This window comes from Tachypleus tridentatus, chromosome 7 (assembly GCF_004210375.1).
Source record: "Tachypleus tridentatus isolate NWPU-2018 chromosome 7, ASM421037v1, whole genome shotgun sequence".
NCBI classification, from domain to species: domain Eukaryota; kingdom Metazoa; phylum Arthropoda; class Merostomata; order Xiphosura; family Limulidae; genus Tachypleus; species Tachypleus tridentatus.
This window is the reverse complement of record NC_134831.1, coordinates 10,228,258-10,516,615: the sequence shown is the minus strand read 5'-3', so window position 1 is coordinate 10,516,615 and position 288,358 is coordinate 10,228,258. Positions and strand designations below refer to the sequence as shown.

At 32.9% G+C, this 288,358-nt stretch overlaps 11 protein-coding genes and 4 long non-coding RNA genes across 30 annotated transcripts in view; 8 read left to right on the top strand and 7 right to left on the bottom strand.

Moving 5' to 3' along the window:
* The window catches only part of LOC143257912 (cilia- and flagella-associated protein 52), a 20,315-nt gene extending 9,934 nt beyond the window's left edge, over positions 1–10,381 (top strand). Inside the window, exons 4-9 of the mRNA XM_076516952.1 lie at positions 5,174–5,286; positions 5,526–5,674; positions 7,289–7,467; positions 8,511–8,629; positions 9,367–9,604; positions 10,148–10,381. Coding sequence (XP_076373067.1) covers positions 5,174–5,286; positions 5,526–5,674; positions 7,289–7,467; positions 8,511–8,629; positions 9,367–9,604; positions 10,148–10,297 — 948 coding nt within the window. The 3' untranslated portion in view covers positions 10,298–10,381. The remainder of the gene's footprint in view (positions 1–5,173; positions 5,287–5,525; positions 5,675–7,288; positions 7,468–8,510; positions 8,630–9,366; positions 9,605–10,147) is intronic.
* On the bottom strand, positions 10,314–22,449 carry LOC143257913 (putative endonuclease 4). 4 transcript variants are annotated; one of them, XM_076516954.1, is made up of 7 exons: positions 22,299–22,449; positions 19,603–20,117; positions 18,168–18,464; positions 12,598–12,693; positions 11,620–11,751; positions 11,119–11,223; positions 10,314–10,683 (listed from the first exon to the last, which is right to left on the bottom strand). In XM_076516954.1, exons 2-7 carry the CDS (start codon positions 20,108–20,110, stop codon positions 10,502–10,504), a joined length of 1,320 nt encoding a protein of 439 aa, XP_076373069.1. In that variant the 5' UTR covers positions 20,111–20,117; positions 22,299–22,449; the 3' UTR covers positions 10,314–10,501. The 4 variants fall into 4 exon arrangements, with proteins under 4 accessions (XP_076373069.1, XP_076373068.1, XP_076373070.1 ...); XM_076516953.1 differs by having other exon boundaries at positions 22,042–22,444; XM_076516956.1 differs by having other exon boundaries at positions 10,439–10,683; positions 11,103–11,223; positions 22,042–22,445.
* Positions 22,450–25,642: 3,193 nt separating this feature from the next.
* Phf5a (PHD finger protein 5a) lies at positions 25,643–36,658 on the bottom strand. The gene is made up of 4 exons (XM_076516951.1): positions 36,489–36,658; positions 33,446–33,469; positions 28,329–28,495; positions 25,643–25,849 (listed from the first exon to the last, which is right to left on the bottom strand). Exons 1-4 carry the CDS (start codon positions 36,538–36,540, stop codon positions 25,760–25,762), a joined length of 333 nt encoding a protein of 110 aa, XP_076373066.1. The 5' UTR covers positions 36,541–36,658; the 3' UTR covers positions 25,643–25,759.
* Positions 36,659–63,876: 27,218 nt separating this feature from the next.
* On the top strand, positions 63,877–139,234 carry LOC143257907 (aquaporin AQPAe.a-like). 2 transcript variants are annotated; one of them, XM_076516945.1, is made up of 2 exons: positions 63,877–64,534; positions 66,354–66,642. In XM_076516945.1, exons 1-2 carry the CDS (start codon positions 63,965–63,967, stop codon positions 66,567–66,569), a joined length of 786 nt encoding a protein of 261 aa, XP_076373060.1. In that variant the 5' UTR covers positions 63,877–63,964; the 3' UTR covers positions 66,570–66,642. The 2 variants fall into 2 exon arrangements, with proteins under 2 accessions (XP_076373060.1, XP_076373061.1); XM_076516946.1 differs by lacking the exon at positions 66,354–66,642 and adding an exon at positions 138,997–139,234 and having other exon boundaries at positions 63,881–64,534.
* Positions 67,474–114,504, top strand: LOC143257908 (uncharacterized). Of its 2 annotated transcripts, none has more exons than XM_076516947.1 (4): positions 67,474–67,769; positions 68,743–68,880; positions 70,402–70,751; positions 72,300–72,438. In XM_076516947.1, coding segments are annotated over exons 1-4 (606 nt in total). In that variant the 5' UTR covers positions 67,474–67,767; the 3' UTR covers positions 72,416–72,438. The 2 variants fall into 2 exon arrangements, with proteins under 2 accessions (XP_076373062.1, XP_076373063.1); XM_076516948.1 differs by lacking the exon at positions 72,300–72,438 and adding an exon at positions 114,412–114,504 and having other exon boundaries at positions 67,629–67,769.
* On the top strand, positions 74,408–77,800 carry LOC143255088 (uncharacterized). Its single transcript, XM_076510196.1, has 4 exons — positions 74,408–74,553; positions 75,325–75,461; positions 76,331–76,563; positions 76,702–77,800. The coding sequence occupies exons 3-4, from the start codon at positions 76,335–76,337 to the stop codon at positions 77,109–77,111; spliced, it is 639 nt and encodes a 212-aa protein (XP_076366311.1). The 5' UTR covers positions 74,408–74,553; positions 75,325–75,461; positions 76,331–76,334; the 3' UTR covers positions 77,112–77,800.
* Positions 108,459–129,832, top strand: LOC143257909 (uncharacterized). Its single transcript, XM_076516949.1, has 6 exons — positions 108,459–114,490; positions 120,643–120,707; positions 123,142–123,214; positions 126,565–126,643; positions 127,886–128,044; positions 129,547–129,832. Exons 2-6 carry the CDS (start codon positions 120,702–120,704, stop codon positions 129,581–129,583), a joined length of 354 nt encoding a protein of 117 aa, XP_076373064.1. The 5' UTR covers positions 108,459–114,490; positions 120,643–120,701; the 3' UTR covers positions 129,584–129,832.
* LOC143257910 (uncharacterized) lies at positions 116,621–118,832 on the bottom strand. The gene is made up of 2 exons (XR_013032015.1): positions 118,533–118,832; positions 116,621–117,651 (listed from the first exon to the last, which is right to left on the bottom strand). It is a non-coding gene; the product is annotated as an uncharacterized LOC143257910 (long non-coding RNA).
* Positions 139,235–142,239: 3,005 nt separating the features above from the next.
* LOC143257906 (uncharacterized) lies at positions 142,240–157,718 on the bottom strand. Its single transcript, XR_013032014.1, has 2 exons — positions 157,595–157,718; positions 142,240–143,763 (listed from the first exon to the last, which is right to left on the bottom strand). It is a non-coding gene; the product is annotated as an uncharacterized LOC143257906 (long non-coding RNA).
* On the top strand, positions 149,500–152,839 carry LOC143257905 (uncharacterized). The gene is made up of 2 exons (XR_013032013.1): positions 149,500–151,449; positions 151,659–152,839. It is a non-coding gene; the product is annotated as an uncharacterized LOC143257905 (long non-coding RNA).
* A 7,298-nt stretch (positions 157,719–165,016) lies between the features above and the next one.
* Positions 165,017–213,932, top strand: LOC143257902 (myosin heavy chain, muscle-like). Of its 9 annotated transcripts, XM_076516936.1 has the most exons (44): positions 165,272–165,391; positions 167,060–167,109; positions 168,364–168,650; positions 169,305–169,445; positions 169,892–170,048; positions 173,649–173,676; positions 174,195–174,303; positions 175,173–175,265; positions 175,575–175,638; positions 177,664–177,762; positions 180,838–180,941; positions 181,359–181,616; positions 181,943–182,092; positions 183,366–183,536; positions 183,944–184,123; positions 184,741–184,897; positions 186,034–186,080; positions 186,564–186,651; positions 188,157–188,274; positions 188,897–189,020; positions 190,930–191,066; positions 191,314–191,395; positions 191,879–192,133; positions 193,027–193,155; positions 193,328–193,450; positions 193,557–193,643; positions 193,747–193,892; positions 195,673–195,763; positions 198,844–198,900; positions 200,357–200,443; positions 200,672–200,838; positions 201,250–201,328; positions 201,867–202,112; positions 202,643–202,839; positions 205,304–205,436; positions 206,235–206,451; positions 206,606–206,846; positions 207,019–207,340; positions 208,265–208,396; positions 208,644–208,883; positions 209,085–209,285; positions 210,481–210,636; positions 211,542–211,605; positions 213,667–213,932. In XM_076516936.1, the coding sequence occupies exons 3-43, from the start codon at positions 168,456–168,458 to the stop codon at positions 211,593–211,595; spliced, it is 5,862 nt and encodes a 1,953-aa protein (XP_076373051.1). In that variant the 5' UTR covers positions 165,272–165,391; positions 167,060–167,109; positions 168,364–168,455; the 3' UTR covers positions 211,596–211,605; positions 213,667–213,932. The 9 variants fall into 9 exon arrangements, with proteins under 9 accessions (XP_076373056.1, XP_076373052.1, XP_076373054.1 ...); XM_076516941.1 differs by lacking the exons at positions 165,272–165,391; positions 167,060–167,109; positions 186,564–186,651 and adding exons at positions 165,017–165,201; positions 187,681–187,768; XM_076516937.1 differs by lacking the exons at positions 165,272–165,391; positions 167,060–167,109 and adding an exon at positions 165,017–165,201.
* LOC143257904 (uncharacterized) lies at positions 210,198–210,524 on the bottom strand. The gene is made up of 3 exons (XR_013032012.1): positions 210,407–210,524; positions 210,328–210,360; positions 210,198–210,260 (listed from the first exon to the last, which is right to left on the bottom strand). It is a non-coding gene; the product is annotated as an uncharacterized LOC143257904 (long non-coding RNA).
* Positions 213,933–216,505: 2,573 nt separating the features above from the next.
* Positions 216,506–227,440, bottom strand: LOC143257903 (uncharacterized). The gene is made up of 4 exons (XM_076516943.1): positions 227,301–227,440; positions 222,353–222,436; positions 219,312–219,382; positions 216,506–217,685 (listed from the first exon to the last, which is right to left on the bottom strand). Exons 2-4 carry the CDS (start codon positions 222,396–222,398, stop codon positions 216,636–216,638), a joined length of 1,167 nt encoding a protein of 388 aa, XP_076373058.1. The 5' UTR covers positions 222,399–222,436; positions 227,301–227,440; the 3' UTR covers positions 216,506–216,635.
* A 7,830-nt stretch (positions 227,441–235,270) lies between these two features.
* Positions 235,271–243,028, top strand: LOC143255087 (uncharacterized). 2 transcript variants are annotated; one of them, XM_076510195.1, is made up of 6 exons: positions 235,271–235,448; positions 236,091–236,235; positions 237,054–237,221; positions 238,577–238,746; positions 241,015–242,413; positions 242,868–243,028. In XM_076510195.1, exons 3-5 carry the CDS (start codon positions 237,087–237,089, stop codon positions 241,124–241,126), a joined length of 417 nt encoding a protein of 138 aa, XP_076366310.1. In that variant the 5' UTR covers positions 235,271–235,448; positions 236,091–236,235; positions 237,054–237,086; the 3' UTR covers positions 241,127–242,413; positions 242,868–243,028. The 2 variants fall into 2 exon arrangements, with proteins under 2 accessions (XP_076366310.1, XP_076366309.1); XM_076510194.1 differs by lacking the exon at positions 236,091–236,235 and having other exon boundaries at positions 235,278–235,448.
* LOC143255086 (excitatory amino acid transporter-like) lies at positions 242,721–283,109 on the bottom strand. 2 transcript variants are annotated; one of them, XM_076510191.1, is made up of 10 exons: positions 282,955–283,109; positions 280,439–280,637; positions 276,805–277,012; positions 274,910–274,952; positions 272,584–272,716; positions 253,140–253,266; positions 249,353–249,586; positions 247,956–248,150; positions 243,673–243,813; positions 242,721–243,028 (listed from the first exon to the last, which is right to left on the bottom strand). In XM_076510191.1, the coding sequence occupies exons 1-10, from the start codon at positions 282,982–282,984 to the stop codon at positions 242,872–242,874; spliced, it is 1,467 nt and encodes a 488-aa protein (XP_076366306.1). In that variant the 5' UTR covers positions 282,985–283,109; the 3' UTR covers positions 242,721–242,871. The 2 variants fall into 2 exon arrangements, with proteins under 2 accessions (XP_076366306.1, XP_076366307.1); XM_076510192.1 differs by having other exon boundaries at positions 280,439–280,631; positions 282,955–283,094.
* Between the last annotated feature and the right edge of the window lie 5,249 nt (positions 283,110–288,358).

The following is a 288,358-nucleotide window of genomic DNA, read 5'->3' as shown; positions in this document are numbered from 1 at the left end:
CATGGTTTAGAGTGATATATTTGATGTCATCATGTCTTTGAATTACTTGGTTTTGACTGATATGTTTGCTGTCATCTTTTAATTACATAGTTTTGTTGGCATGTTTGTTGTCATCATGTCTTAATTATATGATTTGGATTGACATGTTTGCTGTCATCTTTTAATTACATGGTTTCAATTGATATGTTTGATGTCATCATGTCTGTTAATTGTACGGTTTTGATTAATATATTTGCTGTCATCTTGTCTTTCACTTACATGGTTTTGATTGATATATTTGCTGTCATCTTGTCTTTCACTTACATGGTTTTGATTGATATATTTGCTGTCATCTTGTCTGTTAATTACATGGTTTCACTGATATGTTTGATGTCATCATGTCTTTTAATTACATGGTTTTGATTTACTGTCATCTTTTAATTACATGGTTTCAATTGATATGTTTTATGTCATCATATCTGTTAATCACATGGTTTTAACTGATATGTTTGATGTGAACATGCATTTTAATTACGTGGTTTTGATTTACTGTCATCTTCAATTACATGGTTTGGATTTATATGTTTGACATCATCATGTTTTCTCATTACTTGGTTTTGACTGATATGTTTGATGTTATGTCTTTTACTTGTGATTGATATATTTGATGGCAACATGCATTTTAATTGCATGGTTTCAATTAACTATCATCTTTTTTAATTATGTTGTTTAGATTGATACATTTGATGTCATCATGCCTTTTCGTTACTTAGTTTTGACAGATATGTTTGCTGTCATCTTTTAATTACATATTTTTGATTGGTATGTTTGTTGTCATCATGTATTTTAATTACATGGTTTGGATTGATAACTTTGATATCATCACGTCTTTGATTTACATGGTGTTGATTTACTGTTGTCTTTTAATTACATTGTTTTGACTGATATGTTTGATGTCATCACGTCTTTTAATTACATGGTTTTGATTCATACATTTGATGTCAACATGCATTTTAATTGCATGGTTTTAATTTACTTTCATCTTCAACTACATGGTTTGGATTGATATGTTTGATGTCATCTTTTAATTACATCGTTTAGATTGGTAAGTGTGATGTCATGGTATCTTTTAAGTACTTGATTTTGACTTATATGTTTGATGTCAGTAATTTTCTTTGTCTAGTATGTTTGATGTCGTCATGTCTTTTCATTACGTGGTTTTGGATTTACATGTTTGATGTCATTGTGTCTTTCCATTACATGGTTTTGGATTGATACATTTGTTGTCATCATGTCTTTTACTTACGTGGTTTTGACTGACATGTATACTGTAATCATGCTTTTTAATTACATGGTACTGATTGATTCATTTGATGTCAATATGCATTTTAATTGCATGGATTTTATTTACTGTTATTTTTTAGTAACATGGTTTGTATTGATATATATTTGATGTCATCATGTCTTTTAATTACATGGTTTTGGATTGATATGTTTGATGTCATCGTGTCTTTTAATTACGTGGTTTTGACTGACATGTTTGATGTCATTTTTTTAATTACTTGGTTTGGATTTATATATTTGCTGTCATCTTGTCTGTTAATTACATGGTTTTGACTGATGTTTGTTGTCATCATGTCTGTTAATTACATGGTTTTGACTGATGTTTGTTGTCATCATGTCTGTTAATTACATGGTTTCACTGATATGATTGATGTCATCATGTCTTTTACTTACATGGTTTTGAGTGATATGCTTACTGTCATCATGTCTTTTAATTACGTGGTTTTGATTTACTGTCATCTTTTAATTACATGGTTTCAATTGATATGTTTTATGTCATCATATCTGTTAATCACATGGTTTTAACTGATATGTTTGATGTGAACATGCATTTTAATTACGTGGTTTTGATTTACTGTCATCTTCAATTACATGGTTTGGATTTATATGTTTGATGTCCACATGTTTTCTCATTACTTGGTTTTGACTGATATGTTTGATGTGAACATGTATTTTAATTACGTGGTTTTCATTTACTATCATCTTCAATTACATGGTTTGGATTTATACATTTGATGTCATCATGCTTTCTCATTACTTGATTTTGATATGTTTGATGTTATCATGTCTTTTACTTGTGATTGATATATTTGATGGCAACATGCATTTTAATTGCATGGTTTCGATTTACTGTCATCTTTTAATTACATGGTTTGGATTAATAATTTTGATGTTATCATGCTTTTTCATTACTTGGTTTTGACTCGTATGTTTGCTGTCATCTTTTAATTACATAGTTTTGATTGGTATGTTTGTTGTCATCATGTCTTTTAATCACATGGTTTAGAGTGATATATTTGATGTCATCATGTCTTTGAATTACTTGGTTTTGACTGATATGTTTGCTGTCATCTTTTAATTACATGGTTTCAATTGATATGTTTGATGTCATCTTGTCTTTCACTTACATGGTTTTGATTGATATATTTGCTGTCATCTTGTCTTTCACTTACATGGTTTTGATTGATATATTTGCTGTCATCTTGTCTGTTAATTACATGGATTCACTGATATGTTTGATGTCATCATGTCTTTTACTTACATGGTTTTGAGTGATATGTTTTATGCCATCATATCTGTTAATCACATGGTTTTAACTGATATGTTTGATGTGAACATGCATTTTAATTACGTGGTTTTGATTTACTATCATCTTCAATTCATGGTTTGGATTTATACGTTTGACGTCATCACGTTTTCTCATTACTTGGTTTTGACTGATATTTTTGATGTTATCATGTCTTTTACTTGTGATTGATATATTTGATGGCAACATGCATTTTAATTGCATGGTTTCGATTTACTATAATCTTTTTAATAACGTTGTTTAGATTGATACATTTGATGTCATCATGCCTTTTCGTTACTTGGTTTTGACAGATATGTTTGCTGTCATCTTTTAATTACATATTTTTGATTGGTGTGTTTGTTGTCATCATGTATTTTAATTACATGGTTTGAATTGATAACTTTGATATCATCATGTCTTTGATTTACATGGTGTTGATTTACTGTTGTCTTTTAATTACATGGTTTTGATTGATACATTTGATGTCAACATGCATTTTAATTGCATGGTTTTAATTTACTTTCATCTTCAATTACATGGTTTGGATTGATATGTTTGATGTCATCATGTTTTCTCATTACTTGGTTTTGACTGATATGTTTGATGTCATCATGTCTGTTACTTGGAATTGATACATTTGATGGCAACATGCATTTCAATTGCTTGGTTTTGATTTACTGTCATCTTTTAATTACATGGTTTGGATTAATACTTTTGATGTCATCATGCCTTTTTATTACTTGGTTTTTACTGATATGTTTGCTGTCATCTTTTAATTACATCGTTTAGATTGATAAGTGTGATGTCATGGTATCTTTCAAGTACTTGATTTTGACTTAGATGTTTGATGTCATTAATTTTCTTTGTCTAGTGTGTTTGATGTTGACGTGTGCTTTTTCTTACATGGTTTTGACTGACATGTTTGATGTTGTCATGTCTGTTAATTACATGATTTTGATTAATATGTTTGATGTCATCATGTCTTTTCATTACGTGGTTTTGGATTTACATATTTGATGTCGTGTCTTTTCATTACATGGTTTTGGATTGATACATTTGTTGTCATCATGTCTTTTACTTACATGGGTTTGACTGACATGTATACTGTAATCATGCTTTTTAATTACATGGTACTGATTGATTCATTTGATGTCAATATGCATTTTAATTGCATGGATTTTATTTACTGTTATTTTTAGTAACATGGTTTGTATTGATATATATTTGATGTCATCATGTCTTTTAATTACATGGTTTTGGATTGATATGTTTGATGTCATAGTGTCTTTTAATTACGTGGTTTTGACTGACATGTTTGATGTCATTTTTTTAATTACTTGGTTTTGAGTAATATATTTACTGTCATCATGCCTTTTAATTACATGGTTTTGATTGATATATTTGACATCAACATGCATTTTAATTGCATGGTTTTGATTGATACGTTTGATGTTATTATGTCATTTCATTATCTGTTTTTGACTGATATATTTGCTGTCGTCTAATCTTTCAATTACATGGTTTTGACTAATGGTTTGATGTCACCATTTTTTAAATTACTTGGTTTGTATTGATATGTTTGCTGTCATGATGTATTTTAATTACATAGTGTTGGTTGATATGTTTGATGTTATCATATCTTTTCATTATATAATTTTGACTCATATATTTACTGTCATCATGCCTTTTAATCATCAAGAAAGAGGTTTTACCTGAAAGTCTGGATTACTTGTTCTAATCATACTGCTAGCTTACCAAATAAGTCATGAATGAGTTATACAACCATTATAGAAGTATGTTTCCTGAAATGTTATTTTGATGAGTAAAATATACACCACCAGAAAAGGCCTGAGCATGTTTTATTTGATTCTTCATATTTATTAATTAGAGGTGGTAATCCCCAACATACTGTAATTTGTAGAGTCATTGGTAAAGAGGAAAATTACTTAGAATTGGTATTATTACTATTTAGGGCTACTGATCCTGAATGGAAAGTCAATCATACATTAATTTGAATTAAAAAGTTTGTAACAATAGATTGACTATGTATGGCAATAAAAATTGTTCTGTGCTAGAGATATTAATACACAGTTCTTTTCCATCTCCTCAACAATTTATGAAAAATTCTTGTGTGTAAAACATAAGTGGTACATCCAACTATTGCTGTTTTGATGGTCTTCTAACCATCTCAGTAACGTATTGATAACATCACAAACATATAACTATATTAACACATTTTATTATAAAAATTATAAAATAACAGGTTTTGAATAATAAGAATATGTGAAGACTTTATGTACTTACATTGTATTTATATTTTATGTACTTACATTGTATTTATATTTTGTGCACGTACATTCTACTTATATTTTATGTACTTACATTGTATTTATATTTTGTGTACTTACATTCTATTTATATTTTAAGTATTCACATTGTATTTATATTTTGTGCACTTACATTGTATTTATATTTTGTGCACTTACATTCTATTTATATTTTGTGTACTTACATTCTATTTATATTTTAAGTACTTACATTGTATTTGTATTTCCTTAACAGCTTTTTATTGGAACAAACACATGTCAAATATATCGCATAAATCTCATGGAATTTTCATGTCATCTTCTTTATACCTGTCACAGTTTTCCTGTTCTGGATGTTACCTTTCCTTAGTAAGTCCAAAATTAGTGAATTTATTTATTCACTTTAAATAAACAAATTGTTAAAATAAAAACTTGTTTTACTCAAAGGAACCTGGTAAAACATACACTTTCAGCATGTAAAGTTTCATTAATTTAATATCTACCAAACATTTTGATTTTATATGTTTTTATCATTTTACAAGTTTACTGGTATTAAACTTATCTGTTTATAAACAGCAAGTGGCTTTTAGAGTTTTGATTTGTTTCAGTGATTGTTCCCAACTATTTGCCACATGTTCCAAAGAACACATTCGAATATGGAATATTTCATCAGGCCAGGAACTGCTTCCAGTCACTGTCCCAAACATGACATGTCACTCTATAGAATTCATGCGTGATGGAAAGAGCATCATTAGTGGTGAGCTGAAAGTATATATAATACAGAAATGTAGCTCTAAATGGACAAGTCTAAAACTTAAAGACTGAAAATGGTATAAGAAAGTAAGATGTATGTACCTAATATAAACCACTTAATTTAACATGTTTCAAGTTATTTTTAATGACCTTGTTCATGTATATAAGAGATTTATATTAAATTAAAAAAAACTGTGTTAGATATACTGAAAATTTGTGTGTCTAGCCTTGGTTTCATGAGCTCATTCCTCAATACAACAGAACAATATACTACATTCATTACTTCTAGGTATCAAGCAGGCAGTTTAACTAAAAATATTCTCAACCCTAACATTACAAAGCCACCTCTAACTTGTTGGCATTATACAGTACTATGGAAAATGTTTCAGGACAAAGTCAAAAACTATATTTCAGGCTACTTTTAAAGAACAGTGGAAGGTACATTACAGGTGAAACATCAAAGTTTGATAAATCTTCATATTTAGTACAACAGAAACTTAGTGTAAGTGCTTGGGTTCAGAAAACAGTTGATACTTTGTTTGTCCACATTTTGCTTGAAAAGTGAAGACACTCTTTCAGTCATTGTTGCAACATAATTAATCAAGGTATCCATTGGTATTTTACTCCAAACATTTCTAATACACTTTCATAAAGTTTCTTTGAAAGTAACTTTTAATTTGTCAAGTTTCTCATCTATCAAATCTTAGATCTACTGAATTGGGTTAAGATGGAGGGCTACTGCATAATTTGAAAGACTCCAGCAGCTTCTTTCTTATCAAAGTAAGGCTGGATAAATGTTTGGTCATCACCTTCTAGTTAGTAGAATTCTTTACCAATAATACACAACCCACTGGGTGTACCACCATAGATCAGTATCTGATGATAGTTGTGCTGGTCCATTATTCCATTTATTTTGTAAGTACCTCCTCTTGCTTCAGGAGAAAACAGTCTCATATGTGAAAGCATTGTTGAGATAAACAAGGTGTTTACATCTGAAAGATGCTTATATAGAAAACGATTACAAAATCTATGTTAGGTAAAAGTTGGAAACATCTGCATATTTTATGAAACAACAGAATCTTAGATACATTATTCTGTAAGATTTTTTTATAGCAATGTTGAAAGTTAGTTTCTGATAAAATGAACTAGTAAGTTATCAGTGAAATCTCCTGGTGCACAGATACACTGATTAATTTTTGTAGTAAACTTTACAATAAAAAACATGAAACTTATCTTGTAACACGTGGTTTTATCAATATCCAAGACAAGATCTTGAAAACAACATTAACTAAAACAAAGATAAGTAAACTTGGATTAAACCGTTAATGTGCAGTTATAGATCACTAGTATACATTATTTATGTTTCAAGATCGATTTGAATAAAATAATAATAAATATCTTTTAAATAAGCTGAGAATATTCTCTTCTATTTATGTTAGTTCAATATCAGTTGACAAGTTCATCATCTTCAGGAGACTATTGTCAGTTTAAAAATAATTTTATTTATAGGCTGTTTTGAATAAGTCAATTTGATTAAGTTTTTTTTTGACTTACTAACTAGTGAAAACCTTGGAACTACAACTTTCATTAGAGTTCTTTGACTTCTTCAAACTTTTAGCTTGGGATGACGGAAAAATTCGGGCATTTACACCACGTACAGGACAAACAATCTTCACGATTAATGATGCTCACAACAGAGGTGTTACTGCAATTACTACAACCACAGACTGTAAACGGATCATCAGTGGTGGTGGCGAAGGAGAAGTTCGAGTATGGGATATTACAGCTTCCAAACAGGTACTGTTGCTTGTGGTTGTATAATTAAGGCCGTTTGTTGTATAAAGAGTACCTTCTATGATCCATATAACTTCAATCAGTATACTGTTTTCAATCACTTATAGAATAGTTTTATAATACAGACATTATACTTTTCAAAATTAAATGTTATATGGTTTTTATCTAAAGGCTTACAAGTTTCTTACCACATTATATACCAGATTTACTAGACACTCGATACATTCATATATATTACCATGTGTACAGAATGTGGAAAGATAAGTCAGTAAACTGAAATAATTTTGTCAACTGTTTCTACATACCACATACACAGAAAGATAAGTCAGTAAACTAATATTATTCTGTCGACTGTTGCTACATAGAACATATGAATACTAGACATAGAGTAAGGTAAGTCAGTAAACTGATATTGTTCTGTCGACTGTTGCTACATACATCACATGAATACCACACGTAGAGTAAGATAAGTCAGTAAACTAATATCATCCTGTTGACTGTTTCTACATACATATGAATACCAGATGTAGAGAAAGATAAGTCAATAAATTTGGTACTGTCAAGGGACATAAGGGACCAGTTTTTTGCATTAAAGTGTGTAGCAAAGATAAAGAATGTATGAGTGCAATCACACATGGCACCTGCATTATTTGGGATTTAAAGTGAGTGTATATTTTTGTTTTGATAACTGTGCCTCATACAATATATGAATGAATACCACATGAACAGAAAGATAAAGACATCACATTGATATCAGTGTCCACTGTTGTTGTCTACAATAAATGAATAACACATGTACAGAAACATAACACAGTAAACTGATATCATTCTGTCCACTGCTGTTGTATACAATAGATGAATAACACATATATAGAAACACAAGACATTAAACTGATATTGTTCTGTCCACTCGTTGTATAAAATAGATGAATAACACATGTAAAGAAACATAACATAGTAAACTGATATTGTTCTGTTCACTGTTGTTATGTGACAAATACGATTGCTTAATGTACAAAACAAATAATTATTTTGTTTTCATACAGGTTTTACGTGAAACTATGAAGGAACATAAGGGACCAGTTTCTTGCATTAAAGTGCGTAGCAATGATAAAGAGTGTATTAGTGCAAGCACAGATGGCACGTGCATCATTTGGGATTTACAGTGAGTGTATATTTTTGTTTTAATAACTGTATCTAATACTGAAAGTTTTATTTGTTAGTTTTTGATAGATGGCTAGTTGTACTAACCATTCATAATTCTTTGGCTAGTTTTTAATGAGAAATAGTGTGATTGACCATCACATTATAGTGCCCTCACAACTGAGAAGATGAGTATGTTTGGAAATTGGTTTTGATCACATGACCAGCAGATTATGCGTCAAGTGCCCCATCAACCATGTTTAGGCCCTTCACTTAATTTTAGTAGAAGAAAACAAAAATTCAAAATCGTTCCTCAAACATGAAAACATTTCAGGTAATCTTCGAAAATGGCTTTGAAGATTTAAGAAAATAAATACATTATTGAACAATTAAATGTAGAATAATTAATTGGGTTTTTATAGTAGGGTAAATAATAAAATTCACAGTATGTTAAGAGTAATGAGTCATTCACAATAGTATGAAACAGGTTCTGTGTGCTCTTTTGAGTCATTCACAATAGTATGAAACAGGTTCTGTGTGCTCTTTCCATGTCATTTTTATTACATAACTATGTGCACAAGCCCATCTGATGTTAAGTGTTTCAGTTATAGATACAAGTTTGTGTAACCCATTGCTAGTATAAGTCTGATTTTTTTATATTTATAGAAACTTAAACTCCAGTTGTGGAATGATTCTAAGTCTGTAAAAAATGTTAGCATTAGACATTAACTTCCAAACTAAAACCTGTATGTCCACTAGGAGGTTTATCAGAAGCCAGGTTATATTTGCCAATACTCTCTTCAAGTGTGTGTGTTATGGACCCGAAGAATGTCAGCTTATAACAAGTGGCACGGATCGTAAGATTGGATACTGGGAGGTGTATGATGGATCGCTGATAAGGGAACTTGAAGGATCCAAATCTGGATCAGTGAATGCCATGGATATATCGCATGATGGACAAGTGTTTGTGACAGGTGGTAATGACAAGATAGTCAAGGTTAGTATTAACCTGCAAAGTGGTGTTAAGATACAATTAAATATAATGAGTGACTAAGAAAACAAATAGTAGTAAATTTTAAAAAAATAAATAAATTTTATCTTTTGATGTGAAGCAAGATACTTGACTACTTTAACCTAAACCCAGTGTATGTACAGCTGCAGGTTACAAGTTTAATTATAGTTGTATCCTGTTTAAGCTGTGTTATCTACTCGCCCCAACCTTCTGTATCAACTAAAGTTGTTATAAATAACAGTACTCAATTAACCTACAACTGTTGTATGTTAATGCTGCTAAACAGTGTAAATGAATAACCACAGGTAATGTGACTGACAACCTTGTTATGTATTACATTGACACAATGTCATCCATAATGTGAGTGAAGGTAAAGACAAACCTCTAGTGATCTTTTAAACATGTCTCTACCATCTGAATAACACATTCACCACCTTCTTACTAAAAAAGACTGGTGAAGTTAAACCATATTAAAATAACCAAAGCACTGATGTAAAATAGTCTTAAGTTCAATGTTATTTTTTTAAGGTGTGGAAATATCAAGAAGGAGAAGTGACACATGTTGGTATTGGCCACAGTGGAGACATTAATAAGTTGAAAATATCTCCCACAGACCAGTATATTGTTACAGTAAGCAATGATGGTGCTATTCTTATTTGGAGTTTTCCAAAGCTTTGAAGACATCTACAAAACATTACCAAACCTATTTTACTTTTAATGTGTATTCTTTCAAACAATAATAAAGTAAACTTTCCAGTATCGCTTCCTTGAATACTTATTATAACACAATTTCACTTGTAAACAGAAAATTTGAATTGTTTTAAAAGCACAACAGAAAGGTATCTTTATTTTGGTCATAAGCCTACACTGAATACTGTTTCTCTAGTTATTACACAGCTCATACAGTGTTTGAATCTCCTTTTCATCACTCACATTTGCTGGTGTTTCAAGGATCATGGGTATATTGTTAAGTCGTGGATCATTCATGATGTGTCGAAATCCTTCTATGCCAATGTTTCCTTTCCCAATATTTTCATGTCGATCCAAGTGACATCCTAATTTTCCTATTAAACAATAAAAATTATGGAAAGAGATATGATTAGAATACGTATATGTGACAGTAATATATGTTTAAATGATGTGTGTTCTTGAAGAAGGTACATTAACAGTTCCACTCTCAGAAAGCGAATCCCTCTTTAAAGTATATATTTTAACAGTAAAGGTCACATGACTGGCTTTTAAAAAACATTACTTGATATTTCAGTCTGCTACATTAAATTTGAATGTATGTAGATCTCAGCATACTGTTATAACAACCATCTGTAGTAATGATACACAAACAAATTAAATTTGAAATACCACATTTTAATGTCTTGGCAATTACTTTTTAAAATATGGAAAATAATTTCCACGTCAAAATTTCAGAGATGTAATGAAACTTATGAAAAGAGCTATTGTCGTAAGTGTACTATTCATAACGTACTTAGTTCTTCCATTACCTGCTGAATCGTTAAGATGAATGGCTTTTAAATACTTTAAACCAATAACATTCTCAAATTCAGTCATCATCTTCTGAAATCCCTTGGGTTGGGACAGATCAAAGCCTGGTAAAAACAATGAGTTAAGATACAAATCAGTTTTATTAGACCATGCTTCAAAGTGTAAAGAAAATCTTAAACCTGACATCAAACTCACTGTGTGTGCTGCAAGACACATGGTTAATTACTAAACTCATAGTTTATGGGATCACTTTAGATAAAAATCATGTGACAAACATTTTTGACTTATCCAATGAATCAAATGTGTCAATATCCAGTTAATGTTGAAGATATATATAAAAAGGTAATTATAGAAGTACTTTCACATGATAGTTACAACTAGCCAAGTCTTTTTAATATTTCATACACACTACTGGAAATAATAAAACTGTGCTTTTAGAAATAACATATATAAAAAGCACTTCAAGAACCACACAGGAACTATCTGATACAAACACCTACCTGCAGCAAAAGCATGACAGGTATCAAGACAAATTCCAACTCTGGACTTATCTTTCACTTTCTCGATTATTTTCCTCAACTCCTCGAACTTGCCTCCTACCGTATTTCCCTGACAACTCATGTTCTCTAAAACTACATTTTACAAACACCAGGTTGAAGGATTACACATAGTAGGTGATACACTTACATTAAGCCTATTTTATTATTTATGACTGTTTATATTACAGTAACTTATCAAAGGCCACAGTTTTAAATTCTCACTCCAGAAAACATCAAAACAAAACATTTTATACTCTATTACGTTACTAAATGCTTTACATATATTTATGAACTATTAAGTCACTAAAGTTTAAAAAGAGAATTAATATGTCTATTTTAACATACTATACTTTTATCTCTGAGCTTTTGGCCCAATGGATGCTTCTGTTGGAAGATTGAAAATTGGGAAATAAAATTATTTTAATGAAAAGTCTTTATATGATTGTATATAATAATTAATATAAGCACATTAATAATTAGTAGCAGAACTATATGACAACACAAACTGTAGAGTAGATATAACATTTTGTGCTTATATCTGGTAATTGATACAGAGTATAAAACTATTATTATACAATAAAGACTTCAGAAATCTAGTCATAAAATTAGTATATAATTTACATGGAAATTTGTGTTTATGTTGTGAATGGTAATGTGATTAAGTTACTATCATTTATGGTGAGTAATGACCAGTTGAAGACACACAGATATAAATAAGATTACTTATGTAGTCCTAAAACAATCTACTATATTCCTCCATATAAGGTCTTAACCTGATGTAAGAGTAGACAGTGCTTTTTATTTCTTGATATTTAGTTTCAGAAAAGTTTAATGTGTTATATCAAATACAGAAACAGATTACATAAGAAATATTTCAAGCAAAAAGAGTGTATAAGAAAAAAATGTGAAACATTCCTTGGGGGTTTAAAATCTACTTACCTGTAATAACTGAACTGGTTTTACTGTGTGCAAGATTTATACTTTCAGCGATCTTTTCCAGACACGACTCCACACTTATTTCTCCACATGTTGAGCCTGGGTAATAAAAAAGTACTATTTCTTGTTACATGTTTCCTACTGTAATAGTGAAACACCAAGACATCATTTCATGTTATATATCTTGCTAGTGTAATAGCAAAACACCAAGAAATCACTTCATGTTACATTTCTGTTACTGTAATGGTGATGTGTAATGTATAGGGTATAACAGATGCTCCATCTGGTGTGTAGTAAGATGATGCTTCAAACATCAACTATTTATATCAGAACATAATTTACATAAAACCACATGAATGATAACTTCTGTTAGTTTCACAAAAACTAAATTACTTACATTATTTAATAAAATAAAACCAATGTTCTAGTGTTATAAAGTCCTTTATATTTATTAGCAATATGTTACATATATACAGGGTGTTCGGAAAGTCACTGTGCACTTACATGTATATATTTACTAACAAACATGTTTCAATATAGAATACAGGAGGTAAATATGAATGACAACTATAAACAATGTTGAAAGTGATCCCCGTTGGCATCAATACAGGCCTGGATCCTTCTTATTTTGTTTCTAAACACCGCTATCAGTTGCTGGCTTGAAATAGACTGAATAGACATATGATTACAAAACTGCACAGTGACTTTCTGAACACCCTGAATGTATTACTAACAACACTTCTACTACTAATACTTTAACTCTATGTATGTCTAACAACAATATTTCTAGTATTAATACTTTATGTACATGTATGTCTAACAACATTATTAGTATTAATATGTTATGTACATGTATTTCTAACAATATTTCTAGTATTAATACTTTATGTATATGTATTTCTAACAATATTTCTAGTATTAATGCTAAGTACATGTATGTCTAACAACAATATTTCTAGTATTAATATGTTATGTACATGTATTTCTAACAATATTTCTAGCATTAATACTTTATGTATATGTATTTCTAACAATATTTCTAATATTAATGTTAAGTACATGTATGTCTAACAACAATATTTCAAGTATTAATATGTTATGTACATGTATTTCTAACAATATTTCTGGTATTAATATGTTCTGTACATGAATGTCTAACAACAATATTTCTAGTATTGATATGCTATGTACATGTATGTCTAACAATATTTCTGGTATTAACACTTTATTTTATATACATGTATTTCTAACAACAGTATTTTAGTATTAATACATTACGTACATGTATGTCTAACAACATTTCTAGTATTAATATGTTATGTACACGTATGTCTTACAACATTTCTTGTATTAATATGTTATGTACATGTATGTCTAACAACATTTCTAGTATTAATATGTTATGTACACGTATGTCTTACAACATTTCTTGTATTAATATGTTATGTACATGTATGTCTAACAACATTCTTAGTATCTGGGCTTCCACTAGAAAAAAATAACTCTCTTAGCCACTGTGGGTAAACAAAGTAATTTTCTCTTATCCACAATTTTAGGTTGCCAAAAACTGTGTGGTGCATGACTTTTAATATGCATCAATTCCATCCAGTAAAAAATAGTTGTAATTATGTGAAAATCTACAAGACATTAAGTTTTGTACTATTTTTTTTATTCCCCAGCAATCTTCCCCACCAAAAAAAACAAAATAAACCTGATAAAGAGAAAAATAGAGATACATTTCTCAAAATACCACAGAAACAAAAAAATGACTTAAATCTAGAATATGGTAGCATGATTAGTAAGTAGATAAATCCAATGGCAGCTCTTCAGCCAAATCATTCTCAACAGAAGATGTGGTAGACGTTGACACCTGAGGTTCCGAAACATTTCTTCAACAGGGAATGGTACCCACGTCTGTCTTTGTGAGTGACCCAGTATCTGAATGCAGAGTCGAAGTTAAAATGATCTAAAGGTATGGACTCTATGGATAAGTTCAGTAACATTTCTGTCTTGGCCACAGACAGACTGCTCCTGGCATCTGGTTTGATGCTGTTGTACCTGCTAATTTCCCACTCACAGTCAACAGATGTAACTGGAATCATTAATCCAATTGCTGCAAGCTGAGACAGATTTGGAAAAGTTTGACAGGTCTGGTGGATGTATTCCTTGTAAAAGCTCTTCATGTTTCTGGTTTTGTGAGCATCCTGTTCCATTATGTTCCTTAGTAGCAGCCATTCAGTCAGTGCCTCATCCTCATTGACCAAAGGAGAGAAGTGCTGGATGAGTTTCTTCAGATCATCTTCATCAGATACTGCTCTGATGTGACATGGGCTAAATATTGAAAAAAATGACATGATGTTTGTGTCTGGGAATGCTACTTGTAGTCTTGTGACCACCTCTTCAACAAATGACTCAGCAGCTGATCTATACTTTTCACTTTGTTTATCAATATCTTTGATGTCATGGCCTCTATAAGAAGTGTAACCACTGGCATCAGGTGCTTGTGGAAGTTCCTTGAGTGTGGTCTGTGTGTAAGGACCAGGGATGTGTGCCAGCCACTGAATTGACAAAATTGATCCATCTTTTTTATGATCAGGCTAAAGCCTGATCATAAGATAAATCAGCTCTCTGTAGAGACCTTGACAAAAGTCCAAAAATGCCAACAGCGTCAGCCACAAAATGTGTCATCATGACAAAGCTGTAACATGACATTTGCTGGACTAGACCATGTAGCAAGGTTCAGCTTGGAGTACCACGTTCCATTGCTACAACCTGCAGGCAGCTTATCACAGATGCAATACAGTTGACTAGTGCTTGGACAGAATCATTAAAAGAGAGCCATTGTGTGAAGAACACTTGCTTGATTTTGTTGCTTTTCTCTCCATGCAATGCTTTGCTCTCTTCTAGAACCCGACACAACTTGGGAGAATATTTCAGGCTTTTTGCAAACTGGTTCAAAACTGAAATGTACTTCACAAGGTATGGCACCTGATTTGCTGCCTTTTCAGCTACCAACTATAATCTGTGTGCCAAACAATGACTTGTTATTATCCAGGGGCATTCCTCCTTACATTTTGTAGCAACACCTGTTTTTATTCCCACCATGACAGTTGCACCATCAGTTGCAAGTCCAACTAAGTCAACACCAAACAGTCCTTGATCTGCCATGACTGAGCGCATTGTGTTGTAGATAGAATTAGCCCCAGTGTTAGTCAGCTCACGCACAGCAAGGAATCGACTTGTAACCTCACCTAATGATGAAAGATACCTGATATAAGTTATCAGTATAGAGGTGTTTCCTGCATCAGTTGCTTTATCTGCTTCAAGGGCAAAAAATGGGAAAAGCGATGCCCGAAAGTTTGCCTACATTTCATCCTGAACTACATGATTTAGGGCACTGTACATATCACCCAGAGACTGGCTGTGGGTGTATATGAAGCTCTCTGCTCCACTTTGTGATTGAGTCTGTAGTTTCTTTAGAGAGGTCACTCCCTGTTACAAAATATATAAGATCTTGTGTTTTGAAATTAAAGTAATAAACAAAGATATTTGGAAGAGTTGGCTAGCTACTTAAACTTGATAGATATTTTCAAAATGTTTCACTTTTAGAAAATTGTCAAATTGCCTTTTGTTTTATGAAAATACTGTAGAAAACAAAGTATTTTATTGGTACTAGAATGAAGAATATTCTTACATTGAATACTTGTAGTGAAAGGAGGGAATGAAACTTCACAGTTGGGATGGCTTCCTTTGCTTGTACAAGTAATGTGGTCATCTGTGCCTGAATGCCACCTTTACACCCCACATACACATTCACAGCAGCAGTTGACATCTCCTTCTTCAAAACTTGTGATGCTACTGCACTGCAATGATCTTCTGACCGTGCATGCTTCACAAAGTCATCTTTTTTAGGCTTAGTAGCAGTTTTCCCAGTGGAAGCATAAATATTTATTTTCTTGTTGTCCCTGCATAATTTGCAATGAAATGTATTTTATTGGGAAACATGTTCTAGCCAAGGAAACTGTGAAAACCAAGTTTCTTTAAAACTCTGTGAAAATAGCGGGTATATTTTGTTTTCACATCGACAGTCTGATCACTGCTGCAAGATTCAGTTTCTTCAGAGCTGTCTTTTCTTTTGGAAGTGGATTTCCCACCATCAATTGATGTTGTTGTTTCTACCTGTATTTCCCTTCTTTTGAAAAAAACTTGATATATCTAACTGTTAAGATGTCTTTTTATCTGATCCAGGAGTTGTCATGATTTCAATTCAAACACATGCCAAACGAAACTTGGGATTTCCACTTTGATACAGACCATATGTTGGTTTGACAAAAGTCAGGTTTTCTCTGATTACTGTTTGTGTACCATGGGCAGAATCAAACATGTAGAAATGAAAATAAAAGAAATCATTAGCAGAGCTGAGTAATAATTTTTTTTAAATTTAATTTGTTAGTTGTCATATCCCTGAAATCATAAAAATACATAAATAAAGAAAATATAGATTACAGTCAGTGGTAGTTTTTAAAGATGTTTCTTGTTTCTTCAACTCAAGGAGTTGTCATGATTTCAATTCAAACACATGCCAAACAAAACTTGGGATTTCCACTTTGATACAGACCATATGTTGGTTTGACGAAAGTCAGGTTTTCTCTGATTACTGTTTGTATACCATGGGCAGAATCAAACATGTAGCATAAGAAATGAAAATAAAAGAAATCATTAGCAGAGCTGAGTAATAATTTTTTAAAAATTTAATTTGTTAGTTGTCATATCCCTGAAATCATAAAAATACATATATAAAGATAATATAGACTACAGTCAGTGGTAGTTTTTTAAAGACGTTTCTTGTTTCTTCAACTTGCTAGGGGCACCTCTACTTATTTTGTAAATAAATTAGTGGTGTTTGTCAGTTATGTTTTTTTAAATCAATTAACAGTTTAAATGACTCACTGTTAACCTGACTTGTTTACACCACCAGTAGTTACTTTAGCTGGTTGTGAAAGATGTTTCTACTAAGGAGGTTTACTGTATCTAGTTACATAAATGTCTCAAATACCACCATGTTTGTGTAATTCATACTTGAACCTTCCTTTATGTTTCTTTGTTACAATTCACTGTGGAACATGTTTCTAATATATTATTTAGATAAAGATCAAAATCTGTACTGATCAGTGAAAAATATGGTTTCTTTCTTGACAAAAGATATAAAAAAGGCACCTGTGCTAGTTAGTCCAAGTGTCTCTATTCTATTATTATAAACTTACACAAGCCAAGAATATTTATTTATGGCTTCTCTCTTTAAAAATAGTTTTGATTTTTACAGTTTACACTTTAAAATACATTAATTTACACCTATAATCTATTGCTTCATAGAAGTAATGCCATATCTATCATTCAAAAACTTGTATATATTTAATAATAATCACAAACAAGTAGCTTAAAAATCCAACAATCAACCTTCCTTTTCTACAACACTGGTTACACACATTTATCTTTATAATGAGTCTGTGGCCAATTTGAATTACTCTTGAATTTATATTAGGTGGAAGATGACACAAGTGAATCAGTCTTACCTGGGTGGAAGTTGAACATTGGTATTCCAAGCATCTCGCATCGTTTTAATTCATCAATCAGGGCTTCTCTGCTCTTCCTGAGTGTTTCTTCATTCGGAGCTCCACAGTTCAATAGGTATGAGCCATGTGGGAGAATCAAATGACAAGGGTAATCATGCTCTTGACATGCTTCTCGAAACTTTTCTGCTGTTTCTTTGCTAAGCGGTTTACATACCCACTGGCGCTGAGAACGAAGAAATAAGCCGAATGCTCTAGCACCTATAGCCTTTGCATTATAGACTGCATTTTCCAAACCACCTACAATATCAGGACAAATAAAACAAAAACAACTTTAATGTTGATGACAGGAAGACACAAACAGAGACAAATGGAAGACACAGACAGAGATGGCAGGCAGACATGGACAGTGACAACGGGAAAAAACAGACACTGACAGATGAATACAATGGGGAAACACAAATCTAGATGAGGAGAAGAAACAGACAACGAAAAATTCTACAAATGTCAGTTAATACCAAAATTAAAAACCATTTATTAACAAATCCTAGTCACACATTTTGGAAATACCAGAATTATGTTCAACCTTTAAGAATCCTCATTAGAGACAGTAATACCTAACACTATAAGTCTTTGTTTAAAATCTAAGTGTCAATAATTATTGAGACTCAGTTACTGGGACATATCAATTTAAAAATGGTTGTGTTGAGTAATCACCTCGATTTTAATGGTTAACACAGCTTTTAGGGATAGAAATAATGAAATAAAATTACATTAACTTAAGGGAAAGCTTCCAGGAAGGTTACCTTCTTTCATGTAAAGATGTAATTCCTCATCATTTTTTTTTAAATTTAATCCATGCAATATGTTTACTTTCACTGGTCATAAGTAAATGAATAGAGACGGATCATGCATTCCCAATTGCAAAAGCCAACTAAAAAAATGAATTTCCTGAACCAATGTTAAATTTCTTGGGAATATAGAAATATTTCAATCACTGGTTCTGTTTAAAACCTTAGTGTCATTCATTATCTAGGCTTAGTTCTTGACATATGTCTGTTTATCAATAGTTGGGATAAATATCTGTGTTAAGTAGCTAAGACAGCTTTGTTTAAAATCGTACAGCCAATAATTATCCAGGCTTAGCTCTTCATATCTGCCAGTTTAATAATGCTTATTTCAGTATAAGTACTACACAGCTTATGTCTTACAATGTACCAAGTGATAACAAATAGTCATAGTTAACCATTATATCTAATTAAACTTTCAACATGTGTTCACTCGTATACGCTACTGTATCACACAGTAAAATATACTTCTGACTATGAAACTTCACAACATTCTACATATTTTTAACAAGTTTTACATATATATGTATCACAATTACTTCAAATGGTCTTGTGGTATTAACTATCCTAACTGCTTTCAAGATACTTACCAGAAATGGACACATGAGCACCAACAAACTTTTGGTTAGTTAAATTTAGGCTTTTTTCTCTCTGTTGTTTACTGTTGGATTTCTTAGCTTGGGCACCAGGTTTTTTCATCATCTTTCTTTCTTTGTTAACTGTATAGTTTTCACTTTTTACAATATTTCTATTATGTTGGTTTTCTTGATTTTTAGTGGTTAAAAATTCACCATTTGGTTCTTTTTTCATTGTACTCTTCCTGGGATTAAACTCTTGCTTAATAGACTTAACTTTAAGTTGTTCTAAAGGAATGGTCATTTTTCTCTTTCTGAGGCCATATTTCTGTGTAGACAAACAAGTTCTTTCATCACTTAATTCTGTGGGAAATTCTTGTTTGACAGTCATAATTTTCTTACTGTCACAGTTTTCCACATGACCTTCAGATGAAGATAACACTTCAAGATTTAACTTTTTGTCAATGACATCATTTTCCATTTTCTTCTTTTGAAGTTCTTTATCAATACTGTTTTTAGGCATTTTTAGTCTGAAAATAGAAGAAACAAATCACACTAAAAACCATCAATATCCCCTTTTCTTTCACATCCTTGAAGACTGTACCTTTATGATTAATTAATAACAATAATTTATTAAACCTATTCATTCCTTATTTGGTCAAAATGTAACTCTTATAAGGGTCCCAATCCTTTCCTAGAATATTTTGTTAATGTTGTAAGAACTTACCAAGCTTCATTTACATTACTGGAAGCAACGTTTTCTCTCTATCTAGTGACATCTTGTTATTTCTAAAGGTTTACTTTCCTAAGCTTTGGGATGAAAATTCCTTACTTCTTGCATTGCTTGTTAAGAAAACATTGGAAGGTTTAAAGAATGATATGACTCCTGGAATAGGCAATATTTCCTAGTAGTTTTGAAGGAGGTTAAAGACAGGATACGTAAGTCATTTGCTATTATTTTGTTACAAGTCTTTTAATAGCTGGTAGGTTTTAGAAGAATGAAGGATGGCTAATGTAACATCTCTTTCCAACTAAGATGGCACAGATAGCCTAGTTGCTTTGTGCCATAAAATGCCAAACCAACCAACCACCCAATTGAGGCAATAAAAATGTTTCAGTGACCAACAGCCTTCAATCAGCAGAGAAAAGTCTGACAAAAGATAACTGGTAAGGTCAGTTATTGTTATAAGATATTCAACATAGTTTAAATAAAGAAAAATCTTGTTTTCCTGATCATTTGATATTTTTTTAGAAAATGTTATTGTTTATGTGTGTGATGGTAAGGGTGTAGATTTAGTGTATCTGGATTTTAAGAAAGCATTTGGTAAGGTTATACATAAAAGGTTTATAAAGAAACTTGTCTCTATAGTTGTGGAGATAAAAGAATGGTCAATAAATTACTTAAATGTATTGATGGTGTTGATTTTCAAAGGATTTAGGTTATCTGGTGGATTGGAGAATAAATAGATGATGGCATTTAATGATAAAAGCAAAAGTCTGTGGATTACAATAATGTGAATTATATCAATGAGTTCCAGAAAATTATAATTTCTGTTCAATGAGAAGTTGCAGTTGTGAATATACAAGACTCCCATAAACAACATACTAAATTATTGTACACCAAACAACAAATAAAAACATCTATAGTAAAATTAATGTTGAGTTTGCACAGTTTATTTCAAGACAAACATCTTCCTACTCATTCTAAATCAGCTATAATAATATAATCAACATGATCCCTGAATATTTCTCAGCCATTTTGTGGAGACAAATGATTGATGTTAGCACTAGAAAAAGGGTTTCTACTAGTGGGCATTTGATTAATAAGAGTAGGTGACATGCCAAAGGATAGCTTCATGCTCTACTTTGGGTTTTTGTACTTTTTATGTACAGAAGTATTTTAGAGAAAACATTAAAATTATTAATAAATACTTTTTAGTCATTATATGTGAAAAACAATGCCATATAATGAACTGAGTGGTACGTATAATTCTTAAAAAATGTGTATATATATATCTGCCCAATTTCAACTAACATCATACCAAAACTATGATGAATTCAAAATGTACCCATACAACAGATTGCCTTGACAACTGTTTGCTTTATGTCATAAACACGTACAAATCTATCGATTGTGAAACTGAATACAAAATATCTTCTTTACTTTAACAGGTAAATATGTAAATTCACACTTTATATTTAATGTCTGGTTGTTGAAAGTTTTTAATTTCATTTATTAATATAATAATTTAATATAAACTGGATTTTAATTTCAAGTTATATTATAAGAACTAACTCTTATTTTGTTTATCACGTTTCAGGCAATGTCTCAGGTTACCGGGTAAAGACATTCATGTGGTGCAAAAGGTTGATTTACAAGTGCAATTTATAAATTTTCTCATTAATTAGTAAACACATAATTCAAACTGCTTTGCAAATCTACTCATGTCTTACCCTTGAATCCAATGGTGTGTGATTTATTTATTATTTTCACTGCTCAAAATTCAACGAAACCTCTAATTATAAATTTTGAATTAACAGCGTTATCCACGAAACATATCTAAATGTGACTAACTGAAACTTTAGACTTAACTAAGTAAAACTTGCACATTTACAGCTTTAACCTAACCGCTGACAACTTTTCTGAAAAACTGATAAACCCGTATTTTGTTCCAATAATGAAAACATCCAACAAGTATTTTTCTACTCACATTCACAACATCAAATCTTCTTCACCTTAAACTATATCTACAAATTCAAGTTAAATGGAAACTCGCGCTGAAGGTACAAATATTATCGCCACCTCTTGATATTTTATAATATTTTAGGAAATCGGATTCCGTTTGTTTTTCAAATGATTTTGTTAATTAATATACTTTTTTTTTCTATAAGTACCTAAAATGTACTCCACCTATAATTCCATTAAAGTGATGAAAGCAGTAACTAATAAATAAGTTCAGAACAGTATTTTCTTGTACAATACAAAAGAATATAGCAACTATTGATTTAAAAAATTGTCTCTCTGCTGCCAAAAAATGTGTTTTCTTAGAGCAAAGCCACATCGGGCTATCTGCTGAGCCCACCCAGGGGAATCGAACCCCTTATTTTAGCATATAAATCCGTAGACATACTGCTGTACTAACGGCAAAAAAGTATTGGTGTAATATTTGTAAAAAAGTGGCAAATGTTTGGCTTTTGCAAGTTGATTACAAATTCAGAAATTTTAAAAATAAGTTTGATTTCAGTGTTATACAGTTGCTAAAGTGAACACCTAGAACAATAGAAAGGGCTAGAAAGTTAACTTATTAGGTGATTCTTCTAAGAAATCTTTTAAAAATCAGGTTTTATTACTTATATACTGTATAATAAAAAACAAAAAATAAATAGATAATTGACGACTATCAGCGTCTTACGATCTTGACCGACTCCGCAGACGTGGTAAGATATCGCGCCAAATTTGTTCTAATAGTGACTACTTATCCGAAATACGAACTTTGTCTCGCAAAGACCAGTTTCCTTTATACTCATGCAATCCGTAAAAATAACAAAAACTTTATCATTTCAGATTTCTTTAGTTGTCTTTGCCCTTTTTTTTTCCGTGGCTCAGCTACAAGTCTGAAGGCTTGTAAAATTAAAAATCGGGTGTCGATAGTTGGTGTGGGCACAAAACAGATAGTCCATTGTGCAGATTTGTCTTTAACAGTGGTCAAAAGCGTATACTTTTTAAGTTTAAAAAAAGCACTAAAATCGATAATCTAACATTTTCTATTAATTGTATTTATTCAAAATAGCTAGCAGTTTTACGAATTGTATTTAGCTGCTTATAACATAAATTTTCAAGACATACATTTTTACAGTGTATAAATAAATGTTCGGTGAAATAAACTTTAAATTAGGAAGAATGATAAAACATCACATGTTTTAACGTTTGCTCTTATTAACATTATTCAGGTAATCAAATATCTGCTTTAAAGTTCAAAAAATATCTTCAACCTAAGCATATCGGAAAAGACGAATAGCTATTGTTGAGACTTACTTCAAAATAAAGATTTTGATCGGGGTACTCGACAACCATCATTCTGGTAGTCAAGTCTTCGTAGTTCAAATACTATTTCCAACTTTAAGCATATCGATGAAGAGTTGTTATTAAAACATAGCTCCAAGTGCAAACCGCAGTCAGCCATTCGAAAGCTTCATTTGGGACCAAACCTTAACGATATCTTTTCGTCTTTCCCATTTTTATATGTTGCTATTCACGTTACAAATATTGAATAAACTCTGTGGTTTCATCATATATATATATATAATAAAATTAAAGAATTACATTTAAATGAAGTTAAATAAGTAAACAAAACCATGAAAAAGGACTGTGCTAGAAACAGCAAATCCAAACCTCTGATTAATTATATTACAACCATAATTTAAAAAAATATATATGGTTATAAGTTATTCTTTGGAATTGGGCCTGCTGGTTTGGACGTTCGACTTGCAACCTGCGGGTCGTATGTTCTAATCTCGTCACTGAATATTTTAGCCCTTTCACATGTTGAACGTTATAGTTACAGTCAATCACACTTTTAACTCGAAAAAGATTATGTTAATTGTAAAATAAGTATTTGTTTGTTACTGAATTTCGCGCAAAGCTAAACGAGGGTTATCTGCACTAGCCGTTCCTAATTTAGCAGTGTAAGACTAGAGGGAAGGCAGCTAGTCATCACTACCCACCGTCAACTCTTTTACCAACGAATAGTAAGATTGACCGTAACATTATAACGCTCCCACGGTGGAAAGGGCGAGCATGTTTGGTGCGACGGGAAGTTGATAGTAGTTAAATGTGTTTAACGTGTTCACAACATTTTACTATACGGTTTTCCATCAATATAATAATTGTATTAATGATTGTCTTTGAATATACGTCTACCTTATTATATGATGTGAAACAAAGAAGACAGTTGTAAAATGAATTTTGTTGTCATAGTAAATTTCAGTATCACATTTTATTGTTGATGTAATTACTATTGTTCTGGTGTTTACTTTGCGATCATTTCTGTTCATAACCTTTGAGATATTTAAGAATATGATTAGCACTGTTGACTTTTCCATTTGTATATTGTTAGTTGTTGTTGTTTTGAATTAAGCACAAAGCTACACAATGGGCTATCTGAGCATACCGCTGAGCTACTGGGGGCGATATAGTTAGTAAACAAACAACTGCTATGGTACGTTGTTACTGTACTGTTTAAATTTAGAGTTTATTAGTGTAGAGACAAACGCTATGATACATTCTTACTGTACTGTTTAAATTTGTATAGTGTTAGTGTACAAAGAATTGTTATACTATGTTGTTACTGTATTGTTTAAATTTGTATATTGTTAGAGAAAACTGCTATATTACGTTGTTACTGTACTGTTTACTTTTATCACCTAAGAACTACGTCACACTAAAGGTATAACTATTCTATTGAATGTACGTGTTTAAAACTATAGAAGAGTCACTAACTGAGAAAATGCTCTAATCGAAGTAAAATTTGGTTTCGATTACTTACACACAGTCCCTAAATAGAAGATGACTTTTACAACACAAATCATCAGATTCACAATCCAGCATGCTAATCACTGAGCCGCACCCGGTCGAAGTTACATTCCAAAAATAAATATCTGATTATGAGTTGTTTTTTAACGTTTAAACATTAAAGATATTTCTAAAAATTATGAAGTAATTTCGTCCTAAACTTTAGGTAAACAAGGTGTTAATCTTAGGTTAAGTAGGTTTAAAATGTACAATACTGGTTGTTTACAGTAGGTAAGTGAACTGTTAATCTATGGTTAAGTAAGCTCAAAATGTATTAATTTCATTGTAACTTATTACAATTGGATGTTTCTTCCAAATGGTTACTTGCCATGGCCTGGATGCATGTCAAAGTTCTGAACTTCAGAAACTCTGGTTAATTTACAAGCACACCCTAACAGATTAATTAATGTGTATGTTCATCCTTATGAGATCATTATGTTCAAGAATGAGACAAATCAGTACTCCAGTACTGACAAAAAACACTTTCATATACTTATTCTGTTTATTTAAAACACACTTGAAAACTCATTAAAATCAAAGAGATATACACAAGTTTTATAATGTCCACCTGTTGCATCCCCAGGTAGCGTTACATCATCGCTATCTCTTTTTAAAGCCATATTTTTTCCTTTCATAGAACAAGTCTGTTTTCGAGCTTCCAAGGTTCACAATTTTTGGACATCCATCACGCTAGAACAGAAGAATATTTAAATGGTGAGAATATTACCAGAGAAAGGAAGTGTGTTAATTCAATATGTAATATTATAGCAGAGATGCCAACTATTTCAAATGACTAAGCATAATGATTGTAGACAGAGCCCTTTATCATTTGTGGCTACTAGGCATGACCAATGTCTCTAAGCTGTTTATTATTATATTATTATTATTATAACTATTATTATTTATTACTGCTAAAGATTGCTCATTTATGACTGTGTTTTGTGTATTTAGTAAATAAATTTTAAAAAATTCTTTTGAAATTCTTTTTCATATTCTGAATTCTTACTCATAAGTGTCGTTATATGCATCGTTTTTGTCTTCGTCTCAGCCTTTTGTTGGTGAGGTGCCAATTTTGTATGTCTGGAGCAATCGTTTATCCCGCCATGTGCCACAGAAAAATCGATGTGACAAACTGTACAAAACGCATGACTGTCACTGACTTTTGATGCAATAACTGGATATTTTACACTATACTCCTTCCTAAATTTTTGATTCACAGTTTTAGTCCTTTTAAATTTGCCAGAAACAAGACAATCTGGTGAACGAGGCCTCTTTTTTCCATCTTGTGAACGATCGCATTGGTGTTTTATGCCGCTTAGAAAACGAGAAATACCCATCTACGCGAGCGCTGATTGGCTGGCAAGCACTGATGACGTAACTATGGATTCCCCACGTACTCAGTATGGAGAAGCACCGCACGCAAATTGTTGGTAGACGTTGGAGATACAAATATTTTTTATTATTTCAAGCACAAACATGATTATCGCAAGTAGCCATTTGGACTATGTCTTTTATTTATTATCAAAATTTATTTGTATCTCACTAGAAATTTTCTTTTCACTCCTTTCAAGCCCTGGGGGAACAATTTATCACTTTATTGTATAGGCCTATATAATATATAATAATTTGGGAGTTACAACAAGTCGTAATATTTGTCTGTATGAGCGTATAGTCGTAATGTATATACCAAAATCGTAATGGTTGGCATCTCTGTTATTGGTGCTTGATTGTTAGTACAATCCACAAGTATATTCAACTGTCTGATTCTGAAAGTATAATATTTATTAAACTAAAAATAAAAGTGTACAAAGTAAGCAATAGTTATTTACAATCCTGCCAACAGAATATCTCTAACAGTACCAGGTTATGTGTAGTTTCTAAAAACTATGTGGGTAAGTATTAAAACAAAATGCAACAGCCAAAACCTAGAAAAACAGTAATGATATAAAACAAATTGACAAACAGTAATCTAAACTTAATTGTTATAGAATTTCACTGTGTATATTATTCTATCATAGAAATACCAGGATCACTTCTAACCTTTATAGAAACTTTATAAACACTTCTATAACAATACACAAGGAAATGTTGCTCACATAACTGTGAAACTGCTTTCAATGAAAAGTTAAAACACATACAGTCAAAACTCTTATCTGGCAATTTCCCATCTCAAAAACTCTTTTAATCAAAAATCTGAATATCTTCAAATATAAATCCTCTTTGTAAGAATTTCCATTTATTATAATTCCAACCTGACTGTCTCAAAAGTTCAGAAATTTAGTTAACTACAGCTGTTACTTTGTGGCTCCATGTTCTATCCCACATGCATGTTTCAGTTCTGAGCCAACTGTCCTGTAATTCAGTTTGTGCTAGCTTTATTTGGAAACATTTTATACATGGCTTCTAATTTAGCAAGAAATCATGTTTTATAGAATTGGTTACAATATTTATTGTTTAACACTTATTTTTTTATAGGTGAGGTACATATACAGTGCTTTAGAACAGTAAAAGGTTTTTCATGTAAGGTATCATTAGGGAAATGCTTCCATAACTGGAATTTTCTCCTATCCAGTACTGCTGAGGTATGGTAAATACAAGATAATAAAACTTCTACAGTATCATTTCAGTAGCTGGTCTATGTTAGAAAAGAGAAACAAACTGAGATTTAATGTTGTGTGACCTTTAAAATACAGTCAGTCTCTTTCCTGTCTTGTCAGTTTTCATAAATTAACAACATTCATATTGATCTAGTTTTACTGAAGTGAACGCAAATTAGGAAAATGTCTTGAAGAAACATACTAGTGAATTAAACTTTTGGAGATTTAAATAACGATATCTAAGATAATGTTGGAAGTGCAACATCAGATAAGTAACAGCTGTACATTGTTTACAGTATTTGATTTTTTGATACAGTGACATTATTAAATTTCAAGCTAAAGTCAAGACCTTTACCAGTACTACAATATTACACACTATGATAAAGTTAATTTTATATTCAACAGATTTATAGCTTTCCTTAATTTCAGTGATTTAAAAAAAAATGACTTGTATGGTTTTGTGAAAGTCTTGATTTTTACACCAACAGGACTATCACATGATAAGAATCATACACGTATCTCTCATAAAAACATTTTTCAAATAAGAAAGACAATATATGGTAAACACTCACATCTTTCTCTTGGATGGTGCATTCCTTGCAATAGTAAGCATCAGAGACTCCAGGACCACCACAGATTACACATCTACCTTGGTAAGACCCGTAGTTACACTCGTCACATATACGAACCAAGGTGCAGGGTCTCACATACGAGTCACAGATGACACACTTCCCATCACCTAGTGGTAACAAATTAAATATAAATGTAAAACCTTGAATTACTAAATTAAACATATTTAGTTATAAATCATACAATACAACAGAGTTTACCGAAATCCATTCCATGAGATGTCACAGATTCTAATTATCAAAGAAAACAACATCACCAGTAATTTACAGAAAAAAATAACAATCCTTCAATTCTGGAACCAGTTTTATTCCATTTCAAGGATATGGTTAGAGAAATAAGCACTTGTTAAACACATCATAAACATAACCTTTAATCTCTACTAACACTTACATTGTTACATAATTACGAGAAGACAAAAATATTCCAAAAATCAGTAACAAGACAAAACTATATACAATTTCAACCCAATGGTATATCACTTCTCGTGAAAGCAGAAAACTTATGTCTACAGATTTTAATATCACTTGAAAAAAGCTGTATATAATGTCTGCTGAAAAGAACATCATGAAACTAAAAAAAGAACTAACACCTCAAAAAACACCACACACAAAACTACTAAACACCCAAGTGACATCTCTGATGGGATCCCAGACAATGTTCTGTTCTCTACAAACTAACACACAGTAGAAGATATAGATCATTAATGAGATAATCAGATTCACTTATCAATCACCCAACTGACTCAAAGAAATTTCAACAGCTACAGAATAAAAGATCTCCTTCTTATGGTACCAGATAAACATTATAGCTTACACAGAAATCATAAAGATAACATCTCATCAGCAGAGAAAGCAGACATAAAAAACCTCCAAACAAACAATCTAATCATAAAAGAACCTGACAAAGGGAAAGATTTTGTAGTCTTAACCAAAAACAGTTACCAAAGTAAAATATAAAAACATCTTCAAGACACTTCCATTAAACAAAATTCCAACATAGTCAATCAAAGAAGAAACTAAAATTACTTAAACATCTAAAACAAGAAAGTGTTTTGTTGAAAAATTACAAACAGAATTAAAACAGTCTGAACTATGTGGAGTACCTAAAGACCATAAATAAAACTGTTCTACAGCTTGAACTATGTGGAGTACCTAAAGACTATAAATAAAACTGTTCCACAGCCTGAACTATTTGGAGTCCCTAAGGACTATAAATAAAACTGTTCCACAGCTTGAACTATTTGGAGTCCATAAGGACTATAAATAAAACTGTTCCACAGCTTGAACTATTTGGAGTCCATAAAGACTATAAATAAAACTGTTCCACAGCTTGAACTATTTGGAGTCCCTAAGGACTATAAATAAAACTGTTCCACAGCTTGAACTATTTGGAGTCCCTAAGGACTATAAATAAAACTGTTCCACAGCCTGAACTATTTGGAGTCCCTAAGGACTATAAATAAAACTGTTCCACAGCTTGAACTATTTGGAGTCCCTAAGGACTATAAATAAAACTTTTCCACAGCCTGAACTATGTGGAGTCCCTAAAGACTATAAATAAAACTGTTCCACAGCCTGAACTATGTAGAGTCCCTAAAGACTATAAATAAAACTGTTCCACAGCCTGAAATATGAAGAGTCCCTTAAAGACTATAAATAAAACTATTCCACAGCCTGAAATATGAAGAGTCCCTTAAAGACTATAAATAAAACTGTTCCACAGCCTGAACTATGTGGAGTCCCTAAAGACTATAAATAAAACTGTTCCACAGCCTGAACTATTTGGAGTCCCTAAGGACTATAAATAAAACTGTTCCACAGCTTGAACTATTTGGAGTCCCTAAGGACTATAAATAAAACTGTTCCACAGCTTGAACTATGTGGAGTCCCTAAAGACTACAAATAAAACTGTTCCACAGCCTGAACTATTTGGAGTCCCCAAGGACTATAAATAAAACTGTTCCACAGCTTGAACTATTTGGAGTCCCTAAGGACTATAAATAAAACTGTTCCACAGCTTGAACTATGTGGAGTCCCTAAAGACTACAAATAAAACTGTTCCACAGCCTGAACTATTTGGAGTCCCTAAGGACTATAAATAAAACTGTTCCACAGCTTGAACTATTTGGAGTCCCTAAAAACTATAAATAAAACTTTTCCACAGCCTGAACTATGTGGAGTCCCTAAAGACTATAAATAAAACTGTTCCACAGCCTGAACTATGTGGAGTCCCTAAAGACTATAAATAAAACTGTTCCACAGCCTGAACTATGTGGAGTCCCTAAAGACTATAAATGAAACTGTTCCACAGCCTGAAATATGAGGAGTCCCTAAAGACTATAAATAAAACTTTTCCACAGCCTGAAATATGAAGAGTCCCTAAAGACTATAAATAAAACTGTTCCACAGCTTGAACTATTTGGAGTCCCTAAGGACTATAAATAAAACTGTTCCCCAGCTTGAACTATTTAGAGTCCCTAAGGACTATAAATAAAACTGTTCCACAGCTTGAACTATTTAGAGTCCCTAAGGACTATAAATAAAACTGTTCCACAGCTTGAACTATTTAGAGTCCCTAAGGACTATAAATAAAACTGTTCCACAGCTTGAACTATTTAGAGTCCCTAAGGACTATAAATAAAACTGTTCCACAGCTTGAACTATTTAGAGTCCCTAAGGACTATAAATAAAACTGTTCCACAGCTTGAACTATTTAGAGTCCCTAAGGACTATAAATAAAACTGTTCCACAGCTTGAACTATTTGGAGTCCCTAAAGACTATAAATAAAACTGTTCCATAGCTTGAACTATTTGAAGTCCTTAAAGGCCATAAATAAAATTTACCTTTAAGGCCTATAATGTCAGTATACAACTCTGTAACAAAAACCATAAACTGGTTACTAGGCCAACTGTTTAAACCTTGTCTGAAGTATGTTCCATCACACTTAACCAATACTAAAGACCTGTTAGGAAAGACAGTCTTCTATACAAATAATATTTATCAACTCTATTGTATTTTCCTTAGTCATAATCCCTTCTACCCATCCTTACCCACATTAGAATGCATAGACAGTATCATTAACTTCACTTATTCAACACACTGTTCCAGTAAATATCACATTAAACACCATCCACATACTGCTAAATTTTGTCCTAAATAAGTTATTTTATATTTGGTAACACTTTGTACAGAAAAGAGAAAGGAGTTGCAATGGATAATAGAGCAGCAATCACTTTTGTAAGAATAGTTATACAGACACTAGAAACCAAAGCCCTGGACAATATAAACAAAAAACAGGTTTAATATCAGAAGAGTGGTACAGACACACTGATGACATTTGGAATCATGGAAAAGAAACATTACAGCAGTCTTAGTATTTCCTTAACAACTTTTATTCATCAATATAGTTTACATCCAAACTATCCACTGTAGAAGGATATGAATGTTCTTAGATGTAGTCCTAAAAATTAAAGATGGACAAATATAGAGCCCCACACATAACAAAGAATGTAAGAAAATGATATTACTCCATTACAAATCACACCACCCAGAGAAAGTCAAAAGGGGAATCAGAACAGGAGAATTAAAGGAAAGAAACAGTTTCACACAAACAGCACAAAATGATTTGTAAACACCACTATTATTACATCAACAATGCTTTTAAATCACAAAAAAAATTACAAAAGCAAGACTCAAAAACAAGAAAAAAACACCCACAACAAACATTCCTTTTAATAAACAACATAACCAAGATTCATAAAGCCATTAAAACAGTTCAACTGACAATCAACACAAAAACAAAACAGATAAAATAATGAGAGAAATATTATTTTACATTCTGAAAAATGTGTCAAAAAAACATTAAAACATAGCAGGGTAAATGTGTCATGAGGAAAACACGGCCAATCAATTCATGTGTAAAATATGTGGAGACGCATACACAGGAGAAACCAAAAGACATGCATATCTCAGAACACATCAGTATATTAAATACACGTAGCCAATACAAAAACTGCTCCAATATCCGATACAGACACAGTACCTTAAACACAGGAAACCCATTTAAAGTTTATATCTTACAAACAACCAAATATTTTAAAGAGAGAAAATATATGGAAAGTGCTCTCATTGAAGAGAAAAAAGCTGAAATGAACAGAGGTAACAGATGGTACATGTAACTAAACCATCATTGAAAACCAACACTATTACTTTCAGCTTAACATTTCTGGAATATCACAGTCTTATTGTTTGTTTTTAAGTGTCTTTTCCACTTATTGTTTCTTAGCAGCTTCTATTTTCCATCTATGTAACTAATCATAAAACATGCCATTCATTTTATTTTATATCTCATAATATAGTTATACATTATTAGAGCTGCTCAGTTAGCATTATAAGATTAGAACCATATTGAAAGAATTTATATATTGTTAGACTTGTGACAGATTTGAGAAACGGGATATTACAAGCAGTTTCATAATTTAACTATTATTCTAATATCCCACAGCTGTGTATTTTAACCCCATGAAAGCCATAAAGGTGAAACACTGGTAAAAATAATTTTCTTTTTACATAGATGTCTGGAGTACAAAGGTAAATGTTTCTAAGTTATTTTACCAAAATGTGCAAATTCCTTCAGTATTCACAATAAATGTTGAAAGACAAAAGAATGTATATACACTAATTATGTTTCATATGCAATCATAAGTTTGGTTTTAAAGATAAAGTCTTGCTTTCCACGTGAAATACATGTACAAATTATTAGCCTATAACTTTTAACCAAATAATGACCCTCACTGTTTTCATTATTCAATTTCCAGTTTCCACCAAGTAAAAGTTAACATTAAAAGTATTTCTGTTAAAATGATACATGAAAACAGTGTAATGAAACTATAAAATATAATTTATGATCAAAATGTACTGGCACAATAAACATCAGATAATTAAACTAAATTATTACTTAAATTATAATCAGTAATTATTGATTACAAAATAACTAATTGAGTTTATTTCACTTGTATACAAGTATAAGAACAAACTTTACACACACACACATACTTACATTTCTCACAAAGACGTCCAATGGCTGAAAAACAAAACAAAAAACTTATAGTAAATAAATGAATTTCACAGAGTAAAACCTTACATAAAAAATCATTTCAATGAAAAAAACTGTGCATTAAGCGATTACATTCCTGTAAACCATTGTAATGAAACAGACACCAATCTCACTGTAATGTAAAGATGGACAACAATCTCACCGTAAAGGTGGACATCAATCTTTAATAAAAGTTTTAAATTTGTGAAACAATGAGTTGGAGACAAAACATAAATGTTCACAACTGTGTTTTACTTGTATTTTAGTTGTGAAATATCTAACAAATAAATATGCTCAAAGCAATGTTAACTGAAATATACATACATTTCTAATATTGTTTTATATACACATCAATGAGGAACTTCATATAAACAGAGTTGTAAACTTCTGCGAAATAACTAATTGTTTAAAGGTCATAATGTGGGTTAGTAAATATTGAATGAAAGAATTGGAGCTTTTCAATGAATATAAAGTTACACAAAGAACTGCTACACTAAATTAATATTACAGTAAAACTATCAAAGGTTTGTCATTAATTATAAAGCATACAACCTGAACACAAATGTAGAACACGTTTTTTTTCCCAGCTAAATACAACAAGCATGAAAACTTTTTACAAAATCCAAAATAAATTTTACAAGGTACTCCACCTTTAAATTTCAAATCACAAACATTCATTCAAGTTTTTAATTGTAATAAGTAGTTGATGTTCTATATATGATAAGAAAACTTATGTTTTTTCTTATATAAAAATTTTTTTTTCACATGTAGCACTTTCCAGAATACTAAAATCTTGGGAAGTAGAAAGTCCCAGTCTGGTAAACCATGTCCAACAACAGCAGACTGATTATAAGAAGCATCTTATGCATGCTTTTTAACCCTCCAACTCAAACAATGAACTGTAGAGCCCATGTAGCTATGGCTACAATTTGGATGTGTAAATTTAAATTCACAGCTGAGTAAGGACATGCTGACTAAATGTAAAACAACTGCTTAAATCAAACACAACATTAAAATAACTGCAGGTTGAATTTGAGGATAAATCTGGAAACTTAAAATAAAATAAATATTTTTATTTAATTCTGAAGCACATTACATTAAAACACAATAAGCTGTAGTACACAGTACACATGTTAATAGTTTTATATATGACTAGCTGTAGTATATGGTACACATGTTAATAGTTTTATCAACCAAATGAAAAGAGAAACTAGTTTTCTAGGAACTTCTTAATATTAACCACAATTTCAAGAAAGAGAAATAATGAAATCAAATTATACTCATTTGATGGAATGCTATAAACAAGATTATATTTCCTCATTAATTGTTTTTCATTTAATTTATGGAACATGTTCACTTTCAGTGGTTTTTAACTAAAGCAATATGGATGGACAATACATTTCTGAATGGCAAAGCTAACTAAAAATATAAATTTCCTTGGAAATGCAGGAATGCAATATCTTAACCCTATTTCATTAAGCCCAGAAAGAAAAAACTTTTAGAAGCTTGAGGTAAAGACATAAATTTAACTTGAATTATTTTGGAACAAACAGAAGTGAAAAAAATTAAACAGTATATGTTAACTTATAGCAACATTTACTTTCAAACAATTTCAATAACTTGGCTATTTTAACATCCAATAATAGTAAAGTATATGGCATTTATTTTTCAACATTAAATTTACTACTAACATGTTGATTATTTAAACAGTTTGGAAAATATATAGTAGATTTAGTTTTAGAAATTACAAACATGTCATCAACGTCTCTTCTTTGACATGAAGGTTTCAACTGTTCAGGAGGTCGTCAAACCAATTTTTCTCATGGCAAACCTGCATTGGGATACCTGCTGTGTTAACCAAGAGGAATCAAACCTCTGATATTAGCATTGTAAATTTGAAGACTTACTACTACCCAGAAATTAAAAATAGATTAGCTAAACATGATGCAACCCTCAATTGATGCCAAAGAGACTCCATCTATTTCTCTATAATGAAAATCATTTACAAAAACAAACTGGATTATTTTTGTACCAAGTTTAAATAATCTAATAAAAACTGGTTACATTACATCTGAAATAACATCTGTAGTTTAAAAGTTTAAATTACTACTCAATTATTTCATGTAAAGGTTCTTTTGGATATGACTTAACATTCACATCAGGAATATGAATTGGTTCTTCAAACACTTAACTTATAAAAATCTTTATAAAACTTAAAACTATTTGTTACAAATGTCTCTTAAAAACAAAAATTTATAAGGCTGCTATTTTATGAATAAAAGTACTTGAACATGATACAGTTGATCTTACAGGAAATTTTGTGTAGTTTACATAATTATAGAATATTACATGATGCAAAACAACTGTTCTAACTTCATTACAAACAAGTTCAGATATCGATTTTTGCTATTTTTGATTTTTCAGATATTAGTTTGTACTAAATATTGGAACTGAAGTACCACCCTACAACTTTAAGAAAGATAAATCATTTATTTTCCGAGTAAACTATAACCTTTTTTATTCAAAACAACCACATAATTACCTTTATTACTAAATTATGGAACATCTTATAGTTAAAAATCAGATACTTTCTGCAACTTCTTAAGGTCAAAAGTATGTTAATCTGGAAGTGAAAGTGTCCATCTGATACTTCAGTAACTATATTATCACAGTTAACAATATTGTTTTGTATTTGATATTGAATGAATTTTACTTTATGAACAGCTTCAAAATTCTGGAAATTTTTACATAATCAAACTTCCAAATAAAATCAATTTTAAAAATCTGAAAAAAAGAGTAATATCATAATGTTCAAAATAATATTGTCAGCTTGCTGTTTGGTTTCACACTCCTACTTTAGATAAAATGAAATAATAAGCAATAATAATATATATATAAATTAATATTAACGTTACTGTTGTGCCTAATCGAGTCCCGAAACATTAAGGTACTTCTTAAAATTATAATGAAAACTAAATTATAAATCAAAATTATAATTATGACATACCAACACCAGCTTGTTTCCTACAAAATATCAGATCTGGATGATGTTTTGCCATGTTTCCTAAAGAGTGTTTATTGCAGTTTAATACTGTTCTTTCAAATTTGTCTTAAATTGAAAATACGCTAGAAAACAATAATTCCATAAGCACTGCCACCTTCTGAGCAAAACTTTGCGTCATTGTTGTATCTTCCGGTCTGATACATCAAAGCACATTCCATGATTCTGTTACATTTATTTTTCATTAAAATGCATTTAAAAACAACAAATAAAGTTATACAGTTATATTGCTTAAAAATTACATTGGCCTACGAATTTAAACTTCATTAAACTTGTTTTCGTATAAATAATGGATATTTCCATGACTTAGCTTCGCAGAATTCTGAAATAATATTCAATTTTGGAAAAAAAAACAAACTCTTACTGAGATTAAAGTATTATTTCATTTACCACAATGAACATTTTTTGTCATTATGTTTAACAAAAATACAAACAAAGTGAAGCAAAAGGAAGAACATTGATATCAAATGAATAAGCATCTTAATTCATCCTGATTTTGTGTGTGTGTGAAACTTGCATGTTTTAGTTTTAAAATTATGTGAAATGGTCTTTATTTTATGTATTGCGTCTGGACCATCTTCTTTCAATGACCAGCAGTAATAAGTCATCATGATGATATTCCATCTTTCCTAATGTTTTAATGAAACTTTTCCCCTTGTTCAGGATTTTCAGGTAAATAGTTAATATGTGAATGTAATAAATGAACTCTCAAGCTCATATTACAACCCAACTCATTGAAAATAAATTCTTAGCTCGAATCCTGGATCCTCAAATCTCTAAAGTATCCTTTGAAAGGCCCATATCACTAGCTTACCTTATGTGAAAGGTTGTGGTTTACCATATATTTCAGGTTGAAAACAATATCTGTCATCATTTATAGTTCGAATCCCCGTTGCACCAAACATGCTCGTCCTTTCAGCAGTGGAGGAGGGCGTTATAATGTTTCGGTCAATCCCACTATTCGTTGGTAAAAGAGTAGTCCAAGAATTAGCGGTGGGTGGTGATTACTAGCTGCCTTTCCTCTAGTCTTACACTGCAAAATTAGGGACGGCTAGCGCAGATAGCCCTCGCGTAGCTTTGCGCGAAATTAAAAAAACAACAACAAACAAATATTTGAAAACATAAATAAAAAAACAAACTTGATTAAAAACACTATATTCTTCAATTTGTTTAGCAACAAGTCTGAAGGCTCATTAAAAAAATGATTCTACATCCACAGTGGGAAAACACTAATAGTCCACTGTATATATTTGTACTTGGAAACAAAGAAAGATACCATAAAAACTTTCATTAGTTTAAGAGTTATTGTTGACAATAGAAGTAACGTGATCAGTAAACGGAAGCACATAGCATGACCATCTTATTTAGAGTTCAGGGGTAACAATTTAATGTTTTAAGCTATATATTTCATGTTAGTTGTTTGTTAGACAGAACTGCTAATCAATCTGTTGACCAAATAACCCATTGAATGATACAATACACTACGACAATAGAAATCTATGCAACTTTAGTTTTGCAGATCAGAGATTAATTAAACTAGTCACACAAGACAGCATTATGTTCATTCCGAATTACTGCTCACTTTGTTTAAACACACATCTTGTTATTTATGAAATAAGACTTGCCTCTGATTTGTAATAAATGTTAATGCGATTCAAAATATGGCTAAACCCATTCACAGTTAGGAAAATAAACTAAAATCAACACTTCACATTTTTTAAGGACGATGATTTGAAGCACCATACCTGTCCTATGTAAATTCATTTATCAAAAACTTCTAAAATTCGTCCTCTAAAATGTCTTTTAAACACATCAAAAACTTATTTTTATCTCCACGTCCATCACTTTCCACATTCGAGTTACAAAAACAACAAAAAAACCGTGACTTTCTTCTCACCTGACTTTCAACACAACTTCATAAAAAAAATGTAAGGACTAGTCAAGAATGTATATGTTATCTGAAAACTAAAAACTAGTCTTAATCAATGAAAGATTTCCCTTACTTTCCTGGAACTAAACTACCCTGTGTTTATTTTTTTAAACTATCAAATTTGTGTGAGCGAAATTAGGTGTTCTTTCGAATATGACACATCATATCCTATGTTTTTATTTGTAATTTCTTCCTTGCCACTAACATAATTTTATTTGTACTACCCACGGAATTTACTATAATTCATTGGAAAATATTAAAGAAAGGTTTTTTCGCTCAACTATAAAGAATAATGTTTCCTGTTTCCTGCATAGTGAAAATATCTTAGGTGGGTTCTAAGGAAAGGACTGGTTACTGCTGCCACTTGTTGGTAAATATTTGACACATTTTTATTATCTGACGTCTAAAATTTTTCGTAATGTATTTTGAACTTTAAATTTATTTAGTTTTGTGGCAAATATAATAAACTTCTTGTTCATAGTTATAGTATTAATAACTTTTATTGTTATCAAGACCTTTTAGAAATTATCAAGTCTACACCTTAATTTTTTAACTATTATGCCACATTATTAGTTTTACCTCCTGATGGTTGATGGTTTCATTTTTCACTTCAAGCTATATAATAGTTCTCTACAGAATACTAAGCCGACGTCACTAGTTCTAATACATTGTTTCCAGTTGTGTTAATCAAATTGTTATATTTATCAGTGTTGTAAGGAACTAGTGAAAATATTGATTAATTCAAAATATAACAAAACCAGCTTTTACAGAAAGCAAGTTGTGACTTTAATGACAACAACGTTTCGACACATATTACCGAGTCGTCATGAGTAAAAGTGGTACTTAATATGATTTCATTCTTACTTCAAAACTTTAAGCAACTTCACACTTTTATTATCATTAAAAAAAATGGATGAAATAAGGCGTGTTAAAATTTATTACAATTTTTAAAACATTTTCGACCTAAAAATTCGTATTCTATCGTAATGGGCCTGGCATGGCCAAGAGATTAGGGGTACTCGACACCAATCTGAGAGTTGCGTGTTCGAATCCCTTTGCAGAACATATTTGTCCTTTCACCCGTGAGGGCCTTACAATGGGCTAGTCAGTTCCGTTGTGCGTTGATAAAAAAGTTGCTCAATAGTTAGCGGTAGAAGGTATTGATTAGTTGTTTTTCCTGTCGTTTATTAGAAACGGCTGGTGCAAGTAGCTCTCGCGTAGCTTTTCATGAATTACAAAAAACAAACCTATAATAGGAATATCATAACCGAATTAAGGAAATCATACAATTTTCTAACAATCTTATGAACATGATTAAAAAAAGCTTAGAAATTTCTTCATTGTTTACAAATTTAAAACTTTGGAGATTTAGACTTTATAATCGTGGTTAATTAACTAAGTATAGATTTCTATATAATTAGTAAATATATATCAATAATAAACATGAGTTTTATGTGTTCTAAAAAATCTACATTTACTGCGCCCACTGAGAGTTATACTACGTCCCTAGATAACAACTAAGAGTCCAACCGTAAATGAGGGACTTTTAAAACTTGTATTGAGTTGCAAAAGTAATATTAAACGGCAATTTTTTCGTAGTTATCATAGCTTTTGCTTGTTTCTTCGTTTTACATTAAGCACAAAGCTGCACAATAGACTAACTAGACTTTGCCTACCACGAGTATCGAAACTCGATTTTTACTTTTATAAGCACTCAGACTTTCCACTGAGTCACCAGGAGAGGGCAGGTGGCGCATTTTAGAGTTCAACCAATACCAATTCATACCAAGCTACATCACATACAAAAACAAATCACACAACATACTAACTTGTAATGGTATATCATGGCATGTCAGTACAGAAAATCCACAATAATTTATATAACATATAAAACAACTCGTAGAACGTACTAATGTATTAGGGTGTATCGTGATATGTTAATACAGAATATCCACAACAATTTATATCAGATGTAAAAACAAATTATAGAACATATTAACGTATAATGGTATATCATGATATGTTAGTACAGAAGATCGACACCAAGTTATATCATATCTGAAAACAAATTACAGAACATACTAACTGATCATGGTATATTATCATATGTTAGTACAAAATATTCACACCAATTTATATAACGTATAAAAGAAGATGTAGAACATACTCACTCATAATGGTATATCATGATATTTTAGTACAGAAGATCCACACCAATTTCTATCACATTTAAAAACAAATAATAAAACATACTAACATATAATGGAATATCATAATATATCAGTACAGAAGATCCACAATAATTTATATAACATGTAAAAACAAATCATAGAAAATACTAACTCATAATGGTATATCATGATGTATTAGTACAGAAGATTATCATGTACTTATATAACAAATAAAAAGAAATCATAGAACGTAATAATTCATAATGGTATATCATAATATATCAGTACAGAAGATTGACACCAATTTATATCACATATTAAAAGAAATCATACAACATACTAACTTATAAAGTTATAATGGTATATTGTGATATGTCAGTACAGAAGGTCGATACCAAGTTATTTCACATATAAAAACAAGATATAAAACACACAAACTCATAACGGTATATAATGAAATGTTAGTACAAAACATTCACACTAACTTATATCCCGTATCACAGGATGTACTAACATACAATGGTATATCGTGATATGGTAGTACAGAATATCGCCACTAATTTATACCAGATGTCAAAACAAATCACAGAATGTACTAACACATAATGGTATATTATGATATGTTAATACCGAAGAGTCACATCAATTTCTATCACATATAAAAAATGATAGAACATACTAACCCATAATGTTATATGATAATATGTTAGTATAGAAGATCCACACCAATTTGTATCACATACGAAAATAAATTATAGAACATAGTAATTCACAATGTTATATTATGAAATGTTAGTACAGCAGATCTACACCAATTTACATTACATATCAGAACAAACCATAGAACATACTAACGTATATTGGTATATCATGATTTGTTAGTACAGAAGATCAACACCAAGTTTTATCACATATAAAAACAAATCATTGAACGTAATAATTCATAATGGTATATCATAATGTATGAGTGCAGAAGATTCACACCAATTTATATAATATATAAGGAGAAATCATAGAACATATTAAATCATGATAGTATATTATAATTTATCAGTACAGAAGATTCGTTATGATATGTGTGAACAGAAGATCGATACCAAGTCATATCACATATGAAAACAAATCATAGAATGTACTAACTCGTAATAGTATATTATGATATATTAGTACAGAAGATCCACGCCAATTTACGTCAGATATCAAAACAAATCATAGAACGTACTAACATACAATGGTATATCGTAATATGCAAGTACAAAAGAGCCCCACCAGTTAATATTAGATGTCAAAACAAATCATAAAACATATTAACGTATAATGGTATATCATGATTTGTTAGTACAGAAGACTGATACCAAGTTATATCACATATAAAAGAAATCATAGAACATCCTAACTTATAATGATATATTGTGATATGTCAGCACAGAAGATCGATACAAAGTTATATCCCATATAAAAACAGGATATAGAACATGCTAACTCATAGTGGTATATTATGAAATGTTAGTACAAAAGATTCACACTAGTTATATCAGATATAAAAACAAATCATAGAACGTACTGACATACAATGGTATATCGTGATATGTTAGTACAGAAGATCCCCCAATTTATATCAGATGTCAAAACAAATCATAGTACATACTAACTCATAATGGTATATCATGATATGTCAGAACAGAAGATCGACACTAAGTCATATCGCATGTGAAAACAAATCATAGAATGTATTAACTCGTAATGGTATATCAGTACTGAAAATTTACACCAATTTATATCACATATAAACACAAGATATATAACATCCTAACTCATAACTTTGTATCATGAAATGTAAGAACAAAATATTCACAACAATTTATATAAGTTATAAAAAGAAATCATAGAACAGACTAACGTATAATTGTGTATCGTGATATGTTAATACAGAACATTCACACCAATTTATATGACATATAAGCTCAAATCATAGAAGATACTTACTCATAATGGTATATCACGATATGTTAGTACAGACGATCGACACCAAGTCATATCACATATGAAAACAGATCATAGAATATACTAACTCGTAATGGTATATCATGATATGCAACAAATATTTACACCAATTTATATCATATATAAAAACAAGATATAGAACATACTAACTCATAATAGTGTATCATCACAAGTTAGTATAAAAGATTCACACCAATTTATATAAGATATAAAAACAAATAATAGAACATACTTACGTATAATGGTGTATCGTGAAATGTTAATACAGAATATCCACACCAATATATATCATATATAAATGCAAATCATAGAACATACTAACTCAAAATGGTATATCCTGATATGTTAGTACAGATGATCCACACCAAGTTATATCACATATAAATACAAATCATATAAAATATATACCTATAATGGTATATCTTATGTTAGTACGGAAGATCCATACTAATCTATATCGGAAATATAAATAAATCATAGAAGATACTCACTCATAATGGTATATCATGATATATTAATACTAAGACCCACACTAGGTTATATTAATGCTCTACACAAAGTTTAGAACACAGAGACATGTAGACTGTAAACATTAAGCACGTCGTTAAATTCTTGTCTAGATATTGTTACGATATCTTTTGTTTATAAACAGTTAGAGGGTAACGGAGTTAAAACCTCATCATTCTATCACAGAGAATGAATATTGTGTGTAACAAGAAACAAGATAACATCAACTTTGATAACAACTGACGTTCGAGCTAGAAATAGATTAACGAACGACTGTTCTTTTCACACAGATTTAGTTTAAGAACTAAAGCAGTCCACTTTAACGACTGTATGAAGAACATTACCTTAAAAAGTGGACTGTTACTCAGTGGAATGAACTTCAACTGGCTTCTTGCACACTGACATATTTTAACTGTATTCTTACACACTGACATATTTTAATTGTATTATTACATACCCACATGGCCCGATGGTTGAAGCACTGGACTCGTAATCTCAGGGTCGTGGATTCGAATACTCGTCACACCAAACATGCTCGCCCTTTCAGCCGTGGTGGCGTTATAATGTGACGGTCAAGCCCACTATTTGTTGGTAAAAGAGTAGCTCAAGAGTTGACAGTGGGTGGTAACGACTAGCTGCTTCCCTCTAGTCTTATACTGCTAAATTAGGAACAGCTAGCGCAGATAGCTTTCGAGTAGCTTTGCGCGAAATTAAAAACAAACATACTGACATATATTTACTGTATTATTGCACACTGACATATTTTAATTGTATTATTACATAATGACATATTTTAACTGGATTATTACACACTGACATATTTTAACTGTATTTTTACAGCTTAAGGAACCGAATTAAGATCAGACAGTCAGGTTAAAGGGCTAACTTATCAAACTAAAAAGAGACAGTTAGATTTAAGTATGTGCTAACGTATCAAATTTAAATAGACAGATAGTATAGTTTAACGTATCAAACTAAAAACATACAGTTAGATTTAAGTACGTGCTAATGTATCGAATTAAAAATAGATAATTAATTAAATAGAGGTAAGTATTTTAAAATCTGTATTTTGTTAAGCTTCCAAAATTACTAAGAGTTCGTTACTTTTCATTAACTCTGTCAATTGTGAGGAATTTTATACAAGGAGGAAGAAATTTAATAAACTACACTAAAGCTGATTGTTTCATTGCAGAATAATATTATAGATATTACAGTATCATATAAAGATAAAAATTAAAGAATATTTAATACTTCGCTGATAGTATTTTTTGTGGGATATTTATTGATGTGTACTTATAAATAATAAATCTAATTATTTACAGATAAAAATGGTATTTATCCGAACAGAATAGTAATAATAAAAGTCAAAACCATCCCCTACTGAAACAATAAGTTATGAACTAGTGCTGAATCCCCGTCACACCAAAAATGCACGCCCTTTCAGCCGTGGGGAAGTTATAATGTTACGATCAATCCCACTATTCGCTGGTAAAAGAGTAGCCCAAGAGTTGGCGCTGGGAGGTGATGGCTAGTTACCTTCCCTCTATTCTTACACAGCTAAATTAGGGACGACTAGCGCAGATAGGCCTCGAGTAGCTTTGCGCGAAATTCAAAAACCAAAACGAAAAACTCTCGTTTTAGTGGCAGTCCATTACAGGTTAACACCCGAGGTAACAGATGTGAAGTGGGTGGAGTTTTTGTTCAGGGTATAAGGGTATTTTACAGTAACTTAGATACAATTTCAAAGCATGAAAGTCACTGAATCACGCTGCAATGAAATACAATAAATAAATTGAGTTTCAAAATTTGAGGTTATGAGTAAAAATGTTTGTTATTTAGTACGAAGAATAACTTGCCTTTACTTATAAAAAAATGAATCATTTAATTTTAAGTAAAATGCAATAAAATTGTTCAATAATTTATGTTGTTAATTAAGCCTTTTCATACTAGTAGTGGGGACTGTTGTGTAACTCTATGCTTAAGAGTAACTGCCCATCTAAATCATTGTATTGTATTATATTATATTGGAAGTTTAGTTCGTAAAACATTGTATTATTAAAATGATAATAAAAACTGCTTTCCTGGTCAAGTGACCAAATAATTAATCTCCATTAATTACGACAAGCAACTAGTTCTGGAGTCAATCATTTCATGATAACCTTTTTCTTCGGTCTCACATCTTAACAGGCCTTCCAAGATCACATGTAAGTAGAAAATAGAAACAAGGATTTTTATGAGCCATATCAGAGGAGGAGGAGGTTCTTAAAAAATATATAGATGAATGGGGTTGAAAATAAGCGTTGATTTCGAGGCTGTTTGTTAATTCCAAATCTTTGTTTAAGAGTTTACAAACGACACCAAGAGTTAGGCCTAATTTCGTTCAATTGGTTTTTATTTCAATGTATAATACTCTGCGTGTGTGTTTTCTTATAGCAGAGCCACATAGGGCTATCTGCTGAGCCCACCGAGGGGAACCGAACCGCTGCTTTTATCGTTGTAGATCCGGAGACATACCGCTGTAATAGAGGAGGGCATATAATACCATACATTGACTCGCAAATAGGGCGGGCATCAGTAGTTATAAATATAACGAAAAATGCTAAAATAAAAATTGTGTATAAGTCATTTTATGGCACATATTTCATACCAGAGAAAATCTTTATTCTGTTTTTTAAATTTTAGTACAGAACTTGATGAATCTGTTCGAGGTTGTGTATTAATTCAAGATTTGGTCAAACAGCCGTTCATTTTTCCACGGGATAGTTGTAGTACATCCTACATTACTTTGTCTACAACTGTCACACGAAACACATACCAGCGATAAGGTTTTCTGATTGGTCAGATAAATCACGAGCTCGCTTTTGACATTTTCGTCTCTACTGCTGAAGGAGTGAAAAATAGAACTCATACTGCGTGCCTTTTCTGCTAATGTTGCAAAATACGGTTTGTAATACATCTTATTTTCTCATTTTGAACACAGTTTCTCCTCCTTTTTCAGCCATTTTGTCTCGTATAGCAATTATTACCACCGATTATCTACCAAGTACCCATACTTCCTTGCTAATGCTTTCGTGTTTCTTGAAAGTAAATGAGCTATTTTTGTATAACTTCACACTCTATCTTCTCTCTTTTATCCCCATGCAACAGATCAGTGTTTTTTCATGTGCTCGATCCGTGAGCCTCTCGTGTAGCTAAGATAAGGTAACTTGAGCTTAATTTACCAGCTGTGTTTAAACCGCGAGACTAAAAGGCAAGTTACAATTTTTAATAAAACAAAGAAAACTACGTTTCAGTGAATGTAACAGTTCAACAGTTCAAAGTTTTTTTATATTAATAAAATAACAAAGAGCACATGTTTTAGGAATATCTAAATATTATTCGCAAATAACACTATATAACAAAATTTCTACTTTTTCTTGTTCCTGCTTCTTTCCAATTGCTTCTGCCTAAAGTAAATGGAAAAGACCTATTTTTCTCTTCAAACTTTGCTTTCGTGACCTGGGTAATGAAATTTTCATATTTATCCATTTTCCAGAATATTTCTGGTAGATTAAGAGCTGAGTAGCTGATAGAGAATTTTCTCTAACTTACAAAAATTTTCAAGAACTTTCTAGAGTGTTATAGAACTTACGAGAATTTTCAAAAACCTCTTAGAATTTTCAAGAACTTTCTAGAATGTTATAGAACTTACAAGAACTTTTAAGAACCTTTTAGAATTTTCTGGAACTTTTCATAGTAATATATATACAGGGGCTCACCACTCACTACTTCAGTTTAGTTCTGGCTGCCTAAGTGAAAACATAGACCTATCTGATATTATCAAAGATGGCATCAAGAAGCTGCAAGCATTCTCCAGACATGTTCTGCTATGTATGTGGCAAATTTATCAAGACAAAAGCGAAAAAGTACTCTGTGACAGCATCTGTTAAAATGTGTGAAGCCTACAAGGCATATTTCGGCATGCATGTCGGGGATCAAGACAAACCCTGGGTACCTCATTTTACCTGCAAGGACTGTAAAACAAACTCAAGAAGGTAAGACAGACAATTTTTGTTTGCTTGAATAGTTTGCTTTTATATTATACATATTTTAGATCTTTTAAAATTTAAATATATTTTAATTTTTAAATTTCCAACAGTATAGAAAAATATCACATATAAACTATTTTGCATGAACCTCTTACACATTAACTGTGGATGAAATAAATTTATTCTTCATAGTAATTTTATTTTGCTATTTTGCAGGATGGCACAAAAGAGAGCCATGAAGTTCGCTGACAACTCAAGCAATTGCTATTTCTGCATGGTGAACCCTTCCAAACGTTGGACTGGCAAGAATGCATCTGTTATCATGTATCTGGACCTTCCATAATCCATTGCCCCAGTGCCACACTGCCATGAGCTCCCTGTACCCACTCTGCCAGAGAGAAAGCAGCCATCCTCAGAAGAGAGCAGCAAATCTGAAGAGGAGGTAGACGTTAAAGATCTAGATTGCAATTTCAGAGGTGCAGCTGATGAGAGAACTACCCCAACCAAAGAGGCCTCAATAACTTGATGAGAGATCTTGGTCTAACAAAGTCGAATGCCGAGCTCTTGATATTTGGGCTCAAGGTGTTGGATTTGTCAGATGAAAGTGTGCAAGTCACAAGTCAAAGGAAGCGTCACCGTTTTTTTTCAAGCTTCTTCACTCGTCAAGATGGGCTCTGCTTCTGCCACAATGTATCTGGTCTGTGCAATGCATTTGGAATTGCCGAACAAGTGGCGCTTCTTCATTGATAGCCCATCCAGAAGCCTCAAAGCTGTGCTGCTCCATAACGGGAATAAGTATCCGTCTCGTCCCCTGCCTCACTTGATGAACCTCAAAGAGGAATACAACAGCGTCAAGACCTTGCTAGAAGCCTTGAAGTATGATGAGTATGGCTGGGAGGCTATTGGAGACTTCAAAATGGTGGCATTCCTGATGGGTCTCCAAGGAGGTTTTACCAAGTTTCTCTGTTATCTTTGCCTCTGAAACAGCAGGGACACTGCAGTGCACTACAAGAGGAAGCACTTGCCACAACGGACTGGGTTCTCTGTGGGAAGGCACAATGTCAAGTGTGAGCCACTAGTGAGCTCCAGAAGGTGTTGTCTTACCATTGCACATAAAAATTGAGTCTTATGAAATAGTTTGTCACAGCTCTTGATAAGGAGTCTGCAGTCTTCAAGTACCTTCGAGACTTCTTCCCTAAGCTGTCTGAGGCAAAGGTCAAAGCTGGTGTCTTTGTTGAACCACAAATAAAGAAGATCCTGAAGTGCACAGAATTCCTCAAGAAGCTCAGTAGGAAGGAAAAAAAAAGCTTGGGGCAGCTTTGTCGCAGTGGTTCGGGGCTTCTTGGGCAATCACAAGGCCGAAAATGATGTGGAACTGGTTGAGGCTCTGGTGAAGAACTATGGCCAAATGGGCTGCAGGATGTCCCTGAAAATCCATATCCTTGACGCTCATCTTGATATATTCAAGGAGAACATGGGAGCATACTCTGTCATTTTTTCTGTCATTATGTGTTATTATTTATTTATGTTATTATTATTTGAAATTATTTTATTTTTTGAACCAATATTTAGTTTTATTTATTTATAAATTAATTTTGGCATTATTTATATATGTTATTATTTAGTGTTATTTATTTATGTTATTATTTATTATTATTTATTTATGTTATTATTATTTGGTATTTTTTGTTTATAGTTTTATTATTTGGTATTACTTATTTATACTATTATTATTTTGTATTACTTATTTATGTTATTATTATTTGGTATTACTTATTTATACTATTATTATTTTGTATTACTTATTTATGTTATTATTATTTGGTATTTTTTGTTTATAGTTTTATTATTTGGTATTATTTATTTATGGTTTTATTATTTGGTATTACTTATTTATATTATTAATATTTGGTATTATTATTTATGTTATTAATATTTGGTATTAGTATTTTATGTTACTATTATTTGGTGTTATTTATTTATGTTATTATTATTTGGTATTTTTTGTTTATAGTTTTATTATTTGGTATTATTTATTTATGGTTTTATTATTTGGTATTACTTATTTATATTATTAATATTTGGTATTATTATTTATGTTATTAATATTTGGTATTAGTATTTTATGTTACTATTATTTGGTGTTATTTATTTATGTTATTATTATTTGGTATTATTTATTCATGTTACTATTATTTGGTATTATTTATTTATGTTACTATTATTTGGTATTATTTATTCATGTTACTATTATTTGGTATTACTTATTTATGTTATTATTATTTGATATTACTTATTTATGTTACTATTATTTGATATTACTTATTTATAGTACTATTATTTGATATTACTTATTCATGTTACTGTTATTTGGTAATATTTATATATGTTATTAACATTTGGTATTACTTATTTATAGTACTATTATTACAAACATGCTCGCCCTCCCAGCTGTGGGGGCGTTATAATGTGACGCTCAATCCCACTTTTCGTTGGTAAAAGAGTAGCCCAAGAGTTGGCGGTGGGTGGTGATGACTAGCTGCCTTCCCTCTAGTCTTACACTGCTAAATTAGGGACGGCTAGCACAGATAACCCTCGAGTAGCTTTGTGCGAAATTCCAAAAACTAAACCAAAGTCAACCTACTATTATTTGGTAATATTTATTTATGTTATTAACATTTGGAACTATTTATTTCTGTTATTAATATTTGATATTATTTATTTATGTTATTAATATTTGGTATTATTTATATTACTGTTATTTAGTTTTGCTTATTTATGTAACTATTATTTGGCATTACTTATTTATGTTATTAATATTTGGTATTATTTATTTATGTTACAAACATTTGAGATTAATCTGAGGGTCGCGGGTTCGCATCCCCGTCGCGCCAAACATGCTCGCCCTTTCAGCCGTGGGGGCGTTATAATGTGACGGTCAATCTCACTATTTGTTGGTAAAAGAGTAGCCCAAGAGTTGGCGGTGATGACTAGCTGCTTTCCCTCTAGTCTTACACTGCTAAATTAGGGACGGCTAGCACAGATAGCCCTCGAGTAGCTTTGTGCGAAATTCAAAAACAAACAAAATATTTGGTATTATTTATTTATAGTATTATTTGGTGTTGCTTATTTATATTATTAATATTTGGTATTATTTATTTATAGTATTATTATTTAGTAGTGCTTGTTTATGTTATTCATATTTGGTATTATTTATTTATAGTATTATTATTTAGTAGTGCTTGTTTATGTTATTCATATTTGGTATTATTTATTTATGTTATTAATTTTTGATATTATTTATTTATAGTATTATTATTTGGTATTATTTATTAATAGTATTATTATTTGTATTACTTATTTATACTATTATTATTTTGTATTATTTCTTTATAGTATTACTTTTATTATTTATTTATGTTACTATTATTTGGTTTTATTTATTTATTCTATTAATATTTGGTTTTATTTATTTATGCTATTATTATTTGGGATTACTTATTTATGTTACTATTATTTGGTGTTCCTTATTTATGTTACAGGGTTCAAAATTTTCTATTTAAAGCCGGACATGTCCGTTAAAAAATCAAGTTTGACGGGCACTTTCCCATCTATCCCCGGACATTGTGACCGGTGGTCATATTCCTAACATATCGGACACAAATACATCGTCCCCTCAAAAATAAGCGAGGCCAAAGCTGTGTATGCACAGCCCAAAATTTTGCTTAAAGGTATATTCTATAATGAGTGGAAAATAATTTGCAAAATTTAAAATTTAACTTAAGACAAAAAAAGCGGATTTTAAAAAACGGTCGTGAACGCTCACAAAATGAGCTTTTTAGGTCGCCTTATTCGTGCCGTCCCTGATAGTCACGTGACTGCCAAACATTTACGACGATCTGACCATGGCGTCTGATAGTAAAAAAAAAAAAAACGGGAAAGTCTCACGATCTATTTCAGTTTGGCTTCACGAGCAAGACTAATGAATCAGAATACAATACAATGGAACCCCGAGTAAAAAAACCCAAGCTTGTTGACCCAAGCCCAAGTGTTAAAGCAAAATCTGTTACTGCTAGTACTGGCGCTACGCCTACTTGTCGTTTCCAGGATGAATGGAATAGAGGCCGACCATGGCTGGAGTATAATAACGCTACAGGGCTGATGTTTTGCTCAGTTTGTCAAGAATATGACGAAAGTAGTGGAAGGCAGAAGAATACCTCCATAACAGGATCTTCCAACCTGAGAGCAAGTGTTGTTAAGGAGCATGAAAACAGTCGCGCCCACAGTCTAAGTTGTCAAGCTAATACAGCAAAAGAAACACCTGATTTATCTTCCATGATGAAAGAATTGAGTAAACTTAACCAGACTGAGAAAGATCGTTTGCTTGTGCTGTTCAGGACTGCCCTTTATATGGCTTTGAATGCTAAACCATTCAGCGATTTTCAAGAGTTTCTATTGCTGCAGGAGCACAACTTTGGTATGAATTTAACAGAACATTATGCCAATGACAAACAAGCAGTTATCTTTACGAAGTATATTGCAGAAACAATTAGAATTAATGTCAGATCACGTCTGCACACTTCATTATTCCTTGGCATTATGACTGACGGCTCAACAGACACTGCCAACATTGAGCAGGAGATAGTCTATGTAAGATACTTGGACAGTGACTGTTACCCAGTAACCCACTTCCTGTGTCTGAAGTCAGTTGAGAAGGCTGATTCTGAACACTTGTTACAGGCACTTAGTTCAGGTAAAGGTTTCTTAATTACCTGGGATGAGAATTTTCTGGATTTATCCTGAATTTCTAATTAAGAAAAATTAAAATGGACAATATTTCATGTACATTTGTGTTTTAATTCAGGTTTACATAGTCATTCCATTATTAATATACATCAGTGAAAACTCAAGCATTTTTCAATTGATGTAAACCAAGAAGAACCATGCATTTACCACTGACATATTGGAGCTTAACCTAACACAACTAGCGAAAAAATAATGGAGCAATTGAATTTTCCAAAGTCCAAATTTACATTTTGTTTTGTTTTGTTTACAGAAAGTAACTAATATTGGGTACTAATTTTTAGTACTGGCAGCATTGTCCACATATAGCAACTTTCCAGACTGGCTTGAATCAATTGTATGCCTAACAGCTGATGGGGCAGCTGTCAATTTTGCACAAATAAAGAACTTGGTAACAGATTGAAGGTGGAAAAACCTTATTTGACAGGGATCCACTGTGTTAATCACAGATTGGAACTTGCAATTAAGAAGACCATCAAGGACATCCCTTACCTTGATAGTATCCAAACCTTTCTAGAAAACCTATGGAAGTTTTATGACAATATGTCACAGAACTGGGCTGACCTCAAAGAAGCTGGTAAAGCCAACAACATTGTTGTTAGAAAGCCAACAAAAGGGGCAGGAACTGGTGGGTGGCCTACAAAGAGCACACTCTAGAGTCAGTTTCTCATAACTGGCCAGCTTTAGCAGAGCATTTGTATCAAGTAAAGCTGCATGACAAAGGGGAACATGAACAGACAGCTGCAGGATTATACAGTACTTTGACAAGCCTTAAATTCATCCTATACATGGGCATACTTTTGGCAGTTCTGTCTGTTTTGACATCTCTTAGTCTCAAAATGCAAGACAATTCTGCTGCTGTGAACATTGTTTCTGACAAACTCGCTGTTTGCAAAGAGAAGCTGGGCAATCTGAATCATGTTGAGAGATCCCAGAAAATTGTTAAAGAGCTCACAACATGTGAACAAACTGGCAAGTGGTTACTTAGAGGAAAGGTGATTGTTATTAGTGGTCAAACAAGGGCCAGAGGCTCAAAAAGTGCCACAAAAAGAGACAGTTGCTCAATCCGTGGCTGAAGAAACTGCCATCTTCATAGGTAAAATTGTCACATATCTGAATGAGAGATTTGAAGAATTTGATAAGGATTTTATTGGTGTCTTTCAAATTTTTGAATCAAGCAACTGGTCTAAAAGCAAGGAAGCATTGTCATCTTATGGCCATAATGAACTCCAGACACTATTGGACCACTTTGGTGCTCTGCTAGAAGCTAAGGGTTTCAACATTGCAGCTGATATTTGCCAAGCTGACTTACACGAGACACTGCTCAAAGCCACAAGATTTGCCAAATCAGATGAGTCCCTGTCTAGTAGTGCAAGTTGATTGTGGGCTCACATGTCAAGTCAAATTATTGTTGAGTACAGTAAACCTTTCCCTGGATCAATATTGTTGGCCTTGGTATGCCTCATGCAGGTGATTTCTGTGTCATCTGCTGAACCAGAACGTGGATTTTCCCAGATGGAAGTTATTAAGGATGACTGGCAGTCCAAACTAATAAATGATTCTCTTAATGACTTGATGACAATAAAATTAGCTAAGAATAAGACCTGTGATCTTGCAAGCACAAAATTACTGTGCAAGTCTGTAGAATCCTGGTGGAAGGACAGTAAAAAACCAGACGATTTGTGAGTCCACATGGAACTCACACGTAGAGACAATAGAGATACTGAGTCTACATCAGCTGATGTCTTAGTGCTGGTTGACTAAATCTACCAGTTTGATTGATGTGTCATTTTTAATGGATACAAGGCTTGTTGCCACTTGCTTTGAAATAATGTTTCAGTGCCATAAATAAAATGATTCTGTTTCATATAATAATTGTCTCTATTTGATTTCTCGTTTTTGGTAATGTTCGGTGAAAATTTTGAGGTGTCCTGCTAAAATTTCAAATGTCCGTTAAGTTTCACTGTCCAGCAGGGCATGTGTCCTGCTGAAAATTTAGAATATTTCTACCCCTGTGAATGCATGTGTGCTACATCATTGTGACTTCTGCATTGTTAGCCAAGCACAACTGGAAGGTCAATATAATAATAATATATATATATATATATAAATGTTAAGAAATTTACACTAAAATCAAACAATCCCACAATTAATAAATACCAAGTAGCATTTCTATATATCTTAGAACGTTATTTCCCCAGACATTCCTAAATGTATGTGAATATTTCACACAACATATTCCGTAGACCCTGATTCTTGTTCAATTATTTGTTTTTAGTTAAGACAAGAGTAAATAATCTGTGAATTCATGCTGATTCATTTCCACATTCATGAATAACAACTATCAATTCTAAAATATAAATACACTTAGATTGTTGAATGTTGATTTAAATACTGAAACCTTTACCATTAAAACTCAAGAATGAATGCACCTGTTCTAAAAACAAATCTTCTTTACTATAAAAGGTAAAACTTGTAATAAAACAATACTTAATCAGAAAGTAAACTCAAAATGAAACAATTAAATAAAAAGTTAGTAATGGAATACATAAGATATTAGATCATCATAGTACTAATATTTTGATGCTACCATTCTTTACTGTCAATATATGGATTTCCTGAAATGACAGGTATAATATATTTTCTAATACATCTTTTATAATGTAATTGTTTTTGAAATTCATGGAAAGCTACACAATGTCTATATGTACTAGACATCTCTAATTTAGCAGTGTAAAATTAGATTGAATGCAGCTAGTCATCACCACACACTGCCAACTCGTGAGCTACTCTTTTATCAACGATATAGTGGGATTGACTGTCACATTATAATGCTCCCACAGCTAAAATGGCGAGCATATTTGGTGTGACAGGAATTCGAACCTGCAACTCTCAGATTATGAACTGAATGCCCTAACCACCAGGCCATTGTATTGTACATACTGCTGCATCTTTGCTGCCCTAACCACCAGGCCATTGTATTGTACATACTGCTGCATCTTTGCTCAGTACAGCACAAAGATGAAAAATAGGCCATTGTATTGTACATACTGCTGCATCTTTGCTGCCCTAACCACCAGGCCATTGTATTGTACATACTGCTGCATCTTTGCTGCCCTAACCACCAGGCCATTGTATTGTACATACTGCTGCATCTTTGCTCAGTACAGCACAAAGATGAAAAATAGGCCATTGTATTGTACATACTGCTGCATCTTTGCTGCCCTAACCACCAGGCCATTGTATTGTACATACTGCTGCATCTTTGCTCAGTACAGCACAAAGATGAAAAATAAGCTGTCAGTGCAATATTTACTGGAACTCAGTTTTTATCATAAGCAGCTTTCAGTGGCAATTTACCTATTAAATAGAGTTTCTTCATCATACACATCTATAGTTGGAATACTTTCAAGACAGTTGTTTCTCTCTAAAGATGGGACTGCACCTCTACAAAACCAGATACACCTCTCACAAACAATAGCTGCATTATAAACTTTGTGCATCCTTAGAGGACTTCCTGTTACCTATCTAAATAAAATATGAAACAAAAATCACACTAAATTTTATGTATTGTAAATCATTTAGATTTTGCTGCATCCAAAAAGTGCTTAATCTGATCAGAAAGTGAAGCAACTTTTAATACTTTTATTAAAACTAAAACAGTTATCTACTTATAAACTCATTATGTTAATTTTAGGTGGCAAACAAATTGTTTGAAAATATTACTTTGAGCCAGTTGGATATTATAATGAACCAAAGTATTTCATTAAATATTAAAGTTTCACACATTTAAATGCTCTGATCTGTTTTCGTTACTCTGTTTAATTTGTTATTTATTACAAAACTTTACATATCAGATGTGAAAGTATTGTTTTTATGAAACAATTGTGAAATGTTTTGAGTAATGGATATTTCAAATGTTCTTATTGCTTCAATATTTGGTTGTAGCAAAGAACATCATCCAGCTCTGGTGATTTCTTTTTCTGCTTTTTATTGAAGTGAATCCATCCAGAACCCAAATGTATCCTGCATGAGAAACTGATGCCATTTGCATTCTTTTATTTGGCATTGGTTTTTCTCCATTTCCTATTCATCTGTCTCAGGAGAGAATGTCTCAACAGAGACTATAAAAATTTTGGAAAATATGTGACGGAATAAAGCTAAGAAATTATAAACACACTTTTGTTTATTAAAATAGGTTCTTGAGAGATCTTATAAAGTTGAACTTTCTTCAGTACTCTATTATCGATATGAATACTAAAGTTTAGGTTACTTAATATTAGACTCTCGAAACCCTGAAATGGCCACACATGTATATGCATGCACACACATATTCTACACAAAGGTAAGTTTACAATGTTACGTAAATATAAACACATTATGAAGCACAATCCCTGTCACTTATTCTATACCACTCATTAATAAGAAGTCTACTTGTAAAAGTTGTTTTTGTAACAATCATTTCTCCATGAACTTTGTATATTTGCATCCTATCACCTAAGAAGGTAAATGTTCACTATAACTAAATCACTTTTGTAAACAAATATCAAAAATGTAACATTGTAAACAACAAAAGGAAGATGAACAATATTAAAGATTAAAAAAATAATAATTAATAAATTGAAAAATAAAAATGTTGTGAAGGTTATTTTGATAATGATAATGTCTTCCACTACTGAACACCATTTCATTAAAACACTTCACACACACACACACACATTTTTAAATCACCCCATTCATTGACATAAGTCAAATATGTGTCAGTTAAGTGTTTATTCTTTATACATGTAGTGGTGTAATCATATCATTGACAGTCCATGAAACAATGGTTACAAGCATGAAAATTTATAAAAAAAGACATGATAAAAGGAGTTCACCCCAAAAACTGTTTCTTTGATGTTGCTCAAAGATATTTGTCATTAGTCTATAAACAATAACAACTAAAATGAAATATATCTACTACTTAGTGAAATGTTAGCTACTATCTCCTTGTTATTTAGAGGAGGGGAAATGACTGAGCATTTTTGAAATATGCAGGAATGACCAGGCTGTGTTATTATCAAATGATTTCTTCAGTAGTACTCAGGATTCAGTTGTATTCAATAGCACCATGAGAATAAAATAAACTAACTTTAAAACTTCTTATTTTAGGGAGAAAATGGGTTTCAGTGTAGCTTAAAGATCAAACAATTAACACCTGGAAGTGTGTGATTAAATATGGTAATATGCATCTTGCCTTTTCTTCGTACTGAAGATAAATTAAAATTGGATGAGGGATTTGGAACTGTTTTTTTTTTTTTTTTGAAAGTAGAAGATTCTGGGAGTGAAGTACGTTCTCATAGTTGGGGGGTTGGTCCTAGGAGTTATTGAGAAGGAAAAAAATGTTTCTAAGCATGCCCACCTTAGTCTTGACTAGTACCTAGACAAAAGACATACACACCGTGTATGTTAAATAATAGAGTTAATAATACTAAAATACATTACTTACAAATCATTTGACAGTATAGTTGAATCTTCACAGGTGTTTTTTTTACATCTGTACCTTATGTTAAAGTTGCTCTGGAAAGCAATACTTATTATCATAGTTTTGTTATTAGGTACATCAGAAATAGACCATCATATGACAATGACAGTTGTGTGTTATAGTATGTCATCTTAACAAGAAAGATAAAAATACTTATAATCAGCTATTTTTTCTGAAGGAAAAATCAAACGGATACATTCACACATGTATCATATATACACAAACATAAATATAATATATAGTTTACTACAAATTAATATCATTGCCAACATTTGGCTTATAAAATGATGTAAAAGATGACATTACACTTAATTTTTGTTTTTAATTTTGATGTCTTATATCTTAATAACAGAAAACATAGAATATGCAAATATATTTCATAAACTTTTTTTTATTATACTTATTTCTCCTGGAATTGTTTAATAAAATAAAATTTTGCTTTCATATTAAAACCAACTTATAATCAAATTCATTTGTTAAGCTACAACCATAAGTTGGCACATACACCTGCATAGTGGGTATTTACAATTTTTCTTGAATATTTTATTCATTTAAGAAGATATTTATTTAAAAATAAGTATTCTAACAGAAAAAAAATGCTAAACTTTCTTCTTGTACAAATATCTTTTAAATCAAAGAAAATAAGCACTGAAACTTGAATGTAGTTTAAAATTTAAATTTGTGTTTAAAGCAATAACTGACCTTTCTATTAACTTAGAACAACCCTAAACTGTTTATTAGTTTCAAATAGTACCATATTAAAGCTATAAGAGGACATATAAATAATTAATATTGAAAATAAAGCGGCAACACAAATCTTAAAAATTATGTAATAAGATATTAATATTCTAATTTTTGAGAGCCATAATATCATTTTAAATCAATATGTTAAGTTTCCCATATCTTCCCACCCAAAAAACAACTCTGCACCTAAAGCACAGGCAGGTGTGTATACCTCCTTCAGTAATGTTAGTCTATAACTGACTTTGAGTGTACTACCTGTTACATTATATTGCACTAGACATAAACCAAAGTAATTATACTGTGTGTTTGAAAACTGTTTTTATATCTTTAAACATCTAATTTACATTTGTTATTAAGCACAAAGTTTAATACACAATGAACATTTTGTAATCTGATCACAAGTATTCAAACAAGATTTTTCAACATGAAAAGCCCTCAGATTTACTGCTTAGACAATAGAGTGAATTTAATACAAAAATATACATGATAATTTATAATTAGTCAAACTAAGTATACATGACCCATATTTAGCAGGACTGAGAATTATTGATAATCAATAATTACTATGATCATACATCCTTAATTATTTATATTTAGTATTACTGAGTAGGTATAAGGATTATTGCTTCTTTTACTATCTTTAACCTATTAATATGCACAAACTGTTTTATCTTTCCCATAGATCTCCTGGATCTCAAATTTAAGAGAACTATTTTGTTTTATGACTCCAAATAGCCCTTTCCATGATCTTGCCACCTTTTTAGTGTTTCTCTTCTTAATTAATTAATATATTCAAATTATTTTTATCTATGTTTTTTACACCTGCTGCTTATGACGTTACAAAATTGCGTATAATTACAGAGCAATTTACTAGTGGATACATTGCTGTTGACAGAAGTCCCTGCATATTGAGTTTTTTTACAGGACTGAACAAGGTGGCTATGTTTTCGATACATGTAAATTATTTAATCCACTGTAATCACAAGTTCAACTAACTTCTTCAACTAACACTTAAACTCATGTTACTTCACCAGTTACTAAACTATATAACCACACAATTATAAGAGATAGCTAGGTGTAGTGATTACAAAATATTATTAAGTTAACCATCATAGTCAAATGTCTTTCTTATACAGTTGTTACTCTTAAATTTTTTTAAAATATTATTATACATAGGAGAATCAGATCATTCGTTTGTCAGCTTACGTCCCTGAAAATAAGTTACACAGTTAAAAGTTACGAGGTTTATTGTCTCAAGAATATAAACAGAATGCTTCGTAGATCGTCGGATAACCGTCAAACGGTAGTGTCAGTAAAAACGTACGACATACGTATTGTTTTTGTTTTGTTTAATTTCGCGCATAACTACACGAGAGCTATCTGCGCTAGTCGTCCCTAGTTTAGCAATGTAAGACTAGAGGGAAGGCAGCTGGTCATCACCACTAAACGCCAGCTCTTGGGCTACTCTTTTACCTATGAATAGGGGGATTGACCGTTACATTATAACGCCCCCACGGCTAAAAGGGCGAGCATGTCTGGTGTGACGAGGATTCGAACTCGCGATCCTCGGATTACGAGTCGAGTGCCTTATCCACCTGGCCGCACTGGGCCTGCGTATTGTTATTAGTATAAGAAGTACAGTACATTGCGCATTTATTTGTATATCTCTGTGATATCAATTTTTACAGATGATAATTTAGATACACGACTTATGAGATTGCTATGCTCTATGCGGTATAACAGTCTCTTTCAGGTAAGACTTGCAACAGATTATTGTACGATTAAAATAAAGTACTGTTTTTTTTTTAAAACAACGTATTATTAGTAACAAACATGTTATAAAAATCGTAAAATAGTTATTGATAAGTCTTAACTGTGATAGACATTTTACACAGCCGTAAATCTGAATAACAATTCTATTAAATTAGCGCACGTCTTAACTAATAAAAGGCTACCGCAGAGTCAAGGTTTTGTTATGTTGTGACCTGTCTTATACTTATATATATATATCATACTTTTCATAATTAAATTAAAGTTGTCGAAAAACTAAACTAATTATACATCTCATTTATCCGACTTTACTGAAACAAGCTGTACGTTAATACACTGGCATATCATTGCATGTGTCAGTAGTGAATTCTCAAGCGCACAGAAAGAATCCTTCTATGTTTGAGCTGTTTGACTTGTAATCCGCTGGTCACAGGATCGAAACCCGCCAACAAACCCGATAACATTGTCATTACAACCAATCCCACTATTAACTGGTAAAGAGTAGACTAAAATTTGGCGGTAGCGATATTGACTCGCTGTCTGTCTTCTTATCTGTCACTTCAAAATTAGGGACGGCTAGCGCAGATAGCCTTCGAGTGGCTTTGCTAGAAATTCAGCAAACAAACGATGCAACTTCTTCCGGAAGCAAAGAACAAATTACAACAGAACATTTAAGACAGCAATAGGCTATGAAACAATACTTCAGTCCAATCTGGAACAATGTTCTAGATCGTCAGAATTAGCACAAACAACAGTGTAGAGAGTAATTCCAAGATAGTTAGAACATCGTTCTTAAAAACTGAGATTGGCCTCAATATCTGATACGCACAATAATAATAATTTAATTATAGAAAAAGGTGGGCTTTGTCACTATTTATTGCAATACAAATATTTAATACAATTTGTCCTGTTAGTTACAGTTATGAATGAGTCCGTTCTTTGGCCTTTACTCATTGTAACGTAAATGTTGAAAATAGTATATCCTGATAATGGTTTAATTATTTTTCAAATTTTAAAGAACCTGATATAAAAAAGTTTCATATGTCTTGGCTTGCAGTGATAAACAATGGTCAAGTAACCTCTGATGACACATCCAAAAATAAAACGCTCCCTAGTAGTCAGTGGTAAGTCTACAGTCTCACGACGCTAAAATTCGGCTTTCGATACATGTGGTGAGCAGAACTCTGATAGCCTTAACGACAACCAAATATCTATATAACTAATACTCGTGATTAGCTAAAACAAAATTATCAGAAAAAAAAAAAACACGTTAAGATATATTTTACTGTCGATCTATTAATACTATATATTTTGTCGTCAGTATAGTTTAATTATTTATAATACTGCAATGGAGGACTTAGCATGGCCTGATGGTTAAGGCACTCGACTCGCAATCTATTGTGTTTTCGGTGAGTGGTGTTGACTAACTGACTGCCTTTCCTTTAGCCCATCTCAGCAGATAGCCCGATGTCGCTTTGCCATAACAAAACACACACTCTAGTCTTGAAAATTAGTGACACCTAATGCAGAAAGTCTTCTAGTAGCCTTGCGTGAATTTCAGCAAACAAACACTGTAAAGGTATAAATTGTTTCATAACTGTTCTTGTCCTTGATTTTGAGCTGAGGGTAGGTAACTAGTCACTCGTATCCACTGCCAATTCTGACTGAATAGTGGGGATTCGAACCTCACACTTGTAGTCCTATGGCACCAGCTTGCGGATAGTGTTTTGGTAAAAACGAGTCGCAAACCATAAACCTCAGCTTTACAGTCGAGCCATTATAGCCATGAGGCCCACTAGCGTAAATGGAAACTATTATGGTATTACCATAATTCATCTAATAATAAATAACAATACCAAATATTAGTATTTTGATTGAATTATAAACATTTTACAGTTTCAAATTTTATAATTTTCAAGTATATGTTAAGTAAAATTGTAAATGACAAAAATCAAATACTGAGACGAAGAAAAGCAGAGCATAAGTAAAAACAGTTATTGATTATTTAAATAATAATAATTTTCTAGAAACACGCCAGGGCACCACCACTAACCTCGTGGTTTTCCTTTACTAGTGTCAATATTCAGAAAATTTTGGCACAAAAAGACACTAACATTATATTGAATTTGCGCAATTTTTATTATAACAAACTGTTTTTCATTATTTATTGTTATCATTCTAAACGATATTTTTTATCAAAATTTTGCCAAACAAAACATTACGACAAAACATGCATAGGTGAATTAATGAGAACAATAATATATACTGTTAAAATAAAAAATAACATAATAACATAATATTCTTAATCTAATTATGGTATGGTTTGACATAAATAAATGTGATGGAGAATTACACATCACCATCTTAACCCAGTTCATACAGTAACAGTTGTTGGTAGGAAAGTCAGTAGGCTCATAACGTTACAAATCGGGTTTCGATGCCTACAGTGAACATCGTGTAGTTTATTGCTTTACAACAAACATTATTTTTCATATATATTTTTAAAGAAACAGCGTTTCAACCAATAATATGTCCGTCACACACCAGCTGATGTGCAGAACCCTGATACTGGGTGAAAAGCCTCGTCGGCACTGGACAGAGCAGATATAGAGTGGTTGACGTGTTATTATACTTTCTTATTTACTTTCACTCAAAATCTTTAATTGATAATAATAAAATCATAATCAAAATAATAAAATAAAATAAAATAAAAACAACTTAAACTCTGAGAGCTAATAATAATAATTATGTGTTTGTCTCTTTAGTTTGATTTTTTCAGCAAAAAGCTGAAGAATGGATTACCTGCGTTAATTCTGACTATCTCGTAGATTGAAGCCTAAATTTTACGTTATAAGTTTGCCATTGAGCCACAAGGCGAAGGTTACTAATATTGGCCCCGCATAGCCAGGTGGTTAAGGCACTCGACTCGTAACCCGAGAGTCGCGGGTTCAAATTCCGGTCGCATCAAACATGCTCGCCTTCTTAACCGTGGGGGCGTTACAATGTACGGCCAATCCCATTTTTCATTGGTAAAAGAGTAGCCCAATAGTTGGTGGTAGGTGGTGATGGCTAGTTGATTTCTCTCTAGTCTTACGCCGTTAAATTAGGGACGGCTAGCGCAGAAAGCCCTCGTGTAGATTTGCGCGAAATTCAAAACAAACAAAAAATATAATAAAAGTAAATAATAGATTGCGAATTACGCCTATGCATTATTAGAAACTGATAAAATTCCCAAAATAACATCCAAGAAAGCTTTGAAGCTCATATGTATGTTTGTTTTTGAATTTCGCACAAAACTACACGAGGGCTATCTGTGCTAGCCATCCCTAATTTAGCAATGTAAGACTAGAGGGAAGGCAGCTAGTCATCACCACCCACCGCCAACTCTTGGGCTACTCTTTTACCAACGACAGTGGGATTGACCGTCACATTATAATGCCCCCACAGCTGAAAGGGCGAGCATGTTTGGCGCGACGGGGATGCGAACCCGCGACCTTCAGATTAGGAGTCGCACGCCTTAACACGCTTGGCCATGCCAGGCCCATCATATGTATAAAACATATTAAAATGTTATGTGAATCCCCATGATATGTAACGTGAATAAATTTTATCATTCTGTGATCTTCAGGTATCTTATAATTTTATTAAGAACATGTTTTGATATTACTAAGTTTTGTGCGCACGCACACACAAGGATACTCGCTTACGTATAATTTGTAAACCTCTAGACTGTCCTCAGAAAGAGTCAAATGTTGAATATCTTACGATGGAAAATATTGGTTATTCAAGTGGATCACGTGATAACGAAGCGATAAAGGTCGAACTTCTTTTTTTTTCTTCTTTTACAATATCAACAACCTATTTAAACGTTACGAGTTATTGTCATTCAACCATTCTGCACTATCAGTTTCTGTTACATCAGCCTCGTTGATTCTTACATTATGGCAGCTGGAACAAATATTCGACAGATACTAGGACTTGAGGATCTGGGGAAAAAGAAGGTATTGTCCGCTGCTCTACTAGCAGAATTTCTGGGAACAGCTATATTAGTACTTATTGGCTGTGGTTCCTGTATCACCGGCTGGGACCTAGACTATTCCCCCACTATTGTCCAGATCGCCCTAGCCTTCGGTGTGACTGTGGGAACAGTAGTACAATTTATCCGGCACGTCAGCGGAGGACACATTAACCCTGCTGTCACCATAGGATTTCTGGTCGCCAAGAAGATTTCCCTACTTCGAGCAATACTTTATGTGATAGTCCAGTGTTTGGGGGCAATAGTACGCGCTGGTTTGCTAAAGGGGCTCACACCTTCTAACTTACAAGGAAACTTAGGGGCTACAGTTGTGAACCAACACTTGAGCCCTGTCCAAGGCTTCGTCGTTGAGCTGTGCATCACTTTTGTCTTGGTGTTCACAGTATTTGCCTGTTGCGATGAAAACAGAGGTGACATTAAAGGATCTGCCCCTCTCGCAATCGGTTTGTCTGTAGCAACCTGTCACATGTTTGCAGTAAGTTTAACGATGTTATATTTTTTGTACTTACTCTTACTAATTATTCACATTATTCTGAGAAAAGGGTTTCTCTTTAACAGTATCTCAAGAATGTTTGTGATCAGTTTTAGATCGTCAAGACAGCGTTTGTCCGATTTTCATTTTTATGGGTAGGTCCTACAGAGGCTAAGTTTTTTTTGTTATGCAGATTTTTTAAAAAATTCGAAAATAAAAACATTATCCAAATAAGGCATTTTATGTGCATTTATGTTCTAAATGTAAATATTTGCCGTAATTTTATTTTTTGTCATTTATATCTCGCTAATTATATATTTGTTACAGTAAATAAACACAAGATGGCAGCAGCTGCAAACAATGGTATTACTTTTACCTTCTTAAAATTACGTTAATTTAAAATTTCTAATACTTTCGTACAGCAGACATTTATTTTGTAAATGATTTAGAATTTTAAGTTGTTCAGCCAAGACACGAAAACTCACTGGGATTTAAAAGAAAATTAATCCAAAAAGTTTATTTCTTTCTTAAATTTTGAGCACAGCTACTCAAGGGCTATCTACGCTAGCCGTCCATGATTTAGCAGTGTAAGACTAGAAGGAGAGCAACTAGTCATCACCCGCCCGCCATCTCTTGAGCTACTCTTTTACCAATGAATAGTGGGATTAACTGTCACGTGTTTTAGAATGACGGGGATTCGAACCCGCGATCCTCATATTCCGAGTCGAGCATCCAGATACTGTACCTCATATTATGGAGTGTTTTCTAATCCCCTTAACCTAAAACAAGAACAATAATAAAAACTTCAATTAAACTATTTGTTTCTTACAAAATAGTGCGGGTATTTCTATTCTTTATCAGCTTCTTCAGAAGTTCAAGTGCCCTTCTAGAAACATGTTTACGCACACACTGACCAGGTTAAGAATTAATTTAGATCAAACTTTTAAGTGGAGACATTTCTCTCTTCATTGAAGAACCTGTGTTCGAGAGAATATAGAGATAACTTATCAGTTTCATTCTTCTGGAAATCGTAATGTAAGAGTAGCAGTATCTTAAAATAATTACAATAATTAGGTTTAAACGTAAATCTTGGAAACAAAAAAGTAAATATAAGAGATCTAATAAAATAATAAAGTGGGCTAAATAAGACAGAAAAGTAAATCGCGAATGAACTTTATTACCTGGGTGTTAGAACAAAAATACGAACAGTAAGATTGACCATTACATTATAACCACCACCACCACCTATACGTCTCTTCTTAATTGAGTAGATGAAAGACAACGCAGAGCGTGCTTAACAACACATGACGATTTGAACTTTGGACAGTCCGTTCTGTTGTCATGTCTGACTCTCAGTTTACAAATTTTTGGTTATTTTAATCTGATGACCCAATTATGCACATTTTTGCTACTCATACACGTTGAAAATGAAACTGTGTTGATATAAAATAACATACAGGCTGTACCTATGTGGCCAAGAATTTAACGATAAGCAGTGGATTCAGGTTTAAACGTTTAAGGCCTTCTCCGTAATGCCAGCTGTAGTTCATTATAAAAGTGATGGCCACTGTTATTTTTGTTCACAGAACTGTATAAAAACCTCGTGGCAGTGGTTACTACTTGTAGGCTACCTTCTCTCTGTGGTCAGCAGTTAAAAATTAAGGATAGTTATACCTATGCATAATATAGTCTATATATATATGCATACATAAATACACGGGTTTTACATACATACATACATATATATAGTAAATAAATCTATAGTAAATATATAGTATAAATGCATGTGGTATTACTTGAGGGCATTCTTGTGTTGCTCCAGAAACAGGGTGATAAGTTGCTGTTGAAGTTCCACAACAACAATCTGTCAGGCCGAGAAGAAACCAAAGTCAACCACAGCCCAATACTTCGTGTACAAAACCTGTTTACAAGAAACGTGGCCACAGGCAAGTTATATTTGCAGAGTGTGTTTCTTTTTATAAAATATGCAGATCATTTAGAGACAAAAATTACAAATGTAGATAACTTGTGCTCTTAGATTTGTATGAAGGGAAATAAATATTAAGAAATAAAATATATTGAGAAGATATTATAAAGAAATTAATTGTAATGAAACTGTATCAATAAGCTTCAATGCTCCAACTTTTTTTATCATGTAGTTAATATATTAAAAAAAAATACTGTCCATCTTTATCTTCTGAAAAAAGTTTTCTAGTCTTCTTGAAACTGTGAGAAGAATTTTGTTAAACTCCAGTTATTGTTAGATGTACAAACAAAAACAGTCAAGTATTTGTTGGAAAAAATATGCTTTGAAAATAATGGGCTGGCCAGCCAACATTTTTTTCTTTATTGTTACAAGTTTTTCTTGCATTTGACTGCTAATCTTAGTGAAAGATTTCTTAATTGACCATTTGAAAACTGTTGAAAATGTAATGTGTAAGGTATAGTGATTAAAAGTAATGTTTGTAGGGAGTGGAGAATTGAGAAAGGCCCATTATTTATCACTGGACTTGGAATGCTGAATTATTACCATTAGTTGAATATGTGGCAGGAAAAAATAAATTTAAAGAAAAACAGTAATTATATAGCCAAATATATTATAAGGAGTTTTAAAGGTTTAATTGTAGAGTTTATATTTCTGATAGTTTTGGAGATCACAAGATCCAATTGAAATGTAACTTTTTGTTCTCTTCATGTGTTTCATGTATATGTTAAGCATTCTCGTGTTTTTCCAAAATTGTAACATTCAACCTACGTTCCTATCTAATAATTGGTACTTGACCTTATGTAAAGTTATTAATAGTGTGTTTTTGTAAGGATTTAAAACAAAAGGAATTTTACTCTCTCAAATAATATTACTGTAAATCTACAGGTTGTATTTCATTTAGTATTTTATATTAATAAATATAGGATACTGTACTCTTGTATATTATCTCCTGTAAAACAATTTCATTGAAGTAGCATTTTGTATTACTGTATAATTCCTGTTTATAGCTATTATAACATACTAAAATTATTTTTGTATTTAGAAGTATATACCAAAGTATCTTTAATTCTGCTTGTATTAATAAAGGTATTTCAAGAAATGGTACTTGTAAATTGCATGGTAATATTTGATATATGAACTAGTTATAATAACTTGTCAAATTTTGATAGCAAAGGATTTTTTTCTTGTTTCTACATCTGAACAACATGCCATCTATGAGTTTGTGGCCACATCAGCTTCAGAAAGAAAAATGTAAGAACTGATCTTTATTTTTTGGCATGTGCAGTGTAAATAAAGAATATATTTAAACATAAGTTCTTTTTGTTATAACATGTTTTTACTTGATGTCTGTTATAGACTTATTGTTAACCAACAAATATGTAGCTGATAGATGATTTCCCTTTGAAAGGAAACTATTAAAAAAATTTTAAAGTTCTGATAAATGGTTGATATACAGAATAATGTTGTCTACTATAAGTGTGGTTATCTTCACCTTTACAAACAAAAAAACAAAGCACATAGTTGTTAATGTAAATTCGTATAGTTTCACTGGCCACTATTCAGTATTTAAGGTTATTTTATGTATATTATGACTTTTGAAATGTTATATTAAAATTAAACATTTTTCATTTAGTTTGAAGTAATTTTTGTATCTTGAATACCAGGTAATATAACTAAAGAATGTACAGTCCGATTTCTAAAGGTTTTAGTGATTATTTAGATGTACCATAAAAAAAAAATTATTTTGTGAACTTTAATCAAGTGTTAACATTCATCATACATGTACAGTTTCTACATTGTCTAAATATAAAATTGTCCCTTGGTTCTGTAACTGTGGCTGTCAAATATGAAAAATGTTGATGCATCAATTATCAGTTCCTTTTACAATCCTAAACACTTTGATCAAATCCCCCCTCTAATATTTTTGTTTTTCAATAAAAACAACTTTAAGGATCTTAATCTCTCCTCATATAACAACCCCTCCATCCCATTTTGGTGACCCTCCTCTAAACTCTTTCCTACAGTTGAATGTCTATCCTAAGGTAATGACCCCAAGATTGAACATAATACTTCAAATTATGGCATAACCATGAACTTGTACAATGAAATGTGTATTTTGCTTGTTATATCAGGTTGTGTTAATAAAATACTGTAGAATTTACTTACATAAAGCTTTATGTGGTCCTTCTTTTACTTCACTGTTAATAAAATTTATTTGTAATAGGTGGTTAAAGTATATCACAGAAGCCTCCGAAGCTCACAATCCAAGACATGGCCAATCAGCCAAAGCCCAGGATTCCTCCACATTGTTGTCTAAAAGAACAGAAGATATTTCAGAAGATTCTCTGACAAAAAACAAAGTGTAAGCTTTAAAATTAGCAGTTTGATATTATTTTTAGAACCATATGAACACCAAACTTTAAACTTTCATTATAACAGTTATTAAAGAAAACTTCTCTTTTTTTTATAAAGAGAAAGAGTAGTTGAGGTTTAAGGTAAAATTATTTACTAAATATTAATCAAACTGATTTATTTAGATTTAAATTTTAAGGATACTTTATTGATTGATTCTTCTTTTAGCAGAAAAACATAATCACTGCCGTACTGTGATTAAAATAGTTAATGGAAATGAGTCTTGTTTTTGAAGATTAAATATATAATGCTTTTTAAGTAGCATGAAAACCTTTAAGAAATGAAATATTCCTGTGTACAATGCATATTTCACTTAACCCTATTGCAATGGGTATCCTTTACTGTACATGACAAAAGATTTTAGTGTCTTATATTTAAAGTTTTACGAAGCTTATTTTATTTGTGTTATACCAATTAGTATAACATTTATCAAATAAAGTATTGTATAACGTTTTCTGAATCAATAATCATCAATTTTACTTAATATGCTGTTTATTCCTGTGAGAAAGTTAAAAACCAGCTTGTATGATTTTGTACCAACTCTTGTCACATAGTTAGAAAACCTGAAAAATTATAAGGGGAAATTGGCTACTTTTTGCATGTTGTTAGTCTATTTTCTTTGGTGCATTATTGAATTAAATAAAAATTATTTAGTGCATTACTACCATTGGTGTGGTGTGTGTTAAAGGGAGTGTTTAGTTTCATTGACAGTTGACAGCAAGAGAAAAGATGATTTGCTAAGTGCTTTATATCTTGTTTTCCATGGTTATTCTTTATTTATTATTATAAAAGTAAAGTATAGAATTAAGGATCTCTCTCTTTACATTAAGTTTAGATCAGGTAAAATAAATAATAATAATTTTATAAGCTACACATGCAAACAGCTTGTAGTAACTCATTGATAATGCAATTCAGTAGTTTAATGTGAACTGCACATTTCCAGAGTGATATGCAACTTATAATGGTGCAGGTAGTAGTTGGAGGCTTATTTCAATTTGGCAGGGGGGTTAAGAGGTCAGTCATATTGACTAACTTTATATGTAGTTAGGGTAGAGAAAATAACAGATAAAATGTAAAGTTTTACTAAAAATAAACATTTGAAATGTATTTAGGAGGTTTTAGAGATTAAACAAGTGAAACTTGATATTTTTGACATGAAAAACTATTTTAATTTAAACATGAAAATCACTTTGCACATGGACTGTTCAAAATAAATACCCTATATATTGATGGATTATATATTGAAATCATTATTTTAATTTATTGAAAGTACTTCATTCAAAATTATTTTTTGTACATTAAAGACACATTAACTGAAAGATTGCCAACGATATACACACTGTTTTGAAAATTAGAAGTATTAAATCTATAATGATATTAAATGATTACAAAGAGATCACATGGTTGGTTAAATTGCCCGAGCCAGTGTTGAGAGAATTAATAAGAAATTAACTCTCTGTCATAAACCTAGGATGCCTGTATCATTAGAATCTTCACATTCTGAAGTAAGCAATGGTGTGAAATCCACAGACACAGGAGAAACATGTGATAGCAGCTCACATAGTGTTCCTAACACTGAAATATATAGTCCCAAACTCCCACCAACAGAAAATCATCCACAGAAGGGTACTTCATCAGTCACACCACAGAAAGAAGCTCCTTCACCTTGTAGCTCAGTTGAAGATAGCCAAGAACAACAGAATCTTGAAAGAGTAAAATTTTTTCATGTTCCAGTCAAACCCCAGCTGATAGAACCATCGGAGATTAAAGTCAGCGAAAGTGTGGTTCTTCAAGTTGCAGAACCTGTACTTACTCCTATAGGTACAATTACCTTGTAGATCATTTATTTCATAAATCATTTTACTGTGTGCGTGATGTTTCCCCAGTTCATTTATATTTAAAAACAACAAAATCATGTACAAACAATGAACATACAGTTTTTTTTTGTTTTTTTTTAGGCAGATGTATTTCTAGACGACATTTTCAATTGATAAGACACTGTAGGCAAAGTAAAGACGTGTAGTTGGGCAATCTTTACTGTTTTTTGTTTTTTCAGAGTAAATCCAGTTGATTTTTCATAATGAAAACTATGTGTGTGTTTATCTTATTTAGAATTCGGGTACTGTTTACATGTTTAAACATTAACATTGTGTATTTTTATTACTAATAGATCTCACTGATTAACTTCATAATTGGCATTAAAAATAATTTGTTTTCGTCGTATTTTAAAATAGTTTATTTTGAGCATTATAAATTATTTAAATATTAATAAATGAATTGGAAAAATTTCCAAATGAAATTGATTTTACCCAGACTTGACTAGAATGATGTATGTACTAGTAGGTGGTTTTTAAAAGCTATGGAAGTAGTCTTAAAATATGCAGTATAAAGGAAGGGGTTATTGTTAATGTACAAACCTTATGTACTTTGTTATTCATCTTACTGGCAGCACTAGTATAAGAAAGACAATCTTGCCACTAAGTTTTGTAAATTCGTTTTTGTTTTCTCTATCGTTTGCGTGGAAAGATTCAACTTGGATTTCAGCCTAATATTAACATAAAGAATATAGTATAGATTTAAAAACTGGTTTATGAAGGCGAAGGGAAAGGCAGTACTGCCATGTACGAAGAGCAGTTTGGAATGAGAGAAAATTCTGTTATAAAATCAGCTCACATAAAAAAAAATGTATACCAACTGGCTAGTGTCTTTGAAAGTAAATGTTACATTGACTAAGGTAAATTTTTCTACTAAAATTGGAAGCTCTATTAGCTTTAACAGAATAGTGATAAAATTGGAGGTACAGGTTATTTTATTTCTTGTAGGATTTATTAACTTAACCATGGTCATGTTTTTAGGATATTGAAGAAAAACAACAAAAAACAAACTTGCATCACAAAAACTTGTACCAAAAAGTTTTAAAGTCCTCTTTTTGAAATTTAAATTTTTCCTATATAAGTGTACTTTTGAATACTAACTTTTCACCATATTATTTGTCCAATACTTGAGTGTATTACTTGTATCTTGTACAATAATGTTGTACTGCTAGAGTAAACTAATTTATAAAAAAAAAAAAATATTCGTGCATAAGTTTCATGTCCATCTTGCTGTACTATCAGTAGTGGTCAGGATTGTCTTGTTATTAGTTCATAAAGTTGGTCTGATCTTGTAATAATATATTCTTATATGTTTTGCAAAATTGATAAGAGGATTAGAACTAATTCGGTAGCAATTAGCACTTTTAAAAATTTTTACAAAATGTTTAAAACATTTTCAAGATACCAGCATATACCTCTAACAGCTTAGTAAAAATCGTGAACATAATTTGAACTAAATTAATTTCAACAGTTTAACTAATCTTGTTTAATTTAGAAATGTTACGTCGAAAAGATCAACAAATTGCAGAAGCTTTGACAGAAAAGCAAGAACTCATTTCCCAGATTTTTCAGATTCCAAGGAAAGAATTTCAGTATGTTGCTGAGGTATGATAGAATTCTATAATTTTTTTTCTTTTATAAATATAAAAACTTTTTTTTTGGATGTGTTATGCAAATGTTAAATAACATGGTTGTTTTAGATTCCAAGAAGTTATACTAACCAATGAATCAGCACACTTGTCTAAATCAGTATTAATTACTTTAATGTTACTGTGAAAGTTTAATGTATTTTATGTACCTGTGATATTCACAATTGTAAATGTCATTTTCTAAAATTTATTTAATCTGTTACTAATATGAGATTTACAATGTTTTACTGAGAATGAAACATTAAACTGAATTATTTTATTAAAGTTTGATTTTATAATGTTAATACTGATTTGCTGGGGTTTATGCTACATTAATCTGGATTTAATAGTTTTATGGAGAATATGTGCAATATTTGGTGGTAATTTATTTTGAATATGCTCTTTTGATGTATTTTGAAATCTTTAACATTTGTCTTTGTCTCTATGTAAGTGTATAAACAAAAAACAACAGTGTTTTAGAATAAGTCCATAACAAATCCTTACTCGTAAAAAAAATAAATTGAAACAATTAAAACTCTTATCCTTTGCTACCAAATTACAAAAGTAGCATACTGTAATGGGATTCTTGCTTATATGATGCTGGAAAAGCTTTATTACGTGATGTATAACCCATAACTTTGTGAAATGTTTTATCCTCTGTGCATGTAGATTTGCAATAGTGGTCATGATTGTTCTCATTTTGCCTTTGTTTCCCATCATGGGAAACCTTATTTTTCTCCATTCTAAGGGTGCAGATATGATGTCAGGAATAACTCACATGCAGATCTAATGTACTGGCGCCATCTATATAAATATAATAACACTGTCTGTTGTATGACTACGCAAATACTTCACAGGGTGTGGATGGATTTTCACCAAAACTGGTATGGAGGTTCATTAGGTCCATGGAGGGGGAATGCACAAAAATTTTCGGTTTTGTAGTTTGAGGTTTTATGAGTGTTTTTGTAGGTTTTTTAAACACTATTTCTCCTCTGTTGATGGATTTTCACCAAATTTGGCATGAAGGTTTGTTGGGTCCTTGAGGAGTTGCATGTAAACTTGGTTTCACTTTTTGTGTTTTGCTGTGTGTATGGGCATTTTGGTTTTTTTTTTTAAATTATATATAAAGGAAACAACTTTTCATTTCTTAAGATAACCTTTTCATCAATTGTGAATTTAAATAACTTTTGTCCAATGTGCGGGTACCTCAACTAGTAATTTTAATTTTACTTTTCTCTTTAAAAATTATAGCTCCATCATTGTTATGTAGTGCTGATTTTCTTACTTGTATACTGTTTACGCTATTTAGTGTTAGGCTATTCTTGTTATGCCTGTGTGTTTGTTTCAAAGGAAAAAGAATCATGGAGCTTTAAAGAATGCAGAAAAATGAAAGTTTAAATGATTTTTTTTTTATGTATGTGCGAACTTCACAACATAAATGTTACAAAATAACAGTCATAAGGTAAAAGTATTTTTGTATTAGAATTATTAAATTAAAGTTAGAACTATTATTTTTACATAAATTTGATATGCAAGTATGCACTTGACAACTAAGAGATGTGTACATGTCTTGGTAGCATCAAAGACTTGTGTAAATATTTTATCCAAGTGATATATTTGTTTTCATTTTTACATGCACGCACATGTGTATGTGTGTATAATATATATAATCTTTTTTTTTTCTTTTTAATGTGTATTCCAGATGGCAAGTGAACTTGATGGTCAAAAAGATTTGAAAGAACTAGTTCTAGCATCCATTTACCAAGATAACTTTATTTTAAGCATCTGAAAAATATTAACTTCTGTAATGACTTGTTAGATACTAATTTTGGTACTAACTTCAAACATACCATGATTTTTGGAAGTATTTGTTTTTGAGGTAGTTTTGATAAGAAAATTATTCTGTACTTTTGTTTCTGTTGTCATTTACAGTAGCACTGGAGTCTTTAACGCTGATGTAATAATATCTCGTATAAATTTCAGTGTTAAAACTGTGATAAGTAATTTGTTGTTACAGGTGTAATGCATGTAACTATATTTCAGCTAATCAACTTACTTCAGCATTAAATGAAGGCCTAAGAGTGTCTGAAGATGACATGTTTAATGCCTGCAGTGGAGAAGGTGAGTACTAGCTTTGAAAAACAACTTGATAGAAGTTTGTAATGAAATAGAATCTCTTGTTAATGTCAGAATATTTCAGCATTAATAGTTAAGCAAAGAAATTTTGTAAAGATATGACTATATAGTATTTTCTTTAGTTTAAGAAATACAAGTCTTTAATTGTGAAACAGTTTTTCACATATTCTTTTCCTGTCAAAAACAGCTATTTTCATTTGAGTCGCATGTTTTCTGATTGATCGCTATTCGATAAATGTAGCATGAGATTCTCCGTAATGAAATAAAGCAGCAAATGGACTAGATTACTAGTATGGTTGAGCAAAAACAACAAAGGCCACTCTTATAATAAAATAACATTTGTTGAGTCTTTGAGATTATCATTTTCCCATATATTTGAAAATGTATGTTTGGGTGTTTTTGTTATTGAATTACAAAATGCTGGTATAAAACTGTTTTTGTTTCCAAAATAAAGTTGATTTATAACTTTGTATTTGTTTTCATTATTACAGTTCTCTTTACACAAAAACAGGCTGGCTTAAACAATTTGTACTGTTACATTGTGAACGTAATTAAAAAGGAGAAAACAAATTGTATAATCCAACTTAAATGTTGTATTTACCTGTTTGCACAATCTGATAGTCCATTCAGATGAAGATCACTTATAAGGCTTAACATGGTTCTCAAATCTTATTGGTAAGGAAATATTAAATGTTCTCTTAATATTGTAGCTTGTTTGTTACTTATTTCATGATTTAATAATTCTGCTGCTTACAGTTGTGGGGGAAGAAAGCAATAACACTCATGCAGAAACTTCAGTTGTTGCAAGGAAGACAGGCCTGTTACTTAGTTTACCTTTTCCAAAATTAATGAATATATCGAGCACTATAAATAGACATTTGACTCAACTCTTGGTAAGTTGTATATTTTATAGAATTTATCTAATCATAAAATCATCCAATTTAACAATGGTAGTAAAAGCATAGAAAGATGGGTATTGTTTGTAGAGACGTTTTTTTAAAACATTCTTGTATGTTTAAGAAGTTGTGGATGTATTTAACCTATAACCAGATATCTGTTTTATGACTAACTACAATGTTTTATACCTGATTAAAACAATCTTCAAATAATATTTGAAGAGAGATTTTATTTTATTTAATGTGTTACTTTTTCAACAAACAAGGGAAATGGAAATAATTCGTTATAACAATTGCTGCTATTTCAAAAGATGAATTCATCATTTTCCAAAAAGAATCTGAATTTGTTCTATTGAATTATATTTATTATTTGACTAAGTATCAATTAATAAATGAATGTTTTAACTTAAAAACCAACAGATATAATTAAATTCTCTTTAGTTTCCTTTGAAAAAATAAGCACTGTAAAAATAAATAAAAAAGACAATTTATTAATTTCTTTTGTATATAGTTGTATAGCCAGTAAAAAAAAAACAAAAAAAACTGTCACAAAATAGATTTTAAGGACCCAAAGTATTGATCAGGTTTGTCCAGAAGTAAAATTGAAACCACAAGCTGGTCAAAAATTGTTTAAGTTAATTGAGAAAGTGAACACAATAATATAAAGAACAAGAAAAGTCTTAAACAGTTACAGTTTCAGAAAAAAACATTATAATTTTCTGCTTTTTGTTTCTTTTTTTGAATTTGTGTACTTGTACTTGTATATTGTAAGTCATATTTTACTTTCTAATTTTCTGATAAATCTATCTTTGTTTAACTAATATACTGAAGTTCATTTAACTCTTATTTCTCTTCCTATCATATAGTTGTATGTCTCAGAGAGGGAAGAAGAAAGACTGCGGATGCATGACGAACGAACTTCATACTTCAAGAAAGCAGCTTCATTTTCTTCATGAAAGTCATCGCCTTTGTCACAGATTGCACCCTTCTCCTAGCAACTTGAAAGACATTCAATCTCGACCAAATAGCTACATCTCTGTAGCTTCATCAGTATCGGAAGGACCAATAGACTTCGTAGATGAAAGTGAAGAAACAACAGGTTTTGTAATAACATTCACATTTCATAGAATGATACTTACACAGCATGTCAGCCACTGTTTCTTATTGTATATTGATTCTTCTTTATATTATAAATCAGAATGAGACAAGGGTTTCAAAGTATAATTTTACTTCATAGCCACAGTAACAGATGAAAACCTCAAGGAGTCTGGAGATGAGGAAAATGAGTCAGAAGAAGAACATCAGGACTGTGATCTTGAAGGTGAAGACATTGGTGATATCGGGCAAGTTGAAGATGAGGGATACAAAGACACTGAACACCTTTTGTATGAAAAGAAAGGAAAACAAGAATATCTTGGGACTGAAGGAAAAGCCAAACTGGAATTTTCTGTTGAAAATTATACAGAAAAAGATGTAGAACATGTTGAACCCTTTGAAGAAATTGTGCATCCTGAGGAGAAACTAGCAGAAATCTCTGAGAAAGGATTCTTAAAATTGAATAAAGATAAAATACAGCCCAGAGAAGAATTGAGCAAAGATTGTGATAAACAAGCTTTGTATAGTAAAGAATGTAATAATGGAATCTGAGTCAGAGATTGGTAGTAAAGCAGTAACTGAGGAAGATTTGAGCAGTGTAAAAGAAATGGAACCATACAACTTGGAGGAAGAAGAAGATAACAAAGAACAAAGATTGTGTGAAGAAGATGAAGAAACCAAATCTGAGACTGAAGAACGCTTGCAAATATTAAATAGCAAAAAATTTTTAATACAGGAAAAAAATACAAATGTTTTTATACTTTATAAATAATCATTATAAATATTTTTGTCCAAAATATTCAAGGGCCATGTACATAACTTGTAAGAAATTGTGATGAAAAATTTTCTCTTTGAAGTGATTCTTAAATGATTATTTTTCGTTGTTTATTGTAATATTTGAAAAGTAGTGGGGGGGTATAAATTATTAGTTATTATTGGACTGTGTTATTAAACATGTTTTTGAAGGTGGAAAAAAATCTTTCATTATAGACAAGATTACCTGTTTAGCTAAGTTGAAGAAATCTTATGAAAGTGAGATCTATTTGCTCTGAAGTTTTACATTGGTATCTATAAGTGGTTGAGATTACGATGGTATAAATTCAAGCTGGGATCATAACTTGAATTGTAAATATATATTAATACAAAAATTTTTTGAAAACGAAATCATTATGCACTTAATTTAAAATGTTTCAATAAATGTAAAATTCATTTTGTTAATAACTTGGTTTGGTTTTTGTTTCCTTTTTTAAACCCGAAGCTTAGTTTAGTGAATGGGATGCTAGGAATAGTACAGCGGTATGTCTCCGGATTTATAACGCTAAAATCAGGGGTTCGATTCCCCTCGGTGGGCTGCGCAGATAGCCCTTTGTGGCTTTGCTGTAAGAAAAACACACACACACACACACACCTACACATACTGATTAATAAATAAATATGTCTTGGATCATAGCAAAGGAGCCTGAAAGCAATGTTCGAAAAAATATTTGAGTTTCGACAAAAAGGATGCATTTAGCACATTAGAACTCTTAACTCCTCTCAGTGGACACGAGGATTTTTATCTCTACAGCCACCATTCCACTTCATTTTAATAAGCGCAAGAACAGACTGCTGCCAAGGGGAGCGCTTTTTGACAGTTGTCATTTCTGTAAGAATTGTCAAAGGGAATAATTCAATTAAATTCAAATAAAAATATTTAATAATGTACAAGATGTTACGTGTGTATGTAATATTAAGATGAAAAAACAGAGAAATATAAACTGAACAATATCAAATATATATACACACAATCACGTTCCTCTCTATGCGTTTTTTCTTTCACGTTTGTTTTTCGAAATATATCTTTTAGTCAGTCGACAGTGGAATTCTTCAGCACACACACAAAAAAAAAGTTCTTAATTTCCTTTGTCTCAGGTTAGTCATTCAACAAGTGAAGACTGAACTATCGATGCTTACATCACTATGACATTTTAAAAATAGTAATAGTAAGTCTTTAGGATATACAGAGTTTGTCAATAAAATTATCTAAGTTGTCTTCTTGACAGCCAAACTTCCCAGGTAAAATTACAAATTTATATTTTCCACAAACACCTAAAAACAACATCTTAAACGATTTTTTCAAAGAATTTTCTCACAAAACAGAAAACTAAAAAACAACCTTACAAAAAGAGACATTAATTCCATTAAAAACCTAAAACAAGACAAAAACATAAAAATTGTAAAAGCAGATAAAGGTAACGCTATAGTCATAATGAACACGAATGAATACACCCAAAAAATGAAGAACATCCTATCAGACACGAACAAATTTAAACCAATACACACGAATCCAACAGACACACGAGACGCAACTGAACAAATTACTACTACAAATGAAAAAAGCCAACACAATTTCACAAACACTTTATTCCTTCCTACGTAAAACCGACTCACGCACACCGCAAATATACGGCATCCCCAAACCTCATAAACCAGATTGTCCTTTACGACCAATAATGTCCACATATGAATCGTTTAATTACAATCTTGGTAAATACATAGCGTGGGCATTCTCCAAATATGTAACATCAGCCAGCTCATTCATCAAAGACTTAATTTCAAGTCTAATCTGAATCAACTTAATCATAAAGCCTTAATGGCCAGTTTCGATGTTATATCCCTCTTTACAGAAGTTCCAACCACTGAAGCCTGCAAGATAGCCTTAGAACTCTATATCCGAGACCCTAACCCAACTATAGAAATTCCCAGTAACCAGTTAGCAACCCTCATAGAATTCACCACGATAAAGACAAACTTCATGTTCAACAACCAAAACTATATACAAACAAATGGCCTGAGCATGGGCAATCCAGTATTACCAGTCCTAGCCAATATTTTTATGACACAGGTTGAAACACAAGCAATTAACACAGCATTACATCCACCACTATACTGGTACAGATATGTAGATGACACGGTTGCGGGATTCAAATCTACAGAACACATACTTAATTTTTTCAATCACATTAACTCTATACATCCCAACATTAACTTCACATGTGAACAGGAAGAAAGCAATCAAATATCATTTCTTCACCTCAAAATTACAAGAACTGACACACGATTCAAAACAGAAATCCACTGAAAAATCACCCATACTGGACTATACATTCCTTGGGACTCAGCACATGAAACAAAACAAAAACTCAACATACTAAGAAACCAAATAAACACAGCCATAAAACTATGCTCACCAGATAAAATTAACGACGAATTAGTTTGTTTGTTTGGAAATTTCGCACAAAGCTACTCGAGGGCTATCTGTGCTAGCCGTCCCTAATTTAGTAGTGTAAGACTAGAGGGAAGGCAGCTAGTCATCACCACCCACCGCCAACTCTTGGGCTACTTTTTTTACCAACGAAAAGTGGGATTGACCGTCACATTATACGCCCCACGGCTGGGAGGGCGAGCATGTTTAGCGCGACGCGGGCGCGAACCCGCGACCCTCGGATTACGAGTCGCACGCCTTACGCGCTAGGCCATGCCTGGCCACGACGAATTAGACAAAATAAAACAATACTTCATCAACATCAATAAGTTTCCTCTAGAAACCGTAGAAAACATAATACGCACACACCTAGACATAAAGCAAAATCAACTAACAAAAGTAAATATATCTCACGAATCAAAAAATCACGAAACCATATACTGCTGTATACCATATATTCCTGACATCAGCTTCCTCTTTCTTTGTGAACCTGACGATGACCGAAGAAGGTCGAAACGTTGTTCGCTCCTCTATGTAAAATATTTTCTCAACCCAAACGAGCCGTTTTTGCATATAAATAAAACATCCTACTCGATAAATTTATGATGACGCTGTAACGAGAACAAGCAATCCACGCGTACAAGGGAACGCAAAGAAACTTGGCTTAGCTCGCGTGAACGCCAACAGTTCGAGAAGAAATCGACGCCTGATCCACAAAAACATTAGGCGTGGCACTTGCAAACTTTCCTTAGCTGAGAATCGGAAGACATTAGACAACCTTGATCAGTTAGTTAAGATTCAGCAGTAAAGACAGTATCAGCCGAGTAGCAAAAACATAAATCACATACAGTTCTTTAATAAAATTTGAAAACTCAGTTCCAAAATACAAATCAATAAATTATTTTACCTCCAATTGATTTTACTTCCACAAGTCCCAGCCAATTCTACGAAGAATACTGAAGTACAATCACGAGCAAAATAAGTATATGTTTATTCGCCAGCAATGCCAAGCTTGGGGCACGTGCATACTACAGCAGGTGTGTTGTTTTGAATTAAGCACAATGGGCTATCTGTGCTCTGCTCACCACAGGTATTGAAACAAGGTTTTTAGCGTTGTAAGTCATACCGCTGATCCACTGGGGGGCAGATCAGATTTTATTACTCATCAGGATCTTTATCACCTACCCCCAAACTGAAATTATTTTAGAACAAATGGATCAATCGAAAGGATCTGATCTCTTTATCCAAAACTATTATTATATCTCAAATCGATGAAGAAGTGATGGAGCTCCGAACTAAAAGAATTATACTTGAAGAAAAACCAAAAAACTCAGAACTCTTCCAAGAATTGATATATCCCGGCTAAAAAAAAAAACCTGTATATTGCATAACGTATATAAATAACCTTTACCCTATATGTAAACAAGAGTTTATTACAACAAAAAATAATTGTTAACATGTGTATTGGTGAGGTGTTTGTAAGTGTGATACAAAAGATCGATTACAGAAACATTTATAAAATGTAAATTATGATTTATATTATTTTCTGAATTACTTCATAAGAGTCCCGGCATGTCCAGGTGGATAGGGCGCTCGAATCGTAACCTGAGGTTCGAGGGTTGAAATCCCCGTCACATCAAACATGTTCTACTAGTCTTACACAGCTAAGTTAGGAACAACTAGCGAAAATTCATCATACAAACAAACAAACAATTCAGAAATCCCTTAGAAGAAAGTTATCACTTTCTCAGAAAGAAACGATTAGATTGAGATATAAAAATTTTTCTTAACTTCAGTATTTCAATAACAAAATTTTTAAGCACAATAAAATTATATATAACAAAGTGATTCCCAATGTCTCAACGATAAGTTTGAAGACTTATAATGCTAAAAATCAGGTTCTGAACCTTTCACTCTTCAGCCGAACACGATAACATCTGGGTGGCGTCAGCCCGCTTCTTTAAGTGAGAGGAGTTTTATGTGTTGATAAAACTTCCCACTCTATCCTGGCAAACTTCCTAGACTTTGTTGTTTAGTTTGATGTAATTACTAGGATCGAACTTCCAATACTCAAACGAACATTTCCATGACTGCTAATGAGAGAAGGAATCGTGTCTGTTCACTCAATGCTTATGATATCAATATAAATTCTAAAGAATTTTATACATCAAATAAAGTACTATTTATCTTGAATTATCTACCGTGTGGTTCGTTGCTTCACATTTACAGGACCACTATAATGCATATTTAGTACTTGTTTATTGTAAAGTAAATCCACGCGACATTTGGGGCCTGCTTTTTTTTTGGTGGGGGGCAATCCCTGTGTTCCCTAGAGACTTAGGCGGAAACTCCAAATGTTTGCAAGTCTCGGGACCGAAACGATTCGTTTGGTACAATTTAGAATTTCGTGCGATCAGCTACTTGACACAAAGTCTCTGAATCTAATTACATTTGTATTTTTGAAAAGTGGGTAGTTTGATACCTTGTGATTTTGTAAAATTTGTACTCTCAATGTTAAAGATAAAGTTTCTGAATTTAGATAAAATCGTTAAAATTGATCAAACGTTTTGTCAATGAGAAGTTGGGTTGAAAATTCCTACTATTCTTGTTGTTCAGCCCAAATTTATATTGTTTTATATATTCAGCCGTACTATTTTAGGTATTCAACCATACTTACAACGTGACTTACGTTATGCATGTGGTATATCTTAGCTTTATTACATTTCATAGACTGAAATAACTTCTAGCCTTCCTGAATATCAAAAAGTGTTAAATAAAATAGGTCAAACGTTACAGTTGTTTTATAATGAGGTGTAGTGTTTTTTTTTCTGGAAATTTTAATGTTTGTATGTTTTATATTTGAGAAGTTTGTAAAGTTTGGATTTCTTCCAAATGAAAGGAAGCGAAAGTTCCTTGACCCGTATCTGTTTCCACTGTTTGGGAATTTTACAACTGTTTAAATCTATAACTCTGTGCTAAACACCATTCAATTACCTTTAACATAAAGTATCGATCTCACCTTGATGTACACCCTTGTTGATTGAATTTGCTACGTGTGTATCACGTTAGACGTAACAAAAGGAAAAGTGGTGAATGATGTAGTCCTATTACGTAACTTCGTAAAGCGAAAATTCAAACGGCTAAGTTTAGTGCCAACAGTTAAAATAACTTCAACAAAAAGATAGCTGTCTTGGTTTGTCAGTTAAGTATTACATTTTTAAATGATATTTAAAAAGTTAAAGGGAGAGAAAAGGCAAATAAAAATTACTTAGAATACAAAAATGTTGAGCAGCAAAACATTCTTTCGATTTATTATCTGATATATATTAACTCCAGCTGTGTTTTGCTGACGCTTTGTTCATCTGGGCCGTTAGCAACAAAACTATAACCTGTTATTGTCCTCTTAAGTGTGTATATAATTATTCGAACGTTCATGAAGGTTAGCTTGAAATCTACTTTTTTAGATTGTTCTACATTTTTATTTATGCATATCCTGAGCTAGAAGCACCAAAATATTTCGAAGTCCTGTAATTTAAGATTTTTTCGAAACGTTATTTACCGTAATACAACAACATTTCCAGTTACAAGAACAATATTTATATCTGTATGAAGAAATCGATATTTTAATAACAAAGATTTAGGGCTCATCAAATCACAGAATATTTAATCAAGAAAAAGGAAGATTAGAACATGAACATATTCTTGAAAAGTTGAAAACAAAATTCAGAAGCACACTGAAAAAAAGACGGTGTTTTAATGCAATTCAAAGCTGAGCAAATAGTTTGTTTGTTTGTTTTTAATTTCGCACAAAGCTACTCGAGGGCTATCTGTGCTAGCCGTCCCTAATTTAGCAATGTAAGACTAGAGGTAAGGCAGCTAGTCATCATCACCACCCACCGCCAACTCTTGGGCTACTCTTTTACCAACGAATAGTGGGATTGACCGTCACATTATAACGCCCCCAAGGCTGAAAGGGAGCAAATAGAAGAAATATACAAAGGGAAATTACCACCATCGATAATAACGCATTTGATAAATCAGTTGTTGTTGTTTTGAATTAAGCACAAAGTTACACAATGGGCTATCTGTGCTCTGCCCACCACAGGTATCGAAATCCGGATTATAGCGGTGTGAGTCTGCAGTATTACCTCTGTGCCACTCGGGGCAGGCATGATAGGAATTCTGATTGAAGACGTTACTACTTAACATTGGATGAGGTTGCAAAGGTTTTTAGAAAAAAATGTGGAAAACCACTTTTTGAAAGAAATATCAGAGTATATGCACCTAATGTATAACATTCGTTAATAAATTTGAACATTTTGAGCTCAGATTTGGATCCAGTGACTTATACGTTATTTTATCCCTATAGAGAATCAGAATGAAAGCCGAATATGGAGATTGAAAGTTATAAAAATGCAAAACGTTCAAATATTTCAATGTTAGAGTACAAAGTTGTTCAAACAACAATTCGTAAAGATGAACGTAACCCAATTTTAATTGGAGGAAAGCTATTTTAGTAACGGGGGTGTTATTTCACATTCTCATGTTGAAGCAAACACAACTAATTAAAATAAAGCAATCGTAATTACATGTTGAGAAATATAAAGGTCTGATGTATTGTTTACATGATGTCGCGCATACTGCTTGAGTAAGAATGGTTATTTACTGTCATCCTCTTAACATTCACGAAGCAATAGCTATTGTTTGTAGGTGTGCAAGACTTTACCTGTTTGTAACGATGACATGCGATCCAAACCGGTCTGTTTGGTTGGTTGTTTTGTTTTTAATTTCGCGCAAATCTACTCGAGGGCTATCTGCGCTAACCGTCCCTAATTTAGTAGTGTAAAACTAAAGGGAAAGCAGCTAATTATCACCACCCACCGCCAACTCTTTGGGCTACTCTTTTACCAACGAATAGTGGGATTGACCGTAACATTATATCGTCACACATTATATTCAGCCTCCACAGCTGAAAGTGCAAGCATGTTTGGTGTGACGAGGATTCAAACCCATGAAAATCGAATTACGAGTCGAGTGCCTTAACCACCTATTCATGCCGGTCCCAAAATCGGTCTGAAATGCAGAAAGACATATTTCCCGGACGTTAGCATTTGATAGACTTGACTTAGTTGCAAAAGTGTTCAAAATTACGCTTGTTGCATTACTGGAGAAAATTTGAAATAGAATATTTAGGGGTAATCAGTACCTTATGTACATGCTATAAAGGTACATGCATATGTTTTAATTATACTGAGATAAAACGTTAAAATACAAGGTTTTAGAAATGACAGATAAAATAGTGTGCTAAGAAACTCCAGATCCAGAAATTGACGCATGTTTGTTTGAAATAGTGAGGAGATGTATTATGATACATGGATGTGTGGCTAATGGAAAATCTACAAATAAGTTTTCGAAAGAATTTATAAATAAGATAATGGCAATTGTAGATAGGTATCGGTTGTATAAGATAAGAGACGATAGAACTGTTCAAATTAGAAATTATGATTTTTAGAACAGGTTTGTTTAATGAACATTTTAGTTTCAAGTATAATGCGCATATATACGTCGAAGTATGAACATATATGATATCAGTGAAGTACATTTTCAGATACGTGTAAAATACCACAACTACATAAATGTGATTAGACAGAATCAAAATGAGCCAAACCAAGCAATAGTTCATGATAAAGCTGCGACTTATTTGGATATAAGATACATTAGCGCACCTGAAGCAATACGGAGACTTTTAGAACATAAAATGCACTATCAGTTTCATACAATTATTTGACTTTTTGTTCATTTACCATTTGCAAGTAGAAAAATTGAATTAACGGCATAGCTTGTGTTGAATCAAACCGATGAAAAAAAAACAACATCCCAATGCTCTGCATAACGATGAATAAATTACAAGCAGAAACTTTTGATCATGTAATTATTTATAACTGAAGCAGTGTTTGCTCACGGACTGCTGTAAGCTACATCGACGTAAAAAATAAAACTAGAGAATAATTTGAACGTATTTCTTATTGAGGATAAGAAACAAGGGAATTTATCAAAAAATGAATAAGAGCTCATGAGAAATATTACATAACACGAAGTATTCAAATTGTTAGTGAAAATCTAAGTCAGTAAAAATTAAGCAGTAGTTTATAATGAATCTGCAATTTATATAGATGAATGTATTTTCACTTACGTGACTAAATAAAAATTAATTATTTTAATTTTTAGTTTAATTATACCAAACTTTTCATTTTAATGTTGGAGACAAAACATCAAGAAAATACGCAAAAGTAAACGAAAGTTATTATTCTTACAATCTGATTAGTCATCTAATCGAAGAAGAAAATGGCAAAACTTATCATAAATATTAGTGAAAATAATAACATTTTAATAAAGTTAAATAGTAAAATAAGTAAAATCATAAGAAAGGGCTACGGTAAAAACAGCAAATCCAAACCTCTGACTAATTGTATAATTTGGTATTTTAACTCAAAAAGAAGTCGAAACAAAAACAAATTAAACAAAAACGCTGTATTTATGTATATTAGATAATTTTTTAACAAACTTATTCAGCGTGATAGGGATAAATTGGCTTGGTGAAACTAATAGAAGATGAAATAAGGATGAACACAAAATACTTTATTTTGAGTTGGAATAATTAAATATATATTAATCTTTAGCAGGAGTTACAATGCCAACAATAGAAAGAAGTATTAGCAAGTATACAAGTACTCAACGTACATAAAAGCTCTTAATTAATGATGTTTTATCTCGAAAAAAAACCTTTGTTTTAAATGAAATATTTGTTTGATTTCACACTTCCAAACATAGTTGTTAAAATTAAAATGACATCATTGGAAATACCTTTAGACATCTAATTACATTTTTGAATAATGAAAATGTTGAGTTTTAAAATCATGCATTTCTGTTTTGTGAAAATTACCATCTTTTGTTACAACATGAATAGAAAAAAAAAAGATTTCTAAAAACCTTTGAAAATATAATATATTCGGAAGAAATAACTAAAATGCTGAAAAAATTTTGTTTTCAATTTTGTAACGATTTTTTAACATCAGAAATGGCATGTAACCAGTCTTAATACAGTTATAATGTGGACAATAAAGTGAAAAGTGCAAAAAATATTAATAATAAATAAGAGTTTTGTACAATGTTCATAAATGTATGTGAAATTAAAAAACACTAACGTGATACGATTGTTTTTCTGCTGATTAAACTCTAATATATTACCGTGTGTCAGTTTTACGCACGTGTGTGTAATGTTATTGCGAATTACGTCCAATTTAAATTGCACCATTCCCCTTGATATTGTGAGAGTGCACTTGAAACTTGTTTTTATTGTTGCTGAAGGAGAGCTATGGTGAACAAAAATCTCTGAAGGAAGGGAAGGGGCTGGGTTTTTTATACAAACCTCCAACCTAACACGTTCTGACGGGTCGAGGCAATGCTAATATATTAAATAAGAACTGAAATCCACTCTTAATCTTGCTACGTAGTGCATATATACTACAATTTGCTTATATTTTTATACAGGTTCTGATATCTATCTTTCAGGTAGAAATTTACTCGTTTAAAATTGAAGCTGGCCCGGCATGGCCAGGTGGTTAGTGCTCTCGACTCGTAATCTGAGGGTTACGGGTTTGAACCCCGTCACACCAAACATTCTCGCCCCTTTTAGCCGAGAGAGCATTCTAATGTCATAATCAATCTTACTTTTCGTTGGTAAAAGAGTAGCCCAAAAGTTGACGGTGAGTGGTTATGAGTAGCTGCCTTCTCTCTTGTCTTACACTGCTAAATTATAACGGCTAGTGCAGATAGCCCTCGTGTAGCTTTGCGCGAAACTCAAAACAAACCTGTATATATATATATATATATACATTTAAATCAGTGTTAGACTCGAGGTTAGATTCTGTTTCCTCACTCTGTTTTTAAGGAGTGTCAATAGCTTATGTTTTGCGAAACGAGCGTTCTTTTTTATATTCCTATTAGCACTTAGTTTTTAATAAATAGTATTTGAGGAAGTTTGTAATTTTGCTATTTTATTTCGCTTTGACTAAGCCAGTATATTCTACTCAATATTTTCTGTAAGCTTCTAACTCTGATATAAATATAGTTGATGCTATAATTAAATATTTAAATAAATATTTATTGCCATATATTCTACGTCTGGAAAGATATGTTGTTATTTTTATTTATTCGTCGCTTGAGCGTTGTGATATTCACGGCGTTTCGATTAGTCTTTACTTATTAAAATACTGTGTAATAAAGTGCATAGTAATTTGTATCTACTTGTGAACAAGTAATTTCTAATCAGTAATTGGATAAGGTGATGCATACTTTCATGTGTTTCCTATTCCTTTAGTTAATATGTACTTTAATTTAAGATTCCTGTTCATATTAAGCAAGAATATTTTTAGAAAGTTGATCAAAGAAGCTAGATGATAAGTGCCTTTGCCCTGGATAATCACGGAACGAGATCAGTTAAATAAGTGTCACGTGTTCGTAGGAAAGATTGCTGAACTAGATCAGTTAAATAAGTGTCAACACTTTAAACACTGTAGAAACATCGGCATTGACCTGTTCAATTAGCAAGTTAGGTGATGTCCAAGGGATACAACATGCCTCGTTTTGAAGTTAAAGTGACCATCATTCCCGAGGATAGCTCGTGCAAAAGAAAAGAATGATTTTCTCTTTATAAGTTTATAATGCTCTTTTTTTTTCCTCACTAGATAACTGTAAACACAGGACTTTATCTCAGATTATACATCTTTAGAGTAAACGTACCACTTGTGTTCTTTAACTTCGCTTTGGGTTAAATTAAATATCATTTCACTCTATTTAACGTGTGTCTAGTTCATTATATGCCTCAGTGGCCCGTCATATCCAGGTGGTTAGGGCGCTCGACTCTGAGTGTCGGAGGTTCAAATCCCCATCACACCAAACATGCTTGCCCTTTCAACCGTTGGTAACCTAGAACTACACCTAGCTGTATACCTGTGTAATACTTTCCAAAATTACACGTAGATATTTATATATATGATACTATACCCAGAAACACAACCTATATACATATTACTACCTAGAAACGCACTTAGATGTACATATCAATAGTATCATAAAACATTACCAATTGACACATGTTTGTATATTAAAAATATTGCTTTCTGATATTGATGAAGGTGAGTTCTTCTGACCTATCACTTCTATTTAAAGTGTAAGTGTGGGATGAATAACAGTAACTACTGTTAGCACACCAGATGATATCATAATCTAACAAAATATTTTATGAAAAATGACCTGGAGTTATGAATAATTGTCACTCGTGATCAGATAAATAAACTGAGGAGAGCAGGTGTTTTTCAGTTTCACTTTTGATTGGAAATGAAAATTAAACCTGAATTCCAACGTATTTTCATTGTTTCACCCTCTTCTTGTTTGTATCTACATTTATAAACATCAAATACAATTCCAGTAATTCGAGTGACCATTCGAAAAATCTCGAGTTACCAGGTTTCCATTTTGTGATTCGACCGGTTTTTGACGCCGCCTGGCTTCTTAGAATAAACTCTATACAAGTACGCACACACACATACTGTAATAGAATCAAATATTTAATAGTTTTCAGCGAACGACTATTCATCAGTTTCTTAATGCTCCAACTATTCATCCAAGTTAACTGTGTATTAGTATAACCACATTTTTTCGTGAGTTTTCACCACGTGTTATGCATTCCCAATTGCGTAGTGTAACATCAGTAAAGCATGAATTTCTCCAAGGAGCGGTGACTGCATAACTCTGGAAATTTGCATAGTTTTCTTATGGTAATGCCATTGACAGATGCTTGAAATTCCCTAAAGACACACATTATAACACAAGATTAATCGCTTAAAGTCCTCAGTTTTGGATGACATTGTCCTCACTTGTCATTGCACGTTCATATTAGCAGTTTTTTAGCCTTTTTTAAATCTACGTTTAAAGCAAAATGTTTTGTTAGTTTGTATCGCATTAAAAGTGAATTTGTAATGATGAAAAGCCTGTGCAAACATCGCTTCAAAAACAATGATTTAAGATAACTTGTATTTATATTAAAAGATGCTTTTAAATTAATGATTTAAATTGACGAACTTCTTTCCGTGATATTTACTGTGAACGTGTATAGCTACCAATAATAAATTTAACCACCAGCACTGATTGAATACTGAAGTTTTAATACGTGTTTCCTTTCTCTTTCTATATATATATTTATACCGATTTTTTCTCAGAGTGTAGAAACTTTATCTCAGTTGATTTCATCTCATTTTTGACCCTTCAAAAGCCGTACTTCTTAGAAATACCAAAGCAAAAACAAACCTCAAATAGTAATTCAACGCTTTGTAGATTGCCATCTTTAATTTACCAAAAAAAAAATCAGTATTTCAAAGTTTTGGCAATGATTAATGTAAGAAACAGTTACATTCAAGGCTTAACAGAATATATGTAAATCTCGCCCTATCCTTGTATGCAGACATGTTGCCTTTCTCATGCTCCAAGCACATTTCCTGCTTCTTTGTTACTAAACTATAGAATTCGAATTTTCACAAACCACTTAACATCTCGAATTTCAAACAAATAATGAAAAAGTGTGCTCATTGCTGGTACTCTGACATATGTGTATAATTATATTTTTAATTTATTTATATTATTGATCAGTCATTAATAACATCAAAATTAAGAGTGAATAATAACTCTGCGTAAAATAGATGTTAAGAGCAAACTGAAATGCAGCTTTACCAATGGTTGATGGAGATAACACTTGGCAGAGGGACAACCAGAACGACTGTAACTGTACACATGTGTCTTCACAAAATATAAGTTTAGACAGTGAAAGTTCACTCTGAACAAGTTTCTCCCTATACACGATTTTGATAACTAGCAGAACGAAATGTATACTTGTATCAATGACGAAACCGGTGTTACCTCTTTAATTAGAACACTACCTTGTGGCACGTGGCTTCATAGAATGAGACATCTTTTCATCACATGTAGTCCATTGTATACCTTTGAATCTGCTACAGATAGATTCTATTTTCGTCAGAATATAGACAGCTCTTTCTCGATATCCTTCTGTTTTATATGTCCTCTTTATTTTTCATTTATCTCATATTTGTATCTTTATGTACTTCATAATGGGAATTTATCCAATAAATGGTCACACAACCTGATTTATTATATTAGAAGCTCCATTAATTAAATTTCAGAATGAGAGCTTATTGTTATACTGTCCACTACCTGTGTGATCTACATATGGATTAACTGTAGTCTTTAATTCAATGTAGAGAAACGACCAAAAGTATTGGATGAATGTATTTAACACAGAGAGTTCCGGTAGTAATTACTGTGGTTCATTTCATTGTTGACGATATTACTGTATGTTGTTAGAGACGAGGTGACCAACAAGCGATATGGTGTATTAAATTAAAAACGAAACGGTGAAGTAATCTTCCTAAATAATTCTAGGACTGATTTACTAATGTTCTTCAGTATACATGGCATTTCTGATTTATTGTTTGTTCTTTACCTCTGTAAGTATTAATTCATCATCGAGCAATATTTCAAAAATTATAAACACTAGTGTATAAAAATCCTTACAAATCAACGGTTTATAATCTAATTTCTTTAATTTTGATTTGAGGGAAGATTTCAGTAAATTTCACAGTTTGTGATAGACTACCAATTTGATTATTTTTAAGTTTATTTTTAAATAAAATATTTCTCAATATCTTTGTTTGTTTGTTTTTGGAATTTCGCACAAAGCTACTCGAGGGCTATCTGTGCTAGCCGTCCCTAATTTAGCAGTGTAAGACTAGAGGGAAGGCAGCTAGTCATCACCACCCACCGCCAACTCTTGGGCTACTTTTTTACCAACGAAAAGTGGGATTGACCGTCACATTATACGCCCCCACGGCTGGGAGGGCGAGCATGTTTAGCGCGACGCGGGCGCGAACCCGCGACCCTCGGATTACGAGTCGCACGCCTTACGCGCTTGGCCATGCCAGGCCGTTATCTCAAACACACAAAACCAACAACAAAAATCAACAAAGACGAAAAACGTGTGCAGTATTTCCAACTTATTTATACTAAAGGCAAATTTAAAGTATCGACTTTAAATTGCTTTTCTTTTGCTCGGTGTTAATATAAAAAACACATTTTTCTTTATTCTAAACCTTTTAATTTGGTTTATGCAGAACAAAAAAAAAAGACGATTTAATTACAAAAGGTGCCTTTGTTTGAAAGAGTTTTTCATCTAATATCAGGATTATCTACTTCTTTTCTGGGAAAAGAAGTTGGACAATGATATAACAGGATCTTGACAGTATATCTTACAAACTATTAGTATCTGAAGGCAGAGGTGAAGAAATTTCTTGATTTTTTTTTAAGTGTGTTGGCAGAAACAACACAACCGATAAGGCCATATTGTAGTTAAGCTTCCTGTATTTCTTTCGAAGAGATACGGATGAATAACTTTCTGTTTCTTCATCCTTGTTTTTGAAATTGGTTTTCCAGTTCATTAGCTCGAGAGTAAGAAAGTACAGTGAACTACGGTTTATTGAATGCAACACTCATAAAGCCAGAAAGTTGACACGTCAATATTTTATTAGTAAGCTCTGTCGATGCTTACGATAATTAAAAATATGACAGTAAATATAAGACTTATTGATTATTTTCGAGTTTTAGTAAACGATACTGGAAAAGAAAAAGTATTCGCGAGTGTCTTAAACCGATAACTAAACAATTACTGAAAGCTGAGTGTACAGAAATATTGGCGCTAACATCATTAGTTTATCATTAGGAATACTGAAACTTAATCACAAAAACTACAGAAAACAGCATAATCTACTTACGAAACTTTGAGCTACTCTGATGACAAAAGAACAAAGAACCGAACGCCTCTAGTTTTCCTTTGCAAATGTGTGTTCTTGAGAAAGGTGGCCAACACTAATGTCAAAGCTCGATTTGTTTGTATGTAGTTGTAGTGTTACTACAAATTATAAAGTAGTTTTTTGTTTATTTTTAATAAAAATGGTGTTGTTCACTGAGAAGACCGAACTGAGGAAAGAGTGCAGAGTAAACTTTGTCAAATTTTTGGGGATAAAAGTGTTTTAAACTGGCTGAGTAAAAGAGTTTTGCTGTGTAGAGATATATTCGCTTCAGCTGTTTCAGTTAGTTCAAAACTCCAAGAAAACTAGTCTAGCATGCAATTGTTGGTTTAACTACAGGGCACAATCATATTTCTGTCAGGTTATTTTAACGGTGCCCAAAAGAGGACGTTAGAGCTTTTAACGTGTATTCAAATCAAATACTTTTTCAATGCGTACTCATTCTCCTTGCGGTAATATACTGAAGGGTAAACAAACATACGAGTTGTCAATAATCTAGTATTTTTCTAATTATGACAAACTAAATTAAAATACTATAGTCAAACATGGACTCTTGTTTATATCGTTTATGATCTGTATAGCGTAAATTGACACGCCAGTTTTATTTATATATATTTCAGTATCAAGTGTATATTGATATACGTGGTGACACTAAATTGGTTGATTATAACAGTTGAACTACAGCTGTGAAAATACAATCAGTAAGAGAAACAAACTCATGACTATTAACCAAGCTCTTGGCCCGACATGGCCAAGCGTGTTAAGGCGTGCGACTCGTAATCTGAGGGTCGCGGGTTCGCATCCTCGTCGCTCCAAACATGTTCGCCCTTTCAGCCGTGGGGGCGTTATAATGTGACGATCAATCCCACTATTTGTTGGTAAAAGAGTAGCCCAAGAGTTGGCGGTGGGTGGTGATGACTAGTTGCCTACCCTCTAGTCTTACACTGCTAAATTAGGGACGGCTAGCACAGATAGCCCTCGAGAAGCTTTGTGCGAAATTCCAAAACCACGTTCTTCCAATCATAAGTAGGGCAATCCCACTATTCGTTGGTAAAAGAGTAGCCCAAGAGTTGGCGGTGGGTGGTGATGACTAGCTGCCTTCCCTCTAGTCTTACACTGCTAAATTAGGGACGGCTAGCACAGATAGCCCTCGAGTAGCTTTGTGCGAAATTCCAACAAACATAAGTAGGGATACTTACACCTTGTTATTAAGAAAACACCGGTATGTTATTCCATATTCGTGATGGTCAGAGCACAGATAGCCCATTGTATAGTTTTGTGCTTATTGTCAAATTAACAAACATATTAAAAATTTAAGCTCAAGCTTCTATCCGTAGTTATAAAAAACATTCACTCATATCTACCAAGAAATTGATATCCATACAAAAAAGACCAAAAACTATTTTTTCTTAAGTTATGAAATGATAACGGCTGTTAAACCAATAAAACGAAATAAATTCTGAAAATAAGCTTAACCCAGGCCTTACTACTAATGGATCCCAACGCGATCAGCTTTCTCAATACACTTTTAAAAGTATTTATACATTAAAAGGGTGTGTAAACTTATAACTTTATTGGTAATAGGATCCCTAATATAATCGTTCTTGGAAGGGTGGCCATCTGGGAATACCAGATAATAATAGCCATATCAATTACTTCCGAGGGGCACATTGGTATGCCTGAGGATTTACGACGCTAGAAACCGGGTTTCGATACCCGTGGTGGACAAATCACAGATATTCCATTGTACAGCCTTGTTCTGAATTTCAGAAAACAACATCAACCCCAAAACTACACGAATCAAACAAAAAATTAAACAAAATTTCCATACATGTGTATTTTACATGTAAACTTCTATAATTATTTTACTCATTTTCGTCAGTTTTTTACACTGAATTTTGTAACTGACACAAAATAAAATAGATTAATTTAAATTATGCTAACAGATAAAATGAGTAATTATGTTTTTAAAAACTTGTGTTTCGTTAGAAAACTAGCTACATTTTGTAAGGTTTACCTGGTATCAATCATGAATAATGTATGGAAAACGTTACGCGTTGCACCGTCAATACCGATAATATAACGTCAAATCACAAAATAAAAGCAAGTCAAACAGAATTGTTAAAAAGAGAAAAATTATAATAAATGTCTTTTTAACTAATTAATGTCATGTTTTTGTTTCTTAATCTTTGAATTTTCTTCTTTTTATATTATTTTCTATGTCAATAATTTTAAGATCCGTAAAACAAGAAAGTGACTATTTTTAGCATTAGGCCTAACACACAGAGCAAATTAGGCAGACACTTTAAACGTTTATTTCTTAACCTTGTAAACAAACGTAGAGGCCCAGCATGGCAAGGTGGTTAAGGCACTCGACTCCTAATCTGAGGGTTCCGAGTTCGAGTCTTCGTCACACCAAACATGTTCAGCCTTGAGGGCGTTATAATTTGGCGGTCAATCCCACTATTCATTTGTAAAAGAATTTGTAGAATCTGTTAAATTTTTATTAACAAATTAGTACAATTAATGTGTTTAATAATTAACATCATTCTTCATTGTGATGCTTCAATTTTATTTTTAGAGATCCTTTGAATAGGTATTGTATACCTCCTGTAGTTAACTCACTTTCACTTCTGATTGATGGTCTGATTTCAGACTTGTTGTGAACTATTTAAACTAGGAATTAATATATATTTTACACGAATGTAAATGTTACTATTTTGAAGCTTGGATTTCACTGTTAATATTGTAGATAAAGTGAGTTGAATCTAGTTTTCTAACTTTATATTTAAACTTCCCAAATTTCTAATTTATTTCGAAGTTCGATTTACCACTTCTTGGTAAGATTTGTTTCCCATTTATGTAGTTCTGCTTGAAAATTTTCATTTAATATCTAAACTACTGTACACTGTTTACACCTGGCCTCAATTTTTATTTTATTTTTTAAATTTTATATCTTGTTGAAAGTCTGACAGTTTCAGATTGAGTATACCATCAGTGGATATTAGTGTGAAATCCTTTAAATTTATCACCGACAGCTAAACTGCACTGTTTATTTCCTTCACTAAGAGCTGTTTTCTTCTTGAATGACATGCCTAACATGACTTTGATTTACCACATAACTCTTCCTTCATCTTTTCACAAATTTTATTAACTTTTCATAATAACCAGGAGCAATTAAATGAATGCTTTTAAAACATAAGGAGTAATATTTCTTCCACAGTCTTGTGCCAATGTTTATTAAATGGTCTAACTTTGTAAAAATAAAATAAAAAAAAATTCTCGAGTATGTTTAAAGTATATGTGAAACTTGTTTCAATTAGGATAATCTACAAATGTTTTTAGCACAAGAATGTTCCAGAGATGAGTTCAGATGTGGAGATGGATTTTGTATACCTGATGCATTAAAATGTGACAGAAAGTATGATTGTGCTGATGGAGCAGATGAAGTTGGCTGTCATAAGTAATTTTAGATATTTGAAACACAATTTAATTTCAGACTGGTTTTCTATAGATACTTTATTTTAATACCATATGTGTAAAGCTTAAAGTATGATAGCAAGATATTTTGATCAATGAAACAGAGGTGTATTACTAATTTCAAAAAATACATAATGAATTTGAGTGTGTATGTAAGTATAGATTATTCTAATAGTATCAGTCATACCTATTTGTGAAAGCTAAAATTCTAGGGCGATTTTTGAATTATAGAAAGAGAATATAAAATTGTGTAAAGTATTAGTCCTAATGGTGAATTTTAGATATGCAGTATATTCTATTACAATTTTTATGCATAGATTTATTAAAATCAGTAAGAACTTCAACATTTGAAAATGCACAATAATTTAAGTAAAAAAGTAAAATATGTTTAAAAATTACATGTTTTAGTATTAAAAAAAACAACCAAAAAAACACCATCTCCATAATGCCATAGAATACATGGTAATCTCGTTTTTATACAATCAGGTGTGTGTGTGTGTAATTTGCATTCGTCAGTGATCTTGACAGAATAATTTTCAAAGATTCTTGTTGCACCCTGATCTAAATCTCTCTTCAAAGTGTTCTTATATTTAACAATTTCTTGATTTTTTTATGTTTAGTTCATTTTATAATTCAACTTCTTTTGAATCTTATCCCATTCAGTTTTATACAATATATTTATCACATATTCTGCTAAAGCCAATAGTTTTCAATTTATGTGCTATTTTTGTGTTCATTTACTTGCTTTCAAATTTGTGCTTGTCTGACATAACTCAAGCCATAATTGTAAGGGATTTTATGTATTCCAGATTTATCTTTTAATTCAATTTTATCTTTAACAAACATCAATGATATGCACATGATATCACATGTATACCTACAAGAAAAAAAATATTCTCAGTATTAAGTTTGCAGAATTTTGTTCAATCAAGACCGCATTTTCATTTATGGATAATTACTCTGTTAATAGCAATAATGACAGTGTAAACCTAGAATGTTGTGGGAACAAAGTAGGCTATGCAAAATGAAAAAGAACAATAATGAATTTACACTAAACTTGAGTCTATGCCACAGAAAACTGTATTAATGAATTACAACAAATACTATTTAGTAACTCACAGTACAAAAGTGAAATATAATATAAGAAACAGTATAATTTATTATTATATAAATACAGTTAATTCTTAAAATATCAAGGAAAAAAGAAGCAAAATTGCAAAAACTAAATAAAAATACTACCTACATTTAAAATTAGCTATGAATATACACTAGTTTTTATTGAATACTTTTGAAACATGAAGTTAGTAGAAAAGGGATATGGTAAGATTAACTGAAATTAGGGTAATATGGAAAAAAAATTAATTTGATTAAATATCTCCAAAAAATAATTAGAAAATATGAACATTGCACTAACTGAAAAAGTAGCTAAACTATTGAAGAATCCGAAAATAACAAGCCTGTTCAAGTAAAAGTTTTTGAAGAATATGGGAAAAAATGGCTCGTTTGGGTTGTGAAAATTTTTTACATAGAGGAGCCAACAACGTTACGACCTTCTTCGCTCATTGTCACGTTCACAAAGAAAGGAAGAGGAAACTGACAATATGTTTGAAGGGGTTTTTGTAACTGAGTGTTGGAAAGTGGAGGGCGTGCTTAGATGTTTGAATATATAATTTTGTATTTACTTTATTATTATTATTTATATTATTTTTAATATAAGTATAAAGGTGTTCCTTTGTATTTGTTTATTTTGGGCTTGAGTTGTATAAGTAAGTCTTCTTTAATTTTGCGTTTATTTATGTTTGTTTCTTTATTTAGTATTTGAATGTTTTCTATGGTTATGTTGTGTTTATTTGACTTGCAGTGCTCAAAAACATGTGAAGGTGACTTTTTATGTTCTTTAAATCTGATTTCCATATTTCTACTTGTTTTTCAACATAGAAGTTGTGGCAGTTATCACATTGCATTTTATAAATAATTTTGGTGTTGTGTTTGTCAGTGTAGGTTTTACAGAGTATAGACCTCAGTTTTGTGCCTGGTTTTTGAATAAATTTGGTATTAACTGGAATGTTATATTTTGTTACTAGTTTTTGCCAAATGTTAGTTATTTTTCTGCTGATGTCGGGAATATATGGTATACAGCAGTATATGGTTTTTGTGATTTTTTGATTCGTGAGATATGTTTACTTTTGTTGGTTGATTTTGCTTTGTCTAGGTGTGTGCATATAATGTTTTCTACGGTTTGTGGAGGAAACTTATTGATGTTGATGAAATATTGTTTTATTTTGTCTAATTCATCGTTAATTTTATCTGATGAGCATAGTTTTATAATTGTGTTTATTTGGTTTCTTAGTATGTTGCGTTTTTCTTTCATTTCATGTGCTGAGTCCCAAGGAATGTATAGTCCAGTATGGGTGATTTTTCAGTGGATTTCTGTTTTAAATTATGTGTTGGTTCTTGTAATTTTGAGGTTAAGAAATGATATTTGATTGCTTTCTTCCTGTTGACATGGGAAGTTGATGTTGGGATGTATAGCGTTAATGTGATTGAAAAATATTGTGTGTTCTATAGATGTGAATCCCGCAATCGTGTCGTCTACATATCTGTACCAGTATAGTGGTGGATGTAATGCTGTGCTAATTGTTTGTGTTTCAACTTGTATCACAAAAATATTGGCTAGAACTGGTAATACTGGGTTGCCCATGCTTAGGCCATTTGTTTGTATATAGTTTTGGTTGTTGAACATGAAGTTTGTCTTTATCGTGGTGAATTCTATGAGGGTTGCTAACTGGTTACTGGGAATTTCTATAGTTGGGTTAGGGTCTCGGATATAGAGTTCTAAGGCTATCTTGCAGGCTTCAGTGGTTGGAACTTCTGTAAAGAGGGATATAACATCGAAACTGGCCATTAAGGCTTTATGATTAAGTTGATTTAGATTAGACTTGAAATTAAAAGTCTTTGATGAATGAGCTGGCTGATGTTACATATTTGGAGAATGCCCATGCTATGTATTTACCAAGATTGTAATTAAACGATTCATATGTGGACATTATTGGTCGTAATGGACAATCTGGTTTATGAGGTTTGGGGATGCCGTATATTTGCGGTGTGCGTGAGTCGGTTTTACGTAGGTAGGAATAAAGTGTTTGTGAAATTGTGTTGGCTTTTTTCATTTGTAGTAGTAATTTGTTCAGTTGCGTCTCGTGTGTATTGGTTTAAATTTGTTCGTGTCTGATAGGATGTTCTTCATTTTTTGGGTGTATTCATTCGTGTTCATTATGACTATAGCGTTACCTTTATCTGCTTTTAGAAGTTTTATGTTTGTCTTGTTTTAGGTTTTTAGTGGGATTAATGTCTCTTTGTGAGATTGTTTTTTAGTTTTCTGTTTTGTGAAATTATGTCGATGGTTTTGTGAGAAAAAACGAGCCATTTTAACATATATAGTCTTCTCTACCAGAGGGTTTTCTCGACATCACAAAGTTTTTGAGTTGGATTTGAACATTTCTATATATAATTCCATATCAATGAAAAATCTAATTGTGTTAGTTAAAATAAGTTTGAAATAACTTAGATAATGACTATATTATAAAAGATATTTCAATAAATGTAGCTACATTACTTATTTCTGATACTAAAAAGAGAAACCTTGTATAATCATCAGGTGACTGAACTTTATGTAACAAAAAAAAACATTTTAATTTTTAAACTAGATAATGAAACACACGTTGTTATATCATATGAAATCAATGATAAGGATAATATTGAAAATCTTAAATAATGATTTACTCGTACATATAAAATCTATGTTTAGGGACATCAAGGGATCTATTGATCCATCTTGGCTGTCAAATTCTCTAAACAAAAAACGTAGCATAGTAAAGTAAAGACAGTTTTAGAACTTTTGCTATACATTGACAATGAAAGAACAAAAATTTTGAACCATTTTACTTGATCTTTATTCCTCTGAAAAACTGGAACTCCATTCTGCTTAATTATTAACAGGATTAGCAACATTTTTTTATTTCTAAGTTTACTATTAATTGTTACAAAATAATTAAAATTAAATTTTCACAATTGTACAGTTAAGAATTCATCAGAATTTTAAGTATTAAGATTGAAAATGTCAAGATATGAGAAAATATTTATTTGATTTGATGTAGTGTTGTTATTTACAAATACACAAGTAGAACAAGTATTATGTTATGAAAATAGGTTACTAGCCAGAAAATATCATGTTTAGACGAAATGATGTTATAAAATTAACAGTTTATGAACACAATAAAGCCTTATTTATGGCCCCACTTTTATCACCTCTGTAAGCAGGAAAATTCATGTTTGAGGTCAAAACTTGGACAATAAAAACTTTGGTGAAAAAATGGTAAGATATCTGTGTAACACTTCTTGGTGTGGCAATGTGCCAGTGACATGTTAACTTGCTTCAAAGAACAGGCTAATTATAGCAACCTCATTATACAATTTCTTTTAGAGGTGAGAGAAAGGGGGCTGTTTGAATTTTTTAGATGTTTCAATAAAACAAAAGAATGGCATTTTGCCTACTTTGGAATACAGGAAGTTGTTTTCTGTTACAATTTTGCTGCACACAGGACTGTTACCCAATATCACAAAAATGACTTTCATCATTTGTTTACAGGGCTGTAAAGATCCTTTCATATAACTTATATTTGAACTGAATTATGTAAATATATAGCTATCAATAGAAGTTAGGAACTGTGTGGATAAGATTTATTTTAAAAAAAACAAAATGTAATAAATTACAAATTTCTGAGAACACCAGACTGTAGATAATGAATAAGGTTAATAAATAAATAAAGAATATATTTAACAAAAGTACGTAAGGTGTTATAAAAAAACACAACTTGTCTATTAGTACTTATTTCTCAATTAAAACTAATGGGCATAGCCTAGCGCGTTAAGGCGTCCGCTTCGTAATCTGAGGGTCGCGGGTTCGCGCCCGAATCGCGCCAAACATGCTCGCCCTCCCAGCCATGGGGGCGTTATAATGTGACGATCAATCCCACTTTTCATTGGTAAAGAGTAGCCCAAGAGTTGGCAGTGGGTGGTGATGACTAGCTTACACTGCTAAATTAGGGACGGCTAGCACAGATAGCCCTCGAGTAGCTTTGTGCGAAATTCCAAAACAAACAAAAAAATAAAACTAATGAATAACATTAATGGTAGTAAAGATAAAATTGTATTAATGGATAAATGTGGGGTATGTAAAATCTGTTGTAGTCGTGGCTTGAATTATAACAGGTAAACATGCAGAAATTTGAAGAACTGAATTAATGAACACAAAAGTAGCATATGAAAATTAAAAACTAGCGATATCATCTTACCAGAATTTGACAAACTCTTCATGTAACATTGAATATGGTCAAGTTTAAATATTTAAAGAAGTTAAGCTACAAAAAGGAATTAAACACAAGAGAATCCATATAAATCAAACAAAATAATATTGTTTAGATTTAGGCCATGATTCTACAGAAGTGAATTTTTAGAATTTCTTCTTTGGTAGAACTGTTCAAATGAAATTACACATGTCACTGGGTGAAAATGAAACTCCCCGTGTTTCTCCTGGTGATAGTGGAATTTTTTTTTAAAGTCAACACATGTATAGTTTTTGTGTATGTTACATTTAACTTTATACAGTAAATCTGAGTGTATTTTTAAATGTTGAAGTACTAACTTTTATGATTCAGACCTATTTATTATATATTACTGTGTTGGTCACTTCAAGTGTCATAAATACTGGGTGAATCATTAATTTTTTTTGTACTTAATGTCAATGTTAATTAAAGATATGTGACACAAAAGATGACAAAAATAATTCACAATATTTCAAACAAAAACGTTAGGATTATTTGTGGTGTTAAAACTACATTTCATTTTTTGTAAGTGATAAATAGCTTACTAAAGTTGTGACTTAACATTCATTTAAGAAAAGTATATTAAATCTTCTACTAGTTATGTTAATTATGTTAAACTTCCACTGTTTTAGATTTTTATTTAGTTTTGAAATGTTATTTACCTAACCTTTGTTACAATAATTTGGAAGAATAACTACTTTACTCTTTGTTAGCGCAAGAATGTTCGGTAGACGAGTTCCGTTGTGGAGATGGATCATGTGTAGCTAGTTCGTTAAGGTGCGACAGAAAATATGACTGTCGTGATGGTTCTGATGAAGTTGGTTGTTGTAAGTAGTTTCATTTGCTTCAAATAAAAGTTGATAGTCTCTGAAATATTTTCTTCACAAAATTATTAGTTTCAGTTTGCTTCATTATCTAGTTCTGTGTAGTCTCAAAAGAATATTAGAATGATACCTATTTTTGATCCACGAAACAAGACAAGAACCTAAAGTTGATGCACATATGAATTAATGCAACTTCAGGTACTTAATGTTGTATTGATTGATGGTTGGTTGAAACCTTTAATTTCTTTTTAATAAGTAATAAAACAGATGCTGCTTTGGAAGAATTATAAAGAAATGCAATATATACAATTGTAAATAACGATTTTACCAAACAATGATGATAAACCTGTCATGAAAGTTTATTCAGTCTATTTGTTTCTTTTTAAAAAATAGTTGATGCAAAATTTTTCTGTACGTCTTGAATGTAGTAGGATAAAACAAACTAAATTCCGATTCTCAACCAAACCCCCTTCTCCCCAGAAAAAAAATTGTTTAAAAGATAATGGCAGCTTGTTGATATACAATGTGCATATCTATTTTAAGTAACTGACAACAAAAAAAAAACATTTGATCCTTAATTTTTCTTACAGCTGTATCATTGAGACAGAACCCATACATTTTTGGTTTTCTGGGGTCGATTGTATTTATTAAACCCACTATAAAAATGGAAGATCATTCTCTACAAAAAACATGAATATTTGTGTTTAAAAAGTAACTAGTTTTGTTTTTTTCTTCAGTGCAAGAATGTTCCAGAAATGAGTTCTGTTGTGGAGATGTTATTATGTATAGCAAGTGGATTAAAATGTGATAGGAAGTATGATTGTGCTGATGGATCTGATGAAGTTGACTGCCATAAGTACCCTTACTTTTTTGAAGCAGATGGAGTATGATTTTGTGTTTATACATAAAAAACAAACAAAAACACAACAGCAACAAAACATGCATATTTAGCTTGATGTTAGTGTATTTACTGGTGAATCACAAACAGATAAGTAGGTGAGTTTTAATAAGAGAATATCTTTAAATAGAAGTGGTGTGTAACAAACGAGTATTGTTATTTGTAGTAATTTCATGAATTCTCATTCCTAAACATTAGCAAGGGCTATAAAAATTATAAATAAAGTACCAAAATGGCACATGCCCAGAAGAACATACACTATGTTGAGTGTATATGAGACACCATTCTTAATTTGGCATAATTTATTTTCATTACTTTCAACTTTCTCATCCACAGAAGTTTAATCACTTGTTTATGTGTTAAATTATTTTGTTGCTGTTCTTGTAGATCATTTTCTTATTTTATCTATAACAGTAAGGTATGGCCAGGTGGATTAAGGAGTTCAACTCGTAATCTGAGGGTCGCAGGTTCAAATCCCAGTCGTACCAAACATGCTTGCCCTTTCAGCCATGGGGGTATCATAAGTGACGGTCAATCCCACTCTTCATTGGTAAAAGAGTAGTCATCACCACCCACTGCCAACTCTTGGGCTAACTGCCTTCCCTCTAATCTTACACTACTAAATTAGGGACGGCTAGCACAGATAGCCCTCGCGTAGCTTTGCGCAAAATTCAAATAACTTGTATTATCAAACATTTCTGCTATTTCTGACTAGCTGTTTAACCTCCTCTTGTTTAGCTTTTTTTTTTGAGAGTATATTAATCTTCTTCCTGTCCTGTTTATAGACTTGTGGTCTGATCCATTACAAGCTTGAAGTTAAATATTTTGCATTTTTCATAAGTTCTAAGCTCTTAACCTTCAATCTGAATGTTAATATACTTTTAATGTATTCTAATTCTGTCTCTGTTTGGAAGTTATTTTTATATTGAAGTGAAATAATAGTTTTTCCTTGTTTTATCACTGCACCATTCTTTATACAATTTGTATATCCTCTTGAGGTGGATTCCTGTTTGTGGTGAGGGAACCTCTCAGGGAATGTTCTGTACTTTTAGTTTACCTCTTCTGTAACCTGAACATCCAACCATGTGTTTACTGTTTGTGGCAACACTTGAAGGGGAAATAGAAATCCTGGTAGTCGAGAGAGTTTAACTTTTATGTGCCACTTTAACCTTGAATTCTTATAGATGGGCAGCCTTGGTATGGCCCACCTAGGGTCAGTTGGCTGGTCCACTTGTAGTAGAGTCAACTAAGTATCAGTGTTGGATGTTGTAAATGGATGTTGTGGTCATTGTGTCTGTTGGTGTTTGGGTATAGTATTCACAGAACCATGATATTGCTGCAATGCCCTTATTCGGCATTGCTGTGTGTCCCTTCATAGGGCTGAATGGTGTGTGAGGAGTGTGCACTGAAACATTCTTACTTTATTATGGATTTTCCCATTCATGAAGAAAAAAAAATGAAATTTGAGAAAAAAAGATAATTGATAAACAGCCACAATTGGATGATTGTGTTCAACATTCACCATTCCAGTTGTTTTTTGTTCTGAGATTTCTCATTTTGCATTAATTATGTGAGAAATCAGTAGGGTAGATGTCTCCCTTTTTTTATTCAGAAGGCTCTCAAAAGTCAGTAAGAAAGTTGTGCTCTTGAGACATTTTGGTGGAAACCTTTTCACCATGACATTCTAAACATCTGAATTTGAAGAGAATTGGAGATATATCCATTTAGGTTGCTGCCAATACTATTGTGAATTCCTCAAGAGGAGTTATTGTTAAGAGGGACTAGAAGAACATTCCCGAGTTGGAGATCCTTGCTGGCTTTTCCAGCTAAGGCATCTCTGCAGTGTGCCAAATCTCCTCTCACAAAGATGGAATTATGCTGTCTATTTATATTTTTATTTTGATGTTTACATCACCACATCCACCTGCCACAGTCAAGGCAGGTATTTGAACTGTAATATACAGCCATATATTCCCAACCCTTTCAAATGTTTTAAGTGTCATAGGTCACATGAAGACATCATGTCATGTTCATTTACATGTGCTCATTCATTGTGGTGGCAAAGACTACAATTCCTACAAGTTCAAACTGGAACCAAACTGTTAACTGTAGTTTTTCACACCACTCTTACACTAGTTCATGCCTAAAGTTGGTGGAAGGAAAGACATGCAACATTTGAAGACTGTGAACAATATCTCCAATTCAGAGGCTCAGATCATGTGGTGATTCACTCTATTCCACTGCTAGAGTGGGAGTGCAGACAGATCTCTCTGCCTCCAATAGAGTAGTTTGCCAAGTGTGTGAAGTCTTTTGCCCTCCATTGTCAATAGTTAAGTCTTCATCTACTCCCATCTCTATCCTTGCCACTCTTTCATGTGGCTCCAGGTTTGGGTATTTTCTTAGGCCTATCTTCTCCAGCTCCAGAATATATGTTCATGCACTCAGTTCCTGATAGAGACCTGCCTACTTGTCTCAGGGCAGGATCCATGGAGGTTGGTAGACGTCCTTCCAAAAAAGAAAAATGACATGGTTGAAAACAGAAGGGCTCTGCCCATTAACAGTGTGAGTTCCCAGACATGCTGCTGTTCCACTTAGGGGTATAATATAAAAGGTTTCGCCATTGCGACTTTTTCAGAGTTAGTGCATAAAACTATACATCGTTAATTTTATCAGTGAGCATCGTTTTGCGGCTGTGTTGATTTGGTTTCTTAATATGTTGAGTTTTTGTTTTGTTTCATGTGCTGAGTCCCAGAGAATGTATAATCCAGTGTGGGTGATTTTTCTGTGAATTTCTGTTTCGAATTGTGTATCAGTTCCAGTGATCTTAAGATAAGAAATGCTATTTGGTTGGTTTTTCCTGTTGGGAATTCTCTGAAGAGGGAGATTACATCAAAACTGGCCATTAAGGAACTAATCTCATTTGAACCCTTGAGCGGTTACGCAAAAACAACGAAGCACTGCTACACAGTATAAGGCAAGTAGCTGTGCACGCGCGTGTATGTGTATGTATGTATCTCTAGTAAGAGTGCTGAAGACTTTGTTAAATAATGTTATTGCTAATGCATGTGTTTCTTCCTGTAATTACAGTAAGCGTAATAAAAGAATTACAAATTGAGAATGTGCCTATGTAAAAATGTAACACAAAGGTAACTCTCACCTTAACCTTACTTTAAATAAAATACTATGCCTCACTTACCTGTGTGGCAAATTATACAATTTTTTCTCACTAACAAACTTATATTCTTAACTAAGTTATAAGCAAAAATGAAATGGATTTGTTTGTTTGTTTTTTTAATTTCGCACAAAGCTTCCCGAGGGCTATCTGTGCTAGCCGTCCTTAATTTAGTAGTGTAAGACTAGAGGGAAGGCAGCTAGTCATCATCACCCACCGCCAACTCTTGGGCTACTCTTTTTACCAACGAATAGTGGGATTGATCGTCACTTATAACGCCCCCATGGCTGAAAGGGCGAGCATGTTTGGCAAAACGGGGATGCGAACCCTCGACCCTCAGATTACGAGTCGCACGCCTTAACACGCTTTGTCATGCCGGGCCAAAATGAAATGGAACTCACATAAACGAAAATGAAAGCTAATATTAAAGTTGCAGGAAAGCTTGAAAGTTTCTTGGAGAGTGAAACTACATAAAAATATACAAACTGAAAATAAGAATGAGAAATTTAAGAGTTTTCACGCAAAAGTTCCAAAAACACTGCTCAAGCCTGAAATTAATCTAACTAATATTCTACTAAATATCTCTTTTAACATTATCACAATTAAGATTTAGGCGAAATCTGGGTGAAAATTTAGCAAAAGCTAGTGAAATAAAATCTAAGTAAAAATTTATTTAAAGATTATGAAAGAAATCTGCACAAAATTTATGTAAAAATTCTAGAGAAATCTCCTTTATCTTAGGCTTCACTGTTTTAATTATGACAATAAACTAGTTTTTTGACACAATAAAGCAATGTCTACTAGATTAATTGGCTAAAGAGCAGCAAAAATAATGGGCGAGTGCACCTGCAATTGTTGTCCAATTTCCTGATGAGAATTATTTTATTAACTTGGCATCTTAATCAAAGTATGTTGTTATTTCAGTTAAAGAATCAGACAAGTCTTCATTTGATACAGCTCTTGGGGAGAGTTAAAGTTAAAAACTTATTGATCAATGCTATTTTTCCAATTTCAGGGATTAAAATAAAACTAAAAGAAATTTAATGAGTTTAATTGTAAACAAAACAGAAGTGAAAACATATAGTGCAGTCCGATATTACATTCTTAATTAATCGGATAAATTTTACCTAGAGTTACGCACTCCTTTAAATGAAAAACTTAGAGTGCTTTCTGCTATTCCATTTAGATATAGTTTAGATATAGTAGGACATAGAATTTAGTTTAGCAGTCCCATCTTTGTGTTTCTTATGTACATAACTTGGGATTGCTTGTAATAAGACCACGTTTTATTAACTAACGGGTTAAATTATTAGAAACTACATGTAAGACACATTTTAACTATTAAAACAAGTTTGTACGTTATTAACTTATATTTATTTCTGAGAACGAGTATTGAGTGTTTACACAATCCCAATTAACTTTTTCATTTTATGTCGAATGTTTTTTTGAATAGGTTTTTTAATGTCGTTATATCCTTTTACTAAACTAGTAAAAGTACTATTTATCTTGTATGCTGTATGTATTAAAATCATAACTAATTTTATGCAACAATTATTAACCAGAGGAAATATATATAGCTGGTAATACCTACCACCCATTCTAAAAGATTGACTTTTAACTCTTATAATGTATTCATAGCTTAAAATGCAGGAATATATTTTATGGCATAATATATAATGTATTACGTCTTTCTGAATCTGAAAGTTAGAGTTTTATCATGGAGGGTAATCTATGCCTCTTAACTAGTCCAAAACAAATCCTTTCTTTGTACAGTTTAGTTAATGATCAGAAACTGTTTTAAAAATTTGATACCAACGATTTTATTTCCAGTAGATTTAATCATTAGAATCTTTTCAAAGGCTCAGTACATATATATACATACATGTATATATGTATGTATGTGTGTGTGTCTGTATATATATATATATGTATGTATGTTACAATGAAAGCCTGTGAATTTAACATCTTGCACTTACAATGTTATAGAAAACTTGCAATGCATCAGACATTTTACACAGTAGAAAATACATTACTAACATAGTCAGTATAGAACGTAATTAACCTTATTAATCATCAGTATATACATACACATAAATAAAACCTTAAAACTGGTCAAATTATTACCTAAAATGAAATGTTGACCTTTAGTTATTTTAAGTTAATCTTTAGCCTAAGTTTTATTTTAAAACTTTATTACAGTAGTTTCATAGAGAACTCTTTATATTATTAATGAATACATTTACTCAATGAATTAGAATCTAAAGGCAGAAACTTATTACAGTTACACAATACACCATGAAACAACCATCTGCTACTTAATCAGTCTCAAGTTTCCAAAATTGTACAGAGTTCATCATCAGGCAAATCATTGTTACAAATAACCAGTTATTTTAAAATGGAAATTATAAGTACAGACATCTATAACATTAAAAGTAATTCTGTAGAACTGTTAATTTCATTTAATGCTTAACTGTAGTTCATCATTAGTCTCAGCAATAACTTCAAAATAATTTGGATTTGTCAGTTTATCATCTTCACTTAATATGTACGAATACTTGACTATTTTCACATTCTTAATTCAACATGTTAATTCTCGATTCTTATTTTTGAACTGTAAAATCTGCTTGTACATTTTATTTGATGAGTCATTTCATAATTTGACAGTGGTGATATTTTAACATTAACTGAACTTGTACATACATGTTTTGAACAATTTAAGTTCTTTTCATTTCCAAACAGTGTTGCTATAGAAGGCAAAAACATTAACACTATGTTTATTAACTATAGTGCAAGCTAATTTTTTATCAAGAACTTTTTACTGTTATTAATTTTTCTTTTTTTCACTGAACTTATAAAGGTATTATTTGTCTTCTGTGCTCCAGTTGCTAATAACCTGATCAAATATGTCTTATGTACCTCAGGAATAAAACAATCACAGTTAAAATATAAACCTGTAAAGCCTTTTTTTGTTATGACTGTAAATCACTATTTCTAGATATATTACTGAAAGTAAAAATGGGATTTTTTGAGAGAGAAAAACATCTTAGAAAGACTTACAGGCTTATGTTTAAATTAGTAATGTTTAATTTTTTTCATTAAAATAAAAATGAGTGACCAATAATGTGTTGGTGAAGTATCACCTTTGCAGTCAAATTTATAATTTTTCATACAAGTAAGCCCATAAATGAAATATTAAAAACAAATATGATGAATGATAGTTAAATTTTTGTAGGTGAACTAAAACTAAAGGTTTCTTAACACTGAAAATATCTATCTTTAATTTTTCTCTCTCTAAAATCGTTTGTATGCACTTTTGCCACCAACGGGGTATCCACCCTGATCCTGAACTCCGTATCGGTGAAGTTTTGCTGCCAGTGGTCCCTGAGACCAAGTTCTTGGGGCTTATCTTTAACTGTAAGCTGACCTTTATACCACACTTAAAGCAGCTATGGGTCAAATGCACAAGAGCACTGAACATCCTCCATGTCCTCTCTACTGCCAGTTGGGGAGCAAATCGATGTTCTATGTTAAAGGTATATTGTGCTCTTATTCGATCAAAACTCGACTATGGACCAATGGTCTATGGCTCTGTCAGACCCTCGGCCTTAAAGATGCTGGACCCCATTCATCACCAAGGACTTCTACTCTGCACTGGGGCTTTCCGCACCTCTCCAGTTCAAAGCTTATAAGTTGAATCTCATGAACCTTCTCTGCACCTTCGCTGTTTGCAATTATCTTTACTGTATTCTCTGAAACTTCATTCCTTACCAAAGCATCCCACCTGGGGATGTGTTTTCCTTCCTCAGTGGGCCATACTTTTTCAGAACGTATGATCTGCCATTACTCCTTTTGGCCTTTGCATCCAGACGCAATTGGATGAATTGGGTCTATCCATGGATAACATTGCAGAATCCACAGTTCAGCCCATCCCACCATGGCTTATTACAGCCCCCAAATGTGACCATTACCATTCTACTACAGGAAGTCCTTTACAACTTTGTAGACAGGATGTCAACATTGGTTTTATGAAATTTTCTGTTTTTAATTGCTGTTTCGTTTTTCCCTTCCTTTACTTTTACAAATTTTACTTTACTTTTATCTTTTTACTGGACATTTGCCTACTCATTATTATGATTTTGCTATATGTCTTTTAAAACATCTATTATTTTACATTTTGATACTGGCTGCTATGACACATAACCCGGAACCAGGACTGGAAAGGCAAACTTCAGGTGACTGATCGTGGTTCTTGAACTTACCTGTTAGTCTTCCTGGCAGGTTATGATCATTACCATTTTGCTAGAGAAAGTCTTTCACAACTTCTCTTACTCTGCTTTCTCTCTTAACATTGTAGACTAGGTGTCAACATTGATTTTATACTTTTTCTGTTTTTCAACGATGACTTGTTTTACCTTCATTTCCTTTTATGTATTTTACTACATTTTATTTATTTTTACCTTTTTACTGGACATTTGGTGCAGATAGCCTAGCTGCTTTGTGCCATTAAACACTAAATTAATCAGTCAGTCACCCCAGGAAGCTATATGTATACATCATATCAGGTTTGTTTAGAGATGCCAAGAGTACATGTTAAAGCTTGCTTTTAGTTGAGATTTCCAGCAACTAAAGGGAATACTTATTTGGATGAATAAAAGTTTTGATTGTTGAATCGTGGGATATGTGCTCATGGATAATTCTTTCTAGTAGTAAAGTACTAATAAAAAAAAACAACATAAAGTTGAATCTTTAGTGGTTTGGCAGCTCTGAACTGTGCCACCTATAAGTAATAAGAGAACAGTGATTTAATAAGCAAAATTACATAAACACTTCTAATTGTTCAATTGCTTTTAAGTGCACTGGCTATATGTGGTAACAGAAACATTCATTTTGAAGGATAAAACTTCTAGATTTTAAACAGTATTTAAACAACAACATCTGTGTGAATTAGCAAATGTATTCAACTTACAAAGGTAAAACCTTTTACTTCTTCCTTCACATACGTTTCATTTCTTATCTCTCCATTTGTAAGGTAAGCCTTTTTACGTAGCTGTTATTATATAAAATAGTTTTTCTTCACAAATTCCTATTCCTTGCTCTATCTCTTGGTGTGTAGGCTCTTTTATGACTGTTTTTTCATGTGAGAAAACTTATATTTCTGAATAAACTCCTCATGCCTCCCTCTTTTAAACTTAGAAACTTCTTTAAGTGTTTAATAGCTATTATTATTTAAGAGAACTTTTGTGTTTTGTTTCATAAGCTACTTTTCCTTTCTCTCTCTTTACAGGCCTGTTTAAAACTGCTATTATTTAAGATTAGTTGACCTAAATGTTAGAAACAAATGTTTCAATACTTATGGTGGAAACAACACAAACAGTCCATTTTGTAGCTTTGTACCTTCAAACAAATATAACTTCTGTGAATTTATTTCACAAACTACTTTTCCCTCTCTTTGTACTAAAAGGCCTTTTTGTAGTAGTAATTTAAACAACTCCTGCTGTTTAGATATGATGTATTTATATATATAATAAACAAGATTTTTAACTACAGGTTTAAGTAGTAACATCACACACATGTATAATTACTATATTCTGAAAACACAAGTGTCATATAGTATTAATTTGTTTTATTCCTTTTCCAGTTATTAATGGTGCAGTGGATCATTGTACCCACTATTATTTATCAATTGACTTATGAACATAATCTGCAACGAAGTGCTTACTGCATGGCCACAGGGCACTTTGGAGGTGTGAAAGGTGACCATTAGGTTTTACGTATTGTTTAGAAGAATGTCTCCATTAATAATTGTTGGCCTCCATAATGTGGCTCAGGTTTTAATTATTATTAAGAAGAAGGTTTCACTAATTGTAGCTGATCACCGTAATGTAGCTCAGGTTTTAAATATTGTTTAGAAGATTTCCACTAATAATTTTTGGTCTCCATAATGTAGCTCAGGTATAAATATTCTTAAAAATTTTGTTATAAGACAGATGTATTTTGCTTTAGAAAAATGCCAGCAAAGTAAAATAGTAGGGCTAAAATTGCTGACTGTTTATAGTTATTAACTTTTTTGAAGTTCAATTATCATATTAGAAGTTTGATACAGTAAAGGAAAATGATGAGTAACTGACATAAGGTCGTTAAAAGAATATGATTTATTTATTAATATTTGTTACATTTCTAATTTACTGAATGGTCCAAAACTTAAGTTTTATTGTATTACAAACTCAAGTATTTAAGGAAGTAAAGTAAACTGCTTAAGTTTGCTGTGAGGCATAGCTATCACTTTTAGATGAATGCATGATTGGAGGTGGCTGCAGAGAGGGTTGTTTCTAAATCAAATTCCTCAGTAACGTAAGATTGAAAAAAAATGGAGAATAAGCTCATTGAATATGAGGACAAGTAATCCTTTTGTTATTTTAAGATAAAAAAATGTTGAAATTTGAAAATTATTCTTGACAATTGCATATGTTAACAGTGATTAAACAATAAGAAAGTAACTCTTATGAAAGCCAGACTTGGCTAAATGTTTAAAACATTAGTATTTCATCATTACAATATTGACTGGACAGTATGTATTTGTGCACACAGTCTATATACGTATAAATACATGAGTAAGAACCTGAAGTGGTGAAGTGCATGTTCAGTTGTCATTGGTGTATATTTCCTCTTGGGTTATAGGTACTGTTGTAGACTTACAGTTCTAAAATCAGGGTTTTTATTTTCCATCGTCTAGTTTCTGTTAACACTAGAAAAATCATTAGGGTACCTCATTGTTAACAGTGCCTTTTTGAATGTTGGTGAATCACCAATATGTAATTCCCACTTTCTTAGTTTTTTAAAGATTAAAAAAATCAAATTAAATACAGGTTTTAAAGCGTGCTATTGGCAAAACATTTCAAAAATGTTGTTTTGCAGAGTGTATCTGCAATATTCATAGATGAAAGTGGAAGACTTTCAAAACGTCATCCTCTACACTTGTGTCTCCAAAACAGGCAGTTGCCATCTCTTCTAGAAAGTTTCATCAACATGCATACATTTTAATATTTCCTATGGTATAGTCCAGTCATGTAAGGCAGTTAAAACTGCAAAAGCAACATGTTTTATTTTTGGTATTATTATTTTTTTTGCAGGAAAAGACTTCATGTGTGTGCAATCACTTGATGGAACTTTGACGTTTTTTGAACAAAAAAGTTTTGCTTTTAGCTGTTTCCTTCCTTGCTTTCTTTTACCTGGCTCATTAACTTGTGTCCCCAAGACTGACTCATTTGTGATTGTTTCTTCTAGTTTGAATGTGGAGAGCTACAGGTGAGGCTAACCAGTTCTGTTGCTATAAAATATTGTGGCTGCTCATGAAGTTGATGGAACTGGCTTGAACTAAGTATATCACATTACAGTTACTTGTAGACTTTAATGATGTCAAGCATGTGCATAATTACGCATCATCCGTATATATGTACAAAACAATAAGTAGCAATTCATAAAAATTAATTTAGAAAGAAGTTGCCACTTAAATTCTTGGATTTTCTTCTTTTTCTAAAATGTCTTGATCATTTTGTGGTTTGAGTGAAAAATACTGAATAGTTAAACATTAGTCTATGATTATTTCACTATGTATTTGTAAGGGAAGTCATAAATGTGTGAAATCTGATTTTTAAAGAAGGCTGGGGTAAAAATGTATTTGTTCTTTGTTTAGTTGGTGTTTTTTATTTATTTTACTTTATTGCAGGAATTTGTTTCACAGATACTCAGTGGTTTTCACTGTTAGTGTTCTTGTTTTCTAGTCAAGTGGATTTTAGAGAATGTAGCATTTGCCATACATAAGTCAAAATTAAAGTTGGTTTTTGAAGAAACTTCTTTTCAGAGGTTTACCTCTGTCATAGATTTTGTACAAGGAGACACTGAAATATTTATACAGGTTCCAAGTTTTAGAAGTGGCTGAGGATGGAGAGACTAGTGATGAATCTCAGAACATGATAAAAGGGAAAAGAGTTGTTGTAAGTTGGTTGTCTCTTACTGTTAACTGATGTTCATATTAGTCAAGTTCAAGGAGTAAGAACCAATTTGTTTTATATATGCTATGTAGATGTTGATAAACATTTTTTGTGTACATTCAATATATTTTATGTCTATATTGGTGTAGGATAACATTTTCATGTGTATAAGTAATACATGAAATGGCATTGCCTAAATGTAGGCTTGGGTTGACCTCAGATGCAAAAGATATGTGACTGGAACTTTTGAGTGGCTTGATTGGAAAACTTGAGAATGGGAATTTATTTTCTGAAAAATAAAACATAATGTAAAACTGTAAAAATACAAATAATACTTTATTTAACCATTTCCAGATTTTAATGACACACACTAAGCTGCTGATTTGTAGGCTGTTTACATCAGTGGCTTATCTTACCAAAACCTTTTTTTTTTGAGACATATTTTTATTACTTTGTAACATGTGAGTATTAGTTAAACTGTTGCTTTTTTAATTTTATATTAGAAAATAGGCTGTTTACTATTACTAGTGTATCGTATTTCAACAGTGAGAAATATTCTGTCAAGTTTAATACCTAAACTGAATGTGTTAAACCAAATCTAATTATTACATGTTCTTCCATACTTTTAGTAGCAGGTATTCCCTTAGTATAATTTGCAACTCCAGTATAAGACCAACTGACAGCTGTAATCAGAAAACAGTCAAATTAAAACAAAATTTCAAAAATAATTTCACATTATAAAAATATTTTGTGAAAATATTTAGCCTAGATTTTATTTACATACACACACACATTTTTTTCTTGTTTTAACTGTGAAAGAGGTCTTAACACAGACTTTACACTAGTTCTAGCACTCAAATTTTATTAATTTTATGGGGTTATGAGTTGATGTTAAAATTTTAATGAGCTTCTTTCATAATAATTTTGAAATACTAATATCTAATTAAAAACATCAACAACTATTAAAACTACTGTAATAGCAGTTAATATAACATACTTTATTTCATAACAACCACATATACACATATAACAAAAGTAAAGAATCTTAACCTTCATAAGTAACAAACTTCTAAGTTTTAAAATAAATATGAACCAAGGTGTCATTCAATTTATTACTTGTCATTAAATTATAACAGTTTCATGGAATTTTGTCCTTCACTTCTAATGCTGGTCAAGTACAAATACTAAAGAAACAAAGCTAAACAATTTTATCCTTAACCATACATCATACATGTGACATGTTTAGTTGTCTCTTATTCAACCATAGCAAACATATATTTGTATAAAATATAAGAATAAGTTTTATCAGAATGATTAGATTTTAATTTTAAAATTTACCTTATGGTTTATATTTAATTATAAGGTCTATGTTTGCAAAACAATATTGGTATTTTAGCATTAAAACACAGTTGTCAGTGCTAATAAACCAAGGCTAGTGCACTCTATATTACAGTGGAGAACAAGGTTCTTTTGAGTGTCAAACATTTTGTATTTTATACTAAAATAAATGTAACTGGAATAATTTCAATGCAAAAATAAGTAATTATGAAAATGTTTAATATTTGCTTAAATGTTGTTGTTTCTATATATTAAGCTACAGAAATAAGCACTACAAATATTGCAGAATAGTTTTTACAACTAACATTACAACTAAGTGTAAGCTTTTTATATATAAACCTTTGTGTATTATAAATAAACTGATTTGAACTCTGTTATAGACAAGTATAATGTATTAATATCAGATAAAGTAAATGAGGCCTTTTGACTTTCAAGAACAAAATTAATGCAACATCATAATTACAAAACTAACGTAACATATTTCTATATATCATTTTGCATATTTAAATTTGTAGTAATTTTAGTTAAATATGTTTTATTTGGAGGCCATTTGCATCAATGATCATCAGATTTCTTGAGTAACAACAGGCAATCTGTGATATTTTGACAAAAGACTACTATAAACTTGAATTTAATGTCAGATGGTAGATATATTATAGTTTTATATTTATCATATCATGATACATAAGCCACAGTAAGACAAACACACTGCAACACACAAAAATCTGTAATACATCTCTGATTCACTGATGCAAAAGAAATATTTTTCAAACAACATACACAAACATTTTAACAAAAGTACATTTGTGATAAATAATAAGTCATTTACTTGAATTTAACACAGTTCAACCATTCCATCCCAAAAGCAAAAACATTTAAAATGTTAAATTTACAACACTAAAGATGAAACTAACAATTCCTTTCACAGGTTTTCTCTACACTTTCTGCAAGTTGACATCCTTATAATGTCAGCATATGTACAAAGCCATGTTCATTCCACCCCACTCCTACATCACTGACATGTTTTTAATCAGCTTACACAAATTTTTATTTTTGTGAAGGCTTACTCAACCATTTTCTACACTGCCAGAAAACCCAAAATATTTTGACAGTACTAAACTAAAGAGCATTAAATGCCTTCAAATTTGAGGTACAGGAATTTCATTTTAGCCTAAGCATTTTCCAATTTGCTTAAATACACTGAAATTGTATTGGTGACAAATAAGTGACTGTTCACACATAATTTTCTCATTCAGTGCTGCCCTCTTTGTACAAATGTTTTCACTTCCCACTATCTTCAAGACTTTCACCCGAAGCTCATGTTTATACATGGCATTGCTGCATACTAATAAGTACACGAAAATCCTCCACTATATGAAGTGTGACTCATTAATAGCACAGCTCACTCCATCTGTATTCAACCATCATTGTGAGGTCAAGAAATGATGCACTAAAGGAAGGGTAAGAAGTGTGAAAGGAAGTATCTATTAGAAATACATTTCAGTCCATAAAAATGTTGAATGATAAATTCTATTTGCATACAACTATAATCCAACACTGAAACAGTAAAGGGATCACAAAAGCAAAATTTACTTATATAAATAAATCCTCTTCAGGAAGCACTCAACATGAACCAATAGCATGTGACATTGTATATAATGGAACAGTATACAGACATACAGTTTCTATATTCTTTTGAAGTAGTTAAAAAGGTTTGGATATGCTTACATAGAACCTCATTTTAGACAGGGTCATTTCTAAAATAACTACATCACTTTTGCAGGAAAGCATGGATGTGACCTTTAACTGACTTTGGTCACCAGGCTCTGTAAAACAAAAAGATGTTTTTCTCTTTAGATTCTGGAAAAATGCAGCTTCAGTGGAAGCATCATCCACACATTGTTTCTTTAAAGATAAACCATGATGAATTCAAACTCGTTACATAGTTGGTGTAATCCATTAAGACAACACAGTAACAAAAACGTTTAATAAAAGTGAAAAGATGACCACTATACAATTAGTTGTGAACAAAGGTGAGAACATTTATGTCTGATCAACCCCTAGTAAACTCCAGCTTTTGAAAGTGTCTACAATTTTCAACGTAGAATTAAAATTTAGAAGAATTACTCTAAATTCCTATAGAATTTTTCTGCAAATTTATGGACAACATTTAGAAACATGTCCTTTGAAAAACTAATTTTTACAAATTTATTTCCAACACCAGTGCTTTAAAATCATATATTTTTTCTTTTATACTCCTAGCATTACAACAGTGCCAATCAAATCTGTCCTTTTCTTCTACTTCTGTACTAACTTCCCATGCTAAATTTTTCATTTCCTCTTATTCTTTTTGTGTTTAGTTTTTCTGGCCCTCACCACTGGTTAGTTTTAGTTTAATACCTCCCTCATAGCTGAGGTTATAGTCTTAAAAAACAAGCCAGCTGTTTCAGTATTTAAAAGTAAACCACCCATTCCAAAAAGCACCCTCCCTCCTCTGAACTGGTCGATACAAGTCCAGTCAGTCTGCTCATCCTTACAGTTTACTCACTAAAACCTAAGCCTAGCATTTAACCCTAGTGACCTACTCATAACTTCATTTACACAGTTAATTCTTGTTCATATCTTAACAACGAATAATGATCTTTTTCCTTGAACATAAATGTCTTTAATAATACAATGCACTTATCTGTTATCTCCTCTGACCTACCTTTGAGCCCCCTTTATCATATCTCCTCTTTTGTCACTGTCAGTTATATTCTCCACCTGTTCTCCCAAATAGCCTAATCTAATTATTTTTTCCTCATTTATCCAAGAAATTATTCTATCCATATAGCTTGTCAACAAATCACCCAGAAATTCCACATTCTTCTCTGATCCTTTTATTTTCATTCTTTCCAACAGCTCACATGGAGAAGCCAAATTTTGAAATTTGTTTTTAAACCTAATACGTGGCCCGGCATGGCCAAGTGTGTTAAGGTGTTCGACTCGTAATCCGAGGGTCGCGGGTTCGAATCCCGGTCGCACCAAACATGCTCGCCCTTTCGGCCGTGGGGGCGTTATAATATGTCGGTCAATCCAACTATTAGTTGGTAAAAAAGTAGCCCAAGATTTGGCAGTGGGTGGTGATGACTAGCTGCCTTCCCTCTTGTCTTACACTGCTAAATTAGGGCCGGTAGCGCAGATATCCCTCGAGTAGCTTTGCGCGAAATTAAAAAAACATAATAGGCTCATTACAACTAAATTCATTATTTTTTACTCTAATACTAAAAGCACTATTTCTATCTTCCTGAAAGTCACTGTCATCTGATATATCCTTTGCATGTAAATAAACTATGCTTCCTCAGAATACTGCTTCCATTTCCTATGATCTACAATTCTTTTCATTGCCTCCAACTTCTCCAATATAAAAATTCTACATAAATATCGTACACCTTCGTCACAAGTTTTCTCAAGTGGCCCGGCATGGATATGTGCTTAAGGAACTTGGCTCGCACTCTTGGGCGGCTAAAATGGGATTTATCGAACATTATAGCGTCCATATGGATAAAAGAACACACACTAGAAAGAATAAAAGAGCGAGCATGTTAAATGACGGGGATTCGAACTTCCGATTCTTTGTTAATATCTATCCAATTTTTTCTTTTAATGTTTTGCGGGAAGACACTCATTAAAAAAAAAGAATAACATATATGTATTGTTACCGGAATATATTCTACGACTGTGATTGGACACCTATTTAGTAGAATTCAACCAATAATGATTGTACTATACGAGTATCGTAGCAACGAAAATGTTAGGAAAAGAATTTCAGAAATTTAGTCAAGTACTACGAAGCCTAGCAGATTTTGATATTTCATCTTATAAACAGAGAAGTAAGATATTATGACAGAATTATCATTAAGAAGTATTTTTTTTGCTTAATTATATTTGCTGTCAAAACCCAAACTCAAATGTATAAAAAATTATTTTATCTCTTAAAAATGTGAAAAACGTATACTATTATAACCAGAAACGAAATAATAAGCTGTTCCTTGTACACCACTGGTTTCCAACCGAAAAACATTCAGTCACTGCTTCTGTTAATTACGATTAGAGAGGCTAAAACGGTACAATTGTGTCTATAGGAGATAAAATCATAGTGTAAAACTTATACAGGTGATATTTTAATTTCGGTTGTATGATTTCTTGATTGTGGCCTTTTCCAATGTAATGCTGTACACTAGAAAAAAAATGTGGAAATGAAACCAGCAAGAAATCGTTGTATTGATTCATGATGACGACAATCCCACTTAAGAAAAATGTATCCTAAAGATGGCTGGTGATGGTATTAACACTTTAATTAAAAGGAAGTACAGTTTGAGCTCCTCTTTCCCCCAAAGTATGTTATGGGTTACTGAGTTGTGTGAACATGATTAAAAGTGTTGTATCTCTTCGCTCCAGACAAACAAACACAGCCATTTTATAACAGAAGTTCGAAGTTACTTCCATTGGAATGTTTTTCATAATTTTTAGACATAGTTTCTAGTCTTTTGTGTTAATTTTGGGTATAAAGCAGATATAAGAGTGATAAATGTGATTTAGTAGTGGTGTGATATAGACATTCCAACTCAGTACAATTAACTAATTCGTCATTTAGATTTGTAAACATTACTTGTATTTTGAAAGTAAAACTATTCTTAAACAGAAAAAAAAATGGAGAATTTTACCTATCGTCATTAAAACTTCCTGTACAAACACAAATAAAACACCTTTTTAAATATTTTCTTGAAGATGGTTATGTTGGTACTTTTTAAAGTTTTATTTCATGTTTTATTCAGTTTATTTGGCACCCCAAAACAACATCAATTGTCCTTGTGGATACATCTTAAGGAAAATCATGGCTGTAAGTTGTGAATATGGACATACTTTGGTTTTTATTATTTTCATCTTTTCATGTAAAAATTTGAGGGACATAATCTGTTTTGTAGAAATGTGTCTTTATAGTAATTAAATGAGAAAACTCTAGATAAACAAGAAATGCATTTGAATCTTCCCAACGTTAAAACTTTTACTGAAACGAAGTGTTTTTGCTAGTTTATTTTTAAGTATATTTTACACGAGACGCTAACTAAAAGCCGACAACGAATTTGAATTTCCTTACACAGAGACACAAAGCAACTTGGAATGAATGGAAAGAATATGTTTTATTATAATGTCGAAGTAAGCAATATGTGCAATGAGATTTTTGTGAATTTCAGTTAGAAGAAAATATTACAACAAGAAAACACCTGTACTAATTACATCATGGCATGAAAGATCACATGTTACGTAAAATTTCTCTGGGTTTTACAAATTACTATATGTGATAGTAATGCTGGGTGTTGTTTAATGTCGAGTGTTGGGGTCACTGTTTAATGGCCCCATGTTCGAACCACAATGTATCGCTGAACACATTACATGCTTTTAACTGTAGGGTGTTTTAACTACCTTAATCAGTGTCGTTATTCGGTTAAGAATGGTTACTTAAGAGTGGTAACTATTGCTGATAGTTGTCCATATCTATTTAACAGCTGTAAATAAAGAACGGCTCTATCTAAAACTTTGGAAGGATTTGAAATGGATTTTTGTACTTTCTGTTGTATAATGTGCCATTTCTTCAGCTTTTGTTTTGGAGACATTACTTCGGATGCTTTAACAGCTGTCTGTTAAGAAAAGTTTTATTATTATTATTCTCACAACCATCGCCAGTATCTCGTGTTGTGAGGACACTACTTCGAACACTTCCATGCCTGTTCTCTCTTCACTTATTACAGACGTTAAGGCTATCCATGTTATTATATTTAGTCACGATATTTTTATCGGCCTCCTTTTTTCTCTTGTATTCAGCTTTTCGTTGCATCAAGTTTCAGAATAAAATTACGTATTTTATACCATAAACACAAACGAAACATTAAGATAAACATTAATAAGTTCATTATGGGAAATACCATATGTCAAACACTTGGTTACTATTTTATCAATGAATAGAGGGTCGAACGCTCTCACCACCTGGCCATTCCTACATTACAAGTTTTGTTGGACTAAGTTATTAACGGATTTTCTTTCCGTTTATCACAAAGTGAAGTCAGCTATAAATTTGAATTGAGCGTAAATTATATTAATAAATTTCATTTTCGCTAAAAATAATATTAACATTTTAATAACTGTGGTTCTGTTTTTCATACTTACCGAATCAACCTTAAACTCTAAGAATGTGTTTTCCTTACAACAAAGCCGCATCGGGTTATCTGGTGAGTCCACCGGCGAGATTTGAGAACCTCCTTGTGGTATTGTAGGTCTGAATACTTCCCGCTGCACCAGCAGCAGACTGTAGAAATGACACATGTTTATTGATTTATAATAAAGACAGATTAATATTTACATTAAATGTTGCTATGAAAAAATATTAAGAACTCTTTGAATACTCTTTCACTAACGAATAGTGGGATTCACCGTCCCATTATAACGCCCTCATCGCTTAAAGAACGAGCTTCTTTGATATGACGGAGATTCGAAGCCGCGATTCGCAGATTACGAGTCGGGTGTCTTAACCACATGGCCAAACCGGACCGTTTTACCATTTATGTGCGACAAGAATAAAACATGCAAATACCGTTTTCTCAACTAAACATAAACAATCTGTAATAAATACATATGCTGGCCATGTGTATACACATCATACAATCCATATGTAAACTACTTATTAAAAAATAACTACGTAGTATATTTTCCTTTTTAAATTAATATGTTATTCTAATTATACTTTTGTTGTTATTATAATAAAAATACAATTTATTTATGATATAACTTTAAACTTTAACTTACTTTTTCATATCTATAAGTCTTAGTAGCTTCTTACAGTTCCTGGTGGCTGTACGCAACCAGTTTCTTCTACTCCCTCACTACTAGCTATTTAAAAAGACGACAAACGTTAATTGAATGATTGATATTTTGAAATGAAGCATAAATTTACACAACTATTTGTCTTTGCTCTGCCCACAACGGATATCGAAGATTCTCAGTGTAACTATTTCTTGAACAGTGAAAATTACGAAACCGGTAAAAGAAGGAAATAAAAAGCATATAATACAGTATTTTCTTATTCATATCCACAATAAAATCTTTTCGATATTTTGGATATTACTCCCTGTGACAAACGGTATATATATGGACTTACAACATTAGAGATCTGGTTTCGATACCCGTCATAGACAGAACGCAGAGAACCCATGTGTAGCTTTATCTTAACTTTATAGACAGACAAAGGTTTGGCTAAATATATATATTTGTTTCACTAGGATAACAAAAAAAGAATGTCTAAGAACAAGCCTAAAACCTTGAATTACGCCCAGGAAATCTCCAAAGAAAAAGGTAAAATATTTTTATTTTTTGTTTGTCTAGTATTAAAAGTACTAGCAAAATCTTTTAAAATTTGTGAAATGTTTTCCTAAAACATTTATTTCACCATATACTAGACCCGAAAAGAAAACCGTTTCTTCCTCCCACTTACCAAAGTTACACCAATTGCAAAACTTCAATAGAAGCATCGAAAGTATGGAATTAAAAAACCAACCTAAGTTCAGTTACTTCTCTTTGCCCAAACAACCACAAAAAGATTTCTCAAGCAATTTCAATTCAAAATTGGAGAAAAGAAATCTGCAAAGAAAATATTTCACATCAAAATACTTATTTCATATCATGAATTTCCACTTTCTAAAACTAAACTTCTTGTTCTTTTTCAAGCACTAAACAAAATCATGTGACTTAGTCAAAAACGAAACAGTTGGTTTATCTTTACGAAAGCAAACTGAACTTGGGTTTCATTTCAAACTTTTAATTAATCAACCTACTTGTCGCAATAGTGACGATAATTGGATAATTTGTGCAGATTGTGTACAACTACCAGTATCATATCCACCAGGATGTAATAAATCAGAATAGTCTCAAGTGATTTAATAGAGAACAATCGTTACAGTATACATTTCCCTTTTGGCTGTTACATCTAAAAAATTTAAAGAACCGGTGTAATAGTTTCAAGGGTAAAGCTCATTATTATCAGTGAACAATAATTTTCAACACTCGAAGAAGATGAAAAAAAGTCACTTTTAATTTAATCAAAAATTCAAAATATACTCAGAATATTCAGCTGATAAAAGCGACTAATCATGTAGTTGTAGTAAATAAATATCCTGAGCTCTTGTTAGAATAAAGAAAGACTACATGAACCTAATATTTCAAGCCATAGTTTCAGAGAACCATAAGAAAAATCCTTGGCATTAGAAAATTGACACATATCTGTACACCTAACCAGGTACTTACCAAACCAAAGTTAGTTAAAAAGGATCAAAACGTAGAAAGCAAACCATGATTATTACAGGGCAAACATATTGAAGACAAAGTAAAATCTTGTTCATCATCTTGTTGCGATCTAACAGATATGTTTCTTTAGAAGGATTGGAAACAAATAAAAATATATTGGACTGTATTTTAAGTGAGAATGAGCTATAGTTACCTTATGATAGGATATAAAATAATCTGACAACTTGAACAGACTACACACAGACAAAATAGGACAAAAATCGAATCTCACATCACAGCCAATCAATTCTGCAAACTTAGTGGAATCACCAATTTACGACCAACACCACGATCGGGTAATGAAGGATTAAAACAGTGAAATCATTTACATCACTCTTATCCTATAGATGTACATCTCAACGAACATTCGAATTAAACATCACCTTCACGTGCTTCTATTGATTATACTAGGCTAAACATCAAAGTAGGGAGTGTGTACGTCGTGTTGAGTTCCTACACTTCTAACATTTATAAACATTCCCGTACCATGTCTAATAAGCGTATTCCAGAGTTTAAAAAAATTATGAAAAGTTTCAACATATCCTTACAAAGAAATGCGTCTCTGTTTCATGATTCGTTAAATCTGTTTACTTTTTGTTATTTCTAATTGTTCCCGGATATCGTTGGCTCTAATACTTCATGATTAACAGAATATTTTAAATTATGTTTTCTTTCTTTTGTAATACTCTGCTATGACCAAATTTTCAATATTTTAATGTCTTCTACATGCTTAATGTAAACGATATTTTAGATCACGTTTTATTTCTCCATTATAGTTCCTTCCATGGAAAAACTCATATTTATAAATTAAGTATTTTCTATTAACCGTATGTTGCTTTTTGTATTACCTAAAATCTGCTTTATCTTTTTTATCGATTAAAATATAGGATAAGATATTTGTTGATTTTCAACATGTTAAACAAAATTACAATTAAACCTATAACATAAGGCACAAGAAACATTTCTTCTAATGCTTCAGTAAAATAGCACTTTAGGCTAATATAACAAAGAGTTGGTAAACAATAATCTATAAACACAATAAAGTGATTTAGTTTGGAGAGAACGTACAACACTTTTCGAAAGAGTATTGGTCTGTCTTCTTCACATATCGTCTTCAGCAAAGCAGTGCATGGTTTATATACAAGTTCAAATACAAGAGATACAATAATATATAGTAAAAAAAATGTTTTCACCAAAGCTACACAAGGGCTATCTGCGCAAGCCGTCCCTAATTTAGTGGTGTAAGACTAGAGGTAGCATGAAATGGTATGTTGGTAGAACGGCTAGGGTTATTATAATATATTGTGTGGTTTTGAACGTTAATACAAGCCCTATTTATAAGTTTGGCTAAACCTCTAGATAGTACTACATTTTCTAAGTAGTGCAATTCAGTTCTGAGTCTTCTTTGTGTTTAAAGTGTTGTAACAAAATATAATAAGGAGTTTGTGATTCTAGGATTCTCCTATTAAAATATATATCTTACATACATGTATTTAAATATCTGTGTTCGTATAACATGGAATAATTCGTAAAGATATCAGTTAAAATTTTCTTAGAAGTCAAATTGTTAATGAAAACAGCTTTATAATATTTTCTCTTCAGGTTTAAATGATGTTTCTGAAAAATAAAAAATTGCCTTTGTCAGGATACCAGATTTTTTTTTCCTAGGGCAATCAGTGACACTCTCTGTGAGCTCTAAGAGAAATCAGTTCCTCCAGAAGTTGTAACATGAGAGACGCTTAACACTGTAATTTATAATGCCATGATATCAGTAAAACATGTACGTGCCATGAATCACGAGAAAAATTATACAATCTATAGGATACAATACAGTATCAGATACGAACTTGTAAACAAGAAATAAAAATATTTTTAACCTTCATTTTGTTCTTATATGCTCTTGAAACAAAACACGTTAGAAGACTCTTCACCAAACATCTTGTTTATTTGTATAGTTCGTGAGTGCAAATCTAACTAAAGATGAAGGAATGATATGTTCAGTTCATAACTTTCAGTTTAATTCATAAAAGGGAAAACAATTCTACTATTCGTTGGTAAAAGAGTAGCCCAAGAGTTGGCGGTGGGTGGTAATGACTAACTGCCTTCCCTCTAATCTTGCACTGCTAAATTAGGGACGGCTAGCGCAGATAGCCCTTGTGTGGCTTTGCGCGAAATTTAAAAAAAAACAAAGGACGATACAATGTACTTATTAAATTCATAATTTACCTCATCTAGAAGCTGATGTTATTATGTTTTGAATTTAATTATTTAATATAGCAGATTCCTTACTAGATAACAAATCAAAGCTAGTTTAGATGTTATTTAGTTTTCTGGAAATCATCATTTTTTTTATCTTATTTTAGGTGAATCTTGGGCAACAATTAACACCATTTGTGACGAAGAAGAACAATCAATGACTCCGGAGATTTCCATACCCAAAAGGTATGTATTTTCAAGTAAGTCCTGACTCTTAGCTCAAATGGTTGCCAGGACGCTTTACTCACAATTTGCAGAACGCTGTTTTGAACTCCCATCACACCAAACACATACACCCATTTAGCTGTAAAGAAAAACTAAAATATGACGGTCAATTTCACTATTCTTTGATAAAAAGAGTAAACAAATAGTTGACGTTGTTTGGTGTTGACTAGGTGTCTTTCGTTTGATGAAAGGATGGTTGATGTATATAGCCTACGAGTAGAGTCACGCAAAATTTAAAAGAAACCAAATCAAATTGACTGAATATCGAATAAACGTTTCAAAACTATAAAAAATATGTTCATATAGTTTCTTAATGAAATAGGAGACAAACGATTTAAGGTAAATACGTAACAGTTCATGTAGTATTGTTTTCAGTTGTCTTTATCTCACCACAGTGAACTTATGTTTTAATAAGAATGTGTACTATTGATGATTATAATCTGTTATCAAGCAGAAAAACTGTTAACTTGAAATTCAATGAAAAGTATGTAATCCAATAATATAATTAGGTTTCATAGTTACTTATATAATCTATGTGTTTCTTCAATACTTTGCACCTTTGCTGCTTGGCTAAAACTAGTTAAACGCTACCTGTCACATCATCTTTGCCGTCAACATCTTGTAGAATCGTTTTCACTTATAATTTTTTTTAAACCCTTAATTCTTGTATTTTTGATTCAAGCAGACAAATTTAGTAACATATGTTATATGTGATCCTGAAATAACCATAATTCGTTATCTATTCCACCATATAAATACGTTTAATAATCATTTGACGAACCTCAACTACTGTTTTTCTCTAGACACATTTCCAACAATTTTTCATTCTCAGTAACTTTAGTGTGGATATTATAGTAACTTGTGAATGAAAGTAGAGAAGAATATATCAACTCCATTACATCTGCTATATCCACTATTATCGAGGACTTCTGTATAATACCAGTACTCCACAGTTTGACTGGTACACAACAGATCTAGTAGTTGTTGAAATACTGTTGTCGTATTGTCTGAGCAATAACTGTTTTAGATTGAATCGTGATATTTACCAATTTTATCTAAGTTGTTAATCATTAACACTAAGGTACTGATTTATCAATATAACACTATTTATTTAAACAAATATTGATCTTCTCTCATACAAGTCACTTATGTGTAAATATACTATGACATATTCATCACATGTAAGTATTGCTTCTATTCCAGTGACTTTGGCGTGCACAAAAAGTCAATTATGAAACGGATCTGGAACGGTCTAAAAAATGTGTTTAGTTTCCAACACAACTACGAGCCGTTCAAAGAGGAGATGATAAGAGGTATAAAAGATCCTATGGACGAGGAAGAGTCCTCCTGGTGTCACGACTCGTAAGTTTTAGATTTTTATGATTTAAATAGGAACCTTTTATTTTCATACTACATATACTCAATGTAATGTATTGCTTTACAAAAACCAAGTTTTAATACATAAATTTTCACCGTGTAAAAGTGGACAAGCCATGGTCTGACTGGATACCGATATTTTCACTTGATGAGTATTCTATGCTCACAAGGGCTAAATGGCAAGTCAGAATCACTTAACATTCCTAATTCTAAACAACTGACTAACCACTCATTGCCATAATAAACTTTAGCCATTTCTTATAGCTGAATAATGGGACTGACTGTCATTACTATAACGCGAGCAAATCGAAATACTGATTGTATTTATCTGCATTGTGGCTCGTATTTTAGACACAGAGAAACGCAATCTTGCACTCTGAATATCGGCCACTGTCCAAGTAGAATATAATAAGTGTAAAATAATGTTAGCTTTTAATCTCAGAACGGATCTGTTTGTAGCCCTCGTGTAGCTTTGCGCGAATTTCAAAAACAAACAAACTTTATTAGTTTTACACTTTGCGCCGAAAAAAGGTTTGAAAAATAAAGTTTATAAAATACTTAGGGTGAGCACAGTGCAGATAGACCTTTGATAAGATTAAACGCGCACACACAGAGAAACTTCACTCAAAGTCACGCATGGAATAACTGCGCATAGCAGTTCTAGGTTTTAAGTTGATGAACAAGACGGAAGTTATTTACTGAATAAGACCATTGTCCTTTTCAGCCTGCTACAGTTCCACACCCTACCCACTTAACAGTTTCAATAAGGAAAAGCATAGAAATTATTCAATATGACCTAATATGTTGTCTCCTCACCTGTAGTTAACAGCCAAGTTTCTAAGTTGAGGGACAAGTCAGGTAATAAATATGCGAATTGAACACAGTCAATAAGGACCCATTTGCTCAGGGTACGTTGTAACACCAACAGTTAGATAAGAAAGCCTGGAAAAAAATTGCGTAATCACGCCTTCATAGTTGTAAGTCGCTGTTCCGCGTGTCTTTCATTGATTTCTTGTGACTTTAAGGATTGTTTATGTTGTGAAAAGAGAAGAAGGAAAAAAACAAGCCGCAACGCGTTGTTATTTTTTGTGCCAAAAATAGTTAAACAATATTCAATATAACTGTTGTAATTAATTGTTAGAAACACTGAACTGCCAGTTTGGGAAATACTTACCTATAGAAAATGATAAATAGTAATAAGAAAAAATCAGTTTTACCATCCGCAACTGTCGGATCATCAACGAGAAGAAGATAATTTAATGGAAGAAGGATTTCAATTGGTTAACGCAATCTAAATCTTCAAGCATTTTGTTTCCTTATACGGACAATATTTTTTTCAAGATATTTTATATTCGTTTCTAACCTCACTCTAACATCGTTGAACAAAGCAAATTAGCTATTCATAGATGAATTTTAGTTTAGTGACAGACGTACTAACATGTAGGAATCACTACAAAGTGTATATTGTATATATATTGTTTTAATAGTTCCAGGAGTGTCCGTGACCCTGAAGAAAGATCATGAAACATTGATTTCGCTTTCCTCGATTCTTGATCCGGGTGACGTCATTACAGAATTAAGTGGCGCCAGTGTCAGCGTGGGAAACACCACGGAGATCAGTCACAAAATTATAAAAACTAAGAATATATATTTGACCATCATGTGTATTTCGGACCAGAAACACAACTAAATATACAGTCATGTGAAAAAGTTAGGACACCCTATGAAAGCCTGTGTATATTTGTAACATTTTTGGATATAAAGATATTTAATCTCAATTTTAACAGTACTGAAAGATAATAGGAATATAACTAAACAATTAAAACTGAAGAAAATACTTTTCAAGATCTTCTGTAAATGTCATGCTACAAAAATGCATATTCGAACCGAGAAAAAATTTAGGACACCCTTCCCCCTAATGGCTAGTGTTACCCCCTTTGGCTGAAATAACTGCAGTAAGACGCTTCTTGTAGCCATCTACCAGTCTCTGACATCGGTCTGAAGAAAGTTTGCCCCACTCCTCAATGCAGAATTCTGTCAGCTGTGAGATGTTTGAGGGGTTTCTTGCATGTACAGCCTGTTTCAAGTCACCCCACAGCATCTCAATGGGATTAAGATCTGGGCTTTGACTCGGCCATTTCAGGCTCTCCATTTCTTAGTTTTCAGCCAGTCCTTAGCAGATTTACTGGTATGTTTTGGGTCATTGTTGTGTTGCAGGGTCCAATTCCGCTTCAGCTTTAATTTTCTTACAGATGGTCTCACATGATCCTCAAGCACCCTCTGATACACAGTAGAATTCATGGTGGATTCTGTTATTGTGAGGTACCTAGGTCCTGCTGCAGCAAAATAGCCCCAAACCATGACACTTCCACCTCCATGCTTTACAATTGGCATGAGGTTCTTTTCCTGGAATGCTGTATTTGATTTACGCCAAACATGTCCTCTGTTTTGGTGTCCAAATAATTCAATTTTGGACTCATCTGTCCAAAGAACATTATTCCGGAAGTCCTGGTCTTTGTCTACATTCTCTCTGGCAAACTTCAGTCTGGCCTTGATGTTTCTCTTAGAGAGCAAAGGTTTCCTCCTTGCACACCTCCCATGCAAGTTACACTTGTGCAATCTCTTTCTGATTGTAGAGGCATGCACTTTCACATCAACAGTAGCCAGAGCCTGCTGTAGGTTCCGTGATGACATTTTAGGGTTTTTGGAGACCTCTTTTAGCATCTTGCGGTCTGCTCTCGGGGTGAACTTGCTTGGACGACCAGACCTGGGCATGTTGACAGTTGTTTTGAAAACCCTTCACTTGTTGACTATTTTCCGGACAGTGGAATGGCTAATTTCAAACTCTTTTTAAATCAGAGACTGGTAGATGGCTACAAGAAGGGGGTAACACTAGCTATTAGGGGGTAGGGTGTCCTAACTTTTTCCTCAGTTTGAATATGCATTTTTGTAGCATGACATTTACAGAAGATCTTGAAAGGTCTTTTCTTCAGTTTTAATTGTTTATCTATATTCCAATAATCTCTCAGTATTGCTAAAATTGAGATTAAATATCTGTATATCCAAAAATGTTACAAATATATACAGGCTTTTATAGGATGTTTTAACCTTTTTATATAACTGTATGCAAAATTACTTCAAATGACATTTTCATTAAAATTGTAATTATCTGTGTATTTATTTATGTTACATTTCATGTTTAATATTGTAAAATAATGAATTAAGAAAAGTTTAAATTCTATTCCTTATTGTGTTAAATCCATTGCAAAAAATTTGTATTGGATTTTATTAGTAAAAAGATGAAATAACACCAACACAATTCAAGACAGACTTGCTACAAAGGAATCAATCTGGATAGAGATATAACTTATGAGGAAAGCTTCACTGAATATAACAGTTTTTCAGCCCTGACGGACAGTTTGGTTACAAAATGTAACTATCTTTATATGTGTAAAAACGTCTGGTATGGGTAGAGAAACAACTATGTTCATTTCTGTACCCATACCTGTCGTTTTTACATATATATTTTTCTCTACAAGTGGGATTTCTCGTCATCACGGATTGTAACTGTCCTTAGATTCTTGGTTCAGGTGTCACTAGAATGCATTCATATCGTTGTACAGTTATATCCTTTCCTACCTGGCAACGTTATGTGCTAAATTTACATGTCTTGCTTCTGTCACCAGACGAAGTGTTACCAGATTGCTATGACTGGTGACAAAAATGTCATTGTTTCACAAAGTCGGGTTAGTACATATTTGATCAATATAAATATAATTAATAAAATTAGTTTAAATTAGTAATTTACCAGTTAATTAACTTTCCATACCATTCAATTAAACCATCATAGAAAAGGATGACACTGTAGAATAATTAAAACTCGCTCTTTGATATTAAATTAACTCAATAACGATTTTCGGTAACATGATTACAATGAAATAATCAGGACATATTTCTTTTTAACAATTTATTAATTTTCTCACAACAAAGATTTTGCAATATGGCATGCACACAATGACACGTGTTGTAATATAACATTTTCGAAAAACATTAGTCAATCTCGGTTGTGTCATCGTCTAAACTAAATTAGAATAATTTAAAAAATTACAACCAGTTGTTATCATTCATATACTTATCAAACGTTTTGTTTAAACTCTCATTTACTTCTTCTACAACGTCTGAAGATAACCCATCCCAAAGGCCAACCAACCTCTTAAATAATTGAAACAGTTATACCTGTCTCTCTTAGTTCTGGGCCTGGCATGGCCTAGCGCGTTAAGGCGTGCACTTCGTAATCTGAGGGTCGCTGGTTCGCGCCCGAGTCGCGCCAAAACATGCTCGCCCTCCCAGCCGTGGGGGCGTTATAATGTGACGGTCAATCCCACTTTTCGTTGGTAAAAGAGTAGCCCAAGAGTTGGCGGTGGGTGGTGATGATTAGCTGCCTTCCCTCTAGTCTTACACTGTTAAATTAGGGACGGCTAGCACAGATAGCCCTCGAGTAGCTTTGTGCGAAATTCCAAAACAAACAAACTCTTAGTTCTTCTATTTTCATTGGCAAATATAGAAAAAAACTATTATGCATCAGCACAATAACAACCTTACTTTCAACCTCAAACAGTTTCATCAGACCAATACAACTCTTGTTTCATGTCGAGAAAACAATTTGATAAATTTCAGCATCTCCACGTATGACAAAACAACATTTTCTTTTAATGTACTTTTTAAATCTACAGAAAATCTCTTAACTCTGTGTGACTCAACCTGTTTATTGTTTCCTTGCAGCTACCCTTTTCATTCTAAAAGGAATATGTTTACCTTGAATATTGAAAAATTTACCTTTAAAAAGTTTATACATCTGATTAGTGTCGCCAAATAACTCAGATGACCAATTCAGAACAGATTATTCTTGCACCATCCTTTCAATTTTTATTTTAAATTATGACCAAAATATCGTTGTTATTTACCTCTATTTACAACAAAACCTTACATCTAATGGACCACTTATCATATCCATTCAGATGTTCCACAATTTCCATAATCATTTCTGTATTTGAAGTTAAGAATACATTTAACATAACATTGTTTTAATAGATTCATTGACTAATTGCTTAAGAAGCTCAACAGTTTCCAAAATCATTTCTCCTTCATGGTTTGACTTTAATATTACCCAATATATATGTTACATTATGATTTCATTAAGAGCTGAAATCTTAATCTGATTGTAAAGATTCTCACTTATTTCATCAGTACTATTGTGATTATTAAGAAATTCCCACTAAAGGGCCATTCCTTTTATATCCACTAATAACGACCCAAATGGATTCTATCTCCAAACTAATATCCTTAAAGTGACCAGAGTGTAACCCGTACTTTACATACAAGCCCATTCTTCTCTTCTCTCTTTAATATTCCATTCACTTTAAATAGCCAGAAACTCTCTTTTTAGAAATATTCTGTATCAAAAACATTTACTTTTACCGTGTTTCAGTTATTCCCATTATTTCAAAATATTCTATTCCTACCAGTGATATAAAGTCATCTATTTTATTTGTTTTATATTTCGAGTATTATAATAATAACAATTAAGCTTATTAGTAATTATAATTCCTATTTCCTATAATAAACGTGTCTCCCTTTTATTTTCTTTCAATTTAAATTCTCCTTGTCCTCATAACTATCTAGTTCATTTTTAAATATTATCTTAAAGCCGAGTAAGTATACTCAGTCAGCTCCTATCCTATTATCATCTATTCAATCATGTAACCATCTATTCAACGTGTTCATCCTTACGTACAGATTTCAGCCTAGCACTTAGCTCTAGTGACCTATTTATAACTTCATCTCACAGTTAGTTTTGCAGAGTATCCCTGACAAAATTACTTCATGGCTTTTTTTCTTTAAATTATTTTATGAACTCACGACACTTCTGATAATTCTCTATATTAAATTTTCTGCTTTGTTAGTTACATCCTCTATCTGTACTTTGAGGTAATATAATCTTTTTCCTCCCTATTCACAACATTGATTATTGTCCCCCTCTTTGTAATAATCACCTATAGCTGACAGCCTACTTATCTTCCACGTCTTTTTCTGACCCTTTGGTTTTCCTTCCATCCAACATTTCGTATTACTAAAAACAATATACACACTTGTAATGTACACACCTGATTTATCCATTCTTCCTTCCTTCATGAACTGCTGCAATGATAGAAAACGAAGAATTTATATAAGACATTGAAAAAAAGAAAAATAAACCACAATTAAAACTTTAAGTAAACGTGCAACAATTACATTCACATCAGAATATGTAATTCAGTAACGTGTGTGACTCCCACATGCTGCAATAATGTTCGTTAGGTGACGTAGCATACTCTTAATTAACTTTACGAGTCTTTGATTTGGAATTCTGTTGCACACTTCAGTCAGTGCTTGGTGTAACTGCTGTAGAATCCCCTGTAGAGGATTTGTTCCTCTTCCTGACTGTTCGGCCAAAATCATCCCAAAGATGCTCTATCGGGTAGGTATCTGGGCTTACAGGTGGTTGCTCAAGGACCAACACACCACGTTGTTGCAAGGATTTTTGGACATTGCGAGCAGTATGAGCCTGTGGATTGTCCTGGAAAAATACCCTGACAGGAAGTGGTGATCCAAGATTTCCTGATACACAGCACCAGTGACGTTTTGAACCGGAATGACCAATTGGCTGATAGCTGTAGAACAGAATACACTCCAGACCTACACTGAACCTCCGCCTCCTGCGATGTTGGGTTGAAAATTTTCATCATCGCGCGCTGTAGTGGTACGTGGACGGCTCGTAGGTCTGCCTGGATACACCAAGTCGTCTTGCAATATCACCTTGTTCAAACCCAGCGTTGTTGTAGGCGACCATTTGATTTCTCAAATCTACATTAGTAGAACCTAGCATATTGTCTAGAATATTTACAGAGTTGAAAACGCGTCGCCAATAGGTAGGGTACGAAAGTAACACCAAGATCCCTGGCTTTTATACCTCACCCCAGATACTGCGTTTGGGACAATTCTCAGAACACTCCAATGTTCAAGGGATTAAACCGACTCAAAATGAACTCCAGTAATGCAGGGTAGTAGATAAATAAAACTTGAAAGTTTAAGGACAATACACAATGTGAGTTTAATTTTAAAATTATATAAATAACCAAAAATCACATTTTCGAACATGTAACAACCTTTTCGAGCAAGAGTGTATTTTAAAATATTTATATGCAGTTGTAAAGCTGCATTTGAATATTTTCCTGTTAAAGATTCTCAGTAAGACTATTTCCTAAACAGTGACTTTTGAAATTACGAAACCAGTAAAATACATTAATGAAGAAACGGCATATCTGCGAACTTACAACGTTAGAAACCTGATTTCGATACCCGTGACAGGTAGAGCGCAGATAACCGTTTGTGTAGCTTTGGCTTAACTGCAAATAATCAATGAAACAGAGTTTTGGTTACATTTGTATATATATTTGTTTCATAAGAATACCACAAAACCAATGACTTCGAACCAACCTGAAAGCCTTGAAATGTCCATAAACTCTCCAAAGAAAAATGTAAAATATCTCTATTTTTTCTTTACTCCTTGTTAAAACTGGTTGTAAAATCTTTAAAGTTCCAGTGAAAATCTTTCTAGAATGTTTATTTCATTTGTAGACCCGAGAACAAAACCTCTTTCTCCCCACTTCCCAAATTAACACAGTTGTAGATCTTCAGTGGAAACATCGAAAATATAGAATTAAAATTTCATTTACGTTTCTTCGCTAAAAATAACCACAGAAATGTTTTTTAAGCAATTTGTATTCAAAAATGGAGAAAATAAATTTAGAAAGAAAACATATCTTATCAATACACGCAAAAACTTCCACTTTCTAAAACTTAATCTCCTGCTCGAAAACCTGATATATACTCGGAATATTCATCTGATAAAAACGATCAATCACTTAATCTTGTAGAATTAGTAAACATACGTTCTAAACACTTTTCTTATTAGAGCAAATTAAGACCAAATGCGTCTAATATTTCAAGCCATAGTTATGTATGACCATCAGAAAATCCCAAGCAGCAGAAAACTAACTCATATCTTATATTCGGTAGATCTAACAAGGCTCTTGCCAAACCGAAGCTAGTTAAAAAGGGTCAAAATATAGAGTGTAAAACATGTTTCTTATAGGCCAAAAATATTAAAGACGAAAGGAAAATCTAGTTCAGAATATCGTCGCGATCTAGCAGATGTGTTTCTTTAGAAGATTTGAAACTAAATTACTCAACTATATTCTAATTGAGCATGAGCTACCATCAACTTCTGATGGACTACGAAATGACCTGTCTACTGGAATGGACAACATACAGAACAAATAGATCAAAAATCGAATGTCACATTACAGCAAGTCAATTCCGCAGATGTAGTTGATTACCGGTTTACAGCATTAGTATCCAGTAAAGTTGGATTGAAAAAAAGTAAAAATCATCAGACAAATAACTTACTTCAATCTTTTTAAAGTACGTACATATCAAGGAACATTCAAACTGAGAATCACATTCACGTGTTTCTAATGATTATCTGAGGTTAAAGACAAAATGAGGGAATGTAAATACCATGTTGAGTTCTTACACGTCTAACATTTATTAACATTCTCTTAACATGTCTAATAAGTCTATCACAGATGAAACAAATATTTATGAGAAGTCTCAACACATTCTGACAAGGAAATATGCTGGAACTTCATTCTCTGTTCCCAAATTCATTATATTTGTTTACTCGTTGTATTTTACAATGGTTCACAAATATCATAGGCTCTAATACTTCATGGTTAAGCCAACAATGACAACTTTTATCCATAATATTTTATGCTTTTCTTCATATTTTCATAATTTTATTCATATATATATGTGTGTGTGAGTGCGTTGTTTCATTTCTTTAGTACGAGTTATTTAGGATCAGATAAAAAGGTGTTTATTTAATGTCACTGCTCAAGATATTAAAGAGACTAGTGATTTCATGAGGATATTTTGGCGTGAATGGGATGTCGGCAGAAGGCTAGAGTTAGTATAGTAGGCTCTGAACTTCAATAAAAGCCCCATCTATGATCTTTGGGCTAAACCAAAATGTAATTGTTCACTTCACCTCTTATATACGTATTTATAAATATATTTGTGTGTGAATAACATGGAATAATTCGAAAACATACTAGTTAGAAGCTTCCTGAAACCACGTTATTAAAGAAAACCCTTTTACAATATTTCTTCTCCAGGTGAAATATTATCAGACAAAACCAAGCACGTGGGAACAACTCATCATGATGTTACGGAAAACATAAAATCTAGCGTTTTATATCTTCCTAGTGCAATCAGTAAATCATCTATCAAAGGTAAAAAAAATAACATGGTGTACAAGACCAACCAGTTCCTCCAGAAGTTTTTATAACTCAAACTTATGTATTTTGAAGTAAATCCTGACTCTTAGCTTTAGTGGTTGTTAGGGCACTCTGCTCGTAGTCTGCGAGACGTAGATTCGAACTATTGTCACACCAAATATACTCACCCTTTTTGCCATGGGGGATGTTATAATAAGCGAGCAATCTCATTATTTGTTAATAAAGGTGTAACCCTATTGTTCACGTTGGGTGGTGTTGACTAGATGCTTTCTCTCTAGTTTAAAACTGCTAAATGAAGAACGGTTAATGCAGACAGCTCACATGCAGCGTTGCGCAAAATTCAAAACAAACCAAGCATTTAAAACGTTACTAAATCTAGCGAAGTATTCAATAAATATTTTAAAATTATAAAGACGTTTTTAAATATCTTCCAAATGAAACTGGACTCAAACGGCTTGAGAATAATGTGTAACAGTTCACGTATATTATATATTGCTGCTTTTAGTGGTTTATTTAAATAAATATATATATCTTCTTTTATCAGATTCATTTTTTGTGTAAATGTACAATGACAAATTCATTATTTGTAATTATTGCTTTTATTACAATGATCTGTATAAAGAATCGATCTCATGAAAATGTCACTGAAGAAGCGGCTCCAGGCCTTCAGAAGATCTGTCAAGAACGCTACACAAGACATTTTTTAGCAGAGAACATGTTTATTTGTCTGCTAAAGAAGAAAGACAGCAAAATCCGTGCAGGTCAAGAAAATCACATAATTTTATTAAAAGGCTGAGGATTCCCACGTGCTTCAGAAGAACAAAAGGAAATACTGACAATCAGACGGACTTTGTACGTCACGACTCGTAAGTACCAGGTTTTTATGATTTAAGTAGGCTACCGAATTTTCATACAGCATATACTGAACGTAATGTATTACATTACAAGAAACAAGTTGTAATACATAAATTGTAATTGTGAAAAGATGGTCAGGACATGGTCTGACTGGCTTTTTCGCTACTTAAAAATATACATTTCTGACTATACTTATATATCTATATGATCATTTCTCATGGTGAACATTTTAGACAAAGGTTAAGCACTAAAGCTTTCGGAATAAGTGACTTTGCAGAGAACGTTGTGTGCCTTTTGTATATTTTTCTCATACAAGTGATGGTCATACTGACTATTTAGCTGTATTTTACCTGGTGAAATGACGATAATTTGTTTGTGGCCAAGTTAATAATTAAAAGGGTTCTTTATACAACAGTCACTATCTAATCCACAAAGTAGCCTCAGTATTATTAACATGGTCTTTTTCGAGGCACTAGCCTTCTTTGAAAAGAGCTACTAATGATACTAAATGTCTAAAGGAAAATTAACTTGAACTTCCAGTAGATACTTAGTAGGTGGTTTTTGTTTTAAAATATAATACATTTAAACACAAATACTGTCTGGTTAAAAAACTGAGAAATCATAATTTTCTAAAACCTACTGGATTTCTGTTAATATATTAATACCGATATTTTCAATTGGTAGGCATCCTGTCCTCACGAGAGCTAAATGAGAAGCCAAAATCATCTCATCGTTCCTAATTTTAAACTGACCAATCACTCAGAAGCACCCTCTGAAATAAGATAACTTATTCAACCCTAGGGTCGGAATTGACTGTCGTCTGTATAATGCAGGCACAACAGAAATCACGGATTGTAATTAGCTGCACCTTGGCTCGAATTTTAGATATTGAGGTACGCAACCCCATATGTTGAATTTTATGTACTGCTCTCCCATGCTTGTGGAAGATATTAAAATAAATTAATAAAGTTTAACTTTAGTAAATATCTGTTTCAAAGAAGCGTGTTTTTTCAGATGTAAAAAAATACAATAGTTTTGACATCACTTGTGGATGATCAATGATTTTTAATTTAATATTCATTTCACAGTAAAGTTTAAATTGTGTGGAGTTTGTATATCATATATGTTTGCGAAATATCTTTCAACAACCATGACTTGTGTTTTATGCTTGTTAGTATCATAAACTTGACATGACAGTATTTGAATGTTTTAAGTTTTTTCACCCATATTAATATAAAATAGAAACATCAATCTGTATATTGACTTCTTTTTTTTTCACAAGACGTATAAAATCACACTCCAGTCTACCTAGTTCTAGATATAGTTACAGAAGCTATATTCTTGTATCCGATGACACGAGTGGACGACTTATTTAGTTTCACTCAGATAGATCACTTGTAGTGGAGCTAATAAAACCTTTTGGAAAACTATACGGAATTTTGGTAGGCCAGAGAAAGATCGAAAACAATGAAGGTAAGCACCCTCTTGTTTGTACCAGAACAGCGTTTCTTTTATTGTTATTACAATAACAGAGGACCAAAACCACCTAAAGAGATAACCTGTTTTAACCAATTGCGCCACTGTGTGTTGTCTGTTTGTCACTCACTCAGGAGGCACTACTATGATGTCACATGAGTGACGCTTGAAATTGCAATTTGTACTGCCGTGATATTGGTAAAACTTCCACATGCCATTAGTAAGAGCATGACATATGAACTTTGAAAGCGAGAAATAAAAATATTTGTTATTCGTGATTTTGTTTTTGTCTACTATTCAAACAAAACACATTACTGACGAAACTTTGGTCGTAATAAATTATGTATTTTTTTCAAGTATCAATTACATTTACGTTTTGTTTTAAACATTCGCATTTCAGTGGTAAAGGTATGAAGTTTGATAAAAATTATTAGTACACGTTGAGTAAAAATGTTTTTTTATGAAATAGACAGGCCCGGCATGGCCAGGTGGCTAAGGCTTGTTTTGTTTGTTTGTTTTGGGAATTTCGCACAAATCTACTCGAGGGCTATCTGTGCTATCCGTTTCTAATTTAGCAGTTTAAGACTAGAGGTAAGGCAGCTAGTCCTCACCACCCACCGCCAACTCTTGGGCTACTCTTTTACCAACGAATAGTGGGATTGACCGTCACGTTATACGCTCCCACGGCTGGGAGGGCGAGCATGTTTAGCGCGACGCGGGCGCGAACCCGCGACCCTCGGATTAGGAGTCGCACGCCTTACGCGCTAGGCCATGCCGGGCCGTGGCTAAGGCAATCGACTCGTGATTCGACGGTTGGGGATTCAAATCAACGTCGCACCAAACATGCTCGACTTTCAGTCGTGTGGGCGTTATAATGTGAGCATCAATTCTACTGTTCCTTGGTAAAAGTGTAGCCCAAGAGTTGGCGGTGGGTGTGGTGATGACCCTCGTCTTAAACTACTAAATTAGCACAAATAGCCCTCGAATAGCTATGCGCTATTCAAAAAGAAAACAAGAACAAGTGAAATAGAGAAATTGGCAAATAAACAGAAAATTATCAATGTCTTAGTGTTCTTACTTCAGTTTTATAATATTAGAAGAAAATATGAAATACTGTGAACTTAGTACCAAATATAAGAAAATGACATTTCTCCGCTGATTGTTTCCGAGAATTACAATGAATTTGCAAAAATCATTCATTCAAGTGTCAGATCTTCTTGGGTGTTAGATGTGAGAATATCCTACACTTCCCGATGAAACCCTGTATAATTAACTATTTTTATCTCTCACAATTCAATAATATAGTTAAATCTGGATGTACAATGCCTAGTATTACAGGCATTTGAGCATGTTTTAGGACTTCATCTCTCCACTCTCTTCCATTTGTAAGACACTATTTACAGGGTTGTGGATAATGCTGTGGCAATTCCCAGTTTCTTAGGGTATCTACCTTGCAGTCAGTAGCAGGAGGGATTCACATTGCTATCAGTTTCAAAGCTTAGTAGTTGTACGTTATCACTGCCATTTGTTATATTATTTTGTGTTTTATTAGTTCTGATCTTGCATGTGTGATGTGGATACCATTTTTATAATATCCAAAATACTATAGAAATTGAACCTTCTTCTTTTTACTCTTTGCATCTTTGTGATAATTAGAGACAAGTGGTGTTCTTTTCAAATATAATGCTACAAGATATTTCCCCAAACCTTTGTTTTCATTCACCGAGAGCATATTTGGTGTTACAAAGCCAAAAGACATTATATATTTTAGCTAAATAGATAAAGGGTCATTATTATATATTTTATATATACAAGTTTGTTTGTTTTATGGGAGTTATAAATTAATATTTTCATCAGATTTATTTTAAATATATTCATCTCTTTAGACTATAACACAAACTTGTAAACTGTTTCTTATGATACAGAATCATTGTTGTTTTAAAGTTGATCATAAAGATACCATAAAAACTGACTAATCTATTGAGAATAATTGAATATAACAAAGGTATCATAATGATACCTTTGATTAATCAGCTTCTGATGTTCAGAAAATATATAAGTTCAAAAAATCGATGAACAAAAAATAATAAACCACATAATCTTGGCATATTTAAAAGGTAAACCTTTCTTTGTTGTAGGAAAACTGGAAATTACTAAATTAAGTGTGAAGAAAGGTGTAGTAACATTATAGTTATATAAAGAAGACTATCATGACACACCAGAATTGTTTTGATAAGATACTGAAATAATTTGACATATGAGACTAATTTTATTTGTGTTTTATGATTACAAATAAACTATGGAACAACAATTTTAGGTATAAAAGAGTATGAAAAGGTATTTAAAACATTTAACTTAAAAGGGAAATTATTATGGGCATTTATACAGCAAAATAATAATATGACATGAAAAGTGATTAAAATATAAATGTTAATAAAAGGTAAATAAAGGAATTCAAAACAAATAAATAAATATTTTTTATGGATAATAAGTACTAAGAAATATCAGGGTTACAAAAGTAACAAACTTGCACCGTAACTCAACAGCTAATTTTCCAAAATGTGGTTTTTCATAAAGACATGCAAACAGATTAGTAAAGGACAAGCAACAGTACCATCTCCTGTGATGGGAAAAGTTGAAGTTAGTCTTATTTGCTTCTTCCTAATCCTAACCATAAATAATCTTTGTTTTATCTTTCCTTGACCAACTGTATTCTTACAAGTTCTCATCTGTCTGATTCTTATATCTTCAATTTTAATAATTCTGAACTCCTTCTCCTTAATTCCCACAATTGGGATTTCTCCTGTTAGGTTTGTTGTGGCAGAACGTGGTCAGATTATTTAGTATTGGTTTCACATATTAGTTCTCAGTATATTTCTCTTTACTTGATTCTTCTCACCATACTTTACCTCTCATCTCTGGGCCAAAGCCTGAGGTGCTGCACCATGCTCCTTAGAATTTTTGTAGGTGATTATCATTCCCTGTTTTTTTTCTCCACAGTTTTTTGTGGTAGTCCTAATTAAATTTAATCAGAAACTAAAATCAATCCTTCATTTTGCCCTTAGTTTACACATTGTTGCAAACTGAAACCTCCACCACCATACCTTGCTTTAGTTCCAAATTTCCTGTTTAAGAATGTCTAATTTACAACTTTCCTTTGTTACCTGGTATATGATTCATTGAGGTTGTCAGTCATTACTAAATCCACTTGGGTCACACTTTTACGTACACAGGTGGATAATTCTGTATTTTTACCCGTAGTCTTTTACCCAAATTCTCCCTCTCTCTCTTCTCCTCCAACCACTTTCTTCTATCTACAGTATATCGAAGATGTGGTGTTCATTAATACTTCTGAATTTTTCCTTGCTCACACTCAATTTTTACTTGAGAGTGTTTCTTAAGCCCTTTCTCAATTTTGCTCAGCCTTTTTCCATCTGCCTGTGAGTGACTAGTCACCAAAATCTACACTTGTTCAACTTATAGTTCATGAGAGATAATTTGGTGATGGGGACCATGGCTTCACTAAAACCAACTAACTCTTTGATCACACACAGACATGTGCATCTTCTCCACTGAACCTTGCATGCACAGAATAATTACTGAAATGTTGCCTAAAATAGTTCATATGCTCCCTCCTCCAGCCCAGGATTTATATTGGTGGCTTGCCTCTCTGACAACACCATCAATGTGTCACTATCTTTATCTAAGATGGGTCTGTACCTAATCACTAATGCTTCATCTCATCATATGAATGTGTTCCAGCTTCTGGTAGTCTGTTGGGCATATGCATTGTTCTTACCCTTCCTCAGGGATTGTTTCTTTTGTGTTGCATTTCAGTAATTCAGTATTGTTTTTTCCTATATTACCTGCCAAGAGGGAACTCAGTCCAGGACCCTGTGCCTTGAAACCCTGGATCTTCTTTATTGTGCCAGTTCTCAGTGAGTTAATCTGATTCCATTTCCAGTATATGTTATGCTGAAAAATAAATAATTTTAACAAATGGTAATTTTTAATACATCATAAACACAAAAAATAAAAGTTATGGTTTGTTTTCTGTGTTTCAATGTCTTGTATAAATTCTTTGTTTTCTGCCATTGCAGCAGTTTCATCAAGGAAGGAAGAATGGATAAATTCTGTGTGTACATTACAACTGTGCTTTTGTTTTTAGTAATAGTACGCTTCTGTAGCAATATTATTTGTAGTGTTTTCAACTGTTATATATAATACATATAAAACTTTCTTTGACTTTGAGTAAGTGTGGAATAACTCTCTAGCAAACTGTCTTGTTTCCAGATTATAAGTTTGTTGAGAACTGATATCAGTTTAATGTCTGTGTAGCTAAAATTTTAGATTTTTGATGAAGGTGATTATTTCTTTGCTTTTGATAAAGAATTTCTCATCACAGTAGCAATAGATTTACTTCTGTCTAGATATTCTAAAAAGCAGTTCATCATTTTTCTTCTTAGTAGAAACCTCCATTCTGCTCACAAATAATTGGATGGCTATTAGAAGGTTCTCTAGCATTGCAGAATATAAGATATTGTTGTATTTGTTTTGTTGATTATTAGAAACTCATATCAAACTACTCATTATTTTACCCATCAACACTTTAACCAACATGTAACCAAGAAACTATATCTGCAATAAATTTAAATATAGGAAGTATATCTTCATAAAAATTTCCAAGCATTTAGTGAAAGTTATGACTCTTTTTATACATCTTACAGTTTTTACTTGTAATTAGCATAGCCTTTGGAATTTCCTAAAAGAGTGTCAAAAAGATTTTTAAGATTAAACCTCATATTTTGTTTGTTATTTTCTATAACCTAACTCTGTACAAGTGTGGTCCGTTTTACTTAAAATGACCAAAAAAAAAAAAAAAACAAAAGATAAATCTACCATTTTTCTCTTCTAGAATAACTGCAGATTGTTACATAAAATAAGTTATTTATCCTAAGTAGTCCCAGACTTGTAACAATTTAAATTTAGTCTTCATTCAGTTTTATTGTTTTAATATTCTTTGAACTACGTAAGTATGCACCTGTAAACACTTGGTAGACAAATAACTAAAGCTAGAATAAAATAAACAAACACTAAATTATGTAGCACTTGTGCATTTTACATGCATAGATTCCTGAGAAGTTGTTTCACTCATGTTTTCTTGTCTATTCTAATAATATTCTGAGTTTCACATTGTATTCACTTTTGTAACAATAAATAAGAAATATACTTATAAAAGCAAGACTTTTAGTACTTACTTGTGGATCTTGTACTTTATTGTAGTTAGTCTGGATAAAAGTTAACACGTGTTAATACTTTGCTGAATTAAATTAGGAACACAAAATAATAACATGCAAACATTGTATAATATCCTATTATTAATGTTATTTAAGTGGCTTTCTTACTGAGCTATAAGTGTATTAAAATACATCCCTTGGTCAAGGTGTACTCAGCAATGCAAATTTTTAGCCTGTAGCCAGAATAATTCAACAGCTGTAGTGAATATGAGATAGCCTGTTTGTAATTCAGTAAATTAAAATATACTTATTTTTTAAATATATTTAAAAAATGTCACAGAAAATTATGGATATTTTTAAAAGACAATATGTAGGAAGAGATGTAGAGCTAAGAAAACAACTCTATCATTGTTGACCCTTATTAAAGTTTTTGTTTAAAGTGATATTTATTATTCTTACTGATAGTCAGACATCAATCAAGGAAGAGTTTTTTGCCATCTACAACATGAATTTCTTCAGGTATGTGACAATTCCTTCTGTGTGCAGAAGAAAATGTATTCCATCACAGTTTGTAGTTCTAATACTTAACCACAGATACTTTTCAACCAACAACTTCAGCCAAGTAAGTATCTAATGGTTAGATTATTTACAAAATATCTGAGGAGGTCAAGATCCAACACCCATATAACTGTGGTGAGAATCAAAGCATTCTGATTTTACTAGTTGTCAGTCTCCTAGAGTTTTGCATCGATTTGTGTGGTCACAAAACTGGTGATCATGGAAGGGAAAGAGTTATTATGGGTAGAATGTTGTATTGTATGCTGTGTTGAATGTCTTATTATGTAACATGTTAACAGATAGTAAGTCGGTAAAACCACTTGCCACTGATTTGTCTGTCAAGGCATTATATAGACACTGTTTAACATATTGAGTAAGTGGTTGCCCCAGAAATCTTTGGGTACTTGTGCGAAGTTGGAAATCCAAATTGTAAAATTAAGGGTTTAACCTCAAATTTTTTTTGACACTGAAGGAAGAAAGATCAAGACAATCAAGTTTGCATCAGTCACCAGGTGAAAAAAAAACAGAAACAGTTAAGTGTGAACACCAGATAATAAGAATATACCAGATTTGTTATTTTTAAGAGCAATATTGATAGGTTTGTTAAATTTAAAAGAGAAAGTTCTGGTTGGCACTTTTAATGTATAGCATTGAATGCAAATCAAAAATTCATTGTACAGTTTAAGGAAAACAAAGGAGTGCAACTGACCCCTGTAACATTGATTGGACAAGAAATGGGCATTTTTTTTTTTTAAATATTTTTTTAACTTTTAACTGTTATAAATATAGACAGTGAAAAAAATACAACAAAACTAAAAAAAGTTTTTGTGTAATATTATATTTAAGATAATAACTTAAATCGCTATGATTTATGTGTGTGAACTTTGTATTTGTAAAATATTTACCATTATATGTTTATTTTGATACCTATGCTTGTTTCTGTATGACACATGTTCATGTATTGTTGGATATGTATTGTGCCAGCTCTGACTACTCTCTAAATTTGTAGAAGATTTTAGAGAGTAAGAGCCAACAGCATTCATTTTATGAAAATGTCAGTGTGTTTTTGAACATTGTTGAACACTGGAGATTCTCACTTGAAACTATTTAAACCAACATCCCATGAGATATATTATATTGTTGGTTGCTATGGTCAATATACGAGATACTTTGAAAGCTGTGATTGTGAATGATGTTTATTCATTGTAAAACTGCCAAATTTGACCAAGAACGTTTACTGAATTCAAACATTATGAACAGTTCAACTTCAGAGAATCAGGGTTCGAAATTTTTTATTTAAAGCCGGACATGTCCGTTAAAAAATCAAGTTTGACCAGCACTTTGCCATCTATCACCGGACATCGTGATTTAACACCTGATTTAACTCCCATGACGAAATAATTGAGTAAACGTAACCAGACTGAGAAAGATCGTTTGCTTGTGCTGTTCAGGACTGCCCTTTATATGGCTTTGAATGCCAAACTATTCAGCGATTTTCAAGAGCTTCTGTTGCTGCAGAAGCACAACTTTGGTATGAACTTAACAGAACATTATGCCAATGACAAACAAGCAGTTATCTTTACGAAATATATTGCATAACAATTAGGATTAATGTCAGATCTCATCTGCACACCTCATTATTCTTTGGTATTATGGCTGACGGCTCAACAGACACTGCCAACATTGAGCAGGAGATAGTCTATGTAAGATACTTGGACAGTGACTGTTTCCCAGTAACCCACTTCCTGTGTCCGCAGTCAGTTGAGAAGACCGATTCTTAACACTTGTTACAGGCATTTAGTTCAGGTAAAGGTTTCTTAATTACATGAGATGAGAATTTTCTGGATTTATCCTGAATTTCTAATTAAGAAAAATTAAAATTGACAATATATCATGTACATTTGTGTTTTAATTCAGGTTTACATAGTCATTCCGTTATTAATATACGTCAGCGAAAACTCAAGCATTTTTCAATTGATTTAAACCAAGAAGAACCATGTATTTACCACTGACAGAAATGGAGCTTAATCTAGCACAACTAGTGTAATAGATAATGGAGCAATTGAATTTTCCAAAGTACAAATTTACATTTTGTTATTTTTTTTTTACAGAAAGTAACTAATATTGGGTACTAATTTTTTGTACTTGCAGCATTGTCCCCATATATTGCAAGTTTCCCGACTGGCTTGAATCAATTGTATGTCTGACAGCTGATGGGGCAGCTGTCAACTTTGGCACAAATAAAGGACTTGTCAACAGACTGAAGGCGCAAAAGCCTTATTTGATAGGGATCCACTGTGTTAATCACAGATTGGAACTTGTAATTGAGAAGACCATCAAGGGCATCCCTTACTTTGATAGTATTCAAACCTTTTTAGAAAACCTATGGAAGTTTCATGACAATTTGTCACAGAACTGGGCTGGCCTCAAAGAAGCTGGTAAAGCCAACAAAAGGGGCAGGAACTGGTGGGTGGCCTACAAAGAGCACACTCTAGAGTCACTTCCTCATAACTGGCCAGCTTTAGCGGAGCATTTGTATCAAGTAAAGCTGCATGACAAAGGGGAACATGAACAGAAAGCTGCAGGATTATACAGTACTTTATACAAGCCTTAAATTCATCCTATACATGGGCATACTCTTGGCAGTTTTGTCTGTTTTGACATCTCTTAGTCTCAAAATGCAAGACAATTCTGCTGTTGTGAACATTGTTTCTGACAAACTCGGTGTTTGCAAAGAGAAGCTGGGCAATCTGAATCATGTTGAGAGATCCCAGAAAATTGTTAAAGAGCTCACAACATGTGAATAAACTTGCAAGTGGTTACTTAGAGGAAAGGTGATTGTTATTAGTGGTCAAACAAGGGCCAGAGGCTCAAAAAGTGCCATAAAAAGAGACAGTTGCTCAATCCGTGGCTGAAGAAACTGCCATCTTCATAGGTAAAATTGTCACATATTTGAATGAAAGATTTGAAGAATTTGATAAGGATTTTATTGGTGTCTTTCAAATTTTTGAACCAAGCAACTGGCCTAAAAGCAAGGAAGCATTGTCATCTTATGGCCATAATGAACTCCAGACACTATTGGACCACTTTGGTGCTTTGCTAGAAGCTAAGGGTTTAAACATTGCAGCTGATATTTGCCAAGCTGACTTACACGAGACACTGCTCAAAGCCACAAGATTTGCCAAATCAGATGAGTCCCTGTCTAGTAGTGCAAGTTGATTGTGGGCTCACATGTTAAGTCAAATTATTGTTGAGTACGGTAAACCTTTCCCTGGATCAACATTGTTGGCCTTGGTATGCCTCATGCAGGTGATTTCCGTGTCATCTTCTGAACCAGAACGTGGATTTTCCCAGATGGCAGTTATTAAGGATGACTGGCGGTCCAAACTAATAAATGATTCTCTTAATGAATTGATGACAATAAAATTAGCTAAGAATAAGACCTGTGATCTTGCAAGCACAGAATTACTGTGCAAGTCTGTAGAATCCTGGTGGAAGGACAGTAAAAAACCAGACGATTTGTGAGTCCACATGAAACTCACACACGTAGAGACAATAGAGATACTGAGTCTACATCAGCTGATGTCTTAGTGCTGGATGACTAGATATACAAGTTTGATTGATGTGTCATTTTTCATGGATACAAGGCTTGTTGCCACTTGCTTTGAAATAATGTTTCAGTGCCATAAATAAAATGATTCTGTTTTATATAATAATTGTCTGTGCTTGATTTCTTGTTTTTGGCAATGTCCGGTGACAATTTTGAGGTGTCTTGCTAAAATTTCAAATGTCCGGCAAGTTTCACTGCCCAGCAGGACACGTGTTCTGCTGAAAATTTAGAATATTTCTACCCCTGTGTTACTACTATTTGGTATTATTATTTGGTTTTATTTATTTATGTTACTATTATGTGGTTTTATTTATTTATGTTATTAATATTTGGCATTATTTATTTATAGTATTATTATTATTTGGTATTATTTATTTATAGTATTATTATTTGGTAATACTTATTTGTGTTACAATTATGTGGTATCATTTATTTATGATTTTTGTTTTTTTCTCTCTCTTAGATATCCAGGGCAACGAATAATTGTGGTATTAACGTGTTTTTCTTCCTATGGATGTTGTTAGTTCTTAACGAGATTATTAGTGTGCTCAATTCATAATCTGAACGACGCGGTTTCGAATTCCCAGCACACCAAGCATGATCTTTTTTAATCCGTGGGGTCGTTATAATGTGAGAGTCAATCTCACTATTCGTTGGTAATAGAGTAGCCCACGAGTTGGCGGTGGGTGGTGGTGACTTGGTGCCTTCCCTCTAGTCTTACACTGTTAAATTAGGGACGGCTAGCGCAGATAGCCCTCGTGTAGCTTTGCGCGAAATTCAACAATCAAACAAACAATAATTAAAGGACTTTCTGTAGTATACGAGTTATGTATCTTGGTAACCATCATGTTAAGGAATGGAAGTATGTTATCTTCTATTTCCATTATGTCGCTGAGGGCTGTCTATTCAGGGGTTTTTAGATTCTTGAATCTTGTATTTGGCAGGTGGCTTGTGAAGGCGGAATTCGTCTGTACTAGCAACAAGATGGTTGTTTTGTTTCGGAACAATCATATCTACATCAACAAAAAAAAAGGAAAAAAAAAAAAGACATTCCCTCCTTGGCAACTCTAGTAATGTTAACTTCCTATTGTGTGGAGTGTACAGATATTCTACTACTGTTTACCGAGCTAACTAAGAACAACTATTTTCTCGCTTTTGTGAATGGAGGCGAAGAATTTATAAAACTTGTTTTTTCTCCCTACGCGTGACCTGAATTCTTTCTTTCTTGGTATCAAGGACGTTCTAGACAATGGGTGTTCTACTGTTTTGACAGTTGTACAGTGACAACGAAGCTAGATGTGTTCAACTGCTATGGGACACGGAGTTTCTCTCTCGGAAAAACAAAACATATCTTTAGAAAGATGTATACTACATTATTGTATTTAAGGCAAAAACTTTGGTTTTGAGATCAGTTTAGTTAGTGTTGTCTGTGAATTCCTCTATAGATCTGAAACTTTCTAAAGGGCTAATTGTAGAAGAAACTCCATAATAATTTAGTTTCACTCAAGATATTAGAAGAATAAATTAGATTTCCAAATAAGTGTGATTTCTGCCACACAACATTGTTCATTATCCAGTGACCAACCTACACTATACACTACACAGTTTTTCATGTACATTAAGACGTAAAAAATTTATCATAACACTATGGTAACAAAATTTTTACTTTTTCTTGTTCTTGTGCAGAAAGTGTTATCTCCCAGTTGCTTATGTCTAAACGAAATGAAAAGACCTATTTTTCTCTTTAAAATTTGCTTTTGTGACATCTGTAATGAAATTTTCAAATTTATTCATTTTCTAGAACATTCCAGGTAGATTCAGTGCTAAGTAGCCGATAAAGAATTTTCTCAAACTTACAAGAACTTTCGAGAACTTTCTGGAATGTTGTAGAACTTACGATAATTTTCAAGAACCTTTCAGAAATTTAAGAACTTTCCATAGTAATATATATATATATATATATATACAGTCGCCATTCGCCAGTCACTACTTCAGTTTAGTTCTAGCTGCCTGAGTGAACACATAGACCTATCTGATTTTGTCAAAGATGGCTTCAAGAAGCTGCAAGCATTCTCTAGACATGTTCTGCTATGTATGTGGCAAATTTTTCAAGACAAGAGCGAAAAAGTACTCTATGACAGCATCTGTTAAAATGTGTGAAGTCCACAAGACATATTTCGGTATACCTGTCAGGGATCAAGACAAACCCTGGGTACTTCATTTTACCTGGGAGCACTGTAAAACAAACTCAAGAATGTAAGACGGATAATTTTTATTTGCTTGAATAGTAAAATTTTATATTATACAAATTTTAGACCTTTTAAAATTTAAATATATTTCAATTTTTAAATTTCCAACAGTATAGAAAATATCATATATAAAATATTTTGCGTGAACCTCTTACACATTAACTGTGGATGAAATAAATTTATTCTTCATAGTAATTTTATTTTGTTCTTTCGCAGGATGGTACAGAGGGGAAAAGAGAGCCATGAAGTTCGCTATTACATGAATTTGGCGTGAACCCGATGACCACTCAAGCAATTGCTATTTCTGCATGGTGGACCCTTCCGAACGTCTGGCTGACAAGAATGCATCTGTTATCATGTATCCAGACCTTCCATCATCCATTGCTCCAGTGCCACACTGCACTGAGCTCCCTGTACCCACTCTGCCAGAGAGAAATCAGCCATCCTCAGAAGAGAGCAACAAAACAGAAGAGGAGGTAGAGTTAAAGATCTAGATTACAATTTCAGAGGTGCAACTGGTGAGAGAAACCCATACTACCCCAACCAAAAAGGCCTCAATGACTTGATCAGAGATCTTGGTCTAACAAAGTCGAATGCCGAGCTCTTGACATTTGGGCTCAAGGTGTTGGATTTGTCAGATGAAAGTGTGCAAGTCACAAGTCAAAGGAAGCGTCACCGATATTTTTCAAGCTTCTTCACTCGTCAAGATGGGCTCTGCTTCTGCCACAATGCAATTGGAATTGCCGAACAGGTGGCGCTCCTTCATTGATAGCTCATTCGGAAGCTTCAAAGCTATGCTGCTTCATAACGGAAATAAGTATCCGTCTCGTCCCCTGCCTCATTTGGTGCACCTCAAAGAGGAATACAACAGCATCAAGACCTCCAGAAGGTGTTGTTTCTACCATTGCATTAAAATTGAGTCTTATGAAACTATTTGTCATAGTTCTTTATAAGGAGTCTGCAGCCTTCAAGTACCTTCGAGACTTCTTCACTGAGCTGTCTGAGGCAAAGGTCAAAGCTGGTGTCTTTGTTGGACCACAAATAAAGAAGATCCTGGAGTGGACAGAATTCCCCAAGAAGCTCAGTAGGAAGGAAAACAAGTTTGGGGCAGCTTTGTTGCTGTGGTTTGGGGCTTATTTGGCAATCAGAAGGCCAAAAAGTATGTGGAACTCATTGAGGCTCTGGTGAAGAACTATAACCAAACGAGCTGCAAAATATCTCTGAAAATCCATATCCTTGACGCTCATCTTGATAAATTCAAGGAGAACATGGGATCATACTTAGAGGAGCAAGCCAAAGTTTGAAGGGAATAACGGCCATTTTCTGTACTTTTACAAAATAAGCATTTAAGAAATAACACATACTATCCATGAATAAAATTTGTGTTACATAGTGTAATTTATACTCGAGTTTTGAGATTTAAAAAAAATCATTGCTTTCCATTTAAACAAAATTAATTAACTTTCAATATGACCTTGGCCTTTGACCAAAACTAATCAGTTGTTATTTGAAAGTATGACCTTGATCATTGACAAAGTCTAAACAGTTATTTCTTGAACTTTTGACATTGATATTTGACCAAAGCCAATCAGTTGTTATTTGAAGGTGGGTCTGATTTTCACCAAAGCTAATCAGTTGTTATATCAAGGTGTGACCTTGATATTTGACGTAATTTAACTGGTTATTACTTGAATGTGTGACCTTGATCATTGACAAAATCGAATCGGTAATTACTTGAAGGTGTGATATTCATATTTTAAAACAATGCTAATCAGTTGTTATTTAAAGGTTTGACCTTGATCATTGACAAAGTCTGATCAGTTATTTCTTAAACTTGTGACATTGATATTTGACCAAAGCCAATCAGTTGTTATTTGAAGGTGTGACATTGATTTTGACCAAAGATAATCAGTTGTTATTTGATTTTGCCAAAGCTAATCAGTAGTTATTTCAAGGTGTGACCTTGATTTTTGACCAAAACTAACTGGTTACTACTAGAAGGTGTGACCTTAACAATTGACAAAATCTAATCAATTATTACTTGAAGGTGTGATAATGATATTTTAAAACAATGCCAATCAGTTGTTATTTGAAAGTGTGACCTCGATATTTGACTAAACCTAACCGGTTATAACTGAAACGTGTTACCTTGATCATTGAAAATATCTAATTATTCATTACTTGAAGGTGTGACATTCATATTTTAGAAAAATGCTAATCAGTTGTTATTTAGAGGTGTGACCTTGATCATTGACAAAGTATAATCAGTTATTTCTTGAACTTGTGACATTGATATTTGACCAAAGCCAATCAGTTGTTATTTAAAGGTGTGACATTGATTTTGACCAAAGATAATCAGTTGTTATTTGATTTTTGCCAAAGCTTATCAGTAGTTATTTCAAGGTGTGACCTTGATTTTAGACCAAAACTAACTGGTTACTACTAGAAGGTGTGACCTTAATCATTGACAAAATCTAATCAATTATTATTTGAAGATGTCATAATGATATTTTAAAACAATGACAATCAGTTGTTATTTGAAAGTGTGACCTCGATATTTGACCAAAACTAACCGGTTATAACTGAAACGTGTTACCTTGATCATTGAAAATATCTAATTATTCATTACTTGAAGGTGTGACATTCATATTTTAGAACAATGCTAATCAGTTGTTATTTAAAGGTGTGACCTTGATCATTGACAAAGTCTAATCAGTTATTTCTTGAACTTGTGACATTGATTTTTGACCAAAGCTAATATGTTGTTATATCAAGGTGTGACCTTGATATTTGAAGAAAATTAACTGGTTATTACTTGAAGGTGTGACCTTGATCATTGACAAAATCTAATCAGCAATTACTTGAAGGTGTGACATTGATATTTGACCAAAGCTAATCACTTGTTATTTGAAGATGTGACTTTGATATTTGACCAAAATTAACCTGTTATTACTTGAAGGTGTTACCTTGATATCTGACCAAAGCTAATAAGTTATTTAAAGGTGTGACCTTGATATTTGACCAAAACTAACTGGTTATTACTTGAATGTGTTACCTTTATCATTGAAAATATCTAATCAGTTATTACTTGTAAGTGTAACATTGATATATTAAAACAATGCTAATTAGTTATTTGAAGGTGTATAGTTACCCCTATACAAGCAGGGGGCTAGAATGTACAAATAATAGTGTAGTTTTATACCCTGTAACACAGGGTAAAATGTATAAGTAATATTTTACTTTTATACACTCTATCATAGGGTAAAATGCATAAGTAATAGTGTAGTTTTATACACTGTATCAGAGGTAAAATGTAAAACTAATGTACTTTTATACATTTTATCACAGGGTAAAATGTAGAAATAATGTTCTAGTTATATACATTGTATTAAAGGATAAAACGTACAAGTAATATTGTACTTTTGTATACTGTTTCACAGGGTAGAATGTGGAAGTAATAGTCTAGTCAGAGGGTAGAATGTAGAAATAATAGTTTTATACACTGTATCAGAGGTTAGAATGTAGAAATAAAAGTCAGTTTTATACACTGTATCAGAGGGTAGAATGTCTAATAATGTTCTAGTTTTATACACTGTATCATAGGGTAAAATGTTTAAGTAATATTGTACTTTTATACACTCTATCATAGAGTAGAAGATAGAAGTAATAGTCTAGTTTTATACACTGTATCAGAGGGTAGAATGTAGAAATAAGAGTCAGTTTTTTACACTGAATCAGAGGGTAAAATGCATAAGTAATAGTATAGTTTTATACACTGTATCATAGGGTAGAATGTAGAAGCAACAGTCTAGTTTTATACACTGTATCACAGGGTAAAATGTAGAAATAATGTTCTAGTTTTATACACTGTATCAGAGGATAAAATGTACAAGTTATATTGTACTTTTATGTACTATTTCACAGGGTAGAATGTAGAAGTAATAGTCTAGTTTTATACATCGTATCAGAGGGTAGAATGTACAAAAATAATTGTTTTATACATTGTATCAGAAGGTATAATGTAGAAATAATAGTTTTATACTCTGTGTCAGAGGGTAAAATGTAGAAGTAACAGCCTAGTTTTATGCACTGTGTTAGAGGGTAGAATGTAGAGTGTGATTTTTTGTAGCAAAGCCACATCAGGCTATATGCTGAGCCCACGGAGGGGAATCAAACCCCTGATATTAGCATTGTATACTTACCGCTGTACTAGCAGAGGGCTAGAAAGTAGAAGTAATAGTGTAGTTTATACACTAGATCACAGGATAAAATGTGTAAATAATGTTCTAGTTCTACACAGTGTATCACAGGGTAGAATGTAGAAGTAATAGTCTAGTTTTATACAATGTATCAGAAGGTAAAATGTGTAAGTGGTATTGTAGTTTTATACACTGTATCAGAGGATAAAATGTAGAAATGATAGTTTTATACACTGTATCTGAGAGTAGAATGTAGAAATAAAAGTCAGTTTTATATACTGTATCAAAGGGAAGAACTTAGAAGTAATAGAGTAGTTTTATACACTAAATCAGAGGGTAAAACGCATAAATAATAATGTAGTTTTATACACTGTATCAGAGGGTAAAATACATAAGTAATATTGTAGTTTTATACACTGTATCAGAGGGTAGAATGTAGAAGTAACAGTCTAATTTTATACACTGTATCAGAGGGTAAAATGTAGAAGTAATAGTCTTGTTTTATACACTGTATCAGAGGGTAAATTGCATATTGTAGTTTTATACACTGTGTCAGAGGGTAGAATGTAGAAATAAGAGTCAGTTTTATACACTTTATCAGAGTGTAGAATGTAAAATAATAGTTTTATACACTGTGTCAGAGGGTAGAATGTAGACGTAATAGTCTAGTTTTATGCACTGTGTTAGAGGGTAGAATGTAGAGTGTGATTTCTTGTAGCAAAGCCACATCGGAGTGTCTGTTGAACCCCTGATTTTAGCATTGTAAATTTGTATACTTACCGCTGTACTAGCGGTAGACTAGAATGTACAAGTAATATTGTAGTTTATACCTTGTATCCGAGGGTACGATGTAGAAATAATAGTCTAGTTTTATACACTGTATCACAGGGTAGAATGTAGTAGTAATAGTCTAGTTTTACACACTGTATTAGAGGCCAAAATAAATAAATACAAATAGTTGACTATTTATTATTATTCTCTCAAGGATAATAATCATACACTATTACAATAATATCTAGGACACTAATAAGTAATCTACTACTACAATAGTTTATAGGACAGTAATTAATAATCCAATAACACAATAGTCTCTAAGATAATGATTAATAATATACTACTACAATAATATCTAGGACAATAATTAATAATCTACTAGTACAGTATTCTGTAGGGCAATAATTAATAATCTACTACTACAGTAGTCTGTAGACAATAATTAATAATGTACTACTACAGTAGTTTGTAGGACAATAATTAATAATCCACTACTACAGTAGTCTGTAGGACACTAACTAATAATACACTACCACAGTAGTCTGTAACACAATAATTAATAATCTACTACTACAGTAGTCTGTAGGACAATAATTAATAATCTACTGCTACAGTAGTCTGTAAACAATAATTAATAATCTACTACTACAGTAGTCTCTTGGACAAAAATTAATAATCCACTACCACAGTTGTCTCTAGGGCAATAATTAATAACCCACTACTACAATCGTTTGTAGGATAAAATTAATAATCCACTACTAGAGTCGTCTATAGGACACTACTTCGTAATCCACTAGTACAGTGTTCTCTAGGACAAAAATTAATAATCCACTACCACAGTTGTCTCTAGGGCAGTAATTAATAACCCACTACTACAATCGTCTGTAGGATAAAATTAATAATCCACTACTAGAGTCGTCTATAGGACACTACTTCGTAATCCACTAGTACAGTGTACTCTAGGACAATAATTAATAATCTACTATTACAGTAGTTTGTAGGACAGTAATTAATAATCTACTACTACAGTAGTCTGTAGAACAATAATTAATAATCTACTACTACAGTAGTCTCTAGGACAATAATTAATAATTCACTGTTATAGTAGTCTCTAGGATAATAATTAATAATCTACTAGTGTAATAATTTCCACGTGCAAATGTTTAACAAAAGAATTACCTTGGTAGAAAACCGTACCAGTTTACATAAAACATATAAGCTGTTCAGGTTTTACGTTGGAAATAACCGGTTATGCAAATCTTAAACAAACACATATTTTTTACTGGTAACCCGCCTTATTGTGTTCGGTTATTGAAACAGGATTTTACGTTAGTGTGTAGTCACATACTGTCCATTTGGAGTTTCATTTTGTTCAGTTTAAATGTTTCTTAACCGTGGTTTGAAACCATTCCAAAACCTTTTTACTCTTCATAGAAAGAAGGTATTTATTCCAGGCCCTAAATTTTCGTATATAATGCATAGTGGATCTTGTTTCCTGCTTTCTAAACGTCAAGTGTTACGGTGATGGCACCAGCAAAACTTAAAATAGACGCTGGTCGCCACTTCTTCACAAACTTTTATTTACATAGATTAGAGGTGTTCACGTGGTTCTTTATCAAAAAAAAAAAAAAGTAAAAGGGAGGGATTATCCTAACTGCTTGGAAATGGCGCAGTTCGTGATATTTTGGGATGGAGCGTCACCTATAAGCATGCGTTGGTCGACTCTGGCCTTGCGTGCTTTTCTCACTTGCCTTATTTGGACAGATCACTTTCCCTTTACTGTATGTAAGTTCCTGCATCGCGACGATTAACGAATGTGTTTATGCTTGAAAACTAAACACAGAATCCAGTTCTATAACTCACAGTCTGTATTCTCTTCGTGTTTCAAATTCGTATCTTATCAAACAAGTAAATTATGAAGTTCCGAGGGACAAATGCATTTCTTTTTGATCCCCTTGTTTCTATGATAACCATCTCACGTGCAGTAATTAGTGTTTCAAGGAAAGTTAAAAAGATAAACCTCGTATCTGTTTTGCAGTCGCAGTATGAACAACTTTTATTTAATAAATACACTTTTCAGGAAATATTTTATCACAATACTTAAATTGAACTTTTAATTATCCAGAGTGGACATGTGATATAACAGTTGATTTTCTGAAGTAACATAAAAACAAGCTGTTTGTTACCCAAGTAAAGTAGTTATGTATGAACAGTGTGTCATCCAACTACGAATTCACTAGTTAGTGCTTGGGTAATGTATTATCCCAGTAAGTTAACATATTTAACTGTTCTACTTGTCAAGCACGTAAGTCGTGTTGAATACTAGAAACTTAGACAATGTTTATTGTTTTTGGATTTTCTGTACGCATAAAACAGCTTCCTTCATGGTTTATCAAATGAAAACTCTATTTAGTTCAGTGAAATACAGTGTGAAGTAAGAATACAAAAATAAGTAATGTTTTCGAGAATAAAATGTTCCATCCAAGCGTTAGTAGATCAACATTTACACCTTGGCTTCTGAAAATGGGTAATGTTAAACCACCATTATTTGACAAACAGGTCTACACCAAATTGGTCAGCCAGAATCTGACGTAGTTTCAGAGAACAGCACAGAAAACATTTGACAAGGAAGCTTAAAGTGTAGCTTTTGTTAGCTGTGTCAGTGATTGCGAAATGTTCTACTGGCTTTAAAACATTATCTGTTTTAACTAAGATATTTAAAGTTTGATGTAACCAAAATGTTAACTGTTATTAATTGTGAAAGTAATGATAAAAACAATTAAATTAGTGCAACAGAACATTGTTTGTTTAATGTCGGTCAAAGCTACAGGAGGGCTGTTTGTGTTAGCCATTTCTAATACTGAAATGTTAGACTAGAAAGAAAAAGGTACCAACCAGAGCTGTCGTGTTAACCGTTTTTAATATTGAGCTGTTAGTCTCAAAAGAAAAAGGTAGCCAACCAGAGCTGTCGTGTTAACCGTTTTTTATATTGAGCTGTTACTCTCAAAAGAAAAAGGTAGTCAACCAGAGCTGTCGTGTTAATCGTTTCTAATACTGAACTGTTAGTCTCAAAAGAAAAAGGTAGCCAACCAGAGCTGTCGTGTTAACCATTTGTTATACTGAACTCTTAGACTAGAAAGAAAGAAATAGCTAACTAGAGCTGTCTGTTTTAGTCACCATCAATATTTGGTCTACTCTTGTTGGACCAGAAAGTGGGATTTGACTGTTACTTATATTACGCACTTATGACACCACAGTGTAAAAGCGCATATTTTCTTACGGTAATAAGAAATGAAGCACTAAGTCGAGTACAGTACCCAGCCTATTACAAAATAAACTATATTCACCATTCTTATTTTATACCGACATCTGAATCTTTAGTTGTGTTTTACTAGGCTTAACTTTCAAAACATGGCCATGTTTACCAGACTTAAGCTTCTGTAAAGACATTTAAAACTCAGATTAGATTTACTATACTCAAACTGATATCATAGTATTTAATTAATATTTTAAAATGCGATAGATAATTTCGATGTTTGAGGGAACACTAACAGACAGATGATATTTCTGAGTGTTCAGAGATTAAAGGAGGATCCTTCTTCCGAAAATACTTCTCTTTGTTTTCAATAAATTATTTTTCTAAATTTTCATTGGAAACTGTAAATCCTTTGGCTTGAAAGATGAACAGCAGACACATAAGATACTAGAGCATAAGTAACGTATATGTAAACATGAAATTAGAAAGGACTGAAAAAGTTATATCAAGATGACTTTACATGAATCAGCAAGTCAGCACGGTGAAAAGAAATGTATCAGAACTAAATTTTAGTATTATTTGACATTTCGTAGATACTGTGAGTGTATCTAGCAACACAAAACGTCCGTAAACATAGCTTGTATAGACACGATCAGACAGGGGATTTAGAATTTCTATATTCATTGTACTTAAGAGCTTTGTAAACAATGAGAGGGCAATATTTAATACTGAATTTAAAGTGGAAAAGCCGATAAATGAAGATGCTCTAAAACTGGAACTTGAACCCTGAACCTCTGGCTAAAAAGAGCCAATACTAGTTTGTACTCTTGGATGGCTCAGTTAGCCAGAAGTCCTAGTTACAGAGTCTCTTGTTAGTTACATTTTTAAAATTAAATTATAATGTAAAGGAGTGAGGGTAAACATTGTACCTCAAAGACACTGAGATCAATTGTTTTTTCTTATAAACTATCTGGTGTGTCTGCCACGGGAAAACGAGTTTTGGATTTTAATGTTGTAAGTCCGTAGGCTATTCACAGCAGCTTCTGGTAAACAAGTGAGAAAATTGTCACGAAAGTTTCTCACAGGGATTTACGATCACGCTAGGGACAATGCAGGGATCAGGGGAGCGTATGAAAAATGTGCTTACTATCACATAAATATTTTGGACTCTTTGTACCATACATAAATATCAACTCTGTACGGCAACTACGTTATTAAGGTAAGAGGTCACCAAAATAAGGCTTCCATTCACTCTGTGCACCAAAATAAGCCTTCCACTCACCATATGCACCAAGATAAGGCTATCATTCACCCTATACACCCTTTTTCTTTCAACCATCTATATCTCAAGCAGCTGGAGGTATGTTTGCTATTAAATACGAAAACATATCAGTCAAACCACCGAATGCGACATCCATGAATTTCTGTGCTATCAGAATTTTTAAAATGGATACTGGGGAAACGTTGTCCTAGTATATTAGATGGATTAAGAAAAACGTGCAGAGTTGAGTGTCATGCTTGGAAATGACTTACACGGTAGCCTTTTGTAGTGGAAAGTGTGGTTGTCAAGATGCACGACAGTGAGATAAAAGATGACCTGACATTGAAACATGGATTGCAACAAGAAGTCAAACATAGTTTGATTTTAATACAACGTGCTCAACCTCTGTTCAAACTTTGTTTTGTAAAATTTGTAGAGCATCGTTGGAATAGTGCGTTTTTAAAATCGAATAGCGTCACAAGATTTTGATAGTTTGTTACTGGTACTGTCTGTTAAACGACCGACTGGAAAACAAAACAAACCAGAAATTCCTGGAAATTCTTATTCTATATTTAACAAAAATTTCTGTTACTTCTAAAATGAACTTGTTCCTTATGATCTTGTAGAATAAGAAACTGTTTTGAATTAACAGCAGTGTGGGATGATCATACAACAACTACTAACTTGTTATAGTTTCCTAAGGAACCCACAAAAACTAGGACAAAAATATCTCAAACTCTGATGCAGACTCATCAGAGAAAAATGTTGTTTTTTTTTCAATAGAACTAAAATAGCCTTCTACTGTCACTGTTCCAGGATGCGTTAGTGTTAACAGCCAGGCGAGACACATATTCAGTCATTAAGATCGTATCCTACACCATGCTACAAATGTAAAAGGAATCAAGATGTATATCATTTATTTCGACTCGAACCTACTTATAGACAGTAAATCAGATGGATGCATCACTCGACTTAATTGGTTTGATAACACTTTATACACGACTTGACCGGGAAGTATCACGTGAGAAAATACTTATAAACTTCTGACAACAACAAAAAAGAAAAAGAGTAAAATCTTCTCAGAATACAGAAACTTATTTATTTTAAGAGCTGATATACAAACCATACTTTTAACAGAGCTAAATATAATACAGACCTTTGAGACCCGGCATGGCCAAGCGTGTTAAGGCGTGCGACTCGTAATCCGAGGGTCGCGGGTTCGCATCCCCGTCGCGCTAAACATGCTCGCCCTTTCAGCCGTGGGGGCATTATAATGTGACGGTCAATCCCACTATTCGTTTGTAAAAGAGTAGCCCAAGTCTTACACTGCTAAATTAGGGACGGCTAGCACAGATAGCCCTCGAGTAGCTTTGTGCGAAATTCAAAAAACAAACAGACCTTTGATTTTCTGTACTGTAGTTAGGAAAAACGAAAATTAGCATAGCTAAATCAATAATTACAACTAGGAAAATATTAAAAGAAAGTAGATACACGCGAAACTAAAAACTCTTTGTCTTTATCTTTATGGTATTGTCCAGATAATACATAAACAACACATGATTGAAAGGAAAACTAAAGCTGTGGATAAAACATTTTTTAATACTTTAGATACACTAGAATGTTACAAAACATTGACAGTAAAAGTTATACCTGTTGATCAAATGAAATGTTTACAAATTAATAACGGGATAGCAACTAACAACTACATGACAACAATATCTAGTTCTACTATATTACAATATAAAGTATTATGTCTACTGTTCTACTACATCACTGTATAAAATATTATTTCCACTGTTCTACTACATCACTGTATAAAGTATTATATCCACTTTTCTACTACATCACTGTATAAAGTATTATGTCCACTGTTTTACTACATCACTGTATAAAGTATTATGCCCACTGTTCTACTACATCACTGTATAAAGTATTATGTCCACTGTTCTACTACATCACTGTATAAAGTATTATGCCCACTGTTCTACTACATTACTGTGTAAAGTATTATTTCCACTGTTCTACTACATCACTGTATAAAATATTATTTCCACTGTTCTACTACATCACTGTATAAAGTATTATGCCCACTGTTCTACTACATCACTGTATAAAGTATTATGTCCACTGTTCTACTACATCACTGTATAAAGTATTATGTCCATTGTTAATATAATATTATTTTCTGTGAAAGAAATTCAAATTTCAACAAGACCTACTTTAAAAGTGACGACATTTCTAAAAATCAGTTTGGCCTTTTTTTTTTTTTGTCTATTTATTTTTGAGAGAAAGTGAAAAATAGAGCCAACTGGAAAACTTCCACAGTGATGTTAATTTGAGAATGTGAATGAATTTCAAGAATACGAAAAGACATATGGACTCGAAAAACAAGTTTGTTTGTTTTTTTAAACTCAGTAAAACAAAATTTTAGAGCAAGCTATTACCGTTGATATGTACTTCCTAGTAGTGATACATTACAAGGTAGTGTATCTTGTTTTATTTGTTTTTCATGTGATATCCCAGCCAAAAAAACCAACAAAAACTTTCCAAACATTTCTAACTTTTGTTCAAGAATTAAAAGCAATGTACTCTTACTGTGAAGTACACATAATTACCACAGAATACCATACATGAATAAATACCACATCACTCTAATTACACTGTACTAAACCTCTCTACCATTATTATACAATACTAAATCTCTCTACGATTATCTTACTATATTAAATCTCTTTACCATTATCATAGTGTATTAAATCTCTCTACCATTATCATAGTGTACTAAATCTCTCTACGATTATCTTACTATACTAAATTTTTCTACCATTATCTTACTATACCAAGTCTTTCTACATTCGTCGTTGCATTAAAAACTTTCTTCTTTTATCATAGCATATTACGCCTCTCTACACTGTGCAACATTTTCTCATTCATTAGATTAATAAAATGTTACGTTTAATATAAAACTTACAAACTGCAACATATAAATTCCAACCTCTCTTTTCACTGAAGCATTTAATTTTTTCCTCTAAATGGTGAGACTTACACTTACAAAGTGGGTATAAAAACAATCTTTTAATTTATTCGATATCTTCAGCTATTCATTTGAGGGGCCCGGCATGGCCAGGTTGGTTAAGGCGTTCGACTCGTAATCCGAGGATCGCGGGTTCGAATCCCGGACGCACCAAACATGCTCGGTCTTTCAGCCGTGGGGGCGTTATAATGTGACGGTCAATACCACTATTCGTTGGTAAAAGAGTAGCCCAAGAGTTGGCGGTGGGTGGTGATGACTAGCTGCCTTCCCTCTAGTCTTACACTGCTAAATTAGTAGCTTTGCGCGAAATTCAAAACAAACAAACAATTCTTTTGAGTCATAGAATTAATTTACTCTTCTTACTTCTGAGTGTGGTTCACTATTTGTTTGACACTTCTAACCCTTCATGACTGATACTTCCTAATATTCAATGCAGTGGCAACAACCATTACGATTAGATTTGCTTGTTTCTTAATTCGGAGATGCTACACCAGAGTGTAGCAATGTTTGTTTTACGTTGTGCATGGTATTGGTGCTTTATTCACGTACCTGACCGCGTCACCTTGCGCATTTCTTCTTGTTTCAAAGGAACTTAACAGAAATCTTGGGTGCTTTATAGAACTGCTATTTATAGCACACAACCTGCTCTTTATTCTGCATATAATCTGCAAATAAATAATAATTAACTTACAGGATGTGAAAACATAAATATAAGTAATAAACTGATATTATTTGATGAAATTTTAAAAATGCAACGTGCACAAAATCTTGGGTGCTTTATAGAACTGCTATTTATAGCACACAACCTGCTCTTTATTCTGCATATAATCTGCAAATAAATAATAATTAACTTACAGGATGTGAAAACATAAATATAAGTAATAAACTGATATTATTTGATGAAATTTTAAAAATGCAACGTGCACAAAACCTGGGTAAACCATGTTGATTTTATTACATTAATATGTTTAATGGTCTACTCTATGTATGTGTTTATTTTTGGAAACTGTTCTGCTACCGTACTGGGTTGATATCTGGACGAATCCATATACGAATAGTTTGGCGAGGGAAAGAGGCTGTTCATTATTTTTTTAGCATAACCCGAATTGCTGAATCAAAAATGGATCTAGAATATTTTGTGGCTCCGCCCTTTACGGTACAGAGCTTGTGACTTTGAAGAATTCTGATTGAACCGTAGTGTTAGCTGGTCAAAGTTTTCGCCCAATCAGAGACAGGTTTGTGTTTCACCCCTAATTGTAGTATCAGTTTGCATTAGTTTAAAAGGAAAGCGTTCCATTTTACTTCACAGACCAGCTTTCGAACGTAAGTGTTGGTTTTTCTTACCACTTTGGATGATACTGATGTTGTAGGGCTCGAACTGTGCTGCACCTTTGTGTAACTGGTCAACTGAAGACAGGATTGAGGGTTTTGTTGTTGTTTTTTTGTTACTTTTTTATCCATTTTTTGAACCAGTCATAAAATTTTGTATTTGTACAGCCCAGTTATTTTTCTCAACCTTTCCTCAAATACCTACAGAAATTCCTTGTACCCTACCATTGCACAATCTTATGTACGATTTGATGAAATGTTTGACCTATGTTATCCAACAATCAATATGCCTCAATTATCCAAATAAACCTACCTTTTCACAACAGTATTCTGTACGATTTGATGAAATGTTTGACCTATGTTATCCAACAGTCAATATGCCTCAATTATCCAAATAAACCTACCTTTTTACAACAGTATTCTGTACGATCTAATGAAAATTTTTACCTATGTTTACCAACAATCAAAATGTCCCGGTTATAAAAATAAACCTGCCTTTTCACAACAGTATTCTGTACGATTTTATGAAATGTTTTACCTATGTTATCCAACAATCAATATGCCTAAATTACCCAAGTAAACCTACCTTTTCACAATAGTATTCTGTACGATTTTATGAAATGTTTTACCTATGTTATCCAACAATCAATATGCCTCAATTATCCAAGTAAACCTACCTTTTCACAATAGTATTCTGTACGATTTAATGAAAATTTTTACCTATGTTACCCAACAATCAAAATGTCCTGGTTTTCCAAATAAACCTGCCTTTTCACAAGAGTATTCTGTATGATTTGATGAAACGTTTGACCTATGTTATCCAACAATCAATATGCCTTATTTGTCCAAATAAACCTACCTTTTCACGACAGTATTCTGTACGATTTGACTAAATGTTTGATCTATGTTATTCAACATTAAACCTACCTTTTTTGCATGTGAAATTTAAGGATTTTTTACTCCATTTTAACTCGTCAGATAGGAACGTAAAATAATTTAAGTTGTGAATAACATAATGGCGTTGCGCCTATCTTATTACTTGATATTATACAGCATATCATGTGTCTTACGATTACATTACAGATTTAATGTGTTTCCACCACAAGACTGTTCTGCGTCAGAAATGTTGAAAATATTGTCTGTGATGTAAAAAGTCCTCTAGTGGAAGGAAAATACATCTGTAATATAATAATTAAGCATCTGGTCTGATGTATAATATCGAATAATTAACTAAGCTCAATGCCATAATCTTTTTCAAAAGCCTAAATTAACTTATATGACTGTAGTAAGTTAGAAAGGACTTCAAAACCTCGTAAATACGAAAAACACGTTACCATGAAAAGAGGCCTGATTTGGTTCGCTCACCCAATCTATGCTGATAAGTGAAACTGTGATCTACAATAGAGGACATGCCAATCAAAGAATATGTTGGATTTCTGCGTTACAGATTATGTTTTTAATTTTGACTCTGGTGTAAAGAAAAAAAATTAATATAATCTCCTGGATAATTTGATGAAATTTTTACCTATATTACCAATAATTAAAAAGCCTTAACTGGACATGTTGGTGTAACTTTATTTATACTTTCCAGTTGCATAGTTTAACTACCAAGTTTACCAACCACTAGTTTTGTCATAACTTTCTACTTACCTCTTTCTCTAAACTCCAGAACATCAACTAAATATTTAGTTAGATCAAGCATGCAGCAAGTGTGGTGAAAGAAATCTTAAATATCCAAACCTTTCCTTTTACACCATGTACTAGGTTTGTGTATTTAAGACAAATTGCTTCTTGGAACAGTTTCAAGTTACTACGTAAGTAGCGAGCGATTTATTAATTCATGTAAAAGAAATATTATTAAGACTTAGCAGTCATCTTATTAAAAGTGCCATCATTCCATTTTTACCTTCTTCTTTACATTTGCCCACTTTTCTGTTTCTTAAGGCATTATTATTTATGTGAAAACAATTTTAATATAGCAGCTAACAATGCTCCAATAACCATGAGAAAAGTACAAATTCATAATTAAAGTAGAAAAGGTCTAGCTATTAATATATTTATCTAATGTTATTTAAATAGTTTCGAATCTTTGATAGATTGTTTAGGCAGAGTATTCAAGATGAGTACAATAAAATGGATAACAACTGCCTGTTGTAGAAAGAAAAAATATAATCGTAGAGGAGAGCGTTTCGAAAGTCTTTCGTCTTAAGGAAGACTTTCGAAACGTTGTCCTCTACAATTGTGTTTTTTTTTCTACAATAGGCAGCTGCTATCCATTTCATTGTAACTAAAAGTTTGATAACTGTTTCACAGTTGAATCCTAAATATATTACAAATCACTTCCGATAACGAGTATTGTATACAAGCCCAAAGTTAATCTTAAATTCGAAAGCTAAAACAAAATTTTATTCCTTTTGAGAACATTACCTTAATGAAACAAGGTTTAAGATTGGGTTATATAACACACACAATGATGCTACTTATAACAAGGACAGTGGAAAAAAACAAGAAAAGTTCAATTTTAGAAAAGTAACTTTAGTATCTAAGATAACTTACAGCTGAACTTGTAAGTCAAATAAAATGAGATTTAGAAAAAAAAAAAAAGTAAAACGTTGATGTACTACAAACGATATAAAAATAAATTAAAAGATGTTTAAAGACAAGTAAAAAAAGAACAACAATATAATATGCAATATACATATTACCAAATATGACTTTTGCTACAGGAAACACGGAACCATGACTCTATTACTTTTTTAGGTTGTCATAACAACTGAAGTTATGGAAAAATTTGAACGTTGTAGACTATTTACAAGTCAGCGATTATACAATGTTTTTGAGTGAACATAAACGATGTCTGTTGTACTGTTAACTTTCAACTGTCTATCTTTAACGTTAGGCATAAATTGTTCAAGAAGATGGAAAACTCGCTATTTTCTTGGATTTGATTTATAAATAAAATACATACGTATAAATAATATATAATAGCTTTTAACTGAATATTGTTGTTTATAACTTCTTTGTGTTTTAACAAACTAAAACAAAACACCTCGTTTTTTCTCATTTAGGGGAGCTCCTGGACTGTTCTACTCCTGTGTGTGTTCCAGAGGTCTTTAAGACTAGCTAGGCCTTTTCCGTGTTCTTCCAGAGAAATCTAACAATGGCGAATCCACAAGACGATCCTGATCCATCCGAGTATCTGTTTGTCTCTCTCGAACAGAAACGCAAAGACCAAACCATGCCTTATGATGGCAAGAAAATGGTCTGGGTTCCTGACGAGAAAGACGGTTTCATTCTCGGCAACATTCAAAGTACGAAAGGAGAACAAGTGACTGTTGATTGTCCGGGTGGTGATGTAAGTGTATATTATCATGTATTTGTTACTGACTTGGAGACCTTATGGAAACTTTGGGCATAATTAGTAAACTATTAATACAATTATAGTAAGATTTAAAGTTTCGACCGGATTTATTTTCAAGTAGCAATGTATTAGTTTTTTACGACTGTAGACATTAAATGTGTGTGTGTTTTCTTATAGCAAAGCCACGTCGGCCTATTTGGTGAGCCCACCGAGGGGAATCGAACCCCTGATTTTAGTGTTGTAAATCCATAAACTTACCGCTGTACTAGCTGGGGACAGATATGAAATACATTGAATATTTTAACAAATTTATTCCTTTCTAATAAAACAGTTATTACATAGTCTTGGAAACTTCCATACAAAGTATAGACTACTAAATTCATTTTTACCTTTTATTGTTATATCAGGTTATTTTGTTGTGGTAGTTGTAACTATGAAAGTTAAAATAATTTTCCCAACATAAGAGTAAGTGTTGTCATCTATCACGAATAATGAAATATCGACAAATTGAATACTATTAATATAATGAATGAAACGCACTATTACTTATTTATCTTAAACTTAACCCTAATTCGCCTGACCGAAACGCGTTAACTAACTTTATGTTTTAGTTAGTAAATCACAACCTTTCGTTGTATCTCGTTGCAGCGTGTCGTAAAGAAAGATCAACTACAACAAGTCAACCCTCCAAAGTTCGAAAAGGCCGAAGACATGTCCAACTTGACTTATTTAAATGACGCCAGTGTTCTGTATAACTTGAAACAGCGATATTACGCTAAGTTGATTTATGTTAGTAAGAATACATATCTAGTTACGTGTTAAGTCGTAGAATTTTAAACAAAAAATGCATCATTGAAATATTTACAGATATCTCTTTGTTCGTATTATCTCTTATCAGACAATATAATTATAAAACTTGTGTTTATAGCAATTTTATGTAGTACTAAAAAGAAAAGTATTAACATGAAATTCACAGAAACTGCATACATTATAACGATAGGCGTATACATTACAATGAGCAAACTAAGTTACATGAGTACTAAGATATAACAAAGACTGGATTGTTTTCAATAATGTGATTTTGTCGCTAAGTAAATGTTTTATTGCAAACAAGAATATTCTAAGAACTTTCTGTTATCAAGGGCCGTTTTTGTAGCGTTTACAGAAAACTTTAAGAAAAGCACTTTCCACGACCATTATTTAGAAATCATAATTATTTATGGTTCTATTTACAGACCTACTCTGGGTTGTTCTGTGTTGTGATCAACCCTTACAAGCGTTTCCCCATTTACACAAACCGTGTAGTCCAGATGTACAAGGGTAAGAGGAGAACAGAGATGCCCCCTCACTTGTTCGCTGTATCTGATGGAGCTTACAATGACATGTTACAGAGTGAGATACCTAATTATTTATATTAAATTATTGTCGTGTTTCACTGAGCTGTCTGTAACATTACAGTAATTTTAGTTACTTACGTTAAAGTGTTGTGTTTAACTGAGCTATCTGTAATATTGTAGTAATTTTAATTATTTACATAAAATTATTGTCGTGTTTAACTGAGCTGTCTTTAACATTGCAGTAATTTTAGTAACTTGCATTAAATTATTGTCGTGTTTAACTGAGCTGTCTGTAATATTGTAGTAATTTTAGTTACTCACATTAAATTATTGTGTTTAACTGAGCTGTCTGTAACATTGCAGTAATTTTACTTACTTGCATTAAATTATTGTCGTGTTTAACTGAGCTGCCCGTAACATTGTAGTAATTTTAGTTACTTGAAGTAAATTAGCTGTCTGTAACATTGCAGTAATTTTAAATACTTGCATTAAATTATTGTGTTTAACTGAGCTGTCTGTAATATTGTAGTTATTTTAATTACTTACATTAAATTATTGTCGTGTTTAACTGAGCTGTCTGTAATATTGTAGTAATTTTAATTACTTACATTAACTTATTGTCGTGTTTAACTGAGCTGTCTGTAACATTGCAGTAATTTTAGTTACTTGCACTAAATAATTGACGTGTTTAACTGAGTTGTCTGTAACATTGCAGTAATTTTAAATATTTACATGAAATTATTGTGTTTAACTGAGTTAAAGCCTGTAATGTTGTAGTAATTTTAGTTGCATTAAATTATTGTCGTGTTTAACTGAGCTGTCTGTAATATTGCAGTAATTTTAGTTGCATTAAATTATTGTCGTGTTCAACTGAGCTGTCTGTAACATTGCAGTAATTTTAAATATTTACATTCAATTATTGTGTTTAACTGAGCTGTCTGTAATATTGCAGTAATTTTAAATACTTAATTAAATTTTGTCGTGTTTAACTGAGCTGTCTGTAACATTGCAGTAATTTTAGTTAGTTGCATTAAATTATTGTCGTGTTTAACTGAGCTGTCTGTAATATTGTAGTAATTTTAGTTGCATTAAATTATTGTCGTGTTCAACTGAGCTGTCTGTAACATTGCAGTAATTTTAAATATTTACATTCAATTATTGTGTTTAACTGAGCTGTCTGTAATATTGCAGCAATTTTAAATACTTAATTAAATTTTTGTCGTGTTTAACTGAGCTGTCTGTAACATTGCAGTAATTTTAGTTAGTTGCATTAAATTATTGTCGTGTTTAACTGAGCTGTCTGTAATATTGTAGTAATTTTAGTTGCATTAAATTATTGTCGTGTTCAACTGAGCTGTCTGTAACATTGCAGTAATTTTAAATATTTACATTCAATTATTGTGTTTAACTGAGTTGTCTGTAATATTGTAGTAATTTTAGTTATTTACATTAAATTATTGTCGTGTTTAACTGAGCTGTCTGTAATATTGTAGTAATTTTAGTTATTTACATTAAATTATTGTCGTGTTTAACTGAGCTGTCTGTAACATTGCAGTAATTTTAGTTAGTTGCATTAAATTATTGTCGTGTTTAACTGAGCTGTCTGTAATATTGTAGTAATTTTAGTTGCATTAAATTATTGTCGTGTTCAACTGAGCTGTCTGTAACATTGCAGTAATTTTAAATATTTACATTCAATTATTGTGTTTAACTGAGCTGTCTGTAATATTGTAGTAATTTTAGTTATTTACATTAAATTATTGTCGTGTTTAACTGAGCTGTCTGTAACATTGCAGTAATTTTAGTTGCATTAAATTATTGTCGTCTTTAACTGAGCTGTCTGTAATATTGTAGTAATTTTAGTCGCATTAAATTATTGTCGTGTTTAACTGAGCTGTCTGTAATATTGTAGTAATTTTAGTTGCATTAAATTATTGTCGTGTTCAACTGAGCTGTCTGTAACATTGCAGTAATTTTAAATGTTTACATTCAATTATTGTGTTTAACTGAGCTGTCTGTAATATTGTAGTAATTTTAGTTATTTACATTAAATTATTGTCGTGTTTAACTGAGCTGTCTGTAACATTGCAGTAATTTTAGTTGCATTAAATTATTGTCGTCTTTAACAGAGCTGTCTGTAATATTGTAGTAATTTTAGTTGCATTAAATTATTGTCGTCTTTAACTGAGCTGTCTGTAATATTGCAGTAATTTTAGTTGCATTAAATTATTGTCGTGTTTACCTGAGCTGTCTGTAACATTGCAGTTATTTTAGTTACTTGGATTAAATTATTGTCGTGTTTAATTGAGCTGTCTGTAATATTGTAATAATTTTAGTTGCATTAAATTATTGTCGTATTTAACTGAGCTGTCTGTAATATTGTAGTAATTTTAGTTGCATTAAATTATTGTCGTGTTTACCTGAGCTGTCTGTAACATTGCAGTTATTTTAGTTACTTGGATTAAATTATTGTCGTGTTTAACTGAGATGTTTGTAATATTGTAATAATTTTAGGTGCATTAAATTATTGTCGTGTTTAACTGAGCTGTCTGTAACATTTCAGTAACTTTAGTTACTTGGATTAAATTATTGTCGTGTTTAATTGAGCTGTCTGTAATATTGTAATAATTTTAGGTGCATTAAATTATTGTCGTATTTAACTGAGCTGTCTGTAATATTGTAGTAATTTTAGTTGCATTAAATTATTATTTTGTTTAACTGAGCTGTCTGTAACATTGCAGTAATTTATATATTTACATTAAATTATTGTGTTTAACTGGGCTGCCTGTAATATTGTAGTAGTCTGGCATAGCCAAGCGCGTAAGGCGTGCGACTCGTAATCCGCGGGTTCGCGCCCGCGTCGCGCTAAACATGCTCGCCCTCCCAGCCGTGGGGGCGTATAATGTGATGGTCAATCCCACTTTTCGTTGGTAAAAGAGTAGCCCAAGAGTTGGCGGTGGGTGGTGATGGCTAGCTGCCTTCCCTTTAGTCTTACACTGCTAAATTAGGTACGGCTAGCACAGATAGCCCTCGAGTAGCTTTGTGCGAAATTTAAAACAAACAAACAATATTGTAGTAATTTAAATTACTTACATTAAATTATTGTTATGTTTAACTGAGCTGTCTGTAACATTGCAGCAATTTTAAATACTTAATTAAATTTTTGTCGTGTTTAACTGAGCTGTCTGTAACATTGCAGTAATTTTAGTTAGTTGCATTAAATTATTGTCGTGATTAACTGAGCTGTCTGTAACATTGTAGTAATTTTAGTTACTTGAATTAAATTAGCTGTCTGTAACATTTTAGTAATTTTAATTACTTGGAATTCATTATTGTCGCGTTTAACTGAGCTGTCTGTAACGTTGTAATAATTTTAATTACTTACATTAAATTATTATTGTGTTTAAATTAGCTGTCTGTAACACTGTGTAATTTTAAATACTTACATTAAATTATTGTGTTTAACTGAGCTGTCTGTAACATTGTAATAATTTTAATTTCTTGTATTAAATGAAACTGTTTATTATCTATGCCAACACTGTTGTTATTTTGTTAATTAAATTAATCGTTATTATAATTTCTGCAATCGTGTGTTATATTCATAAACTATTTATAATAAATATCATTTTAATAGATTAATATTTGTTGTTTTCAGATCGAGAGGACCAGTCCATGTTGATTACGTAAGTTTATGTTTGCTTTTGTAATATTTTTCTCACGGATTAAAAACGTTAGAAATTTTCCCAACGACGAGTTTTTAAATAGCGCTCCTGTTGAAGAAAGTTATATTCTCGTAATTTTTAAAGTGTGTTTATTTATGAATATAGTTTATAAATATGTTATATTATCCTGACGTACATACTAGTTGTAAGTGTTAAGAAAGTAAAACATGTACAGGCCATTCTTCAAGCTATAGCCATTCATGTGGTAAAATCCTAATGTAATACATATAGATTACGTGTCTGAAGTTTTTACCTGCGAAAACAATACCAAATTTACCCAAATCCTTTACGTTTATCCATTTTGTAATCGGGTGAATGTTCCTCTGATCCAACCCTAAGTTTCGTTTCCGAACGATGGCCCTTCTGTTCTGATGTATGAACCAATCCCGTCAGTTTGAATGAAATATGGACCACCCACCCCCGTTTTTTCTCCTAGTACCTTTAACTTCTGAATATCAATATTTGCCTTTCACAAACAGTGGCGAGTCCGGCGCTGGTAAGACAGAGAACACCAAGAAAGTAATAGCTTATTTCGCAAACGTCGGTGCCAGCACCAAAAAGGAGGACATAAAGAAACTGTCTAAGAAGGTAATAAAACTCTCTCCATGCCCCACAGTCTTAGGACCCTCTTCGCCTGGTATTTCATAACTTTTTGGTGAACGAAAAAAATAAGGGTTTCCCTAAACTGTTTTTATTTTATTTTCCTCGTAGATGTAGTTTATTTGTGGTTTAATACACCCGATTTTGAAATACACTGACCTCTATTAGGTGCTTGTGTATCCCTCTATAATATCAAATGAAATGTTTCCAACTAACAGTTTTCACTTATAGACTGAATTACTGACCTTTAGAAAATACTTTAGTGCATAAGAAAGTTGATTACACTCTAGCTAATCAAGAAACTTCTGGTTGTAACCTGGCTAACCTAGGAGCTTATGGTTGTTAGACCAGTAGGTTAGCATAGCTAACCCAATAGCTTCAGGTTGCCAGACGAGCAGATGATTGCAATCAAGCTAACTCAACAGCTTCAGGTTGTTAGACCAATAGTTGATTGTAACATAGCTAACCCCATAGCTTTGTGTTGCTAAGTCACGTGTGTTCTAACTTCAACTAGTAGCAGAAATAATGATATCAAACTCTTCTGTTAAAATTAATATCTGACATAAAGAACTCATTAAATAAACTTTTAACTTTATCCAAACTTTTAGAGGAAGTTTAAACACATGAAGTTTATCTGAATTAATTACCTGTTCAGCAGTTAGTGCTATCATGTGATGTTAGCTAGTTTGATCATTTTAACGCATGTTTTATGCATATGAATAAGCAGGCTTTATGTGTTATATTAGGTTTAATGAAGCTTATGGTTCACGAAGTGTGTGCTCAGTAGTAAGCAATTAACATTCTTTATTATCTCAAACACGACCAGGTTTTACTGTTTGTAATTTTTTTATATTTAGGGCAACTTAGAAGATCAGGTTGTTCAAACCAATCCTGTTCTGGAAGCTTTTGGTAACGCCAAGACTGTGCGTAATGATAACTCTTCACGCTTCGTAAGTAACTTAGAACTTTTATGTTAGAATGTGGTAGCTCACGGTGTTCTGATAACTATTTCCACAATGTAACGTTAAATACACAGGAGGTCTTTAAAAAAAAGTTTCCAATATTTAGTATATACAAATGTTGACAAACTATTGTAACACGAAGGATTTTTGAATTTTGAAGCAAAAATTACTGATCTTACAATAAATATTTTGATGTCACTTTCCCATGTTAAGAACCTAACTTTTTTTAGGATATGTTTTATTTTCATTAAATTTTGTAAACTCTCAGGTGAATAGTCTTTCTTTACGATGTTTTAGGGTAAGTTCATTCGTATCCACTTTGGCGGTATGGGTAAGTTGGCCGGAGCAGATATTGAAACATGTAAGTATTTGAATTGAATTTTCTTATAAAGTTTTAATTTTAGTTTTATTAGCAGTATTGGTTAAATCGTGATATATAATACTTCAATTTTTTTTCAGCTAGCATGATATATATTTTCGTATAAAAAATTAACATTTATCTTAGCATACGGACTTAGGATTGATTAAACATTCTCGGCTCGTGACATGTTATTTATTGGATTACGACCGAAAATATTGAAAGCAGCAACAATGCCTAACTCAGGAAGGAATGTATTCTCATTGTTATGAAAAATCAACAGTATATTAACTTAACTATATACATTGTTAAGTTAAGTTTTAGCTGTGATATGTGCATGCAGTTTTTTGTGGTTACAACTTAATTATAAGTATCGTTTAATTTAAAATGGTTACTGGTTAAATGTTGATGACTGAATTAACTATATAAGAAAAAACTCATCTAGGTTACATAAACACAAAGTTTCTTCTTAATATTTTATGTTTAATTCTGTTAATTAACAGTCACTTTTAAACTCTGCTGAATCCTTATCAATATTAAAGATGGTATTTTTGTTATTAAAAATCAATCAAATCTATAAAAACTCCAATGTGTGTCACGTCACGCTTGATTTCTCGAAATAGGAGTCATAAAAGCCAAAATACATTTATCCAGATAAAACAGTTCGGCTATTGTCTGCACATTACGATTTTAGTGACGGGGATGCAAGAGGGCCGCGAGGGTGGGTGAGAGCCATGAATCCTTATAAATGTAGTAAGTGTTGGTATAATAAACGTATCCAGAAGTCAAGTGCATACCATATATCATAAAACTAAAAATAACGTTTCAATTTTATTCCCAAATCGTTTCTCAATTAAGCTATTTTCTGTTATATCACCAACGTTTTTTAATGAAAAACAAACTTATTAATTAAAGGAAACTCTAAATTAAGAAATCAAATATTTTTTCCACTTTTGTTGTTTATACATTTCATTTTATACTCTAACAACAATATGGAGTTATACTTTTGTTGCTAAGCAACATGACATAAAAGCCGATGTTGGAACGTAGTGTTACCAAAGCACACCGACTTTTCTGTGTATTATAAGTTGTTAATCTAACTGATTTGTTCTAATAATTATTCTACGAATATGCCACTAATTCAATTCATGCAGGGGCGTAGATCCTGGGGATGGAGGGTATACATCCCCCTTCATTTTAGGTGGGGGGTATAGTGCATATAACCTTCCCCCCCTACAGTTTGGTCTGTTGAATTGTTTTATTGCATCACGGGCCTACAAATTGTGTGTTTGTTCTTGTGATTCTCGTGTTCTTACCAATCGAATTACATACTTAGGCCTAGATGTAGGCTTTTTCAGTAGCCGAAATGTATATCTTTAATATAGGCGTGCTTCTAAGCTTTTCGATCTAAGCGATAGTTCGTAAGTATCAGTCAGTAGGCCTAAGTATACATGCAAGTATCGTGACAACAAGATTACTCTGTGACTGCATGTTCACAGCTTTCAGGTACACGTAAACAGAGATTTCCAATTTGCAAATTGAACAGTCCACATAAGTGGTTGCAAAAGTCATCCCTCCCCCATCGGGTGTAAAAAATCTACGCCCCTGACTTCATGAATGGTCTCAATTTTGATTGGCTTACAAAAAAAATTCCGATGTAAGTTCCACCTAGACTGGATTTTCCAAGCTATTCGTTGCTGAAGCTTGATATAGCAAAATTTATTCATTTTAATTAGTTATAAAATGTGAGGTTAGGGTTTACTACGAGGTGGGGGTGGTAGTACTTGTCCCGTCATTTTGAACGGGCTATTCGCTAGTTTCTAAATAAATTCTTAGTGTACAGAGAATATTTAAATATATTTCCCTGTTACATATTCAGGTGTTATATAATTAACACCACCTACTTTATATTATGAAAAGTAATAACCTACGCTTTTAGTTATAAATTTATACATATATTTTTAACGGTACTTAAATATCTGTTTAGTTTACTTAGGTTAAAGACACTAAAGGAGTTTTCTGTTTTAGATTTGTTGGAGAAGGCTCGTGTGATTTCACAACAAGCTGCTGAGAGATCTTATCACATGTTTTATCAAATAATGTCCGAGGGTATTCCAGGAACAAGAGGTCAGCATATAATTCCTATCTCAGGCCTAATACTGTGGTTTACATTTTTGTATCCAATGATATTTTTCGTCAATTCATAACAGAGGATATCTCTGGAACTAGACGTCAGCATATAATTCGTATGTTAGGCCTAAAGTTCTGGTTCACATATTTTGTCTTGTTCTAGGTTTTTTCAGCTTATGTCCTCAAATTACAGCTAATATATACTTTGGCTCAATTTTTGTCATATATATATATCTTTACTATTATTTCATGTTTGAAGGTATTTCCAAAATTAGAGTTCTGCATGTGGTTCCCTTTGTTAAACTTAACGCTCTGGTTAAATAATTCATTGTGCAATATTTGTATCAGCTTATGTCTGAAGACATTTCTGGAACTGGACAAGATACTTATGAGTCTTGTGAGATATAAAGTTGATTATTATTATTTTAATGAAAACGGATCACACAATTAATTAACTAATAAAATATCACAACGGTTATTGCGTTCGGTGGCTCAGTGGTCAACGAGTCTATGGATAGGAAGTCCCGTAGCTCGCGTTTTGTTACTGCAAAGAAAAATCCGTACACTGGGGTTCACTGTGAGTGATATTTATCTTCCACTATTCCATTTCAGTAACCCAAGAGTGGGTGGTGTTGACCAGCTGTCTTCATTCTACGCTGTCGCTTCAAAACTAGAGCTATCTAACGTAACTAGTCCTCGTGTATGAAAACTTTGTAGAATGGACGGCAACTGCCTGTTATAGAGACACAAGTGAAGAGGATGACGTTTCGAAAGTCTTCCGCCTTTCGTCTTCAGGTCAATGTGTATATGTACGGTGTTGTCGATCCCTTATAGTGTCCTGGTGGATTGTGGAGAGCGTGTTATGATTGGTTGGATTATCAGTTTCTGATTGGAGAGATTTTCTGTAGATTCAACCAATGTTACTCACCTGTAATCCGGAATCACTGTTTACTGCAGGTGTAATAGTGTTAATATAAAATGATTGTTTGATTTTTCTTGTCTTTCAGAATTTGTCTTTATCGATGATTCTAGTTTTCTCCCAGTCTATTCCCAGTTAACGTGGCATGCTCTACAATGGCTGAATTTTGTGGTTTCACGAGACTTGTGCTATCTTTATGTTATGTTATTCTTGTCGAGAGTTTTCTTCCCGTTCCGTCAATGTATGTTTCGTTGCAGGAACACGGAATGTCGTTTCTGAGATTCTCTTTGGTAAGTCGCTGTTTGTTTTTCAGTAGAATGGACCTTAAGGTATTGCAGGATTTCTAATGGACTTCAATGTTGAATTTTTTGGCTATGCGTTTGAGTTTTTCACTGAAATGTTGCAGATATGGAAGTTAAATGGTGGTAATGGTCGTGACTTTCTGATCATTTTTTTCTGTTGTGGTCTTCTTCAAGATGTTTACCACTACCACCTTCCTTACCAGCAAAACTGTTGAAGAGACAATTCTTCAGACTTCTCTTTCTCTAAACTAAATCCCTGTCAAGTTCGTTTGCGTTTTGCACACACGCACAGGACAGGTAAAACTTTTGGCGCTTGTTTTGTGAAAATTGGTTTTCTCGGGACACTCCCGTTTCCCCCACATCCAAATATCAGGCATATGATCTTTAGATTCCAGCTAAGGCAATATTCTTGCCCAGCCCTGAATCGGGCCGTTTTAGTTGTTATTTCATCGGATTTTTGGACTGCGGTCTCCGGCCTGGTTTACTTCTCTTGTGCCGCCTTTGTCTCGCCCCCCCCCCTTCTCACCCGTCATTTTTGTAATGCCTCACCGCACTTCATCACCTTAAACGAGTCAAAGTAAGATACAGGTAAATTCCCAAGCAATATTGAATAATCTTTCATATGAGGGGACGAAGACGAACCACAACGTTCCTGACCACCCATGTTGGGGAGAGAATTCTTCAGATTTCTCTCTCTTCGAACTAAACCCCTGCCAAGTTCGTTTGCATTTACACACACACATACTGACCTGAAGACGAAAGGCGGAAGACGTTCGAAACGTCGTCCTCTACACTTGTGTCTCCACAACAGGCAGTTGCCGTCCATTCTACAAAGTTTTATCATGAATACTTTGCCTAAACAATCAATCAAAGAATAGTCCTCGTATAACCTGTAATTTAGCAGTGTATGATTAGAGGGAAGACAGCTAGTCATCACCACCCGCCGCTAACTCTTGGGAAACTGTTTTACTAACGAATAGTGGGATTGACCGTAACATAATAACGCTGCCACAGCTGAAACGGCGAGCGTGTTTGGTGCGACGAGTAGTCGAACTCGCGACCCTCAGATTACAAGTCGAGTGCCTTAACCACTTGGCCATGGCGAGCACGTAACTTACTTGAGATTCAACAAACTAAGCAGGTTTCACAAAGCAGTGTCACCTAGATTTTTCTTTCCTCTTTTTATATGGTTAAAATATTGCCTTAATTTCATAGGAATTATTCAGTGCGAATAACAAACTGTTAACAATTTATTTTAACTACATCATACTACAGAGATGATTTATAAAGCAGTGTTTACAAAATTTAAGGCCCCCATTCTAGTACAGCGCTAAGTCTTCGGATTTAAAACACTAAAATGAGGGGTTCGATTTCCCTCGGTGGACTCGACAGATAGCCAAATGTGGCTCTGCTATAAGAAAACATGAACACACAAAAATTTAAGGCAACTATCGGATAATAAGTACCATTCTACTAAGTTATTCTGATAATTAAACAAAAATTTTATAATAAAACCAATTTAACTCACGTGTTTTCATTCTATAGAATTTACACAAGGACTATTTGTGCATAACTGGCTTTATTTTTGAAATGACAAACTAGACGTAAGGATGCTAGTAAACATCACTCGTCAATTTTAAGGCTGTTGTTATATGACAAAGTGCTGATAGGCAGTAAGACGACACAAATTCCAAATAAGATAAAATCAGAGTTCGTGGTGGCTACTAATAAATAATCTGTGGTCTTCACTCCTGTTCACCGTTTCTTTCTCTCTCCTCTTACAATTTTAAAGATGAAAACAAACATCGATTTAAAATGACGGCACACTGATGTAATTTCTTTTAATTACAGAAAAAGTGCTTCTTTCTGATAACATCTATGACTACCACTTTGTGTCCCAGGGAAAGACGGATATTCCTAATGTTGACGACGCAGAAGAAATGCGTCTTACAGACGTGAGTAATACATCTGTTATAACTGGGAAAATTTAGGGTAGAGTGTAGTTTCTTTTTTGATATTTTGATGAACGGTTTTATTTACAGCTGTAGTAATAGTATGAGGAGCCGTCCAGTTACTCATGTGGTAATTGTCCATGCAAGCGTGAGATTACAGCTATGGTAACTGTCTGAGAAACTATATGGTAACGGTTATGGTTGAACGTAAATATGTTTCATTTAATGAGGGTTTATTACCAGTTTTTGTATATTTTATTTAAATATCCTCTCCAAACAGATCAACTCTTGATCTTGAAAAGAAAAAGGGAGAACGTAAGTGAGTAGTTGTGTTAATAACTAATTGAATGTATATTTCAAACTAAGTAGAAAGTAGTAACTAATCAGATTGCTAACAGTCGACTGTTCGTGTTTACGCAGCACGCCTTTGATGTGTTGGGCTTCACGGATGAAGAGAAAGACAACATTTATAAGATCGTTGCTACTGTCATGCATCTGGGAGAGATGAAATTCAAACAAAGGCCCCGAGAAGAACAGGCCGAAGCTGACGGGACAGCAGAAGGCGAACGGGTGGGACATCTATTGGGTGTAAACTCTGCAGATCTGTACAAAAATTTCTTGAAACCCAAGATCAAGGTCGGAAATGAGTTGGTCACTCAGGGCAGAAATAAAGACCAGGTGAGCAATGGCTTCATTTCATTGTGGAAAGTCAGTAGACAACAATAATATGTTAAACAAGAAACGAAAACAGACAATTTGAAGAGCTATAAAACCATACTACTGTCATCCCAGCTTTACTTAGATTGTTATAAGTATCGTATCAGATTACTTACCTGCGTCAGTCAGTCCAACTGATTTGGAATATTACGAAACATCGCATTCCACTAATTTGGTGGGTGCCCGTACTTATTTAGGTCGTTGTTTATTGGGTAAATAGCGAAACTTTTTTATTTTAATGTCTGTGCTTTAATTTTAGTTTCACTTAAGCTCTTCTTTCTCCTCAGTGCATCTACTCTATCGGTGCTATGGCCAAGGCCATGTACGATAGGTTGTTCAAGTGGCTGGTAAAGAGAGTCAACGAAACCTTGGACACTAAACAGAAGAGACAACACTTTATCGGAGTGCTAGATATCGCCGGCTTTGAGATCTTTGATGTATGTATATAAATGGTGTCGTAGCAACAGTTCCATATTTTATGTGAACAGTTTATACTACATATATATATGTGTGTATGTTACCATAAAAACAATTTCACATCCTTATTTATCAAGCGTTAGTATACGCACACAAGCATAACTCACACTACATCACCCAGATGACGCTGTACACTATAGAGTGTGTACCATCACATGCATACACCCACTGATGATTTATATACAGAATATCATAACAAGTGAACGAATGACACATAAGGTTTCCTCAACTTGTATGAAAGAAGCGCATGAACGAGTATAAAAAATATTTGAAAAAATTAAAGTATAGCAGTGAGGAAACAAGGTAGGAATGGGCGTGTTGTAATCAAACTTCCCATACGGAACCTCAAAAGTGTTGTGTGTCCAACACCCGGTTCATGATATTATACAACTTATGGGTACATACAGAAGTGTGTCTATGATTCTCCTACTTTTGTATAGACTAACGAATCTACGACGTCGTTACAGAGTAGTTCTTAGAAGTTCTTATCTTTGTATTTTCATCTACCTATATAGCTAATGTATGACATCCTGTTGTCTTCTCACGTAATTAAGGAAAGAGGAACAAATTGTAAAGGGAAAAACATACGAATTATGAGTCCTTACGAATATTTGATTCTTCTGATATCGTATAAACAGAGTTTAGAGTACACGTATTGCATAAAATAGTTCGATTCACAAAAAACTATAGTCATATGGTAGGCATAACTAAGTTTAATACGTTTATTTTACCTGGCTTATTGTATACAGGATAGAAAAACAAATAAACGAAGTAGAATGGACCAGATGCTGGAAGCACCCTCTAGTGAGGTTGTACAGAAGAAGTTTTATTAGACCATGCTCATTCCTACCTTGTTTTCTCACTTTAGATGCACCCATATACATGCAATTGTTGTTAATTATGTTTTCTCCTTGTATTATATGTACGTATATATAGATAGATGTTACTGTAGTAACTGTTTCATTTCCTGCGTAAATCTGGACAAACGAATTAAACGAAGAAAACATATTAAAATACCATGTTGATATATCATTTACCCTTACGTTCTATAAACTTAGGAATTTATAAAAAGTTAGGGGAGATAACATGTTTGAATCTCACTCGAACGACGTCACAAAAGTAGACTTATCAATTAAAACTAATATAACATGGTGAATAAGTGATGAATAATTTTCAACATTACCTAAAATTTGTTTACGGAATCTAAACTTTTGTATTTCTTTAACGTTCTAGTTTAACGGGTTTGAACAGTTGTGTATCAACTTCACAAACGAGAAACTGCAGCAGTTTTTCAACCATCACATGTTCGTGTTAGAACAAGAGGAGTACAAGAGAGAAGGTATCGACTGGGAATTCATAGACTTCGGTCTCGACTTGCAGGCTTGCATCGAGCTTATTGAGAAGGTAAAACTTTCTTTATGGTATTATATCGTCTTTTTTTACCAGTAGGTTCTTAGAAATATACATCCTCTTCTATCTCCCAGAAACCACTTTTGAGACGAGACAATTGTGAAGACCTACATTTAATTTGATACGATTTTGAAATTTTTGACAAAATATTCTGTATGTCAAAATCCCCCTGATTCATGGATGACACTGAAGTCTTATTATGCTAAACACCGGGTTCTCATAGTCATAATGGGTACAGCATATAGCTCATTGTGTATCTCTGTGCTTCACAAACAAACTATTTAAACACATGCTGTTCCATCCCATTAATTAATAAATGATTGTTGATTATTAGTTATATACTTCAACATTCAGATTTATTGCTCGAGAATTGTTGATGACCAAACGGTGTTCACTTTTAGCCCATGGGTATCCTGTCCATCCTAGAGGAAGAGTCTATGTTCCCCAAGGCCACTGACAGGACATTTGAGGAAAAGTTGAAGAACAACCATTTGGGCAAGTCTCCCAATTTTGTTAAACCTAAACCACCCAAACCAGGGCAACAAGAAGCTCACTTTGCAATTGTCCACTATGCTGGAACCGTAAGTATTGTTAAATTCCTGTTATATTTTATTCAGATTCTCAGGGTTTTATGAGTATTGTGGCTGGGATCTTTTTACTTTAGGTGTTTTTGACTTGTTAGCGATAAATCTGAACAATAAACAGGCAGTACACAATCCACTTGATTTAAAATAATATATTCCAAACATGTCAAAATATATATACAAAAATTCTTTACATTGTAGGATATCACAGTTGTATCTAAAGCATTAAATAATTCTATTTTGTTGTCAAAATCCACATAGTTTAATTGATTTCTTTTAGAATTTAATTGGCAAAATGAATTATTTTTCTCTACTCTTATCTTGCTATCACTTGGTCGCTTATTTTTATACATTACCCAAATGAGGCCTCGAATGTTTTCTAAATTACGTGTCACTGTGAGGTATCCGAAGATTCGAGTAACGTAACTTGTACAGAGTTACATAATGAAATTTGTCACAGCTAACACTTTTAAAACAGTCAATTTTCAACACCCTTACGATAAAAACTAACTCATTTTTCCTCGTAATGGAAATACCCATTTAGTTGTTAGTCTTGTGACAAACTGAAAACAACCACATGTATATTTTCTGAGAGAAGAACACTCTATTTTCAGGTACCTTACAATTTAAACCATTGGCTAGAGAAGAACAAGGACCCGCTGAATGATACCGTTGTTGACCAGTTCAAGCATGGCCAGAACCAACTTCTGGTCAACATATTTGAAGACCATCCTGGTCTTGGTGGTGGTGACCAAGGAGGTGGTGGTAAAGGTAAGATAAAATAGGTTGAATATAACCTGGGGTGTTCCGTACTATTTCTATTCTAACGTTATTGGAAAGTAGCAACAATAGATTTGGATTGCGTTAAAGTAACAGAACTGATAGATAGAAGATGTTAGAACTGGACTATATTTAACAGAATTGATCGAGAGCAGATGTTAGAAGTGAACCATATTTAACAGAACTGATAGATAACAGATGTTAGAAGTGAACCATATTTAACAGAACTGATAGATAACAGATGTTAGAAGTGAACCATATTTAACAGAACTGATAGATAGCAGATGTTAGAACTGGACTATATTTAACAGAATTGGTCGAAAGCAGATGGTAGAAGTGAACTATATTTAACAGAACTGATAGATACCAGATGTTAGAACTGGTCTATATTTAACAGAACTGATAGATAACAGATGTTAGAAGTGGACTATAATTAACAGAACTGATAGATAACAGATGTTGGAACTGGACTATATTTAACAGAAGTGATAGATAACATATGTTAGATGTGGACTATATTTAACAGAACTGATGGCAACTGTTAGAAGTAGGCCATATTTAATAAAACTGATAGCAGGTGCTAGAAGTGTACTATATTTAACATAATCGATAGATAGCAGATGTTAGAAGAGGACTATATTTAACAGAATTGATAGATAGCAGGTGTTAGAAGAGGACTATATTTAACAGAATCGATAGATAGCAGGTGTTAGAAGAGGACTATATTTAACAGAATCGATAGATAGCAGGTATTAGAAAAGGACTATATTCAACAGAATCGATTCATAACAGATGTTAGAAGATGACTATATTTAAAAGAATCGATAGATAACAGATGTTAGAAGAGGACTATATTTAACAGAATCGATTAATAGGAGACGTTAGAAGTGGACTATAAATAGTTAACAGAATAATGCTAAGGTAATAAAAGGTTTTAGAAATTCTGACCACAATAAAAGAAGAAAGCTACCTATATTGCGTCATAATGAATGTCAGTTTTTTATTATTTTGAAATCCAAGTACAAATTACATAAAGAAAATGTTCGATAACCCTTTTTGCTTTTAGTAATTAAATATACGTGTTTGCTCGTAGATCTAACCCTTCCCAATATTCTCTGTTTCTGCAGGACGTAAGAAGGGCTCCGGTTTTCAGACAGTGTCTGGCTTGTACAGGGTAAGTGATTCAATGTTTTCTTTTATCAACGTATGAGTAAACTTTAGCATTATATATATATAGGTAATTAAAATTGGCCTGCCGAAATTATACGTTGTTGATTATTTATTTAATATTTATGAGGTGTGCAAAAAATTGATTTACGATTAGTATATATATATATATATATATACATACTTCACATGAAATGAAATTATTTAAATAATATAATGGTAATAATTATCAAATGTTCTATAAACGAAAATAATGTAACTGTATTTTTACAACATTTCAGTCAAGACGTTTTTCAGAATATTATTATGTAAAATTTATTATGAACCTTAGGACTGACTGTTTGATGTGTGCCTTAAGACGTGATGTGTTCATCAGAGCTTTAAAATAGCCAGTGATTTGTGATTCTACATAAGGCTAGTCAGATGTATTAAAACAAAACAGGAATGTGACGTAACTTTGTCCTAATCCTTTAGTTAATCCCTCTTACAGGAACAGTTGAACAAGCTGATGACCACCCTCCGGGCCACCCAACCCCACTTTGTCCGGTGCATCATTCCGAATGAAACCAAATCTCCAGGTAGATTCCTGTCCATTATCACCACCCGTCCACTTCACTCAGTTTCATGAACTTATGATTCAGGGGAGTTTGTCGCGGAATTTATATTTACTTTCGATAACTTTTTTGTACGTCTATATAAACAGTCTTTCAGGCGTAGCTGACGAGGAAATTACTTTTCATAACTTTTCTTTACGTCTATAAAGGTTGACCAATCACTATAGGAACTTCGTCAATACTCAAAGAAGATAGACGAAAGTGTATCGAAAAACATTCTCGATTGTAAAGTGATCTGATACTTTTGTAGGCATGCCCAGCAGGATGGTGGGTGGGGGCAGATCCCCTTTAAGATTTCTGTCCTCAGCATCCCCTCATCTGAGACATTGTGATCTATTCTAACGTGATGACATTTTGTTTACCCACATACTAATTGTTTTACTCCTTATACTCTCCCACACCCAAAAAAGAAAAATTATAGAATCGCCACTGCTAAATTTGGAATCCTTGTTATTATAAGTTCATGGAACTTTGTGAATTAAAATCAAGAATCAAACCTGCATATCATCTTCCCGAAGGTAATTATTTACCAACCTGTCTCTAATCCTTAGAAGGATCCTACGATAGGTAGTATTTCTTTTCCAAGAAATCTCGTAAGTTTCCAAACTCTGTGAGAGTTTCCACTACTTTGTAGAAAAGATCTTTTTAGTTAACTTTTAGTTATCAACCGTTGGCTCTAGCTTCATAATCAAGAATGAACTTGCCTTGATTCACTAACCAATGGCTCCATCTTTCATACTAACTTCAAAGTTTAAATTGTTTTTATTATTTCAAATTAAGTCGTTAAGAGGACGAGTCTCGCGAGAGAACATTTCAGAAGATGGTGACGTAACGCACTAATCAAGAGGATTTTAACTCATATAACATAAAATAGCGCTTTTTACTAAGGCAATTTAACGGGCTGCATGTCTTTAACACTTAACACTTATGTTTTGTAGCTTTCTTATGCCGCTAACATTTCTAAAGCGAAGCTGGACTTGCATTTCGCCACAGGAACAATTGAACAAGTTAATGACAACCCTGAAGAGTACAGCTCCACACTTCGTACGTTGTATTATCCCTAACGAGATGAAAGCTCCAGGTAAGTGTTGATGTTTGGCTCGCCACCAGGGTGTACGGATGTAAGTTTACATAACGGGTGAGTACAGTTAGGTTTGGCTTCGTGGTCTTTGTTGCTTTACGTTAATTATTAAATAAACCAACATTATTAATGACAGTTATCAATGTTAAAACATTATTTTACAAAGTGTATGATTTTATATTTTAGTTGGTATATAGGAAACATTTTTTAAACAGAAATGAGGCACTACTGATTGTCTCCTATAAATATGTTTTAATATTATTTGTAAAATAAAGAATATGAGTTTCTAAATTAATGTCTGCAGCAGTCTATAATCAAAACAGCTTTATAATTCCAAGGTAAAATTATACTAACTGCTAATGCGTGTGACTGGTGTTGCCCTCTACAGGTGTGATTGATTCCCATTTGGTGATGCACCAGCTGACCTGTAACGGGGTGCTGGAGGGTATCCGTATCTGCCGGAAGGGTTTTCCTAACAGGATGATCTACCCTGACTTCAAACACAGGTCAGTCTTTATGGTTACGTTCTGCGGTCAGTGTAATATAGTTTCACATGAAGTGTAAACAAAACTGGTGGTAGTATAGTTAGGGTAAACATTGGTTTCAGTTATAAATCTGTGTTAAAGGATATACAGTCTAAAAACACGAGATTACAGCAACATAGAAGTCTGTTTACATAAAACATTTAAATTGTAAGTTGTAGCAATTCATCTTGTCAAAAACACACACAAAATTAGGGTAATTATAAGAAACTATGGTGACCGTAACAGTAGTTTTATAGTTCACACAAGTTTGCTTGATAAACATATCAAGTTTCTAGAAATCCGGAACGAAACTTATTTACTGAATATTTCGAACTTTTATTTATGAAAAGTACAATTGCATAGATGGTGGAAAATATCCGTTTTTGAAGTTTTTGTTTTAGGAGTATATGCAAATTTTCTGTGTTTGTTTTTCTGTCTCATAGAGGGCGCTACATCTTCTGTACCGCAGTATATGACTAAGTTCGAGTGTTGAAGTTCAAAGATTTGCAATGTTTCACTTATCGTATGATATTTTATTAGATATGTATATATATATATATAGAGAGAGAGTAACAAAAAAACTGTTTCCCTGTGATTATTCCAGATACACAATCTTGGCTCCAAACGCAGTGCCCAAAGGATCATTCGTTGACGCAAAAAACGCAACAGAGAAAATCTTAGAAGCCATTCAGCTCGAGGCAAACGATTTTCGATCAGGTCACACCAAGGCACGTGAAGATTACTCTCCCCCCTTTCCCTGAAATTAGTTTTCTTATGTTTTATGTATATTAATAAAAACCCTGTTTCTCCCTCCACATTCTATTGGTTAAACCATTATAAGTTGCAGTATTCGTTAATTACTGAAATAGTGACAAATAGTGGAAATGGTAATTTAACTTTCCTTTTTTTGTACCTGTAGTGTTCTTAGAAAGAAACTCAAACCCTGATGATTCTGTCAAATGAACGAAACAAATTGTATCCCCCCCCAAATCACTGTAGTCTGTAGTTTACCCGTTTTTCTTGGTGTGACCATAAAGCATACTAAACTTTACCTTCATACCTCTTAAAAATTTGAGACATAGAAAAACTTAGATTTCCTGAACGTATTCCCTCTAAGCACGGCCCATGCCATCAGTGGCTCCATGGCTCTATTTCCATTGCAACCTTCAAACGTAGAACATATTAGATCACCTGAACCTATCCCCTTTGAGCATGTTTTATGTCATCGATCACCCCATGGCGCTATTCCCATTGAAACTTTCAAATGTAGAAAGAATTAGATCACCTGAACATATTCCATCTGAGCACGTCCCATGCCATCAATCACTCTATGGCGCTATTTTCATTGAAACTTTCAAATGTAGAAACATTTAGATTACCTGAACATATTCCCTCTGAGCACGTCCCATGCCATAAATTACTATATGGTGCTATTCCTATTGAAACTTTCAAATGTAGAAACAATTAGATTACCTGAACATATTCCCTCTGAGCACGTCCCATGCCATAAATTACTATATGGTGCTATTCCTATTGAAACTTTCAAATGTAGAAACATTTAGATTACCTGAACATATTCCCTCTGAGCACGTCCCATGCCATAAATTACTATATGGTGCTATTCCTATTGAAACTTTCAAATGTAGAAACAATTAGATTACCTGAACATATTCCCTTTGAGCACGTTCCATGCCATCAATCACTCAATGGCGCTGTTCCCATTGAAACTTTCAAATATAGAAACCATTAGATCATCTAAACTTATTCCATTTGAGCATGTTGTATGTTCCTAATCGCTGCGTAATTGTATCCTTTTTCAAACTTTGGATTATAGAAAATATCATATCTGTATTCATCCTTCAGTGTGTTCTTTATATAAAAGCAACTTTCACTACATATCAGTACTGTTTAGAAAAAAGACTCAAAATCTGTGTGATTCACAAGAACAAATTTAAGTAAAGAAAGTTTCGTCAGATCAACCACTTGTAGGGAAAACTATATATGAACAACATCCTTACATCTAATATTGTTCTTTCACCTACTTGTTAAATGTTGTGGCTTCAAACATATATATTTAAACAGATAACTTGTAAAGTTACCAACAGATTTTTAAACCAGAAAGCAAACAAAATAATATCTTTGACTGTTAAAGTCTTATGTATATGTGGAAAAAATTGGTAAAAGTAGGTTTGTAATGGCCAGTGTAGAAGGTTTCGGTATACTAGTATGGAAAGTGAAGAAAAAGACGAAATGAGTTTCTAATGTCCTGATACTATTATGTTTAACACAGGATTTATTAATTCAAGATATCTACCTATCGCTTCTGGTTTATGTTATGTACAATAAGGATTATGCCTATTTAAATAATTGAATGTGGAAATGGTACTTGAAATTACTTAATGTGACACGGAAGTTGAATGTACATTACCTTGATGTGGTACTTGAAAGGACCAGTGATTTACTTTGACTGGAAAGTTGTATACTAATAGTTGTGAATATTTCCCAGTAACGTATATCTTACTGGTTCTTGTACATAATTACTTGTATAAACCTTTACTTTTTAGTTATTTCTAAGTATTTTCTGACGGGTGAGATTAATGCTATAGACAGTATCTTAACTTGTTCTGATTTGGACAGGTGTTTTTCCGCGCTGGTGTGTTGGGCCGATTGGAAGAAATGCGTGATGAACGTCTGAGTAAGATTATTTCATGGCTTCAGAGCTGGATCCGATGGTATCAGTGCAAGAAGGAATTCAAAAAGCTAAAGGAACAGAGGTAAGACTAGGTTTTCTCTATTCCACGATAACCCTGAACATAATATTGTGCCAACAAATCAGACAAACAAAAATAAGGGACATGTTTGGTAAAAAAGGAACCAGTTGTTGTTTTTAATGGTGTTTCTAATGAGACACCAGACGCTAGCTCCTACGTGCTTTTATATAAGTCACTAACAACGTTTCATTTATTATGAAAGACATGATTTATTTGCTGCTTTGTTTTAACAAAATGTACTTTCTTTCAGAATTGCTCTGCTTATCATCCAGAGAAACCTCCGTAAATTTCTACAACTTCGAAATTGGCTGTGGTGGAAACTTTACTCTAAGGTATGGATATAGTCTAACCGTTTTGTATGAAGAAACTGTACTTTAAAAGAGACAGTACGGACTGAATATGTTGTGTGACAGTCAAGTGGAAACTGTACTCTAAAGTACTCGAGTAAGCGGAACAGAAGAAATTTCAATTATTCTATTATTTTCTCGACATCATGTACGAGAAATATAAGAAAAATACAGTTTTACATTTTAAATATTTAAACTTTTAATACAATATAACAGTTTCTTCACCGTTATGTATTTGTGGGGATTACATATTAATTTAATATAAATATATCAAGTTATTGTTGAAGGAGCCATAGATACCATTGTTTGTCTGAGTGTAAAATATTTCTTGAATGAATTCAACAACAATGATCAAACGAAGTAGAGGTTAAACTATCCAGTTTTCTGTACAACTGTATACCTTTGTCTTAAACCACAACAAGACACTTGTTACCTGTCGGCTAAGTACGCTTTTATTTGATGTTACAGGTCAAGCCTTTACTCAGCATTGCCAGGGTAGAGGACGAACTTCGGGCTCTGGAAGAAAAGCTTAAATCAACTACTGAAGCTTTAGATAAAGAGGAGAAGCTGAGGAAGGACCTGGAGGCCCAGAACGTGAAGATCCTCCAGGAAAAGAACGACCTGTACATGCAGCTGGAAGCTGAAAGATCCTCATCTGGAGATGTGGAGGAGCGACTTACCAAAGCCTTGACTCAAAAGGGAGATTTGGAATCTCAGATACAGGTGTTTTGAAAGATTTGTTTTATATTATTACTGATGCGTTAGAACTAGAATCTTTCTTTAAAACCCGATACTGAAATGTCATCCTGCTTTAAAACCCTATATTTATTGGATGCTTTCATAATCTATGACATTTCATCTGTCTTATATTTTGTACCTGGTTTCGTTATGCCAGTTTTTCATCCGAATTAAATTGGTTTGGATGATAACTCATCTTCTTGTTCAATGTTTTATGAACTCAGATATCTATTCATTTGTTTGATTTTGATTTTAGCGCAATTAATTTAGCAGTGTAAGGCTAGAGGGAAAGCAACTAGTCATCACCATCCAGTGTAAGACTAAAAGGAAGGCAGATAGTCATCACCACCCACAGCCAACCCTTGGTCTACTCTTTTACCAACGAATAGTGGGATTGACCGTGACATTATAACGCCATCACGGCTAAAAGGGCGAGCATGTTTGGTGTGACTGAGATTCGAACCCGCGACCATCAGATTACACTTCAAGCGCCTTAACCACTTGGCTGTGACGGGCCTAGATATCTGTTGAAACCAACTCCAAAGTTTTATAACATCTGGTGCACCTAGTTACAACTAGTGGCTTCTTAATTTCATCTAAAAACTACTATTCAACTTTTTCAATTTATTTCAAACATATGTGCGTGTATGTAATTAAAGGGCTGGGAAGTGATTAGAATCTAGTTCTGGCACAAACAGTTTTACCACTACACCGCTGATTGTCGTCTTACCTTAATTTAACTTTGGACATATTTGCATTTAACTTCAGGAAGAATTGATGTTCTATTCCAACGTACACAACTTTGCAATCCGATATTTAAACCAAGAAAATCCAAATCATTTTAAAATATTTTATCTAAAGATATCCTTAACTCACAGGAATTGAATGAACGACTCACAGAACAAGAAAATACCTCAGCCCAGCTGAACCAGACAAAGAAGAAACTCGAAGGAGATATTTCTTCTCTGAAGAAGGAAATTGAGGACCTCCAACTGGCTCTGCAGAAGGTGAGCTAAGCTTACTGATTCAGTTTGATGTTCTGACTTCTTGTCGCCAAGCTTATTTCTGTAAACATTAGATTTAGGTAAATTAATAAACCTGAAGTTTCATTAAGCCCACATAGTTATGTGACAATAAAGTATCACCAATATCCTTTCATGCTATGGTTCTGGTTTCTAGGCTGAACAAGACAAGGCAACAAAAGACCACCAGATCAGAAATCTGAATGACGAAATAGCTCACCAGGATGAACTAATAAATAAACTAAATAAGGAAAAGAAACATTTACAGGAAGTTAACCAGGTAGGTTAATAATACTTTAACAACGCTCTAGAGGAGAGTTTATTAAATAAATCACTTATTGACCGGTTCCACTTTCTTTAACTTAACCAAACTTTTTCAATCTTAGAAAACAGCGGAAGATCTTCAGGGTTCCGAAGACAAAGTGAATCATCTCAACAAAGTCAAGGCTAAACTCGAACAGACCCTTGATGAGGTATGGTACTTCTCGCTACTTATTTCCTTAAATACAGAAGTTATAACTATATGTCTTTGATATTTTAGTTCATAACTTACTCCAGACATGGTGACTTCCCTAGCTTGAAGACAACCTAGAGAGAGAGAAGAAACTGAGGGGTGATGTGGAGAAGAACAAGAGGAAAGTGGAAGGTGACCTAAAGCTTGCCCAGGAGGCTGTGGCCGACTTGGAGAAGAACAAGAAAGAGATGGAGCAGGCTCTCCAGAGGTTTGTATTCTGGAACTGTTCCAGTCACAGTACCTGATTGGTTGAGAGGGAAACAGTTTTAGTCATGATACGCGATTTATACCGAGGGGAACGATTCGAATCACGGTATTCAATTGGTAGTAGTGAGAGGAACAGTTCTAATCACAGAACCCGATTAGTAGTAGTGAGAGAGGAACAGTTCCAATCACGGTACCTGATTGGTTGTGAGGGGAACATTTCCAATCATGGTACCTAACTGGTAGCGAAGGGAATAGTTCCAATCATAGTGCCTAATTGGTAGTGAGGGGAACAATTCTAATCATAGTGCATGATTGGTAGTGAGGGGAACAATTCTAATCATAGTACATGATTGGTAGTGAGGGGAACAATTCTAATCATAGTACATGATTGGTAGTGAGGGGAACAATTTTAATTATAATACATGATTGTTAGTGAGGGGAACAATTCTAATTATAGTACATGATTGGTAGTGAGGGGAACAATTCTAATCACAGTACATGATTGGTAGTGAGGGGAACAATTCTAATTATAATACATGATTGTTAGTGAGTGGAACAATTCTAATTATAATACATGATTGGTAGTGAGGGGAACAATTCTAATCATAGTACATGATTGGTAGTGAGGGGAACAATTCTAATTATAATACATGATTGGTAGTGAGGGGAACAATTCTAATCATAGTACATGATTGGTAGTGAGGGGAACAATTCTAATTATAATACATGATTGGTAGTGAGGGGAACAATTCTAATTATAATACATGATTGGTAGTGAGGGGAACAATTCTAATCATAGTACATGATTGGTAGTGAGGGGAACAATTCTAATTATAATACATGATTGTTAGTGAGGGGAACAATTCTAATCATAGTACATGATTGGTAGTGAGGGGAACAATTCTAATTATAATACATGATTGGTAGTGAGGGGAACAATTCTAATTATAATACATGATTGGTAGTGAGGGGAACAATTCTAATCATAATACATGATTGGTACTGTAGTGGGGAACATTCTAATTCATGATTGGTACTGAGGGGAACAATTCTAATCATAGTACATGACTGGTAGTGAGGGGAACAATTCTAATTATAATACATGATTGGTAGTGAGGGGAACAATTCTGATCATAGTACATGATTAGTAGTGAGGTGAGAGCAGATTTAGGGGCTCCTTATAAGCGGGACCTTCTTCCCTTCCCTCTATTAAAATAATTTTGATTTTTTGCAAAAACTTCATTTTCATAAATTATATTTATATTATTTAAGATCATCTGAAATCTCTTTATATTATTAAGACAGTTTGGAATCCCTGTGTACTACTTAAGACAATTTGGTATCCTTTTTTATTACTTAAAACAATTTGAAATCCTCTTTTACTAATTAAAACAATTTGGAATCTCTTTACACTACTTAAGACAATTTGGAATCCCTTTATGTTACTTAAGCCCATTTTGAATCCTTTTATATTTTAAGATAATTCTGAATCCCTGGCTATTGGTTTTTGTGGTCCCGAACTCTCATTGATCCAAACTTATTGGTATGATGAACAAACAGATGAAATGTGTAGTAACTGTCTTGTCCGGAGTGACATCTGTGGAAAAGGTCATGGATGAATATACTATAAACTTGCACATATGAGAAGGACGACGTTTAGAATGAATTTCTTTGTTTATTCATTACGAAGATGAAATAATATGAAAACAAATATTTACATGTTGATTGTGTTAACCATATTTACAGGGTTTAAAAATGTTATTTGTAATTTTCTTTCTTAGAAAAGAAAAGGAAATGGCTAGTCTTGCTTCGAAACTGGAAGATGAGCAAAGTTTGGTTGCCAAACTTCAAAAACAGATAAAGGAACTCCAGGTAAAGTCAAACTCATATAAAGTATTTACTTGTTTGATCCTCGTGAGGAGATTCCATGTAGTACACGGTCCAATAGTGTTCAAGACTGACGTATTTCACATGAAAAGCTGCACGTGTTTTGTTGTGGGATTTCATTTCTTTTCTTCTCATTTTACCACTCATTGGCCAGATGGTAAATATGAAAGGTTATAACGCTAAATTCAGGTTTAGATACCCGTGGTGGGCAGCACACTACAACTGGCCCATTGTTTAGCATTGTGTTGTCACGAACAAACATTTTTATATATAAAAGTTACATGTGCAAAGTTATTCCATAAAACCTCTTAATTTTCAAGCAATTTTCGCGCACGCTTGCGCACAAAGTCACGTGAAGTATCCATCTAACATTTTTGCTACAGCTTCAATTAAGGGTTAAAATGGACTGGTTTTAGGGTTTAGTCATTCGGGTTAAAGACGACTGATCTAGAGCAGCAAAAGTATAGGGTGAAAGGACATGTAGATACATAAGTATTAGTAAGGCCAGTTAAACTAAATTATAGATCACAATTTGAAAGAATCATACGGGTGGATGGTTATTATTCACTGCCAAGTTTTAAACATACATTTAATACATTTATATTTAAAGAACGTTCAGTGTCGCGTGATATCAGTTAAGCAATTTGCGTAAACGATAACGCAAGATATGGCTGTTCTTTTGTTGTATTTTCGTGTGTTGATAAAAAGTCATAATATTTAATAAAAAAACAACTTAGGTGTGGAAAAGAGATGCAGCCGAATAAAAATTAAGTGTGCGACTGAAAGTTTGGTTTGTTTTGAATTTTACGCAAAGCTACACACAGGCTGTCTGTGCTAGCCGTCCCTAATTTAACAGTGTAAGACTAGAGGAAAGGCAGCTAATCACCACCCATCGCCAACTGTTGGACTACTCTTTTTTACCAACGAATAGTGGGATTGATCGTCACATTATAACACCCCACGGCTGAAAGGGCGAGCATGCTTGGTGCGACGGGGATTCGAAGCCGCCACCCTCAGATTACGAGTCGGGTGCCTTAACCACCTGGCCATGCCGACCCTGCGACTGAAAGGAATGAAATGAAAACTGGCGGCTAAACTGGTGGCTACATTCATTGGATTTATAAGTATGTTACAGTAAATATTCGTTCACTAGCGAATAGCACCATCTAAAATGACGGGGCAAGTACCACCACCCCGAACCCATAGTAAACCCTAACCTCACATTTTATAACTAACTAAAATAAATAAATTTTGCTATATCAAGCTTCAGCAACGAATAGGTTGGAAGATACAGTCTAGGTGGAACTTACATCGTTAAATTGTTTTGTAAGCCAATCGTGACATGTTCGTAAAATAATTATTGGTGCAAATCGGTTTGTTTGAATTTTGCGCAAAGCTACACGAGGGCTATCTGCGCGCCGTCCCATCCTGGGCTAGCTAGAAATCGCATAAATTAACAACTGATTTATTGAGATGTCAGTGCGGTTTGATAATACTACGTTCCAACAATGGCTTTTATGCCGTGTTGCTTAGCAACAAAGATAAAATCTGATATTGTTTTCAGTGTATCATGAAAATATATAAATAAAATATATAAACAACAAAAACTGGAAAAAAATATTTGTTGATTCCGTATTTTAGAGTTTCCGTTGATTAAAAAGGTTTGCTTTTTATTTAAAACGTTGGTGATATAAAAGAGAACAGCGTAATTCAGAAACGATTTAGAGTTAAAACTGAATCGTTATTTTTACTTTCATGATAAACGTACATTATGCACTTGACTCATGGATGGGTGATCCCACACTACGTCTTACACTAAGTTTATTATACCAACATTTACTACACTTATAAGGTTTCACGGGTTTCTTGCATCTCTGTCACTAAAATCATAATGGATAGATAGTAATCCAACTATTTAATCTGGATAAATGCATTTTGGCTTTTATTACTTCTATTTCGAAATATCAAGCGGGATGTAATGTGCAGACTTTTATATAAGTTAAATTAGTTAGCGAGGCCACATTTATCTTTTTTAACCAACCATCATACCCCAAGTTGAATAAAAATGCGACTTGGCTAATTAATGAATGAATATTTGCTGTAGAAGCTTTATTAGTATAACTACCAGTTTGGCCGCAAATTTTGATCTAATTTCTTAAAATGACATGCTCAATCATTTTTTCACACCTAGGAAGTTTTGGATTAGATTTATATTACCTTGCTGATCTAAACACATCACGTCACTCTTACATACAGAATAGTACTTTGTCAGCTGATTTAATTGTGTCACGTAGTTGTCAGAAGCGATAAGCAATTGTGTTCGATATTTGATTCTCTTCAAGCTTGGTTCTTTGAAACTTGGTTAAAATATTCATCTTTCTAATAAACATAGAAACTAATTAGAATACGATCTAAGAAACTACAGCAGATACACAACAGTTTCTATGATAACATGTTACTAAAATCATGAAAGGTTCAGTTGTTTACGAAAGCCAGTGTTAGAACTAGAATTTGAGATCATATTTGAACAGATCTAACTGTGGGGTTTTAAAACATGTAGTTTAACATATTTGTTTGTTATCTAATAAAATATATAATAAATTAACAACATGTTAAATACGGGGTACTTTTATATCCACTTCTGTAACATTAAGAAACAATGGACGCATTTAGCATTTACTCGGGCTGTAGATCGAAAGGCCCTGAGTTCGAGACATAATGCTGCTGTACACGCTCTACTCATTTTTATAAACATGTTATTTATTCCTATTATTCGGTTCTAAGATATAAGTGAAATCACTTGTATCGATGGATAGTGCAAGCTGGCTGCCATCCTTCTAGTCACTAGTTCAAAATTAGTAGCAGTTATGGAATCCATGATGTATTACTTTAACTCACGTGCACTTAAGATATTATATAAGTTTAACATCCCATAAATCAACAAAGTGTCACTTATAAACTGGGTTAATCTGGGTCTGGTTTAGTGTGTATTTATCCACACTTAATCTTGAGAAAAGAATTACCAGTATAAGTTACATTTACGGTTTGTTGTTTTCCTTAAACAGGCGAGAATTGAAGAATTAGAGGAAGAACTCGAGGCCGAAAGACAAGCTAGGGCAAAGGTTAGTATCTTGTTTACATAATTCGGTATAGAATAACAGCGACAAGTTAGGGCAAAGGTTAGTATCTTGTTTACATAACGTGGTATAGAATAACAGCGACAAGTTAGGGCAAAGGTTAGTATCTTGTTTACATAACTCGGTATAGAATAACAGCGACAAGTTAGGGGAAAGGTTAGTATCTTGTTTACATAACTCGGTATAGAATAACAGCGACAAGCTAGGGCAAAGGTTAGTATCTTGTTTACATAACTCGGTATAGAATAACAGCGACAAGCTAGGGCAAAGGTTAGTATCTTGTTTACATAACTCGGTATAGAATAACAGCGACAAGTTAGGGGAAAGGTTAGTATCTTGTTTACATAACTCGGTATAGAATAACAGCGACAAGCTAGGGCAAAGGTTAGTATCTTGTTTACATAACTCGGTATAGAATAACAGCGACAAGTTAGGGGAAAGGTTAGTATCTTGTTTACATAACTCGGTATAGAATAACAGCGACAAGCTAGGGCAAAGGTTAGTATCTTGTTTACATAACTCGGTATAGAATAACAGCGACAAGCTAGGGCAAAGGTTAGTATCTTGTTTACATAACTTGGTATAGAATAACAGCGACAAGTTAGGGAAAGGTTAGTATCTTGTTTACATAACTCGGTATAGAATAACAGCGACAAGCTAGGGCAAAGGTTAGTATCTTGTTTACATAACTCGGTATAGAATAACAGCGACAAGCTAGGGCAAAGGTTAGTATCTTGTTTACATAACTCGGTATAGAATAACAGCGGCAAGCTAGGGGAAAGGTTAGTATCTTGTTTACATAACTCGGTATAGAATAACAGCGACAAGTTAGGGGAAAGGTTAGTATCTTGTTTACATAACTCGGTATAGAATAACAGCGACAAGCTAGGGCAAAGGTTAGTATCTTGTTTACATAACTCGGTATAGAATAACAGCGACAAGTTAGGGGAAAGGTTAGTATCTTGTTTACATAACGTGGTATAGAATAACAGCGACAAGCTAGGGCAAAGGTTAGTATCTTGTTTACATAACTCGGTATAGAATAACAGCGACAAGCTAGGGCAAAGGTTAGTATCTTGTTTACATAACTCGGTATAGAATAACAGCGACAAGCTAGGGCAAATGTTAGTATCTTGTCTACATAACTCGGTATAGGATAACAGCGACAAGCTAGGACAAAGGTTAGTATCTTGTTTACATAACTCGGTATAGAATAACAGCGGCAAGCTAGGGCAAAGGTTAGTATCTTGTTTACATAACGTGGTATAGAATAACAGCGACAAGCTAGAGGCAAAGGTTAGTATCTTGTTTACATAACTCGGTATAGGATAAGAGCTCTCTGAACAAAGCCTTAAAACAAAATAAAAATCAATGTGGTTTTAAAATTTGAAAGCATTTGGATTTGATTTTCTATAATTTTATTCTATTCTCTGACTACCAGGCAGAAAAGCAGAGGGCAGATCTGAGCCGTGAGCTGGAAGAACTCAGCGAGCGTTTGGATGAAGCTGGTGGCGCCACCTCTGCTCAGGTACTAGAACTTAGATTATTAAAGTTACTCTAATTAAACGACCAGAAAAAAGACACGAATTTAATCTTTTACTTAGCAATGCATTGATTAATATTTACATACGTAGTGAAAACTTTTGTTTTATTGTTTTGACTGGAGTCTAAAATGCAGAAAGTGTACTTAATATTTAAAACAAACAACATGTATCGGTGTCAATACTTTTCTTACGTGTGGTCAAACGTTTCACAGATTGAACTTAACAAGAAGCGAGAAGCGGAGCTTGCTAAGTTGAAACGGGATCTGGAAGAGTCCAGCGTCCAGCACGAACAAGTCCTCTCGAATTTGAGGAAGAAACACAATGATGCTGTGGCTGAGCTAAGCGAACAGATTGACCACCTCAACAAGCAGAAGGCCAAGTAAGACAACACATCTGTCATTACATAACCAACAAGTAAGACAACACATTAGTCATTACTTAACTAACAAGACAACACATTTGTCATTACGTAACCAACAAGTAAGACAACACGTCTGTTATTACATAACTAACAAGTAAGACAACACATCTGTCATTACATAACTAACAAGTAAGACAATAAATCTGTCAATACATAACCAACAAGTAAGACAACACATCTGTCATTCCATAACTAACAAGTAAAACAACACATCTGTCATTACGTAACTAACAAGTAAGACAACACATCTTGCATTACATAACCAACAAGTAAGACAACACATCTGTCATTACTTAACCAACAAGTATAACAAGTTCAAGTGACCTGTATTAACTGACCTTCTTAATATATTTATCATTTGATTTACAGAACTGAGAAGGAGAAGGCACAAATGAAGGGCGAGTTGGATGACATGAGGTCAAGTCTGGACCACGTGAACAAGGAAAAGGTGATATTTTGTAAGATAAGTGGTAATATTATTGAACAGTCTGGATTCTCCAGTAAACAAGTGTTTTAATATATAAAAACTGTGTTCTAATGGGACAAGCACGTGTTTTAAACTGTGTTCCAATGGGACAAGCACGTGTCTTACTGTGTATAAACTATGCTGTAATGGGATAAGCACATTTCTACACTTGCTTTTTGGGTTGTAGACTATAATAACATGTGTTTGTTCATTGTGATTACTTGCTAAGTTTATGCTTACTTATGTGGTCTCAAGTTGTTCAGAAAAAATAATTGTAATGATAAAACTGAGATTATATGTAATAATTATTTCATTAACATAGAAAAGGAAACCGACTGAGTTATAATGACGTATGTGATATGTGGTGTTAAAACAAGAACAAATATTTTACCAGCTAACTTAAGCAAGCTTTTTCAACCAGTGATGTTAAGAGATTATTTACGTAGTTTCTTAATCATACGGGTCTTTACATTTTGTCACTGAGGGAAATAGAGATTTACCTTCTGTATATTGGATTCAGGCGAATTCCGAAAAGAACACAAAACAGCTGGAAGTCCAACTGATGGATGCCCAGCACAAGCTAGAAGAAGTCCACCGGACACTGGGAGATTTCGACTCAAACAAGAAGAAACTTACTGTTGAGTGTGGCGATTTACAGAAACAACTTGAAGAATCAGAATCTCAGGTTAATCAGCTGAGCAAATTAAAGATGTCGCTACAGACCCAACTAGAGGAGGCAAGGAGAACAGCAGACGAGGAGAGCAGGGTAAAGTGACACGTTACTGAGTGAGGAGTAAAGTGACACGTTACTTAGTGAGGAGTAAAGTGACAATACATAGTGAGGAGAATAGGGTAAAGCGACACTTTACTTAGTGAGGAGTAGGTTAAAGTGACAATACTTAGTGAGGAGAGTAGGGTAAAGTGACGTTATTTACATATGAAGCACAAGTTAAGATGTTTGGAAGACGATCCATGGTGTAAGATGTATAATAGAAGTCTAGTGTTATGATGTACAGTAGTAGACTGGTGTTTTGGTGTACAATAGAAGACTAGTGTTATGATGTACAGTAGTAGACTGGTGTTTTGGTGTACAATAGAAGACTAGTGTTATGATGTACAGTAGTAGACTGGTGTTTTGATGTACAATAGAAGACTAGTGTTATGATGTACAGTAGTAGACTGGTGTTTTGATGTACAATAGAAGACTAGTGTTATGATGTACAGTAGTAGACTGGTGTTTTGATGTACAATAGAAGACTAGTGTTATGATGTACTTTTGTTGTTGTTTTTTCTCAGGAACGTGCTGCAGTTTTGGGTAAATATAGGAACCTAGAACATGAGCTAGATGGTCTTAAAGAGCAGCTGGAAGAAGAGCAAGAGTCCAAGAATGACCTCCAGAGACAGTTGAGTAAGGCCAATGCTGAAGTCCAACAATGGAGGAACAAGTTTGAAAGTGAAGGTCTCGCTCGGGTAGAAGAGTTAGAGGACGCCAAGTGAGTTTTGAAGTATTACGTCCTTCCATAGTCTGTATATTGAAATAATTATTTCATTCTAGGGAATAGAACAATGAAACAAATACAAATCACTTTCAATCGATCATTTATTTAAATAACCATTTGTTTTGTGTGTTCTTTTTTATTTATAGTTCATTAGTTGCACCACACTTAAGCTATAGCCAAAGTGAAATTGTGTTCATTTCTTAGTTTAGTGCCAGGGTATTGACAATGTTAAATTGTGTTCATTTCTTAGTTTAGTGCCAGGGTATTGACAATGTTAAAATGTTTTCATTTCTTAGTTTAGTGCCAGGGTATTGACAATGTTAAATTGTGTTGATTTCTTAGTTTAGTGCCAGGGTATTGACAATGTTAAATTGTGTTCATTTCTTAGTTTAGTGCCAGGGTATTGACAATGTTAAAATGTGTTCATTTCTTAGTTTAGTGCCAGGGTATTGACAATGTTAAATTGTGTTCATTTCTTAGTTTAGTGCCAGGGTATTGACAATGTTAAATTGTGTTCATTTCTTAGTTTAGTGCCAGGGTATTGACAATGTTAAATTGTGTTCATTTCTTAGTTTAGTGCCAGGGTATTGACAATGTTAAAATGTGTTCATTTCTTAGTTTAGTGCCAGGGTATTGACAATGTTAAATTGTGTTCATTTCTTAGTTTAGTGCCAGGGTATTGACAATGTTAAATTGTGTTCATTTCTTAGTTTAGTGCCAGGGTATTGACAATGTTAAATTGTGTTCATTTCTTAGTTTAGTGCCAGGGTATTGACAATGTTAAAATGTGTTCATTTCTTAGTTTAGTGCCAGGGTATTGACAATGTTAAATTGTGTTCATTTCTTAGTTTAGTGCCAGGGTATTGACAATGTTAAATTGTGTTCATTTCTTAGTTTAGTGCCAGGGTATTGACAATGTTAAATTGTGTTCATTTCTTAGTTTAGTGCCAGGGTATTGACAATGTTAAATTGTGTTCATTTCTTAATTTAGTGCCAGGGTATTGACAATGTTAAATTGTGTTCATTTCTTAGTTTAGTGCAGGGTATTGACAATGTTAAATTGTGTTCATTTCTTAGTTTAGTGCCAGGGTATTGACAATGTTAAATTGTGTTCATTTCTTAGTTTAGTGCCAGGGTATTGACAATGTTAAATTGTGTTCATTTCTTAGTTTAGTGCCAGGGTATTGACAATGTTAAAGTTTGTGTTCATTAAATTGTCTTAATTTAGTGCCAGGGTATTGACAATGTTAAATTGTGTTCATTTCTTAGTTTAGTGCCAGGGTATTGACAATGTTAAATTGTGTTCATTTCTTAGTTTAGTGCCAGGGTATTGACAATGTTAAATTGTGTTCATTTCTTAGTTTAGTGCCAGGGTATTGACAATGTTAAAATGTGTTCATTTCTTAGTTTAGTGCCAGGGTATTGACAATGTTAAATTGTGTTCATTTCTTAGTTTAGTGCCAGGGTATTGACAATGTTAAATTGTGTTCATTTCTTAGTTTAGTGCCAGGGTATTGACAATGTTAAATTGTGTTCATTTCTTAGTTTAGTGCCAGGGTATTGACAATGTTAAAATGTGTTCATTTCTTAGTTTAGTGCCAGGGTATTGACAATGTTAAATTGTGTTCATTTCTTAGTTTAGTGCCAGGGTATTGACAATGTTAAATTGTGTTCATTTCTTAGTTTAGTGCCAGGGTATTGACAATGTTAAATTGTGTTCATTTCTTAGTTTAGTGCCAGGGTATTGACAATGTTAAATTGTGTTCATTTCTTAATTTAGTGCCAGGGTATTGACAATGTTAAATTGTGTTCATTTCTTAGTTTAGTGCAGGGTATTGACAATGTTAAAATGTGTTCATTTCTTAGTTTAGTGCCAGGGTATTGACAATGTTAAATTGTGTTCATTTCTTAGTTTAGTGCCAGGGTATTGTTAAATTGGGTTCATTTCTTAGTTTAGTGCCAGGGTATTGACAATGTTAAATTGTGTTCATTTCTTAGTTTAGTGCCAGGGTATTGACAATGTTAAAATGTGTTCATTTCTTAATTTAGTGCCAGGGTATTGACAATGTTAAATTGTGTTCATTTCTTAGTTTAGTGCCAGGGTATTGACAATGTTAAATTGTGTTCATTTCTTAGTTTAGTGCCAGGGTATTGACAATGTTAAATTGTGTTCATTTCTTAGTTTAGTGCCAGTGTATTGACAATGTTAAATTGTGTTCATTTCTTAATTTAGTGCCAGGGTATTGACAATGTTAAATTGTGTTCATTTCTTAGTTTAGTGCAGGGTATTGACAATGTTAAAATGTGTTCATTTCTTAGTTTAGTGCCAGGGTATTGACAATGTTAAATTGAGTTCATTTCTTAATTTAGTGCCAGGGTATTGACAATGTTAAATTGTGTTCATTTCTTAGTTTAGTGCAGGGTATTGACAATGTTAGAATGTGTTCATGTCCTACAGAACTAAACTCCAAGCAAAGCTACAAGAAGCTGAGGAGCACATTCAGCAGCTCAATGTAAAGTGTGGCGGTTTAGAGAAAGCCAAATCTCGCCTCCAGGGGGAGATTGAGGATATGTCTATTGAGGTTGATAGGGTAAGTGTAACATTAATTCATTTTTTTATCTAACCCGTTACTTTATGAACTTGAAACTATAGTTATACCCCAGCTATGCCAGGTGTTTTGAGAAAGTTATCATGTGGTTGATGAACATTTAAATACTTTTATTTCTAATATAACTGTTTTTACATAAAAACATTGGTATAGTGTGTGTGTAAGTAAACATTAAAAACAATTTAAAAGTATGCTTTATCAGTAACATAGTTTTAACCAGTTAAAACCACAGTAGGTCATGTTTCAGTTTGTAGTCATGTTAGTTTTAACCGATCAGAGCGAAAGTAAGTCATGTCTCAGTTAGTACTCATGCTAGTTTTAACTGATCAGAACCAAAATAAGTCATGTCTCAGTTAGTAGTCATGCGAGTTTTAACCGATTAGAAACTAAGTAAGTCATGTCTCAGTTGGTAGTCATGCTAGTTTTAAGCAATCGGAATCAAACTAGGTCATATTTCAGTTAGTAATGATATTAGTTTTAACCAATCAGAATTACAATAGAACAAGTTTCAGTTAGTAATTACATTAGTTTTAATCAATCAGAACCAGAGTAGGTCATGTTTCAGTCAGTAATTACATTAGTTTTAACCAATCAGTGCCAGAATAAGTTGTATTTCACTTAGTAGTCACATTATTTTTTACTAATCAGAACCATGATAAGTCAGGTTTCAGGTAGCAACCACAATCTGTGAATCATTGTTCACTATCAATATCCATGATGAAGATGAAAGGAGAACATTTACATCCCAGTTTTAAACAGTTTGGACATCTGTCTTTCTAGGCTAACAGCCTCGCTGCCACGCTAGAGAAGAAACAGAAGTCCTTTGACAAAACGATAGCAGAGTGGAAGCAGAAGGTGGACGACCTCTCTGCAGAATTAGATGCTTCCCAGAGGGAGTGTAGAGATTACTCTACAGAACTCTTCAAGATGAGAGCTTCGTATGAGGAAGGTCAGGAGCAGTATGAGGCTGTGAAGAGGGAAAACAAGAACTTGCAAGGTTAAGCCTGTTTCTTTGTACACACGTAGAGTAGTTTCTAGTGATGTTAAGCCTGTTTCTTTGTACAAATGTATAATAGTTTTTTGTCATGTTAAGCCTGTTTCTTTCTACACACGTAGAATAGATTTTATCAAAACACGTTTTTCTCGTGTAGATGAAATCAAGGACCTTGTTGACCAACTTGGTGAGGGAGGAAGGAATGTTCATGAACTTGAGAAATCCAGGAAGAGGCTAGAGATGGAGAAGGAAGAACTCCAGGCAGCTCTGGAAGAGGCTGAAGCAGCACTTGAACAGGAAGAGAACAAGGTGCTCCGTGCTCAACTTGAACTTTCTCAGGTCCGTCAGGAAATTGACCGGAGGATTCAGGACAAAGAGGAGGAGTTCGAAAACACAAGGTTTGCTGACCAATATCAAATATTAGTTCTAATCCAAGAGATCCTTCTTGTTTTTGCTTCTGGTCTCAATAACATTGTCTGATAGTGAAAATGTAAATAAATAATAAAAAAATCCATATATTTCACCATAAGTGAGTACATGCAACAATTTCATGTTCTTGTACTCTCACAGAAAAAATCATCAGAGAGCCATTGACTCCATGCAAGCCAGTCTGGAAGCTGAGTCCAGGGGCAAAGCTGAGGCGTTGCGGATGAAGAAGAAATTGGAGAGCGACATTAATGAGCTGGAGATAGCTTTGGACCACGCTAACAAAGCCAACGCTGAAGCCCAAAAGAACATCAAGAGGTATCAACAACAGATTAAAGAACTCCAGCAAGCAGTGGAAGAAGAACAGAAGGGACGTGATGAAGCTAGAGAACAATATGCCATGGCAGAAAGACGTAGCCATGCCCTCCAGGGTGAACTGGAGGAAAGCAGACAGCTCTTAGAACAGGTGAGACTCGTATCACGTGTTTAACAAGTGAGACATCCTCTGACAAACAAATATCATGTTTATAATAAGTGAGACTTCCTCTGACAAACACATATCACGTTTATAACAAGTGAGACTTCCTCTGAGAAGACCCCCACTAGTACAGCATTAAGTCTACGGACTTACCGCGCTAAAATCAGGGGTTTGATTCCCCTTGGTGGGCTCAGCAGATAGCCCGATGTGGCTTTGCTGTAGGAAAACAAACAAAATCCTATGAGAAACAAATATCACGTTTTTCATGGGTGAAACTTCTCCCCAAGAGACAAATATCACGTTTGTAAGGGGTGAGGCTTCCTCTGACAGACAAAATCACATTTCTCTTAAGTATGGCTTTCTTTGAGAGACAAATATTACGTTTCATACAAGTACAGCTTTCTCAAAGAGACCAAAATAACGTTTCTGTTCCAAAGCTTTTAACCCATTAATGATTTCTGTATGACACTTTATGTTTCTTTATATAAATTGATGTAGTATGGTATCTCCTCACCAGGCTGTGAGTTAATATAGTATGGTGTATCCTCACCATTCTGTAAATTAATGTAGTATGGTATCTCCTCACCAGGCTATGAGTTAATATAGTATGGTGTCTCCTCACCAGGCTGTAAATTAATGTAGTATGGTGTCTCCTCACCAGGTTTAAGTTAATGTAGTATGGTGTCTCCTCACCAGGCTGTAAAGTAATGTAATATGGTGTCTTCTCACCAGGCTGTAAGTTAATGTAGTAAGGTGTCTCCTCACCAGGCTGTAAGTTAATGTAGTATGGTGTCTCCTCACCAGGCTGTAAGTTTATGTAGTATGGTGTCTCCTCACCAGGCTGTAAGTTTATGTAGTATGGTGTCTCCTCACCAGGCTGTAAGTTAATGTAGTATGGTGTCTCTTCACCAGGCTGACCGTGGTAGACGTTCAGCAGAAACAGAACTTGCTGATGCTCATGAACAGATGAACGAACTGTCTGCTAATTCTGCTTCTTTGTCGATGGCCAAGAGAAAACTAGAGGGAGAGATGCAAGCCCTGCAGGTCAGTGTTCAGTTACAAGTATTTAAAGAAAGCCTCTTTAATCACATTCATTCTTTATATTGGTGTGTTTTAACAAATCCGGTTTTCTTTTGTAACTTTATTTACTTTGAATAAAACAAAAACGTTGACTTTTGTTTGTACATTCCTTACTTTGTTTGTTACATTTCATCATGGTCTTGCTAAGAACATGTTATTATATTTCAACACTAAATTAGAGCTAAGACAAAAGGTGAATTGTTTTCGATAGACCGATTTGGATGAGATGCTGAACGAGGCCAAACAGTCTGAAGAGAAGGCCAAGAAAGCCATGGTGGACGCTGCTCGTCTTGCAGACGAACTGAGGGCCGAACAAGAACACGGACAGCAACAAGAAAAGATGCGTAAAGCGATGGAAGTTCAACTGAAAGACCTCCAGGTCAGACTGGACGAGGCCGAGGCTTCAGCCCTCAAGGGTGGAAAGAAAATCATTCAGAAACTGGAACAGAAGGTTCGAATCAATGAAACATTTATTGTTTTGTTAGAATTTAAATATTTCCCTTGGAAGACATTAAATTACTTCGCTTCTACTGATTTTTTTTGTTTAGGTGATGAAGTTTTAATCACGTGATAATAAAGAAACACTGTAAGTGGTGGTTTACATTGATGTGAATTACTTGGAAGGACACATGCTTACTTACACATCTTCTAGGTGCGTGAACTAGAAAACGAGCTTGAAAACGAACAGCGCCGCCATGCGGATGCTGCTAAGAATTCCAGAAAGGGAGAGCGTAGAATCAAGGAGCTCCAGTTCCAGATCGATGAAGACCGGAAGAACCATGAGCGTATGCAAGACCTGGTGGACAAACTACAGCAGAAAATCAAGACATACAAAAGACAGATAGAAGAGGCCGTAAGTAGAGGGCGTATTGTTTTTACACCCGATGGGGAAGGGGATGATTTTTGCAAACACTTATGTGGACTGTTCAATTTGCAAATTGGTAATCTCTGATTACGTAAACCTGAAAGCTGTAAACATACAGTCACAGAGTAATCTTGTTGCCACTATAATTGGATGTATTCTTAGGCCTACTGACTGATACGAAGTTACGAACTATAACTTAGATCGAAAAGCTTAGAAGCACGCTTATATTAAAGATGTACATTTCGGCTACTGAAAAAGCCTACATCTAGGCCTAATTATGTAATTCGATTGATAAGAATACGAGAATCACAAGAACAAACACACAATTTGTTGGCTTGTGATGCAATAAAACAATTCAGCAGATCAAACTGTAGGGGGGGATGATTGTATGCACCATACCCCCCATCTAAAATGAAGGGGGATGTATATCCTCCATCCCCCCCTGGTAACAATGGTAACCAACAACCTGAAGGTATGACTAACGGTGGTAACCAACAACCTTAAGATATAACTAACGGTAGTAACCAACAACCTGAGGATATAACTAACGGTGGTAACCGACAACCTTAAGACATAACTAACGGGGATAACCAACTACCTAAAGGTATAACTAACGGTGGTAACCAACAACCTGAAGGTATAACTAACGGGGGTAACCAACAACTTGAAGGCATAACTAACAAGTGGTAACCAACAACCTGATGGTATGACTAACGGTGGTAACCAACAACCTTAAGATATAACTAACGGTGGTACCCAACAACCTGAGGATATAACTAACGGTGGTAACCGACAACCTTAAGATATAACTAACGGTGGTAACAGACAACCTTAAGATACAACTAACGGAGGTAACCAACAACCTGAAGGTATAACTAACGGTGGTAACCAACAACCTAAAAGATAAAACTAACGGTGGTAACCAACAACTTAAAGGTATGACTAACGGTGGTAACCAACAACCTAAAAGATAAAACTAACGGTGGTAATCAACAACCTTAAGATATAACTAACGGTGGTAACCAACTACCTGAAGGTATAACTAACGGTGATAACCAACAACCTGAGGGTATAACTAACGGGGGTAACTAACGGTGATAACCAACAACCTGAAGGTATACAATTAAAAAGCAAATTTAATGATATTACACGTATAATAAAGACTAATTATTTATTTCCACAGGAGGAAATTGCTGCTTTGAACTTAGCCAAATTCCGTAAAGTACAGCAAGAATTAGAAGACGCTGAAGAAAGAGCAGACATGGCTGAAAACACAGTAGCAAAACTTCGAGCAAGAAACCGTAGTTCAGCCTCAGCTGGTCGAGGAGCTAGTCCAGGAGTGAGTTAATCATGATCTTTTAGTAACACAGAAATATTGACCGTAGTTCAGCGTTAGCTAGTCCAGGAGTAAGTTAACTACGATCTTTTAGTAACACAGAAATATTGACCGTAGTTCAGCCTCAGCTAGTCCAGGAGTAAGTTAACCACGATCCTTTAGTAACACAGAAATATTGACCGTAGTTCAGCCTCAGCTTGTCCAGGAGTAAGTTAACTACGATCTTTTAGTAACACAGAAATATTGACCGTAGTTCAGCCTCAGCTAGTCCAGGAGTAAGTTAACCACGATCCTTTAGTAACACAGAAATATTGACCGTAGTTCAGCCTCAGCTTGTCCAGGAGTAAGTTAACTACGATCTTTTAGTAACACAGAAATATTGACCGTAGTTCAGCCTCAGCTAGTCCAGGAGTAAGTTAACCACGATCTTTTAGTAACACAGAAATATTGACCGTAGTTCAGCCTCAGCTAGTCCAGGAGTAAGTTAACCTTGATATTTTAGTAACGTAGAAATGTTAACCGTAGCTCAGGCTCAGCTGTTAAAATGTTTGTTCATCACAGAATGTCTGTATTTACTCTGAAATTGTATAAACAAACACTCATCACATGACTTGTGTTATTGTAACATATACAGTTAGTGTTATCGTATTTTTATTTGTATAAATAAAACTCGTCACATGACTTGTGTTATTGTGACACATACAGTTAGTGTTATTGTGTCTTTATTTGTATAAATAAAAACCATGACTTGTGTTATTGTGACATATACAGTTAGTGTTATTGTGTTTTTATTTGTATAAATAAACACTCGTCACATGTTTTGTGTTATTGTGACATATACAGTTAGTGGTTTTGTGTTTTTATCTCAGTACGACTTTGTCTTAACCAGTGTCGTTCTCTCCTTTCAGCCTATTATGAGACCAAGTCGCCCTAGAGCTAAAGTTGGAGTCGATGAAGAATAAGCCTTCAATCGTAAGTTATTATTTCCTTGTTAACAACTTTCAACTGTAAGTTATTATTATTTCCTTCTTTAGACTTTACAACCTGCAATCGTAAGTTATTATTTCCTTGTTAACAACTTTCAACCGTAAGTTATTATTATTTCCTTCTTTAGACTTTACAACCTGCAATCGTAAGTTATTATTTCCTTGTTAACAACTTTCAACCGTAAGTTATTATTATTTCCTTCTTTAGACTTTACAACCTGCAATCGTAAGTTATTATTTCCTTGTTAACAACTTTCAACCGTAAGTTATTATTATTTCCTTCTTTAGACTTTACAACCTGCAATCGTAAGTTATTATTTCCTTGTTAACAACTTTCAACCGTAAGTTATTATTATTTCCTTCTTTAGACTTTACAACCTGCAATCGTAAGTTATTATTTCCTTGTTAACAACTTTCAACCGTAAGTTATTATTATTTCCTTCTTTAGACTTTACAACCTGCAATCGTAAGTTATTATTTCCTTGTTAACAACTTTCAACCGTAAGTTATTATTATTTCCTTCTTTAGACTTTACAACCTGCAATCGTAAGTTATTATTATTTCCTTCTTTAGACTTTACAACCTGCAATCGTAAGTTATTATTTCCTTGTTAACAACTTTCAACCGTAAGTTATTATTATTTCCTTCTTTAGACTTTACAACCTGCAATCGTAAGTTATTATTTCCTTGTTAACAACTTTCAACCGTAAGTTATTATTATTTCCTTCTTTAGACTTTACAACCTGCAATCGTAAGTTATTATTTCCTTGTTTACAACTTTCAACCGTAAGTTATTATTATTTCCTTCTTTAGACTTTACAACCTGCAATCGTAAGTTATTATTTCCTTGTTAACAACTTTCAACCGTAAGTTATTATTATTTCCTTCTTTAGACTTTACAACCTGCAATCGTAAGTTATTATTTCCTTGTTAACAACTTTCAACCGTAAGTTATTATTATTTCCTTCTTTAGACTTTACAACCTGCAATCGTAAGTTATTATTTCCTTGTTTACAACTTTCAACCGTAAGTTATTATTATTTCCTTCTTTAGACTTTACAACCTGCAATCGTAAGTTATTATTTCCTTGTTAACAACTTTCAACCGTAAGTTATTATTATTTCCTTCTTTAGACTTTACAACCTGCAATCGTAAGTTATTATTTCCTTGTTAACAACTTTCAACCGTAAGTTATTATTATTTCCTTCTTTAGACTTTACAACCTGCAATCGTAAGTTATTATTTCCTTGTTAACAACTTTCAACCGTAAGTTATTATTATTTCCTTCTTTAGACTTTACAACCTGCAATCGTAAGTTATTATTTCCTTGCAAACAACTTTCAACCGTAAGTTATTATTATTTCCTTCTTTAGACTTTACAACCTGCAATCGTAAGTTATTATTTCCTTGCAAACAACTTTCAACCGTAAGTTATTATTATTTCCTTCTTTAGACTTTACAACCTGCAATCGTAAGTTATTATTTCCTTGCAAACAACTTTCAACCGTAAGTTATTATTATTTCCTTCTTTAGACTTTACAACCTGCAATCGTAAGTTATTATTTCCTTGCAAACAACTTTCAACCGTAAGTTATTATTATTTCCTTCTTTAGACTTTACAACCTGCAATCGTAAGTTATTATTTCCTTGCAAACAACTTTCAACCGTAAGTTATTATTATTTCCTTCTTTAGACTTTACAACCTGCAATCGTAAGTTACTATTTCCTTGCAAACAACTTTCAACTGTAAGTTATTATTATTTTCTTGTTAACACCTTAGGTTCGTATATTTTGTTATGGAAAGCTTTACCTTATGTTTATGATTTTGTTTTGTTTTTAATTGGTTTAGTGTTCTTTATATAAAACATTTTACATCGTAAGACAAATGTATATACATGTATATATGTATGTGTATGTATCATGAAGAATGAAAATAGTGACTTAAGTTTCATGAGTATTAAAACAATTCCAGCATTCATTCGAACATGTCATAAAGATTTTCCAAACCACTGGCAGGTTTAACATTCACATTTAATTTTGTTTACAGAACTTCTCCACTTCTCGACATAATGGTTATAGACGAAAATTCGGACCTCGATGGATAAGGACGCATCGCATTTCTTTTTGGCTCTGTAAACTTTAAAATTATTAGAAATCAAACGAATGAAACTAAAGCATTAGATGTGTGTAAAATAGGAAGTTCATTCTACTTAAATGCATTTTAAACGGGGTTGTTGTCTCGAAGTTGCTACAGAAATTAATAGTCTAACTTATGATCATGTGGTATCTAAATAAATATTGCTGTCTACTGTCGTTGGTTGTCATGTGTCTACTCACTATACGCAGAAGTGACTTCGATCACAACAGGAAATATTCTACTATTCACTATAACTACAACGTACTATGCTGTTCAGATATCTGGAAAAGTAACACAAAGTTATGATAAGCAATCACGTGTTTTAGAAACAATAGAAAACAAATTTAAAATTATGTTGAGTAATCGTAATGTTGATATAATTCTTTAATTTTAAAACAACACTATCCAAAATACAACTTTGAAACTTGCTAATAATTTCTTATCTATTACGTTAACAGAAAAGTCCACAGAAGTTTGGTTTCGTCTCTTTTCAGAGCTTTTGAAACCAATGTTAGATCTACTGAGAACTAAAATTACACACAGTCCAGTGTTATAATACGAAATGAATAGTCGAAGTAAATAAGAACGTAATAATACGTGAATTACGTCATATTTCCTATATACAGTAACAACAAAGCTTTTCGTCCAATACCAAGCCTCAATACTCCAACACAGCGATGGTCTAAACGTTATTTATGTCATCAGTTGCTGGGTGATATTTGTATCGGTTGAACTAGACTAAGCTGGCTAACTGTAATTTTTATACATTGTGTTTAAGGTACACATTTCATAAGTAACACGCGTGTGTTTTTAAATTCACTTTTGGACGCCATCTGTAGGCATTTTGTTTTCTCTTGACAACGAACTATTATTTAGTTGGCGCTAGGCCTAGGTACTTGATTTCACTTTTTGAATTGAAAGGTCTTTCTGTTTTTTCCATTACGAAACATATAATTTTGTTACCTGCATCTAGATAGACTCATGATGTTAAAATTTTTCTGTTCTGCTACGTATGGGTTCTGTTGCTTGAAGGTCTGTTTTACTAACGGTAACTTGTTTCTTCATCACAGTTTGTTTTGTTTGTTTTGGAATTTCGCACAAAGCTACTCGAGGGCTATCTGTGCTAGCCGTCCCTAATTTTGCAGTGTAAGACTAGAGGGAAGGCAGCTAGTCATCACCACCCACCGCCAACTCTTGGGCTACTCTTTTACCAACGAATAGTGGGATTGACCGTCACATTATACGCCCCCACGGCTGGGAGGGCGAGCATGTTTAGCGCGACGCGGGCGCGAACCCGCGACCCTCGGATTACGAGTCGCAGCCTTACGCGCTTGGCCATGCCAGGCCTACTTCATCACAGAATCATGTATTACTGTTTACCAGAAGCTGTGTTGTCTCTCTGCTGGTCACATATATTACCACTAGAGTAATTCAAGACCAAATAATAGATATGTAGTCACATAATAACAGTTTTTATATGTGGACTAAACAATGATTACAGCTTTAGTTGTCCACATGCACGTGTTCACTTTTTTTGTTCATCAATATTAAACGTGTTTTTGTCGTTTCCAAATTTGTTCGTGAGGACGAGAAACCCATTTGAAGTGAGAATATGTCTCAGGTTGTCTGGTATGGGTATAAAAATGGTATGTGGTGTACAAAAAACTTGATAAACAAGGTGCCAACAACAAGAAAGACGCCAATCAACTAATCTCATAATTAACAGATCCGACCAACAATTAAACAATGAAGATATACATCTGTTTAACAAAGGACTCAACACCTAGAAATATTCCATCTTAATACCCACACCAGTTGTCCTGAGATATATTTCAAAATTTGTGATTGAAATGAAAAAAGAGTAACGTTTGGGAAAAATAGATATTTTAATAGCATATATCTTTCATACAAAACACACGTTTACAATGAAAATAAAGATAAATCAGCGAAATTTAACAGCTGTGTGTAAATCTCAAGACAAGTTCGTTAGATGTGTATTTCTTTACTTTTAATTTTATTATCTCCTTGGTCTAAACGGAAAATTTGTTCCATCTCTCGTTCTGTAGTGCACACAGTGTCTTATTATCGTCTAAAAAATTGCAGGAACCAGCCCTAAAGTTTCAGGAAGTCATTCTGCCATTGAGATTTAAAACTTTGAGAATTGTTTTTTTTTTTTAATCTAACTTCGGAGTGAAGAGAAACTTGGTTTGTGGTTCTCAAATATTATTCAGAGACTTTTAATAAAAGCATAAAATAAACATCAAATTAGACATTTGTTACCGAAGTATAACAGATATTCACCATTACGTCCTTCACGTGTGACCTTTCTGACTGAAGTATAACATGAAACTAGACATTCACCACATCACGTGTAACATTTGTTACTGAAGTATAACATGAAACTAGACATTCACCACGTCATGTGTAACATTTGTAACTGAAGTATAACATGAAACTAGACATTCACCACGTCATGTGTAACATTTGTAACTGAAGTATAACATGAAACTAGACATTCACCACTATATCTGTCACAAATTCTCGAACTGTTATCTTGTCACTTTAAGTAGTAGTACAGAAATATAAATTTGGAACATTCCTTTTTCATGCAAATTCTAGTTAACAGAGGGACAAGTATTTGTTTTGATATAGATTATCTTAGGCTTAATATTACTGGCAAAGAAGTGCGTTTTGCTATTCATTATCGATCCAGTATGTAAAAAAATAAAAATATTTATTGTATAAAACGAATAAAAAACAGTCTTTAAATCAGTTTGAGTTCCGTCACCATGGAAACAAGTCTTGCCTCCTGGGCAAACTACTTACATTGCTCAGTGTACGTTTTTTTTATAAGACCCTACGTCGAGGTCATTGGAGGATCAACCGTGATAACCACCTCCACCAAGGCCGATTCCTTTGTCCAGAACAACCCCAAACACCACCCTACCATTGAGATTAACCTTTGGTTTGCCAAGGCTCGGCAGCAAGAGACTAGCTAAAGATGCCAACGCGTTATGCCCTCCTCCACCACCACTCAATTGAATACTGACCCCTTTATTTGGAGGATACCCTCCTCCGTAGCTACTGTATCCTCCACCATACCCATAGTCCCCGCTGCTGCCGTAGCCCTCATAACCCCCACTGCTTCCCCATCGGTTGCTATCATACGACCTTTCTGGAGGCAGAGGAGAGTAAGGTAGTGGTTGTTGACCGTAAGTTTCCCTGGTGGTATAGGCAACGGGTGGAGGCTGATAGTCACGTGCAGGGGGTGAAGGAGCAGGCACAGTATAAGGAGCTACACGTCCACTCTCGCTGGAACCACTTTCTTGGAAACCAGTCTCGTCACTCGAGACATAATAGTTGTCACCACCAGGGATTAGTAGCTGTTCACCAGACCTGTCTGGACCCGGACTTTGAGAGGACTTTTGATGTCGGGAAGAGAAGTTTGGCAGATTAAAGGTTTTGTGGAAAACAACGTCCGAACCTTCTGGTCCATCGAGTTTTAGTGGTTTCAAAGGTGTTTTCTCCGACAAAGTGTCATCGTATTCATCACTACTAAAGCTGCCAGCCTCTGATGTTTTGGAATTTTTCATTAATTTGTCTTTGCCAGAAGGTGAAGCAAACACTACGAACTGTGGTGCACCGTTACTGGCTTTTCTTGAAGCTGTTATAATTTTAGACAACAAAGTAGCAACATTTGCATTTGCAGTCTTTTTTTTATCTTCATTACCAACAACAAAATGCACAAAATATAAGTCATCTTTGTTTTTAGAGGTTTGTCTAACAGAGTTTGAAAATCCATCATTTCCTATAAGAAACCCATCTTTTGGTTTACCGGTTACCGTAACGGTTACAATGGATTCAGGCTTAAACCCTGGATCAAAGTTTTCTTCAAGCTTTTGACTGATTTCATATTTTCCACCGACGTCCTATAACAAGAAATACAGGAGTGAATTAAATATGTCTGAGTTTATTGTGTTCTTTCAAGATAATTATATCAATGGGAATATTTATGTAAGAGCTTTACCTGAAACTTGTCTACATTTAATAGTATAACAGCTTTACTTGAATCTTGTCTACATTTATATAAGAGCTTTATTTGAAACTTGTCTACATTTATACAACAGCTTTACTTGAAACTTGTCTATATTTGTGTAAATGCTTTACTTGAAACTTATCTATATTTATGTAAATGCTTTACTTGAAACTTGTATACATTTATGTAAGAGCTTTACTTGAAATTTGTCTTTATTAACATTAAGACTCTCACTAATCTAAATACAGTGGTACCTCGGTTCTGGAACTTAATCCGTTCTAGAAGGCTGTTCGAAAACCGAATCAATTTTTCCCATAAGAAATACTGTAAATTAAATTATTCCGTTACAAGTCTCCAAAAAATTACGCATTATGAAGCATTTTAAGTAAAAATATTGCTTATTTATACCTGTATAATAATACTTACATGCATAAAGTCAACCACAAAAACTATAAACACAATAAAAAAACAATAAATGAAAATTTAACTGCACTTTACCTGTGCTGAGGAGAGCTTATGGTGAGGAACGTGGATAGTAGGAGGGTTATTATTGTTTGGAAGGGGAGTCACCTTCCATAAAAACGTCAAGTAACTCTCCTTCTGGGGTTCTTTCTCTTTTCTGTCACTTTGCACTGCTTCAACCTGCTTGAGACTTACTGGACCTATTTCTCACTAAAAACTTGTCTAATGAGGTTTGTTTCTGCCTGGCACCCTCCCCATGTCTCACCACACTATGTATGTCACTTCTCTTCCCAAATTTTTCAAACCACCCCCTACTAGCTTTAAAGGCATCACTTGCATCATCACTTGTTCCAGGGGTGTTTTTCAGGAGGTCATCATGCAACTGCTTTGCTTTCTCACAAATGATGGTCTCAGAAATGCTATCACCAGCTAAATGTTTTTTGTTTACCCAAATCAACAACAGTTTTTCTACCTCTTCCATTGTTTGTGATCTTTGTTTCGTAAGAACTGTCACTACTTTTGCAACATCAGCTCCTTTGATGACCTCTTTATTTTTCAGTATGGTGCAGACTGTAGACTTCACCATACCAAACTGTGTAGCAAGGTCAGACACGCGAACACCACTCTCATACTTCGCTGTGAGATCTTTTTTCACCTCTATTGTGACTCTAACAACTTTTCTTTTTGGTTTGCTGCTTTCATTATCCTTCTTTGACCCCATGGTGGCTTATTTAATCAGAATATTTAGAAAAACAAAAAGAAATACGAGAACATTCACAGCAGATTTTAGCGGGGGTGTGGACTGAGCGACAGGTGCGGGTAAAATGTTTTGGGCAAGCTTGTCGTGGGCCGAAAATGGTCGAAGGGTCGTTCTGGTCATCAGTCGGGTTATTTCGGAGGTTCGAGCCACGACAACTTGGTTCGGGAACCAAGTTATGTTCGACAACCGAGACATTTTTTTCTCAAACAATATGTTTGAAAACCGAATTGTTCGAGAAGGGAGTCGTTCCAGAACCGAGGTACCACTGTAATGAGGAGTTAATTAGAACAATCTTACCTTTACTGACCAGACAGCTGACTTCCCTGTACTCCTCACAGTCTCTGCCTTGACAGTCCATGTCGTTGTAACTGAATGAAGGAAAAGTTACGATATTCTGTTATTGTCATGAAATATTAAGTATAATAATTCTATTTCTATAATATACCTTATTACAGTAATGTAGTCTTGGTTAATAAATGAAAATGTACATAATATCTAAGATGGACCTTATTACAGTAATGTAATTTTGGTTAATACATAAAACTATACATAATATCTAAGATATACCTTATTACAGTAATCTAGTCTTGGTTAATATATGAAACTGTGCATAATATCTAAGACAAACCTCATTAAAGTAATGTAATTTTGTTAATGCATGAAACTGTAAATAATATCTAAGATATACCTTATTACAGTAATGTAATTTTGGTTAATACATGAAACTGTACATAATATTTAAGATATGCGTTATTACAGTAATGTAGTCTTCGTTAATACATGAAACTGTACATAATATTTAAGATATACCTTATTACAGTAATCTAGTCTTGGTTAATACAAGAAACTGTACGTGATATCTGAGATATACCTTATTACAGTAACGTAGTCTTGGTTAATACATGAAACTGTACATAATATTTAAGATATACCTTATTACAGTAATCTAGTCTTGGTTAATACATGAAACTGTACATAATATTTAAGATATACCTTATTACAGTAACGTAGTCTTGGTTAATACATGAAACTGTACATAATATTTAAGATATACCTTATTACAGTAATCTAGTCTTGGTTAATACAAGAAACTGTACATGATATCTATGATAGACCTTATTACAGTAATGTAGTCTTCGTTAATACATGAAACTGTACATAATATTTAAGATATACCTTATTACAGTAATCTAGTCTTGGTTAATACAAGAAACTGTACGTGATATCTAAGATATACCTTATTACAGTAACGTAGTCTTGGTTAATACATGAAACTGTACATAATATTTAAGATATACCTTATTACAGTAATCTAGTCTTGGTTAATGCATGGAACTGCACATAATACAGGTCATCTGCTTGTAACGAAACTGTATACAGTGTGTGAAACTTACTTTAGTACAGTAGTAAAACTGGCAGATATGATTAATACAGGTCATCTAGTTGTAATGAATGTGAACCAATGTGTAAAACGTACCTTATTACAGTAATGAACCTGGCAGATATGATTATTACATGTCAAATTGATGGAGTCCAAAATAATCTTTTAACTACCCTACTCCTAGTGAGTTAAATACTCTCTATAACTGTTTTAAAATGTTTACTAGATGAAAGATGTTCATGGTAAAACATGCTTGACGTGTCTCATTAAGTGTTTTTATGTACCTTGTTTTCATGGTAAAACATGCTTGACGTATCTCATTAAGTGTTTTTATGTACCTTGTTTTCATGGTAAAACATGCTTGACGTGTCTCATTAAGTGTTTTTATGTACCTTGTTTTCATGGTAAAACATGCTTGACGTATCTCATTAAGTGTTTTTATGTACCTTGTTTTCATGGTAAAACATGCTTGACGTATCTCATTAAGTGTTTTTATGTACCTTGTTTTCATGGTAAAACATGCTTGACGTGTCTCATTAAGTGTTTTTATGTACCTTGTTTTCATGGTAAAACATGCTTGACGTATCTCATTAAGTGTTTTATGTACCTTGTTTTCATGGTAAAACATGCTTGACGTATCTCATTAAGTGTTTTTATGTACCTTGTTTTCATGGTAAAACATGCTTGACGTATCTCATTAAGTGTTTTTTATGTACCTTGTTTTCATGGTAAAACATGCTTGACGTATCTCATTAAGTGTTTTATGTACCTTGTTTCATGGTAAAACATGCTTGACGTGTCTCATTAAGTGTTTTATGTACCTTGTTTTCATGGTAAAACATGCTTGACGTGTCTCATTAAGTGTTTTTATGTACCTTGTTTTCATGGTAAAACATGCTTGACGTGTCTCATTAAGTGTTTTTATGTACCTTGTTTTCATGGTAAAACATGCTTGACGTGTCTCATTAAGTGTTTTTATGTACCTTGTTTTCAGGTTTTTTACAGTTTGAAGTGTACCTCAGTCAACTAATTCCAAATTTGTCTTCATAATGAAATGGAGAGATAGTTAGAACATGATTTATTAGTGAAACTACGGATATGTACACTTCTAAGAGAACTTAGTAATGAAACTATAAATACGTACACTCGTTACACGACTCAGTAGTAAAACAACAATTGTGCACACTTGTTACATGACTTAGAGGGAATCTATAAATAACTTCACTTATCTTGAGTCAGTCATAAAAACGATATTTATATATCATTTTTGTACGCTTTTTTGACGTCACAAGGATATGTTTATACTGTTATTAGGTGTCAATATAATATGTAATATGTTTTAGTTTCTTGTATTTGTGCTCAACACATGCACACATTTAATTGGGTTATATTCAAAGTTTACCTTTATATGTGAGATATTAACTTTCGTTAAATACCGTCAAATTCAAACCACTACTCAGATTGCTGACTGAATTAAATACAGTTTTATTCAATGGTCCGGTAGTATTCTTTTAAATTATTGTCCAAGTGTATTCCTTGAGAGTTTGAAGGGTCCAGCAGCATTCCTTCAAGTTAGGATCACTTGTGTTTCTTCAAATTAGAGTCTATTTGTATTATTTTAGTATTTAGAGAGCCAACTTGTATTCCTTCAAACTATGAAGGATCCAGTTGTTTTTGTTTTGAAACTTCATTTTGTTCGTTTCACCTTTTCTGTTGCCACCAAACAGAGAACTTACTTTGCTTGTCAAACACATATCTGGTGCATGCTGTGGTTTGTTTCCTATGGGTGTTCTTTAAATAAGGTTATGTTTTCAATACGAGAGTCACTCTATTTTGTTTCTTGTAGCTGTTCTGTAAATAAGGCCACGTATTCAATACTATTACTTACTTAAACAGATAAAATCCAAGTGCTCTTCAATTCTATGCTTCTAGACTGATAAAATCACAAATTACTTACCTGCTACAATCATCAGAAGGATTTCTGGAGATATAGAGCTCCTCATTTTCGACTTTAAGGTTTTGTGCACAACAAAAGTTCCTTCTAATAAATGGAAATATAATCAGGATACATAAATAGTTGTATTTAAATAAAAGTCGAAAGAATATTTAATTTTATTAATTTCAAAAATACAACTAAAAATGAAAACTGTTTCTTTTTGTTAATATGATAAACTTTATTACCCATAAATATAACTTTTGCCAGTTGATCTTACTTTCTTAAATTTGTATTCGATGCTATTACCCCGCGAATAAAACCAAAGTAGGTCTTATCCACCCAGAACTAACATCAAGTTATCTCATCAGCCAGGATCAAAACTAAAGCTGATCTTATTCTTCCAGGACTAGGACTTAAGTTTATTTTATTTTCTCGAAACTAATCTATAGCTGAAGAAGTTCTTGAATAAACTATTTTTACTATTTTATTTACTTTAACTTTGTATTGTTTATATAAAGGAATGATTCAACGATCGGTGGTAAATTATGCGATAAAACCAAATGGTAATGTGTAGCCTCTAGTTGCTATCTCTCATTAACTTCTAGCTTTTTATTCTATTGAGTAACGTGTAGCTTCCAGTTGATACTGGTGAGTATCATATAGATTCTAGTTTAATATTGCCCAGTAACGTGTAGCTTCTAGTTCATACTTTAATTCAACCTTCTGCGTACGTGAACCGCCCCAGAAACGTGGATAAACTTACTTCGTGCAATGATCTAACTACGAGAAGTAGAACAACCCAAGTCACTTAACAACTAAAGTGTCACCTAAGCTACATTTTATTATTTACTACTGTGTTATAGAAACGTGTTCTGTTGAAATACTGTTTTATGTGCTGTAGTAATGAGTGTTGTTGTGTTGAAGTACTGTTTTGCGTGCTGTAGAAATGTGTGTTGTGGTGTTCAAGTTTTGTTTTATGTGTTGCAGTGTTGAAGTACTATTTTATGTGTTGTGGTATTGAAGTTTTGTTTTATGTGTTGCAGTGTTGAAGTACTATTTTATGTATTGTAGTACTGTGTGTTGAAGTACTCTTTTATATACTGCAATAATGTGTGTTGTGTCGAAGTACTGTTTTGTGTGCTGTACTAATGTGTGTTGTCTTGTTGAAGTACTGTCTTACGTATTGTAGTAACGTGTGTTGTTGTTTTGAAGTAATGTTTTATGTGCTGTAGTAATGTGTGTTGTTTTGAAGTACTGTTTTATGTGCTATAGTAATGTGCGTTGTGTTGAAGTACTGTTTTATATGCTGTAGTAATATGTGTTGAAGTTTTGTTTCATGTATTGTTGCGTTGAAGTACTGTTTTATGTGCTGTAGTAATGTGTGTTGTTGTATTGAAGTACTGTTTTATATGCTGTAGTAATATGTGTTGAAGTTTTGTTTCATGTATTGTTGCGTTGAAGTACTGTTTTATGTGCTGTAGTAATGTGTGTTGTTGTATTGAAGTACTGTTTTATATGCTGTAGTACTGTGTGTTGAAGTACTCTTTTATATACTGCAATAATGTGTGTTGTTGTGTCGAAGTACTGTCTTATGTGCTGTAGTAATGTGTGTTGTTGTGTTGAAGTTTTGTTTTATGTGCTGTAGTGATGTGTGTTATTGTTTTGATGTACTGTTTTATGTATTGCAGTAATGTGTGTTTTGATTTGAAGTATTGTCTCATGTTCTGTAGTAATGAGTGTTGTTGTGTTGAAGTACTGTTTTGTGTGCTGTAGTAATATGTATTATGCTCTTAAAATATTGTTTTGTGTGCTGGAGTAACATGTTATGGTATTTCTTCGGTTAAGTTATATTTTTAACACAACGTGTTTATTGTAGTCCTGTTTTTTCAGGGTTACTTGTGTTGTTGTTTAAAAAAGTGTAGTTTATTGAGGGTTTCCAATTGTTCATTCTTATTTCGGTTGTACTGTAGCGACCAGTATTTGTTTTTCATATATAAATATTAAATAAATAATTTCTTAAAATTACTTAATAATTAATTTTTCAGTTGTATTGTGTTACAAGAACCTTCTACATGTTTTTAGTTAGACGTATCTCACATCATTAAAATAAAAAAATATTATAACTTTCTTTAACCATCGAGAATATCTGTAATGAATTAACCACCAGGTGACAATAAAATCGCCTTTCTAAGACAGTTTCACCTATTATAACAAAATAAATCTAACTGTAAGTCGATGATACCTGTATCACTTCAGCAATAGATCAAAACATTCGTAACTCTAACCAGATCATCAAAACGACAGTAACATATTATAATCAAGTAAGTAAACAACTAGAGACAACTATAACATATTTTAAATTAGCATATCAAACTATTCCTTCATGTTTAAAGTTATTTTTCATATTAACAATTAGAACAATGCTTATGTGAACCGTTCCTAAAGGTTGAAAGTTATCTTTCATATCAACAATAAGAACAATGACCTATGTGAACCGTTCCTTAAAGTTTAAAGGTATCTTTCATATCAACAATTAGAACAATGATCCATATGAACCGTTACTTAAGGTATAAAGTTGTCTTTCCTAACAAGAATAAGAACAGTGATCTTTGTGAGTTATTTCTGCATGCTAAACTTATCTTTCGTATCAACAATAAGAACAATAATCTATGTCAACCGTTCCTTAAGGTTTAAAGTTATCTTTCGTATCAAGAATAAGAACGGTGATTTATGTGAATTATTTCTTCAAGTTTAAACTCATCTTTGATATCAACAATTAGAACAGTGATCTATACGAATTATTTCTTCATGCTAAACTTATCTTTCATATCAACAATAAGAACAATGACCTATGTAAACCGGTTATTAAGGTTTAAAGTTATCTTTCTTAACAAGAATAATAACAATGATTTATGTGAATTATTTCTTTAAGTTTAAACTTGTCTTTGATATCAACAATTAGAACAGTGATCTATGTGAATTATTTCTTCATGCTAAACTTATCTTTGGTATCAACAATAAGAACAATGATCTATGTGAACCGTTCCTTAAAGTTTAAAGCTATCTTTCATATTAAGAATAAGAACAATGACTTATGTGAACCTTTCCTTGAGGTTTAAAGTTATCTTTGATATCAACAATAAGAACAATGACTTATGTGAACCGTTGTTTAATGTTTAAAGTTATCTTTCCTATTAAGAATAAAAACAATGATTTATGTGAATTATTTCTTCAAGTTTAAACTCCTCTTTGATATCAAGAATTAGAACAGTGATCTATGTGAATAATTTCTTGATGCTAAACTTATCTTTGGTATCAACAATAAGAACAATAATCTATGTGAACCGTTCCTTAAGGTTTAAAGTTATCTTTCATATCAACAATGAGAAGAAGAATCTATATGGACTGTTCTTTCATGTTTAAACTTATTTTTCCTTACAAGAATTAGAACAATGATTTGTGTGACCTGTTCCTTAAGGTTTGAAGTTATTTTTCTTAATAATACTAAGAGGAAAGAATCAGTGATTTAATACTTAGTTCTTGATGTATTTTAAATATTTCTCCACTGGCGGTAAGAACAATACTTTGATAACCTGTACTCAACCAACTGTTTAAATAACAAGAACAAAACTGTCTTATTGGCACTAAAATCAGAAACATGTCAAATAGTGGCTTCTACTGTTTAGACAGGCTTTGTGTTTCTTAAAGATATTATAGTGAGTAGTTTCTACAGTTCCTCAAAAAAAGACAGGGTTTAGGTTTCGTAAAAACATTCTTGACAATTGCTTCTTTAGTCCAACTTAAATAAACAGTTTCGATGATCTCAAACACGTGTACGTGTCGGAATTAACTAAAGACCTAGAGCCAGCTGACAACGAGGGTGGATTGTTATTTACCGATTATCCTTGTCCAAAATGTGTCAGTTCCGCTTTGAAAGTTAATTTCGATAATTCACGAGTCAAAAATAACCATATAGGAAACTGAAGTACTTAATTGAACAAAACAAACAATACATATATATATATATATGTAAAGAATATTAAATATATTAATCACAAAATTTATATCATAATTTTTGTCTTTCAAAAAACAGTAAATATCAAGAAATAAAAGTTATCGCAACGAAAATAGTAAAATATCTGAAGTGTTATATTCGTCAGGAAGACAGCCTAATGAAATTCTATTATTTATATTGCGTATTAAAATTATTATTATGACCCATACTTAAAATTCAGAGCTTAGCAGTTATTGGAAACTTTTGGTTTGATTGATTTTAAATTGTATTATAGAAATTATGTCATTGTTAAGGAACGGGAAACCTATTTACAGAAAATGATATATCTAATTAATGAAATCACCCATTTAGATTTTGTTTGTTTTTGAATTTCGCCCAAAGCTACTCGAGGGCTATCTTTGCTAGCCGTCCCTAATTTAGCAGTGTAAGACTAGAGGGAAGGCAGCTAGTCATCACCACCCATCGCCAACTCTTGGGCTACTCTTTTACCAACGAATAGTGGGATTGACCGTCACATTATAACGCCCCCGCGGCTGAAAGGGCGAGCATGTTTGGTGCGACGGGGACACGAACCTGCGACCCTCAGATTACGTGTCGCATGCCTTAACCCACCTGGCCATGCCGGGCCGTCACCTATTAAGACTAGAGACATTTTTAATGTCAAGGCGTGTGTTGCTATGTGCCCTGTGTTAACAAAAGACTAGATATTAATATCCAGGTGTGTATTACTATGCTAATACTTTAGTGAATACTTTGTGTTATATCTTCCTTTATCCCTGAAATAATCATGATTACCTGATGTCAAAGTGTGTATTACTATGGTAATACATGTAATTCAAACCTACATGAGTTACCATTACTATCAATACTAGAATACGTCACTAGTTCTGGTGTAGGTAAATCTAGGAGAATTGCATATAAGAAATCTTTCACTAACACGTTAGGTATACTTACAAAACTAATAGAAATAGAAGTAGGATCCGTCTCTCCTCTAGCCAGATGAGATGTTCTCGTGAATGTTGCTCGTTGCTTCTAACCTTGAAAGTTAACCGTGACTACAGAAGAGCTCACTGGTTTAGCACTAAAACTTTATTGGTTTTGATATAGGTCAGTAAGCCAACGATCCGTTTATATCACTATTATTTCTTGTTTTTACTTTATTACGTCCTGCACAAGGAAAATCTAGGTTAGGAGGGTAAGAGTCAGCTGGTGCACGTGGACATCCGATGTTTTAGTGCTGGTCTTCACACACACAGGAAAAACCTGTACTAAGTCTTGATATTTGTTCTGTAGCAAGTATGTAACACGCAATAAAAGAAACATAATAAAAAAGACGACGATTGTCAGTTACTCTTCGTTCTTAGCAGACTTGTATTACAAAAACAAAACCTGTCAATTGTTGAAAGAAATCTAGAAACCCAACAAGCCAACAGTTTCATAAAGTATCTTATGTTTTATTATCTTCTGAAAAACAGCACAACGATAGGAAGATGTAAGTTATGTACTGTCACACAAACAAAGGATAAATATAATCTACACAAACACTGTACAAATCAGGAATACTGATTGTGGCGTATTGAAACGCCTTCAAGATAATGTTAGTCAAAGGGAACTCAGTGAGAAGTTACCAATTTATCCTAAAAGGATTCTTAAAACTAATAGCTTAGATATTTCGTTACGTAAACGAAAACTGTGGACCTGCTTTTTAGAGGATTTCTAACATATACCATTCATCAAACTCTGAATCCTTCTTTATTACAGGATTTCTAACATATACCATTCATCAAACTCTGGAAATCTTTTCATTGGAGGATTTCTAACATATACTATTCTCTGAATTCTGTACATAAACCAGCTGATTTCTGTAAGTTTAGAAACGAGTGTTACTAATACTTTAACATGCAAAACAGAAACAATTATTCATTTTACTAACTATTATTGCTATTAAAATTTTGTGGAATGTTTATGTCATTATTTCAGAAAGAAAGTATTAAATACCAAGTGGAGTTAATGTTACAAAAACAAGAACTTACATACTCTTTAGGGTTAAAAATATGTAAAGTTACGTAAAAGGTGATTATGGTTGTATGTGCGTTTGGTTTGTTTTGAATTTCGCGTAAAGCTACACAAGGGCTATCTGCATTATCTGTCCTTATTTTAGCAGAAGACTAGAGGGAAGGCAGCTAGTCATCATCACCCACCAAACATGCTCGCCCTTTCAGCCGTAGGGGCGTTATAAAGTTACAATCAATCACACTATTCTTTGGTAAAAGAGTAGCCCAAGAGTCGAGTGCTTCAACTACCTGGCTATGCCAGGCCATTTTGTATCTGCTATTCACATCTTATGTTCAATAAATTGTTTACAATTTTCCCTCAACTTATGTTTATCTTTACAACCTTTCATCTACTTGCATGTCTAAAGAGAGCTCTCAAAAGGGTGTCACCAATATAACAAGTTTCAATTTATTCTTTATATTCAGTAGAAAACTAGAGAATATGAAGTTTCATTACTCATGTTTATTGTTTTAGTTATTTCAATAAAGATTTTTATGTGAACTTGATAAATTATATAAATTTTACTATACATTTAAATCACATGTCAATGTACAGTGGATCTGTAAAATTGAAAATGTAAAATTTAACAAATATAATACTTAATATTTATTTACTGGACAATCATCTACAAGGCTTAGCTATCTTATTGCAAAAAAGTAAGCTTTGAAAAATTTGTTTAAACAATATTGGCGACGTAATAATAATTAATAATTAATTATCTTGAGGTTGGTTAATAAAACTGTTCTTTCTGTGTACTCTTGGAATTTTGTAAGGACAAAAATGACTAAAGTAACTATTAACACACATATGTTTGAAAGTTCTTTTTGATCTGTACAATAACCTGAAAACGTTGTCATTTTTCTTTTATTGCTGCTGTCAGTATCGGTGTGAAATACTGTCAGCATCTTAACATGAACTTATTACTGTCAATATCAGTGTGAAATACGGAAAACACTATTACATGAACTTACTACTGTCAACGTTGGTGTGAAATACTATCATTAACAATACAAGAAATAACTACTGTCGATATCGGTGTGAAATTCTCCCAACAGCATTATGTCAATTTCTCTCCACTCCTTAAACAAATTTGTAACAGTTTTCTACTCTGAGCACATTTTTGATTGTCACGTTCATAAAGAATTATTCATCCTTCAGAAATTTTGCAGCTGTAAGCATTGGAAAGTAAACTATTCTCATCAGATGATAGATAGTTTTTCCAAGAGTGTTAAAAAGATAAAAATTTCAGGTGATAATCATTACCAACAATATAAAAATGGATAGGACTGAAGAGTGAACTATGTAATTATTAATAAAACATGTTTGTTTGTTTGTTTGTTTGTTTGTAGATAAGGACAGAGATAAATAATGAGCAATTTATACTCTGCCCACCATGGGCTTCAAAAACTAGTTTTTAGCATTGGAAACTAAGAGATGTATAGCTTTGATGCAATAGCTTTACGTTATCTATCAAAGCTATATGTTGATCCTTGGTATGTAACCTATAGCTTTGATAGATAATGTAGTGCTATTGTTGATCCTTGCTACGTAACATATAGCTTTGCTAGATAACGTGATGCTATTGTTGATCCTTGCTACGCAACATATCGCTTTGATAGATAACGTAATGCTATTGTTGATACTTGCTATGTAACATATAGCTTTGATAGATAACGTGATGCTATTGTTGATCCTTGCCATGTAACATATAGCATTAAGAAATAACGTACAGCTATCATTATTTCTCTCTATGTAATACATAGTTTTCATAGATAACGTAATGTAATCGTTGAACCTTGCTATAATTCATACAGCTTCGATACATAACATACTACTAATTTTCATCCTTGCTGTGTAACATATAGGTTTGATAGATAACGTAATGCTATTGTTCATCCTTACTATGTAACACATAGCTTTGATACAAAACGTAATGCTATTGTTGATTCTTGCTATGTAACATATAGCTTTGATACAAAACGTAATGCTATTGTTCATCCTTACTATGTAACACATAGCTTTGATAGATACCATAATGATATTGTCCATCCTCGTTATGTGACATAAAGTTTTGATAAATAACGTACTGCTAGAATTGGTAACACAGCACAACAATTTTTTTAAAACGTTTTGCTTCCTGAGAAGTTTTTGCTGATTGTGACAGGTACCTAGTGGGTATGCACAAATATAGTTTTGGTTTTGCTTCATCACATAGGAACTCTGAGAAATAGACAATTAACTGTTTAATGGCAATAATGTATTAAATTGCGTTTATGTTTTTAACACACTATTAAGTTCAACGTAATTAAAAGTGTTTTGCTCCTGATTTTTGTTTGTATTCAATGTCCGGTGCGTCAAGTTGCAGTGTCCAACAATAGTCAGCAAGCATTGACTGATTCCATTTGCCCTGATATCGTTTTTCCATTGTAGCAATGTCCTGGTAAAACTGAAGATTTCGATGAAATGCTACGTGATGGGCAAATTTTGATGTGATTTTCGTAATCAGCAGCGAAAAATCTATAAGGAACATCCAACAGTGTTCAAGAAGCAAAAACTTTGTTGTGCAGTGTAATTCCTATGTAACATATAGCTTTTATAGATAACGTAATAGTATTGTTAATCCTTGCTATGTGAGATATAGCTTTGGTGGATAGCGTAATGATATTGTTCATTCTTGATCTGTAACATATAATTCTGATAGATAACGTAATTCTATTGTTTATCCTTCTTATTTAACACCTAGCTTTGATGGCTAATGTACTCCTATGTTGATCTTTGCTATGCAACATATCGTTTTCATAGGTAAAGTAATGATATTATTGATCTTTGCTATGTAACATATCGATTTCATAGATAAGATACTGCTATTGTTAATCCTTTCTACTTAACCTATAGCTTTGTTAGATAACGTAATCCTATTGTTGATACTTGCCAGGTAACGTATAGCTTTGATAGATAGCATAATAGTATTATCGATCTTTGCTTGTAACACCTAGCTTTGATTAATAACAAATGATATTGCTCATCCTTGCTATGTAACATATAGCTTTGATAGGTAACGTAATGCTATTGTTGATACTTGCTATGTAACATATTGCTCTGAGAGATAACGTGAGTCCACATATTCACTGGTAAATGAATAACCCAAGAATTGGCGGTAAATGGCGATGACTAGCTGCCTTTCCCCTAGTCTTACACTGATACATTATTGAACGCTATCGCAGAGAGCCCTCGTGTAGATTTGAAAACAAAGAAATAAAACCTATACGTATGTATCAAATATGTGTTATTTGTTTTTTATAAATTTTTGTGAACCTAATGATGAGACAGAATTAATCAGGCCATCAGATATAAAGGGTTTTCCATATTATAGCTTACATTTGAAATTACACCAATGCTCGAATAAAGTGATGTTTGTTTCGGAAAGAAAGACAGCTTTTTTATTATTTCAGTTTTATTTTCAGAAATATTTTGTCTGAAGAAATACCGGTTTATTGTTTTATAATCATAAGCTACTGAGACTAAACTATCAGCACGTGAGAAAAGTCAAACTGAAAACTAGGTCATTCAGATGTGATTGTAGAGCGGGCAGATGGACAAGGTAGAATAAAGGTGGAGTTAGAAGCACGTTGACCTCTGATAAATCGGACGTTCCAAAGAAGTGTGCTGTTCAGCGACAAGAAAATAATTCGGCCAGGTTCAGTTCCTCTTATCGTGATTACGTACATTACAGAAAATATGATTACCAAGCTAATTTTTCTAAAACAAACCCACAACGACACTGAGCGCACGTGGCTTCAGCGTAATTTGAGGATAGACCAGCATGACTGGATAAATATATTCACTTCGATTGTAGTTAAGGTTGCCTAACTAAAGAAGGGTTTTTTTTTTTCATAATTTCCAAAGAAACATAATTTGATATAATCTGTTTGTACTGTATTTTGGTTTTCAGTGGAGTGTGGAAATGTTTCTATCATTCTTACGTGTGCTTTCATACAACGCATTTCTGTATTATAATGTGCTTGGCTTTGTGTAACTGTTGTAACTTCTGTAACCTTTAATTGTAATAACTTCCCTAATATCTAATTGTTATAACATTTATAACTTTTAATTGTAATAACTTTTGCAACATACAGTTATTGTAACTTTCACACCTCTAATTTTTGCAACATAATTTACAGGTTAAAGGAAATAGTCACATTTTATTTGAATACTATAAATAATTAAAGTAATAATACAAAATGAAATTTTAATCAGTTATTAACTGACAAAACATGACTTCTACACATTGGTAACAAAAATAATGTGTGATGGCATCACATACTAGTGTACAAATAACGGGAACGTTTTTAAAAAACATATTTTCATTAAACGCAAATATTACAGGTTCACAATGGCACTGAGCTTTGGGCTTTTTATTGTTCACACCGTCTTGAAGATGACTAATTTACCATCAATTCTGTGCATAACCCTATTGAAAGTGATTGACGTATTAACCTTGGAAAAAGAGGATCGAACAATTTTCCTTTCTGTTAAATAAATGCGCAGGAAAATGGATAAAGTTTTATATAGTAGTTCTTGTAAATATATATGTGTTTGTGCTGTGTGTATTTGTTTTTATAGCAAAGCCACATCGGGCTATCTGCTGAGTCCGCCGAGGGGAATCGAACCCTTGATTTTAGTATTTTAATTCCGTAGACTTACCGCTGTATAAGCGGGATAGATTTGTATCGTGACTTTTTTTCCTGGATTCGATTTACAGTCATTGTATCGATATGTAAAGTTACTGGTTTACTAACAAGTATAAATTATCTAACCAGCCATTGTTTAATGATTATTTAATATGAAGACCTGGTATCATAATTATATATATTTTATACTGTAAATAAGAACAGTTACTATTCCTGGTGTTCTTATGAGATATTAAAACAGTTTGTTGGTTGTTGTTTCTTTTAATGCCAAGCTATACCATAAGTTGTTTGCACTCTGTCCACCACATGGAATTTATCTTTGGATTCTAGCATTGTGAGTTGTAATCTTGGCGCTGTCCCTCCATGGGAATATTAAAATGTTACATTGAAATCAGCTTGGCTAGCCTCATTTAGTCATTTATTCTAAGTTCACAGAAAATGTTTATAAACTCTGGCCTTGATTATCATTACCCAGTTCACTTGTCCTTTACAGTTTGTATTTATCTGGAACGTCTTCTAAATCAACCAATCAATATTTAGAGCTGGGCGTGGTCTCGAGGTTAGTGTTCCCTGATTTTAAATCTGAATGTTAGTGGTTTGTGGTTCGTATCCCATTGAGAACAACTGTGCTTCATACTTTCCGACTGGGGTGCCTTATAAGAGTGGTGATCAAACCTTACTAACAAACAGACAAGATCGAGTAACCTAAAAGTTGGCGGTGAGTGCTGCTGACTAGCTGCCTTCCTTTTAGATTATGAGTTCAAAATTAGTAATGGCTATGCCAAGATAGCTATTTTGCGCAACACAGCTCTAATTCTAACTGATATTTAGAACCATAAAAGCGCTATATTAACTTTTATGTGGGTTCAACTCTATGAATTAATTAGTCCTTGGAGACTATTTTGAGGTTCAAGTCAAAACTGGTTGTAATTTTTGGTTAGAAATTTCCTCTTCCACTTTGTTATTGTTTGTTCAAACTCATAAATTAGGCTTTAATCTAGAGAGGGAAAAGACGTGCTGGTCTCTCAATAGTTTCATTTTTATACACATTTAATAAAATACTGAACTGTTTAATTTATATACATTCATAAGGTCATTCACCAGAAAAAATACATACTTTATAGTAGGATAATGACTACAACCAGAAGTTTTTGACCACTTAGTGTTATCTATTCTGATATAATGAATTACTACAGGCAGTGGGTTTGGTTTGTTCTGAATTTCGCGCAAAGCCACACAAGCGCTATCTGCGCAAAAAGAGAATGCAGCTACTCATCACCACCCACCGCCAACTTTTGAGCCACTCTTTTACCAACAAATAGTGGGATTGAGTGCCACGTTATAACGCACCCACGGCTGAAAGAGCGAGCATGTTTAGTGTGACTATGGATTCCAACCCTCGACCCTCAGATTACGAATCAAGTGCTTTAACCACCTAACCATGCCGGGCCCAGGCAGTGGGTCTACAATTAAATGTTAAGTTTTTTTTTGTTTTTACAAAAGTACCGAGGTTTGTTTCTTTGCTAAATTTCGCAGAAAGCTACTCGAAGAATATCTGCGCTAGCCGTTACATAATTTAGATGTAATAAACTATAAACAACGGAACTAGTAGACATTAACCACTGACCACTATTCAGCTCATCTGTTATCGACAGATAGTGAGAATAACTGTCATATTATAACGCCCCATAACTGAAAGGGGGAAGCATGTTCAGTGATAGGATTTGAACCAGCAGATTGCGAGTCAAGCACCCTAACTATCAGGCCTAAATTATTGAAGGTAAACTTTACAACGATAAATGCAAAACAGTTTCATATGTAGAAACGTGGGTGAAGTAATGTATAATCGTAAACTGTCATGCACATTTCATCAATCGACATGTATACTTACTAAATGGACAGACGGTTCCCTAACAAAAAACAAGATCAAGCATGTTTCTCAGTCAGCTTGAAGTTTTATCAACATTGAGAAATTGATGAACTGATAAGTTGATTTAAAACTTTCCTGAGTAAAATAAATGAAAATATCACAAAATATACAATTTACAATTTAAGTATATACTTTAGTTTAAATTGCAAACCGCTGAACTTAGATTGCAAAATTATATTTGTCGCCTCATACACTACTTTAACCCTAAACTTCCTTTGGCATACGGTACAAAATGTCTAAGTTTAAAATGTAAAAATATAATATTATGATTTAATTTTATTGAAACAGTTCACAACATCAACGTTGTACTTATTGTTACGTGTAACCTATAGCAACGATGTGTCTTAATTTGCCCAGAAGCCTTTGGGTTTCGTTGGTTTCTTCACTGAAAGGTGATTTTAGGCTTAACTATACGTTTTGATCAAGGTATGTTTTTATTTGGAATGATTAGAATTGAAAAAAAAAAAGGATTTGAATTTTATTCATAATGCACACACACACACACATGTACTTTTGAAGTTCAATTTTAAACTAATTTTCAAGTGCGTGTTCAAAATTTGCGAAAGGGAAACTTTCCATTAACATGATCAGGCGTTATTACTGTTATTAGTATTATTGAGTTTTTTGTTGTTTTTTACACTGTTATGTTTACTAATAATGTTAGTGTTACGGATTAATTCAGTTACTAATTGATGGAAAACGTTAACTTATATAACTAAATTTTTCCAAAAGCTTTTATAAGCTGCCACACAAAACAATAAAACATATTAGTGAATTATATTGTGTTTGGAAATGGGATTGTTAAAGAAGTTGTTGGTGTTGATACATTATTTTTTTATCGTATGTAAACATAAAAAATTGTAGGATAAGGAAAAGAAAGAAACATATTCTGGCTAGGATGAAGCCATCATCAGCTAAGATAACTTTAATTGTCAGAGATAGGTTGGCCTGTGTAGTAAAAATGTATTCAGTTTGAGTTCAAATGTGGTGGATGCAGTTAATGTAAGGTTATGATAAGTGTATGAACAACAAGGACTGGTATTGAGGTTGTATTTTTTTTCTTTTTAGGTTTTAATTTAATGGACAGGACAGCCTAGATGATCCAAAACATCTCTTGTTGTTCTATAATGTGTAAAATAATTGGATGACAGAATGTAGTAATTTGTTATTAATGGAGTATAGTGAAAACAGGACTTTTACTGCCTGTGGTTGAGTATGTGGTTTCTTGATTTTTCTTATTTACTCCAGTGGTGTTGTTATTAAAGCTTTGGATTGACAGTAACCTCTTGAGTACTTTTAGTTTCATTAATGTTGGAATATTACAGAATGATTTTGATAAACTGCTTTGTTGGACAAATGTTTTGGAAATTATTTTTAATTGTAGTATGTACAAGGCAGTATGTTTTACTTATCAGAATTTGGATCAAATGTTTAATGTACTGTAATCAACATGTATTAACCTTCACACTTGTTTATCATGTCACATACTGTAATCAACATGTTGTATTAACCTCCACACTTTGTTATTATGTCATATACTGCAATCACCATGTTCTGTTAACTGCATACACTTGGTTATTATGTCACATACTACAATCAACATGTTGTATTAACCTCCACACTTGGTTATTATGTCACATACTTTAATCAACATGTATTGACCTCCACACTTGATTATTATGTCACATACTGTAATCAACATGTTGTATTCACCCCCACACTTGATTATTATGTCACATACTGTAATCAACATGTTGTATTAACTTCCACATATTATAATTTTCTTATTCTCACTAAGTACATTAAAATTTGGAGTTTTTAATTTAATTTTGATATAGCTACACCATCTTTTGCTTATTGTTACAACAAGAAGTATCTGAGATGTATTGGAGGATCCTATGAAGTACTTTATACCAGAAAGAATATTGGAACAGTTGGATGTCTGTAAACTATAGAATTTAGATTTCATTTAAAGTCATTGTGGTTCTAGTTGGTTTTCAAGTGAGTTTTTATACCTGTGTATACTTTCAGTGCAGCAACATTTACTAATAGCCAGTATAAAAAATGGATGTGAATCTGAGCTACCTTGTCAACTCCAACACACTTACCATGTCTTTTGTGGGTGCAGTACTGACCAGTATATTGGCCGTAGCTGTGACTGCTATGTTTTACATAAGAGTTCGAAACACATCCACTGAGGTGAGTACATTTACTTATAGTTTTATAACATGACATGAAACATTCTAAAGTAAAACCTTGAAGAACTGAAGTAATCAAATGATTTTATTGTGACTGTTATGAAGCCTCACCTGTGTAGAAACAACTGATGTAATTTCTATGTACATTAGAGGGATTAGATTTCAGGAGCCAGTTTCAGTTTTTTAAATGGGACTCTTGGACCAGGTTTTGATGGATGGCACTGTTTGTTCCAATGTTTTTGTAATTTATGTTTTGAGTTTGAACAAAATATAATCCACTCTTAACAGTTTTATGGTTTACTTGCATGTTATCTAACCCCATGGAGCAAACCTGAGGCCAGTTGGAGTTCATGTGTTCTTCATCTAATTTCTAAAAGTTAAACTATCGTCATGAAGTGTGATTCTATTTGAAACAGTCAGTAATATTCAACATGGATTTTTAAAATATACTCAAGTTGCCTATAAGATGTACATTAATATTTTGTTAATATTATATTGGTATTTTGCAATGTTTGGTTTGTTTCAAGAATTTCAATTTTGTATAAACTGGTTACCCTCTAAAAAAAACGTGAGGACTATCATGTATATATATATATACATCCTGCAACACCTTTTGTGGTTGAAAACTTACAACTTAACCTGTAGATATAACCCTATAACTCCTATTATAATTGAATAATGTAGAACTTAACATGTTGATATAACCCTGTAACTTCTGTTTAGTTCACAACTTACTGTGTTGGCTTCTAGTACTGAAATATATTTGTTACAGTAAATTGTGGTCATTTTATAAAAGTAGTTTAAAGAGGAATATGTAATTACTAATAAATAGTAGTAAAACATTGTTAGTTTAATTTTTTTCATCTGTAACTTAGTTATAATAGGAATTGGCTTTTTGTAATATGTATGTTATTTAAGCCTTATTGATATCATGTTACTGTTAGAGTATTAAATAAACTTTATTGATGAAATGCTGGTTTTTCAATTTCTAATCTATAAAATGCAGTTGAAAATATTTTTTAGTTTAGAAATATGTAGTAATGACAGGTTTTGAACTTTGTTAATTACTTTAAAAGTGTATTATAAAAGTCCTGTTTATGCTGTTAAAAATATTCAGTTGTTGCTTACCGTAAGTGAATGTAATTAGTCAACTAACATAGATTTATGAGAAGTGTCATGTTGTCTATATCATACTATTAAATGAGTTTTAATAATAATCATGTTTCATAATATCAAATAAATAACAATTAAATCACTTGAACAAACTGTTTTACTCTTGAGAATCTTATGTAACTAACATGAGAACATGATATGTAGTGGTAATGTAGTGTCATTATACCATTTTTTTTCATGTAGGAGTCAGAACCAACTCAAGAAGAACCAGCATCTAAAGAGGAAACAGATGAAATGACATACTTTTGTAAAGATAAAGACACATGCAGTGAGGTTCCTCATTTCAAGGTCCACAAAGCAGAAACCCTCATTTCTGCAGGTCTAACAGAAGAACAGAAGAAAGTGGAAGAAGAGTGAGGCCATTTTGGAAACATTTTTACTCAGGTCACATGGTGGTGATAAAAAAAAAAGAATGTTTTGCTGATTTGTAAACCTAGTCTTAGTAAATGAAAACAAATATATATAGTGGTTTGTAGGAAACAAATAATATTATCAGAAGTATTTACATTTGATGAGGAGAAACCAACTTTTTAGAAAATAAAAGTTTGGAGATGGTTTGTACTTTATTACACCTTGCGATATGCCTTAAACTGTCATCATATGTCTCAGTTATATTGATAACTATTTCCTTGTGAAACTTACTTGTGTATATTTTAATCAAAGAAAAATTACACAAGTACAGTTTATGAGTTATAATAGAACTTGGAAACATATACCAGTTTTTTATATTTGTATGTGTATATGAGTGTAATATATGTAATACATATTTTTATTCATGGGAGACTAAAGACAATGAGAAATATGAAAACATTTATTACAAAAATAATACTTTTTTCACAGATTAATATAAAAATAAACTAGAATAGACTACAGCACAAATTACACCAGTGACAGAACACAAGAGAGTGTATAAATCCAGAAAGTTGGTGAACAGTGGCTACTTATAATAGCCAAAAAGAACAAAAATAAAACATTGAGGTGTATATATTTAAAAATTGCTGGTATGGGTAGAGAAAGCACTAGTAGAGGAGTGAACAACGTTTCGACCTTCTTCAGTCATCATCAGGTTTACAAAGAAAGGGTTACTGACTGGTAGCTGACCACATGTTTGAAGGCAGTTGTGTAATTGAGCGTAGGAATGTAGAGGACATGCTTAGATGTTGGACATGTTTATTAATATAGGTATAAAGGTGTTCCTTTGTATTGATTTATTTTGGGCTTGAGTTATTGTATAAGTAAGACTTCTTCAATTTTGCATTTGTTTATGTTTGTTTCTTTATTTAGTATTTGGGTGTTTTCTATGATTATGTTGTAATTATTTGATTTGTAGTGTGTGAAGGTGGCTTTCTGTGTTCTTTGAATCTGGTTTCCATTTTTCTATTTGTTTCTCCAATGTAGAAGTTGTGGCAGTTATCACATTGTATTTTATAAATAATGTTGGTGTTGTGTTTGTCAGTGTAGTTTTTACATAGTATAAATCTTAGTTTTGTGCTTGGTTTTTGAATAAATTTGGTATTAACTGGAATGTCATATTTTATTACTAGTTTTTGTCAAATGTTGGTTATTTTTCTGCTGATGTTGGGAATATATGGTATGCAGCCGTACATAATTTCGTAATTTTTTCAAATTGTGGGGTATACTTACTTTTGTTAGTTGATTTTGCATTTTGTCTAGTTCAGTGAAAATGAAAGTTTTTATTCAGGCATACTTGATAGTCATTGGTATCCCCAATTCAGTGAAAATGAAAGTTTTTGATAAAATGTACTTTATAGTCATTGGTATACCCAGTTTAGTGAAAATGGAAGTTTTAATTTAAGTATACTTGATTGATGGTCATTGCTATCCCCAGTTCTATGTAGATGAAAATTTTTATTAAGTGTCTATAAACACTTGATAGACAGTGGAATCCCCAGTTCAGTGAAAATGAAACATTTTATTTAAGTATACTTGATAGACATTGGTATCCCGAGTTCATTGAAAATCAATGTTTTTACTTCATTATAGTTGATAGTCATTGGCATCCCAGTATCATTGAAAATGAAAGTTTTTACTACAGTATATCTGATAGTCGTTGGTATCCCCAGTTGATTGAAAATAAAAGTTTTTTATTTCAATATGTTTCATAGACATTGGTATCCCTAGTTCAATGAAAATTCAAGTTTTTACTTCAGTATACTTGATAGTCATTGATATACCCATTTCAGTGAAAATGAAAATTTTATTTCAGTATACTTGATAGACATTGGTATCCCCATTTCAGTGAAAATGAAAGTTTTTATATCAATATACTTTATAGACATTGGAATCCCCAGTTGAGTGAAAAGATAATAACTTGTTTCTGTAGAACTTTAGAATTACCAGTGGAGACTGTATAACCTTTTTTCTTTTTTAAACCATTAATGTATCAAAGCACATGTGGTTCCATGACTTTATTTGTTAGAAGGTTTATATTAAATTTTGTGTTTCAAAAAAATATATCTGTAATATAGTTAATTATTCTAACTACATGGAAAATAAGCAATTTCACCATTTTTTAATGAGTTCTTTAGCTTTAAATAATGTTCTTAAGGTATATATTTGAATATTAAGTAGAGGTGTTGTTGGTTTTTATTTGATTTCAGAGCCAGGAAGAAGCAGCTTGCTGAAATATTCAAGTTGATGCAGAACCAGCAAGAAAAGTTTGGTATGACATCAATGGATGATGTTGTGGAGCAGATGAAGCTGTATCGTTGACAACCAGAAAGTCAACATTCTCTGTTTCATAAGGCTCTGAGTAGCGATATGCAGTGATTATAGTAAAGTGCATCTGCACAAATTACTTTCATATTTTATCAACACTCAAGCTTTCTTTTCTAGTCAAAGGGTACCACTGGGTGTTTCATGTACCTTAAATTGTCTAGAAGTTAAACCACACAATTTAAACCCATATGAATGTTGTCATTATGTTACTGGTGTCTTTGTGGTCAGTGTGTTTTTTTTTCTTTTAATTTCTTGTTTAGATCAATACAAATATTACAAACTCAAATTACAGGCCAACAGTAAATTGTGTGAGACTTGCAAGTTGAAAAGGAGTTGAACTGTCCTTCAAAATAATTTGTGATCTCATACAAATTAATTAGCATGGTATTGTGATGAAAGTGTACTCTATATCTTTTATTAAACAGGAGTTTACATATGGATTATTTGTTGTTGGAAACATCATCAAGCCTTACTGTCAATTTAATTAAATTTAAGTACATCCAGATTATCAGTAGCATACATATTGATTATTTGTTGTTAGAAACATCATCAAGCCTTACTCTCAGTTTAATTAAGTTTAATTACACTCAGATAGATTATCAGTAGTTTACATATGGATTATTTGTTGTTAGAAACATCATCAAACCTTACTCTCAGTTTAATTAAGTTTAAGTACACTCAGATTATCAGTAGTTTACATATTGATTATTTGTTTCACAGTAAAAGTAGAATTGTAATTTGTTCATTCATTTAAAGAAAATTGGTCAATCGACTTAAGTAAGCAAGCTTGAAACATTGAATTGTCATGATTATATCTATGAATATGGGTTTATCACACACCCACACTGTTTAGAATAGGTATCATGTAAGAGACTTTTAGACCGACACTGTGTATTACATAACACAGGATGTGAGGTCGTATGAGCTCTCATGCTGTGGATTATTTATCATTCTATTACTTCATTCAAAGTAAAGGAATAACTACATACAAATTGCACTAATTTATCTTGTTTGTTTGTGCATTATACTTCTTTAAGATGATGTTGTCCATGTACAGACTTAAGGAAAATAAAATGAGTTATTTAGGAAATAATAAATGAATTAATAGTAAAATGAGACCTTGTAAACATCTTGATATTCGTGGAAACTAAATGGGATTTTGCTCTCACTTCTTGTTCTGACACTCTAGCTATTGTAAAGACAATCAATTGTTTACATTTTACTGGAGCATAGGAGTGGTGCATGGATGAACAGACAGAAGAGATTTCAACTGCATGAAAAGTAAGCCACTAATTACCATAATATATAACACTTGATAAAGAGTACAAAGTTGTACTCTTCTTATGTGACTGTTTGTTTTATGCCAGGATTCTGCAGTTACTTCCTCATTTATTGATTGTTTAATGAAATACTTTACTGGCCTTTCCTGCCAGCTACTGGCTGCTCTAATACTTTTTGAACCATCTCAGCCTTGCTTCTTTTGGTTTTTTCATAATTTCACCAAATTTTGCCATTTTGTTACTTCCCTTATATCTTCTCTTTTCTTTCATTGACATTTCCAACAACTGTTATATTAGAACATCAGTAATTTGTTTTCATGTTTTTTAAAATTCTTTTATTTAAGTAAGCTGGTTACAGATAGTGTTTAAAACATTAATATTTATGTAAAGTAAAACTTAACTGGTTTTTAGAAATTTTCACAAATAATATGATTTTAAAATTTTTATCTTTGCAGTTTGTTACTTATCTAACCAATTATTACCAGTGGTTGCATCCTCCAACTCCACTGCCACCTGGGGAGAATTTTCTGAAGTACACTTCTTTTCAAATATTTTTTCAACCCATGCAGCAACATAGCAATCTCCAAGCACGTTGTTCACTGTACGACAGCGCTCCCTTGAAACGAAAAATAAAATCAAAACCTTTAAAAATGATTTACACAAGTGTTTGTAGATATTGTTACTGGTTAAGTGTTCCAAAAGAGATTTGTTCTTTTAATCACACTGTTTGGCACAAGATATCTTACTTATTTAATCAAACACTATGGCATAAGATGCCCTATTTATTTAATCAAATTGTATGCAACAAGATAACCTGTTTGTTTAATCAAATTTTATGCTACGAGACACCCTATTCATTTAATCAAATTGTATGCTACAAGGTGCCTTATTCTATTACTCATTCAAACCATTAATATACTCGGAAAGGATACTAATAGTTCATTAAGTGTCACCTGTTAATGTAGCCAGAAAGGATACTAGTAGTTCATTTAGTGACATCTGTTAATGTAGCCAGAAAGGGTACTGCTAGTTCATTTAGTCAAACCTGTTCATATAGCCAGAAAGGATACTACTAGTTCATATAGTAAAACCTGTTAATGTGGTTTGGTAAATATGCATCTGTTCTCTGTTAAACATTTTTTATGTTGTCAAATTCTACCTGTCACAAGTACAGATATGATGATTCCATATTTGTAGATAGGCTGTAATTTTCATATTTTCATCCATATAAATATTATAATTTATTTACATAAAACTTACAAAAACCAATCAAAGGCAAGTATCAAGGGGATATGTTGATGGTTGTAGATGCCCACTGCTGCCAGGTCTGTAATGAGGTAAGCTGGATTTCCTGCATTAATCACACCTGGAGTTGCAATAACCAGGAGTAGTGAAACAAGACTAAAAGAAAACAGATAGTTTAATCAAGCATACAATGATCAATTAGTTAAAAAGAAAGAAAATATTGTTTACAATAGGAACTTGCATCTTTTCAAGAATATACTGTGTATTAAGTTTTATTGCTGTCCTCAGAAATGAACAATGCTTTCCTATTATTGATACTTGTGTTAAGAGATTACCATCACACCTTTTTTGTCTTTGATACCCTATCTTTTCTACAATCCCTTAGGGTTTTTTTCTAGCAGAAGAATATTGCACAAGACTAGTCCCCTTCCATTATTTCTGAAAACAAGCCTTTTATGAAACTCATAAAATCAGCTGGACACAACACAGTGGTAAAAATATTGTTGTACACGTTTCTTCTTATTGAGAGAACCCGTAAAAGATTTAGTGTTAAAACAATATAATACAGGCCTAATGCTAATGTCTGTTGACTGGTATAATTTGCTATAACTATTCTTTGTCATCTTAGAAAAGTACACTGTATTGTCATTATAAATGTTAAAAGTACACTATTGTTACTGTAACATTTAAAACTACTATATTGTTATTGTAACAGTTAAAAGTACACTGTATTGTAACTGTGACAGGATATTTCTTGGTAGAAGAATTGGAGATGTCTGTTTTCTCAGAAATTTCTCTGAAATTAAGTGGAATTCTCTAAATCCTTCACATATTTGTTAATTAATGGGGAACATCTCAGTTGAGTACAAACACCCTTTCATTATACAGTTCACCATTCGTCTGAACTTTAGTACTCATATTATTACTCTCTTTACCAAAACTTGTATCATAAAATCAAACTGCATTACTTTTAGGATGTTTTATTTTATTAAGTATTAAACTTTGTTAGTATAAAGCGTTTTATTGTCGAGAAAAACTAAACTGTTAGTTTTAGGATATTTTATTGTGTTACAAAAACTATTGTAATGTTAGGATGTTTTATTGTGTCACATTGCATTACTGATGAAGTGTCTTATTGTATCAGTAGAATTGAGCTATGTCACTGTTAAGGTGTATTATTATATCATTAGAAATAATCTGTGTTAGTGTAAGGATGTTTTGTTGTATTGTTAGCACTAAACTGTGCTACTGTTATGGTGTTTTGTTGTATTATTAAGCAGTGTAGGTGTTAGGATGTTTATTGTATTATTAGAATAAAATTGTGGGGTGTTTTGTGGTATTATTCCAATTAAACTGTGTTAGTGTTAGATTGTTTTCTTGTGTTATTAGAATTATACTATGTGTGTGTTCAATAGTTTTGTTGCTCATTAAATTTAAAATGTGTGGGTGTTATATTGTTTTGTTGTATTATTAGAATTAAACTTGTAGTGTTAAACTGTCTTGTTGTGTTATTAGAATTAAACTCTGTTAGTGTTAGATTGTTTTGTTATGTGATAAGAATTAAACTGTATTAGTGTTAGGTTGTTTAGTTGTATTATTAGAATTAACATGTGGGTGTTAGATTGTTTTGTTGTTTTTTTAGAATTAAAGTGTGTTAGTGTTAGGGTGTATTATTATATGATTAGAATTGAACTCTTTTAGTGTTAGATTGTTTTGTTTTATTATTATAATTAAACTGTGTTAGTGTTAGGGTGTTTTTTTTAATTATTAGAATTTAACTTTGTTAGTATTAAGGTGTTTTGTGGTATTATTAGAATTAAATTGTGTTAGGGTTAGGGTGTTTTATTGTATCATTAGAATTAAACTGTGTTAGTGTGTTTTGTTGTATTATTAGAATTAAACTGTGTTACTGTGTTTTATTGTATTACTAGAATTAAACTGTGTTAGTGTTTGGGTTCTTGTTGTGTTATTAGAATTGAACTGTTTTAGTGTTAGGGTTTTTCTTGTATCATTAGAGTGAAATTGTGTTAGTATTAGCATGTTTTTTTATTATTTTTAGGATCTAATTGTGTTAGTGTTAGATTGTTTTGTTGCATTATTAGAATTAAACTGTGGTAATGTTAGGTTGTTTTATTATATTGTTAGATATAAACTGTGTTAGTGTTATAGTGTATTGTATTATTAGAATTGAACTATTGTAGTATTAGAATTAAGCTTAGTGTTGGGGTGTTTTGTGATACTATTGGAATTGAACTCTTTTTACTTTTAATTTTTTGTTATTGTATTATTAGAATTATACTGTTTTAGTGTTAAGGTGGTTTGGTTATTATTAGGATTAAACTGTGTTAGTGTTAGGGTGTTTTGTTGCATTATGAGAATTAAAATGTGTGGGTGTTGTTTTGTTTTATTATTAAACTGTGTTAGTGTTTGGATGTAATTTGTATGATTAGAATTGAACTGTTTTAGTGTTAGGGTGTTTTGTTTTATTATTATAATTAAACTGTGTTAATGTTAAATTGTTTTTTGTATTATTCTATTTAAACTGTGTTAGAGTTAGATTATTTTGTTGTATTATTAGAATTAAACTGTGTTAGTGTTAGGGTGTTTTGTTGTATTAATATAATTAAACTGTTTTTGTGTTAGGGTGTTTCCTTTTATTATTAGAATTAAACTGTGTTAGTTTTAGGGTGTTTATTCTATTATTAGAATTAAACTGTGTTAGTGTTAGGGTGTTTTGTTTTATTATTAGAATTAAACTGTGTTAGTGTTAGGGTATTTTATTGTGTTATTAGAATTAAACTCTATTAGTGTTAGATTGTTTTGTTTTGTTATTAGATTTAAATTGTGTTAATGTTATGGTGTTTAGTTTTAGTATTAGAATTAAACTGTGTGGGTGTTAGGGTGTTTATTCTATTATTAGAATTAAACTATGTTAGTGTTAGTGTGTTTTGTTGTATCAGTAGAATTAAACTGTGTAGGTTTGGAAAAATGCGAGATAAGATACTAAACCAGTTAATGAAAGTTTCTCACAGCGAAAAACCTTGTTAATAGCACTAGAATTGCTGAGTGAGGGTTTGCTAGTGATGATACTCTATGAAGGTTCGCTAGAATATTGTTCTTCCAATTTCATTTTAAAGTTATTCAAATGGAAAGAACAACCAGGAAAGTTGAATTACTTTCAAACTTCTCGTTCGTGTTTAATTTTGTTTTTACCGACTGCTGTTGGCAGATATAGACATACCCCTAATTTCACACAAAACTTCAACTTATCATGAAGGCCATCTAGCGCGTCCAATGTTTGCCTTGTAACTTATCCTTATACGTCGTCGATCGAATAGTTTAAGCACTTGTCATTCTGATATTAAGATGTTAAAGATAGTAAGTATTGAAAATACCTGGATTATACAATAGGCCTAAAATCTGTGATATAAAAAACTAATGAACTTTAAATAGTTTATAATTATTCTGTGTGTAAATGTAACATTTAAAAAATGTACTATATAGGTGTGCTTCCTCATAGCAAAGTCACATTGGGTTATCTGCTGTGACATCCAAGGGGAATTGAACCCTTATGTTTAGCGTTGTAAATCCGCAGACTTACCGCTTTCCCAGCGGGGGATATACTACAGAGTAATAGCGTTTCATTAAATCGTTGTCGTTTCTCTCTCTAATCGTCCTACATAGCGGGTTTATGTATTTTTACGAAAGGCCTCTGGCAGTGACTTGTGGGGCACAAAATATTGTTCTCAAATGGTATTTTGACACGTTTCTGATTTTGAAACCAAAATGAACAGATTAAGAGGAGCCTTGAAGAAACATCTACTGTTTATGTAATACATTTTAATCCTGTTGTTTTTAACTGGTTCGCCAGCATTTGTTATTTAAACCATAAGAGTAAAGTTATAAAAAATACACGAACACAAAACAATTGTCGTGTAGGGAACAGCTGTACATGAATTTAAACAAAACAGCTTTCCATTAGTGGACGTGGGTTTAAAGCTAAATAGTTGTTTAACAGTGAAAATAGGCTTAAAATAAAAGTTTCTTATTACTAGAAACAAAAAAGTGTGTAATAGGGAGTATAATTTGAAACAGTTTTTGTTTTGCATTAAGCACAAAGCTACACAATGGGCTATCTGTGCTCTGCCCACCACGGGTATCGAAACCCGGATTTTAGCGTGTAAGTCCGCAGACATACCGCATTTGAAACAGAAGAGGAACCAAGTGAAGGACACATGTTTAAAACAGTTGACTTCCCGATAGAGGGCATGAATGTTTAAAAAATGTTGTGCACAAACCACAAAACAATTGTTTGATCAATTCCTAGTTCCACTCCCTCCATTTGGGCGATAAAGATCGTTGCTAAAACCATCATCATGGCCGATCCATTCATGTGAAGTGTCATCCCCAGAGGGAGCACTAATCGCGTAACGACGCGGTTGGTTTGGTTCTTTTCTTCCATACACTGCAGAGTCAGGGGTAGAGTTGCCGAACTGAAAGGAATACAACTCTATTCATATTTGTTATTTATAACATACGTTATAAAGTGAGATTATTAAATAAATGTATTCAGATGAATAAACTGAAGTTTTAACACTTTTTCTATTTAAACTATCAAAAGTAATAATGACTGTTATACAGAATCATATATTTGATTTTCATAAATCTATTGGTTGGCTATGTAACACTAGCAGTCCATAATTATGAAGTTACAGATTAGAAGAAAGATAGCTATTCAATCTAATTAACTTCTTTAATTGAGTGTTTGGTAACGAAGCATGAATTGTGTTCTGTAGTTCCACATACTAACCACTAGGAGACATCTTCGCCATAAAACAAATTTCTGTTCAATGAAAAAATACACTTTAACGTTTATATGCAAAAACGGCTCGTTTGGGTTGAGAAAATATTTTACATAGAAGAGCGAACAACGTTTCGACCTTCTTCGGTCATCGTCAGGTTCACACTTTAACGTTATTTAGCGAATGTATGAACATGAAATATAATTAAATTGGGAATTTAGGGATAAATATATGATTTAACAGACTTTTTATTATTATACTTATTTCAGTTTATTCCTTTGCAATTTCTGATAATTATCACTAGGCATAGTTTTTTTTTTTTTAATTTCTCGCAAAGCTACACGAGGGCTATGTATGCTAGCTGTTCCTAATTTAGCAGCGTAAGACTAGAGGGAAGGCAGCTTGTCATTACCACCCACCGTCAACTCTTGGGCTACTCTTTTACCAACGAATAGTGGGATTGACCGTAACATTATAACGCCTCCATGGCTGAAAGGGCGAGCATGTTTGGTGTGACGGGGATTCGAACCCGCCACCCTCAAATTACGAGATGAGCGCCTTAACCACCTAGCTAAGCTCGCCCATTCAATAGGTATGGAACTCGGGTATTTTGGAAAGCGATGAAATTGGGATTTGATTGAGTAGCTTTGCGTTTAAGAATCCTGAGAAGAATTAAGTATAAACTCTTTCAGTGCTCTGACACTCCACTGTTTTCACATTATCACTGGTTTCTGTTATCTTTCGATATTATTATTTCGTTGGCTGAGGTACAAAATGGTAATGCACGAGATGCTGAAAGCGGCAGTTACGACTATTTTACGTGGTTCTGTAATTTATAACAAACACTGACTATTACATCATGAATATCAAAGGTACTGCTGTTCTTCCCTTACCTCGAAGATGATCCAAAAGCCATAAGCAATGCCGAAAACAGATTCTTGTGGAATTTCACTGGACTTTTCCTGATGATCAGAATGTAAAGCAGAGGTAAAAGGATAAAATGATGGAAGATGAGGCCTCCCATGAGAGTTCCAATATACCTCCCAAGACGAAGAAACAGTTTTGAAGTGGATTCCGTTCTCATTCCTTCCTGGCATATCCAAGAAAACATGGCGACTGGTAAGAACCTGAAAACAATTAAAGAAACTTGAAAACGTTACCACCGAAATCATTTATATCGTGTATGTATAGTAAAGCTAATAGGGCTGTTAACTGTAATTCCTAATTTATGTTACCGTTCATCAGCACACTATCATCCACGTTAATGAACTGAGTTGCTCTTTGTGGAGAGTCAACATGGTTTCAATAAGTAAAATCTCGCCATACGAATCTCTTGGCATGCTTTGTAAAGGTTATTGGTTATACAAATGAGGGTAACAGGTTAGATTTGATATATATGGATCTTCAGAAAGTACTTGACAAGATACTACCTAAAATGTTTTAGCAAATTGGATAGGAGAGCAGCTGAATGGAAGAAAGCAGAGAGTTGTTATAAATGGAGTTCAGTCAAACTATATTAATGTCACAAGTTGGATGCTTTTCGGACCATTTGTCTTGATGATTTATATCAGTAACATAACATCAATAAATTACTTAAATTCCAGATGACATTAAGGCTTTGGGTGTTGGTGACTGTGAAGAGGATGTTACTGATTTACAAAAGGATATAGATCATTTAATGAGATGGACAAATAAATGACAGATGAGTTTTAATTACAATAATTGATTGTCGGTTATCATAATTTGGATGGGAATAACGTCAAGAGGGTCATGAAAGAAGAGGATCTTGGTGTTATAGTTGGTCAGTCTTTAAAGCCATCCAAACAGTGTACTGTTACAAGTAGTTGGACAAATATGATTTTAGGTTGTATCTACACAAATACTGAATTATAGTCTAAATAGGACAAACTTTCATTGTAAAGGTCACCAGGTAGATCACTTGAAGTATTGTATTCAGTCTTGGCTACTTACCTTAGGAAAGACATCAAATCATTGGAAAGAGTTCAAAGAAAGATTTCTAGGAATGTGCCTGGGATGAAAAGGTTGTTATCTGAGGAGAGGCTGAAATCTCTTAAATTGTTTTATGTTGAAGAAAAGAAGAGTTGGGGAAAATTTGATTGAGGTTTTTAAGATTCTAAACCAGTGGTTCTTAACCTGGGTTCAATCGAACCCCAGGGGTTCAGTGAGTCAGTCTGAGGGGTTTGGCAGAAATAAAGACACACACACTGTGTGTGTGTCCGTTCCGTTCACTCCACTCGTATGATTCGTGACGCAATGCTCCACTTGGCCATCATTGGCTGCGGCTGATCACGTCACATCACTTGGCCTTAATATCTGTGCTGCAGGGAACTTCGTGCGCTTAGCAGTCGACTTGTGACTGTAGTAATCGTGCGTCATTTGTGATTTTTTCCCTAATCTTTCAATCCCTTCATACTAACTATGTCGAGCAAAAACAAAAAGTGGTCGGACGAATACGTACAATATGGATTAACGTGTATAACGGAACATGATGAGAGTCAGCGTCCTCAATGCATGATTTGCAATGCCAAGTTGAGCAATTCTAGACTAGCACTGTCAAGACTAAGAGAACACTCCCTAACGCTGCATGGAGATGGGAAATACAAGAACACAACGTTTGCTGAATTCAAGATAAAGAGAGCTAGGTTCGATGAAAAGGCTACTTTGTCTGTTCTCGACTTTGTACCCATCGACAAACCGATCCTCACAGCATCATACGAAATTGCGTACTTGATTGCAAAGCAGGGCAAACCACACACCATTGATGAAACACTCGTAAAACCAGCTGCATTGAATATGGCGAATATCATGCTGGGAAAAGCTGCTGAAAATAAGTTATCCCAAATTCCTCTTTCAAATGACACCATCAGCAGCAAGATGACATGAGCGATGACATCTTGGCTCAAGTAGTTGCAGACCTGATTTCAAGCCCAGCAAAAATTCATCCTTCAACTCGACGAGACCACCGACGTTTCCAATCTAAGCCAGTTTGTTGTATTCGTGCGCTATATTCAACGAAATAAAAGATTTTTTTTATTTTGTAAGCCTCTTACAACAACAACTAAGGCAGCCGACGTGAAGAAACTTGTGGATGACTTCTTCAGAGACAACGATCTTTCGTGGGATATGGTTTCTGCAGTTTGTTCGGATGGAGTTCCAGCCATGCTGGAGCGAAACTCTGCCTTTGGTGCGCTGGTGAAAGCCGATGCACCACACATCATTGCAACGCACTGTGTTCTGTGCAGGCATGTGTTGGCAACAAAAACTTTGCCTTCAAAACTGGCAGACGTATTAAAAATTGTAGTGGAACGTGTGAACATTGTGCGAAATAGTGCCCTGAAGCACCGCATCTTCAAAGAGTTGTGTAATGCAATGGGCTCTGAATTCCAGGTACTTCTGTACCATTCTAATGTTCGATGGTTATTCAGAGAAAAGGTGCTGAATCGTGTTTTTGCCATGCGTGTGGAATTAGCCCTGTTTTTGCGAGAGCACCAACATTGTCATGCAGATTGCTTCCAAAAATCTGTGTTCATTCTCATTTTGGTGTGCATGGCCGATATATTTAATGCTCTCAGTCATCTCAATCAACAGATGCAGGGGGGTGGAGTCAACATCATCGAAGCGGAAGAAAACCTGAAGGCTTTTCAAAAAAAGCTACCGTTATGGAAACGACGAACAAAGAATGATAACTTCGCAAACTTTCCTCTGATGGACGACTGTGTAAGTAAGATCGAAGATGTGTCTGTAATCGGAGACATTTCTGTTCCCGGGAAACTGAAGCAAGCAATTGCCATGCACTTAGATGAGCTCGCAAGGTCTCTCGACGGATACTTCCCCACCAGAGAGTCATATTCAGCATCGGTGAAACAGCCGTTCATCTGCGACAGCAGATGTCAACGATGAATACCTCGACGAAATCATTGAACTTCAGCAAAGCCAAGTTCAACAGCAACTTTTCAGAACAACGCTCTCAACGTTTTAGTGTCACCAAATCGTAGCGTACCCTCTTATTGCTAAGAAAGCCCTTGAGATATTCATACCGTTTGTTACAACGTATCTTTGCGAGCAATCCTTTTCGAGGATGGTAGACATAAAAATGAAGAAAAGGAACAGACTTTGTTGTGAAAATGATATGAGAGTGGCACTTGCCAAGGTGAAGCCGCATTTTTTTGTGTTTTTGTGTGAAATTCATGTTTTGTTGGTTTTGTTCTTTGAACACAGTGATATTGTGTGCAACGGATGCATGGTTCATTTTGTGCACTAATAAAATATCTACTTATGTTTTGAATTTGAAAAAAATCATATTTTATTTTTCCAATTACGAAGGGTTCAGTGAATGCAAGTTAGAAACTTCCGAGGTTCAGTACCTTCAACAAGGTTAAGAACCACTGTTCTAGAAGTAACATTGTAGACAAGAATATCGTAAGAACCATTACTCCAGGAGTAACACTGTAGATAAAAAATGTACAATTGGTATAGGGTTCATTGTTCTATAGTAGCATTGCAGACAAGTATATTGTAAAAACCATTACTTCAGGAATAACATTATAGACAGCTCACATGACAAGAGGAAAGAGTATTATTGCAGAAGTGAAACGTTTTTCTCGTCCCATGAATTATGTGTAAAAAAGTCATATTAGTTGTATGTTAAGGTGTACGTACCACATGAGGTATTGCATCATCTTGATAATTATCAAGTAAATCTCGTCCACAAGGTGCTTGAGAATCTTTACTTGATCGCCTAGAACTGCCATCACTGCTCCTATCACAAGGCTACAAAAAAGAAGTCCTACAAAAATGAACACATTTAATCGTTTAGTTGAACGACTAGGTCTGTTAAGAAGATCATACAAGCAAAAATACCTTGAATATAAGACAAAAGGATTTACTATTTTTCATGGTAGTGTAAAGAACTAAAATAAAGAAATATTTTTTTCCTGTCCTTGTTACACAGGTGTAGTGTTGCATATTATTTAATTATTGCCCATTGGAGATCATTCTACAGGTCAAGAAGTCACTTTGTTGAATAATGCACATGTTGCATATGTGTCATTCAAAATATATACATGAAAATATCACCAACATTGCATGGAAATCCAATAATTATATCTCTAGATACGACGTTTTTTACACGGAAAATTACTGACGTCAAAATTTTTATATTTTTTTTAAGTATCGGTTTTTAACTCATTAATTCAATTTAAAATCTAAATAATGAACGCTATATAAAGAAATGGGGAATTTGAAGAATAAAGAAACTGCTGCATTCAGTTTCTTTCTTTTACAGGCTTTCAACCTGCATATTATACTCATCTCTTTATTAATCAGTTATTCCAGATCTCGTCTCTGAAATTGAAGACAGAGGTGGTTCCTTATCACATAAGTCCGGTATGGCCAGGTGGTTAAGACGCTCGACACGTAATCCCAGAGTCGCAGGTTCGAATCCCTGTCGCACCAAACATGCCCTTTCAGAGGTGTGAACGTTATAATGTCAACACCACTATTCGTTGCTAAAAGAGTTGGTGGTGAATGGGGACAACTAGCTGTCTTTCCTCTGGTCTCACGCTCCAAAATTAAGGACGACTAACACAGATAGCCCTCGTATAGCTTTCCACGAAATTCAAAAGAATTTTGTTTGTTTGTTTTTGAATTTCGCACAAAGCTACTCGAGGGCTATCTGTGCTAGCCGTCCCTAATTGAGCATTGTAAGACTAGAGGGAAGGCAGCTAGTCATCGCCAACTCTTGGGCTACTCTTTTACCAACGAATAGTGGGATTGACCGTCACATTATAACGCCCCCACGGCTGAAAGGGCGAGCATGTTTGGCGCGACCGGGATGCAAACTCGCGACCCTCAGATTACGAGTCGCACGCCTTAACACGCTTGGCCATGCCGGGCCAGAAGTGATTTAATGTCAGGAGAACACTCTTCTAAAACGTAGAAGAACATACTTTGTTGGTGATATAATGTTAGAAGAAAAATGTCCAAAAACTTAGTATGAAATATTTTGTTCGTTATCTATTGTTAAGCGAACACTGTCGAAAAACATAAAATAAAATGTTCTGTTGGTGTCCTAATGTCAGAATAACACTATCCAAAGACGTAGTGAAAAAAATCTATTGATGGTTTAATGTCAGCAGAACACATTCCGGAAAGTTATGATAGAATGTTCTATTGGTGATCTAATATCAGCAGAAAACGGTCCACAAACTTAAAAAAACTTTTTTCTGTTGGTGATCTAATGTCAGGAGAACGTTGCTCAAAATTCTAGAAGTACATTTTTCTTTGGTGATCTAATGTCAGGAGATCACTGTCTTACAACGTAGAAGAACATACTCTGTTGGTTATTTAATGTCAGGAGATCACTGTTCCAAAACTTAGAAATACATATTCTGTTCGTGATCTAATGCCAGCAGAATACTGTCAAATAACTTACATAAAAATATTCTGTTCGTGATCTAATGTCAGGAGAACAGTGTCCAAGAACCTAGAAGAAAATATTTTGTTGGTAATCTAATGTCAGTAGAACAGTGTCTATACATTTAGAAGAAAATATTCTGTTGGTGAACCTATGTCAGAAAAACAATATCCAAAAACTTAGTATAAAATATTTTGTTCGTTATGTATTGTTAGGCTTAGACTGTCCAAAAACGTAAAAGAAAGTATTCTGTTGGTGATTTAATGTCAGAAGAACACTGTCCAAAAAGTTAGACTAAAATATTCTGTTGGTGATCTAATATCAGAAGAACACTATCCAAAAACTTAGAAGAACATACTGTGTTGGTGATATGATGTCAGAAGAAGAATGCCCAAAACTTAGAAGAAAAACTCCTGTTATTGACCAAGTTTTAAGGGAACTCTGTCCAAAAACTTGGAAGAAAGTATTCTGTTGGTGTTCTAATGTCAGAAAAACACTGTCCAAAAACATAGTATCAAATATTTTGTTCGTTATCTATTATTAAGCGAACACTGTCAAAAAACGTAAAATAAAATCTTCTGTTGGTGTTCTGACGTCAAAATAACACTGTCCAAAGATGAAGTGAAAAACCTATTGATGTTCTAATGTCAAAATAACATTGCCCAAAAAGTTAGAATAGAATATTCTATTGTTGATCTAATATTAGGAGAACACTGTCCACAGACTTAAAAAATGATTTTCTGTTGTAGATCTATTGTTAGGCGAACACTCTACAAAAACTTTAACAAAACATTCTGTTGGTGATATTATATCAGCAGAACACTGTCAAAAAAGTTAAATAAAAAATTCTGTTTGTGATCTTTGTCAGGAGAATACTCTCCAAGAACTTGAGTTAAAATATTTTGTTGGTGACCTAATATCCAGAGAAGAGTGTCCAAAACCTTCTAACATATTCTGCTTGTGATCTAATTCCTTCCTGGAGAACACTGTCGGAAAACGTAGAAGAACATACTCTTTCGGAGATCTAATGTCAGGAAAACACTGTCCAAAAACTTAAAAAAAAAAAAAATTTTCTGTTCTAGATTTATTGTTAGGCGAAAACTATACAAAAACTTTAACAAAATATTTTGTTGGTGATGTTATATCAGCACAATACTGTCCATAAAGTTAGAATAAAATAGTCTGTTGTGATCTAATGTTTAGAGCACACTGTCCAAAACTTAGAATAAAATATTCTATTAGTGATCTAATATCAGCAGAACACTGTCCAAAAAAGTTAGAAGAAAATATTGTTTGTGTTCTAATGTTAGTAAAATACTGTTAAAAACTAAGAACAAAATATTTTGTTCGTTATCTACTGTTAAACGTACACTGTCCAAAACTTAACAAAAAATATTGTGTTTGTGATCTAATGTCAGAATAATACTGTCGAAAGACGTAGAAAAATTTATTGATGATCTAATGTCAGAAGAATAGTGTCCAAAAGGAAGAAAACATCTTCTGTTGGTAATCTATTGTCAGCAGAACACTCGCCAAAAATTTGGAATAGAATATTCTATTAGTGATCTAATGTGAATCGAACACTGTCCCAAAACTAAAATGTAAATATTCTGTTGCTGATCTAACTTTAAAAGAACACTCTCCAAAATGTAAGAAGATATTATGTTGGTGATCTAATATTAGGATAACACTGTCCACAAACTTACAAATACATTTTCTGTTGGTGATCTAATGTCAGGAGAACACTGTCCAGAAACGTAAATGAAAATATTCTGTTCGTGATCTAATGTCAGGAGAACTCTTTCCAAAACTTAAAATAAAATATTCTATTGGTTATCTAAATTCAGTAGAACACTGTCCAAAAACTTAAAAGAACATATTCTGATGATGATCTCAAGTCAGGAGAAGTGTGTCCAAAAATTTAGAAGAAAATCTCCTGTTATTGACCTAATTTCAAAAAAACACTGTCGAAAAATTTAGGACAAAATGTTCTGTCAATGTTGGCCCGGCATGACCAAGCGCGTTAAGGCGTGCGACTCGTTATCCGAGGGTCGCGGGTTCGCGCCCGCGTCGCGCCAAACATCCTCGCCCTCCCAGCCGTGGGGGCGTTATAATGTTACGGTCAATCCTACTATTCGTTGGTAAAAAAGAGTATCCCAAGAGTTGGCGGTGGGTGATGATGACTAGTTGCCTTTCCTCTAGTCTTACACTACTAAATTAGGGACGGCTAGGTGCAGCGGGCTAACAACCTACTCACTTAAAAACCTGTTGAAGAATCTGCAAGTGATTGCGGCCCTTTGTTTCTTGTTGGAATCGAGTGGTGAATGAATGAACTCTCGAAAAACTGAAGACAAAATGTTCTGTTAATATTGGCCCGGCATGGCCAAGTGTTTTAAGGCGTGCGACTCGTGATCTGAGGGTCGCGGGTTCGCATCCCCGTCGCGCTAAACATGCTCGCCCTTTCAGCCGTGGGAGCATTATAGTGTTACGATCTATGCCACTATTCTTTGGTAAAAGAGTATCCCAAGAGTTGGCAGTGGGTGGTGATGACTAGCTGCCTTCCCTCTAGTCTTACACTGCTAAATTAGAGACGGCTAGCACAGATAGCCCTCGAGTAGCTTTGTGCGAAATTCAAAAACGAATGAACGAACTGTTAGTGTTCTAGTGTAAGTAAAATACTGTGAAAAGCTTAGTACCAAATATTTTGTTCTTTATATATTGCTACGCGAATACTGTCCACAACGTAAAAGATAATATTCTGTTTGTGATCTAATATCAAAATAACACTGACGAAAGACGTAGAAAAATTTTTGATGATATAATGTCAGAAGAACACTGTCCAAAACGTAGAAAAATCTATTGATGATTTAATGTCAGCAGAACACTGTCTGAAAAATTAAAACATCATATTTTGTTGGTGATTTAATGTCAGAAGAATACTATCCAAAAAAATATTCTGTTGGTAATCTAATATATAGAGAACACTGTCAAAAAACATAAATGAAAATATTCCATAGGTGATCTAATGTCAAGAAAACACTGTCCAAAACTCAGTATAAAATATTTTGTTCGTTATCTATTGTTAGGCGAACACTGTCCAAACACTTAGAAGAAAATATTATGTTGGTGATCTAATGTCAGAAGAACACTGTCCAAAACGTTAGAATAAAGTATTCTGTCAAGAAAACACTGTGCAAATACTTAAATGTAAATATTCTGTTGGTGATTTAACATAAGAAGAACACTGACCACAAACTTAGAAAAACATTTTCTATTGGTTACCTAACGTTAGGAGAACACTACCCAAAAACGTAAGTGAAAATTTATTTTAGTGATCTAATATCAGAAGAACAATGTATGTAGAAGAAGATGTCCTTTTGATCATCTAAAGTACGAGAACACTGTAGAAAAATTTAAGTGAAAATATTCTGTGAGTGATATAATGTCAGAAGAATACAGTGCAAAACTAAGAAGATATACTTATGGTGATCAAATATCAGGGGAACACTGTCCATAAACTTAGAACATAACATTATGTTGGTGATCCAATGTTAAGAGAACACTGACAGAAACATAGAATAATATATTCTCTTGGTGATTTAATGTCAGGAGAACCTTGTCCAAAAACATAAATGAAAATATTCTGTTGGTGAATTAATGTCAAGAGAACGCCGTTCAAGAATGTAAATGAAAATATTCTGTTAGTGTTCTAATGTCAGAAGAACACTATCCAAAAACACGAAAAGAAGATATCCTGTTAGTGATCTATTATCAGGAGAATACTGTCCACAAACTTATAAAAACATTTTTGTTGGTGACCTAATGTCAGAAGAACACTGTCCAAAGACGAAGAAAAAATCAAATGATGATTTGAGTTTTTCAGAACACCGTCCAAAAACAAAGAAAATATTCTGTTGGAATTCTAATGCCAGAAAGATACTGTTCAAAAACTTATAAGAACATATTCTGTTCGTGATCTAATGTCAGGAGAACACTGTCCAAAAACTTAAAATATTATACTGGTGATCTATTGTCAGGAGAACACTGTCCAAAAACTTAAAATATTATACTGGTGATCTTTTGTCAGGAAAATACTGTCCAAAAATGTAGAAGAACATATTCTTTCGGTGATCTAATGTCAGCAAAACACTGTCCAAAAAGTTGAAATAAAATATTCTGTTGATATAAAGTCAGAAGAACATTATCCAAAAATTAAGAAGATATTCTTTTGGTGATCTAATATCAGGAGAACACTGTCCAAAAACTTAAAATATTCTGTTCGTCATCTAATGTCATTAGAACACTTTCCAGAACTTAGTATAAAATATTCTATTGGTAATCTAATATCAGGAAAACACTGTCAAAAACTTAAATAAAAATATTCTGTTGGTGATCTAATGTTAGAAAAATACTCTCCAGAAACATAGAAGACAATCTCCTTTTAGCTATCTAGTGTATGAGAACTCTGTTCAAAAGCTTAAATGAAAATATACTGTTGGTGATCTAATGTCAGATAAAACTATGCAAAACATAGAAAAAGATATTCTTTTGGTGATCTAATATCAGAAAAACACTGTCCAGAAACACAAAACATCATATTTTGTTGGTGATATAATGTCAGCAAAACACTGTCCAAGAACAAAAATATTCTGTTGGTTATCTAATGTTAGAAGAACACTGTCCAAAAAGTTAGAACATCATAATTTGTTGGTGATTTAATGTCAGGAGAATACTGTCCAAAACTTTATAGAACATATTCTTCTGGTGATCTAATGTTAGGAGAACATTGTCCAAAAACTTAGAATAAACTATTCTGTTTGTGATCTGATGTCAGAAAACCACTGGCCAAAAAGAAGAAGAAAATATTCTCTTCGTGATCTAACGTCAGGAGAACATTGTCATTACACTTAGAAGAACATATTCTTTTGGTGATCTAATGCCAGGAGAACACTGTCGAAAAACTTAGAAGAACATATTCTGTTGGTGATCTAATGTCAGGAAAAGAGTGTGCAAAAAATTAGAACATATTCTGTTGGTGAACTGAAGAAAGCGGAACACTGTCCAAAACTTAGTGTAAAATATGTTGTCAGTTATTTAATGTTAGGCGAGTACTGTCTAAAACTTAAAAGAAAATATTCTGTTGGAGATCTAATGACAAGAAAATACTCTCCAAAGACTTAGAAAAACATATTCTGTTGGTGATCTGATATTAGAAGAACACTGTCCGAAGAAGCACAAAAATATTGATGATCTAATGTCAGCAGAACACTGTCCAAAAAGTTAGAATAATATGTTCTGTTGGTGATCTAATGTCAGGAGAACAGTGTCCAAAAACATAAAATAAAATATTCTGTTGGTGATCTAATGTCAGAAGAACGCTGTTCAAACACTTAGAAGAAAATATTCGGTAATGTTAGGATAACACTCTCTTAAAACTTAGAAGGACATACTTTGTTGGTGATATAATGTTAGAAGAAAAATGTCCAAAAACTTAGCATGAAATATTTTGTTCGTTATTTATTGTTAAGCAAACACTGTCGAAAAACGTAAAATAAAATGTTCTGTTCGTGATCTAATGTCAAGAGAACAGTGTCCAAAAAGTTAGACTAAAATATTCTGTTGGTGATCTAATATCAGAAGAACACTATCCAAAAACTTAGAAGAACATACTGTGTTGGTGATATGATGTCAGAAGAAGAATGCCCAAAACTTAGAAGAAAAACTCCTGTTATTGACCAAGTTTTAAGGGAACTCTGTCCAAAAACTTGGAAGAAAGTATTCTGTTGGTGTTCTAATGTCAGAAAAACACTGTCCAAAAACATAGTATCAAATATTTTGTTCGTTATCTATTATTAAGCGAACACTGTCAAAAAACGTAAAATAAAATCTTCTGTTGGTGTTCTGACGTCAAAATAACACTGTCCAAAGATGAAGTGAAAAACCTATTGATGTTCTAATGTCAAAATAACATTGCCCAAAAAGTTAGAATAGAATATTCTATTGTTGATCTAATATTAGGAGAACACTGTCCACAGACTTAAAAAATGATTTTCTGTTGTAGATCTATTGTTAGGCGAACACTCTACAAAAACTTTAACAAAACATTCTGTTGGTGATATTATATCAGCAGAACACTGTCAAAAAAGTTAAATAAAAAATTCTGTTTGTGATCTTTGTCAGGAGAATACTCTCCAAGAACTTGAGTTAAAATATTTTGTTGGTGACCTAATATCCAGAGAAGAGTGTCCAAAACCTTCTAACATATTCTGCTTGTGATCTAATTCCTTCCTGGAGAACACTGTCGGAAAACGTAGAAGAACATACTCTTTCGGAGATCTAATGTCAGGAAAACACTGTCCAAAAACTTAAAAAAAAAAAACATTTTCTGTTCTAGATTTATTGTTAGGCGAAAACTATACAAAAACTTTAACAAAATATTTTGTTGGTGATGTTATATCAGCACAATACTGTCCATAAAGTTAGAATAAAATAGTCTGTTGTGATCTAATGTTTAGAGCACACTGTCCAAAAACTTAGAATAAAATATTCTATTAGTGATCTAATATCAGCAGAACACTGTCCAAAAAGTTAGAAGAAAATATTGTTTGTGTTCTAATGTTAGTAAAATACTGTTAAAAACTAAGAACAAAATATTTTGTTCGTTATCTACTGTTAAACGTACACTGTCCAAAACTTAACAAAAAATATTGTGTTTGTGATCTAATGTCAGAATAATACTGTCGAAAGACGTAGAAAAATTTATTGATGATCTAATGTCAGAAGAATAGTGTCCAAAAGGAAGAAAACATCTTCTGTTGGTAATCTATTGTCAGCAGAACACTCGCCAAAAATTTGGAATAGAATATTCTATTAGTGATCTAATGTGAATCGAACACTGTCCCAAAACTAAAATGTAAATATTCTGTTGCTGATCTAACTTTAAAAGAACACTCTCCAAAATGTAAGAAGATATTATGTTGGTGATCTAATATTAGGATAACACTGTCCACAAACTTACAAATACATTTTCTGTTGGTGATCTAATGTCAGGAGAACACTGTCCAGAAACGTAAATGAAAATATTCTGTTCGTGATCTAATGTCAGGAGAACTCTTTCCAAAACTTAAAATAAAATATTCTATTGGTTATCTAAATTCAGTAGAACACTGTCCAAAAACTTAAAAGAACATATTCTGATGATGATCTCAAGTCAGGAGAAGTGTGTCCAAAAATTTAGAAGAAAATCTCCTGTTATTGACCTAATTTCAAAAAAACACTGTCGAAAAATTTAGGACAAAATGTTCTGTCAATGTTGGCCCGGCATGACCAAGCGCGTTAAGGCGTGCGACTCGTTATCCGAGGGTCGCGGGTTCGCGCCCGCGTCGCGCCAAACATCCTCGCCCTCCCAGCCGTGGGGCGTTATAATGTTACGGTCAATCCTACTATTCGTTGGTAAAAAAGAGTATCCCAAGAGTTGGCGGTGGGTGATGATGACTAGTTGCCTTTCCTCTAGTCTTACACTACTAAATTAGGGACGGCTAGGTGCAGCGGGCTAACAACCTACTCACTTAAAAACCTGTTGAAGAATCTGCAAGTGATTGCGGCCCTTTGTTTCTTGTTGGAATCGAGTGGTGAATGAATGAACTCTCGAAAAACTGAAGACAAAATGTTCTGTTAATATTGGCCCGGCATGGCCAAGTGTTTTAAGGCGTGCGACTCGTGATCTGAGGGTCGCGGGTTCGCATCCCCGTCGCGCTAAACATGCTCGCCCTTTCAGCCGTGGGAGCATTATAGTGTTACGATCTATGCCACTATTCTTTGGTAAAAGAGTATCCCAAGAGTTGGCAGTGGGTGGTGATGACTAGCTGCCTTCCCTCTAGTCTTTCACTGCTAAATTAGAGACGGCTAGCACAGATAGCCCTCGAGTAGCTTTGTGCGAAATTCAAAAACGAATGAACGAACTGTTAGTGTTCTAGTGTAAGTAAAATACTGTGAAAAGCTTAGTACCAAATATTTTGTTCTTTATATATTGCTACGCGAATACTGTCCACAACGTAAAAGATAATATTCTGTTTGTGATCTAATATCAAAATAACACTGACGAAAGACGTAGAAAAAATTTTTGATGATATAATGTCAGAAGAACACTGTCCAAAAACGTAGAAAAATCTATTGATGATTTAATGTCAGCAGAACACTGTCTGAAAAATTAAAACATCATATTTTGTTGGTGATTTAATGTCAGAAGAATACTATCCAAAAAATATTCTGTTGGTAATCTAATATATAGAGAACACTGTCAAAAAACATAAATGAAAATATTCCATAGGTGATCTAATGTCAAGAAAACACTGTCCAAAAACTCAGTATAAAATATTTTGTTCGTTATCTATTGTTAGGCGAACACTGTCCAAACACTTAGAAGAAAATATTATGTTGGTGATCTAATGTCAGAAGAACACTGTCCAAAACGTTAGAATAAAGTATTCTGTCAAGAAAACACTGTGCAAATACTTAAATGTAAATATTCTGTTGGTGATTTAACATAAGAAGAACACTGACCACAAACTTAGAAAAACATTTTCTATTGGTTACCTAACGTTAGGAGAACACTACCCAAAAACGTAAGTGAAAATTTATTTTAGTGATCTAATATCAGAAGAACAATGTATGTAGAAGAAGATGTCCTTTTGATCATCTAAAGTACGAGAACACTGTAGAAAAATTTAAGTGAAAATATTCTGTGAGTGATATAATGTCAGAAGAATACAGTGCAAAACTAAGAAGATATACTTATGGTGATCAAATATCAGGGGAACACTGTCCATAAACTTAGAACATAACATTATGTTGGTGATCCAATGTTAAGAGAACACTGACAGAAACATAGAATAATATATTCTCTTGGTGATTTAATGTCAGGAGAACCTTGTCCAAAAACATAAATGAAAATATTCTGTTGGTGAATTAATGTCAAGAGAACGCCGTTCAAGAATGTAAATGAAAATATTCTGTTAGTGTTCTAATGTCAGAAGAACACTATCCAAAAACACGAAAAGAAGATATCCTGTTAGTGATCTATTATCAGGAGAATACTGTCCACAAACTTATAAAAACATTTTTGTTGGTGACCTAATGTCAGAAGAACACTGTCCAAAGACGAAGAAAAAATCAAATGATGATTTGAGTTTTTCAGAACACCGTCCAAAAACAAAGAAAATATTCTGTTGGAATTCTAATGCCAGAAAGATACTGTTCAAAACTTATAAGAACATATTCTGTTGGTGATCTAATGTAAAAGAACACTATTCAAAACACAGAAGAAAATATTCTGTTCGTGATCTAATGTCAGGAGAACACTGTCCAAAACTTAAAATATTATACTGGTGATCTATTGTCAGGAGAACACTGTCCAAAAACTTAAAATATTATACTGGTGATCTTTTGTCAGGAAAATACTGTCCAAAAATGTAGAAGAACATATTCTTTCGGTGATCTAATGTCAGCAAAACACTGTCCAAAAAGTTGAAATAAAATATTCTGTTGATATAAAGTCAGAAGAACATTATCCAAAAATTAAGAAGATATTCTTTTGGTGATCTAATATCAGGAGAACACTGTCCAAAACTTAAAATATTCTGTTCGTCATCTAATGTCATTAGAACACTTTCCAGAACTTAGTATAAAATATTCTATTGGTAATCTAATATCAGGAAAACACTGTCAAAAACTTAAATAAAAATATTCTGTTGGTGATCTAATGTTAGAAAAATACTCTCCAGAAACATAGAAGACAATCTCCTTTTAGCTATCTAGTGTATGAGAACTCTGTTCAAAAGCTTAAATGAAAATATACTGTTGGTGATCTAATGTCAGATAAAACTATGCAAAACATAGAAAAAGATATTCTTTTGGTGATCTAATATCAGAAAACACTGTCCAGAAACACAAAACATCATATTTTGTTGGTGATATAATGTCAGCAAAACACTGTCCAAGAACAAAAATATTCTGTTGGTTATCTAATGTTAGAAGAACACTGTCCAAAAAGTTAGAACATCATAATTTGTTGGTGATTTAATGTCAGGAGAATACTGTCCAAAACTTTATAGAACATATTCTTCTGGTGATCTAATGTTAGGAGAACATTGTCCAAAAACTTAGAATAAACTATTCTGTTTGTGATCTGATGTCAGAAAACCACTGGCCAAAAAGAAGAAGAAAATATTCTCTTCGTGATCTAACGTCAGGAGAACATTGTCATTACACTTAGAAGAACATATTCTTTTGGTGATCTAATGCCAGGAGAACACTGTCGAAAAACTTAGAAGAACATATTCTGTTGGTGATCTAATGTCAGGAAAAGAGTGTGCAAAAAATTAGAACATATTCTGTTGGTGAACTGAAGAAAGCGGAACACTGTCCAAAACTTAGTGTAAAATATGTTGTCAGTTATTTAATGTTAGGCGAGTACTGTCTAAAAACTTAAAAGAAAATATTCTGTTGGAGATCTAATGACAAGAAAATACTCTCCAAAGACTTAGAAAAACATATTCTGTTGGTGATCTGATATTAGAAGAACACTGTCCGAAGAAGCACAAAAATATTGATGATCTAATGTCAGCAGAACACTGTCCAAAAAGTTAGAATAATATGTTCTGTTGGTGATCTAATGTCAGGAGAACAGTGTCCAAAAACATAAAATAAAATATTCTGTTGGTGATCTAATGTCAGAAGAACGCTGTTCAAACACTTAGAAGAAAATATTCGGTAATGTTAGGATAACACTCTCTTAAAACTTAGAAGGACATACTTTGTTGGTGATATAATGTTAGAAGAAAAATGTCCAAAAACTTAGCATGAAATATTTTGTTCGTTATTTATTGTTAAGCAAACACTGTCGAAAAACGTAAAATAAAATGTTCTGTTCGTGATCTAATGTCAAGAGAACAGTGTCCAAAAAGTTAGACTAAAATATTCTGTTGGTGATCTAATATCAGAAGAACACTATCCAAAAACTTAGAAGAACATACTGTGTTGGTGATATGATGTCAGAAGAAGAATGCCCAAAACTTAGAAGAAAAACTCCTGTTATTGACCAAGTTTTAAGGGAACTCTGTCCAAAAACTTGGAAGAAAGTATTCTGTTGGTGTTCTAATGTCAGAAAAACACTGTCCAAAAACATAGTATCAAATATTTTGTTCGTTATCTATTATTAAGCGAACACTGTCAAAAACGTAAAATAAAATCTTCTGTTGGTGTTCTGACGTCAAAATAACACTGTCCAAAGATGAAGTGAAAAACCTATTGATGTTCTAATGTCAAAATAACATTGCCCAAAAAGTTAGAATAGAATATTCTATTGTTGATCTAATATTAGGAGAACACTGTCCACAGACTTAAAAAATGATTTTCTGTTGTAGATCTATTGTTAGGCGAACACTCTACAAAAACTTTAACAAAACATTCTGTTGGTGATATTATATCAGCAGAACACTGTCAAAAAAGTTAAATAAAAAATTCTGTTTGTGATCTTTGTCAGGAGAATACTCTCCAAGAACTTGAGTTAAAATATTTTGTTGGTGACCTAATATCCAGAGAAGAGTGTCCAAAACCTTCTAACATATTCTGCTTGTGATCTAATTCCTTCCTGGAGAACACTGTCGGAAAACGTAGAAGAACATACTCTTTCGGAGATCTAATGTCAGGAAAACACTGTCCAAAAACTTAAAAAAAAAAAAAACATTTTCTGTTCTAGATTTATTGTTAGGCGAAAACTATACAAAAACTTTAACAAAATATTTTGTTGGTGATGTTATATCAGCACAATACTGTCCATAAAGTTAGAATAAAATAGTCTGTTGTGATCTAATGTTTAGAGCACACTGTCCAAAAACTTAGAATAAAATATTCTATTAGTGATCTAATATCAGCAGAACACTGTCCAAAAGTTAGAAGAAAATATTGTTTGTGTTCTAATGTTAGTAAAATACTGTTAAAACTAAGAACAAAATATTTTGTTCGTTATCTACTGTTAAACGTACACTGTCCAAAACTTAACAAAAAAATATTGTGTTTGTGATCTAATGTCAGAATAATACTGTCGAAAGACGTAGAAAAATTTATTGATGATCTAATGTCAGAAGAATAGTGTCCAAAAGGAAGAAAACATCTTCTGTTGGTAATCTATTGTCAGCAGAACACTCGCCAAAAATTTGGAATAGAATATTCTATTAGTGATCTAATGTGAATCGAACACTGTCCCAAAACTAAAATGTAAATATTCTGTTGCTGATCTAACTTTAAAAGAACACTCTCCAAAATGTAAGAAGATATTATGTTGGTGATCTAATATTAGGATAACACTGTCCACAAACTTACAAATACATTTTCTGTTGGTGATCTAATGTCAGGAGAACACTGTCCAGAAACGTAAATGAAAATATTCTGTTCGTGATCTAATGTCAGGAGAACTCTTTCCAAAACTTAAAATAAAATATTCTATTGGTTATCTAAATTCAGTAGAACACTGTCCAAAAACTTAAAAGAACATTAGTGTAAAATATGTTGTCAGTTATTTAATGTTAGGCGAGTACTGTCTAAAAACTTAAAAGAAAATATTCTGTTGGAGATCTAATGACAGGAAAATACTCTCCAAAGACTTAGAAAAACATATTCTGTTGGTGATCTGATATTAGAAGAACACTGTCCGAACATCCTCGCCCTCCCAGCCGTGGGGGCGTTATAATGTTACGGTCAATCCTACTATTCGTTGGTAAAAAAGAGTATCCCAAGAGTTGGCGGTGGGTGATGATGACTAGTTGCCTTTCCTCTAGTCTTACACTACTAAATTAGGGACGGCTAGGTGCAGCGGGCTAACAACCTACTCACTTAAAAACCTGTTGAAGAATCTGCAAGTGATTGCGGCCCTTTGTTTCTTGTTGGAATCGAGTGGTGAATGAATGAACTCTCGAAAAACTGAAGACAAAATGTTCTGTTAATATTGGCCCGGCATGGCCAAGTGTTTTAAGGCGTGCGACTCGTGATCTGAGGGTCGCGGGTTCGCATCCCCGTCGCGCTAAACATGCTCGCCCTTTCAGCCGTGGGAGCATTATAGTGTTACGATCTATGCCACTATTCTTTGGTAAAAGAGTATCCCAAGAGTTGGCAGTGGGTGGTGATGACTAGCTGCCTTCCCTCTAGTCTTACACTGCTAAATTAGAGACGGCTAGCACAGATAGCCCTCGAGTAGCTCTGTGCGAAATTCAAAAACGAATGAACGAACTGTTAGTGTTCTAGTGTAAGTAAAATACTGTGAAAAGCTTAGTACCAAATATTTTGTTCTTTATATATTGCTACGCGAATACTGTCCACAACGTAAAAGATAATATTCTGTTTGTGATCTAATATCAAAATAACACTGACGAAAGACGTAGAAAAAATTTTTGATGATATAATGTCAGAAGAACACTGTCCAAAAACGTAGAAAAATCTATTGATGATTTAATGTCAGCAGAACACTGTCTGAAAAATTAAAACATCATATTTTGTTGGTGATTTAATGTCAGAAGAATACTATCCAAAAAAATATTCTGTTGGTAATCTAATATATAGAGAACACTGTCAAAAAACATAAATGAAAATATTCCATAGGTGATCTAATGTCAAGAAAACACTGTCCAAAAACTCAGTATAAAATATTTTGTTCGTTATCTATTGTTAGGCGAACACTGTCCAAACACTTAGAAGAAAATATTATGTTGGTGATCTAATGTCAGAAGAACACTGTCCAAAACGTTAGAATAAAGTATTCTGTCAAGAAAACACTGTGCAAATACTTAAATGTAAATATTCTGTTGGTGATTTAACATAAGAAGAACACTGACCACAAACTTAGAAAAACATTTTCTATTGGTTACCTAACGTTAGGAGAACACTACCCAAAAACGTAAGTGAAAATTTATTTTAGTGATCTAATATCAGAAGAACAATGTATGTAGAAGAAGATGTCCTTTTGATCATCTAAAGTACGAGAACACTGTAGAAAAATTTAAGTGAAAATATTCTGTGAGTGATATAATGTCAGAAGAATACAGTGCAAAACTAAGAAGATATACTTATGGTGATCAAATATCAGGGGAACACTGTCCATAAACTTAGAACATAACATTATGTTGGTGATCCAATGTTAAGAGAACACTGACAGAAACATAGAATAATATATTCTCTTGGTGATTTAATGTCAGGAGAACCTTGTCCAAAAACATAAATGAAAATATTCTGTTGGTGAATTAATGTCAAGAGAACGCCGTTCAAGAATGTAAATGAAAATATTCTGTTAGTGTTCTAATGTCAGAAGAACACTATCCAAAAACACGAAAAGAAGATATCCTGTTAGTGATCTATTATCAGGAGAATACTGTCCACAAACTTATAAAAACATTTTTGTTGGTGACCTAATGTCAGAAGAACACTGTCCAAAGACGAAGAAAAAATCAAATGATGATTTGAGTTTTTCAGAACACCGTCCAAAAACAAAGAAAATATTCTGTTGGAATTCTAATGCCAGAAAGATACTGTTCAAAAACTTATAAGAACATATTCTGTTGGTGATCTAATGTAAAAAGAACACTATTCAAAAACACAGAAGAAAATATTCTGTTCGTGATCTAATGTCAGGAGAACACTGTCCAAAAACTTAAAATATTATACTGGTGATCTATTGTCAGGAGAACACTGTCCAAAAACTTAAAATATTATACTGGTGATCTTTTGTCAGGAAAATACTGTCCAAAAATGTAGAAGAACATATTCTTTCGGTGATCTAATGTCAGCAAAACACTGTCCAAAAAGTTGAAATAAAATATTCTGTTGATATAAAGTCAGAAGAACATTATCCAAAAATTAAGAAGATATTCTTTTGGTGATCTAATATCAGGAGAACACTGTCCAAAAACTTAAAATATTCTGTTCGTCATCTAATGTCATTAGAACACTTTCCAGAACTTAGTATAAAATATTCTATTGGTAATCTAATATCAGGAAAACACTGTCAAAAACTTAAATAAAAATATTCTGTTGGTGATCTAATGTTAGAAAAATACTCTCCAGAAACATAGAAGACAATCTCCTTTTAGCTATCTAGTGTATGAGAACTCTGTTCAAAAGCTTAAATGAAAATATACTGTTGGTGATCTAATGTCAGATAAAACTATGCAAAACATAGAAAAAGATATTCTTTTGGTGATCTAATATCAGAAAAACACTGTCCAGAAACACAAAACATCATATTTTGTTGGTGATATAATGTCAGCAAAACACTGTCCAAGAACAAAAATATTCTGTTGGTTATCTAATGTTAGAAGAACACTGTCCAAAAAGTTAGAACATCATAATTTGTTGGTGATTTAATGTCAGGAGAATACTGTCCAAAAACTTTATAGAACATATTCTTCTGGTGATCTAATGTTAGGAGAACATTGTCCAAAAACTTAGAATAAACTATTCTGTTTGTGATCTGATGTCAGAAAACCACTGGCCAAAAAGAAGAAGAAAATATTCTCTTCGTGATCTAACGTCAGGAGAACATTGTCATTACACTTAGAAGAACATATTCTTTTGGTGATCTAATGCCAGGAGAACACTGTCGAAAAACTTAGAAGAACATATTCTGTTGGTGATCTAATGTCAGGAAAAGAGTGTGCAAAAAATTAGAACATATTCTGTTGGTGAACTGAAGAAAGCGGAACACTGTCCAAAACTTAGTGTAAAATATGTTGTCAGTTATTTAATGTTAGGCGAGTACTGTCTAAAAACTTAAAAGAAAATATTCTGTTGGAGATCTAATGACAGGAAAATACTCTCCAAAGACTTAGAAAAACATATTCTGTTGGTGATCTGATATTAGAAGAACACTGTCCGAAGAAGCACAAAAATATTGATGATCTAATGTCAGCAGAACACTGTCCAAAAAGTTAGAATAATATGTTCTGTTGGTGATCTAATGTCAGGAGAACAGTGTCCAAAAACATAAAATAAAATATTCTGTTGGTGATCTAATGTCAGAAGAACGCTGTTCAAACACTTAGAAGAAAATATTCGGTAATGTTAGGATAACACTCTCTTAAAACTTAGAAGGACATACTTTGTTGGTGATATAATGTTAGAAGAAAAATGTCCAAAAACTTAGCATGAAATATTTTGTTCGTTATTTATTGTTAAGCAAACACTGTCGAAAAACGTAAAATAAAATGTTCTGTTCGTGATCTAATGTCAAGAGAACAGTGTCCAAGAACCTAGAAGAAAATATTTTGTTGGTAATCTAATGTCAGTAGAACAGTGTCCAAGAACCTAGAAGAAAATATTTTGTTGGTAATCTAATGTCAGTAGAACAGTGTCCAAGAACCTAGAAGAAAATATTTTGTTGGTAATCTAATGTCAGTAGAACAGTGTCTAAAAACTTAGAAGAAAATATTCTGTTGGTGAGCCTATGTCAGAAGAACAATATCCAAAAACTTGGTATAAAATATTTTGTTCGTTATCTATTGTTAAGCGAACACTGTCGAAAAACGTAAAATAAAATGTCCTGTTGGTGTCCTAATGTCAGAATAACACTGTCCAAAGACGTAGAGAAAAATCTATTGATGGTGTAATGTCAGCAGAACAACGTCCGAAAAGTTAGAATAGAATATTTTATTGGTAATCTATTATCGGGAGAACACTGTCCAAAACTTAGAATAAAATATTATATTGGTGATCTAATTTCAGGAGAACACTGTGTAAATAGTTAGAAGAAAATATTCTTCTGTTGATCTAATGTTAGGAGAACACTGCACAAAAACGTAAATGAAAAGATTCTGTTGGTAATCTAATGTCAGCAGAACTCTGTCGAAACACTAAATGAATATATTCATTTCGTGATCTAATGTCGGAAGAACACTGTCTAATAAGTTAGAACACCAACACTGTCCTAAAACTTAGAATAACATATTCTCTTGGTGATGTAATGTCAGGAGAATATTGTCCAAAAAATTAAATGAAAATATTCTGTTGGTGATCTATTGTCCCAAGAATGCTGTCCAAAAATTGAGAAGAAGATATTCTGTTGGTTATCTAATATCAGGAGAACACTGTCCAAAATCTTGGAAGAAGATATTCTTTTGGTAAACTAATATCAGGAGAACACTGTCCAAAATCTTATAAGAAGATATTCTGTTGGTGATCTAATGTCAGCAAAACACTGCCAAAAAGTTATAATAAAATATTTTGTTGTTGATCTCATGTCAGGAGACACTTTCGAAAAACTTAGAAGAACATATTCTCTTTGTAAGCGAATGTCAGCAGAACCCTGTCCAAACACTTAAATGAAAATATTTATTTCGTGATCTAATGTCGGAAGAACACTGTCCAAAAACTTAGAAGAATATATTCTGTTGGTGTTCTCATGGCAGGAGAACATTGTCCAAAAATTTAAATGAAAATATTTTGTTGGTGATCTAATTCTAGAGAACACTGTTCAATAAAGTAGAAGAAAGTATTTTATGGTGATCTTATGTTCACTATTTTGGCAACTTTTGTGAACGTACATATTTTAAAAAAATGATCAGATCAGATTATAACTTTGTGAATAGTATATTTGTGTTGGAATTAATCTAAATATAAGTTTTCATTTAGTTACAACTTACTTACCTATGAAATTGGTTTCATTAACATATTTTATGGTTTTGTCGAACTCCTTGTCTTGGTTAGGTGTTTTTTCACTCACATTTTGGAAATAATTTATTGGCAATTGCACTTGTTTCTCGACGAGAATGGTGGTTTGCTGAATTAAAACAAAGACGACTTAAAAACTACGAAAAGTATGGTCTACTTAAGGTAATAAATAATGTCAGAGAATTGCAGATGTTTGTGAACAATGGTAAAGGCTTTAACAAAAAATAGAAATATTTTTATAATGTTTACCACAGAAAAGAACTGATCAAAACACAGATAACTAGAAGAATAAACTTAAATAATTAATTTAGATGAATTAATCTATATAAATATAATAGTACTTTTTTCCCTATAGCTACTTTGCAGAGTGTGGATGAATCTTCATGGAAAGTAATATGGAGGTTCATTAGGTCCATATGCGGTACATATTTTCATTTTGCGTTTTATGGATTGTATGGGCATTTTTGTGCTACTACTTCGCTCCCCTTTCTTGGATCTTCATCAAATTTGGTACGAAGTTTTGTTGGATCCTTGCGGAGATACATGCAAAGTTGTGATTTAATATTTTATGTTTTGACGTTTTTATGGTCGTTCTTATATTTTTACAATTACGTACAAAGAAGCAATTTTTTTATGTGATAACCTTTTATTGATCATGAATTTCTATAGCGGGCCCTTCATCTAGTATAAAATAAATTTATAAAGAAGACACAAATATATATGTGCAAAACTCCTGTCATTTTGTGAGGAATGTTTTTACCTACGTATAAAACACACACAAAATAAATCTGAGTGTCTGTTTGTTCGTCCGTTACCTAACTACTGCTAGTTCGCTGGGTTAATCTTAAATAAACTTTATGAGATGATAGCTTAGAACGTGGTATATGCTAGTGTTTCTCAGCCCTTTCAATTCCTCATAATTGCTGTCATTGAGCATTTATCATATTTGATAGTGATGGGGTCAAACGATGGGTTATAAAAACAATTTTTCATGTCCCCCAGCACTGATGGAGTCAAACTGATGGGTTATAAAAACAATCTTCCATGTTCTCTAGCAGTAATGGGGTCAAACTTATGGGTTATAAAAACAATCTTCCATGTTCTCTAGCAATGATGGGGTCAAACTTATGGGTTATAAAAACAATCTTCCATGTTCTCTAGCAGTGATGGGGTCAAACTGATGGGTTATAAAAACAATATTCCATGTTCTCTAGCATGAGATGGAGTCAAACTGATGAGTTATAAAAACAATCTTCCATGTTCTCTAGCAGTGATGGAGTCAAACTGATGGGTTATAAAAACAATCTTCCATGTTCTCTAGCAGTGATTGGGTCAAACTGATGGGTTATAAAAACAATCTTCCATGTTCTCTAGCAGTGATTGGGTCAAACTGATGGGTTATAAAAACAATCTTCCATGTTCTCTAGCAGTGATTGGGTCAAACTGATGGGTTATAAAAACAATCTTCCATGTTCTCTAGCAGTGATGGGGTCAAACTGATGGGTTATAAAAACAATCTTCCATGTTCTCTAGCAGTGATGGAGTCAAACTGATGGGTTATGAAAACAATCTTCCATGTTCTCTAGCAGTGATGGAGATAAGTAAGCATTATTACCTCTCTAACAAGCTTCTGTGACGAGTAGATAGCGAGGTTGACCTCTGACCAGAAATCGTAACAAATTTCCAATGTAAGTGAAGGTCCTATTCATGGATCACATTTAAGTTATTCTGAAAACAAAGGTCCATGGGAATGTAAGAAGGTGACTTTATAGGTATATCAGCTAAGGGGAAGCATGTAAACTGGTCAGAAGGAATACTTATGTGGGCCTGTTGTTTTATTGGTGTTCTGTTTATAGAGTGTAAGATTTTTCCTTATGTATTCAACTGTCCTTTATTGGGTAAGTATGCTGTTGAGATGGTTTTATGGGATGAATTTGTTGTTTAGGTTGTTTTATTGGGCAAGCACGGTGCTTAGTTTCTTTACTGCGTGATGATGGTGTTTAGATGGTTTTACTTGGTAAATATGCTGTTTAGGTGGTTTGTATTGGGTACATATATTGTTTAGGTGGTTTTATTGGATACGTGTGCTGTTTAGGTGGTTTTTATTGGATACGTGTGCTGTTTAGGTGGTTTTGTTGGATACATTTACTGTTTAGGTGGATTTAATGGTCGAAGATGCTGTTTGTAAAAACATCTGTGTATATTAAACAAAAAAACATTTGTTATTATTGTATTTGTATGTTAATTGTGGATTTGAGAGTAAAACTTGCTACAATTATTGTACAAAGTCAAGGACACAAACCTTCATAAATGTGGCCTGAAGAATGTTCCTGGGTATGATATTCCTGAAGTAGATAAACAAGAAAGAAACATAAGCAATTGATTGACGTTAATATAAATACAAGAATCAATAACTCGTAACTTTATTGATGCTAATATAATTACAACAATTAGTAACTCGTAACTTTATTGATGCTAATATAATTACAACAATTAGTAACTCGTAACTTTACTGACATTATTATAATTACAACAATTAGTAACTCCTAACTATACTGACGTTAATATAATTACAATAATTAATAACTCCTAACTTTACTGACGTTAATATAATTACCACAGTTAGTAACTCCTAACTATACTGACGTTGATATAATTACAACAATTAGTAACTCCTAACTTTACTGACGTTAATATAGTGACAATAATAAGTAACTCGTGGCTTTATTGACCTAAGTATAAACACAATAATAAGTAACTTGTAACTTAATTTATGTTAATATAAACGGAACAATTATTAACTTGTAACTTAATTGATGTTAATATAAACACAACAATTTGTAACTCGTAACTTTATTTACGTTAACATAACCACAAAAACGAGTAACTCGTAACTTTTTTGACGTTAATATAAAGACAAGAATTGTAACTCGAAACTTTTTTGACGTTAATATAAATACAAGAATTAATTCTTCCAAGTAAAACCAGTGGTTCTTTAGAAAATTCACGTATGTTGCCTCAAACATAAAACTTAAAACACACACTCTGCACCAGTAGAAAAAGACTGGAATAAGAACAATAGTTTTTATAAAGTTTTGTACAGGAATAATTTTAGGAACGGGCCGAGCTTGGCTTCATGATTAGTGTGTCTTAACTTTGATACCTAGGATTCATAGCTACCGTGCTGATATAGCCAAAACAAGTTTCGCACTTTAAGGTTGTGAGTGTAAATTAGGAGAGACACTAATATACTAATATCCCTGTGTTCGGTCAAAGTATGAAAAGAAAAAAATTAAACCATCTGTCTTCCTTTTAAAGTTTCAGTTCAAGACTAAAGATACTAGGTGTAGTTATGAGTGGTTTGGTTTGCTTTGAATTTCGCGCAAAGCTACATGAGGGCTATCTGCGCTAGCCGTCCCTACTTTAGTAGTGTAAGAGTAGAAAGAAAGCAGCTAGTCATCACTACCCACCACCAACTCTGGGCTACTCTTTTACCAACGAATAGTGGGATTGACCGTAACATAATAACGCCCCCATGGCTGAAAGGGCGACTATGTTTTGTGTGACGAGTAGTTATAATTCTGAACTGTAAATTATAAAAAACAACCCCTTTCTGTATTTCGCCAACATTTCTTTGTTTTTAGTCTATTTTTTTTTACATTTTTCATCTTCATTACCACATCTGTATGACTAAGGATCATTTTAATCACCATTACTACATCTTTATGACTAAGGATCATTTTAATCTTCATTAACCACATCTTTATGACTAAGGATCATTTTAATCACCATTACCACATCTTTATGACTAAGGATCATTTTAATCGTCATTACCACATTTTTGTAACTAAGGGTCATTTTTAACCACCATTACTACATTTTTGTAACTAAGGATCTTTTTAACTACCAATACCACATTTTTCTAACTAAGGATCGTTATTAACTCCCATTACCCCATTTTTGTAACTAAGGATCATTTTAACTACCATTACCCCATTTTTGTAACTAAGGATCATTTTAACCACCATTACCATATTTTTGAAACTAAGGGTCATTTTTAACCACCATTATCACATTTTTGTAACTAAGGATAATTTTTACCACCATTACCATATTTTTGAAACTAAGGGTCATTTTTAACCACCATTACCACATTTTTGTAACTAAGGATAATTTTTACCACCATTACGATCTTACCTGAGTACATCAAGAACGGAGTCTAAAATCTGTTCTGAGCTTCCTGAATGTTCTATTATTTCTTTAGGCATGACGTCCTGTCTTCCTGGGTGAACAACGTGACCCAACACAGCACCTAACGCCGAACACGACAGAGACATTCCAAGAAACAAAATCAGAGTAAGAGCAAGCATTCTTCCATTTTCTTTTTGACCCACAGAAGATATGCCTGATAAAAAAAAAAAAAACTTTATAGAACAACTGATGAATAACTACTTTAAATATTTAGCTGCAATGATCTTAATAGAACAACGACTAACATAAGCGTGTGTGTGTTTTCTTATAGCAAAGCCACGTCGGGCTATCTGCTGAGCCCACCGAGCTAACGTAAGCAGGCTGTGGCTCAATTGTAAAAACAGGTTACACAGAAAAATATATGAAACTGGTGAAATGTTGTAGTATTATGTTTACTCAGTAGTAGAGACACGATGTTTAGGACGCTCGACTTGCAGCCTGCGAGTCAAATATTTGTGTTTCATCATCAAAAGTAGATGCGTTATAACGTGATAGTCAGTTAAACTATTCGATACTAAAGAGTAGTTCAAGAGTTGGCGAATAGTGCTATGTGACTATCTCCTCCTCTCTAATCTATCACATTTAAATTAGGGATGACTAGCGCAAAACAAATGGATTCAGAAGTTCCAATTGTACAATGTTGTTATGAAAGTTAACTAAAGTTATAATGGTGAAACCTGAGAATCTATTTAAACACCAAGGTTTCAATAGACAAAGTTAGGAGTCTAATAATAAATGAGATTTATTCTACAAGTAAAGTCTAGACAACTTAGTCATTAGTAGGATCAAGTGCTACATCCATTTCCATCACTATCTTGTTCATTTCTTTTTTTCTAGTTTAGTAGCCACACTGACATACCTTGTTTATCTAATACTTGTGGAATTGTGGTCAGATGTTTAGTATATTAGCTCAAGGCCATTATTAAGCAAGTATTGCGCCATCTGTAACTTTCAGTATGTGTTTGTGTGTTGTTGTTTTTAGCAAAGCTACATCGGGCTATCTGCTGTGTCCATCGAGGGAAAACGGACCCCTGATTTTAACATTGTAAATCTGCAGACTTACCGCTGTAGCAGCAGGAAACTAAATTCCAGTAACATGGAAGTAATATGAAGCCCTTGTTTCAAGTTTTTTATATTACATAGTTCATGTCGATATGAAACATAATCTAATAATTATGTCCCAGTTAGGTTTAGCTCAAACCCGGTTAAAAATTGGAGTTGGAATTTGAAATAAGAACTAGAAATACAAAACTGGGAAGTAAAATATGATACTACAAAAATGTTGATTGACGTTAGAGGTTTTATTTGATGTCAGGTATTACGTTTAATTCTGAAAGCAAGGAATCTTAATTAGCTGTTAGTGTATAACATTTAGGATACGAAGTACAGTTCTTACCCATCCAGATGTTATTATGTTATATTAAATTACGCATGTATTATAAATTTGTTTCTTCTTTTTTTATGAGAAATATGGCCGATGTAAGCCCATTTACACTTGAAGAGCGTATTGTGACAAGTACGTGGGTACATGAGCGCAAGAATACTGGTGACACCACACAGATACACTGGATACATAAGATATATGGATGGGTAGGAACTTACGGGCTACCCTGCACATTTTAGTTTAGGAGCAGCACGATGTGTTTAATTGTATGAAATCTTAGGTAATGATGAGTTAAACATACTCGATAATATAAGAAACACCACCTATCTTTCAGGTCGTGAATTAACAACGTTAAATTGCATATTCTTCTGAGTTACTTACTTTACTTGGTCGAGAATACATTATATCTCAGGGAATTTACAGTACAATACAGACCTCAAGTTTTAGTTAGGGTTGAAGTATTTGTAAAGGTTGACAAGTAGGTGTCTTACTAATGTGTGGTGTGAGATGTGGTGTTTGTAAAGGTTGACAAATAGGTGTCTTACTAATGTGTGGTGTGAGATGTGGTGTTTGTAAAGATTGACAAATAGGTGTCTTACTAATGTGTGGTGTGAGATGTGGTGTTTGTAAAGGTTGACAAGTAGGTGTCTTACTAAAGTGTGGTGTGAGGTGTACTGTTTATAAAGGTTGACAAGTAGGTGTCTTACGAAAGTGTGGTGTGACATGTGGTGTTTGAAAAGGTTGACAATTTTTGGCCTAGCGTGTTTAGAAATCTTATCAGTGTTTACTAAATCTTTTTGACATCTTTAGAAGTTTGATGCAACTGAGCAGACAAGTGATTTTCTTTGATCAAGAGTTAAATAAATTAAGATTTAAACACATTTGTAGGTTTGTAAAAAGTAAGGTATTATGTAACACTTAAGGAACTGGAAAAGAAACTCTTTCAAGAGAAGTTTGATCTATAACCCCATTTTTGTTCAGGTGTTGTCTACAGGGTGGCCCGTAAGACCCTACCCATCCATATGTTATTATGTTATATTCAATTACGCTTACGTTATAATACTAATGATGAGTTGAAGGCAGCTGTTACCGCGGCATTTGGAACAGTCACCCCTGCTATGTTGAGGAAAATGTCTCACAGAACATGGCGTCGCATAATATTGTGCAGCGAGAATGAGGGACAACACACAGATACACTGGATACATAAGATATATGGATGGGTAGGAAGTTACGGGCCTCCCTGTACTGTGTTCGTGTGAAAAATATGATTAAATGTTTGACCTTTCTATTTTAAAAAGATATTACACGAAACTTTACTAAAATGGCGATCTCTTATGGCTGTTAGTTTCAAAATATTTAAATACAAAGTGTTTAAGCTAACCCTTTCTCAAGTTATGTTTTTTACAACCTCATTAGGTATCGATCACAAATGTTGATAAAACAGTCTTTTTCGGTTTATAATATCTGTAATTACTTTGTTAATCCATATGAACACTTAACTAGGTCCATGTCCTTAATGAAAGACATGCCTTAATTAATCAATGTCGACGTCACAGACACTCTTCACGAACGTTGCGTTATTAATTAACTGAACTAGGCTCCATAACAAAGCGACAAAAAATCATATTTTGTGACATAAAACACCAATACCAAATAATCCCTTTAAGATTCTAATTTCTTATTCATGTTTCTAATTCGATAGATAAATTTTGAATAGTTTAAGTTTCCTGATTTGAGAAGTATTCTAGTTCTACAGAATGCACGTAAAATTAAAATAAAGTTTCATAATATTTGTACCATTTGTCTTTTTTATATAAATATTACCTTTTTTAAAAATAATATTTATACAATCTTAAATATTTTCAGCTTCCACTTTCTAGGACACCTCATCTTCAGGATGTTCGTAACACTTGTCTGTTTTTATATAAATATTAAATTTTCTTTTAGATTTGTACTTAGAACTTCTTTTTAAATTTGTATTTATTATAGGTTTTTTTATTTTGTACAAATAGAGAGGCTTCTAAAGGTTTGCAAACACGACTTCTTCTCTTTAAGTATCAACGTATTACCTACCATTTCTGATTATTTAGGATTTTAAAAATGAGTGTAACAAATTCAGGTGACGCTCGACAATTTAGGATTTAAAAGATTAAGTCAAGTGTAACAAATTAAGCAGTTTAAATTCAAAAACTGACCTTGAATGATACTACAAATCAGAAGAGGAACAATGATCATCAGTAACGCTTGAAACACCAGTTTTCCAGGTATTCCCACCAGTTCGATACTTAATGGCGAAGGATTCAGTTTTTGAACTACCAAGCCAACACAAAACCCTAAAACTGTTGCCGAAAAAATCAGGATAGAGCACAAGTTCTTTCGTGTCCACTTCTTTATCTTGTGGGAAAGAAAACGTATTTAATGAAGCTTGTGTTACAAAGAAGGTGAAACAATTCAATAAAAATAAAAAATCCACCTGGGGGTTTCTGTTCAACATGTGTTTAGTCATCAAAAGACGAAAACAAAACGTATATTAAGAAGAAACTGATAAATGATAAGCTGATGTGTTTATTGTTCATCCTAGGAATACTGCTAGGGCCGAAACTTTGTGATTTTTAAAAATATTTGTTTATGGTGTGGGTTCTTGTTGGGTTTTTTTTCACTTTGATCTACTACATTACAGCGGTCTGTGTCTGATTTCTAATCAAAAGCCTGAAGTAGATAGGTAGCTTTAGGTCTTCAACGATTCTCATAGTATATTAAATAAATAATCCATCATTAAAGCAACCGATCACCTCTAAGAAAGGAAAGTGTATCTCCTTATAAAGTCAGATTTTTACAAGTTTAGTTAATTAATTATGATTTATCTCATTTCTTTCTCACGTAACTTAAAAGAATTGGAGGATGATAAAAGTTATTTTTTATACGAAAAAAAGTTTTAATCCTTATTATATAAGTCAAAATTTATGTCAAGATGACACCAGTTAATCAATTGACTGACAAACAAAACAAATGTGTCCCTTATCTGTCAGTTATGTCACAATAAATATGTTCTTATCTTCCAACCATGTCATAACAAACGTGTTTCTTATATGACAGTGATGTGATAACAAATGTATTCCTTATCAGCCAGAGATGTCATAACAAATGTATTCCTTGTCTGACAATGATGTCATAAAAAAACAAATGTGTTTTTATTTGACAGTGATGTGATAAAAAAACAAATGTGTTTTTATTTGACAATGATGTGATAAAAAACAAATGTGTTTTTATTTGACAATGATGTCATAAAAACAAATGTGTTCTTATTTGACAATGATGCCATAAAAACAAATGTGTTCTTATTTAACAATGATGTCATAAAAAATAAATGTGTTCTCATTTGACAATGATGTCATAAAAAAACAAATGTGTTTTTATTTGACAGTGATGTGATAAAAAACAAATGTGTTTTTATCTGACAATGATGTCATAAAAAACAAATGTGTTTTATTTGACAATGATGTCATAAAACAAATGTGTTCTTATTTGACAATGATGCCATAAAAACAAATGTGTTCTTAGTTAACAATGATGTCATAAAAAATAAATGTGTTCTCATTTGACAATGATGCCATAAAAACAAATGTGTTCTTATTTAACAATGATGTCATAAAAACATATGTTTTTATTTGACAACGATGTCATAAAAAACAAATGTGTTTTTATCTGACAATGATGTCATAAAAAACAAATGCGTTTTTATTTGACAATGATGTCATAAAACAAATGTGTTCTTAGTTGACAATGATGCTATAAAAAATAAATGTGTTCTTATTTGACAATGATGTCATAAAAACAAATGTGTTCTTACTTGACAATGATGTCATAAAAACAAATGTGATCTTATCTGACAATGATGTCATAAAAATAAATGTGTTCTTATCTCAATATTTTTAAATGTAAGTACTAATCAATATTCAGGTGTATGATTACATTAATTTTAATTTTTACGATTGTGTTTCATTTGTTTTTATTAATGTTGTGTTACTGTTGACACATAATAGTTTTGTTTAAATACGTTTGATAAACCTAACGAAAGGTGATGTTTTTAGAAATTAAATAATAATTGTTTAAAAAAATATAATCACTTGCTTTATTTCAAATAAAACTTTTAAAACAGAGCACTATCTCAAAGAGTTTGATAAAACTGATGACACTAGAAAGAAACTATTATTTTTTCAAATTTAAAATTAGTCAAACTTAAACAAACATTGTTTTAATTATTGTGATAAAACTAAAAACAAACAAACAGTATTTTCAAACAGCTAGATAAAACTAAGTCTTCTGTTTTCAAAGAAGTTTGTGCAGTTTATAAAATTAAACATTACATTGTTTCAAGTAGTTTGATAAAACTAATGAAATCAAAATAAAACTCTTCCTTAAATTTTTTATAAAACTGGCAAAATCATAAGAAAACTATACGTCAAACAGTCAGATAAAACTAAGTCTCGTAATTTTGAGAAATTTGGTAGGGTTTACTAAAACTAAATTAATTTAAACAAGTAATTACAACCTTGTCTTCAAACAGTTATTTATAACTTATGAAAACTAATATAAAATCATATATGTATATATATATATATTAAACAGTACACTTAACAACTTAGAATATAAGCCTTAGAGAGGAAACTATGTTCTGTAAACGGATAACGAAACTGTTTTTTTTTGTTACCTTTACTCCTTTCCAACACTCAGACTCCATTGTTTTGACTCAATCTAATCTTTTGTTCTTACTTTCTCTCTTCGCTGACTTCCATATAGTACTTGATTTTCTGTGTTTCTTAACCCTTTAGATTACAAGTTTGCAGAGCGCCACTCGTGGCAATAGTTTCAACTATTATAAGGAAGTGTGACCTAATTTATCAACTTCTTCTGACACAGTAAGTCAAATACACGTTTCATTTCTCAAAATCTTGAATTTATTTAGTTTACAGATAACAGTGAATAGTTGGAAAACTGCGTGTGTTAGAAGAATACAACATTTCTACCACTAATATGATTGTTCCCAAGTACAACACAGAACAGTTGAATTTCAGAATAATTATTATGATCGTATTAGTGGTAGAAACATACGATGAAATTTTCCAACTATCCCCTACTAGCTTTAAATAAATTTAAATATCAATGTTTGGTGGAAACAGATATATATATATATTTTTAAATCTTGAATATACAATGGTTATTTAGGTTAACAACGTGTAATTATGCCTAAAACGTCACAAGATACTGAAATGAAGTGCGTAACGGAATGTTGCACATATTAAACTGAAACTAACACTGGCGTAAGTAAGTGCAAAACATGCACCCTCGTATAAAAAGTAATTAAGCCGCCTACATTCATTCCTTTTGTCAACAATTCTTAAGATTGTCAAGCCCTTTTGAATTGCCCATGGCCCGTGGGCATACTTATGTTACCAAAAGCTAATGAAAAAAGGAAACGTAACTGAATGACAGGTATATTCAAATTTCAGAAATCAGTCACATAAATAAAAACTAAACTTTCTTAAGAAGTATTAATTACATTTCTTTTACTCCATATTTTGTTTCCTCAGTAAAAGCTGTTCATGTTATTCACGATAAACTAATATCTGACAGTAACTTAAGAGCAAACTAATTCAGACATTTCCACTTGAGTTCTAGAGAAGACTGATTCAGAATCCCCTCTGAGGTTTAAGATAAGTCTGATTTAGAATCTCCTCTGTGTTTAAGAAAAGGCTGACTCAAAATCCTCCTCTGTGGTTTAAGAGAAGGCTGGTTCAGAATCCACTCTGTGGTTTAAGAAAAGGCTGACTCAAAATCCTCCTCTGTGCTTTAAGATACGTTTGATTCAGAATTCTCCATTATCCTCATGTTATCCTCATATATATCACCAAGAAAAATGACGAGTGGAAGAATACATACTTCTTTGTTTAAAACTAATAAATTATCTTTAAAGATGGTGAACTAAATAGGAAACAACTTATAGGTAACCAATGAGGAGGAACTTTATATACAGGTTCAATGAACAGAGTTCGTTTATTATTAAAACACTCCAGTGTTTATAGTGAACCATAAATAAGAGTTAATTCACACCACAGTCTTCTACTTGCTTTTAAATATTATAGCAAAAAACACAGAAGTCGGAACTAACCATCAATTAAATTAGAGCAGATACATAATCAAAACGTCTTCTAATGAAATATAGACTAGGGCGTCAAAACATCTTCAGCCATTTTGTGAGATGTAACGTAAATAATGAAAGAAACTTCTGAGAAAAAAGGTCCTTTCACGCAATATGGCCTAGTTTACAAAGATCAAGTTTCATGTCGCCATTTGTACAGTAAAAAGAACAGAAATAAAAACCGATTAAAAAAATTATTCGCGTCAAGTGTTTCTTTTCCCACAACGTATGGTCAAATGACAGTGGAAACCAAATGAACTAAAATATTACGTTTCAAGAACACGAATTATAAACTCTATCTTCTCTCTTTCACTTTGTTCGGGAGTAACCAGTAAAGTGCTGGTTGAAAATGTCATATCCCGAAAAATATTTTTGTCTAAATTATTATAAACCCCCAGTGGCAAAGTTATTGCACATACAATGATAAAAATCGGGTTTCAAAACTGGCAGGGGTAACTTTAGGTCCCAAAACCTAGACAGCTAAAAAGAAGAAGAGACGCACGGGGGGAGGGCACTATTCATAACAATATCATATATCAAACAAAAGCGAATAGGGACCCGACCTGAAGAGAGCCACCGGTCAGCTTTGCCGATCATTAAACTTCTGTATAACGAGTCACTCTTTTACGACATAAATAAAATGCACTATTGTGTTCCATTTGTGATTTATGTCTAATGAGTCACTCTTCTACAATACAAATACAGTATATTCTAGTGTTACAGCAGTGATGTACCTCTAGTTGGTCACTCTTCTACATCATAAATACAATATATTGTTGTATTCCAGTAGTGACTTATGTCTAATGAGTCACTCTTCTACAGCATTATAAATTATATTGGCATATTATAGTAGTGACTTGTGTCTAATGAGTCACTCTTCTATAACATTACTATAGTATACTGTATGTTTCAGTAGTGGCTTATGTATAATAAACTTATGTCTAATGAGTCACTCTTCTACAACATAAATACAGCATATTGTCAAGTTTCAGTAGTGACTTATGTCCAATGAGTCGGTCTTCTACAACATAAATAGAGTATATTGTCATGTTCCACTAGTGACTTATGTCTAATTAGTCACTCTTCTAGAACATAAATAAAGTATATTCTAGTGTTCCACTGGTGACTTATGTCTAATGAGTGACTCTTCTACAACATGAATACAGTATATTGTCATGTTCCACTAGTGACTTATGTCTAATGAGTCACTCTTCTAGAACATAAATAAAGTATATTCTAGTGTTCCACTGGTGACTTATGTCTAATGAGTGACTCTTCTACAACATAAATACAGTATATTGTTGTGTTCCACTAGTGACTTATGTTTAATAAGCCACTCTTATACAAAATAAATACAGTATATTGTCGTGTTGCAAATTAATTGAAACAAATGGTCATTTTACAATATTTTCAGCATGGCGGCCGGTGTAGGCTCGCTGGACCCGCTGATTTCCTTTAATAGTCATTTTTTCACACAGATGGCGTCATTAGCTGTGTTTTGCAGTACAGTCGATCTATTTTTGGGATATATGACGAAATTTTGAGAAATATTACGTCATTCGAAATTGTGTTAGAAGGACAAAGAGACCAGTCAAAAAACAACTTCTTACCAACTCAATGAAGAAAAAACGGTATCAATGGGGTCTGAAATACAAGAACTGGACGCAAGAACAATGGAGGAAGGTGTTATTCAGTGACGAGACTTATTTTTTTGTACAGGGTCAAAGAAGTCTGCATGTTCGCAAATCTCCAGGTGAGAAACTTCGAGAATCTCACATCAATCAGTTCGTAAAACATCCCTTGAAGAAGATGTTTTTGAGCTTTTTCAGCTACTATGGCGTCGGAGGCTTACATATCGTAGAAGGTATGATGCGAGAACCACAGTACATCGAAGTTTTGCAGAGAAGAGTCGTTCCAGAATTGAAAAAGAGATTTCCAGATAGATCTGGCATTTTCCAGCAAGATCTGGCTCCATGCCACAAATCAAAACTTGTGAAAGAATTTTATGACTACTACAAAAATAAAGGTGCTGGACTGGCCTGGAAAATCTTTGGGCGATTTGTAAAAAAAGACTTCGGGGAAAAGACTGTACTACGAAAGATAAGCTAATTCAGGTGTGGTATCGCGATCCAAAATTAGTAAAGATTGCAGTCAACTTGTGGACTCGATGCCAAAGCGGATGAATGATCTTCTGAAAAATAAAGGCGGTCATATCATGTATTAATTTTTGGATTCTCAGAAATAAAACGCAAAAAATTGAAAAAATCGTAATTTTCCGTCTTGTTTCAATTAATTTGCACAAGGGTGTATGTCTAATGGGTCACCCTTCTACAACATAAAATCAATATATTGTTGTGTTTCAGTGGTGGCTTATGTCTAATGAGTCACTCTTCTACAGCATTATAAAGTATATTGGCTTATTATAATAGTGACTTGTGTCACTCTTCCACAATATAAATAAAGTATATTCTAGTGTTCCAGCAGTGACTTATGTCTAATGAGTCACTCTTCTACAACATAAACACAGCATATTGTAATGTTCCAGTAGTGACTTATGTCCAATGAGTCGGTCTTCTACGACATAAATACAGTATATTGTCATGTTCCACTAGTGACTTATGTGTAATGAGTCACTCTTCTACCACATAAATAAAGTATATTCTAGTGTTACAGTAGTGACTTATGTCTAATGAGTGACTCTTCCACAACATAAATAAAGTATATTCTAGTGTTCCAGCAGTGACTTATGTCTAATGAGTCACTCTTCTACAACATAAACACAGCATATTGTCATGTTCCAGTAGTGACGTATGTCCAATGAGTCGGTTTTCTACGATATAAATACAGTATATTGTCATGTTCCACGAGTGACTTATGTGTAATGAGTCACTCTTCTACCACATAAATAAAGTATATTCTAGTGTTCCAGTAGTTACTTATGTCTAATGAGTCACTCTTTTGTGACATAAATACAGTATATTCTTGTGTTACAGTAGTGACTTATTCTAATAAGTCACTCTTCTACAGCATTATAAAGTATATTGGCATATACTTTATATAGCGTCTTGTGTCTAATGAGTCACTCTTCTACAACATAAATACACTATATTGTCACCTTACAGTCGTGACTTATGTCCAATGAATCACTCTTATACAACCTAAATACAGTATATTGTCGTGTTCCGCTAGTGACTTATATCTAATGAGACTCTTCTACCACATAAATAATGTATATTGTCATGTTTCGGTAGTAACTTATGTTTAATGAGTCACTCTTCTACCAGAAAAATGTATTATATTGTCGTGTTTCAGTAGTAACTTGTGTCTAATTAGTCTCTCTTCTACCAGAAAAATGTATTATATTGTCGTGTTTCAGTAGTGACTTGTGTCTAATTAGTCTCTCTTCTACAATATAAATATATTATACTGTCCTTTTCCAGTAGTGACATTGCCACTGAGTCACTCTTCTCCGACATAAATAACGTATGTTGTCGTTTTTAATTCTAGAATCAGAAGTTTGATATTTCTCGGTGAACATATCAGATTACTTTATTTTGAGTTCTTTTGATTAAAACCTCGTGGTTTGTGGGTGAAAAATATTCTGGAGATCCATTTATAATTGTTTTCAGAAACCTTAAAAAGTATATGTGTTTGTAATACTTCTGTGAAGTGGTTAGAGATAAGGTTTAGTTTAAAAGCTCCTTTGGTTGAAATGGTTGATATTTACTAAATCACCCTTGAAACAACACCAGTGTTTGTTTGTAGATTTTGAAAAACACCTTTGAAAAAATACGAATGTTATTTGTTTGTTTATTTTGTAAATTATCATTGAAACAAAACGAAGTATGATTTACTTTTTTTTTGTTTTCAGGGATTCTTATTCTGAACAGCCACCATCACGAAATCTTTGGTTACT

Excerpts from the sequence above, each read along its gene's own strand:
- LOC143257913 (XM_076516954.1), bottom strand. The coding sequence starts at position 20,110 with ATGCCTAAAAACAGTATTGATAAAGAACTTCAAAAGAAGAAAATGGAA. Across the intron at positions 11,224-11,619 it reads CTGTCATGCTTTTGCTGCAG|GCTTTGATCTGTCCCAACCC; the intron begins GTAGGTGTTTGT and ends TGTTTTTACCAG. Across the intron at positions 10,684-11,118 it reads TCATCTTAACGATTCAGCAG|GAAAATTAGGATGTCACTTG; the intron begins GTAATGGAAGAA and ends ATTGTTTAATAG.
- Phf5a (XM_076516951.1), bottom strand. The coding sequence starts at position 36,540 with ATGGCAAAACATCATCCAGATCTGATATTTTGTAGGAAACAAGCTGGT. Across the intron at positions 33,470-36,488 it reads TAGGAAACAAGCTGGTGTTG|CCATTGGACGTCTTTGTGAG; the intron begins GTATGTCATAAT and ends TTTGTTTTTCAG. Across the intron at positions 25,850-28,328 it reads GCACCATCCAAGAGAAAGAT|CGTGATGGATGTCCAAAAAT; the intron begins GTGAGTGTTTAC and ends CTTCTGTTCTAG.
- LOC143257907 (XM_076516945.1), top strand. The coding sequence starts at position 63,965 with ATGGCAGCTGGAACAAATATTCGACAGATACTAGGACTTGAGGATCTG. Across the intron at positions 64,535-66,353 it reads CAACCTGTCACATGTTTGCA|AAACAGGGTGATAAGTTGCT; the intron begins GTAAGTTTAACG and ends GTGTTGCTCCAG.
- LOC143257908 (XM_076516947.1), top strand. Across the intron at positions 68,881-70,401 it reads TCTCTGACAAAAAACAAAGT|GATGCCTGTATCATTAGAAT; the intron begins GTAAGCTTTAAA and ends TCATAAACCTAG. Across the intron at positions 70,752-72,299 it reads ACCTGTACTTACTCCTATAG|AAATGTTACGTCGAAAAGAT; the intron begins GTACAATTACCT and ends TGTTTAATTTAG.
- LOC143255088 (XM_076510196.1), top strand. The coding sequence starts at position 76,335 with ATGTCTCAGAGAGGGAAGAAGAAAGACTGCGGATGCATGACGAACGAA. Across the intron at positions 76,564-76,701 it reads TGAAAGTGAAGAAACAACAG|CCACAGTAACAGATGAAAAC; the intron begins GTTTTGTAATAA and ends TTTACTTCATAG.
- LOC143257909 (XM_076516949.1), top strand. Across the intron at positions 126,644-127,885 it reads GAGATTTCCATACCCAAAAG|TGACTTTGGCGTGCACAAAA; the intron begins GTATGTATTTTC and ends CTTCTATTCCAG. Across the intron at positions 128,045-129,546 it reads TCCTCCTGGTGTCACGACTC|TTCCAGGAGTGTCCGTGACC; the intron begins GTAAGTTTTAGA and ends TTGTTTTAATAG.
- LOC143257902 (XM_076516941.1), top strand. The coding sequence starts at position 168,456 with ATGGCGAATCCACAAGACGATCCTGATCCATCCGAGTATCTGTTTGTC. Across the intron at positions 170,049-173,648 it reads TTACAATGACATGTTACAGA|ATCGAGAGGACCAGTCCATG; the intron begins GTGAGATACCTA and ends TGTTGTTTTCAG. Across the intron at positions 198,901-200,356 it reads AAAGACAAGCTAGGGCAAAG|GCAGAAAAGCAGAGGGCAGA; the intron begins GTTAGTATCTTG and ends TCTGACTACCAG.
- LOC143257903 (XM_076516943.1), bottom strand. The coding sequence starts at position 222,398 with ATGAGGAGCTCTATATCTCCAGAAATCCTTCTGATGATTGTAGCAG. Across the intron at positions 219,383-222,352 it reads CCTTCTGATGATTGTAGCAG|TTACAACGACATGGACTGTC; the intron begins GTAAGTAATTTG and ends TCCTTCATTCAG. Across the intron at positions 217,686-219,311 it reads CAGCTGTCTGGTCAGTAAAG|GACGTCGGTGGAAAATATGA; the intron begins GTAAGATTGTTC and ends TTCTTGTTATAG.
- LOC143255087 (XM_076510195.1), top strand. The coding sequence starts at position 237,087 with ATGGATGTGAATCTGAGCTACCTTGTCAACTCCAACACACTTACCATG. Across the intron at positions 237,222-238,576 it reads TTCGAAACACATCCACTGAG|GAGTCAGAACCAACTCAAGA; the intron begins GTGAGTACATTT and ends TTTTTCATGTAG. Across the intron at positions 238,747-241,014 it reads CAGAAGAAAGTGGAAGAAGA|AGCCAGGAAGAAGCAGCTTG; the intron begins GTGAGGCCATTT and ends ATTTGATTTCAG.
- LOC143255086 (XM_076510191.1), bottom strand. The coding sequence starts at position 282,984 with ATGGAGTCTGAGTGTTGGAAAGGAGTAAAG. Across the intron at positions 272,717-274,909 it reads TTCAGGCCACATTTATGAAG|CAAACCACCATTCTCGTCGA; the intron begins GTTTGTGTCCTT and ends GTTTTAATTCAG. Across the intron at positions 249,587-253,139 it reads ATGATGCAATACCTCATGTG|GTTCTTACCAGTCGCCATGT; the intron begins GTACGTACACCT and ends AATTGTTTTCAG.